At 40.7% G+C, this 267,914-nt stretch overlaps 5 protein-coding genes and 1 long non-coding RNA gene across 21 annotated transcripts; 2 read left to right on the forward strand and 4 right to left on the reverse strand.

The window, feature by feature from the left end:
- Positions 1-59,789: 59,789 nt before the first annotated feature.
- LOC114013013 (uncharacterized) lies at positions 59,790-84,787 on the reverse strand. 4 transcript variants are annotated; one of them, XR_003555846.2, is made up of 6 exons: positions 83,251-83,785; positions 81,597-81,663; positions 71,927-71,989; positions 63,383-67,732; positions 61,683-61,808; positions 59,790-61,336 (listed from the first exon to the last, which is right to left on the reverse strand). It is a non-coding gene; the product is annotated as an uncharacterized LOC114013013 (long non-coding RNA). The 4 variants fall into 4 exon arrangements; XR_008746747.1 differs by adding an exon at positions 75,241-75,338 and having other exon boundaries at positions 59,790-61,808; XR_008746746.1 differs by lacking the exon at positions 83,251-83,785 and adding an exon at positions 83,924-84,787 and having other exon boundaries at positions 59,790-61,808.
- Positions 84,788-85,729: 942 nt separating this feature from the next.
- On the forward strand, positions 85,730-139,151 carry PPP2R3B (protein phosphatase 2 regulatory subunit B''beta). 3 transcript variants are annotated; one of them, XM_027790930.2, is made up of 14 exons: positions 101,212-101,321; positions 101,420-101,727; positions 115,873-116,058; positions 117,794-117,897; positions 118,460-118,562; positions 119,289-119,363; positions 122,815-122,901; positions 123,322-123,478; positions 125,380-125,428; positions 126,678-126,767; positions 128,220-128,395; positions 131,755-131,873; positions 131,957-132,063; positions 137,995-139,151. In XM_027790930.2, exons 2-14 carry the CDS (start codon positions 101,581-101,583, stop codon positions 138,137-138,139), a joined length of 1,545 nt encoding a protein of 514 aa, XP_027646731.1. In that variant the 5' UTR covers positions 101,212-101,321; positions 101,420-101,580; the 3' UTR covers positions 138,140-139,151. The 3 variants fall into 3 exon arrangements, with proteins under 3 accessions (XP_005228756.1, XP_027646731.1, XP_027646687.1); XM_005228699.4 differs by lacking the exons at positions 101,212-101,321; positions 101,420-101,727 and adding an exon at positions 85,730-86,094; XM_027790886.2 differs by having other exon boundaries at positions 101,213-101,727.
- A 1,390-nt stretch (positions 139,152-140,541) lies between these two features.
- On the reverse strand, positions 140,542-207,545 carry LOC101916494 (cohesin subunit SA-2-like). 7 transcript variants are annotated; one of them, XM_055801241.1, is made up of 34 exons: positions 207,418-207,545; positions 206,759-206,938; positions 202,896-203,105; positions 202,259-202,343; positions 201,478-201,624; positions 199,912-200,008; positions 198,805-198,881; positions 191,083-191,154; positions 188,070-188,274; positions 186,787-186,938; positions 184,863-184,936; positions 184,294-184,417; positions 179,288-179,386; positions 176,552-176,631; positions 167,287-167,394; positions 165,187-165,295; positions 164,235-164,352; positions 163,251-163,354; positions 162,712-162,804; positions 162,537-162,626; positions 161,314-161,517; positions 159,792-159,868; positions 158,757-158,844; positions 157,655-157,732; positions 155,687-155,779; positions 154,794-154,962; positions 152,113-152,264; positions 151,235-151,336; positions 149,746-149,900; positions 149,521-149,649; positions 145,460-145,647; positions 144,260-144,434; positions 143,151-143,244; positions 140,542-141,570 (listed from the first exon to the last, which is right to left on the reverse strand). In XM_055801241.1, the coding sequence occupies exons 3-34, from the start codon at positions 202,919-202,921 to the stop codon at positions 141,562-141,564; spliced, it is 3,573 nt and encodes a 1,190-aa protein (XP_055657216.1). In that variant the 5' UTR covers positions 202,922-203,105; positions 206,759-206,938; positions 207,418-207,545; the 3' UTR covers positions 140,542-141,561. The 7 variants fall into 7 exon arrangements, 6 of the variants coding, with proteins under 6 accessions (XP_055657216.1, XP_055657214.1, XP_055657213.1 ...); XR_008746744.1 differs by lacking the exon at positions 202,896-203,105 and having other exon boundaries at positions 143,596-144,434; XM_055801239.1 differs by lacking the exon at positions 202,896-203,105 and having other exon boundaries at positions 155,699-155,779.
- Positions 207,546-207,662: 117 nt separating this feature from the next.
- GTPBP6 (GTP binding protein 6 (putative)) lies at positions 207,663-217,675 on the forward strand. 2 transcript variants are annotated; one of them, XM_055802049.1, is made up of 10 exons: positions 207,663-208,097; positions 210,251-210,388; positions 210,811-210,881; positions 212,056-212,186; positions 212,916-212,986; positions 213,437-213,595; positions 214,958-215,166; positions 215,928-216,076; positions 216,364-216,516; positions 216,978-217,675. In XM_055802049.1, exons 1-10 carry the CDS (start codon positions 207,719-207,721, stop codon positions 217,117-217,119), a joined length of 1,602 nt encoding a protein of 533 aa, XP_055658024.1. In that variant the 5' UTR covers positions 207,663-207,718; the 3' UTR covers positions 217,120-217,675. The 2 variants fall into 2 exon arrangements, with proteins under 2 accessions (XP_055658024.1, XP_055658025.1); XM_055802050.1 differs by having other exon boundaries at positions 207,965-208,097; positions 209,161-210,388; positions 215,928-216,106.
- A 222-nt stretch (positions 217,676-217,897) lies between these two features.
- On the reverse strand, positions 217,898-235,881 carry PLCXD1 (phosphatidylinositol specific phospholipase C X domain containing 1). Of its 4 annotated transcripts, XM_055802053.1 has the most exons (8): positions 234,427-234,758; positions 232,896-232,971; positions 232,592-232,734; positions 229,049-229,185; positions 225,826-225,954; positions 224,507-224,662; positions 220,768-220,951; positions 217,898-219,726 (listed from the first exon to the last, which is right to left on the reverse strand). In XM_055802053.1, exons 1-8 carry the CDS (start codon positions 234,620-234,622, stop codon positions 219,443-219,445), a joined length of 1,305 nt encoding a protein of 434 aa, XP_055658028.1. In that variant the 5' UTR covers positions 234,623-234,758; the 3' UTR covers positions 217,898-219,442. The 4 variants fall into 4 exon arrangements, with proteins under 4 accessions (XP_055658028.1, XP_005228755.2, XP_055658026.1 ...); XM_005228698.4 differs by lacking the exons at positions 232,896-232,971; positions 234,427-234,758 and adding an exon at positions 235,288-235,881; XM_055802051.1 differs by lacking the exons at positions 232,896-232,971; positions 234,427-234,758 and adding an exon at positions 234,854-235,149.
- Positions 235,882-253,116: 17,235 nt separating this feature from the next.
- Positions 253,117-263,607, reverse strand: LOC101921084 (regucalcin-like). Its single transcript, XM_005228697.3, has 7 exons — positions 263,433-263,607; positions 259,956-260,124; positions 259,275-259,457; positions 257,627-257,842; positions 255,667-255,798; positions 254,839-254,993; positions 253,117-253,569 (listed from the first exon to the last, which is right to left on the reverse strand). Exons 1-7 carry the CDS (start codon positions 263,526-263,528, stop codon positions 253,519-253,521), a joined length of 1,002 nt encoding a protein of 333 aa, XP_005228754.2. The 5' UTR covers positions 263,529-263,607; the 3' UTR covers positions 253,117-253,518.
- Between the last annotated feature and the right edge of the window lie 4,307 nt (positions 263,608-267,914).

The raw sequence follows: 267,914 nt of genomic DNA on the forward strand, positions 1-267,914 counted from the left end.
CAGCTGGCAGAATGGAAAAATTCCCTAAGGAAAAATTCCCTAAGGTAATTGTTTTTATTGTTCTGTCACAAGTATTCCTCAGAGTGAATCAGTGTTACTTGACTTTTATCTAGCCAGTTTGGCCCACTGTACATCAGGGACAAAATGCAACACATGCCAGGCAAATATGTCACCAAGACTGTGCTATTTGTCCTCTGAACGTGTTTCTCTCTCAGCTGACTATGGAGAGAGGCTCAATCACTTGTATAGACCACCTGGACTTTTAAATGCCAAAAGTGGAACAAAAGCATGTTCATGTCAGAGGCCATGAGTAAATCCAACACCATTTTATATTGACACACAACAGAAATATTTTTTTGTGCCAGCCCAGCCAGTTCAACTCAGAACAACAGAAAAGAAGAACAATGATGATGAGATGCTACTAGTTGTATGTGGCACAGATAAACCAGTCATCTTCTAGTCTTGCATGAAACAAATTCACAGATGTGTAGGTGGTGAAAGGAAACAGGTATGTGTTGGTACTAGTTTACAGTGCATTTGAAAAGGCAAAGCTTAGGGAAGGTGTGTTCGATAAAAGTCACATTCTTCCCCTCCTTTCCATTCAGCCAAGGAGTCACTGGGCTGGGATCACAGATGGGACAAGTTAAGGAAAGTCACTTCAGCAGTTTAGGAACACAGAAGGGAGCTTGGAAAATTATATTCAATCTTCTAGAACTTGCAAACAATGCAGTGTAGGGCAGACAAACCATAACATTAGCAGACTGGCAAACAGAAGCCGGCAAAAGGGTAGAGGAGTCAGGGGTTCAGAGAAGCTGCTGAATGAGGTTAGTATCTGACCATTTCTTCACCGCTTTATTGACCACATGGAAAGTAAGGCCAGAAAACAAGCCCAAATGGCCACACCAGCTAGTCATCCTGATGGCAGCCCTCCAACAGGTGGAGTGGATTATGGAAGGAAGAATGATCTGTTTTGTACAAGTTATTGCTGGATAGTTCCCAGATGTGTTAATAAAGCTGCAGGCTATTCAAACAGCATCTCTGGGTCTATCCAGCATATCTGGCTCCTCCTCTACCTCCACCCTAATCTTGAAAAAGCAGGACTGTTAGGTAAGCCAGTGACTGGCTTAGGAAGTCTCACCTTGTCCTGTGAAATAGAGCAAATTTTGTTTGGAAAAAACCATTAAATTTCCAGGAAAACCAGGAATTAATGGGATTAAGCTGACTGGCAAAAATGGAATGACACACTTGGCACAGTTCCATATGCAAAATATCATCAGTTTCCAGAACTCAGAAATCCAAAAGAAGGGATTGGCTTTTTTATGTAGGACTACAAACAGAAGTCCAAGAATAATTTTGTACAAAACTGTGCAAGCTTACATGGGTCTAATACATTACGTGGGTCTAAAATACATTTCTTTCAGGTACCAGCAAAATGGCAAGATAGCTTACTGAGCTATGGCTTTCTGTTTTACACAGCAAGCTTCCATTCTTTCCATCTTTGGGAATCTGTGACTAAACTACAAGGAAGAAATGCCCTTCCAGGTATGGTCCCTGTCAGCTGTTCGATTTCCCTCTGCCAACTGAAATGAGTCTGCTAGTCCTGGCTTTTCAGCAAGCCCATGCCCAGCAGAAGTCAGGAAAACTGGTTTAGCTTGTGTTTTTCCCAAGCACTGAAAAGAGACATTCAGGCACACAGAAAAATCTGCAGACATCATGAGATTAAGGTATTCCTGATGATTTTGCTGCATTTTCGAAAACATTGCTTTTGTTTGAAAAACAGTGAAATTTATGGCCCTTTTTAATGCCTTCACTATGTCAACCAACTGACTCTGTGGCCAAACAGACTGAAATAATAGCTTTATTCATTTAATAGGGTGTTAGCTTTGAAGTTTAATTATCAGGGATAGGAACTCTCTGCATTGAGGGAAATGCAGACTGAAGTATGAAATCCAGTTGGCTGCAGATCATTTCTACTTGATGTCAGTGCAAAGAGGAATTTTGATTGCGTGCCTGCAGAAGTGAAATCAGATCTGTAGACTCTCCTTGTTGCCTCTTACAATCCCAACATCCAATCCAATCCGTACAACCTCTCGTTCATTTCCTTCCAAGTCCCGACAAATTCTACTCATTTTCCCCAAAGTGGCCCCTGGGAAGGGTGAACTTGATTGGATTGGATTTTTCATTTCTGCTGCTGTCTGTACTACTTTTTGGAGCATCCAGCATTGCAGCTTTGGCACAGACATCAACAACCACATCAAAAATCCTGAGATATTGGGAACCATCCCAACTGCCTGAGAACTCTCCCAGAAAACAGGGGGACCTTTCTCTGCTATTTAGCACATTGGGCACTCATCTCACCTCCATGAGAGAAGGTGTAACACACTCTCCTCCTACTGCAACAACGATTGTCACTTGGAATGCAATGATGCAAACTGGGTTGATTAATCCAGCTGGCAGATCTGGCCCATGCAACCCATCTACCCTGCTGCCTTTTTTTCCTGTGGCCTCAAAGGAGATCACGAACAGTTGTTAGGACAGCACACAGCACAAAAGCCATTTGGAAACGTCTTACGCTTCCAGCACATAGTCAGGTATTTGGAGCTATGAGTGGCCACCACCACATCAGACATGGGGACAGTCCCCAGGCTGGCATCTAGCCTGAAACCAGCTGAGAAAGTTGAGACACCACGAATTTTAATGATCCCAGGGAGGTAAGAAAGAACAACACGAGCCACATGTCTGCAGCAAGGCAGATCTGCTTGGGAAGAGACTTGTAAGGATTTGGGGCTCTGTGAATATCGAGTCTCAAGGCTTATAAACAGAATTCCAAACTTTCTCTGAAAATGTCACTGCACTTCATCCAAACAATCCAAATCTGGTGACAATCAATTCTATCTTTTCCAGCTTCAGCAATGGCCCTTCCTCCCAGTGCCCATTCTCAGTTTATAGGCTGAAATGTCAGCCAGTTTCCTTAGAGCCTGGTTCTCAAGCAATGCTTAAAATGTTATATTTGTTACGGTACACAAAATTTCCCTTTTTGTTTATCTCAAATACCTCAAAAAAGACTAAGGATTTAATTTAAACATTCCAAAACTGAGATGTGCACCCTAAAAATTGTTCACTCCTGTGCCACTGAAATCAAATATTACAACTTCTCACAGAAATGATTTGAAATCTCAAGGTTTATTTTTTTAAAAGTCATTCTATATAGTTGAAAAACACAATTATTTTGACTCAGCTATCAAATACATCACAGTAAGTATCTTATTGCATTATTTTAGGACTAAAATAGATGAACATATAATAGCAGTATGAAAATACAAGATTATGAAATTCAACAGCTTCACAGTGACTCTAATCAAGAATTTTAAGACATTAATCACAGCATTGATTGAACAACAATATGCAACAAACTGAACATACAAGTGTTCATGGTAAACAGCTCTGCAGCTTCTCCCCCAGCATTAAACCAAACGTCTCTTAAAAAAACAAAATAATCTCACTTCTGATGCATAAATCCCCTTAAGCTAAAAAAAAAAAGGCAAATAGGATGCAGTAATTAGGATGAGTTATCCAATATGCAAAACAGTTCCTATGGATTGCTCTGGAGCTGCTGAATGTTATTCAGCAGATTTATCCAGAGACAGTGGATACCTTTAAAAAAAAAAAACAAACTGGGAAAAAAGCACAATGGAATGAATAGGCCCTGCCCCTTCACAGAACATCTAGCTCAGATGTAGCTTGCTAAAAAAATGTAAATGATTTAAAGAAAGGCTAAGCAGGAATGTACATCAAGCGCCTTTATTTTATCACCCACTTTAATCACAGGCCGCTGTTCAGAATGGCTTGGGATGTTGGTTGTTACAGCAGAGATTTTTGTACCATTATTAGTACCTCTGAACAAATGCAGTGAGCAGGGAATAAGAAAAAAAGACGGCGGGGGGAGAGAGAGTGAAGGCGAGAAGGAAAATGTAGCAGCGGTTAAAGCATAGTTTAATAACTCCAATCTCAGTCACTTTTTTCATATGGATTGTATGTGCAAGTCCATAGTACAGCATAATGTGTCATAATTTGGCCTCCAATTCTGACAGCACTGCTTGACTTGGGCATTAAATCATTGCCCCGAGGAATTCACATTCTGGCAATTCCTGATGGTAGGACTGTCATCTCCTCCCACACATGACCTATCATTTTTGACATGATTGAATCAAAATTAGTCAGTACATTTAGATGTAAATTAGAGACATCCAAGAATAATAATGAGCACAAAAATATAGCTCTGTGTAATTGACACGGCAACAGCTTAGTACAGTCTTCCACAGTGTCCTCGAAATTATTAATATCATGATAACAGAAGTACTGTATCAAAAAAGTGAGAAAACTTTTCCTTTTTTTTTTTTGTGAGGGACATATTTAACTAACCCTTAAATCCTAAGCAAATCTGTGTGTTTGCTCACCCAGTGCTTGCATTACCCGGATGCTCCTACCAGAGACAGACACTGCCAACTGGCCAAGGAGCGCACCAGGGGTCCTGCGCCCTGTCCCTCACCTTCCCCTCTGTGTTCCCGTTAGTCACTGGCCACTGCCCACCACCCCATCCCCGTTAGTCACTGGCCACCGCTGGGGGTCCCACCAGGAGCACTGCCAGGCACAGCCAGGCCTCCGCTTATGCCAGGAGGTGACGTCTTCCCAGAACAGGCAGGGCACTTGTGTGCTTTCCAGCCCTGCACTGCAGCAGTACTGCTCCCAGGGTTTTCTCCCTTATAAGCCCCCTTTTTGTGTATTTGTACTGACCCAGAAGTGTGACGCTGTCAGGAAGGTGCCAGAAGCCACCGACATGCTGCCCCATGGGTCCAGCTTTCCCAACACCTCCTGCTATATACACCTGGGCAGCTCCAGCTGGACAGGACCCGGCCTACCCTTGGGTTCCCTCACACCTTCCCAGCCCGGGGAAGCAGAGGGGGAAATCCCCAGGGAACACACAAGGGCAGGGGCCAGAAGCTCGTGCAGAGAAACTGCTCCAGTCCGTCCCCAGAGCTCTTTTCCTCCAGCGGGCAAGGGCCCCTCCATGTTGCCCCCGCCCAGGGCAGGTGTGAGGGGTGTAAGAAACAGTTGCAAGTTTTAGGGAAGAGAGACATCCTCAGCTCTGTAAAAAGTGCAGTATGTAACACCACCACCCCTACAGGCCCCTGAAGTCCTCTTTCATCAGGTGGGAGGAGGGGGGAAACAGGAACGGTTCTTAGTTTTTTTCTTGTTTTCCCATTTCCAAAAGGGTTGGTTGCCCTCAGGCCAGGCAGGTGCCTGAGAAAAGGACAGGCCTTAAAACCAGAGCCACTGTACATGGCAGGCTGAGGCATACAAAAACAGGTGCAAAATTAAACATTCACAACCGGTTTCAGTCTTCCTACAAAATGGTGTTTAATGTTTCTGGTGGCAGAATTTTGTGCATGGGGTGTGCCAGTGCTGCTATCCTGGTGGAAAGGCTGCCCGCCCTCAGCCATCCAGAAGCTGCAGGGCACATCTTGAGGGCAGAGCCTGATTTTGTTCCTATGTGCCCCACAGGAAAACAGTAACTGTTTAGGACCAAAACAATTCAGTGAGTCCTTTTTTTTTTTTTTTTGTAATATGGTGGGAGCATTTACATGTGTTAATGTGGCACTCAGTGATCTTGATAACCCCAGCCTGTATTGCTACCTTGAAGCAAACCTAAAATCTCCTGGGGTCATGCCAACATCTCAATGGTTGCGTACTGAGTATCTCCCTAAAGTCTTTGATTACGATGTTGCCGGGGGAAAAAAGAAATTAGCTGGAACAATTTCTGTGTCGGTTGTCTGTGATGAAAAAGGAAGTGCCCAAGATTACTATGTCCTCAATGCGCTTGCCATACCTTCACTGAACAGAGATGTTAATATCTTGAGTAACCAGGTGAAGCAAGTGTCAAAGCTGTTTTATTGGAATATGTTTTTCTGGGAGCCACAAATCATAAAACCATTTGTGAAACAATATTGCAAACACTACAAAAGTTTCCCTGTGCAGAGCATATATGGCCAGAAACACTGCTTAGTGAAACAAGTGCTGGTAAGAAAGAAAATTGTCTGCTTCTCGCAATTCAGTTTTCAGGGCTGGTTAGTAACTTGCGCCCTGAACACTGCAGTTTTCAGGTGCTTAGCCATCTGAGAACCTGGCTAATGAATGCACTTAATTTGTGAGATTTAAATGCCAAAGCTTACTGACTGAAGAAATCTTACAGTATACATGGCCTCACTAGCTCTGTTTTAAATAATAAAAATAAAATCCAGGGATATTTCTGTCAGAGAAGAAAGACACAAACAGTTCTTATGTACCTCAGGCAGATGGTCAGCTTTCACAGAAGCTGAAGGTAAAGAGCTTGCTTTCTACCTGTTTTTTACCCTAAAGTATCACTGGATAGTTACTGCCTTATGAATTTGCCGTAGTACCCAACATGGGCTAAAGTATCACATCTCGCATTCCTAACAAATCCAGTACAAGTTGCTTCTTGGGGTTGAAAATGATCCACCCACTTGTGACAGAAAGCCAGAGCAAGTATACCTAAACCCAGCTGCAGCTTGTGCCAGCTTTGGCTGTACGAAATTAGTTCTGTAGGACCTATGACAAAGTTCCACTGGACTCAGAAAAGGTGGTGGCAGTTAAACTAATAAAAAGACTCGTGCACCATACAAAGATTCACAGCCATATTAACATATCTATGCTAATTTATCAAAAATGAAGGGTATTTCAAAATACTCTTTGGATTTGACGCAGAATGCTACTAAGAGGACTGGCATTTGGGAATGTAAAATAGTGTTCTCTGGTAACAAAGGGCTTTGAAATCACCACAGAATGCCTGGCTTTCCTTCAATGATTATGCCTGAAAATGGTTGTCATCTCCCACTTCTTAACAAGGACTGACTTATTTAAAAGGCCTGTCTCTTTTTGTCTAGTCAAGAAATGTTGCTTCTAGTAGAGATAACCATTGTGGTGGGAAGTGACCAAAAAATAAAAATGAGGTTAAAAAAAGGAAAGAGGAGCCCCTTATACTTCCCTATGGGGAACAAACTGAAGAAATAGGGCACAAGGAAGAGTGAGGAGGAAATAAAGTAGGAGATAGAAATAGGACTGGAATGCCTTTTCTGAGCAGCATTACTAGCTAGATTCAGAAGTTTCAGAAGAAGGAAAAATGAAATATTTGGCAAAGGACCGAGTGAAGCACATCCCCCAATTTATGGAGGATGCAGCTGAGACTCGGTGAAGCTCCAGTGGACTGCCAATGGGAACGAACATGGAGAGGGAAGGCCTGCATTTTAGTGTTTCTGGAGGTGGAAATCTGAATTCACCATCTATAAATTCAGGATGAGAACCTCTCATTAAAGTTGAAAACAACTAGGATGTAACCCCACACACTTGATAACATCCTGTTTGAATTTCTTATATTTTGGGAATGTGAATTATATTCTCTTAGCCTCTGGTAACACCAGTTCTGGTAAGCTTCTCTGCAGTCTGCACTACATCTAGCAATCCAAAAACTCAGGACAGAAGCAGAATTCAACATCTCCAAGCTGCCACAGAAACTGGATGTTATTTGTGAAGTTACTTGAGCAGGCTGCTAAATGCTACACCAAACCCAATCCACACCCATGCATTTAGAATTGTTTGACTGACTCTCTAAGATATACACACCTCACCTTTGAGCCCCACACCTTCAAATGCCCTGGAGTTTAAAACAAGGGGAGAAACTGCCAAGTAAATCACTTGTGCTGTGTCACGCTTACCCAGTGTCGTGGTTTAACCCCAGCCAGCAACAAAATACCACACAGCCACTTGTTCACCCTGCATCCATCCCCACTGGGACAGGGAGCAGAATTGGAAAAAAAGGTAAAACCCATGGATTGACATAAGAACATTTATCAATTGAAATAAAATTAAAAAAATAATATAATCCTAATAAAAGGGAGAGAACAAAAAGAGAGAGAGAGAGAGAGAGAGAGAGGGAGAAATAAAGCCCAAGAAGGACAAGTGATACACAACACAAGTGCTTCCCAGCGAATGCCCAGCCAGTCCCTAAGCAGCAATCAGCCACTCCCAGCCAGGTCCCCCCAGTTTATATACTGAGCGTGATATTCTATGCCAGGGGTCCTTAAACTATGGCCCGCGGCCGGATACAGCCCCCCAGGGTCCTCAATCCCGCCCCCGGTATTTACAGACACCCCCTGCCCCCCCCGCCCCCCCCCCCCCCCGCCGGGGGTTGGGGGGGGAAACCAAGCAGCCGCAGATGACTGCCTGCCACTTCATCCACGTGCTGGTCCCCTGGTTAAAAAGTTTGAGGACCCCTGTTCTGTGCTATGAGATACCCTTTTGGCTAGTCCAGGTCATATGTCCTGGCTGCGCTCCCTCCTGGGTTCTTGTGCACCTCCTCACTGAGCACAGCATGGGAAAACGAAAAGTCTTTGACTTAGAGCAACCACTACTTCGCAACAACTACAACATCAGTCTGTTATCAATATTATTCTCATACTAAACTAAAAAACACAGCATACCAGCTACTAGGAAGAAAATTAACTCTATCCCAGCTGAAACCAAGACATCCACACAATGAAGCAGAAAAATGTTTCTTTGCTCAGTGAGAACACGTGGGTGGAATTAGCCACCTGAAAGACAAGAAGTGCTCTGCCTGCAGAATCAGGGCCCCACTCGTTAGTCATCCAGCTGGTTGCATATGGTTTGGCAGATTAATTGCCAGAGCAACACTTATACATTTGTATCTGCCTTTTTTTCCTGTCCTACCTTAATGATACCAAGGAAACCAAATGCAAAAAACAAAGGTGTTAAATATTACATTATAAGAGAGAGCATAATGCGCCTTGATAAAGCTGACAAGCCAGACTTATGGGGAAATATTACAAAAATAATTCTCTTGCAAACTTTATGTTCTTTTGAAACGAGTCTTCAAAAATTGAGGCAAATCTCACCTCAGTTTGACAGGTAACAATAATAAAAGACACACATGATACACAATATTTCTGTCTGCTAAACAGATCATCCAAGCTACATTAAATTAGGTAATTAACACTCAGTTTGTCAGACATGTTTAGGGGAACAACTTGATTCTTGAAAGTGTCATTACGTGCATAGTCTCTTCTGACCTTTCTTTACTTTCTTGGTGAAGAAGAGCCTGATGTAGTTAAAACTATAGGGTCTCTCAGATACATTTTGAAGGAAAGAGTAAGGCAAACTATACAGCTGTATTTAATGATTGCCTCTACATTGTATCCATGACTGGTCTAACTAGGACAAGGTGAAAACCCGCCTCTAGCTCAGTAGAAGCAGGAAAGCAGAGTGTATGTTTATTATCACCCTGGTGAACAGAAATTCACAAGTAAAATAATCACACATTGTTATAAATAAGGCAACTCAAAATCCACCTGCAAAGAAGAATATCAGTATCTTACAAAAATGCTTTGGCAAAATACACTATAAACCAATGAAACAAATTCTTTGGGAAAGGTATTTTAATCTCCTTTGCATCCTCAGGTATTTTTACTCGTACTTCCACTACAGCAAATGGGAAACATTTTGAATATTCTGAAACATTTCAATTTAATAGTTTACAACACATCAGGGAAAAATTCTGTTATTACAGAGCCCTGCAGAAGTGGTAGAAAGACTTACTTAATCCCCAGATTATGTTTTGTTTGCCTCAAGTAACCAGGCTTTTTGAATGGCAAGAAGTTTTCAGAAAAAAGCATTTATCTTAAACAAAAAAAATAACGTCTTTCTTCCCCATCTTACCTTTGAAATTTACTGGCATTTCTTGGTTTACAGAAGATATCACAGAATGTGTCATTCTGTGAAATCATGGATTTATGCAACCCTGATACCAACTGTGTCACAGAGGACTGCATTCTGGAATGTCTTTAGCAAATTAACAAACACCAAGAGTATTTCACAGGAGAGAGAAAAACTAAGAGTTTCATACTCAGATGGTTTCTCTTGCATATTCCTCAAGGTGGTTCACAAAGATATTCTCACAGAAGTCTAACATTAATTCAATTTTCTTGTTAGCACACTTCATCTTCAAACTATGACAGAGAAAGAACAAATTGTTGTCATACTGCATGACAATTTTCACAGTCTCACATACAATCTTTTTTATAAAAGCACATTTTCACGAGGACTGGTGCATTGTTTAAAAGATTTTGGATAGATAAAAGGTCTGTATAGGAACAGTAACCGGCTTTAGAGTATTCCAGATCAACATATTTTATTTAGACCATGCTACGTCTTACCAAGATTTCAAAACCTCCCCTTCATTCACCCATACTCAACACCAAAAATTTAAGACTAAGCCTCAGGAAAAGATCATCCTTTAATTCCCTGGGCTACCTTGGAACATGTTATTTTAACTGCCAGATTCTCAAAAGTTTTCCCTGAACCCTTTAAACACATTGTCCATCTGCATCTCAAATATCCTTGTTCCTGAATGCTGCACCTGCTCTTAGTCCAATCCACAGGTGTTTTTTACCAGATGTTGAAAAAAAATGTTCTCAATAGGCTGCAGTACAGTTGGTCTCATCTTGCATATTTTTATTTATTTAGTTAGTTAGTTTACTCAGTTCATTCCATGAGCCTTTCATCTACAAATTGGAGGGGGAAAATGAATAGTTCACATGAGCATGCTATGCACATTTCCAGTATAGAAGATGATCTACAGAAAAGCTCAAGCCACTCTGAACAAACATGCATCTCTTTTTATTGTAAACATAAACTAAAAACTACCCACAGTTACGTTCTTAGGAGTGAACAAAAAACCCAGAGGAACTAAAAAAGTGTGATTGTTTAAGAACAAGTTCTAATGCCCTCTGTATTAACAATTATGGTTTTTATGAAATGCAGAATTCATCATGGAGAAGAAGACAGTGGCTTTTGTCTGGCAAGAAACAGAGGATCATTTTTGAGGAAAAGAATCACATGGAAAACAACAACCACATATTTCAGGTTTTGAATACTTTAAAGACACTAAACCCTGTTGATGATTTTTCTTCTTGTTCTTTGCTTATTTGGTCATAAGTTAAATTGAGGCAGCCATCATTAGGCTTCAGAGTCAACAAAATATTGAAGTGAAAGGTGTGAATATAGGCCATTCTGAGCTGCTGTCTCCAGTTATTACAGAGGCTAGAGGAAACATGGCATCAATTTGCTGTCAGTCCAAGTAGGGAAGGCTATTTTTGCAATTATATGCTAGAGGCTATTTTTAATGAAGGATTAGAATTTGGAGCACAAGATGACAGCTTCCTAAAACAATAGGGCTTGTTCAGCTGCTGTGAGCCAACATCATTCATCCACTGAGTTGTGGCCCTGATCCGTCAAAGCATTGGATCTTCAAGAAGACTCTTTGCATATTTTTCAGTTTTATTACTTGAGCACCTGGGAGTTTTTTGTCTTGGGCAAGAATGCCACTGCAAAAGGCACTGTATGAACTCCAGCAAAACAGCCCTGTCCCTAGCAGTTTACAGTCTAAGCTTTCTTCAAGTTTAGGGTTCTGTTGGATCGAGGACTTCCTGTACCTCCTAATTCGGTTCTAGCAACGCAGATGTTATGAGACAGTGGGCAAACATGGTATTTCTCTCTTGCAAACTGCATCAGTTTAAAAAAAAACGGCCAGGGAGAAATTTTAAAATGACGGTAGGAAATCCTTACTTTGGCTAGAATATGAGTAGGAAAATGCAGTTTACTAGCCTGTAATGCTGAATCCAAGCTGGTGTTTTCTGCACTTAAGAATAAGAATGTGCTCTGTAATATTCTATTTTAGAAATTGTGCTCTTTTCGAAGGAGTCTGCAGTTTGGCTTCCAAAGCCACCAAGTTCTTTACTATGTAATTAATTTACTCCATTAAAACATACTGCAATTTCCTTGGCTGAAAGCAACAGTCTTATTGAGAGGATGAGCTGGATTCTCAGCTGCCAACCCTGAAGCTTAGTGAAGTAACAAAATTAAAATGGGCTTAAATTGTCATTTTTGGAAGAGCACTGTTTCCCTTAGTGTTTTGGCTCATCACAACACAGACTGTTGACATACACAAAAATCTAATGCAACATGGTGAGTAAAATTATTTGGCTAGTGTCACTCTGCAGAAGTCTGTCACTGTGTTAATACCCAGATTTGATAGATTTTGGAAAAATGTCATTGTATATCCAGTGTTCAAGCTCTTTCTGCTGGGAGTGTAGTGAAAGCTATCGGACCTCTTATGTTACATAGAATACTTTAGCAGGCACTTACCCTGAAGTTTTGTGGTCATAATTTACCATGCAATTACAGAGTATTACAGAAATCTCATAAATTGAACAAACTCCAGTGTGACTGCAGCTCAACAGGAACTCAAAGTGTGTTACAGTGGCAAAAAAGCACAGCCCTTGTATGCTTAAACAGGAGAAGCAGGAAGAAGAGAAGGAGGTGATTTAAGACATTGGTGAGCAGATGTGGTGTTCATTCTCAAGGAAATGGAAAAAATGGAAAATGTGAAGAAAGCATCCCAAAAGCTAGAGAAATGCTTTATCATGAGACTCTCTAGGAGCTCGTATATTTATTTTATTGAAGCAAGACTGAGAGGTTACATGATTTCGGTATGTAAACACCTTCTCACTTAGCAAATACTGTGCAAAATTCTGCAAGAGAGAAGTATAGAAATAACTCAAAGGCTAAGAAGCTGAAGCCAAACAATTCAGATCAGAATAAATGTATCCGGTTTTAATGCCACAGGATGGCAATTAAGTTTGGGAACTCTGTACCACTAGAAATGGTAGGTTTTTTAAATTCTTTGGTTTTTTCCATGGAAGACTGGTCACCTTTCTGAAGATATTATTTCACTGAAGTACAAGTTATTTAGGTTCTATACATATAATTTGGGATATGTAATAATCTGTGATAATACAGAAGGCTCAATGAGATGATCACTTCCTGGCCTCCAACTCTCCATGTTCTAGGAAAAGAACAGATACAATTTCTTACAGCAGGGATTTTCTCTCTGCACTAAACCATTCAAATTTAAAATAAAGTTATTCTCAAGTTCCTGATTCTGATCACTGAGTAAAATGGGAGCCTGGGTTGACTAATTCATGTTTGACTTTGTAATATCAGATTAGAAAATTCTGCCTACTAGTAGACAAACAAGATCACCATCCCACTCTACTCAATATTATATAAACAAGGAATAACAGATAACCACTACTCCCAAAATGCCACATTTCAAATCTGACAAACAAGGGAAAATTCTAGCATTATGACAGCAAATGCTCTGTTAATTTTACAATTATTCTTCATGAGAGGGTAGTGTAGTAGGGACACTGCCCTAGGAATACAGCTACCTGCTTTGCCTGTGTCACCTTCAATCTCCAAGGTGTTAGTTGTGGGACTACACATCAACAAAGAGAAAAAAAATTCCTATGAATAGGTGGAAGTCATATCTTTCTCCCAGTGCTACTCGGCATCCCCTGGCCAAAGACATGTAATTCAGCTAATAAATAATTATGGGTTACAAAGGAAAAAATTACAGTACAATAAAGCATAGTTACCACTACAACCTCTACCCAACTGAGGCACTACAATAGTATTAATCCAGAAAAAGTCACTGAATTTCCTGAATTAGTTTCATTGGTTTCACCAGATTTGTGCTCCTGTAACTGGGAGCAGAACTTAGGGTATTCTGTGCAATCATTTGTTTAACATAAGAAATATAATGAGAGATCTGTTTGCTTTCATTTTTTTTCATTTAAAAACAAAGCTTTATGAACAAACTGACACTTTGTAAAAGATGGGGTATCCCTAAAGATTTCAAGATGAAGATTACAAAATAAAACAGAAAATGCATAATTTTTTACTTTCTTATACTGCCATATGACATTTACTGGCTGAAAGACAACTTTTTGTCCAGCTGAGCTAAACCAATGGCTGGCAGTATGGAAAATGCACACAGTAGAGAAATTTCTCTAAATACAGTTCTGAAATATTACTTCGAGCACAATTAGAAAAAAAGTAAATACTACCCAATGCAATGAAAATAACCTTTAAGTTGTTCTGAAAGTTCAGAGGACTGGGATGGTAGAAGGTAGCAGATTTTTGGAGGGACATGTCTTGCACTCAGGGTCCTGCTTCCCTCTCATTGAGCACAGGATAGGCAAAGGAATGATGCCCTTGACTGCATGTCCTTACAGGAGTGCTACAGCTCCAGTGGCACTCAAATGAATTACCCCATACAGACCTTCCCTAGCTAAGAAAGCTGCGTCATAAATGCAGAACTCCATAATTGTCTCATACTCCCAGGTTTTATTTGGATAATACATGATATAACTGGTTATAGCAAATGAACTCCTAGAAACTATAGTTGTTGCCATCCTTCTGCACCGTATTTGCGCTAAATACTTTCTGTGGCTTCCAAGTTACCCAGTACATTTGTCTGGTGTAGAACCTTTTGATTAAATGTACATTTCTAATATGTGTATGTGTGTATAGCATTAACAGAGAGATACACAGAAAATTAAAATGTAGTAAAAGAAAAGAATTAAAATATATCAAGCTAAATATGAACAAACACACACACACATAAAAAGCAAAAAAAAGAAGTATGCAGAAAGCAATATTCATTTTAATATGAGAACAACAAAACAGGTTTTCTGCAGAAGCTACGTCTCACATCAGGATGCCAAAGGCTGCCACTGGCAGAGACAATCCCACAGAGCACCTGGGGCACCTGACCACCCCCTAGAAGATGCTGGGTTTACCCCCAGAGGATGTCCAAGGCCCCACATCCTGACTACAGAAAGTACGCTGCCCCACACAGAGCCATGTGAGGGAAATGCTTGAGAGAGAGGCTTTGGCAGAGCTGCATCTGCCCCATCACTCCAGCTGAAGGAGCAGACAGGGTGGTTTGCCCCTCCATAAATATACTGGGTAAACTGCAAACTGGCAAACCTCTGCTGGTTCCAGCTGGTTTTGCCTGAGTTCCACCATTTCCCCATCAGACACCCCTGAGCCTGATATGGCATGCCTCTTTTGGGGGTTTTAAATTACAAACCAAATTACAACAGATGTAAAACCCTTATAGTTTTGTGTCCTTTGAGTGCAAGATTTTAAAAAGTGACTAGTGATTTTGGAAGGCTTCCATATGACATATGCATGTCCAGCAGAGACTTCCTTAAAGTGACCCAACTTCCAGAGATCAGGTACTCTTCAAAGTCTAGTGACTTTCAAAGGTCTCAAGATGAGCGTTCAAATGCTGAGAAACATAAAATCACTAAATTGCTTTGGAAAAACTTCAGCTAAAAATGTACCTACCTGCAAGAGATTTATTTCAGCTGCTTGACATCAAAACCCAACAGTTGCCTTTTCTGAGGCCAAGAGCAAGGCTTACTTTCTCTGATAAAGTGTTCTCCAAAAGGAACTCATTGCATCTGACGGAAAATTAACACAGGGCAAAGAAGATCACAAAAGACTATGACCTTTCTCCTATATAAATATTTAATCAGGTACTTGACCTCACCGGATTACAAATTAACAGTAATTGGGACCCAAAAGGTTTCCTCCTCTTAACAATTTTTTTCAATTGAACATGTTATTAAATTGGTTCAACTATTTTTTTTTCAGTAGAAGGGAATTTGTTACTTACGAAAAATATATTGAGGGACATTAGGAAGACTGCCATCCCTCTTATCAGTTTTCTGAATCCATGAATTTATGTTCTGCACGAAGAAAGTCACCCATCCTACCTAACCTTCACCTGAAGAGACTGTAGACATGAGGCATAGTGTTGTTTGTCCTGGACCCCAAATTCCAGACAGCAGATGAGATGCTTAGGGACTCCTGTTAATATCCTTTCCTCCTTCTACATGTACACAACAGAAACAAGGAAACTTCCTCCAAAGCTTCTGAACATTTCCCAAAGCAGCAAAGGATGGATTTTGATCTAAGTTGGGACCTTAGACCCATTCAAGACAATGATTTTCCAGCGTGAGAATTTTGTTTGTAACCATCCTATTAAATAACACGCACATGTCGTAAAAATTATATGGGCATGCCTGTCCACTCACAGAGCTCATGAGAGCTCTCTGCACTCAAGCAAAACTACCACTGAAGTTTCCAAGAGGATTTTTATTTGCCCCAGGCTTTCTGACTCCAAAAAATGTTTCTTTCTTTCTTCATTAGTGCAGCAGCCTCCGCTACTTATGTTATATTTTTATCAGCAACTCAATTATTCACCCTAAGTTTTACAGAGTTCATAAAGCATAAGAAAAAAATTATACGGAAGGAAACATCCTGCAAGTTTTTGGGATAGGACTTTTACTGGACATAAAATAATTTGGTTCATCTGTGTGCAAGTTAAAAGAGAAAAAATGCAAATATAGCAATTTTGTGGGATTGGATGCTTTTTCTTTATATCTGTAATTCTAAACCAGCTTTGAAATGACAACTCTGTGTTAGGGAAGAGATTCATTCTTGTCTGCAAAGTGCCATGGGCACGTTTAGTGCCCTGCCCCACAAGAAAAATCCCTGTGTCACAATGATGTCTGCCCTTCCGAACAAGAAGGGTCTCATACCCTGGGACTGCACATCTGCAGCTTCCATTTCAGAGGAGTTATAGTGCTCAGAACAGTTCATTTGCAGCCTTTCTGATCTAACAAAGCCTCCTTTGGATGACCAGAGACTGGCTTGGATACAGAACATGAAGAAGCCGCCTGTGGAAGGAAGAGCTCGGAGTGATCCTATCAGTGGCAGTCGGAGGCCATTTTACCTGTGAACTGGCCACAGCATAAGTGAAAGGAAAACTCAAATAAATGACTGTGGGAAACAGGCCTTCAGGTTAAATCAACTATTCTCTAAGTTAATCTCAATGCAAGGGCTGATGGAAGTACAAAGGTGACTTTGGAATCAGCCTTGACAGGCAAGTACTGGTGATCAAATAGCTGTGGTGTTCTTGAAGCTCCTTAGTGCCTCTTATTCATGTCCTGAAGACCAGAAGACTGAGGTCATAGTCACCTTCACCTGGCAATAGCTGAATCCAAACTAAACACCAGGCCCCTGCACACCACTTGTGCTGCACCAGGCTTGTGCTGGGCTAGCTAATCAGGGGATTTCTCCAGCTCTTTCATCAGATGACTTTGTAGGTCTAATTTAAAAAAAGAACAGGGATATCAGCCAAATACCAAAGTCTAAATAAGTTTTCCTATAAGCACGATGTCGAGATGGTAAGTTTGTGAAGTTCATTCACTAGCTCCAATCTCAGAATGCAAACCAGGTGATGTACCTTCACTCCTCTTTTCTGACAGCAGTAATCTTGCCAAAGTCTGTATTTCTGGGCTGTGGCAAACACCTGGTGACTGTTACAGTTCTGTGTCCATTTTTCTTTCTCTAGGCTGTTTGCCAAAAATCACAGTTATATGTTGTTCTTTGATTACAGTTTATCTCTATGTCTCAGGTATCTATGCAGACTTCTATGGCTGATTTTCCCATTTTTTTCCCCAGGGTTCTCTTGTTCCAAGTGTTTTTGGATCAAATTCTTTCTTATGCAGAAAGTGTCCTCTGGTTTGCCTCTGAATATCTATGGTCAAAGGCTCATGTGAGTTGCTCACATATGGGTACCTATGGGATTTGCAGTGCCCTAGGGCATCCACCATGACCTCCAGCTGCCACTCTAGTAAACCACAGGTCTCCTTTAAGTCCTGCATCATTCCTCGTGGATGTTTCAGGTATGTCTGTGCATGTTAAATGGAACAAGAAGCCTATATGTGGGCAAGTGAATCAGGCCTTTGATGTCTTGTTTTAAAATGCATACACTGTAGCAGCATTTGGGAGTTCAGAATTAGTGGAGTGCAATAATATCTACTCTTAACAGTTACGCATCCGTTGTAAGACACTTGATCACAGCTAAACCTGTGGTCTTTTCAATTAGTTATATGCCTTGAGAGATGCTATGCTTATCCACATAAATCATGTTTCACTTCTGATTTTGGAACCTGGAATATATGGATATTATAGACATTACAGTCTAACAGAGATCTACTCAATGCAGTTAAATCAGTCTTTATTTATGTTCACTATTTATGCTGTTTCTCCATCTGTGACTAAAGTACAGCTTCACTGATATGTTTTTTGACTAGTCATTCCAAGGTGTCCTTGTTGATGAATTTCTTTCCTATACTTTTCTTTGCCTTACTGTGATAACTGCCATTCTTGTACTTTTTGTGACTGATCTCCAGATGATCCAATGTGAGCATGAGAAGTGTTGGTTTTTACCTTTCTCTGCTTATTGTTCATATGACTGCTTGTATGACTCATCCCCATCCAGGGTAAATACAGAGCTTCATACATTTGTAGTGGTCTTACACTCTTACAGTTCATTCCAGGTCAGCTGGTTGCATGTCATCAAGCAAAGCATATTGTCTTGACAGCATACTTACAGCTACTAGTTAATGTCTCAGCTGGACCTCCACTTTCACAGACTCCTCCTACCCTTTCCAAAATAAAATTGCAGTAAGCTTGGCACTGTTTCACTGAGTCCTTTCTTGTGTTTCATAAAAAGCGATCTATGCTTAGTGCCTTATCTTTTGATTCTAGACCAAATCACAAAATTTTCTGTGGCTGTTGTACGTTCTACTTAGAATATGTATTCATATATCTGTCGTGTGTCACTGTCATAGCCCTTGAGGCCTCTGCTGTAGATGAGTTAGGCATCATTCATTTTGTGGTCTATTTCTCTCGTTAGCTTGAGATTGACAATTTGGTGTTGTTCAATTTAAGGTTGTTTCTTCTTGCAGTTTCCAGTATTCTCCACAATCATTCCTGATGTTCAATAGTGGTGCTGCCCCTTTCTATTATGTCATTCAGATATATTTTCATTCCTGGGAGACCTCCTAGTGTTTGGGTCGTTGTGCTGCAATATGCTCCTGGTGCTAAATGGATTCCAAAAGGCAATCTCAGGAAGCAGCATCTGCAAAATGGTGATTTCGAAAGCAAATTTTGAAGCATTCAGTGTCCAGGGGAATCTGCCAAAACCTTCTCTCTGTATCTAATCTTCTGAAGAACTTGGCTTCTGCCATCTCAGCAAACATTTTGTTCCTTGAGAGCAAATGGAAATGTTTCCCTTTTTAAATTATCTTGTTCAGCATCTTGTGGTCACTGCAAAATCTAAGACCAATCCTTTTTGCTATTTTTCTCCACAGCTATAAAGAGCAAGCTTGTTTTATTACCCTGGCCGATTCTGTGAATGAAGCCATCTGTTGTCATGTTTTGCTGCATTTATTAGTGCCACATGTAAGAGATTCTGCATCTTCCATTAACTGTACCTTGAATGTCACCAGATGACCCCTTTCTTCTGCAAGCACACTTCACTTCACGCATTGGCACATTCACGTCTGGTTCAGGTTTGTTCCGGAGGGCCATGAATCTACTGGGCTTTGGCACAAACGAGAGCAAGCTTATGCCCATGGACTACTTGCTCGCCTTAGTGCATTACCACAACGTCTTGTTTTACTCTTTGTGCCTTTGAACATCAGTGACACTTCACACTTGGCCAGGCCTGGAATTTGTCCCTTGCTTTCAGATTTCAGTCTCACCTTTGACTTCTCTAACTTTATACTTTCTTTTGAACAAGTGTGTTTCGGTTTCTCTCACTTCTTTCATTTGTGCTCCTGGGCCTAATTTGTGCATCACATGGAGGCCATTCGTGCTTTGTTTTATTAGCCATTCTTTTAACTTTGCAGCATCTTTCTTTGTTGAGCAATTGCACAGCTCGCCTCTGCACACTGTTTATTCACTCCATTACCTGCTCTAGCCTAAGTGTTTTTGCAAACACACGGCTTCTTTTCCTTTCTTGATATTGGCACATATATGGACTTCTTTATATTTATTTGCATCACCTGACAAAGGTATTTTTGACCTTTCTGAAAAAAAAGCACCTGCATTTTTTCTACAGACCCATTTGGTGTTCATAGTCATGGGCTCAAACATTTAGTCTGAGTATTCAGAGAACTTCCAACCGATGCACCACAAAGTGTGCCGTTTTGAACAAGAGCATTTTTCAGTGCTCTAAATTCACAAGGACTAACCTGGTAATTTTGAGTGTGGTAAGTTACTGTATCTTTCCATCTGTATCATTGATAACACATCTTCTAGAGCCTTTTTTTTTGTCCTAGGGGAACTTTGACAGTCAAAGGTTCGTTTCTTCCACTTTGCTCTCATGAAAAATGTGGTATTTCTATGTACCAAACTCAGTCAAAATTTGTGCTTTTCTTCTATTTATTTGCCTTTACAGCTTTCACATGCACTTTACATATCTGCCTGAGCTTTCTCCTTACCTTCTGATCATTCACCACAATTTTAAGAAGTTGGAGACTTTTATCCACTCCAGGCACTGGCTTTTTAGCAGGGAGAAAAATAAACTTCTATTTTTCTGCTCAAGGAACAGCACCAGTTGGCTCTGGTTTTGTTTTTGTTTTCCTAGACCCTGAAATAGATCCTATTGGTGGACTGCTGATGAAATCGGGGAGCTACTCTAATTGTGTCTCTGTGTGATGAAAGTAACATCTCCCATTCATAAATCAGAAACAGTCCCATAAGCCATCCTGTGAGCGATCACTGCATTTCCAGCCCTTATGACTCTACAGGCAATCACAGAAGATTTGCAGACCTGCCAGCTCTCCACCAGTTTGTGAAAGTTAGCCCTAATGAGGACAGGGAAATGTCACACCAGATTACACTTCCCTGGTTTTTTTGCCAAATCCAAAGCACTCTGTTTCACTTTCCTTTTCCTCTTACCATTTGTTCCCTTTCTTGGACTCTTAACACCCTTGTTTGCAATGCATTGCATGGGCAGACCTTCAGACTGGTGTGCCAGTAAGGCAAACTATTAAATCTGGAGCTGCAGCTGATATGGCAATGTTAAATTAAACAGGCATCACCTGTAACTTTGTACTTTTAGTATTATATTTTGAGGGAAACCTCTGGCATTATTTTATAAATCAAATGAAAATGATCATGAAAAATGATGAATAATGAGGTTTGAAAAACAAGGTAGCACATTTGGACCCAAACAGATGGGCAAGTATTTAATATGCTGCAGCTAACCTGAGCCAACCTAATACAGTTTGTCTCCTCCTTTCTCAGAAACTGTCTTACCAACCTTTCTGTCAGGCTTTATGCAGAATCATTTTTAACCAGAACAAAGCTGATGAGTCTCGCCTCCTGTGTAAGAAAAAACCTCACTGACTGTCATCTATGAGTTCTTTCTGTTTCACTCACTTCTGTCCATATTGATACTGGGTTTTACTTTGCGTTTGTTATTATCACACTTGACAGAAAGTTGCATACATGGACCAGAAATAGATGTTTGGGTCGTAGTTGTGGTTTTTTGTTCTGTTTATTGCTTCCTTTTTTTCAAATGGAAAAACTGTTGTGAAAGTAGTAAACCGTATTCTTAACAAGCCTGGTGTAAGCACTCTGAAGTTCATTCAGAGCCTAATCCTTAGTACTAAATTACACCAGTTTATCCTGGAGAAAGACTTGCCACGTAGCTTTGGGATTTTAACTGTCATAATGTTCTTCAATAATGTAGCAGGTGGTCGAGGGCTGAAGTATTATATTCAGCCCTTTGAAGTATGCAGTGGGGTAGGTTGGATTGCTGAAATGAAAGTGAGCATGTCAGAGGGGTTACAGGGAGGGAGATAATGTTAGGACGGCTGTATTCCATTGAGTTAAAACCTTAGTTCAAACTTGATTTTTTTTCTGGTGTGCAGACTGCTCTGAGGAAACACACTTCTGATATATTATTGTAAATATATATAGGTGCCTTTTTTAAAAAACATACTGTTCCAAAGTATGCACACAACAGTGATCCCACATAATAATACTGATATGCTCTAATTCCCTTAGAGTGTTTTTCTCACCTGTTTGCTTTTGGAAATGAAAGAAATAAATTTCCAGCTTTGTACATCAGACAGTGTATTGTCTTTCATGTTTAATTTTTTATTCTTGGGATTTGACCTTAAGTGTCAAAATATTTGCACCTAAGAAAAAGGTATTCATCTCAAACCAGACCAGTTATGTACCTATGCTCTAAAACTAAAGAGTCTCTGGGTACATCATTTAAAACCACCTAAGTGACGTAGGTGCTTGCGCAAATTTCAGATGGAATTGAAGGATCTGGTGGTGAGGGACGGGACTGAAAGCCCCATCCAAAAGGAGGCATCAATTTTTAATTTTGTAACCAGAGTCAAACTCTAATTTAAATTTAAATTTCATTCAATTTAAATATTTTCAAAGATTTTGTGTTTAAAATGTCAATGATAAGTTAAGAGTTTTCCTGAAGCCACTACCATCCAGATGAGGTAACGTAAGAACAGCAAGTGAGTTGTGAGGCATATAAAAAAGTTTTAGAAGCAAAAATGTAAGATTAACTGTCATACATGTTATCCAATAGGGATGAAAAAATAAAACTAACACAAATGATGAAAAGTTACTTTTCCCCAACTTTTTACCTCCTTCATTATATTTTTTTTTATTTTGTACATCATTTCATTCCTGATAATTTTCACATAAGAATTGTGCTTAATTTTAACAGTATCCACAGTCACACCCTTTATGTTAAAAATCCTATTCCTCTGCATGAGCCTCTCTTCTGTTAAAATACGCCATTGCCATGCAAGCAACCCATCCCACTGTGCATTTCACTTGTGCATTGAGTGTTCTCTGTAAATAGGAAGAAAAACCTACAAACTCTTAGCATCCAAACAATTGTTTCTTTTAGTGTAGAAACCAAAGATAAGGTCTAGAATAGGCAGATATTAAACACGATTAGTCTAAATATATGCCTAAGGACAGCTTTATGTTAATTCTACATACTGCCTCCTCCACAGTCCATTGAGTTAAAAGCAAAAGCACAAACATGAGGCAAACATGGAAAATGCCATCACAGTATTTTGAGAAAAGCAGCAACCCAGTGTCAATGAAAATTTAATAACCATTGACATTTTTTTTAATTTCTTACTGTGAATCCAGGACAAACTTTTATTTGACAACCGTATGTCCTTTAAAAGAGATCCATAAGTCTTCAAATAACCCAGACTGTTCCTCCCTCTCTCTTCCCTTCCCTCTCTCTCTCTCAATCTCTCTCTGTCTCCCTTTTTAATGCCCACATCTCCACTATCAGGAACAAATATGATTTCTGATTGAACATCACTTTATTTGCCAGTTCTGTGGTCTTTTCTTATCTTGTTCCACACTTCTCAGGCTTTGTGGTTAAATTATGTATTAAGGTCAATGTCAAAACACGGAAGATCTGTAATCTACAGGGAGCTCCCTTTTATTCGTTATTACAGTGAAGGCTGAGCACAACTGTCAGGGAGCTTGGGATGTGCTCAGCATGGAGGCTTGCTACACAGCAGGGCTCTACAAAGCCTCTCTCCTTGTTCTCCCAGGACGAACCCTTGATAGATTTACCCAGATAACCCATCTCACTTTAAAGCTCTCTTGTCTCTGCTTCAATCTGAAAGCTGTCAAGTGCACCTATATAGTAATGTCATAAATCAAACGTAAAATGTGTACACTGGAGACACTGCGAGTGTCATGTATTCACTTGTACTTTGAGATCTTCTAAAGTAAAATGGTGTCAGAATAAGGAAGGCTGGGAGGAATGTTTTTTTCCTTAAAAACGACAGAATAGTTGAAAAGGTTGGCTGTAAACTTTTTTTAAAAACTTTTGTTGTTATAAAGCCGAATTCTGGTTTATCCTAAATTAATCAGGGACAACTATTTAGTAAACAAAAAAAAAACAAAAAAAAGAAAAAAAGAAAAAGAATCTATCTGTAAACAATGTGATTTAATGCAAGACCATGTATTGATTTTGTTTCTTTGGTTTTCTTCTTGACAAGCATTTGTCAACACGGATTTGTATTAGTGCCCAGGTTTGTTTATTAAAGACGCATCATTCTTTTGCTGAACAAGAAACAATTCTCTTGCAGCAGGAGTACAACATCAAAGAGGGATCCTAAAACAAGATGCCAAGCATGACAAGAAAGAAAAGGAGCCCTCTATGTGGAATGTACCACCACTGAACTTATTTTTTTTCTTATCCTCAGATAAAGACAATTTTAATTTTTTATTGGCAGAAGAGGCTTACTATTTCTTATTTAGTAGAGCCTGCATTTTATTTTTCTCGTGGAGGAAGAGGTTGCATTTGCAACATCCAGGCTGCCTTGTAATCAGGTAACTCCTAGCAAAACATCCTAAAAACTTGTCCTGCAATTCAGACTTCCTTGACTTTAAGTGTTCTGGCTCAAAGCTTATCTATTTTGAGGCCAGTTTGCATATGACCCTTAACTAAAGGTACCTGTGAATCATAGAGTATTGGGAACTTTTTAATCTATGTGTTCCATACTGCATCCCAAATGAGTCTGACAAGTTTACATCGTTAATCTGCAAGAGCACTAGCATAACTTTGAAAGAATCTCATCCACAGAAGCCCTCAAAGAGGATTATCTCTCCTTTTAAATCATTTGGAAGTGAAAAGTATCCAGTTCAGCTGGGATCCGGAGTGTGTGCACTTTCTGATGGAGGGTGAGGGGAGGCCCAAGAGGTGTTCCACTCTGGAGACAGATGTGTGAGTCTGAGCTGTAAACCAGCTGGTGCCAAAGGTCACCCCAGAGGGTGCCAGATTTTTTAGGCTGGGGAACCAGCCCAAACAGGATGTGATACTAGTTTTTTCATTCCCTCTCCTAGTGCTGGCTGCAAATCTCTGCAGCTCCTTCACCAAACACACCTATGGTCTGCTTAGGTTCATGGACATACTTGGATCTCTCAAAGTTGTAAAATCATTCATCTTTATTTCGGTGTACATCTTGCAATATTTCAAAAAGCTTCAGGTACAGGCAGTGATGTAGTCCATACTACTAACAGAGACACCTTTGCTATATGAGGTGTTACTTTCACACTTTCCTAATCTGTATCTTTTGTCTTGTTTTCTTTTTTAAAAACGGCCTTCCTGCTTGATAGCATCTGTTACACCTTCTTGGAATCTGAAAATGATGCAGATATGCTTTGCCATCAAGATCTTGACATGATCTGTCAGGAGCCATAATATAAGAAAGTAAGCATGACCATGCTGGGTCAGATCGGAGGCCCATTTGCCCAGTATCCTGTCTCTATCTTTGGCCAGCCAAAGAGCACACAAAAAAGTCAAGTAATGATATTTCCACCAAACTGCTCACAGCCCCCAACAATCTGTCATTTAACAACTTCCTGAGCCAAACATCACATCTTTATGTTTACTAGACATCAATGGACATTTCTTCCATGAATGTGTCCACTCACTATGTCACTGTGTAAATTTAAGCATCCACAGAGCAATTCCACAGCCTAACTACACACTGTGTAAAGAAAAGTCTCACTTCACACTTTTGAACAATTTACCCAAGATCTATAAAACAGAAAAAGAGCAGTGGAATGCTAAAAAGCACCTGCCTTAAAGGGAGCCAAGAAGCGTTAGAGGCTGTCTTGTCTTGTCATCATCTGGAATCTTCTGATTATTCCAAGCAGGAGAGAACTTTATGCTTTGTACTTTGAAGTGCATCTGGATATACAACTCTATTAGTGGTGTTGTGTAGAAAGACAAGGTTTTATGAGGAGAGCAGTCCCAATCTGTGCATCTCCTTTACTAGGAGAATTTTTTCTGCTCCCTCTTAAATATTTTATGCATTATTGAAGATGAGAAAGTCTGGGAAAAGCCTTTTTCCCATCATCCTTCAGCCAGATTTCTTTGGGGTGATTCCCAAGTAACAGCAATGCTCTGTGCTACTGAAAAGTAAATGACTGTGATCTCACCAATAGTATGTCTGCATTGCAGGTTTAAATTCTATTAAAGGAGGCATTGTCTACGAGAAAGAAAATATCTTGGCTGTATGAGTCTATGTACACTTCTTTCTCTGGTGAGTGACATTCTACTAAGGATGGTTATTACAAGAATTAAGGATTTGCATGTTGAGAATCATGATTTCCCAGACTGCTGAAGTATAGAAAAGGTAAATAAAGCTGTGCTTTTAGATAAAGGTATAGTTTAAGATCTTCATAGAAAATACACTTCTCTCTAAACCTACTTATTGGAATTGAAATAATTTCACTTTAACTGTCCAAGAGAAAAATACCAACCCACGTTCAAATTTTACTTAGCCCTTCCTCACAGAAAAGTTCTTGTAGCCTCTAAAAAGTATCTCTGTTCCAAGAGTACCTTGAAATTGTCTGCTTAGTGTAGTAACTAGTTTAACATGACTTTTTTTCCCCTTTTTGTTTTTAATAAGAGACAAGTAGGCTTGTTGTTCAATGTTCTTCCTTTTGTAGAAGTCAGAGGGCATACCCTAAAAGCTCATGGTTACATTATTATCAGCAGTAGCTGATCAAGAGAGGAATGAACAGTCAGAAATACAAATCACATTATCATCCATCATCCATATTTTGCATCTTCAAATTCTTTTCAGTGTCAACATTTCTAAGTGGCAGCATCAGTAAAAGAAAGTCTCTGAAACCCCTGCAGATTTTTTAACAGGTCACTCCAGAGAGCAAGTTTAGGGCTTTCTTTAAATTCATGTTTTTATATTCTCAAGCCATTGAGTGTCAGGCTCACCACTGCTCCACTTTATATATATGCTTTCCACTTCAGAAGGAAAAGCCATGGTGTATCTGAAGCAAACCCTATCTGAAGAGCCATGAAAATAACTTCTGACTACCAGGCCTAATTAATGCCTCCATGCTGACCTCTACATCCAGCCCATATCAAAAATGTTACAGCAGAGCTGATTCAACATGAACTCAAGATCAGGCAAGACCTGGTACTAATGAATACTAATGAACAGTAATTATTGGAACTCTGCCACAAAAACCCACTGCAGAGACATATGCTAATGGGCTTTACACAACCAGGCACAGGACTTCATATCCACTAAGAAACTTCTGCTAGACTAAGAGCAAAAGGAACCATATGTCACACACTACCCTGTTTGCACCCATTTCCTCCCTTGCCCCTTATGCCTGACATCCAGCTTATGTCCCCTATACAGGCCAGCTCAGGTCCAGCTCAGTTCTGGTTTCCTTATCAGGCCCAGGGGGTTATTTGCATCAATTTGGTGGCTGGGTTTGCTTTTCTGATCTTGTTTCTCCCTCAGGGTGGGCAAAATACTGCCTACAGAGGAGAAAGGGATTTTAGTAGGATAGGTCTTGGTCTGTAACAATTGTGCAGATAATAATACTTGCCAGTGGGAAGAAATAATGGGAAAACAGATCCAAATGTGACATCCAGACCTTCTCTGATACATTTAATGAAAAAATTACCCTCCAGAAGGGACACGCGTGATACTTTTAAACATGGTGGTGGTTGGTTTGACAAGCTTCTTCCCTTCTGTAACATCCAGTGCTGGTCTTGCCCCACTGAGAGGATGTCCTGATCTCAGTAAAAATTGCTCCTGAGATGACCTTGAGTTGCAAGAGTAAATGCAACATAATGAAGCCCCTGAGTGAGCTGTTTATGTTATAAACTCACTATTCTGGGCTAGTGCAAGAGGTCATTATGAAAAAAGCAATTCGACTTAGGGCTGGATCAAGTGTCTGCAGCTGTGAGTGTGGGGCAGCATGGAGCAAGAATACCCCAAACTGAGGGCAGAAGAGGGATTATCTATTCTCCCCTGGACTCACAAATACTTGATTTGCACAAGCTCCATAGTATCTGTGTTTTTACTGAAGCCTTAGCTCCTGGAATCATGTAATTAGGATCTCAGCTTTCATTTTACTTAGTAAGCAATTTTCTAACCCTGGTGGGTGTGGGCAAAAGCTTGTAAATACGACCTACGTGAACACTAATGGTTCCAAAACAGAGTGCTAATAAAAAAGCCTAATGTTCATTAACTTTTTTTAATATGTGATTCAAGATAACCTCCTCTTTGGAGTAGATGTTGAATTGCAGCCCTTAAAACTTAGGACTTTGTACAGGCTGCACAGAGATTGTGCTCAGAGTGTTGCCTGTCAAATGATATACAGCTTCAAGTTACGCCAGGGGAGGTTTAGATTGGATATTAAGAAAGATTTCTTCACTGAAAGGGTGGTCAAGCATTGGAACAGGCTGCCCATGGAAGTGGTAGAATCACCATCCCTGGCAGCATTTAAGAAACACATAGATGTGGTGCTTAGCGACATGGTTTAGTGATAGACTTGGCAGTTCTGAGCTAACAGTTGGGCTTGATGATCTCAAAGGTCTTTTCCAACCTAAATGATTCTATGATTTGCACTCATCTTTGATCACAGTACACAGTGACTGGCCCCGCTGTCTCGCCCCAAAACCTTTCAGTTACCAGATTGTTGCCAATCATACCTCACTCAGGCTGTTTAACATGCCCTGAATTTGCAATGTGTTAGTCGTAGCTTCTGTGCTGGTCCTTGTGTCCATAAACATAGGAAGGAGTTTCTGTGAGGAAAAAATAACCATCCCTGCCAATTTCCATGGGGACAGAGAGCAAAGAGAAAGCACAAGTGCACACCGTAGGTTTACCTCTTCACTTGACGGAATGCACCTACCCATACTTTTTGAGAGGGTTTGACTTTTACCTAGTATGACATGATAGCACAGCACATGATTACCATAAATAAGGAAGAGAAATGACTGATATGAAAAGCAGCCACATGCTGGGCCCTGAAGGGTCATGAAGACTAAGGAACACAGGGAGCTGTGGTTAGCACTGCCAGTGGTCATGTACCCAGCCACTGGCTTAGCTGTCATTTAGCACTCTGCCCATTCAGCTTTGTTGTTCTTTGTGGTTTTTTGGTGTTCAGTTCTTCTCCAAGGGTATTTTCTGTCTCTGATCCTCAGTCTCTGTCTCTTTCCCCCCTGCATTTGCCCCTTCTGTACGTAGAAGTATCCTAGTAACTCATGCTTTCTCTGGCTTTAGAGTTCACTGGTGAGCTAGGAATGGAGAGATTTTTGTATTTGTAGGGGTTGTTTTAGCTGGTGTGTTCACTTAGGAAGAGTGCTGGCTACATCTGCTTACATTTAAAAGTTTCTAGCCTTCTGGCTAGTAGAGAAATATTTCAAGTTTTTCCCCTTTAAATGAAAGCCTAAACTCTACAGAATCTGAACCTACCACATCATCCATAGAAATGCATCAAACAATAGAGAGCCATCCCGTGGGAGAGCTGTTTGACATCTGGTTCTTACTTCTGTACTTTTCCATCTCCTCTCCAACCTCCTCCCTTCTCTTATCCCTGCTGTGTTCATATCTTGCTAACTGAAATTGAACTAAACAGGGCATCACGATGTACCCATAATGGTCAGCAGAACAAGAGGTGTATTTGTCAGCTGTAACTATTTAGGAAAAAACATGCACCTGCCAGCCGAAAGACCTCAATACACTTGACCTTCAGTCTGAAACAGCAAGCTACCACCCAGGCAATGCATGAAAATCCATATTCTTTGTCCTCTAGGACGTTAGTGGAATTACCCCATTTCTAGAAGTGAAGGGGTCCTATACTTTCCTTGTCTCTTGACCAGCACTTTTCTGCCTAGCACTCTGGAACAGCTCTTGCTAATTTAAGTACCTCCTGGTATTCCCTGGGTTGCAGAGTTTACAGAAGAGGATGTTCTTTTTCCCCTCTCCCCGCCTCCTCCCCCCAAGCAGAAATATAATATATTTTTTTTTCTCCTCACTGTCTATTGTCCAAAAGCAAGAAATCATTTTAACTACAGGTGCCTGGATCTGACTGGATTATTTCTGGAAAAGATCCACAGTATCTTTAATTAGCTACTACAAGCTGAAGGAAACAAATGCAGTATCTGTCTGCTTTGGCTGTAGAGCAGCTTCTCCTCATCTGTTCACCAGAACAAAAGCTTTTCTTTCAGTCAGTAATCAAGCTGTTAAGCTAGAATTATGTCCTATTTATCAAGCATGTTTTACAGAATTCAATACATTAGCATTGTTGGTCATCTTCGTCAACATATGCCTTTCTTCCAGGTTTTTCTCATACAATTTTCCTGTAGCTGATATATCCAATGAAATTCTCAGTTCTAATAGGCCAGACTTCAGTAATACAAAGGAGGTACACATTCTGTCAAGTCTCTCAATTCAACCACAAAACATGGTAAGCATTCATTACCATTTTTCAAACTATTCAAGAGCAATCAGTGAGGTATTAAAGTCAACATTTAAACACCTGCTGATTTCAGTGGAACCAGCAAGTACATCTGATGGAAAGTGCTCCTGCCAACAAGGTCATTCACTTGTCAGGCATATAGTTCCACAGCTTGATAATTTATTCTTAGAGATGTTTGGTGTCCAGGCAGACTTTAAGAAGGTAGCATTGAATTTTTTGATATATGAAATCCTAGACAACATTGGCCCTAAATCTTGTCAGCTGTCCATTTCTTCTAGTAGAGGGAGGGTGCATTTGCAAAGACTGTAGCAGAAAAAGTCAACTTTGAGGACAATTTAATTCAACCTACTAGTCACAAGACACAGGTGCAGATTCACTAGAAGACAGACAAGGACAGTAGCTCCCAAACAGTCAAGGCCACTGAAGCACAGACATACTCCTAGTCACATGATGCTACAACACCTACACAGATTTCCCATTCACTTTGCAGCTGTAAATGTCTCTGAAAAATTGTCATATTATATCAGCTTGTCCAGTCACAGATATTAGTCCCTCTTACAAACTTTAACTGACTTGTAACCTTACATCCACACACATCCACACAGGTACCATAACACATCAGCTATTTCTTATCAGAACTACTTTAACATTAGCAATATTCCTGAACTGTACCCACTGTACTTCAGGGTTTTTTTTTTCCCAAGAGATGTTTTGGAATTGAATATAGTGCTTTAGAGTTCATTAAGTCATAAAAGAACAGGGTGTTATGGCAACTTTGGTACTACCTATACCTTTTAAAAATAACTGCACAGGACTGGAGATAGAAAGATGTGAGTTCAGTCCCTTGAATACTTTGATATCAACAGTGCAAGAGCCACATATGAGCAGAAACAGATCTGTTTGCACATCAGCAATAAGCTTTGTCAGAAAGATTCCCATCCGACCTGGTAGCTCTTTATTGTAAACATACCATTTTCCTAATTTATCCTGCAAAGAACATGCTAAACTTGAGACGCCCTTGAAAGCTGGCCTCTTTCAAAAGCTCATCTGCCATTTCTGAGGTCTTCCTTTTCAGATGTGGTAAAACTTTACATGTATTTGTGAAGCATTTCAGGTTGCAGGGAAGCTTAGAATATCTGCTGCTTCATTCCTAACAAAAAGCTTCTCTAAATGTTAAGAATAACTTGCTTTCTACTCATCTTGTTCATCAGCATGTGAACAGTCTGGTAAGTACCTGAAATGCTTGAATGTTTCAAAATACAGCATCTTCTACACCTAAGTGGAACTTAGCTTCAGCCTTCAAAGTCAAAACAAAACCAACAGCACTGGCAATATGTAGTGTTATTCCCTCCTGAGCCTGCTTCCCATGTCATGTTCTTTGAAGAGCTGCACAAATATTAGCAAAGCTCCACACTTCTCTGTTAAACCAGATATCATTACGGACTTTTCAAATATGATAGAATTCATGAGGGGTGAAAGAGTTAAACAATTTAAACCACACAATACATCAATTCCAGACTAGCACTTGAGAAATAAAACTTTACAGAACCAGGCTGCAAGTTAGCTCAACACATCACTGACAACCCTTAAAATACATGGTAAGCATAAAAACTTTCCACGTCCCAGCAATGGAAACAAATCGGATGCTCAAGCAGCAGGATTTTACACAGCATTAGTCATGAAGCACTTGAGCGATTCATATTTTAATGAATGATGACAACAGGTCTCGTGCTTGAAACTTGAAACCTTGAAGACGAGTCTCCAAGGTTATCAAGACAAAGGTCAAGTCGAGGTGAAAAAAGCATACATCTTGCAAGGCAAGTCACAAAGCACTGCACAACTACAATCCAAAGCAGAGCAGAATAAATATAAAGTATGCCAGATGTAGCGATTTTAAAAAGCTAAGAAAAACTATGATCCTACAAAACTTTGGCTGACATCATTCAAAACTAGTGGAATTCAACAGACCCTTCCCATTACTAGCTGGTTATGAGAGCGTTAAGCTATTAACAGTTACTACATCCTCAAGATGTTGCTTTAATATGCTGTCAGAACAACATGCACCCCTTAAATATTCCATAAAGAAATGAGAACCCCACTGTGAGGGTTTGATGGTATCCTTGTATTGCATCAGTAAGCCTGTGCTTAGATAACATGCTGAAATCACTGAAGTTTCTGGACTGGAAGTGGACCAAAAGAAGTATGTCATGAAAATGAATCACTCATCTTTTATGCTGTGTTGTAGATAGCAATAAGAAAGATCTGGATTTGATAATCAATGCTGAAAATATTCTACAAATTCTACAGATTCAGTGAATGGTAGGAATCTTGGTGACTGCTTGAAGAGCATTGTTACATGCAGATGGTTGCCTAAGTGAGTCCGCTGACTTTACTGTGCCATAGACCAGGTCCTACAGTTCTGGAGTCTAATCCAGTTACAGACAGATTTGTGAGTTTTTAAGCAAATCTTTGAAGATACACTCACTCAGGCTCAGTGTTTCCATGCTTCTTCATTTAATCATAGTTTGTGCTATTGTGTTTTACTGCTTTTGACAGGAAATATTATGACAGCATTTAAAAAAATAATTTTAAAGGGTGGCTTTCAGACATCGTTTCCGAATTCATGCAGTGTTTAAATGCCCAACTTATAGAAAAATAATCTCTTTCCCCAGTAATTTCATCATCTTCTTTTATCCTTCAATTTATTTAATTGTAAATCTGTTTTAGATATACCTCGCCTTGAGTCACCTGGTCACAATATATGTAGTAATTTGCCAGACAGAATTCTTTATACTGGTGGTAATTTCATTAAACTTGTTATCCCACAGTGTTGGAGAAGTTTCTCAGTAGTTAAGTCCCAGGAGAGCAACTGTGCCAATGGATATCTGTCTGTGGGAGGAATTTCTGTCAGGCAACCCCAAATTTCCAGTTTTGTGCAGGGAAAAGCTAATTGGAGTGTTACTGTTGGACCAGGAAACTGCTGAATGGCAACTACAGCCCTGCGCAGAATCTTGTCTACACCTTTAGGCCTCTTCTCTTTGATAGACAGCACATTTCACAGCAGGCAACACAGGGACAGCCTCCAAGTATATCCATGTTTCTGCACTGAAAGTAGGCGTGTATGTTCATTGTTGAAGGCTGTTACTCCTTACTCGTTCCTTTTCACCCTCATGAGGATGGGCACTTGTTAATATTACCAGAGGAATTGTATTTTACTCATATACCCATATTACCTTCTATTTATGGAGGTCCAAGCTTAAGACAAACCTGCTGAGGTAAACAGATAAAAAGAAAAATCATGCATGAATGTGAATGACCATATTGCAAACGTGGCAACTTTTGGTTGTTATGTACAACAGAACCTACTTGAGATTCTTCAATCTTTCTTCTTTTTACAGTCAGCTCCACCAGTTACACTTCACTCTTCTGGAAGGGCTGTAACATCTAGCAAAACAAAACGTTCCAAAATGCCAAAGATTTTTGCTTTCACCTCTCCCATCTCTGTTAGAGGATCGGTGAGGTGAACGATTATATTACAGAATGTGACTGCTGATGTGAAGTAAAAATAAAAAACAACAAACCTGCTTAGTACCCTCTGTCAAATACAAAAGCAGAGACTTACTTCATGGTGCTTTCCCCGCACCTTAGGATACTCAGCTCCTGCAAAAAGTTGTTGCCAGGTGCTCTTTCTGGCATTCCCCACCAAGACGCCAAGCTCTATGAGAGCTCTATGAAAGCAAACACAATGGTCTTCTAAGAGTGGCAAAAGGTGAACCAAGGAAATGAGAAGGAAAATGGCTTCTGAGACCAACAGAGAGAGCTTGTAGCAAGACCAGCATGAAAACTGAGCTGCAGATCTGATATCAGACCTGTGTTTTACCTGCTGATAGCAGCGCTCAAGTCACAGGAAGTACCTGATCAGTGGCACCTCCCTGTCTATAAAAGAAAATTAAAGAAAAGGAAAAAGCCATGGCAGAAATCTGTAGTTGCCAGAAACCCAAAGCCACTGAAGAATAATACATTCCTTCTTTGGTAGTGCAGCTGTTTAGTTTGTGCTCCCTTTTTTTTTTTTCTTCTTCATAATGTTCCTGCCCTGATCCAGAAGTGTTGTCAGTCTGTGCATACAACAGAAATCTCCAGAGCTTTGGCACCAAACTTCCATGTAACGCCTCCCTTTGTTTTGCCACTAGCCTTTCTGCAAGTCTGAAAGTACTGTGGATTCAGGTTACAGACAGCGAAATCCTGCCACCAGAAACTTAATGGAGATAGAGCAGAATTTACCCTTTAGTCAATCCCTGACTGTACTGCCTTGCCCTGCTGATACCATTCTGCTCTTTTTTCACTGTATCGATACTGTCAAAAGTGATAAGCCAAAAGCTTTCTTTTATACAGCTGAAAAGATATATTTCCCAAGTCTCCTTTCAGATTTGATTGTACAATTTTTATCACAGATGAGATTAATGTGTATATGCAAGCACTCTTCATCCTAGATTCTTTATTTTTTATTAAAACAACCATTTCCAAATTTTTCTATAACTTCTTTTTACTCTTAACAAAGATCTTCATGATCTTTCTCTGTTTCTTTTCTGAACTCAAGTATTCAATCCAATTAAATTATCATCTTTATCCAGTATTTAGCATGAAGTCTTACTATTTAATACATGCAGTCATCTCTTTCTTCTGTCCAATACTTGGTCTTTTCTTCAACTGTTTGTACCTTGAGGAAAATACATATTTCATCAAAAGATCCAATAACACATTAAACACATACCCCCTCCTACCTTCAAAAGATCATACTTAACCCCCTCTTAATTTGGTGAGGTATTCATCCAGTTTCTACTGAAGACAATGAAAATACAAATTCTGTCTTTAAAGCAGATAATGCAAGCCCTTGACTAGCAACCACAGCAAAGCCAGGGCATATCCAGAAGGAGGCATCCTTTTCATAAATGGAGGAAGATGCCAGTCTTGAAGCTATCAGTCTGATGCTCTCATGTGCTTAAAATCCATTAAAACTACTCCTTTAAAGAAATATAGATAAAAAGATCAGAATATCATGTGACACAATATAACCTATCACAGCAATAAATCAAAGATTCTGACCATGATTACAGACATTATCTCTTACTACCTGCAAAAGAAAATATAAACCAGATATCTTATTTCGTATCCACAATGTCTCTAGCGGCTTAGTAGCTTTCTAATGAATATCAGCTTAAAATAAGCTCCTTAGAGATCTGTTTCTGTGAAGACAATATTCCCAAAGAAAACCCGTGACTGCTAAGTAACCTTTGTTATACTCATATGGCAATGATCTGTTGGCCTAGGAAGCATGTACATTTTGTATATTTCTCACTAAAAGGTATTTTTTTTTTCCTGGGAGGATTTAAGAAAATACCCCTTTAAAATGCTGATGTAAAACTAATTCTCTTTCCTGACCGATTAAAAAAAAAATTATTAAAATAAATACTGTGGAGAAGAAATATCAATGAATGCGACAGCAACCTGGGCTTGATTTGAAAAACAGTAGGAGAAAGGCAAAAGACTGTGAGAGGAATATATAAAGGTAGTACTTTTCGAACAATCTACTTAGATGGTGTGAAAGCTTTTTAAATCTTGCATGTGAAAAGTGAGTTTTTATCACTTATGTGTACTTTGCACCAATTTATATAAAATAATCCTAGCGGCTCATGGTGCAATTTTTATTCATCCCATAAAAGGTGTTAGAAAGTTACCACATAGTACCTTTGGCTAAATAAATCAAATTAAAAGAAAACCCATTATTTTAGTACACTTTTCTGACAGCTACAGTGCAGCAACGAGAAACTTTTTCAGCAACTAATCTGTATCCAGCATAATTACAATGTTTAACAGTTTAGTTTTCACGTATTTGTTACTTACCTCATTATCTTCCTATAAACCTAGATCATCACATTTAATGATATTTCAAAAATCCTCCATCTGTGTTGAAAAGTTTTAAGAAACAGTCTTTCCCTTGCTCTTTCAGTACCTCTGGGTTCTGTTGTTTGATTAGTGGATGCCCTGTCCCCGTTTAAATATGCTAAAAGACTCACCTCTTCTGATTAGCAGAGTCTGCCATGCAAAGCCTTTGTGTTGCACTTTCTGCTGATTTGTACTGCATTACACTGAGATCCAAGTATGTGCCTGCTCTTTTCTATTGAACTCATTTATCTTTGACGGTCAGCCTCACATGTGCATTTGGTGTCAAAGTGTGGAGAGAGAAGCAGGCACAGAAATGCCTCTTCTCCTTACTCTTAATTTTTGTACTGAAGGGAATGTGGATTCAATGTGTAGCAATCGCCTTTCAAGTCAGCAGCAGAACCACAGATAATTATCAGAGTTTGGATTTGAAAACACTGTGCCAGACAAAAGGCTTCTTGACAAGTCTGCCTCTAGGGGATGGGAAAACGTAGCAGGATGGAAATCACAGTGGCCTAGCACAATGAGAAAGCGTAGTATACAACCAGTTCTTGGGTCAAGCTCCCTCAGCACTATCAAGATATTGTTGGTACCATTCCCCATCCAGAGTCGGGGAGGGCTGAATAGGTGCTCTGTGTCTTGCTGTGTCAGCGTTTCTAGGATTTCTAATAAAACAAAAGAACTTCTGGCCTTTTCCCTGCTGGTTATCTTTCATTTCAGTTGATTTCAATGCAAATAAAGGGCTGAAGCCATAGTTACTATACATGTCCCCCACCACAAAAACATATGGTAAAACGCAGCTTACTGAGGCAGCTCAGGTGGCGAAAGTGAAGCCTCCAGCATCCCTCCCATCCCTGTCCCACCTTCTGTGCTAACTGGGCAAATGTGGCAGCTCTGTGCTGAGCAAGGTATCCAAGCGGGGAAGAGGTGAAAGACCACTCAGAACTATGCTGAGAACAAAGAACTGGACCTGTATCTTCAGGTCTTTTGTACAGGCTGAAAATCCTTTGAAGAGCGATCAGGTGTGTCTCTCTGCTGAGAGACAGTAGAGCTGAAAGCACTCAGGTGTCAGTTCTGAAACTCTCATATAAGTGTCTCCTCAACACCAGCTCTATTAACATTACCAGCTTCATGGGTCACACTTCGAGTAGGTTTTTTATCTAGCAGTCTTTGCTTGCCCCAGATGAGCACTCATGGAGCAATGTGTGTTAGCCCTTGAAGATACATAAGGCACATGGTACGTCTTACTGACTCAAGAGTCATCACACCAGCATCTCTGAGGTCAGAAATTAGTCTGTGGGCTGCAAAGCTCTGTCAACATTTGCCGATATGCTGTCCAAACCACTTAGTTGCATTTGAAGCATATGTGTAGGCAGCATACTGCGGTCCATACAAAAAGCGTACCATCTGCAGAGCACCCAAGTCCCAACCTCTAAATAAAGCTCTGCAGCTCCATTACAACAAGGCCAGGAATGGTTAATCTTCCTCTGGGATGAATGGGGGATGCAAGCTGCCTTTATTCTGCCTGCATTGCCTGCAGCCTGGTTTTGTACTCTCAGAACTTGTAACAAACACTTACCTCCCCAAACACATCCAGGTGACACAGAGGTGGAACAAAACCCTCGTCAGTCCTTCCATCCCTGAAAACAAAATCAAATTTGGTCTTACTGGACAGTCAACTAGAGGTAATTAAGAACTGGGGATGGGGGTGAGGGAGAAGGGCATTCCTAGCTCACTGATTGCTCTGTGACAAATGGACCAGATACTGGGGAATTACTCTCAGAGAAGAATGCTGAGTTCCCATGAGGCAGAAAGTGGCCTCTTGGGATGGAAATGTTGGCAACTCTAGAACGTGCCAACTTCTCTTGATGAAGGTATTATTTTTCAATGTGCAAAAGCAATGGAAAAAAAGGAACCAAAAGAAAACACTTTCCCCCTATTAAGGAAGTCTGATAAAAACTGTTCTTTCATCTAGCATTTGATACTCAAATGCACTTTCCCGTTCACAGTTGGATGGAGGTTTTTTTTTCAAGTTCAACCCTGATTTATTTATCTTAAAGCAGGCAATGTACTGTAATTTTACAATAAAGGACTCCCAATCAAAGCTTACCTTATCCAGAGGTAATTAATACAAAGATTGTTGAATTAAAGATGTGAGTCTTGACACTTTGGCGGGGGGTAAGGGACATGGTCTCAAAGGCACAAATTATGCCTGAAACAGACCAATTAACACCATGTATCTTCTTTTATGTTAACTTCAATTAAGGTTTCTTAAAATTTTTAAAGTTATTTTCTTCTTTACAATCTCAGAATGTCAGAAATGTACATCAAAGAAAAACGCTTCAGTGTGAACACCATAGGTAACGCTCATTTGCACACAAATCTGCATATTGCAAAGGAGTTCAGAGCCCATTTTGCATGAATTATTGCCGGATGTGAGTCAATGAATTAAACAGCTGAAAAATAACAACCGTCCAAGTGATGATAAGCTGCACCTACTTATGTTGACATAATGAATTTCAAAAAAAAGCACATCAGAATTTGAGTTAAGTTACAGTGAAAATAAAGATGTGATTTAAACTATGATGCTAGTCAGGCCCATGTATTTTAAAATACTTTTCAAATTCATTTTGCTTATCATGATTCACAACACCTGCACTGGAAAACGATTTTTTTTTCCTACCAGTTGAAACAGAAAGGGATAAAATTTCACACTCTTGTCTCTCTTGGTTTTGACAGTAAATCCATTGACTTTTTTCCAGCATTACTTACAGTATGTCATCTATGTAGCTTTTATTCTGCAGTCATCCATCTATAAGATCACTTTGTCCTTGCACAATTCCTCTTGCAAGATGCTGTCTCTTCATTTGCCACTGATTGGCCAGAACCTCACTCTTTTCCTTGTGCTAGTGCAAGCAACGTATTTCTGAAAGTGTCACAGCAAAAAGGAACACAGGCTAGCATAACTACTGCAGAAACAGCTGACTAAAGAGTTGGTTCTTCAAAGAGTTAAATATGAATCAAAATAAAATCACCAAATAAAAAGCAAAAAATCCAAAAGTTTTTAATGTAAAGTCTTGTGTTTCAGAGTCACATCTATCCCTTCTAGAACCTGTATGTGGCTCCCACTGGCTCCAGTGTGCTGGCTCCTAATCAGAACAGGCTGCAAACAATGGACTCCTCTGCTGGGGGTTTTTCTTTTCTCCTTCACAAATTCCCCACACATGGAGCAAGATAATTTTTTTTTTCTAAGTGTGTATGCTCTTTGTAATTGTTTGACTGATTGCTTTTATGAATATATTTGGGTTTACGGATTTTCCACCAATATTCATAATGACTGTTCCACAGGGCTTTTGCCATTTAGAATTCAAACCCCAGGTCGTGTGAGTGGTTATATATGTCACTTGGCACGCTGCTTCTCTCCTCACTGGATGACACCCCTTTTATAAAAGAATGGTAGCTTGAGAAATCTGAAGTGGACTGCATTTTCAAAAAATGAGGAGGGGTTTTAAGGGAGAAAGTGGTAAGTAGGATTACAAAAATTCTGATTGCACTTAAGGGGAAAATATTCCATAGTGAGAGTGGTTATGAATGGGAACAGGCTGCACAGAGAGGCTGTGCAATCTCTCCATCCTTGGAGGCGTTCAAAACACGGCTGGAAAGGTCCTGAGCGGCCTGATCTCGTTTGGAAGTTAGGCCTGCTTGGGGCATGGGGCTTGACCACACGTCCCTCAAAGGTCCTTCCTGACCTCAATCTGTCCATGGCTTTAACGTGTGACTCTATGGCCTCAAAATTAATGGAGAAAGATTTGCCAAAAATTGACTAGGCCAAAAGCCTGATGTAGTTAACAGCAATGTCTACATTTTCCCACATATTCTCTCTGCTTTCCTAATAGCTGCCACACTCACTACAACATTTAAGCCAGTGACAACCAGAATGCATGCCCAGAGCAGAACTCAAGTGGTTTTGTGAGTAGCAAGTCTACTGTGTGTTGCACTTTTCTGTAGGTTATTACATTTATTATAGTAATTATAGCAGCTTGTCCTTTAAAGAGCTTTAGGAGAAGTGGAGCATGACCCCAGCTTCCAGTACATTAAAAAAAGCTTAATCATTCCCAATCACCACAGGAACAAGTAATGGTTGAGGTCAAATGCAGGTTTTGTATGCACTTTGCTCTCTAAAGACCCTCAAGAGTTTGGAAGTTATAATAAATTTTACACCTGTATTACCTCCATCTTTTTATGTTTATGATCACAGGGCAAAAAGAAAAAAAAAAAAAGGGAAGAAGAAAGAAAAGCCAGCTCAGCTCAAACTGTAAGGGCTCAAATTCCATCTGTTTTAGCTCATTTTTTCTCTGAGATGTCAGTATTTTTTTAAGCCTGACTGTGATAAAACTTATCTTTGATCAACAATTCTGAAAACACTGGCCCTTGGCCAAAACTCCTCTGTTTCTCAGTTTGGGATCAATTCAAAAGTCTCTGCTTTTTCATGAACTCTGCCATGAAACTCCTAAAGAACTGCAGCTCCAATGGGAAGGAACCATCCTGTCCAGGTGACAGGTAAATTGTGCTATCCTTCCTACCTATGTAAGCCCTTTCCTGAAATCAGTCACGGAGCCTCATCCTTCTGAGCATCCCAAATCCCACTCATTGGGATAAGAAAATCCTATTTGATTAACAGCGAGTTTTGGCCTTAGTAAAGGAGACATCCTAATCTTTTTTGATTTTAAACCAGAGAAATTCTGCCTGTAATACGGACATTTTGTTCCTCAGTTGCAGACTGAGAAGAAAGACTGTGGTAGCTGGTGTTTAACCAGCTGATGGGATTGTATCAGCAAGTTGCTATTTTCAATGAAAAGTCTGCGTACAGGCATTTAGCTGTGAGGAATGCAGGTGGTCTTTGTGCTGTTTTAGGACTGACAGTGGAACGTGTTCCAAAAAGTTTGGAATCACTGGTTAAAACAGCCATCATTACTACAAAGAGAAGGGGGTGTCCATTTAGCACTTCTTTTGAAGAACTCAACATCTGACCCAGAGGCCCAGCCATTAGTGTTTCACCACCATAATACTGAGTATGAGTCTAATTCCTGCTCATGCAACCTCAAATAAAGCAACAGAGCTACAAAAAAGGAAAAAATATCTATTCTTCCTATGCACTTTTGCCTTACCAGGACATAAATAGTAAGTATAATCTCCACTACCATTGGTCATCCGCAAAAAAAAAATCTGATAGAAGGCCATTGGGCAAGTAGCATAATCCCATACAGTATTGTACCAGGGCAGGGTAGCAGAAGAAGGGCTAGCTAGCTGTGAATATTCATTTAGAGACAGGTTATTAAAGCTATTTAAGCATCTAACCTCCCATTAGAAATAAGCTGTGAGGCACCTGAATTGGTGCATTCAAACCTCAGGAAAACATTGAATGCTTTAATTTATGGCCAGCTCCTTATAAACAGAATGGCAGAATTCAGTCTGCAAACATCATCATTAACTAAACCCTACAGAATTCTCACAATTATTACTATTAGGCCAAATAATCATATCCAAAGGTAAATGATGGAAGCACTGTTACTTGAGTTATTTAAAGCTAGATTAGATAGTTCTCCAGGGAATATTTTTGGGGGAGAAAGTGGGGACTTTGTTGCGATTAAACTGAGGCTATAAATAGGAAGACATTAATGCAGTGCAACATTACTGAAACAGCTATGCTGTTTTATGTGTTTTTTATAATCTGAAACTAGGGAAATTCTCACTTCCCACAGCAGTCTCCACCATCCCCAATTGCTCCTATTACATTGACCAGTAATAACACCCTGCGGCTTTTCATTCATTCTGCAATGCTGTAACTTCTACCCTTTTTCTCATCAGATGTCAGAAACAGGGAGATCTTGTGCCTGTCCCATGAGCCTGTGTGTGGCTTTTGATTCCAGCATTTACAGCCCACATGTATTCAGTTGATCCAGTAGGGCTTGGACCCTAAGGCAGAAGTCTCAGAGCAACATGGTAAAAATAAGGGGAGTTTGGCACCTCTCTGGTGTACCTCCAGAATGAGGAATGCCTAACAGAGTCTCTGGTCTCTGCAATAAGAAGCAGTTAAAGATATCTTACCCATACCTTTAAAAGTAGCAGCGTTTCAGTCCATACTTTAATAGTCTTTGGAAAGTGTCAGGGTTTCATTTGGGTGGCAACATATATTTTGATTCAACTATCTGGAAGAGTAAGGTCAAGGTTAACAAGATGGAGACCTGGAAATAGTGGGGTGTCTCCTCAGCTCCCTGTCATTGTAAGGACTTATCTGCATGCAAGTGAAGGCAAAGCAGAGGTAGAAAGTGTTTCCAGATCAGAAAAACCTGTGCTACATCCCTGCTACCTGAATATAAAGACGTGCATCATGTACAAAGCACAGGAAGGTCAGGCTTTTCAGGCAATATATGCTATCCACAAAAGCAGGATTTCAAGGGAACCCCTCTCAAGAGGAGAGTTTGATGAGTTGAGAAACCTGCTCACCTGGTTTTTTCTGTCTCTTGTTTTTTTTAATTTAGGGTGAGAACTTCTTTGCCTGACTTTTGCTTGTTTGTTTCAAGAATTACCTCTGCCTTGTCAGTTCAATGCAGAGGCAGTGGAGAGTGTGAAAGGTGCTTCTAATTCTGACCCATAGCATTGTTACAGGAACTAACAGACAGTACAGCTTATCATTAAAACAAGCCTTTTCTTCAAGTGCTTTCTCCAAATGGGGTTTGTGTTCCTGTCAACATGAGGTGCATATGTGCACCTCCTAGATCCATACGCTTGATTCTGAATTCACCAAGAAAACTTGATGAGACACCCAGCACTATGGGGATATTCAACCATCTCCAACCCACCTGCATGCTTGGCTTGTCAAGGCCATGTGACTGTGCTCTCCACCAGCAAGAGCCCCAGAAACAGCACTTGGGGTGAGAATTTGCTTTTTTCCCTTTAGACTTTTGTGTGTAGGTTTAAGACAAAGCTGAGGAAAATGTTCCATAGGCACATGCACCAGAGCTGGGCAGATTGCTTCAGTAGGCTGGGTGGCATGCACACATGCAAACAAACATACTTGAATGCACACAGGAAAACTTTTAGCTGGCCTGATTCCCATCCTGCTCTCACTCATCTTTCTTGTAATGTTGCCATGCTTGTCGCATTTTCCTGCAGGAATAGCGGGTGAGTTGTGTGGACAGGTATATGAAATACCTACAGGAGTGCTATCAAGAAAATCACTGTTCATGGAAATAAATAATAGTAGCACTTCCGCTCTCCCCATGAATGCACAAGGGGACACACTGTGAAACATGTCAAACCGTTTACTAGTTCTTGTCTCAGCTCTTGTCGTAAGTCCCCACTGCTTCTTACTGAATACTAGTCCTTTTTAAGAGTTATAAAAATCCTTGGTACTGTGGCATTCCAGAAAGCACAAGCCATGCTCAGACCCCTCTTCTAGTGCAGTCAACATCTTTCTTCTTCTGCCTGAGCAACAGTATTTTACTGCAGCTCACACAGAAGAAAAGCCCAGCACCCCCAGCACTGTGACAAGTAGACCTTCAGAGACCAAGGCCCACCCCTTCCTACCACTGCTGTGTGTGGCCTTTGGGCTTTAAAATGCTTTCCTTTTGCCGTAGTTACTATACGTCTTAAGCCAGAATTTTAGAGATTTTCAAAGGAAAATGTTCTTCTAATTATTGTTTGAGCACCCAGGGTGAGGCAGATTCACTGCACACAATGCTGCGGAAATCCTCTCTGCCCTGTTTCAGCCCCTTGCAGACATGGCATACAGACTGCTTGTGGCATCTCAGCAGAAGACAACAGGCAAGCCTGGGAATCACCCCAAGAGAAGAAATATGGACCTTTCCTTTTTTCCCATTCTGAAAGAAAACTTTTTAAATGCAAATACTTGCATTTCACTTCCCCTCAGTCTCATACACAGTCAAAGTTATTTCAGTAACTTGATTTTAAACGTAAGAATGCACAGAGCACTTCCTCCCCCTGACCTGCACATACAGACATGCCACAAGACATTTTCCAAATCCCTCCTGCTGAAGTTGGTTTAAAATCAACACACAGACAAACAGCAGAACACAGGCTACGGTTGCTGTCCGCATTAACAGCTTCTTGTTGAAGACAGAATTAGCAGGAAGGCATTTCCCTGTTGAAAAGAGGTTTAAAAAAATCACTGTTGCATCTTCTCTGACACAGGCTCTGAAACACCACTGCATGCCCGCTCTGATTACTTTTATTTCAAGTGATTTATTTGAAGGATCGCTCTGCTCAGCCAAATACAGATCCGTAACAGAAAGCAAACTCAACCTATAAAAGCACAGAGTCAGCGGGTCCGTTCTTATCACAGCTTAGTCTCATCCAGTGAATTCATTTTTCCATTTCCATTCAGCTTTATGGCCACATATTGATTATTTCCCATAGTACTAATTACATACATTTGTAGCATGGATATTTTCAGAGCTGCAACTTCTGCCGGGACAATAGTACAAGGAAAAGAAATTCACATGACTGTCAGGTTAAAAACATTTAGGTCTCACAAGAACTTATTTAGCATTGGATATTGGTGTCAGTGTTCAGTGCCATTGCTATGCTAGGACTCTGATCAGAAAACTGTCTTACAGGAGGCTGCCTTTGTCAATATCATATGATCTGGCAAATTTTAAAGGTGGCCTTCCGAAGCCAAAAGTAGACAGCCAAAAGACCATGTTAGAAAACTGAAGTTCTTCCTGAAGGCTGCCTAGCCTGGTTTATTGTACTGCTAACTCTCACCCCCCTCGGAGGATTTTCATTTGATGCTTCTCAGCTATTCACCTTTCTTCATCCCACAACTCCTGTACAAACATGAGATTATAAAGTAGGAAAAAAAAATCTCTTGGGTCTATTTTGTAGTATTTTGTGGCTTAAAGTCTTTGTTTCTTTTCATGATACAGTGAAAATCTGTGTGATGGGTGACTCTTGTGACAGTTTCATTTTTTCACAGTGCTGAGCAGCCTAGAAACAAATGTGAGCTATAAACAAAAGTGCAGTAATTAAGCAAGTCCTAAACCCCTCTGGACTTTGAAATAATGTTTTCTACAAAAGCTGTATAGCAGAAGGTAAACTAACCTACAGGTGTCTGTCCCAACCAGAGCTGTAACAGCAAGGCTGCTTCTGCCACTCAAGCACCCTTCTATTCATTGCATTAAGTCTCTTCTCAGTATGTTTTGGATAAAACAATGCAATTTCAAAGCTGAAATTGAGAAATATGAACATAAATATCGAAAGGGTGCAAAAAGTCTTCTGTAATTACTGGCTGTTTTTATATTACAGTTATTCAAAATTTTTGCAGATCACAAGGCAGAGGAAAGTGCGAGGTGAATAAAAGGAACGTGATTGCTTCTGTTTATCCAAGAAGCCCAAAGTTCACACTAAACATTTTTTCTTAATTCTTTGAGAAACAAGTTATAATATATACGTAAGAGTGAACATACATCTCAGGTTAGGTTAAAAACATTAGGATACTTTTAGTCACTTTTTACACCAGTCTGCCAGTGTTTTGTTGGCATGATGCTTATGTGTAATGCATTGAGTGAAAAGGGACCTGATTCACCACTTTTTCCTCTCCTGCAGACACTGATATCTAAGAAAAGCCCCATCAAGCCAGAAGGACAACATACAGTCCAAATAACTACTCGAAATGGCAGGCAGCATTAATGGGAGCTCAGGGAGAGATTCAGAGATGACATACATCAAAGTAATTAGGAATCTTTGTTCTTGCAAGTTTTTTCCTCTACCACTTGCCTGGGACTTGCGGACAATATTTTTGCCCTTCCAGGTAAAAGGATTTAGAGTGGAAAAAAGTAAAGCAGATCATTGCATTTTTTCTCTGAAGCCCAGAGGGCTCTGTCTGGATCCAGAGAAATAAGTGTAACAAACTACCAGTGCAAAGACCAAGTTCAATATTATAATGTATTGAAATGCTGATTTAGGTACCCTATCAGTAGATTATACTGTCATCTAGTGGCAACTACTCAACTTGCATCCCAAAATACTGGAGACCAGCCTACAGACTGCAGATACCTGACATTGAATTTCTCTTGACCAGCTTTCTAAAACAGCCAAAACGTCCAAGAACACTTTCAAGGGATATCACCATAACAATAGAAGACAAAGACACACATTGTGGACTTGATCCTCCAGCATACATTGAAAACAGAAGGCCCCTAAAAAACTATCATCTCAGAAGATGCACAGCCCACCTAAACTTATCCTACCTCCTGAACAGTGGAAGGTAAAAAACATGAGTTGAAAGTTAGAGAAAAGCCAGAGCCCTCTATCATGATGCAAAGGCAAACATGCAAGTCCCTAACACATCAAATTAGGGACTAGCTGGTGCTATTTTACTCTTTTATAGGAATGCATTTTACTGGGATGTCACTGACATAAGAATGCATAAAGCCAAATATTAACTTGGAAATAGATTTAGCAATAAAGTCGAAGGAACTTCCAGATGTTCAGAGAACATAAGTTAATGGAAGAAAAGGACTAATTCATCACTAGCTGAATATGAGATGTGGTTTAAGCATGATTAAGAATCCACAGGCCTGTTTAAGAGCCACAAGTCTCAGTGTTCACCCCATTCTAACATAAAACTGCCCATAAAACATTTGATTAAAGGATTGTTAGAGTCAATCTGGTATTGACAGAGCCAGTCAAAATGAGTGCAGCGGCACTGAACAGTTAGGCTGAAGTACTGCCCAGTCTGTTCAGAGAAACACCAGATTTAAACATCAAAGAGCAAAATTCTATCCCCCATCAAAACAAAAAAAAAAAAACCCAAACAAAAAAAAACCAAAACCAAACCAAAACAAATAAATAAAACAAAAAAACAAACCCGCAACACATTCTGGATTGCATTTGAGATTATTGTAAAAAACTAATGAATTCCTTTAAAGTACATTGAAGAAAACGGTGGTTTTCAATTTTCTTATGTCACCAACCAAAGCACATAGGCTGGAGTATTCTGCTGTCTCTTATTTTTCTGAAGGATGGTACAGGTATGAAAAAGAGCCATAAAATAAGTCCAAGGAGAAGGAGACAGAAAACAGCAAAGAAATAGTGGACTTAGCCTGAGCAAACAGTCATGGGTGGGCCTGAGGGGAAAATGGACAAGATCTGTGGGGTCAGATGCTGACTGAAAGTGAGGAGTGTGGACACAGATACCGTATATTGGTCTTTAGTTCCTTCTGGTGTCCAGAAACAGAGATGGGTAAAACTTAGGGAACGAAGGATGCACAGTCCTGTGGCTGTGTCCTTGTCCTGCAACAGAGACCCCCTGCATCCTTCTCCCACGGATATAGCTCTATGTGCCCAGGGAAACAAGTGTTTGTATATCCAGATTTGCACCCAAGAAGCAGCTGTTCCTATGCCTACAATACCACAGATTTAACCAACCCTTCTGGACCAGAAAAGTCTCATGGCTCTTACAGTCATGTTCTGCCTGCAGCGCTGTGCCAGTGTAACCATAGCTCATGTACAAAGTGTGTGTGTAAGAAAAAGCAGACATAAAAAAGTTATGTCTAGCCTGCACCAATAAGGCAGTCTTTCAGAAATGCTGCCGATTTTGGTTGTTATGTTGTTCGGTTTTTTTAAGGCAGATAGTTACTCTGTCTTTTCCAGCTATCTTGTAATCCATCTCTTGCATGTTCTGATGTATTGTTCGCTTTTGTGGATTGCTGTGGGAGAGATACTAATATTTGTTAGACTAGACCTTTGGGTTGGACTTGTGCAGATGTCCTGCTTGTGAAATCCTGCCATAGTCCATTATCCATTATCCACCTCCCAAGCCACCCAGTTCTCCAGTGAATTCTCTTTTTATGGCTGTAACAAGTAAATTTTCTGGCTTTCACAAATGATGAGGAAAGACAGTGCTCCCTAATTTATTTCTACTTACATTTTTGTAATTTGCACAAATGAAATGATCTACAGGAAGGGATTCTCAATAGTATAAATACATGTTATCACAAAGAACACATTTGTAACAGCATTAAAGAAACTTCAAAACTAAAAAGCATTTTGATTGCAGCAGGCCATTTAATATGCATACCCCTTGCTGAAATTAAGCTACATTAGCTAATCTGTAAAGAAATAAGAGAAGCAATATCTTGGTATGAATTAACAATGCTGGCTCTGAAAGACAGCTAATTGAGATCTGAAACACAGGGAATTACAAACAAGAGACCAAAATATTCAGAATTAGCACATGTACTGAAGTTTGACAGCGCTTCCACTTACAAATTTCTTATCTTTTAGGAAGAAAGGCATGACCAAAAAATCAAACACCAAGGGATGACCATTCATCTAAATGAGGCTGTAGGTCAGGTTTACAGAGGAGAAAAGCGAGGGCAAAAGGAGAGGCAATTTTTTTTTACGCTGTTGTTTCTAGACCTGCATTATCATACGGTTACTGCTAAAGAGCAGCAGTCCGGACCAAGAACCTCCTGTGCTAGGCACAGGAAAGAGAAGAGGAAGAGACAGGCCTGCCTTAGCTGCCATCAGGAGACAACAGATGGACAGAGACAGACCACTGACTGAGAGGACACAACAAGCAGGCAGGAGGGACCACAGCCCTGGAGCGTGGGCAGCCCAGCACCTCTCTATGCTTTGAGAACAGCACTTAGCAAGGATCCTAAAACCTTCCACAATGGAGTAGCTGGATTGTCTCCACTTCATAGATGGTAAGACAATCTCAGCAAAAACACACCCTGAACAAACACACCTTTTATATATACAGATGATGACTACTGTAGTGCTTTTGGGGACGCACATCAGGGAAGCCTGTGGCACCCCACAAAGGCGCCTGCCTACCCACATATAATGAAGGAAACCAAAAGCCCTCCAGCATAAGCACGCACTTGTGCATACATACATCTCTCTCCATCTCTTTGCCCAGCTCGTGACAGAGCAGAGGACTGGCTTGAGTCCGCCCATTCTCAGCGCCTTGCTTTAACTAGTGAAGATGGTAACTGCAACACACACCCTTCTGCTATCAGCTTATAGTTTAAGACACCTTACTAGATAATTTCAGTTTTAACTGCTGTAACAGTACAAGAATTGTATTTCTATGGACCAACCTAATGTTCATTTGTATGCTCTTATCACCTTGTATTGATTACACTGCACTTTTTCACTATTATTTTCATTATATTGAACTTCCAATCAGCCAGGGCAATGGGGGAGGCTGGAGACAGAATAACCCAGCTAAAGTAAGAACATGGGTAATAGAAAACAGATGTAAATTAGGTTGTAAGAACAGAGCAAATATGTTTAACTTTGCAAAAGTTGCTATGAAGAATGAGGCAGTAAACATAATGAAAATTAGGTGGCAGGGGGAAGTGGTTAATCCACAACTCAAATAATCTTCACACAGCTAATCAAAAGTTGATTGTGCATGTTTACACCTGCAGTAAGCCCCTCTGCTGCTCTTCTGACCAAAAACTGTAGGCCCTGGCTGGTGCAGGCCTGGGACTACAGCAGCTAGGGGGAAAAATTGAAGTCTGATCTGTCTTGATGAGGGACATCCAGTCTCTCATGGATACAGACATTCTCAAACTATAATTAGTGAAGGTGGAAGTCATGGCTGGTACTTAATGTTTTGCAGACCACAGATTTCTAGCAGATCACAGACCTCTGGAGGTGGAAACTAATGGAAAGCAGCCCCCAGGCTCCACGGGCATGCTGCACTTTCTTCAAAGCATCCCCACCCATTGCTGGACTGCGACAAATTCAAGCATAAGCAGCCATTTTTGGTGCACTTCTGCAAAATCAAGATGTGTTTTAATCCCTCAGAACTTGTCAGGGAAAAAAAATAATCTTTAATTCTCCTGCCACAGCAAAAAATAAACTTCACCCCATCTCTTCTCAATGCAGGTATCAATTTCTTTGTGACAACAGTGCAGTCACAGATAGGTTTTTGTGCTCTGAGTTTTGGTCTAATAAAGAAGTAAAAGCCAGAAAATCAGAAAAGTCATGGAGATTTTATGACTTTTGAAATCTGCTCTGAAAATCTCCCATGCTAAAAAGACATTATGTCCCATCCAAACCCTGGTCCCCAAGGCCATACCAGAAACAACGCCAATGAAGAAATGACTGAAGAACATAGTGCCTGTTTTCAATACTGACTGAGGAAGGCAGGGAAAGAATGCCACAGGACCAGTGAGTCTGGAATATTTTAGAGTTGGAACTCCTGCTGCAACACAAACACTTAATTCAAGAGCTCCTTCTAGTTTCTGACAAAAAATCTTGTTTATTTCAAGAGGTTTTGGCTGTTCCTGAAGAATCAGGTTTATTTATTTGCATTGCTGTAAAGAGCTTCAGAGGAAAACTGGAAATGTGCCTGGTGTTGGATAAAATCTCAAAGAATTTACAATCAAAAATGGATGGGACAAATGCATTCCAATCTTGCAAATGTGAAACCAAAGCCTCAAATTACACTGAAAGCCCTTCGTAGAGCTCAACATTCAATTTACATTCCTGAACCTGCCTTACCTACAAATATCTTTGTCTTTTAATTGTGGCAATTTACTTTATAATTTGCCTCATTTACAAAGGTTATTAAAATTGACAACTGAAACTAGAAACTGACACAGTTTAAAGCATGAAATAGGAGAACAAGCAATGCAACCTTGTATCCAGCACAGATTCCTACAGCTCAACTTTTGCTGAAGTTCAGTGCAGGAGTTCCTCCTGTCTAGGTACCAGTGATGGCCTTCAGCCAGCCAGGGGTGACTAACTAGCACTCACTTGGTTAAGGCTGGTACAAAACTAATGTAACCACAACTGTGTGCCAATATATCAAGACTTGTCCTCATTTAGACAACCTTTCTCACAAGAATGAATGATCTTGAACAGAAATATCTTAGTTATGAGAAAATTAGTAATGGCAGAGGTGAAGCAGAACTACAGGTGACACTAATACTATCCATACATGTTTAAAATTTACTTCCTTAGTTTATGTGAACATATCATTTGCATTAGCAGTCTCAAAATGAGATGTCAACAAGTCTTTTCAAGTCCCATTACTTTCAGGAAATGCAGAAACAAAGACCTGTTCACCTTGTGAGTGACACACATCAAATTGTTGCTTGTAGCTTGGCTCCTTCTGCCCTTTTAACCTGAGTCTGCACTTGCATTGATTGCCTTTAGATCATAAGGCTACATCCATACAGAGCTGCCATCACTCCAGTACCATGTGTCACACAACCACCCCAGGTCAAGAATCATCTGAGCTGCACGTTGCTGAAGGCTGGGAGACCAAATCCCCCAGTATGGGTGCTTCTCTCACACTTCTGCTCAAGGACCCACCCCGGGCTTATCTGAGATCCCTTTTTTCAGCAGTGGCCATAAGCAGATCTTTAAAGGAGAGTAAGAGTGGGCCAAGGACATGTGATCCTTTCCCGCAAGCTCTTCCAACTGTTTTCAGTTCAGGGAATGTCAGCTTGATGTGGTTTGTCTGTCTGGTAACCCCAATAGATCTGTCTTCTGAGTACTTACTCAGTCTCCCCTGAAACTCATGTAAAATTTTGGTTCCCACTAAGTCTACTAACCATGGCATGAAGAACAACCTCTTTCCATTTGTTTTGAACCTTGCTATGGAGCTCCATTGACCAACAATCTCACCCAGTACAGCTGCTCTTATATTCTTGCACAGACATTTGGTTTGTGAAACAAAATCTGCAGCTCATACCTAATTTTACCATGAAATGCAGAGAGAAGATCTGACTGCTTCAGATGGGATTCTCAGCAGCCATCTGGCCCACAGTGTTATCAAAACTAACTGATGGGGAAAGCTGGAAGGAAGGGTGTTTAATAAAACCCCTGACTTTTCAGGCTAAGGTTGCTAAGGCCCCAGGGAAACATCTATGTCAGGTGAGGATTCATAGCCCTTACACTTTTGCTCTCACACCACCTCTGTCATTCCTTTCCAAGCTGCAACAGGCATCAGTTCTCCTTGCTGCGGTACAAGCGGAGGAGCAATTTGGCAGTATCACTGGAACCGGGATACTAGCCCAGGACAAAGGAAACATTCAAATTCCACCTTAAACTTCCATGACTCTGTCTCCCAAGACAGTGCTCCAGCCACCCAGCAGCAGATAGTTTTGGTGGCTAAGCACTCTCCACTCATTCAGTCACTGCCCAGGCACCACGGCAGTGGGAACTCCAAAAAAATTGACATCTGGTAATGCAGGCAGCTGCTCTGGGCATTCCCTACCTGAGGGGCGGAGAGACAGAACTCCAGACCCTCTTCCAAATGCTGCTTCTGTATTTTATGCTAAGCACCCTGGGCAAGGGCTCCCATCTCTAAAAATCCCGAAGTCTTAGTCAGAAGAGAGACGGAGAGAAGCAGATACACGCCAGGGTGGTTTCAGTCCTCTGCATTCACAGGAGCAGAAATTCAGGTGTTCATTGTCCACCTGTAAATACATAGTGTTACCTTGAGATGTCCCAGGGCATCTGGCCTAGCCTCCAGCTGTCTCTCCAGAGACAGCATGTCTGCCATAGGACCTGAGACACGATTGCCAGGCTTGTGCAGACATTTCTTTTATCCACTGAAATGTTTCAGATGGTATTCGATGCCTGGGTGTAGGCAACTGAGCTGAGCCCACCTATACCTTCCCCTGAGTCGGTGGAACTTCACAGTCTATATTGAACACCGTAAGATCAGACGTAGGATCTGAGGTCTGTACGTTGCCTAAATACATGAATTCTCCTTTAAATGCTCTTTAGGAACCTGTATTCTTCCACAGAGCAAGACTTTGTCGGCTGCCACATGTCACATTGAGGGTGTAGGGTAGGTGTCCTGCGTTGCTGATGGACTTTCCCTTTCTCTGTTATGTGATGTCACTCTGCTAATGACAGGAACGTGGAAATCACTTTCTACCTGATGTGATATATAATGTTTAGGAGTCACAGACTGGTATGGCCATGAATCTCATGACACTGCTTTAATATTTCCCTTACTCTGATTGCAAGACATTTCCTTATTGTACTAATAAACTATACATCCTTAAAGTGAGTGCTTGGAGTAGATTTAGATACTAATGGTTAGTGCTCAGCAGAAGAGCACTATTTTTCTCTAGGGGACAGATCGACTAGAGAGATATGAAGTGATGTCCTCATGAAAATTTTGCTCTAATACATTTCCAGATTTTGGCAAAGTATATCTAAAGGATGGATCTCTGCAGTTTGTTCCTAACTGGAAATTGAGCCTGCCTGTGAAGGATGTGAGCTTTCCTGGGACTTAATTTGCTGTTCAGGATGTTCACAGAGATTTGCCTTTCAGGATCTTCACAGGGATTTGTTCTTACCTCAGAGCTCACAGCTTGATCTGGTCACTCTGAGGCATGGAGAAGATCTGAGCCAGGACCTTCTATTCAAACAATAATTTCCACAGCTACCTACATTTTAATAGTCACAAAAATCATGTCTTTTGCAGAATAGATCATATGATCTAGTTTTAGGTAGTCCTGCAAGGAGCAGGGAGTTGCACTCAATGATCCTGATGGGTCCCCTCCAACTTGAGATATTCTATGATTTTCATTACAAATAAAGCATCTGATATATCAATCATATTTCTTTGACTATGAACCAGCTCTTACTCCTACTGATGTCTTACAAGTTGCTACAAATAGGTTGGACAAACAGGAGGTGGTTTGCCTGGATCATTTACTTTGAGTGATCCTCACCTTAGATCAATACTCAAGACATTTCTTCTCCTTGGTTCGATGACAAAATTTAATGAGAGAAAAAAAGTTACAAATAGATAATAAAGAATAAAACCTGTTTACATTAATATTGCATTACACATGTTACTTACCCCCAAACCCAGACATTAACAAATCCAATGTCAATGCAAGCCACAAACAGTTTACAGACATTGTCAGATGCAAGGGAGTATAACCAAATTTTTTCCAAGTTCTTACATTGCAGCATCCAGGCAGCTCTAGCCTATACTGCTGTGGTGTCTCTTAAAAAAATAGGGTTATTTGTGTACACAATTGAGTGTTTTATAAGCCACAGGGGTACCATTTTTTAAGTCCCTTTTTTTCCTACCTCTTTTCCTTTCACCTAAAAATTACACTCATCCAGTATATTTCTGCAGAAACTTTACTCAAGATTTTTCTTAAGTACCTTTTTGAATAAGGGCCAAAGATCATAAAATTAAGAATTTAGGACTACAGAAATCAAACTAATAAGCTAGTGTGCCTGGGGGAGCATATAAGAAACCACCATAAAATAATAACAACATATATACATAAGAATACAGGGGTGTGCACATGTATGTGTTTGTGTTTATACTTACAGCCTCTCTTCGAAAGGTGTATTACACAACGTAAGTTAGTAAAGCATCCATGAAAATTATTTATAGAAGACACAATAGGGACCATACAGGACACACTAATATTAAAAGTCATTAGTAATAGCTTCATGCATCAGGTATACTCTTTCTCATGTCATCGTGCATCTGATGGCAACGGCTTGCAGGACTAAACACCTAGGACATGATGGGCTTTTTGGCAGATACTTGCTGGTACAAAGACACCACATGAAGGAATCTTCACATTCCTGTGGAGCTAGTTAAAAGCGTCTTACAGGGAAACTTATTACAACCTCTGTTATGCATAATTTAAACTTACACACAAACACTTTTGGGGTCCTGATACAAAGTCTACCGAAACAGTGAAAAATATCCATTTCCTTTGATGAGGGTTGCATTGCTTCTCACTTTTTTGCTAAGTTCATGCCTTAGTTGGAAGTCCAGCTCAGCCATTCAATTGTATGATGGCAAACCCCAGCTTCACAAAAATTGTTCATGGCTTCCAGAAATTAATTTTCTAGCTAAAAATGGTAAGACTTCCAAATAGTCATGTTTGCCTTCTGATTTTTAGAGCCTATAGATCCAAATGTACTTGCATCCCATTTTAAAGTTGTTCCTACATCCCTGAGATTTAGAAATTCATTTTATTTTAATTTAATGAAAATGTCTCTTGCACAGACACTTGCTCTAAGTCTTTAACATAGACATATTTAATGAAAGCACAAGGGTTAGCTTGTGTTGACTTGTGGTTGTGTTAACTATGCTAAATAAGGCTGAACCATAGATCTGCGGGAAGTAGTATCACTGAACAGTAAATTGGGCAAAAACTGATTTTCTAAGGAGTGAGAATATTTGCCAAGTCAAATCAACTCTTACAGATGATTTTAGCCCCCCCCAAAATGAAGAAGTAATGCCAAAAATGTCAACGCTTCTCAACATTTTTTGAGTGAAATGTTTTATTTCAGAAACATCGTCACCTTGTATCCTCATTTTCCAAATAAGACACTGAAATTTTCTATTTGGAAAGGCACTTTTTGCTTAAAAATTGAACTGAGCTTCAGAAAGGTGTTAGAATGGGCGAAATAACCTCATTATACACAAGGAATTGTCTCATGTCAGCGGGTCTTGGCATTGTTTTTTAAAACCAAAATCTTCAAATCCATCGTAACTAGTCGTGAGGAAACCTATAGCTTCTTAGCTGTGAGGAGATGGCTTAGTAGTTTGAAATGATTAGGAAGGACTTGTCTTCCTAAATTTGACTGCCAGTTTTGACAATGTTTCCGCAATGACCTTGAGTACATCACTCAATGTTCTGTGCTTTAGCTTCCTCGTCTATCTACTTGGATTTTACTAGGATTGAATCAAAATCATCTTGTGCCAAGAATATTCATTTACCAGTATGGATTGTCATTTACTTATCAGTTTATCTGTGACAAGGCTGTCCTGTAATGTCGTTGTCATCTTATTAACTGGGAAAGTAGAGCTTTAGGTGTATTTTTATCCCACTATGGATTCCAGGAGTTTGGTTGGTATGGTTATTTCCATTCCTCTAAGTAATCAAGTGATTTTTCTAGTGTGTCTGCATGCATTCCTAAATTGTTCCAGCTCACATTTGCCCCTCAGAAGTATTTCCTTCAAAAATAATTGTACTGAACTGCAGAAAATAACAAAGAGAAACATCATTGCAGACACAGTACAGCACACGATTCCTTCCCTGATGGGGGAAGGTTTCTCACATGACCTACTCCATGCTCACGGTTTTTGCTCTCCTCACAAGGAAATTAAATGAATTTCCATAACCAAGTTTAACTGCCAGTAAAATACCAACCCACTGGCACAGGCCATTACCAGCAAGGCAAAGCAGCTCACACTGAAACAAGTACTTGTGCCTAATTTGTGCTCTGGGACCTCTCAGAAGTTTTGCAATATCAGTTACTGGGACTAAGCCTCCGGGAAGGTATTTGCCTGCAGCAAGGTTCCAGATTCCCTTTTCCTTAGTATGCCACTCGGTGGGCCCCTGGACAGGGACAACGTGAGGCCTCCGCTCCCAGGGAACCCACATGGGACATGGCATTGCTGCAGGGTGCAGTGGCAGCCCCAAGTAGTGCAGTTTCTCAAGCATTTGCTGACCAAAACTGTCTCTCTTCCAGCAACAAACCAGGAGCAAAAATACGGGACAATTCCCAGTACCATGAGTTTCATTACGTAGCAAATTGAAACATTTTGCTCCTGAACTGTAAGAACCTGAACAAATGTGTTTATCTAGATTGCACGTGGATTATTTCCCACAGTGCAGATGGCCTCTGGCCACATTCACACTGTTCCTAGGACCAGGAAAACCCTCTGGCTTTGCCCTGCTGCGTTCTGCCTCAACTCCTAAATAAAACAGCCCAGGGACTATTCTCTCTCACATCCGCACCCTTAAACTCTCCCCCAGCCGGGTGGCCAAGTCCAAATTGCCTTGTGTGAGCAGTCCCAGGTGGGCACTGGGCTGCCCAGCAGAGCACCTGGCTTCCCTGGCCAAAACCCACACCCTGCCCCTCGCTGAGGCTCCAGCCCTCCTGCCGCTTCTGGGGCAGCTTGGGGACACTGAGGAATTTATCTGGGAGGGAAAGGCAGAATCGTACTGCTACAGTCTTGAGGATGGGATGCTGGCACTAGCAGAGCTAAATGATATGCCTGCGGTTGCAGGAGTTGCCAGTGGGACAGGCAGGCAGAGGGCCAGGGCACTGCCTGGCCACCCCAGCACTTTCGGCACAGAGCTGTCTTCTGAAAATGCAGATCCTCAGTACGCATCCTACAAGCTGTCCAGAGTACAAATGATCACAGCAACACTTCAAAAGCACGAAGGGGTAAATCTTCAGCTGGTGTGGATTCAATTAAGCTATGGCAAAGAGTACCAGGAGAGGGTGTGATCACACTCACTCGGGAGAAACCAAGGGGAAACTCAGGTCACCTGTGGGACCTACCATCTCTCTATGGAAAGCAGAATGGCTACTAGAGACTGGGGTTTAATAACCAATTTCATAGCTCAAGGACCATCTGTTTCACAGTTTTCCAGTTTGTGATGGTGAGCAACAAACAGAAAAAACTTCTTCCAAGCAGAAGTACATATATGTTTTTTGGGATGTTATTTGTTAAATATTTTAAATTAAATAATAAGTTTGGCTGAGGGTAATATTATATGTAGGGGTTTATTCAAAGCCAGCAATGATACCTCAGAAATTCTTAACTTTAACAGGACACAAGTACAGGCTTAACTGCTTTCCTGAACAGAAGTGGGCTTCATCATCCATCCAAAGATAAGCAAATGTTTCAGTCTTTGAATTCTCCCTGGACAAGAGGTCAGAAAAAGCATGTGCTTCCTTCTCAATCCTAATCCATATTCCTATTTTATTCATTTTTCTACTGGGATTAGTTCCAGATCTTTCTGTTACTTGATGAAACATTCATAGAATGTCTTCTATCATCTCATCCTCTTACAGAAATAAAAAGTATGCTTAACTCCATAAAATATGTGTTTAGCATTGAAACCTGTAAATTTGACTACCCATCGTTACGTTTGTTATACCTCTTTCAGTGCAGGAAGCTGTTTCTGGAAGACAGAATATGCCCAGGTTGCCAAACTAGTAATGCATATTTTTAACAGGGCATTGTATTTTTTTATAAGAGTTTTGTTTTCTAAGGATACCCTCTGCAGTAGTCATGTAAGCTTAGTTTTAAAGCTGCAGATTCAGTTCCTGTTGAAATCTACAGCAAAACTGTGGTTGAATTCTCTTGCTAAATGTTCAGCACCTGCCTCTTTTTACTGACTGCCAGCATGGACAACCTTTCATTCAAATACTTAAAACTGTGTTAAAACCTGCCATATTTTTTCTGAAGATACCACGGACGACTGAGAATTAGTTTATGTGCTACAGCCTTTTTTGGATCCCCATAGCTGCACATTGGATACTTGCAGGGTTGTTGTTTGTCACTGCTAGGTACCACCAGGTCTGCACGTACGCTTGCTGGGCTCTGCCTGCTGTTGTGATATCCAGGTGTTTTTTAACATAAAAAGACCTTGGTTTTAAATAGATTAGGGGAAAGCATTTTGATCAAAAGACCAGGTTTTGTGTTGTACTTTCAAAGAAGTACGTATGGACAGAGCTTGCTAATTTGAAGCATGAAGTAGCCCTGATCGTCAGAGACTCCATTTCCTATGAAGGGATGTCTCCCAGAAGCAATCTTCCATTTCTGTTTATGGTCTGTGCCAGGAAAAATCCCAAAGAATTCAGCAGAAGCTCATCTTTATTGACTCTAAGGCTTGTCCTCCACTGACTGGACCACGAGGACAATCGAACTATCGGAGACATCTAAGAAACATACACACAGTTGCTGATGCAGAATGGCAAAAGCAAGACACATTAACACCTATGCTGCCACTGCTGTGCACTACACAACCCAGCAGAGAAGATTCTTAAGCAAGAAGGATTTTTCTTTGAATGTTTTATCTGCCTCAGGCTGGCTTAAAGAACTTTTTCTCAGAGCATATGTTTTTTTTTAAAAAAAATGGTAATTTTTAAAAAATTACCAGAACAGTACCTCTGAAGGTAAAAAAAACCCCAAAAACGTAGCAAGAAAAAAAGACACCTGAAAATTTGTTTTCAGAAATTCTGTGTTCTCCAGCACCGATGCTGATTTTCTTACTGACCTTGAGGAAGAACTGCTACATGCATTTTGGTTGGTCAGCAAAACCAAGCAAGAGTGACTGCCGGGTGTTCCAAATGCCTGCGCATCTTTTCCATTACATCAAGATTAATGCTGCTTTCTGTTACAAATGCAGGGTCTGGCCACATTGCCATCAAAGTCAGAGGGAAATTTCCCATTGGCTTTAACAGTGCAACACAGGGCCTTTACAAAACAGACAGGGCACCTTTGTATTTCCTACTGAATATGAAAAAGAAAAACCTGTGTACCAAAGTCTTTGATCAAAAAGAAAACAAACACATCTTATGGGCTTTTTAATAACTTTTTTCCCAATAAAAAGAGTAAAGTTGGTCTGAAAATATTATACCTGTTTGAACAGAAAGCATACTTTCTTCCTAGCTGGGCATTATATCATTCAATCTGTGAACAGAGAGATGTAATATAAAGTAATAAAGAGGAAATACAACATAAAGTAAGATTCAAACATATTAAATTGCTTAATGAAAACACAAGAGAAAAAGAGTGAGTAGAAAATACGGTTTCCTTTATTGAGAAAAATTCCTTTTCAAGTGCTTAATCAATAATAAGGTTCATATTTCCTGACTTGAGATATTTTTTACATTTAGTTTTTTAGAAAATTATTAAATATCTCTAATGAATATAGATTGTCATTTTTTTGCAGCCCAGCCTGGCAGCATCCTGGATAGATTGTTCTCTGCTTACTCGGTTTCCCTTCTGCAGCTGACTGTTCCAAGTAATGCATTTCATAATTTCATTTCAGATCATTCTTGTCACTGAATTCTATTGCATAAATGTAAATACACATTTGCAAATGCACCTGGGGAAGAGGAAATCCTGTAGGATCATGCTGCTGGTAATCTGGAGATGAGTCAAATCAACATTTGTTACCACTTAATGTTTTTATGTTCTTGCACTGCAGAGCAGATTTAGGCTGTAAGAATGTTGTAGTCAAACCACCAATATTCCTGTTTCCATATTCTTTGACTCTAATTCACCGTCCACAGATTATTTAAAAATATCTGGAGTCTAGTGACCAGGATGTAAGAATGTAAGACTCCCATCAGTGTGTGAGGCCTTAAACCCGCCTACTTCACCATCTTCTGCCCAAGTGAGTATCTGTTGTACGGTACGCCTCTGAACCTTCTCACACCACAGGGTGGAATATCAGAATTATCACTTAAAGTAACTGTCACCCATGGAAAGCTATGGAGCACTCATCTTCTCTCAGGATCCTGTGGGAACTTTATATTTCCCACTCAGCATGGTCAGATTTCTCCCAGTTATGGGACTGCAAGCACCCAGTGCAGTACAGTGTATTTGGGTAAAACCCAAACCTCTGCATGTAGTTCCCAAATTACAAGGAGGAGGGGGGAAAGTCATGGCAAATCTGTAAGATGACCTTAGCTGTGGTACCAGCAGGTTTGGAGCCTCCATGGTGCTGGCAGTCTTGCAGGATGCAGCTTCTGTGGCACAGGGACCTATGGAGATCATTGAGACAGAACAGAAAATTCCCAGTGCCTAGGGAAGATGGGATGGAGAAGGAGGCCCAAGGTATCTGCAGCGATGGTGCAGGAAAAGAGATGTGGTTTGAGGAGTTCTAAGAGGTAGGTGTGTAGATAGGCAGTAGTTAGGTGTGTGGGAGACAAGAAGTCCCAGCAGGAGTACCCTCTGGGGCAACGGTGGTGGGCACAGAGAGGGAAAGGTGCCGGTGGCTTTTAGCCATATGAAGATGTCAAAAAATTTGATTGCTCCTGGACTAGCCCATTTCTTCTCTATTTGTTCTACGATCTGACGTCAAGACAGCAATCTGGTTCCTACACATATGTGAGAACTGCTGTTTTGGATAGCAGGTATCCAAAAAATTAGTTCAGGGCCAGAAGACAAAACAGAGAACTTCTGAAAGGTGGAAGTCCTTCTGGATTGGGACCTGATTGCCAGCTGGGAGGCTTCCATGGCATCTATGCTTAGGTTGGAAATAACAATGTGCCGAGTGTGGTGCCTGGTTCAAGCTGCGGCCATGGCCCAAAGGCAGGCAGGTCAGGAGGGCTGGAGCACCCTATGGACTGCACATGCCATGCAGCGCTGGATACAGGGGAGGAGCAGTTCCTGGCGATGCTTTGGACGATTGTGCTGGGGGGAAGGAAGTCACAGAAAGGGGTCAGGCAGGCAGACAGTAATACACCATAGTGTATTGACAGAATCTTATTTACATATCCAAGTTAAATTTGGCTAGTTTCTAAGGAGTATCAATATAGGCAGTATGCACCCATCACCTGGAGCATCATCTCCTTCCGTTATAAACCTCTAATGATGGTTTATAAACAGAAATGCGGTCAAGCTAGAAATAACCTGTCACGCAAAATGCTGACATGTCCAAATACCAACAGTATCCGAGATATATTTTTTCTCATTAAAATATTGTATTTGTTTTTCTCAAAGGAAGTAGAAGTCATAAGAAAAATCAACATTAAATTACCTAATCTTTCTCATTTTCATTTTTAATTCCCCCAGCATGGGGCTGGGATAGCTCTGCTCCTTTGCACCGACTGCCATGACAACCAACAGATCCATCAGGTATCTGCATAGCCATTCGGCTTTTTACCTGGGGAAAAATGTATACACCAAACGCTCAGACTCTTTTTAAACCTATTAAAAATAAATTACTAATATGATATGACCTAGATAGCTGAATGTAATGTATCATAACATCCCAATATATAAAAAAATCACACCCCTAAGTGTAAAGGCATTTATATACATTATGGAGACTAAGTAAAGTTGCTACGAGTACACCACTTGTATTATGTTTTAAGACAAGCTTTCTTTAAATGAAATGCTTTCAAAGTGAAAAATTTTTGTATGGTATTCGAGACATGAGGTACTAATTCTATGCTATAAATACACATGTCCACGAACAGACAGTGTAGTTGAAGCACTTTGAACATATGTACTTTTATAAATTATACACACGGCAAATCTGGATAATTAGTATCCCCAAACAAAAATGTTTTTCAAGTTGCCCTTAGAGCTCTAGATTTCGCACCTTAATGGAACCAAAAGTGCACAGGTAAAATACCACAACTTTTAGCAGTATTCGTCTATGAAACAAGCTGTAGTTACATACACGTTCAAACACAAGTAAGCAAAACAAAGATATATGAATTCTTGCCACTAGCCATTACACAAACACCACTCATGAATAGGAGCACCTAACTCAACTGCTGGTCTTGCATTTCTCTTTCATCTTGCATTTAATTGATATATGCTAGAAATGTTATGCAATACCAACGTGCAGTTTGCATTTGATGGGCAAACACCTACAATATATCCAGATTTACTGCTTGTCCTTCTAAATTATGTTATCATTTTCACAGATAATGTATAAAAATGTCCTAACGTTTTCCTTAAGAAGCACCATCATTCTGGCAGCCTGCCTTTACAGAAAAACATAATATTGGCATCTGAAAAATGATAAAAAGCTGTAAGACCAAACCTGACACTCTTGAGTTGACTCAAGGCTTTCATTTAGCACACCTTTATCTCAGCCAAATTTAAAGGAATGCATTTCTTGGTAATAGAGGGAAAAGGCCTAGTACTTGCACCCTATGACCTAGGTAAAGAAATTGCTTTAATGATGAAGGTTTTGGGGTTATCTGGCTGATTTTAACTTTATTCAGTTTAATTCTCCTCTTCTCTAAGCAGTATCATCTCATTCTACTGCAGTTTCCTCAAACATCTTTCCACTTTTCTTCCCTCATATCAATGAATTCCTAAAACCTTTATTTTGTATTTGATTTTATTTTCTTCCCTTAAATGTCTTTCCAAACACTTAATCGCTTTTTCAGTTTCCCAGATAACATCCAGAGATGCTCAAACATTAATTTCTAGCTACTGACCAGCCATATAAATCTGATCACACACAATCCTCTTTTTGAAAATTGGGCTCAACTCTGTCCCAAACTTCAATACAAAATCTGTTTGAAATCCACTGACTTAAAGCAGCGTGCCACTAAAAATGCAGTTGTTGATGCAAAACAAACACTTCCATGACCCTAATGTTTTGACACATTTGAATCTGTCAGGAAGTCAAAACAAATGAATTTCGTTTGTAGCTGGGAGACAGATAAAATTCATTTGGGTGGAGGTTTCCCCATAAACTGATTCCATTAGACTCACCACTGCCTTTCATCTGGTACCACACTCATTCATCTTTTGCTCAGAAACAGGAAGAGGAGGCTGCTGCTTCTGCCATCCCTGATTCAGACCACATGAGCTCCACTGAAGATGCACAAATTGGCTTCAGGCTGCAATTGGGCCCACAGGAGCTGGTGAAATTACTGTTTCTCTGCTGAGACCAAACACCACTCACACAAGCGCAGCAGAAAGATGGACTGTAGGAAAACACAAACTGCTTGTACATGTTGTCTATAATCTATTAAGTTCTTATTCCTCTGCTTCGTGACAGTCTAAGTGGGGAAAAAATAGATAAAAAGTTAACTAACATGTGAAAATACTCCTCAAGGTCACCCCAATTACTTATTGTTGAGACTTTTTTTTTTTTTTTTTTGGTTTGCAGTTGTTGCAAGAGAATTCCTTTCACTGAAGTATCCCCTGGCTGCAGGAAAACCTGTTAACTGGAATTGAATATCAAGACTACCAGGTATGCACAGCTGCACTACAGAAATTATGTTATCTGATCAACTCTTGCATGTTATTCCACTTTTTTAAAGTTTAAATGAGTGTTGGAAAGAGATTTAGAGATTTGAGACAAAAAATATGTAAAAACAAAAGCATCAAATAATCCCTGCTGAAGGTATTTCTTACAAAAAAAGAGAACCAGAGAAATGAAGGCCTATATATGACCCAGGGCTAAGTGTACTCAGCTATCTATGAAATATATGTACATTTCTATGAGCAGAAAGAAAAGAGTGAGAAATGTGTTCTCAGCAAATGAGGAAGACTAACTGAATGATGTACAAGCACCACTTGTCACAGCCCTTGGAGACCCAAGCCAAACAGATCACTGTTCATATGAGAACAGGCAGGTAAATAGACATTCCAGGAGATAATAAGCAAAAGCAAACAATGACAGTAAGTGATGTCAAGGGTAGAGAAATCAGCTGCAAGACATGCACAGACAGAGGTACCAAGTTCTGGGAATTCTGTGTTTTGGGACTAACTGGGAGCTATTTTGCTGAACTAGTGGCTACTGGCTCTGGACTGGTGTTACCTTTATAGGCTGGCAACGTTGTTGAAAACCAGTTTTGGGGTTCAGTTGGAGGTGTTGGCAAAAACTGACATGTAGGTAACGTAGAGTCCTCTTCTGGCTGCCAGCTACCTGCTGCCAAACTCCTGCCAGCCCATACAGCTCCAGCTCTGCATACAGTAGTAACTATGGTATCTCTACAACAAATCCTTTCCAGTTCTTCAGCACCTGGCAAAATACTTGCTTCTCCTTCATGTGCACAGTGCTAAATTTACAAACAGAAGTTACTTTAACTTACTCAACATGCTGTCCCCTCTCCTGCGTTGCCGTTGTACTGGATTGCCCTAAGCCCAGGATCACTCTGCATTTCCCAGCTGGTCAGCCATTGGAGTTAGGCCAGGCTTCAAGCCCTGTTTTACACCTGCTCCTTTAGATAAGACAACCTTGTGAGGATAACATGAAAATAACTGAACAAGAATCTCCTCGCCCTCCTTTGGACACACAAAACTGGACTTTTGATCAGAACAATTCCAGGGAGAGGACACCTCAGGGACTGTTTCAGTGTGTGAGAAGTCCTGAGCCAGGCTCTTGGAAGCACATGAAGGGACAGATGCACCAGCCAAGCTTCCCAAACCTTTCAGTCTCAGGTGGACATCAAAGGAATCCAAGGCACTGTTGTGCCATGTTTGCATTTCAAACACCGACCACATGTATCCCACTCCCTTCTTCAGTGAATGCAGCCCACAGGAAACCAAGATATCGACAGAGCTGTTCTCTTGCACTACAGCAGGCCAACGTTAAGAGCTTCTCTGTCTCTTACCTTCAGCAAAGCATTCAGTTTACCAGCAAGAACCCTCATTCCGGTTCAAATAAGGGAAAAAGGCAGCTTGCTCTGGTATTTGCCAAGTACAATGTATGTGTGAGAAAGAAAAGTGTGTCCGTTTCTGCTGCATTTAAGGATATAAACTTTGGCATCTGAATTTTCTTCCTCCATCAGCCCAATGCTGCTTTTAAACATGTTGTTTTCTGGCTGTCTTCATTTTCAGTGCACTATTTCTGTCACTCTCACCATCACAAGAATCAATAGATACTAATACCATGACATGGGTGGGGGTGTTAGCCTTGCAATAACATCTGGAGACACAGACATGTGGTTTATTAATTTATGATATATCTTTGATGGCTTTTTTCCCCTTTGCCCTCTTACCTCTTCCATGGCCTCATGCTAAGACTGCACAGCCCTGTATAATGCACACCTTTGTTTTACTTAGGTCAAGTGATCAGGAACAAGTTTTCTGTTCCTACAAATATAAAATCACCTATGCTAGATATTACACTAACTTGTACAAGCTCTAGGAATGACAAAACTTGCTCCCTGGTTTGTGAGACAGATATGTATGTGATAACATTTCTGCTCAAAAATTGAACTAAAACCACTATGACATTGAGAGTTTTGCCACATGGAAAATGGAAGATTACTAGTTCCCCAGTGAGTGTCAGTTCTTTCTCCTAGCCCTGGAAGAAGCCAACAAAAATGCTGAGAAACTATTTACAACCATATTTACAGTATTTTATTCTGCCTTACAGCACAATGCAGTTAGAAGCAGGGGGGATACACATAACTCTATTACCTTCTTACATGATAAAACAGATGGACCAAAAAGGCAAAAATCAAAGAAGATATGTTACTTGACTTTCACGTAGTAATATTTCACGAGCAACAGTTTCTGACATTCAGAAGTATGGACATTCCTGTCACAAATGTCTGTGTAAATGAAACCAGCTTATACCAGGAACCACTGACCAGGAACACCTGCTACTCCTAACAGCAATCCCTGTTGTATATGCAGTTTACTGACCTATTCCATAAACTGCATTTATTTCTGTTTATCAGTGTTGTTTATGTGAAACTAATTAAAAACATCAAGACCATTGTTTCATAGTCACTAATATATAGACAACAGAAATGTCATTTTAATGACGTGTTAAATAAAACACTGGTTTGCTTTTTCAGCTCTGGCTGCCTAAATCTGCACTTACCGTAAGGGTACAGGATCAGGCAGACTTGTCAGTACTGCATACCAGTGACAATGAATATAGTCAACCTCTGAGCTGCCACCAGCAACAACAAAGGACACAGAATGACAACAAGCCTTCCACATAAATACCCGTTTTATTTTTGCTGAAATCTAGATTTCTTGTTTCATAGCAATTTTATAGACTAGACTTCATATGCATTACATTACAGGAAGCATTTATGATGCAAGAATGTTGTTACACTCCCTTTTATAGTTGTATTATGAAATAGTGCAAAATGAAAGGAAAACACTGCTTCAGCAGCCCACTGAGGCAGCACTGTACTTCAGGAGAAAAAAATAGTCCAGACCTCTGTACCATTCAAAAATCTTTCCTCTGCACAATCGCAGGTTTCATTTAGATATTCAGAGTAAGATATACTCTGCTGTAAGAGACATAGATGCCATTTGTTACTGGGAGAAAAGTCTTTTATGAATGCTTGTATAAGACAGCTTTATGTGCTCTGACATATCATTTACCTGATCTGCCATAAATATATTGCTTCTTCAACTACCTTGAAAACAGCAACAAAAACTAGAGGCACAGTCAGTCAGTCACGAGAGTACACACTTGTTACTGCCTCACTAGTCGCTGGAAGGCTGAAGTTTCTGTTAAACAGAAAATAATTAAAGCAACAGATTGGAATTGCTAATTTTAACTCTGCCTAGCCCATCCCAAATAATACCAAATTTCCCCTGTGATTTGGAAATTACTACACATTTTAAGTGAATGAAAAAGGTGGTGAAATGTTACAAGGAGACAGAGAGGCAGGCACATGCCTTTTTATATCATAGAAGAATATTTATACCATGTCATTATCATTTGAGAAAGAGAGATATCTACCTGATGCATTGGTTTTGATTAAGGAGAGAGGGTTTTCTTCCTTCAGTGGATAGATAACATGGATATACACATATTTTTCTTAATTTACAGCTGCAAATACAGTTGCAAGTCTTCTCCTCATACTTTGTGATGCAATTTATAAGTTCAAATACAGAAAGAGCAAGTCTAATATTTCCAGTAAATGTTCAGGAATTTTGTAGTGCTGATGACATAACATATCGCTACAAATATGACTTAGAGTCACTGCAGCGGCAGTACGGGAGACACAATATGTGCACAGCCTCCAGCATGTGCAGGTGCCGAAGAGGAGAAGCAGCACAAAAATCCTTTCCCTTTTGTATGTTCTCGTTGTTCCCATTTCCTAAAAGACAGGATTAGGTATGTGCCAGTTACACCAGCTCCTGCAAGGTAGGGAAACAAAATAGATCCTTTAGCTGCAGCAGTAACAGAAAATTCTTGATATTTTTCTTAGAGAAACATTTTGGAAGAGCTGTCTTGCAACTGAGATCAGGTTGTATGTGAGGTTAATACAAGTTTCCACCTGTGTTAAGAAATGAAGATTCATGCGAAATGGAAAATAATGTTCTTAATTCCCTTCCAAAATAAAATTCACCTGAGAAGACTTCAGAGACTCTAGACAAGGACTACTGCTTCACTCCTTTAATATGGCTAGAAGTATCCCATCTTGTTTCTACAGCATGAGGAGGAACAGGTACCACGGTAACACACACAGATCCTTTACATCTTAAGTTATTTAGAACAAATGAATTTGAGGCTTCCTTACGCATCCTCAGAGGAGTTGTCAAAGGAGTTCAATATTCACAGTTATGTATTTTTAAGCAAAACATTTAAAATTGTATCAGTAGCATACCAGCTGATGGGTGTTTTATGCCCTGTTCATATAAAAGCCCGTTCAATTGACTGTGTTTCAGCCTTCGGGGATAGTAGGAAGGGAGGCTTTAGTTGATGAACTGCACAGAGTTACTACTGAGGAATCCCTGTGCACACCTCTAGCAATGTAATTTTCATGATCTTTCTTCAGCAGAAAACAACATGGTTATTAGAGAATATAAGAAAGTTTCCCAAAGCCTAATAGGCTTTTCCTTTCTACATCTAGCAGTAACATGCCCACAGTAAGCCTTTGTACTTGACTATGGACCCACCAGTATGGGTTTGGTCTACTTACACTTTTTATGTCCCAAGAAGATGCTTTGAAAGTCCTACCCTGTACAACATCATCTAAAGCTCAAAACCCAAGAGTTTTCACCTGCTACTTGATTTTTCCTGTTCACTTTCTCCAACCAGAATCTCCCTTCCCATCAGGAAAGGCTAGCCAGTCCTTCATCACGCATACGTACTACTCTCAGCTGAACTGTGTCTTTGGCAATCAGATTGTGGTAAATAAAAGGTACGGCCTAAGAGGAGTCTGCTTTGGTTCTTTCTTGCTTGTGAAGCAGAGAAGAAGGAAATGTGTTTCTTCTCCCTTTGTAAGACCCAGGTACCAAAAGAAATTATTAAGTGTGGAAATTCTATATGTACCAATCTGATATACTTTCTAAGAACGATTATACTGTAATACACTTATGTAACTCAATTACATGATTTGGTTTATCTTTTTAGGTTTATTTCTTTCTCCCTGATGGCAAGCTAATCATTACACTCTGCACTTATGCAAAGCCACCTCTTGGACAAATTGTGCTTGAGAATTTTACCAAATGATGACCATATTTTAATAAAGCCTATGATCCAACAGACAACAAAAGTACACAGGAAAAGCTCTGCTGGAGCCAGGCTCTCTCCGGGCTTTTCAGCTGTTTCTGTATGTGAAACAATTAGTACATGTGTACATATTCATGTACAGGAGAGAACAAGTTCAGATTTAACTATCAATATGCCATATGTGCATACCACATTATGCACTTTGTTGTTAATAAAAAAAGCTAATAAACAATGCTTTGTGAGTTTACTTTTCATTAGAAAAGATCAATAAACACAAGTGCTGGCTTTCCTCAACATAACTTATTCTACCCACTGAAAATTTTCACTGTTTATCAGTTTAAAATTGATCACTCTTTTCTTGTTTACTGTTGCAATAACAGCTCTGCAGCTGAAAGAGAAGTGTTTTATTCTTATAAATAAAAGGAACAGAGTCATATTCACATTAAGACATTTCCCTTGTATTGTAGAGTTATAAAAATGGAGGAGGAAACTGTTGAAGGGAGGGGGCTGCCACTCTGTAAATTTCTATTAAATGGAAGAAACAATTCCAGGGAGTATGGCTACCCAGTTCTGGCAGTCTCTGCCTGCTTTTATTCCACTTACATTTTACTGAATGAAACTGTCTTTTACTACACCTGCATCTCTATTGGTCCTACTAAAGCAGTATCCTGCTAGCTGCAACATCAAGCTTCACTGAGATCCTTGATAGCTGAGGGTGTTCAACATCTCACTTAGATTCTGATCTAAAATATACTGAGATAACTGATGCACTCTTCTTACATTTCACATCACAGTTCTGTGGGCAGGCCCTTTTTCCACTAAGTGGTCTGTTAACACTTTACACCATTTGCACACTTGACTCTTCAGAAACTGTGTTGTTGACATGTGTGTAGGAAATTCCCTTATACCTGAGGTGTACACAACGGCATGCTGCTAGCTAAGACCATGGCCCCTTAATGTCAGAGATGACTACTTCCAGCAGTATTGATGGGAGCCAGAATGGATCCTTTGGTCAGCATACCATGACCCACAAAACCGACAGTATTTGTAAGATGCTAACGTTGGAAACTTCAGAAGGAACAAAAGATATGTATGGGCTGGCACAGTCATAAAAAAAATATCACCTACTCAAGTGAGCTCCCTCCAGCTGTCCCTCTCCAAAAGTATGTCTTCTCTTTGTGGAGTTTTCTAAATATCTTGGTAAAACAGCAGCAAATTTAAGAACAGCATTAGAAAGGGCAGTCCCCTACTATTAAGCATTTCATGCTTATTTTCCTTGAGTCCAGCAGGGGTCATATGAGGGACAGGGACTTTTTTGATACTTTTTAACCTCCGTTCCCTCACTTCTCCAGGGGCACAACCACAGGGGACAAGGTGGGAGCTCGAATAACTCCAAGGAGGCTGGCTCATCCCCTTGGCTGCCATCCATGATGCGGAGTGGTAAAATGTGCACCATCCCTTCGCCAGCATACAAGCCTTGCTGCAATTTGGCTCTAATGATGCCAGCCCAGGACCTCAGGGACGTGGAATTCCACACTGGCATGCTGCTCTAGCCAAGTACCTTGTCTTCCTGTTCCATCTGTGTAGTATTTTTCCCATGGTGAAATACAATAGGGCTGAGCTTACTGCCTTGCCCGTTGGGAACTCCTGACTATTGAATGCTTGATGTCATAATCTTAACACTATGTGGAAAAAAGGGGTTTATATTTAAAAGGTCTTCCCAAAAGTATTTAGGTAGGCCAGTATCTTATCTAAATGACGTATTTCCTTCACCCTACTATGCAGCAGTCATTAGGCTGCACTTTCAAGCAGTGTTTTACCATTTAAGTGATTTGCTTGCATTAAGCTGACACGCACATGCATGGCCTTTAACTGTTTACCTCTGGCCTTCTGCATCCTTGGTTTGGCCTTGCAAGCGCAAGCTGGTACCTGGCCTCAGCTCCCTTTGAGTTCAGCTCAGAGCTGAGGATCTCCAGCATCTTACAAAAGACACACAGTGCAAATCACCCATAGGCCCTTCGTATAACCCTCATCCTTCTTTGTTGCCTGTACCTCCTGGCCCCTCTGTTCTTAAGGTGATACCTCTGAAGGGAAAGGAAAGTCTTCTATTATATCTCGACGCATTCACAATATATGTGTAGTTCTGCTTAACACTCATCTCTGCCTCACTGATGTTTTACTGCATGACCTCTATTTTGCTATTTTCCAGCAGTCCACAGTCCTTCCAAGTTAGTTAAAAAAATGAATCTCCTCTCTACAGTCCAGGTTTTACTTCCCTTTCCCAGATCTTAGGACTTAATCATCAAATTTCTACAGAAGGCCTACCCCATGAAAATTTATTCCCAAACACTGAGGCATAAGTTTGCTTTGAAACATCAAGTGCACTTATTTTTTTTTATATTTATTTTGATATTATTTTATATAATTTATTTTAATTTTAATAATCACTTGGTTTAATTTTCTGCATTGTATATATTTTCTTTTTGTTCCCATCATCCAAGTAGTTGTTTAACAGTTAGCTATAAATTTGCATTTGTTTGATCTCAGGTGTATTTCTGCCTAAAGAATTAATGGTGCTTTTGATAATATATACTCCAAAGGTATATTGTTCTGAACAACTCTTTTGACCTACTTGTTTCCATAATGTTTGAGGTTTCTGTCAATGTGATTTCTCTTTATCATTTTTCTTCCTTTCCTTTTACCAGAGGCTGATTTTTTTCTAACATCCTATTTCATTTCAGTTCAGTAAAACTCCCTTTATTTTTTAATTTTCTTAGGTTATTGAAGTCCCCAGATTCCAAAAACATTAATTTTACATTTTGTCAAATAGAAGGAAGTTCAGTAGATTTAAATAGAACCAGACTGAATAATCTTACCTATGTAATGTCCTTTTTCGTTCACTTTGAAAAATTCACCAACCGTGGATGAAATTCTTGTTCCTGTGATAGGTTGAAAAGAAAATTAAAGTAAGTCTTATTTCATTAGACTTGAAATATAAAACTCTTTGTCACTTTTCAAAAAAATTAAAATTATTCAAATCTCTATGTAAGTAACATGCAGACACTTCTGATCCATCTAGTAGGAATTTTATTTTACAAAGACCCCAATCTTGCCATCCCATCTGAACAGAAAAGCCCTTTCACTTCCACTGAAAGCCAGTGAATCTGTTAGGCACTAGGCTTACATAGGTGTTCTGGCACTTAAAAATACAGGCAGGTGCATAGCAAGACCTTTAAAAATGTACAGAAAGTGAATTCCCACTGAAATAATTTAATTTCAGCTCATTTCATTGTCTTTAACACAACCTGTTATACTTAAATGAAACATGCCAACATTTTGTTTTACAAACAAAATCCAAGAATTAAGATTTCTGTCCCATGGAACAAGAAAAGGTTGCTTTGGGGCAGATTCAGGCCATGAGTTCTAAAGGGCCTATGAATTTGGAGGAAAATAATTCATCTCTGTGGACTCTGACACACGTTCAAATATGTACCGAGTACCACATCATTGTTTCTGCTTCCTAACAATACTGAGTGCACATGCTCACAAAGCAGCAAAAGGACTAATTTCACATCTGTACATACAATCCTTGCACCAACAGAGAATGAAGGCTGTGATTGCTAATTTCAGGTTTTTTAAAAAGAGGCTATTTTGTTGAAAGGCAGAAGAATTCCATAGTCAATGTAACATGCTTTTAATTATTACACAGCATTACAAATACACCAAAAAGGCAATGTTCAGATTCATGTTATTACACTTAGTTTGGAGATTTGCTTTCCAGGTTGAATGTCAGAGATGACTGCATTTGGCTTCAAGAGTAACACTTTCAAATTACTTCTCAAAGAATAACAGAAAAGTTTCACGAAGTTCTAGCCAATACTGGATCCAGCTCAGAACTGGTGCTGCTTAGAATTAAAATATATTTGAAAGTTTGGTTGCATATGGTACCATCTATTCTAACTAGACAGATTATAAATGGTACTACTAAAAACAATCACTTACCAAATACAGAAAGTTTTCTATAAATACCAGTGATTTTGTCTTTGGAAGAACAAATGTTTAGGAAAAGACTGCATTCAAAATGGAAAAGCACAAACACAGCATAAGAATTCCTGAGCTACCTCAAGCCAATTTGTTAAATCACCATGTAATTTCTTAAATTTAGGAAGTTGCTAAATTAGCATTCAAGGATCTCACTGGAAATCTTCTCTAAACCTTACCCTCAGCATTAGCTCAAATGCCTTTAACAAGAGGAAACCTCATGCAGTCACAGGTGTACTGGCAGCAGCAACACCAGTCATGCAGCTGAGACCTGAGCAAGCACAGCAACTCTGCTAAATCACAGCCTGTATCTGTAATCGCTAATGTTTCAGAGGTGGCTACATTGGACAGGATCTGGTTTATTTTCTGAGTTCTTGGTATCTGCACTAAAATTAAAAAATAAACTAAAAAATTTAAAGAGAAACACTAATATAAATAAAGGGAAAAGCAAACATTTTTATGGCATAACACCATCGTGCTTTGACAATTATTTTGAACATTTATCATTTAACATTATGAGTTAAGGAGGGAAAACAACAGAAATTGTTGTCACAAGCTGTCCTAGAGGGCAAACTGATTATAAATATTTGAGAATTGTTCTTTCCTACAAGACAATTTTATCCATATAAATTGTTGCAATTACGTATTCATTATCTCTCCTGCATTACTGATTAATAAGCTAAAACTGCAATGGTTACGGCTATGAAGAACTGGACACTCCATGTCCATATGGACTTTTACTATCTCTTTATAACTGATTGAGAATGTTTTCTGGTTTATATTTAAGGAAAAAAAAGTTGAAACTGCTTGACAAATATTTCATTGTCCTCATACAGCCCACTGCTGCCACTTGTTTGGGAAAATGAAAGGTAAGTTGAAAAATGCACCTTTTCCATTTTCATCTCTAATTGAATTCTCTCTTGACCCCCTTATTCCCCATGGCTGTATTTCAGGTTTTGATGATAAGAAAAAGAATTTTGTATTTGGATAATACAATTTTCTCACTTGCCTTCAGCGACCTTCAGCTCAATTTCCTCTCCCCAGAGACACTGTATATTACAGAATTGAATCAAATTCCTTATTCATAGAAAAAAAGTTCCAATTTAATCTGAATATTCAGCATTTTACACTGGTCAGGGTGATGGATGGCAAATTGAAATGCTTTTGGTTCAGGTAATCAAATGGTAGAATTCAGACTTGTATTGAAAAAAATAATGAAGTCTATTCAATATTCTCATAAGGTGCAAAAAATGCACATTACACGGTAGAACTGGGGCTTTTTCTTATTACCTAACCAATAACATCTCCATTGCAAAAAGTATAGTAAAACATTAAGAATTTATGTAGGTTAGAAAATGTGAAAAGCAGACACCACTGAGGGAAAGTACGGGCATCTTCCTAAGAGCACTCAAACGAACGAATACAAAACTAGGGGAAAACCAGGTCTGTTCCAGTATGTACCTGCATTGTTCAGTGCTAGCCTACTGAAGCCTTCTAATATGTTTTAAAATGCTTTTAGAGAAAGAAACACAACCTTTTTAATCACTTCAAGTAGTTTGATATACTAAACTACTGTAACGCTTCATTTCCACCCCCAAAAGTTTTGTCAAGTAACATTATCAGGTATCTCATTATTTCCAAAGGACTACTGGTTTCACTTTGGAAAACTGTCTTGCTGCTTTCGAAGTTCAACCCCACATATTGATGCAGCATGCTTGGACACTTGGACAAGATGTCTCCAGGAAAACAAGAAGATAATGATGCTGTGTAAACATGGTTTGGTTTGAAAACTTCATCAACAGCTCCTTTTTTTCCTTCTAGAGATGCATGGAGTTACCCGGTTTGGTTTTTAAATACTGTATTAAAGTTATGTCTTTTCTACTTATTTAGAATATTCAAGCCACAAGGAATGCTTAACTGTAGGCACCACTAGCATTTAATTAGAATTGCAATACAGCAACCTAAATGTTAGGGCACTGTGTTAAAAATGTAGTCCTTGCCTGCCTTTCCTGACTGTACTGTAACTTGTGCGAAGGGGGAAGCCTCCTCCATGTTTATGCTCTCGCCTCACACATAGGTGCCTGGTGCACAGCTGTTATCTGGGCCAGGCTGATAAGGGGAACTCCCCTTCAGAGCAACTTCCCCATACCTGGCAGATGGGACGTGGCCTTCACAAGCAGGGGAGAACATTTTTCCTCCCTCCACATCACAAGCAGCTCACAGGGATGGCACACAGACTGAAGCTTCCTACAAGGAAACAGAGATCTCTGTGTGATGCTGGGTGTGCTCACTGTGCATTTATTTTCTGTGAGTAACCTGTCGATGGAGTTTACCTTAACAGCTTGTACAGTTTCACAGCCAAGGAAAAAGATGGGCTATGAGGCATGTGGAAAAAGTATGCACAGAAGCACTCTCAGGAAGAGGGGAAGTGCTCAGACCATCAAGGATAACGGCTACATTAGAAACATTTAAAAGTAGAAGCTCTTAATATTGAACTAACTCTTCTAAAATAAGAAACATTGGCAGGAAATGGTGAATGCTAGCAAAAACAGTAACATGTGATCAACCAGCAGAGTCATGGGAGAAGAGCTGAACCTAGAGAGCCACACAAATATATTAATTTCAGTCAACCCTCAGATTAAAAAAAAAAGATTGCATTTTTCCAATTTCACCCTGCAAGAGCAATTTAGGAACCAAACATTACACAGCATCAGTGTATTAAGGGCAGCGCTGCAGCGGAAGCCACAAACAGGTACACCGATGACTAAGAAAATAGAGCCCAATTACTGTTCCCAGATCTCTTACCTCTTCAGGACTAGCAGGAATAAAGTCACTAAAATGCATTATTTTATAGGTTAAAGTGAACAGACACCAAATAGATACACAAAGGAGTAAAGTGTGGGGTGTCTTACATAATCAGAAACACAAAAATGAACTTAAGATTTCATAGAACAGGATTTAAGCATGTGACCTTGAAATAATTCAAGTAGAAGCTTGCACTCTGTACTGAATGCACACAGTACTGAATGTACAGAAGCGCACGCTTCTGACTAACATGTTAGCTGCATTTCAGGGTCCAGAACACTAAGAACATTTGCTGCATGCACTCACTTCTGCTGACATTTATTTGGAACTTTTTTAGTGAACACCTCTGTGGGAATATAAAAAGTGTAGGACACATATATGACTGAAATCTGTACAATAGAGTACAAAAGGAAATTAGAAAAATGTTTTAATTTTGTTAAAAAGTTGCATTCAGATCTTTATCCTTTCAGAAGAAGAGTTCTTAGTGTCCTTCCTTGTAGAAGGGCTAGGTATGGAGTCAGGACAGTAAGGCTACGTGAGGAGGCACTTAAAAGTCAGGAAACGGCAGCATTAAAATACTAATAAAATCTGGTTTCATGTTACCATGGGGACTATTCCCAAAGGCTGTATTAGCCTGTGGACACTAAGCCCCACAGGAGAACTTTCACAACCAAGGGATACCAACAGGCTCTTCTGGAGGACAGTTCAGATCAGGAACTCAGCTCACACACAGAGAAGTCTGCATCACCCAGATAAATTTAGCCTCTGTGAATGCTCCCCATACATTCAAATTATAGTCTTTAGCCTCAATTATTTTCCCCAGGATCATGTGGGACATTATGCAAGCTTTGTCTTCTTTCGCCTTGCACTTTTCTCATTTCCATAATAGTCCAGTATTGGATCTATATCTTGGCAGTTGCTGACTGCTGTCACATTCACTTCTCTTTTCAGCTGATAATATTAAAAGCTAAACATTAATTACAGGGACTATTTCTCTAACCTTGTCTCTGGGACAGAATATTTAGTTGGGAACAGTATAGTCCATCACAGCTGCAGTCTATTTGATAAGTGCTTCTTAAAAGCCAGACTACTTGTCTGCTGGGTATGCTGTCTCACTGACAACTGGGGGAGTTGGGGGCTCTTAAAAGGAGTAACTTGGCTCAAGGTAGCCATTTGGTAGTGCGCCTCCAGTGCCTTCTTCAGAGAGGACAAAATATCATTGTGACAGTGTGCAAAATACACTGGCCTGGCATTACAAAGGGATTTTGTTCTTCCTCTGTACGCTAACCCCAATGAACATGGAGGGGAGCTGAGGTTCCCATGTTAGCTGGCACACCACGGCATTAGTTGCTGTTATGCCGTGTCTTGTTCACTGTGACTGTAAGCCAGCTTGGGTAGCAATTTAATAAAGCAGCTGAAGCTAATGCCATTTTTTGGCACCACATAAGAGAATTTGTTGTAGGGTCACATATATGCATATAAGGGGTCATGTACCAGCAAATTTTCAGGAAATAGTAGACAAGCACATTATTAGACTGAATTGCTGTCTGGCTCCAATATCTAAAATATGTAACCAACTCTTAACCCCAAGTCTCAGCACTCTGATGCATTTAAATCACAAAAACATGTCAGTTTTTTGTGTCTTAATACATTTCTAGAGTAGGAAAAGAATATAAAAAATGTAGCACCAGATTCTATACAGAAATACTTGAAGACCAATACTTCTGGAATTAGTGCCACTACTAACACAATATTTAGATTAATAAACACTTCTGAAAATCTGCAATTGCTTCTAAAAGCTTGATTTTAAAGAAATTAATCTGGGGCTCATACTTTTTTTTTTAATTAGAGTTTTTGAGCCATTAATTTTATATTTCCAAGACTTTCTTTGCAACCACAAGGGCTCTTTTTAACATACACATTTAATGGAAGATAATATTATTTCATAATCATGGGACTCTGGAGCTGGAGCTTTATAAGAAAAACACTAAATCTTATTAAACTTGTGATAAAATTATTGGTGTTGGCAACCTTGCAGACATATGCCTAGAGCTGCACAGCATTTTCCTCCTCTAACTACTGCAACTAAAAGGATTTTAATGAGAGCAAAAGAATGTGGCTCTGTCTGCCCAGAATCTTTTGGAATTTTCACTTTTCCCTAATGAAAATGAAAACAAATACTTTTTTTTTTTCCATAAGTTTTTATGGACATCTGAACTGACTTCTGTAATGAAGAAGGATTAAACAAACTCAGGGAAATTATAAATGTGGTTTGTATTAGTGTACTAATTAGCTCATAAATTTAGAAATAGTTAATCTTTTAGATTTGCTGAATGAAAATAGCGGTCAAATCGCAGATCAGATCTTGGAACTGGAATAATGCAGTGGTGAGCTAAAACCCCCTGAGCATAAGTGTCTGATCCCATAGCATTATGAAGACTGAAAATTTTGCTACTGGCTTTGAAGAGCAGAAGGTGAATTTAACCTAAGTTGTAAAATATTACTCAAGCAACCAGATACTTAACAGATAATAATTAAAAAATGTGATTGATTAGGTGTGTGCTTCTCATTGTGTTATAACCCAAAGATTAACTATGTTAATTATTTCCAGTTCAGTAAGCTAATTAGAGCATTGGTAGCTAGCATAATCCTGTGGTTTACTGCAGTTTTAATTTAATGTATATATGTATGTACATAGACATTCAAAGGCCATCACTTAGAAATATACATATTATTTCAGAAAGAGCTCTGGGTGCCAAGTCATAAAAATGTACTTGCCCATTACATGATTGACATTTCTTTAGAACTGTCAAAGTAGAAACAGGGTACGGGCACTATCTGTCTTACACTTTCCCCTTGATAATCTGATGAAGACTGCTCTGATGAACCACAGAGAAATGTGTTTTCTATCCCAAAACAACAAGTTTAGGTCTCAGTTCTTCAGACTGAGCCCTGGCCAGGTGGTGGAGATGCAAGAGCCAAGCACCCGGGCATGGTTTGCAGTATGGTAGCAGACAAGTAACTGGCAGACATTGCAGGCTGCTGAACAAAACAGCTCAAGAGTCTCCTCTCCCCTTTAATGGTTGCACCAGGACAAGGTTAGAAGAGAATTGGGCTCAGTAACACTCAATGTGGAGAATAAATAGACTCCCATTCTCACACCCCATAAACATCCTCATGCACACCTTGTTAAACACCACCCTAGAGACTGCATTTCAAGCAGTTTTCCATAAACTCCATGTGACCTGGATACAATGCTAGATAAAACCATCGGATAAAGTACAGCACTACAAGTATGTGAACCTGGGATTAGAAGATCAGGGTGACTTAACGTGGAACCAGCCTTCACATCTGGACTGCTGTAAACATTGCCCAATCCAAGCCCCCTGTGGAAAAAACCCACACCAACAGCAATTCAGTAAAATGTACAAGGAATGCTCATTGGTAGCCCTGCAGTGATATGCAATAGGAATTCATCTAAATTTGATGGCAAACAACTGCTGAACCAATTTTCTCCTTTGGCTTGTAGTGCACCTGCTCTTACAGTATCTGCATTTTATATTCACTTTTTTTCTTGCAGAAATGTAAATATTCCCACATTAAACCAACTGCTCGTGTAAAGAGAGAGCCAGTGACAAGGCCTTACTCTAACTACACAGTGTAATAAGGAGGAGATGAAATGTGTTTGCGAGTACCAAATGTTTAAATGCCTGTTACTTGTGACACAAGCTGGCAAGTTACAAAGCAATTTGTAATTATACCTCCAACTTGCTCTTAAGAAGCTGGGCAGCAAGCTATTAACCAGATCATATATTACTGCAGCATTCCAACTCAAAGTGGTAGGAGACGGAGAAAATTTAAGCCTCACATCTCAGAATTGGGCTCTGCTGAAAACATTGCTGGCTGCTGAACATGTGCATCAAGTCAGCATTGCTGACATTTTTTTGTCTGCATATGATGCTACTTCTGGAGGCCATATGACCCGTAGTTCACCATCTCAGCTCTATTTTTGGTAAGCTGCTGCAAGAAAGGATGAAGTGGCATGCTTAGCTGGTATGGATGCATAGTCTAAGGGATTCCCAGTTATCACCATTTTCTTAGCCTTTCCCTACAGTTTAAGTGAGGATGCATAAGGCACCCAAAGTCCTCCCCATTCCCCTCCAAAACAGTACCAGGACAAGCAATTTTTTTTGGAGGGACAAAATGCTAGACTTTACTTTTCACTAAGTGGAAAGCAACATTTATACTCTACTGAAGTCTCCCTGATTGCATCCATAAGCAGGTTTACAAGGAATATCACCTTGGCAGTGCAATCTCAGTGATCCCTTCTGGCCAAAACTTTCAATTGCAGTGACTTAAATAAAAGTGACCGGCTTGTCAGAGATATTCAACACACTTGCTTCCAACTAAGTTAGCACATTAGCAAATCAGGACACAGTTATTTTAGTGATTATATATAGGTTAGAACTGAACTTCAGATGCCTAAATTTGAAATTTGTGAAATGTGTCAGCAAAAGCATTATAAGAAGCCTGATCAAAACGAAATATTCTCCTTAAAGCAATGTTCTAAGGATGTAATGTAGTTCTCTATATGACAGGCACATGAAAAGCTCTAGAAAAAGGCCTTATAAAGATCCTGCAGTGCACTGCATTTTGATCTCAGGCACATGTTCCACCTCAACCTCACACTCTGGAACAATGACAACACTACTTTTGAGACTGGGTGAGACCACACCTAACACAACCCTGTGCAACCAGATAAATGTAATACTGCAAACACATTTATCCTACCTAACTTTAGGCTTTGAAAATGTTGTGTATACCTCAGATACTAACTGAGATTCTTATTAACTAGTGGAGAGGAACAGGCACTACTAAGTCAGGATACATCTAACCTAGGTTAGATGTCTACCTCAGGATAAAATTAACCAGGCCTTAGAAATGCTGCTTTACTCCCACCAAGTACAGAGGGAGTGGAAACACCTCTTACATACTCATATGTCTAAGTTGTACATATCCAAGGTTATCAGGGAAGAAGTCTAGGCCTCGCTGCAAAATGCTGGTTGGAAACAGGAATATTCCCAATGAACACTGCTGCCCTGTGTCACCATAGCAATGACAAATAAAGGCAAAGAAGGACTTCGGCATTTAGCCATTAGTGTATATTAGCAGAACTGCTAATATCACCTTGTATGTCAAGACCAGTAAAACAAAGTCAGAAATGAGCTGTATGTAACGGGGCCAACAAGAACTGGAAGCTAGTGTGGCTCTTCAGTTTCTGCAGCAGGGTTAGTACCTCCACGCACTACATGGAGGGAGATACTGTGCTACATGGACATACTTGCTTGGGAGTACTAACTCCACTGCACTGTGTTGTTAGGTCCAAGCACTCCTATTAATTGGCATGAGTTACACCAATACACCACTCTCCTGCACTTGTTAAACAGACCTCTGACTTACCTAAAATGTAGTCTGCAACTTTTACAATACTAAGTGTGACCCCATGGCTCTAATCTTCAGATATCAGTCGGATATTGCACACTCAGTACTTTCATATTTAATAATTATTCAATGGACTTTTAAAGGAGCCCATCCTTAAACCAGGCAGGTACATTACACGTAAATTGTAACATACTAGAAAGGATTTCTGATTTCCATACATTGAAAGCAACATAGAAAAGGCGCAGCTTCTGTACTTACCGTGCCAGCAAAACCAGGGAAATTGGGGTCAGAAAGGAATTCCAAGTTTCAATTCTTGGTGGAAGATCTGAACAAAGAGGTTCAATTTAAGTATTTTTCAACTTTTGGTCAAGTTTGGGCTCCTATATCTCTACAAACACACATCCCTAGCAGTAGATACAGTGTGGAGTAGACCCGATTCATTTAGAGACATGTTCAAAATATCGCTGTCAATTGCAAGTATCAGTACAACCTGGTGATAATGCCCAAAGCGCTTTATCAGAAGACACATGGAATTGATTTCTCTCTCATACCAATGTTAATCATGACAAACTCTAATAAAGCCAGAACTAGAATTGCTTTGAATATACACTAGCATGCACAAGAGAATACTGCAACTGTGTGTTTTTCTGATTTTTTTTTTCTTTTTTCTTATTTCTCATATTCCTCTGGGAGATCTCATTGCCAGCTTCAACAAAGAGCATCATCTCTATGCAGATGATATCCAACTCTACAACTCTGTCAACTCACTCTCTGATCCCCTTCTTGCCACCTGTCTTCAACATGTCAATCAACAGATGGTTACACCATCACTAAGGAATGCTTCAAAGGCATTCAAAATGTTTTTTTAAAGTCCCCTTTGTTCCATGTCTGTGGCTGTGCTATCAGTCTTCTTAATTCAGCCCTTCAGTTCTTGGCCAAAAATCTTGCTGCTATCCATAACACTGTGTTTTCGTTTTCTTTTCCCTGGCTTTAAAGCTACTTCCACACTATTTACCATCTACTTCCTCTGCGTTATGTTGAATGCTTTATTCCAGTTTAAAATAATGCCATTTTGTCCACTTCAGTTTTCTAAAAACATACTTTCTAAACTTCACCAACCAATGGGCAGGAAACAGAGAACTACTCTGCTTCAAAAATGGAGACTCCCTCAAGAATTTTCAACACACTATAGGTTTTCTTGAATGCTGAATTTTATTGTAAGACTTGTGAAAACATGTTTCAGTGTCTACAGTAGTAAGTCAAAGCCCTCTGACACACTTAAAAGAATAACACTTTTCTTACCAGATGATAGTGTTTAATATTATGAAAATATAATTGTGTTGACTGTACCAGATCTCTCTCACAGAGTCTAACCTTTTGCTTCTCCTCTGCCCTTTCTTACCTCCATGTCCTCTGAGGCCCCAGAAATGAGAAAGAAAGCCCATTCCTTCATTCACTTATCCTATTTTTATTGTCTGCATTTTTAGGCCTTCTCTTCAAACCACTGTAACATGCAAAATGGTATCATCTCAGGTACTCCCTCAGTTCCACAGTAGTAACATTCCAATGATCCGTGGATAACAACACACCACACATCTGGAGTGTCTTTTGCAGTAAAGGAAGCGGAATAACATAAAATGAATAAGCAAAAGTGAAATGTACCCACATGAGGAAAACACAGTGTAGTGGAAGCAAGCATCTGACATAAAAACACAGCTTACTCAGTGTTAGACAAAATGCCAAGGAAAAGAACTATGTGGGGCAAGGTTCAGCTAACACTCCATTGACAAGTGCACCTATGGAGCCTCACGGGAGCACCCACAGAGGCTAGAAGTTACCAGCGTATGCTACCCAATGCAAAACGTGGCTGTAAACAGATTGGCACACATAGTTCTCTTAATGAGTGAATTACCTTCATACTCGCTACTGCCTCCACTTCCCCTTTCATCCTGCGATTTGTAATACTGTAACATTAGCGGCAGCCACAGCACTTGTGTAAAAATAGCATTTTGTTTATTTCTTTAACAGCATTTAGCAGCTGTTGCCAGCTCACATACTTTGCCAGCTCCTGGCAGAAAGCCAGTGAGGAGCAACCTGCGAGCCGCCCGTCAGAAAATTCCGTCCTGTCACAGCTACCCTGTAAATTCCATACACTGGAGAGGCCCTGGGACCACGGTGACACAGGCAGGCGGTACTGCAGCAACTCACCAACCCACATGCCCCAAGCCGGACAGCAGGCCACCTGTCTCGTAACTGACTACCCCGGGCAGGAGGTCCGCGCACTTCACACTCCCCCAGCCCGCCCCTAGTTAACGGCACGGCGCTGCTGCTGGGCTCTGAGAGGGGCTGCGAGGCAGAGGCCGACCTGGCCGCAGCAGCGCCCCAGCGCCGTGGGGAGAAGGCGGCCCGCGCCCCCGAGCCCCCGCTCCCCGCTAACAGCGACACCGCCCCAGCAGCCCGCCGCAAAGGCTGCTGGGAGAGCAGGCGACGAGGCGGTAGTAAAACCGCCGGAACGCTCCGCCGTGACGCCACGACGCACGCAGCAAGCGCCGCATGCCCCTCCCCCGCCCCGCCCCTTCCGTTACCATAGTGACCGCCCGGCGCGTCTCCAGCGGGGCGGAACGGGAGAGTTCTCGCGAGGTGTCGGCGGGAGGGGCGGGCCGGAAGGAGGTGCGGATTTGAAGGCAGCGGCGGGAGGGGAGGGGTGGGGCGGTGCTGCGCGGCGTGGGTGAGTGGTTGCGGCCGGTTCCCGCGTGGCGCGTGACCCGTCGTGCCCGTCGCTCAGGGGGCGCGGGGCCGCGGCGCCTCAGCTGCTGGGCGGGAAGGGACGGCGCCGCCCGCCACCCAGCCCCTTCCCCGGCGAGCAAGTGTGTGGCGGCGGCGGGTCCCTCACCGCTCCCGGGACGGTGCCGCCCTCTGCCCGCCCCGGCCCCTGCGGCGCTGCCGCTCCGGGCCGCCCTTCCTCCGGAACCGTCCGCCCCGCGGGGGTGGCTCCGGCGCAGAGGCGGTCGCTGCTGCCGTGCATTGTGCCCGCGACCGGCTCCGTGCCCGCCGCTTTTGGGCGGCCGGCGGGAGGCCTTCCTATCCTGACCAGCCCCTCCCGGCCCGGCGGCGGGGCGGTGCGCTCCGGCCAGGCCCGGCCCGTGCTGCGCGGGGAGCGCTGTGGGGGTGTTGGGCCCAAAGACCAGTGAAACAACTTGACCTTCAGTTTCAGCAACCGAATAACTTGACCGTTAGGTTATTAGACACGAAAGTTTAAAATATTTATCCGGTGCAGTATTAAAAAGTTTATAGTTCTGCCCGGGGATGAAGGCAGAGCTTTAATTTTAATAGTACGTTTGTTTGCTAGGTGTTGCGCCTTTCCAAATCTGAGTGCTTATTTTAAGGCTTTTTCAGCAAGGTATTTGCATATCTTTGCCTTCTACATGAAATATTTATAAAGTGGTTTGTTTTTTTTTAAATGAGGCAGAAGTACAAGGCTTAGTTAAACTGTATCAGATCATGAGGTAATTTGATAGCAGAGATGCCAACAGTAACTTGGGTTCTGTTCTCAGGATTTAGTTCTCTAAAAAAAACTTACTCTTTGTTTAAGGTGAGCAACTGAACCTGAAATTGTATGATCCCAATTCTTGAATCATGGTGCATTTCATATTCCCTTTAAAAAAAAAAAAACAAACAAAAAAACCCCCCACAATAAAAGCAAATGTCAAATAGATCAGTTCTTAAAATACCAAATGACTGTGTGACACCGAGTGGGCAGGCAAATCAAATCCTGAGGAAGGATCTCTGGGAATTCAGTTCGGTATCCCTCATATGGGAATGCATCTTGCACTGCAGTATGCAATGCAAGATTTTAAATCAGAAGCACAGACTTCAGAATGAAATTTGAGCCTTCAGCCTTAGCTCTAAAACCCTTGACTGAAAGGTTTGCTTCTTAAATCTTGATTCTATTATTACCAAGGCTTTCCCTAAACTACCGAAACATTTATTTCCTAGCAGGTTTGATTGTGAGTCTTTTCAAGGTGGTTTGTCATAAGTGTGGTTTTTAACACGTGTTCTGGGAGAACATTTGTTAGATAGTGTTTTGAGAAAGTCTATGTGCAGCCTCTGACCAGTCTCCATCATTTAAACAGTATTCTTTAAAAAGAAATTATCCCTTGGATTTGATTGTGGCTGATTAATGGCTTATACTTACAAAATGTTGTAGTCACATGGTAGTGTGTATGTCACAACTCCTGTTGGTTTCTTGAGGGAATAAATAGCAACACTTTGCTAAAACTGTACGATTAAATAATAATATTTTTCTTAACAGGAACCCTGGAGTCTGTGAAACACTTAAAGTCAAGTGGAATAAGTAGATAATTGCCAAACCTTTATTTTGAATTTGGTCCAACAGAAAAAGTAGAAAATGTCACCTGGGAGCGTTCTGCAACCTGTACTGAAAATGAAGGTGGATGAACTTTTTTTGTGCTGGTTGAGTCAGCCTGCAACTCAGCTGACACTAAAGGACTGCTTGAGAAGCATCAAGAATGAGGAGAGATTTGAGATTGGCAATGAAGATTCAGGAAATGGTAAAAATGAGAGGTTCGCTAGTAAAAATTCCAATCCCAAGCAGTGTGTGTTAGGAGATACCAGGTTGCCTTTGATGTCTTTTAGTCCTCCACAACTTTCTACTACTCTTCCACTGGCAACTCCAGCCAGCCCAAGGAACGTTTCTAACATTAGAGCAACACGTCGACCCTCAGGAACCAGAGTAGTAAGTTTGTTTCTTACTTACTAGACATATTTGTTTAAATGGAAGTGAGTTTTGTGTTTGTGGTATTGGCAAATTATGCAAGTAATTTATTGCCCCACAGGAGGTGTCGGGAATGGAGTGAAGCAGTAGTACTGAACATAAAACGTCTATGTTTTTGTGGCATTAGCACTAACGGCTACTTGGCTCCTTGCATCTCTTGCAGCCATACGTGTCTGGCACAGTGAAAAATGAATTGTTTTCTATTTCCAGTATTTTTTCTGTCAAGAGAAATATTGCCCTTTAAAACTGCAGAGTGGAAGGCATCTTAAAAATTCCATTATCTAGTACAGCTCATATTTGGTGTATCTACCCTGGTTTTCTTATAATTGCAAACATCATGCAACACTGATCTTTGGAACTAGTTTACATGTTGTGTTTGCTTCGGTGTGTGCAGCTTAGGTAAAGAAAAGTCATAATAAATGCTTCTTGCTTTCTGCATTATTGCCTGTCCTGCGCAGTAAGGTTAGGGCTAGTATCTGTATTCTTGCATTTCTTAACAGGCATGAACAAACTAGAAGTGGTGGAAAAGCCAGAAATAGCCTTATAATTAAAAAGTAGTTTTTGTAATGTCCTTGCGTCCACTGAGCAGTGTCCAGTGTGGGGGAGGACCCATATTTAGAGTCAGAGAATGAAAGAAATAATTGTAAAAGCCAGAACTTGGGATACATAGTCAGATAGCCATGACTAAGCTGGTGTCATTCGCAAAATAAATCTCACACTTTATATTAAAAGAAACCTCTAGCATTCTATCAGATGTGGTAGTTTACAAAGTCTATTTAGTTCACTAAATGGATTGCAGGCACTGGGTACCTTTTGTTCACTTTTGCCAGGGGTAACCCAAACCAGGTGTTGATGCTTCAGATGCTATGCTTTCAGTAACAGGCCCTTCTACTGATAAATACAATCCCATTGTGGTTAAGTGTAAGCCCCTGTGTTTGTCTGTAGTGTTACTTTTATAACATACTGCCTTGACTGCAGATATTCCTTTGTCTAATGATGCTAGGCACTATTGTTAGTACAAGACTCAAATTTGGCTCCACTGAATCTGCATATTAATAAAGTAATTGTTTTGGTACTGCATGGTACACTCGGTGCTTCCTTTGTAAGGAGGTCTTGATTTACAATAGACAATGCCCTCTGTGCAAGGATAACACCCCTGCCCCCAACCTGCATCTAATTTCTAGCCCTTTTAATAAATTGTAAAAACAAGACTGGCTAGAAAATTATGTGGTGACTGATAGAACTAAGCATTGCATATATGATGTGCCTTATATTAAGGGAGTTAAGAGGCATGCTGTTTCTGCTATAGGACTATAAATTCATATCACTTAATAATACTGGTAAGTTGTAAGTGGTCATCACTCCCCATCACTCTATGTACTTTGGTATCTCAATACGCTGGACAAACCTCCTGGTGTCCCAGGGAAGCCTGCTCAGGGTGGTAGGGGTGGAGATGTTAGAGCTGAGGATGTTGAAGAGTATCAGTTAACTTCTTGTCTGTTACTGGTGTGTATTGAATGTGTATACTTACATTTTGACCCACAGGAGTAACAAAATTACTACTGTTTTGCACTAAAACATTAATCTGAAGTGTTACCTTGCTTTCATAAATACTGATCTTTCAAATTTAGCTTGACAAGTTGAAGTCTCAACTTCTTGATTTCAAGACATCGCACTTCCAATCTAGTTTGTCTAGATTGACTTTATAATAATAGGGACTAGTATTTTATGTGTGTTCACTAGCCAGACAGCAGGGCATGATTTATTTATAATGGTGTGAACATAAAGAAAAAAAATGTTTTCTGTTCTAGTGAAATATAGAAAGCTATTAGATGCTCTGTTTATTCTTGTATCAGATAAAATGTAAAGGGAGAATTTCCATTAAAAGCCACTGTTATTTGATGTACTTGATTACTAACGTGTACTGTAATTTCTCTGTGTGTCTCAGTTGATCACTTTAAGTAAATCCCATAAAGAAGAACTAGAAGAGATTAATGAAGAGTAACATTCTTTACTTAATTGGAATTGTTTGTGTAGTGCTGAGAGAGAACCTAGAGGGTTAGGTTGTTGGTGTTTTTTTTCCCCAAGGACTTGGGCAGGGGGGAGTTTCCAAGCAATGAGAAATTTATTTATGGCTTTATTATTTGGTTGAATTGAAGCTTCATCCAAAAGTTTCCTGATCTTTAAGAAGTATAAATTACATTTGGAGCAAGCATCAGATCTTAAATTACCACCAGGAGATGCATAATTGCATGTTCTGCCATGAGTGTATTTTCTCACAGAAAGCAAAATATACCCTTTTGGTTCTCATACATCCATTAACTACTTGCTGCAGTGTAAAAAGTAATGCACCTGGGTTTGTGTACTTAATCATGGTTCACAAATTGAGCCACAATGGTTTTACCTACGTTATTTGAGTTTAAGTAAGTTTGAGGTCCTAGTCTCATTTCTATAAATGGAAGAAAATGTTTCAGACAGCTTTTTAAAAAAGAAAGCTTGTACTGTAGGTCCAGTAATACAGATTTAAGTTCTAAATAGCAGTCCTGGAAAATGGTAGAAGTTATGTGCTTAACTCTGTGTGCCTGAGGGTGATATTAAGAAAGGGCTTTTACATCCAGCCATGAAGACCTAGAGAATTTCTTTTAGGACTATATAAGTTAGCTCAGGTGGCATCTTATTAAACTTTTTCTTAACTGTATACAGGAATTCTCATAATGCAGCATACAAGCAGTAAACTCATTTTGGAAGGATATGTTTTCAGTATTACTGAGCTGAATCACTACATTTGATTATGGCTAAGGTTTCTGTACACCTTTTCTTGTTTCTTAGAATGTTCCTGCAACTTTTTTGAAGGACACCAAACAATAAAGCTGATAACAGAAACCTGCATCCTCAGGTTATTACTAGGTAGTAAGTATGAATTAATAGGAAACCACATATTCATGCTATAGGTTTCTGTACTTGTTAGAAAAAGAGGTTTTGCAGGGTGGGAAGCATTCTTGGAAGACCAGGCTTGAAACTAATATTTAACACCTTAAACTGTAGCATATGAGCAAAACATGTTGGTGCTCTAATGGCAACTGTTAAATAGCATTAAAAGTACTGTAGCTGACAGCTATTGTATTCAAGGAGATGTTTTATCTTTTCCAGCAGTTAACTTGTAATTGAGATTTGAGGTTTGTATTTTTTATCCAAATTTAGATATTTTTATCCAAAATTCAGAAGTTACCATGTGTTTTTGCTGAAACACTGATGTCTTGTCAGAGGAGAATTTGTTGTCTTTCAAGATAGTTGAAGCCCTCCGCTGATTAGCAAGTCCAAAGTACTTTCTCAGATAATGAAAGAACCTACGTGGTCTTTATGTTAAAGATGAAGAAAACCTGAGGTACCTCAAACAGAAGTTTGTTCATCTGGACAAGGCAGTTAAAGCCAGGTTCTAAAGTTCAGAATAAAATGTGTCTTAATCCACATGCATGTTTTGAAATCTAGATAGAGCTCTACCATGAAAGTTCACTTTATAATGTGTTTTTGTGCAAGTGAAAACAAAACAATGTTTGTTTAGTGGTGTGGTTTTTTTCTTTAGGGGAGGTACTTCACTTGCATGGTATTCACAGGGAGATCAGTGTCTGACTGCATCCATTGTGCAAACACTGTAATTGCAAAGTTCTGGTCATCTTTGTTATGTGATGGAAGTTCTTGCTAGCAGTTATTATCCTGCAAGTAGGCCTGTGATTTGTATGTAGTATATGTATTAAAATAAGATCAGAGGCATAGAAAAATCAATGTTTAGGTCTTGAATATTTTATGAGGGTATTGTTGTGAAGAAAGGAAATTCTACAGCTGTAACTTTCAAACTGAAGAATAGCTGTTGTAGCTTTCTTCTGACTGTTATCACTACTGTACATGGATTTAACAGTGTTTCTGGCACTCTAGATTATCTTAAACATATGGGGTATACACAATCGTACACTGTTCATCACATTGTCAAAAATGCCAGGCCTCAAGGCCTAAAAGGTGCCGCAGGCAAGATGTTTAATCCTAACCAGCTGGTGTGCAAGGCATCTGGGGAAACAATTCACAGAATTCCCTGTGGGCATTTTTTGGGGGGGTGGGGTGCAAAGAGAATGTGATATGAAGTACTTCGAAGTTATTTTCCATTTCTCCGCAGTGTCAACCTTTGATATGAAGGCATCTCTTGGACTGGTTTCTGTATATCCTTTGCTTGATAAGCATACTCTTCCTGCTTGCTATGCTGTGACAATTGTTAAAGCTCATTGTCCTGTATTTCTGTAATTGTGATTTTTTTAAATACTTTATTTTCGTTCCGCATAGCTTTTTTCATCACTACCATTCTTGCCAAATTTTTGTTATCAGTTGATTTAAATGGAGTGGTACTACTAGAATCCATTTTAGTTTAAAGGAGACCAGAATGAAACCTTTTAAAATCAACAGAAGTTTGAAAATAGTAACACTTAGCAGTTGCTTTTTGGAACAAATAAGTTCTGAGGACTTAAGTTAAAGGGTAGCTAGGCTTATACCTGCATCTGTTAGACTGGTGGTGGACTGTATCCATGTTCTGCAGGTGTGCTGTAACCACCTTCTACTAGCAAGGAGAGAACTTATGTTTGTAAAACACCAGAAAAGTAAGAGGAATGACAGTGTTTGAATTCTGCTAGCTTTTCAGTTAAGTATTTATTAGTCTTTGAAGTTCGCCATGACTTTTCAGGTGTCTAGTCTTATGTGTGGTCTGCGTGCGAATTGCTGCCTAGTATATACCTCAATACTAGAAGCAATGTTAACTACTGAGTCTGTGTTATGTATTAGCATTGCACTGCACGCCAGATTACGCTGTGCAGGACTTGGTGTAGTCTAGAACATACACTCCCTAACTCTGTGTTATGCAAAGCTACTGTTAATAGTGCCATGTCCCATTGCTAAGTGGGGAGGATGGTGGACTTGGCTTCCAGCGTGAGCCCGTGACTTGAAGGAAGACTGTAAATAACCCAGTATCAAACTAATGTACTTTTATGATGATAACAGGGTACTATGACAGATGTCAGCACTAATGTGTTCACAATAAAGCTCCTTCTATGGTGCCAACAGAGGAAGGGCAGCCAGAAGTTCATATTAAGGTCTGGAAGAGTGCAGCTATAGGTGTTCCTAGAAAATCATTATTAGTTTCAAGTGTGGTGAAATAATAGTAGTCAGCATAAGCAACGCTGGTAGTATGTTGTGTTATTCTTAAGCTTTGCTGTACTGAATAGCTTGGAATAGAAGAATCATTATCCCTATTAGAGAACCAGCTATTCATTTTATGTATAAATGAGAAACTGAAAGTTATTCACTGTTGTAGCTTTTTGGTAGTGCTCCTCATTCTAACTGCGTCGTGTACCCTGGGATATAATGTTACACTTAGCAGTAGTATTAATTGTGTTTACTTTGTTAGAAGAAATAATGGTCTTTGGTCTTTCAAAGTGGTTAGAAGAGAAGATATTTCTGTTCTAGTGGAAACTCATAAGTATTTCTTATATGCTGAATTCATTCTTAAGATGTTTTGGCATTACTAGTGCTGAAAAATTGAATTCAGAATTATACTTCGGCTTTTTTCAAATTTAAAATTCACCTGAATCCTGACACAAGACAAACTCAAATATTTGGATTAAATTTATTAATCGCAGGCACTCTCTCCTGTGTGAGTAACTATAACTTAAAAGCAAAAGTTCATAGCTGTATGAGATCATTACTTCCAGTTGCTTCTCTCTGCCCAGTCTTTCAAAACATTTAAGCTTAATTATAGCTTTACATCAGTCACTTAAACCATTCATTCTTTTAACAGGTGGTCCGCCTGGGAGGAAATTAGATATTGATGTAGAGGAGATAGCTTTCTTTTTTTCCTTCAGTGATGCTTGAGAACCCATCTTATATTTTTGACAACCTCTCCATATGCCCTACACTTACGCTGTCAGCAAGAAAAAAACCTTAGGCCAAAAGTATGGGCTTCAGTACAAAATGGTTAATGCAGTTCATCCAGTGAACTAGTTTGTCCACTGATAGACCTAATTGATGACTGCACAAAATTTTTCAGCAAGCAATGTTAAGAGAAAAATCTACAAAATGCTAATGGTTATATTATATGGCTAAGTCTTGCATATATAGAGGCTTTGCACACACAACTGTCTTGAAAAATACAATGAAAGTTAGGCAAGTAGTTGCATTGATTCAGGAAGATACCAGTTCAGCGCTCTTGTTGTCTTCTCTAGTCCACACAAGTCGTTACTAAATTCAGTGTTCTAACTGTGACATAATATATAAATAACTCCTTTGTGTTGGGTTGGATTAGTGTGGTGTTTATTCATGAACTGTTAACCAGCTGGTACCTATGTCTGTCTTGGTAGATAAGATTAGTTTGTATTTTGTGAACAACAAATAAGTCTTAAAATGGGTCCATAAAAAGCTAACCAGTGATATTTTAAAAATTTGTTCTTGTACTTCATGTTAGATATACTCCTTTTGAATATCAATCACTATTCCATATAAAAAATGGCTAGAATGTATAGAGCCACCCATCCATGTACTGTGTCTTGACCACAGTTACTTGGAGGGTTAATGGACTCTTAAGGCTCTTGGGGTATGTGCTTAAATAACCTTGTGCATACTGCTTAGTTTCATTTCTTACAGAATTAGTCTTACATATTTGTTCTGTGCAGTTCTTTGTAGAATCTGGCTGATTTCATGCAACGAATGAGATGAGTTGGAAGACTACAAGGAGACTTTAACAATGTTTGTAAAAATCTACATGCAAGGAGAATACAGGGGAAGACCTCGTGAGTGGGTGATGAGGGAAACATTTGCAAAACATCTAAAATTGAGTTCTAAATGTGCCCACCGCGAACAAGGTTTGATTGGATCTTCTTGGCATAGTCTTGACAATAACAAGGCTTCTAGAGCTTATGAAATGGCTTGACTTCATCTGCTTTTGGAATTCAGCAGAACCAAGGGAACAGTTTCTAAACAGTTTTATTCCTTTAGAAGCTAGATTTGTATTGATAAACAATTAATATTCTCAATTATGTAAACTTTTCTATTACATATGATCATCACTGACATACTGTAAATAGTCATCCTTGTGGCATATTTCATTGGCTAAGAAAACAAACTATTTGAAATTATGTTGAAAATTCTTAACGGCTAGATTATTCTTTCATCTATTAATAGTCTTCATGAATACCATCATTTACAGCAAATACTTTTTAAGTCTTCTGTCGTAACTTAAGATTTTAAACAAAAGATCAATTTTGTTGTCTTTCGTGTTGTTAACACACTAAAGAATGCCTCCTTAATTTTGTACTACTTGCTTATTTATCAGGTAGTAACTTTAAGCTTAGTATTGTAGAAAGATCTTCTAGAATGTTTGAAAAAATATTTAGACTTCACATCAAGGCTTCCAGTGATGGAGAATGGAGGAAACTGCTAGTCAAGAGTACTGTTGCTAGTCTGGCAGTGTATTTGTGGTATACCTATGTAAGTTGTCTTATTTCTTCATGGTAATGTTTGCCCCTTTGGTTATCATACTGGCAGCTGAAATTCAGTTGGTTACCAGTGACCAGCTTCTTTGCTCAGTCTTCTTTATTTACTTTGTCCTTTACCACTGTACCCTGCTTGCACATTTGGAAGTGAGTGACTTCTCATTGAGCTCTGTAGAAACCAGTATAGTTTCTGCTGCCTCTGTTTCCTGTATCAGCAATGATTTCATACCAATACATGATCAAAACAGTAGTTAGTTCAAGAGGAATTATCTACAGAAGTTCTAACAGAAATCCCATTGATGGTTGGTAAATTACAATTTGCAATCTTTCTGACTTGTAGATCAAGGTCTGTATCTTAAAATTCCTGATTTGTTGGTTTTGCTTTAAGATCTTGTGGAGGGAAATCTCAAGTGAATGCATAAGCAAGAAGCTGTCCTGCAGCTGTCACTGACTCAAAATTATTGTCTTGTGATTTCAGGGACTAAATTACATGTCATGTTAGCCTGTGATGCTGGAATTAAAAGTAGTGGTTATACTTTCATACACCAGTCATTCTAGTTTTGGAAATGATGAAATTTGAAGATGTAAATGTGTTTGAGAGGATTAATTGAAAATTCAGTTCATGTCAAAATGATGAAGTACTGAACAGCTGGTGCAATGTTTAAATAAGTTTCTGGACAGTTATAAAACATTGTCAATCATGATCTTTATACCAGATTACTCTGTCAGCTTCTAAATTAAGGTGACACAAGGTAAATAATAGCAATCTAGAAGTGACTAAATATCCAGAATGGCCTGTGTGACTTTGAAAAGTTGCATAATGCATAATATTAGACTCCATTATAAAAGCTGCTGTCTCCTGTAGGAAAATCTCAGTGGCATTCCAAATCAGCCTGAACTGATTATTTGTTTCAACCTATTCTGCTATTCAGAGGCTTATCTTCGTAAAGTTAACGTTGTGGGCTGTAGCTTCCTCTGTGGATAGACTTTATAGCATCATGGTTCATCTAAAATGTAAAACCCCAGCATCTTATTAGAGCAAGTGTCACTTTAATTTGTACAATCCATACTAGATGTCTTGCTTATGTCTTTCTCTGTTTAATAGCCACCTCAGCAGCATCAATTCGGGTGTAACTGGTTTTCGTGATCCAATGAACAAGGTCATCTGAAGAGCATGTATAGTAAGGCTTCATGTGTAGAAGACTATTCCAACAAACTGTTTCCATTAAAACTCCACTTATGCTATACAGAAATAAATAAAATGTAAACTCATAATGTTTTCTTAAGATGGCAGAGAATATGAGAATTGTTCTGAAAGGAATATGAACGATCCAGTAACTGTCAGGCTTAGGTTTTATAGTATCTAGTGTTGATGCTTGCTGAAGTTAGTCTGCCAGACAGAGTTAGCAATCTAGTAAGGGCCATACAATGTCTTTGGAGTCCAGGCAGTGTAATCATAGCAAGGTGACATGTATCTTGTCTTGCTTATAATCTGGTAACAGCTTGTGGTGTGGTGTACATACATGGCATTCTTCTGGTAATGTGCAGAGAATCTGATCAGCCCATCCTTCCTGGGCTACCAAAATGACTATATATCTATCTCACTTTTAACTGGTGTCTATTTATTCACTGTATTGCCTCAAAAAAATTCGGGATTCTCCCAGCAAGTGTGGGAAGAACTTCCAGGCATTGCTCTGCCTAATCCAAGAGTACTGGAAAATGTAAATAATCATTAGAGAAGGCTGACACATGCAAGACTCATGGTTTTTAATTGTCTGTGTGTTCTATGGGGGAGGCATTGCATCCTCCAAGAAAAGAAAAAAAAAAAAAACAAAAAACCAAACCCCCCAAAAAAACCAAAAAAACCCACCCTACATCTAGACGCAGATTCACTTGAACTTCCTTCTAAAGCCAAAGGATTAGTTTCTCCCTGTGAAGGTGGATTTCTTAACTACACATCTAGCAGTTCATCGGTGCAACACACCATATTCAAAATACTGTCCCTAACTTTAAAGCAATCAGTTTGGGTAGCTGGTAGCTGGGTATGAGCATAATAACTTGATTCCTTCTGTGATCTAGACCTTGTAGTCTTCATCTTCCTTGGGTTTTCTCAGGGGTCACTCAGCCAAAGGAGAGTTAGGGATGGATAGTTAATAGTTCATGATTCTGTTCAGCTCACAAGTGCATTGTCCTCTTGTTCTCTTCCCATACAGAGCAGTTAGAAATGGAAAGTTACTAGCAAGAAACAAGTTGGATAAGCATCTGAAGAACTGGGAAAATGATCTTTTTTGATCCTATTAAACCCCTTTCCTTATCCATCAGCATAATGATAGATAGGTTTCAACCTTGTGCATCCTTATTTCAGGATAGTCAGGGAGGTTGAGAAATGAAGAAAAAAAAAAATCAGTATTTGTGAATTCAGTATTGAAAAGTCAGTATCAGTGCCCCCCCCCCCCCACACACACACAGAGTGGGTCATCTTGTTAATAGATGTTAATATTCTTAATTGTTTAGGCATTTATATGGATAAAACAGAATTTTCTTTGCTACTTCCCATTTAGTCATGTAATTTCCCATTGTCTAGACTTTTAATGTTTTACAGTACCTGCTCTGCTAAAATTTGAAGTCAGTAAGTCTTGCTATGTGCTATAGTCTCCTGAGAAGGGAATTTTTTGTTTATTGATCATAATAACATAAAATAACGCACTTGGACAACTGAGACTTTAGTCTGTTGCTATAAAGAGGTTTTCCTCTGCAAGGGCCTTTTTGAAGACTTCAGAGGGAGTTTGTCCTGGTTTCAGCTGGGATAGAGTTAATTTTATTCTTAGTAGCTGGTCCAGTGCTGTGTTTTGGATTTGGTGTGAGAACAATGTTGATAGCACACAGATTATTTTGGTTATTGCTGGGTAATGTTTATACTATGTCAAGGACTTTTCAGTTTCTCAGGCCTTGCCAGTGAGGGGGCTGGAGGGGTACGGGAAACTGGGAGGGGACACAGCCAGGACTGCTGACCTGAACTAGCCAAAGGGATATTCCATACCATATGGCTGAGTATATAAGCATAAGGGGGAAGAAGAAGATGGGGAACACATAGAGTATTATGGCATTTGTCTTCCCAAGTAACCATTTTGTATGATGGAGCCCGGCTTTCCTGGACACGGCTGTACACCTGCCTGCCCATGGGAAGTAGTGAATGAACTCCTTGGTTTGTTTTGCTTGCATGCATGGTTTTTGCTTTACCTGTTAAACTATCTCAACCCGTGAGTTTTCTCACTTTTTCCTCTTCCAATCCTCCTCCCGCATCCCACTGTGGGGGGAGTGAGCGGGAGGCTGCATGGTGCTTGGTTGCCAGCTGGGGTTAAACGATGACAGAGTTTTGGAATTCTTTCCACAGAGAAGCACTATCATTCTTCATTCATTTATTTAGGCTATGTCAATGCCGAGCATCATTCTGTATAGTGTTAAGCAGAAAGGTACTGCAGGTACTACCAAGCCTGCCTAAGTAGTGTTTTCTCACTTGGTAAATCATAAAATCAAATCTGAAATGGACATTACTTTCTAATATTTCCCCTCAGTTTTTGCTTAGTACCTTGAGAACTGCTGTTACAGTAATGATCCACAGGCTACCACTGGTCTGCAGTAGTAAGTTAAAGATCTACAGACTAATGTAAATAATGCATCTACTCAATGAGCATTTTGTTTACTGAAGTGCAGTATCACTTGCATCTACTGTTACACAACACATTTTGCAGAACTTGGGTTAGGTTTGTTAGAAGTTCAGTCTGACTGTGGAGCTTTGCTTTAAGGAGTTAGGAACCAATTAATTATCAAATGCCTTCTATTTATGTAAACAATGGGGTGTATCTAGTTCCAGCACCTTTCAGTATATGGAAGGGTATGGACTGTCTGGTCTAGACTTAACTCATGATAATAGTAAATAATTTAGGTCATAGTCTAGTTACAATCTTTTGTGAAGACTGGGGTGGGAAGAACCCTGCATTCTAGGGGGGTTTCTATTGTTTGCGTGTTTTCTTTGTCTAGCAAAGAATTGCTGCTTTCCTTTGTCTGTCTTGTAACACATTTCTGTAATTTCTTCCTTGTCATTCCTGCCCCATAGTAGCTGTAGCTGCCTGCCTGTTTGTTTTTTTATATATCTTCCTAAACTATTTGATTGTACTAGTAGTGCCTTTTTTCCACTTTAAACATCTGAAATACCTCTTTAGTAATATTGAGAAAGATGCTACCTTGCCTTAGTTATCTTAACTGTGCTGTTCCACCACTCACTAATCGGTTACTTTTGGAAAGGGTTACACTAGTTGCATAACTCTTTATATTGGCTGTTGGGGGCATACGACAGTTTTCTTCCCAGAGTTAACCTAGGAGCCACTCTGAATTCCTACAGCATCGCTGGCTGAGGGGTTCTGTTAGGTTGCACACTGTTGCCACTGGGATTGCTCATTCAGCCTTATTTAAACTGTCTCCAAAGGCCAAGCAGGCTTTCTTCATCCTGGTTCACATTTTACTGGATTGAAGACTAGACCTCAGCAACTAAAGGTTTTGTATGGCTGAATACATCTTATTACATATTTAACTTATTTTCTTGGAAGCCTCCTGTAATGCTGGGATGCTTTTTTCAAAGACTTGAGGTCAGTTCCTCATAACCTCTTAACACTTTAAATCCACTGTCAGTATATGCTTCTGACAAGAAATTGCATTTCTGTAAGCAAATGCTTAAAGTTTTTTGAGATATTCTTCAGGTTTCTATTTCCTCCAAATTACCAAAAATATTAGTGATCCTCATCTTTGTCTCACTTAAATACTTTTATGTTACTTTTGTGTGTGTTCAGATCTCTTTTGAAGTGGTAAACTCTTTAGCCACAGTCCCTTGAGTCAGATCCATTCATAGTGTGTATCTTTAGCTTTGGAAGGAAGCTCTGAGCATGCATCTTCCCCTCTGTTTGTTTATCTAGCTAATAATAAGCTGCCAGGGTACTTGAACAGCTTTTATGGCTGGCATCCAGCCCTTCACCCAGAAAAGTATTTTACCTTAGCTTTCACTGGAGAGAATTCAGGTTTAGAATAAATGTCACACTATACCTGAACACTCCTACTTCAATCTAGATGGAAGCTGACTTCCCCTTTCCCCTGTGGCTAATTCGTGACTGAAAATGTTAAAACAGATCTTAGGGGGTTCTGGACCACATTGCTTTACAAATGCTTAGTCTCCTTAAATGTGGCAATACAAAACCCATTTCTGTTCAGATGGTGAAACAGAGATGATTGATAGCTGCCAGTGTACTTACCTTTCACAATGTATTGCAACTAAATGCTCAATTGCATGTAGATTCTTCATATATTGCAACCTGTGAACTTTTGACAACTATACTGCATACAGGCAAGTAAGCAAGTGCAAGGCTTGAAACCAGACTAGTGACAATAGTACTAAAATAATACTAGGCTAACAGTGGGATTGACTTAAATCTGCCTCAAGCAGTGAAGTAATATTATGACAACAAAATACAGAACATTCAAAATACTGGACATACTATGACAGACTTGGCTTCATTTGAAAAAAGGAGAGAAATATGCAGCTTTTTCCAAAATGGAGTTCAGAACACTCATTTCTTAGTGAGGCTCCTTGAGAAGGCTGAGGTGAACTGGAGCTCCAGTCTTTTAGGTTAGCTTTCCATGTGGCAGTCAATCATCTCAGTGACATACTACAGCCACCGCAAACAAGACTGTGAATGTAGTAGTGAATGGGAGTCCATCACCCCAGGTGAAAAGGGTTGAAAACAGCAATTTAGGTGAGAAGATAAGTTTCCTTACTTTGCGAAAGGCCTATTTTGCCCTAACCTGAAATGCAGTCTGCCTTGCAATACAACCTTCCTGACCTTCCTCAAACATCTTGGTCTAGAATGGGTATCTGTTGCCAGAGTGGGATTCTTCTCCTACTCTTAACACCTCAGTTGTTCATCTCAAGTTCCAAGCATGCTGCTGTTGTGTGCTGTGTGCCCAGCTTCCTGCTGGCTTCCCTGTGGCCCGAGAGTTATCATAGGTTAGTTGATTTGATCTTACTAAGACAGCGAGTAGCAGCCAGTTCTGCTCAATGCAGTTTGATAGCCTAGTCATGCCAACCACAACATGTCTGACTCTTGCCTCATCAATTCCTTTCTTGTTCTCCCACTTCCGAAAGGGATAAATACTTCATAGCAAGTCACAATAAAGAAGGGGGACGACGATGATGATGACTGGATATTAAATTAAAAAACAGAAAAGCAGGGGTTTTGTCATCATTGACTTTCTAACAGTGTGTGATAAGCTAAAAAGAATCCAATTAAGACAAATCATGTTTTGCTAGTACTTTTTCATAATTTCCTTTTCTTAATCTTACAAGGATATTTACTGTGGGGTTTTAACATATTGTTACATGACAGAATGGCCATGAACAGATAAATAGGGCTAGAAATTATAGATTAGACTGCACGGGGGGTAAAATAATGCTGTCCAGTAAGAGAAATCTTGAACTTAGTGATAAAAGTGTTTCTTGGGCTGTGTACATCTTTGTGAGATCAAGAAAGGGGTCTTATTTAAAGCATGAGGGATGAAAACAGAGTAAGAGCAGCCAGATCTTTCCTTTTATGCTGTTAGTTAGTAAACTTGTGCGTGACAAGGTACAGATAATAAATGGGCAATATACCAATATCTTAAGAGAATTTGGGGATACTAAGAGTGTTCACAGCTGGAACGGAAATAACAAAGAGTTGCCACACCCATAGCTGTAATGGTGATATTTGAATAAAAGCTTCATCGAAATAGCATTTCCTAAAGATTGCTATGGTAAAGGTATACCCATTTAAAATGTGAAAACTTCACTAGTTACCAATTCATGTACCCAAAAAGCTGTAAAGGAGGAAGGACAGAAAGTCACTTTAATTTCCACAAAAGCTTATCAGATTTCTGTTTCTGTGAAGAATATTGCTGTGGACTAAAACATGGCCTCACCCCGCCCATAAAATGTATTCGAAATTCAATAAACTGAAAATAAGAGTGGTAGCTGACGCTAGTGCTACTGAAATGTGACAGGTATGCAATTGAGTATGTGGATGTTAATGTTTATAAAATTCCTATGTAAGCAAAAAAAAAAAGTATCTTGTCAACTTTTTTCAGATTTTGTTACATCATTGATATTTCTGATGTAGCTTTTGTGTAAACATGATTTAAAGCAACACTTCATTGTGGTAACATTTACCTCATATCTGCTACTGCTTTCTGCCTTAGCATTTGAATGATTAGATTTGTGCATTACAGTAACTTAGATCTAGAGGAGTGTAAAAAAAAAAAAAAAATTTATTAAACTACGTGAGCTTTCTGGAAGTCTGCCTGTAGCTTTTTCTGTTGTTGCCTTCATTTTGCCAGTGTAATAGGGTTGCAGCTAAAGGACTGAAGAGTTTAAAAGGAATTTAATTGCTGTGTAATAAGCCTTATCCTTCAGTGTGGTACTTCATTGAAGCTAGACAGTGAGTGTTTTGTGACAGAAGGAAAAGCTGAGGGGGATGGGAGGAGCAGGAAGCTACAAAATGACCATGGCTGGCCTCTCTGCATTCCTGTAAGGCTTGCTTTTTTAAAATTGGAAGCTGCTTTTATAGATGCTCCTCCAAACAGGTTTGTTTTTTTCCATACTGTCCCATTTAGACTTTGGAATGCATGTACAAAAGGGCAGGCCCTCTAAGTGACTTTCCAATCTGTTTTTGTGATTCCAGCCAAGTTCCCTTTAATGTATGGAACAGGCGAAGTTGAGCTGACTCTTATAATATCACAGAACTCGGACGCAGCTGCTGCTGTAAGTGGCACTGTGTGATAATACAACAGCTCTGCTATTTACTGGGACTCAAGTGCCTGGACTGGCACACAGAGACATTATATGAAATCCGAAAGCATGAGGATAAAGGAGATTTCTTTGCGGCAAGATCCTGATCTAAGAAAGGAGTTGGCATTGCTAGCTCGAGGATGTGATTTTGTTTTGCCTTCTAGATTCAAGAAGAGACTGAAAGCTTTTCAGCAGGTCCAGGTTTGTCTTTCCGTTCTTATACAACTAAGTTATTGGTGTCAGTTGTACCTTCATAACCATGGCAACTGCAGGAAATACATGGAAGGCCTTCGTAAACTAGCAGGATTTGGACAGTCTGTTCCACGTATGATGATTTCTTCTGTGTTTTAGAAGACTGTGCAGGTAGTTTTCTGCAAACAAAAAAATGAGGGAGGGTTTACTGAAATGTGTAGCCTAGCTAAACTACAGTGTTTGCACAGAGGCATATGCAGTGGAAGCTTGGTGTGCTTAATGCTATTAGACTTTTAAAGATTATTTTCCTTAATCTGCATAATCATAATCTACATGCATTTCCCTGGGGATTTAATTTACCTGTTACTGAAACTGGGCATATAATACACTTAAATAGGCTGTAACTTTACTAACTCAGACTTAAAAGGTGCTTTTGTACTTGCACGATGATCCTGAATTTTCTTTAGAGTATGTTTATTTTAGACTTTGTATTTGGATGCAATCAGTTGTTGCTACATGGTTTACACATGTGCCTCTGCTGTTTTGCAGCAGTGAGTTAAATCCACCATTTTAAAGTGAGCTCCTAATTGAGAATAGAAACATTTGAACTGTTTAATTAGAAGGAAAACTACTTATAGAGTAAATGTTCAAAGAAAATACCTTAGGGTAGGGGAAAAAATGTGGAACTGTTTTACTGGAGTAACTGAAATTTGGTATTTCCTCAAACACACTTAACCTTAAGGCTTTTGGTGGTATGTGAAAGCATTCACTTTGTCCTTACCTCACCCTCACTTCCAATTCAGGTACTAAAGGTATATCAGTGGTGGCGTATGTGAGGTTTTTTTGACCCTTCTTTAATTAAGGAAAGTTTAGCAGTTGAATAAAAAAAGATTTCTGGCTTTTAAAATCATTCTAAATATAGCCTGCTACTTAATTTTGAATTCAGTGCACTAGTGTCCTTTTCATGTGACCTTCAAGAGAGGGCCATTGAGCCCTATGACCCTAAAAATGTCTTAGCCTTCTGTCTTCTACATTATTATTTCAGAATTGTTTCAGCTGAGTTATATAGGCAATGTTTATTCTTTTGTGCAAAGCAGAATGCAAGTGCTGACCCTTCTGTTTTATGCCATTCAGCATAAAATTGTGAATGAAAGGATTTTATGACTTGTATTGTTTGTGCTGAACTGGAGTCAGAGAAGGAAACATTTACTAGAGACAGCAGGAATAGAAAATACTATTTTAATTACATCGAACTAGCAGTATCAGTTAATATTTAGGCACCTCAGAGCATGAGGCCAGTTTAGCCTAGTCATGGCATCCTGTTGTAAACAAACACGCTATTGCCTTGTGTGGTGGCCCTTAACTGGATCTGTCTTTCATGAAATGATAGTTGGATCACTTGCACTTTTACAGTGTCTTTTTATGTTGAGCTAGAAAACATGTCAATGTAGTATGGCCCTGCATACCTACAAGCAACTAAATACTTCAGGAAACAGTTTGTCTAGCTGTAGGGTTTTTTTCTGTTTTAGCATGCTGCTGGCCGTAAGCTTACAATGCAGACAATGAACACATATTTTTCAATTTTAACCAGACTTTCACTTCTTGGGCAAATAGCAACTGTAGAATAATGTATATTAAACCACTTAATCATATTACAGACAAAACTCTGTGGGCAAAACAGATTTAATAGGCATACAAAACTAAAATCTGATGGCTTTCTTTGCTCAATTTGATAGCAAGTATTTTATCTGAGGTTCCTTTTTGAAATGGTATTTTGCTTCAGCCTCATGATTTTAAGGAGACCTTTTTGGAAGTACCTTGAAAACCTGAAATACGAGTGCTAGTAACTGTTGATACAGAAGGAGATGGATATTCTTTGCTTGACACTTCATGTTTTTGTCAATTTCAGCTTGTCCTTGTAGGTTAGGTGCATTTCAAAGAATAACTATTCATCACGTACATAGTCATGGAAGAAATTTCATGTTGAAATTAAAAACTGCTTAGAGCTTTTGTAGAATAACTTGAAAAAAATTTCTCATTTCAGTTGCTAAGCATCATTGCCATTGTTACAACTTCCTATACCACTGTAATACTGGCCTTTCAGACAGAATAGGGCATGAATATGAAGTAAATTAGAATGCTAAACTCAAGCAGAAATGGAAGCCAGTTTTTCTGTACTTCTGCTACACTCTTAAAACTTCTTATATCCATGCAGATTCTCATAAAGAGGTTTAGTGCTATTAAACCTAGTCTCTTAAAATAAATGAGTAATGATGGTAGATGGTGAGAGAACATGTGGCTCAACATGTGCTCTGAGGTGGGTTGGAGTGACTGGATCTTCTGCTGGTTCTAGGAATTGTAGGGCAGTGGCATTTTGTATAGAGCCATGGAAGTAATCTTGTGTAGGTAATACCCTGTGTTTTAGAAGGGGTGGTCATTGGAGCGTAGCAAGTCAGGCTTTGTGAAAATCTTTACATAGACAACCAGTAATGAGGTGGGTCACTCTGGAAAGTGGTGGAACAGGCTATTTCTCAGTGGTTGCATTTGTTAATGAAAATGGATAAAACTGCACAGAGTAGGGCTTTCTGGAAAGATCGGTTTCTGAAAAGAAAGGTAGAACAATATACAGCTGTTGAAATGTTCTCCATTACTTTGGGGAACTGAATATTTGAGTAGATAACTCCGCATAAAACTCAACAGAACTTCAGTTTGTCTACTCATGATGTTGATTGTAAGACCAAGACCTTCCTTAGGTAACTTAACACTGACAGAATATAGCGAACTGGAAAGGCAGCACTTGAAGGGCCACTGTGTCCATCGAGCTCATCAATTTCTCTGAAACTCTGGAGGGAGAAGAAACTATCACCATGTCAAATGTACTGGCAACTTAAAGATGTGAACTGAAAGGCTTATTACCTGCTGATAGCTGAGCAGAGTGTTTTAGCCAACAGCTGGTGACATCCCTACCTGTCAGAGCTGGAATAGAAGCAGCATCATTACCCAGGCTATGGGAGGAAAATGTATCTGAAGTTGGAAACAAAATGCTAACAGAATAAAATACATCTGTATACACTGATATGCTTATACCCATGTAACTCTCTCAGCTGAACTAAGAAAATAGGTATTTTTTGTTACTCAGAGGCCACACCACCTTATAAAACATAGGAGTTCTAACTTTAAAACTAGACATTTTAAATAATTGTATTAAAAAAATTTAAAGTTTTTTTTCAAAATAAATTTGTGCTGAATGTGATGATTTAAAAGGGGGGTGGGGGGGAGCTGGCATGAATCTTATATTAATCCTTTGAATGTCAGTGCCAGAACTGAGTGCTGGCCTGTTTTCTGAAACTTTTAATGTATCATACCTTTATCTACTGTTACTACTCGGTGATTCCTGTTGTTGCATGTGTCACACCTCAGTGTGGAAATGGAGAACTACTTGTTCCATGACCACCTGTTAATGATATTAAATGCTGCTTACATGTGCTATTTCTGTCACCTGTATGCAAACTATTTCTTCAACTTCTGTAGAGCCTCAGAAGATTGGCTTTCCTTCTGAGTAAGTTTAGACATTAGTGCCTCGATCACTTTTGCACTCCTCTGTTACCAAAATGCTTTATAAATGCTTGTGGCATGTTCAAGACTACAAAAAATACAGAGCCTGTGAGTTCTAATGTGTGCTGGGCTGGTGTGTGGTTGTGCTGTAATGCACTGATTCTCCCGGTTATGAAGCTAACAGTCCCATTTCTGAGGTAGAATGAATTTTAAAAAGTTTAAGTGAGGCAGTTGGGTTTACAGCTGTAGTCACAGAAGTAGATTGCGTAACAATGAGAGGCCTCTGGCAGGCCAGCTTTCCTGTGAGCATCTATTTCATATCATTTGGAGACCTTTTAACACCACAGAGGGAGGACCCGCTATCCATTTTTACATAGTAGTTATAAACCACACAAATTCCTTTTAAAGAACAAAACCCAAGTGTTTGAGGGGAGGGGCAGGAATACAAATCTCATTCTGACTGTAGCTAATAATTATACTTGATGCTAGTTTGCTGATATAATGCCAATTTTCTGGAGCAGATGTCAACATTTAAGATAGAATGACAACATGTAAGCTGCCTGCTGAGACTGGCTAGTTAAGAGGTTTTGCTTAAATGGTTCCTTGCTAAGGGATTGCCAGGTCTTAAGCTCTAACCTCTTAAAGGAAGCTGGAAGCAAACAGATAGGTTTTTTATCATTTCTGCAATGGAGACTCCTGGTTTGAACTTAGAAATGTATTGGCTGCCCTGTCTTAGCAGCTTCTTTACCTGCTTCTGGCTGGTAATAGATTTATGCAAATGTATACTGTTTCTGTAGAAAAGCCAATATGGTGCAAGCTTATGTTATAGCTTACTTTAATTGCATGCGTGATTTAAGAGTCTAGATGTCAGTTTCCTCTGCAGCTAAGGTTTTTGACCCAATAATTCAGATGCCGAAAAGTTCTGATTTATATATTTTTTCCCTTGGAATTAAAGTTTCACTAGCCTTTTCTCCATTTTAACATACTTCCCATACCTTTTTAATCACTAATGGTACTAACAGTAGATGTTCAGTGACTGTTGATGGTAGTACTTTGCATGCTAGAAAGTCTGAAACAGTTTGACACATTTTCATATAAAATATCCTTCAGCTTTTACAGGGTGAGAGGGATATGAGATTGTTCTTGCAGTTGTCAAAATCAGAATCTGTTGAGGCGTTGCCAGACAAGAAGTTGACAGAATACTTGCTCCAACTGTTGCTTCTGCAGCTCGGCAACAAAACTGAGCTTGTTGGTATTTTTCTTGTTTGAGAGGACGTTTCCAAAGCTCAATCACATTGAGTGATTGAAACTTGTTCTGCTGTAAACATCGAAGGATGAGAAGCTATTGCAGAGTTTAAGAATTAAGTGGATGTCTGTCTTAGCTCTGTTTGTTACTTTTGATGTTGAACTGATGGCCTGTCCTGACAAGGGCTGTTTTCTGTAGGCAAATGTTAGAGTTGCCTCAGATGTAACTGTCTGTCAGGTTTTTTTCCCATTAAAATGATGTTTACGCAGTCATGACTCCTTTGCAGGTAGCGAGTCCCAGTGTGGCCCACTGGCTGTGTACAATCAAAATGATCGCGTACTAGGAGGATCTTGCCAGCTTGTCTCCTGCAATCAGCTGAGGTAACAGAATATACTGGTAAAGAATAGGAGTACTTATTCAACAACCAGAGTATTTTCTGAGCAAGCTACAATTATGTGACAAACCGGATATATTAGTGACTGGGGTGCTTCATTTGATGTAATTCATGAAATGGCGGCTGTTCGACATCAAGTCACAGTCAATGAGTAATTTGAACCATTTCTGTCTTACCGCAAAAGGTGGTAGAAGTTGCCTTTCCAAGGGTAGATTTTTCTTCCATTTTATAATTAGTATCTTTTTGCTTTTGTAAATTAGCTGGGCATGTGGAGGAGACAAAAAATATTTTCACTGGTCAGCTACACCAAACTGTTAGAGGACCCTACTTCTAAAGCCTTTGGTAAAAGTTTTGTCAGCAAATAAGGTTACTGATGGACATGCATGTAATATGCAAAGGTCTCTTGTGCTCATTGCATTGCAGGGGAGGTAGCTACCTCTTCCTTTTCCCATTCCATCCCCACCCCAGGGCATTTCTGAATAAACCATTAAACTCTTTCTAACGGCGTAACTGAACTTTTTTGATGCTGAAACTCTATGTGGCTGTACAAAAAACCAAACATAGGCAGTCATGTCTGGAGGTGTTTCTGCAGCAATAATGCATTTGCAATAGCATCCTCCAGTTACTAGCAGGACTGCATGATTTATGTATGTTCGCTATACCAAGCTGCAAATCAGGAGAATCCTGGTATTTCCGAAATGAGAGTTGTAGAACTTGGGTAAGAGATCTGTTAGCACAGCATATGTATTACTGAAAGCAAGGAGATCAGGAAGTGTGTGCTATAATGGTTAGGTATCATGCAGAAAAGTGATGCTATTTCATCTCAGATGGAGAGTTCAGTCTTCACTGAACTAGGGAAGATCAGGGGTTGACCATCTGAAAGTTTTCCAGTATTTGCTTGCTTATTGCATGCTACTTCTGTATGTGTGCATGTAATATGACTTGTCTCTGGTGACTAATTACACATACTTTTAGTTGAATGCTTTTTTAATTTTAATATGCACGATGGTGTGTATGGAATGTATTTCATAGCTTTGGGTGGAAGCTTTTCCTGGATGTCACGACCTATAGTCTGCTTTATGAGAATTAACACACTATCCCAAAGAGGTTTGTGTAGATTGTCCAAAGTTTGCATGCTCTGCTGAAATACTGAGGCTTCGGTGGACTTTTTCTTGAGGCTCATTTTGGCTGTTTCAATATGGCTTAAGTTAAAGGAGAAAAGAATTACTAATAGTTTTGCCACTATCAAAAAATTTTGAAATATTTTTTTAAATTTTAGTAAGACTTTCAAGAGTATCCCATGATGGCCTCTGCCATAGCAATTTCAAACTGGGTGAGGTTTCCCTGCTATCACTGAATGACTGTTACTGGGCTGTTTGGAGACTTAAAAGGAGAAATTATCTTCTGTTACAACTAACAAAATCTCTTTTTACCTCAGAATCAGAGGTTACCATACAAACAGCGTTTCACTGACAAAATAGACCTGAATTCTAGTTTGCTAATAAGCTGAATTTTCCAATGTCAAATTGTAAAATGAATGTAGATTCTTATCCCTGCCACTTGGTAGCCAGGGGCACTCTAGAAGGATTGATATTTTGCTGTTGAAGTTGATTTTGCTCTCAACGTGGACCACATTAGTGGTGAGTTACTGCACTAAAGGTACAGTAAAATTTGATACTGAGTGATTAAAAAAAAACAGAAACCACGCAAATCAACTAACTTCTGAGCTTTCTAGTTGTAGTTTGGCCACCAGTTGCCAAACCAGGAAAGGTTTTTGCATGACTCAGGTTGTCAGTGGACCGAAGAGGGAACAGATCAATTACGTTCATCATTTGTTTTATCTGAACTTAATAGTAACAGTGTCTGCACAATGAACTTCTGAACACAATGAGCTTGACAGATAGTTAAACCAAATATACAAAAGGTTATCCATTCTTAGAGCTGGTTTTTATATGCTTATAGCAAATAAATTCAATATCTTTTTAGGCCATGAAACTCTAGTTTCTCAGTCATATTCCTCCTTCCTTCTGCAAGTTCAGGGTTTTCCTTAGACTTCATTTTTACTGTTGTCCAGGATCCTTCTTCACATTACTCCTAACTGCTCCAAGCCTCACTGGATCTCCTTTGATTTACTTATGGAATTGCTGCTTGGCTGGAGCATGTCAATCCGAAAAACTCAGGGCACTTTAATTACACCAAATGGGGCAGAGCAGTGTATGGCTCTGTCTATAGGGTAAAGTTGATTTAGCATTGGGGGTTATCATTTCCATTGAATCACGAGACCAAATGACCATAGGCCTTTGTACAGAAATAGGCTTGAGAGTAAACTGCCAAGAACGTGCATAGATGACCTGAGAATGGTAGCAGTCAGTTTGTGTAAAACTGAGTTGCGTGCACAACCTGGCATGCAGGCAGGAGCCTCCCAACGTTTGTCTGGTTGGAATTTGAAGGTGAACATGGAATTACTAACTGAAACACAGACTACATTGTGGGGTTTGCTGAACCCTGCTGCCATCTGTTAATTCAGGTAACCATTATCTATAAAATCAGAAACAGTGTAGTCTGAAGTACTTTTTTTCTTATAATAGTATATGGCTAGAACTTTATGGAAAAGCATATTAATTTTTCCGTTTCCTTCCCCTTATTTCAGCACAAATTTGAAGTGACTATACACCAAACTGGATCAGGTAAACGATCTGAGTTAAGACTAACAGCAAAAGTGAGCTAGTCTAAAACTGCATCAGAGTTATAATTAATAATGCTTACCTTTTACATGCTCCTCTTTCCACAGTATGATAAAATTAGTTTCTATGGTACATGCAAAAACAGCTGCCAGACTGTGACTGAAGGATAGCAAACTGAACTCTGGGATGGGAAGAAGCAACTGGGACTAAAACGTTTGTTGCCAGAGGAAGAACTTTCGCATAGATACCCAACACCTGTTTCTGGCATAGGTTCATTGTCTGTAGGTGTCTCTCTGAGCTTAATCATTCACATATGTCTTGTCTTTCTGATGAAGTCAGGCAAAATGAATCACAATCTTAGCATGGTTTTAAGCCTAAGGTAAGCCTATTTCAAATAATACTGCCACAGTATTCTTCTAATCTTCCTTATGTTAGCATCAGAACCATGTTGCTTCTAAGTGGACCCAACTGTGTGAGGTTGGTTGAGGACAAATAGAGGGGTTTTAACTTTGCTCTTTAGCTGTCTCGGTGACCTGAGGTAACTCACCATTCTGCTTTACTATCACTAGTACTGACACATGGGTCAGTAAACTGCGTCTGGGAGTGGGGGAAGGTGCAGGTCTACTGTGGTGTAGCTTGTTTTTTGCTGTGCTGTGAAACTTCATTAATAAGCTTTCAGATTAACTTACTCTTTTCAAGCTATTTTTCAGGGCATTGGCTAGATTCTAGAGAAATATTTAGCTTGAAAAAAACCAGATTTCGAAAGCTTTAAGTTGTTAGAGCATCATCTTTCACAGAGGAAATAGTACTGTTAAGCTTATCAAGTTGAATGGGAAGTGGTACAGTCAGTGAACTCTTGCAGTAATAAGTCTGTCTTTTTAGGTTGGCTAGAAAGATGCTAATGAAGAGGATACGGAGAACTTAATGATAACATTTTCTTACATTCACAATTACCATTTAACTTTGATAGACTGTAGTACACCTTGTATTCTGTAAGACCTTACTGAATTTAATAAAGGAGGGACTTGTCATTAAAAAAAAGAAAAAGGTAGCATAAGCTTAGAATTCTCAAATTTCTATGCTAAACAGCATTTGGGTCTCTGTGTTGACTTCTATTTCCTACAGTGTATTGCTGAACTTCATGCAACATCTGCTTTTGTTGTTGGGTGATTATAAGCATTGTACGTGGGTAGTTGCAGGGATGTTAGGATTTAAAAGGCTGAATAGCATACCTCTGCAGAAAATCCTCTTAGCTCATTATGCACTTCGTTTTATCCAGGTAAGATTATCATAAACTGTGATACAGAAGAATAAAAGACCCAGTCTGTTGAATGCATTAACTTATGCATTGCACATTTGAAAATTATTGCAACGTTCCTTCCTTTTTTTTTTTTAATTCCTGAGTTAAAAATACTAAGGATTTGTACCAAACTTTTATTTATTTGATAGGTAAAAATCTCTTTATAGTATTTGTAGTACTTAATGTAATTTTTTGTTTGGGATTGTGGGCTACCACTTCTTCCTAGAAACTTAATAGGCATAAATGTGAGGTAGAATTTTGGGGGGTCCTATTGCCTTGACCCTGTTGTATGTATTGCATTGAGTTTTTTCTAATATGGATAGCCTTATGGAAATTCATGTCAAATAATACAGCAAGAGCTGAACACTAAGTCTGTAAATGTTTTAAATGTGGGGTTTTTTTCAGAGAAACAGGTGTAAGAAGTGTTGGTGTCTGTTAGATGCTAAAAGGCCGCAGCATTTCTGAATGGAGTTATCTTTTTCTGTACTCACGTCAAAACAATGCAAATACCACATCAATTCAGTGAGCTTGTGTATTAATCAGTAAGCTGTCTAAGAAATACTACATTCATAAACATATTTACCTTGTCTCCTTTTCCAGCAAGTCCTTTTCAAGTGAGGTTTCACTTAATTGCATTTGAATCCCCATATTCAACCCCTTTGTGGGGTTCAGTACTTCTGGTTGCAGGTGTAGATCTAGGCTTCACTGACTGTACAGTGTTAAAATATCTGGGAAAAAGCACCCTTTCCTTTTTACTTCAGAAATACATCCTGCCATTGAATGGCTCCATCATAGCATCAGCTCTTTCTTTCAGTTGAGAGAGAGGGGAAAATGGCACCTCATTTTAAAATCCCCGCTGTCTTCAATTTTGCTTATAACAAAGTTAACTGCCAAGTGCAACTCGTGTTGGTAGATAAAAGACTGTCTATGAAGAACGCTAGACTTCTCTCTTTGGAATGAGGTGTATCCATGTTCTCTGTTATTTACTAACATGTTACTATATAGTAATTATAATAATGGTATTATACCATTATTATAAACAGCTGCTGGAAAACAGTTAGCAAAGGATCTGGAGAGCTGCAAAATAAAAGGGGGAGTCTGTCCTTTGAACAGTGACCCCAGTGGGATATTAACTTCCACTTCTTCCTTTGTAAGGCAAGTCAGTTGGATAGCTGTGGACAGTCCTTTTTGTTCTGTATGTCAGGAATGAAAACTGGTTATGTGTTAAAGGTTTTCTTGAGTTCTGTTACAGACAAATCTTACACGGGTTGTGTTTACATTATTACAAATAAGGAATTTTCAAGGAATCGACACTTCTCATCTTTTACATTAAAAAAAACCCTGCAGTGGCAACTTTACAAAATGATTACAGATTCTGGACTTGACATGTACTTAACTGCAAAAGCTAATGCACCATTTGGTCCTGACACTGCAGCACACATCTGCTTGTATGAGTTATTTGCAAGCTTGTACAGCGGTTATTGTTAACTCCAAGTATGTTATTGTTTGTGCCGTTTCTTCATTTGCCAAACCAGTCTCTTTTGTCAGTTTAGCTTACTGGTACCAGTATTAAAAATTTTAACTTAAAGCTGTAAGAAAACTTTCTAAATGTTAAATTGACCACTGAAATTGAATAAATATGTAAAAAGAATAAAGGACCATTGCTGCAGATCTTCCAGTCAAAGATTTGGTGTTAGCAGACTTCTAGCAGTTCTTGTTCATGAAGAAATTCCCTGGTTAAAGTTATAATTAGTTTTAGAACAGCTTAATCTCACACAATTAGTGTTTTGATTGCCCTGAAATAACAGAACTGACTCTTTCCATCAGCTATACAATATGTGCATCTACAGAAGTAACTAGCTGAAATTACAGAAAGTAGTAAAGCTTTTAGAGACATTTAGTATCACATAGAGCAGAGCAGCCTCAGTTGTACAAGGAGCCTTTCGAGTTTTGGATGGGACTCAGGCTGAGAGAGGAGGAATTCCTGGCCCTTCTTGGGAAGGCAAGGAGAGAGAGAAAGGAGATGCAATACTAACTTTGTAGTACATTACTTGGAGCTAATAGTTTTGGATGACCTATTTCTTTCCTTGTTACAGGCTGTTAGCCCTATGTTGATTGACATTAACGGTGCAATTCAGTTGTCCAATTACAAGTTGCTGTGGCATTTAAGAAGCTCACATAGTGTGCCCAGAACATCTGCATGGCAGATATAGAGCCAGAGCTGTGCTCTGAACTGGCCGCTGGATACCACGTGGAACATTCAAGGTCATTTTGGTTTGTGCCCTAGATGGTATTCTGTCTCAATGCCTATATGTAGGCACCAAACAAATCGATCAGAAATGATTGTGATGTGATCATCCACTTTCTAATGCATTTTTACAGTTTCTTCTTTATAGTTTTTTTGTTTCACTGACTGAGAAACTAGCATGTAAAAATAGGCAATATCTTTCAATATGGGGAGCGTTATTTTGTCTTGCAGTAAGAAGTTTGTATTCTATACTTGGATTTAGGGTTTAATAAATACATAATATTTAATCTAGAAGACAGTATATTTTTATACTAAGCATGCTGAATTCAAAGTCATGCTCAAACATAACATTTTCATCTTAGAAAAATCAGTTTTCTTCCCCTGTATGTCTTATCATCAGCTCTGAATATTTTGCTTAACTTCCTTATAATCATGGTCTGGAACATGTTTACATGGAACATGAAAAATAAATAAATTAAAAACCATTTTTGTGTAATGCTTTTAATTAACATCCAAGGAAGTTACTTGTACTAGGATAGGTCTTACTACAAATCCTAAACTGAGAACTACACGTACATTTAAGAACAGCTTTTGACTTGAACTAATGAAAATCATTTATTGTGTACTCTGAGGTATCTGAAGTAAATTAGTAGTTTCTGAAAAAAATATGAAGTTTCCAATGAACAAATAGTTCTGTTGATAGCCTTTCTTCTTCTCTTGGGACCTACTTTTCCTTTAAAAGAAACTTGTTAATCTGAGGCTCCAAATTTTCCTAGCTGTGGATTTTAAATATGCTTTGTCTGTACTAGGTTTTCTTGAAATAGTGATTTACCTTGTGTTACCCCACACATTCGGAGGATGTTAGTAGTCTGTAACTGACACCCTTTTCTCAGATGAGGCACACCTCATCAGGCATCTCTGAAGAACTGCAACTCCTGCCGCTTTGGTAGCAATTTGGGCTCATGTTGGGAGTGCCTATCCAGGCAGATCTTGTGAATAGGTAAAAGGGGAAAAAATAAAAATAACATTGCTGTTTGGAATGAACATAACAGTTTGATTTTGTTAAATAAAAGACAGTTTGATTGCCAGAGCTCAAAAGCACATTAGCTCTCTGGCTGTGGGGTACCAGTCCAAGGAATAGGTCTTTAGTCCACGGAGGGTAACTACTAGGGCTCAAAGTGCTGATATGTAGACCTGGGTTGCTAGAATGAAACAAGATGTTAATCCAATTATACACGTTATTTGTAGTGCTGGTGGCCGTGTTACTTACAGAATAAAATGCAGCTATCTTTATAATTCCTAAAAGTTTGGAAGGCCTATGGTTGGAACGGATTTTTGATGCCCTGTGGCACTCTTGTTCTAAGCTGATGCCCCGTTAGCTGGACCACTGCACTAATGGCAAGGCATCAAAAGCTGTAATTTACAGGATTCTTAGAAAATTACAGACACTGACTGTAGGTGTCACAGATTTAAGGTAAGGTTTTCCTCTGTGAAATAAAACTTGTAACTTAGCTGAGGTAATTCTGCAGCTGGGAACAGGAATTCTAGCTGAAATGCAGAGGAGGGGAAGGAAAGGTTAATTCAGGCTTTTTTTAGCGTCTGTAGCATGAAGGCTTCTGGGTTGGAACCCTGCAAATTAAAATCTGTTGTCCATAAGCACCTAGTTCTTTCACTGATTTAAGGAAGGACTTTGATTGTGGTAGGAAAGCTGGGTATCCTTACAAGCACTTTGTCAAAGGCGGTAAGGAGTAAAATGAGGGTTGGAGGTTTTGGGAGGGGTTTGGATTCTCCCTCCTAGTTCTGGTTGGAAATGCGAGATGGGATTCAGGATCTTGAACATTTAACAATAGGATGAGCCACCAAGTAGCATTAACCATTATTTTTACATTTGACTAGTGGCTTTGGGATGAAAGACTTCATGTTTATTTGCTAATTTTGAGTTGCCATGTAACTCTGTTATTGTGCTTGTTATCTTTGTTTCTCTGCCTTATTGGACTTCCTTTTGGAAATTAAGTACAAGGTAAAGTCTTCTTTAATGAAGTTAAATAAATTTAAATAAATTATTTCTCTTGTTACTGGTTGTTGGGGGGGTAGTAGCACAGTATATCACAAATTCTTCAGAAACACAATTTCTAAGCTCTCATGCCATAATTATGTATATTTTACAGAAGAAAAAAAATCATTCTGCAGGAGTCATTTACTACCTTTATAAAATCAAGCATTTTTAGGATAAAAAAAAAAATCTTCACTGTAACTAAATTAAACAGGTTGGTCATTTGTAACAAAGTTTTCATGGTAATTTCAAAAGTTTGAAGCTGTAAAACTAGAAATATTTTAAAAGCAAATTGTTTCATGACCTGTCTGTTAAGCTAGAAATTGGGTTTTTTTCTTCTGAAACTCATAATATAACCTGAGTTATTTCTGATGTCTCCAAGAAGCTGCCTAGTGTATTAATTCTGAAGTGAATTAATTGATATGTTGAAGACTGAAGTTATTTTTATTAAAATTTTAACATCCTAGAAATCTTTCCTAAATGACAGGTTTTGGAAATACTCATTAATTTTTCCAATGTGCTCTCATTCTTAAATAGCTTATTCAACCTATGATCACAAATCTTTGTGAAGGTGTGTTGTAACATATAATACCACGACATTCAAGTCATCTGAGGATAACTAATATATGTGATTTCATTGTACCTGACTGTCAAATGTGTATTTCTTTATTTAGGTTCAGACAAAGAAGGAAGAAACTTTGCCACCATCACTTAGTCAAAACATTCCAACTTTCTATTTTCCTCGAGGATGTCCTAAGGAAAAAGTGAATATAGATGCTGTGATTGCCAAAATTGAGAGAACTTTCTCTGAGTTTCCAAATGAGAGGGCAACGTTAGAAGACATGGGGAAGGTTGCAAAGGTGAGAACTTACTGGCTGTCCGCTTTTAGTACTGTACACCTATGGAAAGGAAACGAGTTCTGTGTGCTTTGTGTTCTTGGATTATGCATTTTCATCTCCTACAAGGTAGTACCAGTAAGACATCATATTCAGCATTGTTGATAGCAGAGTTATGTGTGGAAATCTTTGCATTAACTGTCTCAAATGGCCCTACATTTTGCTTACAAAAAGAAACAACATTAAAACAAAACTTGAACTATTTTTTTAGTTGCGTAAACCACCAGATACTGAGGGGCACATTGTATGTTGTTCTGTCTTACGTTTTGACCAACAGACTTAAGGCAAAAACACTGTTAGTATGCATTTTATTTTCAGGAGTCCACACTGGTTTCTCTCATTCATCAGTGTCATGAATCTCCATTGTAAAGACACTGAAAGACAGAATGGTTTGGTAACTTGACATTATAGGCCTCGAGTTATTACTGAAGAGCTAATTTAGAGTTATGGCACAGTGACAAAATACTGAGCTTAGAAAGCAGCCAATATTTTTCAACTTGTGTGTAATGGACAATAAGCTAGTTAAATTAAACTTGAATCTCCATTTTGTTATATTGAATGAATGCTTGAAATATCACTGCAAGTCATGGTCTTGGTTATGAGTCTCAGGTTCTCATCCCCCTTCCTTTCACTTTGCATTTAAAGTCCAGAGTCTAGAAAATAGAAACAAAGACTTCTCACAAGAGCAAGACTGGACGTTCAGAAACTCCTTGGTTGCCTCACCAGAAGTGTGTACCTGCTAAGCTGGGTGGTGAGATTTCCTGCCTTCCACAGCTCCTTTCCACACAGAAGTGGGAGGATGTGGAAGAGACCCTTCCCTCTCAGCAGGAAAGGTGGAAGGGTCCAGTCACATACAGTTCAGTGATGAAAGGCTCCCTCCTGAAGGCTCTCAGTCTGAGAAGTATTTGTCAAACTCACTTTTTATTATTTTTTTTGAAGTACTGAACAAACTATTGCATGAGAAGTAACTGGCCTTTTGCTCCAGAGACCTTATACATCTTGCAGTATTCAATCTTACTTGAGATCCACATGGGTCTCAGAGGTGCTGGCATGTCTGACTACTCCAAATCATAGTCAGTTTTAGGCAAGAGATAGGTACTTAGCTGTTACGACTGAGGAAGCTTGGAGCAGACACAAGCAGCGCTGTAGGGATATGTGGGAGCAGTGAAGTTGTGAAGGTGTAACTGCTGGGTATCCTGAAGCAAGATAGCTGCTGCTCAGGGCAGGCTGGCCTACTACTTAAAATTGGATAGGTGACGTGCCACGCATGGATGCAAGGATGCAGATGAGTTGAGCCATCCTCTGAACCAGACAAATGTAAATTTGCTCCAGTTCAGAAGCTGTGTAACTGTGCTGTCTTGAGCTTAGCTTAGAGACACCCAGCCCTTTAGCAGAGCTTATTAGCCTGGACGCTGTTCAGCTAATTGGAGAGTGGACAGAGCAATGAGACTGCATTCATCTATTAGGAATGCTGCGAGTTGCCCTGTTTTGCTTTCCACTTCCGGATTTCAGCCTAAAGCAGTCGCTTAAAATTAATTATTTTGGAAGGTGCAGTTGGTTTCAGAAACAGTTTACAAAAAAATTGGTGCCTTAATGTTTCTTTCTTAACACTTGTAAAATTAATTTTTGAAAGATAAATAAGAGAGTAACCCTCAGATAAGCAATCAATAAATTGACTTGATGTATACTTTAATTCTAGGCTTGTGAATGCCCACTTTACTGGAAAGGTCCTTTGTTTTATTGTGCTGGAGGTGAGCGAACAGGATACGTGTCAGTTCATAAATTTGTTGCAATGTGGCGGAAGTAAGTAGATTACTTTTTTAGAAGTACTGCATTTTTTTAATTGAAATGTGATATTTTAACCTCTGAATGAGATCCAGTCTGTAAAGGGGAATAAAACACTTTCCCATAATCAGCCATTGATGGCAAACTTGTACCTGGGAAAATGTAACTAAATCATCACTTTTAACATAAACAAACAAACAAATCTTTTTTTTACAGGGTTTATAGTTTTTAAAATGTTTGGTAAATGACTGGCTGTTAATGGGAAAAGTGAAAACCATGGCCCTAACTTGCAGATGCCAGTTCTGGACAAAATGCTTTTTATTCTTTTAGTTTTCCTTCCCGTTCTAACTTTAAAATGTCCTTCTGTGTAATCAATTACATGGTGTACCCACATCCTTTAACATAAATGTGTGAGACATACAGTTCTGATAAGTTCACTTGGAGTGTGCTTTGACAGTTGTAATTAGCTTTTGAATTAAATGTTGTGGTTGCAGTTTCATAAACCTTGCTCTAGCCTGCCTGTAGCATAGCACAAGCAGTTTTCTGGGTAGAGTATTAAATGGAAATACTTACATTTCAGAATACTTCAGACCTGCTATGATGATGCTGCAAAGTTTGTTCATCTTCTAATGAACCCTGGATGCAACTACTTGGTGCAAGACGACTTCATTCCTTTTTTACAGGTAAATGGCAACTGAAACTAGTTCTGGAAACACAACAAAATGATGAGCTGGCAAAGCCCTGAATTTTTTGAGCTAAACGTACCTTTTCATGGTCTTCATTAGAGTTTATTGATAACATTTAGTGTAATTTGCTTTGTATAGTCCACTGAGATGCTAGTGAGTGACTTCTTTTACAGTTAATAATTTTGTATAAGGTGAGGTCTTTAAGAGCTACAGTAAGGTGCATGGATTTAAAATTGCATGCAGGAATAGCACATTTATCAGAGAACCCTTACTGTTTAGAAAGGCAGTTGAAGTTAAGGAGGGCATTTGGAGAGCAAAGGAAAAGTAGCGTATGAATTCAAGACCTAATACATCTTCTCTCAAACTGCAGCAGACACCACCTTTGCTAATGAATGAATAAAACCCAAATTGACTTTTACTGAATCAGTCAGCTACAGAATTACAAGCTACAGGACTCAGCAACATTCAAAAATCTTTAGCCCATCTAAAAACAGGAAAGCTTTTGTTTATCTATCTGGCTTCTTTAAAAGATAATTTTATTTTTTAAAAGTTAGCAGTGTTATTAGCATGAAGCATGTTGTAAATGAAGTTAACATTAATGATTGTGGTACTGAATTTGCACTGTTTTGGTTAAGGAAGCAGATGTGCTGTCCTGTGCTAGTATTTTTATATAGTCACTAATGAATGCTGTTTGGGATGTTGTTACTGCTTTTGTTTTGGTAGGATGTGGTGAATAGTCATCCCGGCCTATCGTTTTTAAAAGAAGCATCTGAATTTCATTCTCGGTACATTACCACAGTAAGTGATTTTTATTTGGAAAAGCTATTTTTTGTTAGCTAAGTAGGAAAATCAGAATTGTTAAGGTTAGTCAATATATGTAAGTATCTTTGCCCCTTGAGAAAAGTTGAGTATGCTGTCAGTCTTCATTTCTATGTAACTAGAAATCTTGTGAAGAATGACTCAGTTTCCTAAGCATCATAGCTTTTCTTACCATTTATAAGAAATTGTTGAACTTCATACTAGTATGAAGAGAAACACTGCATTGTAATAGTGTAGAATAAGTTAATGAACATTAAATGAAGAGCAGACTGTTATCTTAAGCACTTGATTGTGGCTATAGACTGCACTTGTTAGAATCCTGACCTTACTCTGGGATTAATTAAATGGAATTTTGAATGGAAGTTCTATATTAATGTGATTATGTTCAGTATTAAGTAAAATAACGATAATATTGAAGCTGCTTGCCACATTCCTCTCTGGGGATTTTTCTTTCTAAGCAGGTTTTATACATAAAAAGTTCCATTTCTCTCTTCCTACAGTTATGCGACTGAAGTATTCTTTCTGTACCCAAGGGAAAAAATCAGTGACATTAAATTTTCTGAACTATAGGCTAGACAGCCAATTCCACTGAAGTCTCAGAAGATGAAAATTCTTCAAAATGACATTCAGTTCACTTCTTTGTGCATGTGAAAAATAGCTTAATGAATATTCTCCAACAAAAACATGGAGAGCTGATCAGCTTATAGTTTGACCCAGACCAAAACTATGGAAGCTTTTTTGAAAGCATTTGGTTTTGGTTCCTCATATCCTTCTTATAGAGACTCGCCAGCCTATCAAGTATGCCCTGCTGCATTAGGGTTTGCTTCTTGTTATAATGATTATGTGAGCTCCCAGAACTTTCTTGTCAGATGTTACTGAAAGCAGTGTTCTGCCCATGAGTAGTTTTCTTTCTTAATGGATTCTGGGTGGTAGCCAAGACTGCTCTGCTCTAAAATTGTGAAAGCTTGCTGCTTGTCCTGAAGGACCGTAGGAGGTAAAAGGTCCTGCCATTTCCAGTTACTTTTCTTTGGAGGAACAGCTCATTCAGGTAGGCCTGAGTCTAACAATATTGAATAAATCAGAGCTGGCAGTACTTTACGAACAAAATTTAGTGTAGTCTTCAGTAGAAATCAGTGTTTAATCAAAAATCTTAGAATTAAACTAGCAATGCTATGAATATAGCAACAATATTTAGAATGCTATTTTGCAGAACAAGAAATGGCAAGAGAACTCTTCCCTTTCTTGTTATATTTTAGGATGGAATAACAGTTGCTCAATACAGTCTTCTAAAATTCTGTCCTGCAAGTTATTATTAATAATTATAGATTATTTTCTCTAAGGTGAAATAAGGCATTTCATGCCTGTATTCACTTTGCTTTACCTTGCCTACGTGAAGTTTTATCTAAAGGACTTTGTAAGCACTGCGGCTGAAATTTAACGTCTGTTCGTGCTAACTTCCAGTTACAGATTAAATGATCCATTCTTCTGCTGCATGTATTTGTATACATATATGCGTATATATATGTGTATGCATATATGCATTGCATACATCTCTTCAGCGGAGCAAGTGTCTTGTAAGTGTTGTTCAACCATGGAAGCAAAGAGTTCTGTCTGCTAAGGTATAGTGTAGGCTGGTTGGTCAGTCTAGTGGTGAAGTTGGGGACACCCATCCAAGATAAAGGTGTAATATGTTAAAAATGTTTGCCCTGACAAATCAGATACTATATTTAATCTGCAAGTACATTATGTATTCATCTGAACTGCGAATTCTTGAAATTGTAATCCCTGCATTGCACCATTTCCTCTCCCTTCTGACAAACCACTGTTCAACACAGTAAAGAAGGCAGTTCTCTGACAGTTTGCTTATACTCTGCTTTGATTCACTTTAGAAAACTTTAAGTCTGTTCGCAGTTGTCTTTAGCAAATATCCAATTTTGTTTTTATTTTTAGACCACTTAAATGTGTAACAGATGAGATAATGACATGCAGATGGATTAAGTTGCAAAGCTAAGGCAAACCTTTTTAGAAAAAATTGCTTTGTAGTATAAGCCAAAAATGGGCCTTCCTTAAACTCACAATTAGAATTAAGTTAATTAAATTTCAGAAGCAGGCTAATCTATTCTCCTTTCTGGATTTATTGAACCAGCTGTTCTTGTTAAAAGTAAGAGCTGTAGAGCTTGCTGCATGCTACAGTTTAAGCTTTATTTTTAAATGTTATGAATATATTACTCTTCTATTTGTAATTTAGAAATTATTGGTTTGTTTAAAATGTTGATTTACTGCAACTAAAGTCTGAAGTGATAAAAAATTAAAGTCTTTAGTTGGGAAGAGGTTTTATTTGGGGGAAGAGGGTTCCTAAAGAGATGGGGGGTTTTAGCTAGTAACTACTGTGTTGCAAATTAAACGCTACACATGCAGTATTTAGTCTTGCTAATTAGCAGGTATAATCAATCTCCAATTAAGCACTTACAGTTCATAATACGTTAAGGGTTTTTGTCTGTTTTTGTTAGTGGTTAATGACTGACTTGAAATGTGTATCTGGTTGACTTAAACTAATTGAGGTGAATACTGAGTTCAGTTAAGAAACAGAAAAAAACATATTTTAACCTCTTACGTTTGTAAACTAAAACTAAGAAAATTATGCAGAATGCATGAGTTGAGCAAAATAACGTATGTGTAAAATTGATTTAAACAAAGTGTTGGATAATTAACTGAATTGATTTGTTTCTGGTTCCGATAACCCATCATGGCACAAGAACTACTCATCATTCTTGCATAGATATTTTTGTTCTTCAGTTATAAAACACTTATGTACTACTTTTAATACTGTTAACAAGTTTCTTTCAAGTAACTTTAAATAGAGTAAAATTAAATGGGGAAAAACATATTCTTTCTGCACCCACAGGAAGTATTTCTGTCAAGTGTTGATTTGTTGTATTTGTGGACTTCAGAAGTAGTAACATCTCCCCTGTACTCTGATCCTTAAACAGTCCCAATTCTGTTTCTGTAACTTTATTTATGAAGTAAAATAATATTGTAGTAAATGTAGGTCTTTAAATCTGGAGCAATGTGATATATTAATAGGTTTATCAGATAGTATCTTGTAGATCTGGAGGACTGGGAGGTGGTGAAATTGCCAATAGACATATTCTAGATTGCATACAAGTAGTTAGCAGCTTTACTGTGAGAGTTACGGGTACTGCAGCATTGAAATAAGACTTGCCATGATGAGTTTAGATACAGATTTAGAAATGGTTTGGTAATACAACATACAAGAGAAGCATCAACCTGCTAAGTAGAAAGAATATAGAAACGGGAAAGATGGAGTCCTGTAATGCAGCTGAGCTGTAAGACTTATCTCTGACAAACGTTTGGGAGGGTATTTAGTTGGCATACCTAACATGACCTTTCCATTTTCTGTTTCTTGCAGGTTATACAGAGAATATTTTATACAGTAAATAGGTCTTGGTCTGGGAAAATAACTTGTAACGAGCTCAGGAAAAGCAACTTTTTGCAGGTACATAATATCTAAAATTTTGCAAGACAGATGTTTCTACAAGTTTTAAAACTGCATTAACTAAATGCTTAAGGGACTAACATAAGCAGCATGTCTTCCTTTTCCAAAAACTAGTGAAGGCTCGATTGCCTTAATTCTTATACACAAGAATACGTTCAAATGTGATCTTTTAACTAGAGCTGTGTATATATGCATATTTGTTTAGCAGAAGTCTGACTGATCTCATTCTTCTGCGGATGCATTAATTTTCTACCTTGTGTTCAGTCCTTGCTGTCATGCTGCATGGTCTGCACTGTCTCTAGAGATAAAAATTGTTCCACTGAAATAGCATTAGATATTAACTTGGTTATGAGAACTCAGATGATTCAACAAATGTCTTACAAATTTTTTAATGTGTTCTATTTATCCTTCTGATAATAGAATGTGGCATTATTGGAAGAGGAAGCTGATATTAACCAGCTGACAGAGTACTTCTCATATGAACATTTTTATGTTATCTATTGCAAATTTTGGGAGCTGGATACAGACCATGACCTCTATATTGATCGGAAGGATTTAGCTCGACATAATGATCATGGTATGACTAATGAAGCGCCTTTGTTTATATGTATAAAATTACCTGTAGACTTTCAACTGAGGAAGTGGTTAACTGCCAAGTCCTGTGTTCATGAGTCTGTTGGTATAGCTGATCCTGCTGACTCAGTGAAAAAAAGCAGAACATGTAATCTGCAGTGCTGCTTTGTGTCTATCAATACCAAATTTGAGGAAAATTCTGAATTTGAGTTCTGATCTTGGCAAAGAAGTAGAGGAAAAAAATCATTTAAGTCTTGGTATATTATAAATGGCTGCATTTGGTGATTTGGGCTTGTTATCTTGGAAACTATCTTACTGATACTATTCAAGTAGCATGGCTCTTATAGCAAGGTATGAAAAGAGCAGAAAAAGAGAAACTCATGTGCGGGTAGTTCGCTTATTTTGAAGTTTTGCTAACTCAGCTGGCAGTACATTTTGGTTTAATACTACTTAGTAGCTTTACGTTTTCTGCGTTCACAGTATACAGTGACTGATTCTGTAGTCTTGTGCACTTGTACCTATTTCAAATATTCTTGTAGCTTGTATGGAAATGTTGGGAGTTTTTTAGATGCTTTGTGTCCCTTGTCATCTTAAAAGCATTCCCTTCAGGACTGGAAAGCTTACTTAAGCACAAAGTGATTATGGAATATTATCGCACATTAGGAAGAATAAACACAATTCTAATTGATTACTTCCGAAAACATGCCTGCTGAAGTCTGACTACACTTTAGGACACTGAGGAAGGAAAGCTTCTTTCATTTAAGTGGTTGCTCTGCCGGGTTAGTACACCATAGAATGGAAGCAGAACTGATATGATGTCACTTGCAATTTAGTTTTGCATCCTTTAAAACATGGAATATTCATTAAAGCTCAACAGCTGCTGCTTAATGATAACTAGGCTAAATAAGGGCATAAAAAGGATTTGGTAATCCAGCTTTAGTTTAAAACATCTTATTTTTGCATGTCAAAATTGCATAACCTTGTTTCATCAATCCTGTCCTTTCGTACTGTCACTGGTCTAAAATTAGGCTAGATCAAACACTTAAATGGAGTAAGAAAATACTAAAGTAGCTGTTGTTGAGAAGGTTGAACAACTTAATTGTAGATGAGAAGCAGCAGCAGCACATATGTCTGAAACAAATTGACTACCCTATGCTTCTGGGGATAAATACTAAGTGTAGGGACTAGTGTCCTTAGTAGAATAATACAGTGATAGCATCACCATAAGTACATAAAAAAGATTAATTATTTCAATGGTTAACCACCTGCTTTAATTATCGGTATTTCTGCAATGCTGAAAAAATATTTCGGAGGTAGAATAGTGAGAAGTAATTCTCCTTCTGTGAGAACAGTATCATGTGCTGCTTTCAGTACCACCTACAAATTCTTCAGGATAAATTGAATATTCTTTACAGCAGTAGTGCTCAGTTAAGACATTTCTACAATCCCTGAAATGCTTTCAAAATAGAAGCACTGATCAGAACCATGTCAGAAATAGACCCGTGTCAGAATCAGTTAGGTATGCTTATTGTGCATTAACATGCCAATTCTACTTTGGCTCTATGCCAAGGTTGTATGAAATGTAATGGCACTGGAAAACATGATTTACTTGTCAAAGAACTGGTAAATGCTGTCTTATTGATCGGCCATTTTATTACTTTTATTACATTACTACTTTTGTATTAAGTCTCAATTCAAAGCTGGTTGATTTCTGGCTTTGCTTTGGAGACTTCATGTTAACTGATCCTCTCTAAGAGTACTCAAAGGGGTTGAGGAGCACTACACTTGATCTTTCTCACAGACGTGTATATGTAAGAGGGTTCCAGTAAACTCTTCAACTAGACAGTGCAAAGCAAAAATGACTTACGTATATAAGTGACACTATTTTAAACCTTTTTTTCACAGCAATTTCAAATAGAATGATAGAGCGGATCTTCTCAGGAGCAGTAACAAGGTACTTATTCTGTATGCTGATCTAAATCCAAATTGGTATTTGCTTGTTAAATTGTGTGATATTCCCAGAAAAAAATGCCTTCCCCTTGAAATGGAGCCATGAATGTCAAGATTTAGTGTTGTAGTTTACTCTAGTAGTACTAGAGTGCTCTTGGAACCTTTGGCTCAGTCGAGTTCTTTACTTTACCCATATGAACAGCTGCCATTGGATATTGTATACTTTAGCAGGGATGGGAGTGAGGAAGGGAAGAAATGTTGGCATTGTTGTCTTTCCATCCCTCAAACCTATAAAATTTTCAAAGGGAATTGGGCTTTTCAGTACTACTTGTAAAATCCATGCTTATTGCATCAACAAATTTACAAAAATGCCTCCAGTTGAGTTAATTCACATTTTTTTTACAGTCATTCTTCATTTTTCTCACTTGGATTGACTTCCTCTTGGGTACTTACAGCATTTTACTCATTTTTGAAACTTTTTGCTAGCACGATATCTGCAGCTAGAGAGCAGCTGATAAACAGAAATAACAAAAGCTGAAATGAGTGAAATGAGACTTGGCAGACATGTCTAGAGATACTCCTTTTGCAAGTTTTTTGGGCAAGACAAAACATATACCATATTTTTCTAGAAATCTTGAGGATAAAACAGCAAAAATGGATTTTAGGAAAGAAATGTAGAATGTCTAGGAAATGCCTACCTGACTCTTCATTAGACAGGTTAACCATGTGTCTTCAGAACATATTTGGATGCTGTGGTATGGGAGTAGAAAGGGGCAATTATGTTCTTGCCACTTACTTCCTGAATGTTTTTATTTCATTTTAATCTTCATATTTTCATTTCAACACTTTTAGCTGTGGAGTTCTGTACAGCTTTGAGTTCTCATCACTTCGACCTGAATTGGAAGTGTTATGTCTAAAAGGCATGTGTATTTGTATATTTATTTATTTATTAATTAATTGAGATATCTCTTTTGTTAATGCTGAAGCAGTGGTATTGCTGCCCAGGAAGGAAAGCGGTATGTCCTGGACAGCATGCTGCCTTACTTTTTACCCACTGCAGTGGAAATGGAACAGAGCATGCAAGCTCCTTATCCTGAACGATCAAAGTATTCCGTGACAGGTCACCTTACAAACACTGCATCACTTAGGAGTAAATAAACAGTTAACAGCACCAAGGAAAATAATTCTTAATTTTGGTTAGTAAAAGCTAGGTGGTTTAATATAAATCTTCTCTTTCCTCATTCACCTTCAAGAGGCAGAAAAGCACAAAAAGATGGGAAAATTAGCTATGCTGATTTTGTCTGGTTTTTGATATCTGAAGAGGACAAGAAGACACCAACTAGGTAAGAATGAATTTATGTTTTAACAAAAATAAAGACTGACTTTATTGGTTTTTCAGTCCTTACATGGGGATCACTGATGCTCAGCAGGAACTGTGATGGAAGGAGCTAGACTATAAAAACAGGAGTGGAAAACTAGCCTAGTTCATTGCATCATTCTTATTTATCTCCTGATGTTGATGCTGTAGAATTCTATTTTAATGACTTTTAAGAGGCTAAATATATGTTATTGTTCTTACATACAGGGTCATAGATAAAGGGAACTGCAGTTTTTGCATGATGCCAGTGACTTTGTGAAACTATACAGCTAGCATTAGCTGTAGCGTATTCATAAGAAACCTATTGCGTGACATATTGCTGTCTTGTTCAATATGAAAAAAAAGAACTTGTGGCCTGATGCACAATCCATTTTGATGCACAACCCTACGCAGCACTACAGGCTGGGGGGAGAGTGACTGGAAAGCTGCCTGACGGAAGGGTACTAGGGGTCCTAGTCAGCAGCCAGCTGAACACGAGCCAGCAGTGTGCCCAGGTGGCCAAGAAGGCCAACAGCATCCTGGCTTGTGTCCCAAACAGCATGGCCAACAGGACAAGGGAAGCGACTGTCCCCCTGTACTGGGCACTGGTGAGGCCGCACCTGGAATGTCGTGTTCAGGGTTGGGCCCCTCACTGCAAGGGGACGTGGAGGTGCTGGAGCGTGTCCAGAGAAGGGCAACGCAGCTGGTGGAGGGTCTGGAGCACGAGGCTTATGAGCAGTAGCTGAGGGAACTGGGGGTGTTTAGCCTGGAGAGGAGGAGGCTCAGGGGGGACCTTACTAGTAGCCCCCTACAGCTGCCTGAGAGGAGGCTGTGGGCAGGTGGGGGTCGGTCTCTTCTCCCAAATAGCTAGTGACCGGACAAGAGGAAACTGTCTCAGGGTATACCAGGGGCAGTTTAGATTGGATATTGGGAAAAACTTCTTCGCTGAAAGGGTGGTGAAGCATTGGAACAGGCTGCACAGGGAGGTGGTAGAATCACCATCCCTGGAGGTATTTAAAAAAAGCCTAGATGGGGTACACAGTAGCATGGTTTAGTAGTGGACTCTGCAGTCCTGAGTTAACAGTTGGACTTTATGATCTCCAAGGTCTTTTCCAACCTAAACAATTCTATGATTCTAATTTGATTTTTCATTGGCTCCCTTGAGTTTCTGTGTAAAACCACATGTTCTAATCCTTTCCTCCTTCACCCACTCAATTAACAAGTGTGTTTTAAAATGAAGTAATGTGTGCCATGGCAAATGCCAGCAACTTACCACAATAGATGGTGTTAAAAGACTTTCTATGGCATTATGGAATGTAGTCTTCAGTCTAGTTTTGCATCTGTAAGTAGTGTAGCCTTAAAAACGGGCAACATCCATTCTTGAAATTCTATAATAACTTGTGTAAGCAGTTCTTTGCTCTTAATTACTGAATTTCAGCATTGAATACTGGTTTCGCTGCATGGATCTTGATGGGGACGGTGCTTTGTCTATGTATGAATTGGAATATTTTTATGAAGAACAGTGCCAAAAATTAGATAACATGGCCATAGAACCTTTGCCATTTGAAGACTGTTTGTGCCAGATGCTGGATCTCGTGAAGCCACAATGTGAAGGTAAAATCCTTTTCCATCTGTAACTTCTGTTTTTCTGGATTAGGAGTTTAGTGCACCCTTAAGAGCATTCAATTACCTTTAAAAGAATATGCCTTTAGGTTGACTTTTCTCTGAAGTCTGTTAGAGCTTAATAATCGGATGGTCTTCCAATGGCATGCATAATTTTCATAGTAAAAATTAATATGCTGCTTTAAAATTCCTTGTAAGCTTTTATTTTGGGCTTGTAGCCGTTTTGTCACTATGTGGCTAAGGTGATGTTCTCAAGAAAAGCTGTTGACTGTTCTGTTCACTGGCCTCTTACCTGTTCCAGTACTCATTTAATTGGGATTTCTTCAGAGGCAACAGTTTTTAAACAATGTTTGTCTCTAGATCAGTAATGACTTTTTTAGTTTAGAAGCTTAAGCTGCCCTTAGGAAGTTCATGCCAGTGGGCTTAAAAATAACTGAATCCTAAACTGGTCGTAGGTTTTTGGCTGTTTTCTACATTCATTTGAACCTTCATCAACCTGAATTCTGCTCTCCTGCATTTGACATATACGATTTTTAGCTGATGAAAATTCAGCTTACATTTTACACTGGAAAAAACCTTGGGAAGCGAGCATCATGCTCACTTCACATTTGCCCTTCTGTGCTGCTCAATACTGAAAATATTTTTGTATGCCTTAGTAGACATTTTACTGAGTGGTATCTTGTATGTTCATGACCCCTGTGCTGTTCCTGGTATTTGTCTTAAGTTGATAAAACTGTTGTAACCATGATGGATTAGTCTCTTCAGGGATTTGTTGAACTTGACACAACTGAGGTCAGCTTGTATCTACACTTAATGTCTCAACACTTGACCACAGTTAGCACTAATAACCCTTGTTATGGCTACACTTTTTAGTACGAATTTCAGTGTGTAAGAGGACTTGGAATACCATTGGTTGCTATTATTATGCAGACTCTGCATTGCAGTAAATTTAGAATTCGCCTATTTGCTCTTGAAGAGTTTGATAGCAGTAGCAACCTCTATCTCATATACTAATGTTTGCTCTTTTTTGTGGTAGAAGATTGTTGACCATCTCTTTTTAATGCTTTTGCTTAGTGACTGTAGGACTGTGCTAGTGTTTCACACTTAAGACACTTCCAGATGTAGCACTGAGTTTTTCCTAGTTGAATGTCAAGTGTCACTATAGTTCTGTGTGTAAGATGGTGCTTCTGTTTACTGTCTGTACAATTATGGTTAGAGAATCAATTAGTAATAGTCTTATTGCCCACCTTCTTTCTAGTATTAAGAATATTTATGTTACAATAAAATCGATTTTATTTTAAAAAGGTAGTTGTCTCTTGTCTCTTACTGAGACATAATTGTTTGCATGCTGAGGGAATTGAAGTAGCTGAAAACTAGAACTTAAAGCTTCATGCTCTTATTTAACCCAGGCTAAAATGTATTTTCTAGGTGACAACATGCAGATAAAAAAAAATTGTAAATGAAAAATTAGTATTAAGTATATGTAAACTGGAAACTCAATCCGAGGTATCAGTGGAATGAAGTCCCAGGCCAACACTATGATTGGTGATTTCCCACCCTGGGTGGTGGGAAACATTTCAGGACAAGTGAAGCAAGCTGTGAGGAACATACTTAGGTTATGTGGTTGCCTACAATAGCCTCCTGAACTCGGAGGTTCCCTTCCAGTCTTGTACGTTAGCTTCTGAAAGGCAGACATTTTCAATAATGTTTCTGTTCTGCATTTCAGATGGAACAAGACTGATGTATCTGTTCTGTGTCATGAAGATGATAAAAGGAGGCAGGGGAACACACCAAGATGAGAGTTACTCAGGGCAACAAAAATGAAAGCCAGTTGTGAAGCGTTGTTTGTTTATTATAAAAACTGAGTGATATTTAAAAGGTGGATTAAGAAAAAATTCTTCTGTTTTCCTAATGCAAAACTCAGCACCATAAAATGACATTTCAGCTGGTAGATTTGAAACAAAGAAGGTGTTTTCATACAGTTACAGCTAAACTGTGGTATAGTGTGCTACAGGATGCTCTGTGTACCAAAAAGCAAATCCTTTAATTTGTGGACACCCAAGTTAATTATCTCAGTTTTATTCTGGTTTTTTGTTGGCCTTTGAGAGACAATGGTAGGCATCTATGTGAGTGTTACATACCTATGCTCTCATTGCATTAAGTGGAAACCTGAGAGCAAATCGCTGAACCAAATTTAGGTGCCAAACTTAAATTGGGAACTTATATAACTAGGACTGAAATCGTTTGCTTGGTTGTGAGTTGCTGCCACTTGAGATGGCCCAGCACATCAGACATCTGTGTGGGTCTGACAGATACAACACAGGTGTCATGAGGGATTTGCGTCGTTCTGGAGCATCAGCTGTAAGCCAGGCAGAATACACTAAGGCCCTTCACATGGCAACAGACACAAGCGTGGCAACCATTTCCAAATGGGATTCAGATTTTGCTTCCCTCTGATGTCCTTGAGTTATACCTCGTTAGAGGCTGGGAAAGTATGCTGAGGAAATGTTCTAAGTCTGTCTTTTATTGAACTCTTCCATAACACCTGCAGTTAGCCCCTCTCTGATTGACAACAGCAGATTTGCCATGTTTCAGGTGAATCAATAAAGGGGAGTTTTAAGGATAGTCATCTGTCTTTCCCTGTATATCAGGTATTTTTCAGTCTTTCTGCAGTAGCTTAATATTCAGCTTTGAAATAAGGTAATGTTTCTGAGAAACCTGACAAATACTTCTAACACTTAACAGATCTGTTGATTTGAGTCTTTAAAGTATCACTTTATAAAAAAACAAATGAAACACCACTAAACGTTTAGCTTTCCTCTCGAGCAGTAAATATTGATCAGGCTGGACAAGTGTGCAAACTGATTTCTACAAAAAATTCATCTTTATGAAGTATAGTCACACACTGTCATCTCTGTCATAGATTTTCAAGTCAGGGAAGAGAAAGGGCCACTGCCAGAGGAGATACCTACCTGCTACCCAAGCAGTTCCTGGGAAGGAATGGCTAGCTCACTGGAGAGACTTCAGTCTCTTGAGGAAGCTTAGACAATTCTCTTAATTGATATTTAATAGCTAAGCGAGGTAGACTGCATCTCACTCCAGCGTATTGAAGGGCAGTAGGATGACAGTTAAAGCAAGTAACAAATCTGAAAAATTCCAAAGTTTTGTCCACTTTGAAGGACGCATCTCTAGGTGTGTATTTCATCTATTCACTTTTTTCCCATTGCATTGAGCACTGGTGACAAATGTTCTTGAGCATAATGATGACTTAACTTTTGAATAAAATTCCTCCTCTTTGGACAAAAGATAATTCCAGCTCTAAATATCTCGTCTCATAATCTTCTTTACAGGAAAAATTACTCTGCATGATTTAAAACGATGTAAGTTGACAAATGTGTTTTTTGATACTTTTTTCAACATTGAAAAATACCTTGACCATGAACAGAAGGATCAGTTTTCTATGATGCGGGTGAGTATGAAGCTTTAAAAGTCTTTTTAGCAACGTGCTTACAATTAATGCGGTTTTGTATAACTTGCAATGTGATTGTTTAGGATGGTGAAGGTGAAAGCCAAGAGATCTCTGACTGGGAAAAGTATGCTGCTGAAGAGTACGATATCTTGGTAGCAGAAGAGGCAGCAAGTGACCAGTGGAATGACGGGTAAGAATGTAGCGGGATGGTTGGTACAAATCCTCTCTACTAATGTAGAGCCTCACTGTCACTGCCATCCTTGATGCTATTTTTGTAGAACGTTGCTGTTTGTCGTGTTTAGCCATGTGCTCCGTGAGGGGAAGAACCTTTCATTTATCTCAGATTAAATATTCCTTAACAGTTTGTGATCACATTGGTTTTGTAACAGAAAAGGTCCTACTTCAAATTTGGGGAAGAAGTAAGACTTGAAAAAGCTTCAACTTTGAACAGAATACAACTATTTTTGTAGCTGCTTGTTAAATGAATTAAGAGCTTCATTAAGAGCTTTGGGAGGCAAATACCTCACTTCTGAATTCCATTGTATCAGCTTAGAAGTATTTTCTCACAGTTCTCTAGGAGTAAATAAGATAATTGATCTTGCTGTTTCAAAATCACACTTTTACTTTTCCCAGAACCTCTTGGAATCCCAAGTCCTGTATTTGCCATTCATTGTTTTCATTATTTAAAAAGACAAGGAAAACAAGTACAAATGTAACTTAGTTTAGGCCTTAAGTTGATGGATCAGTTTAGAGAAAATATTTTCCTGCATTTCATGCATCGATATTCCATTTTAAAATATCTGGTTCTTGCCATGCATTGAGAGAATGACCAGCTTGATATTTAAGAGTGCTTTAAAGCCTGAGAAAGTAAAATCCTCTTAGCACATGGATTTCAAGAAACTTTGTCAAAGAAAGCACATGAGGAAAGAGAGAGGAGAGGGAAAGAATCGTTATCATCGCCCGGCCTCTTCAGCTTTAAGGGGGATCATGCTCTTTAACTTTTCATGGAATCCTCTGCTAGAATTGATTAATATTACAGAATTAACAAGCCAAAAATAACTGAAGCTTTGCTGTGCTGTAAGTTAGGCAATATTAAACCTTCAATGTTTTTTATCTTGTTTAATCTCTTAAGGTCATAAGCTAAGTTTCGGGAAGGTACAGCATAGGTATGTGCATTTTTGACTCTTGTTTGAGATGCTTTAATGCTGAGTATAATAGTTAAATGTGAGGGATCAGAGAAACGAACAGCTTCTTCAGTCTGGCTGGCAGCAAAATGCTATGTATTTGGAACTTGGTTGACAAAACAGGTGGGGTTCTTCTAAACCAGTGAAGAATTCAGATTTTTGGCCCTTCTGAAATTAACACATTTAAACCATCAGGAGTCAACATTTTAAAAAAGTTACTGGTGGACTTAAGCTGCTCCTGACAGGGTGTGACCAGCCCCTACAGTGCCTGCCACCCCTACAGCGTCTGCCGTCATCTCCGTGTGTCAGAGGGGCTCCCTTAATGTAACACAGTAAATCAGTGCATCAGCAGGTCAGCCTGAGAGTCTAAGCTTGACACAGAAATTAATGGCATTTGGAAGCCTTCAGGTACTAACGTCTTAAATCTTACCTAGAACCACTTACACCTTTATTTTAGGCTTGTTTTTTCTCTCTCCTGCTGGTCCGTCTGCTTCTATAGCAGAAGTTGTGTCTCCACCTTTCTGTTTTATAATTCTGCTGCTGATGCGACTTTATAGAATTTAAGTGGCAAGCCCATTTTTCCCATTTTCAGATATGAAGTTGTCAAATTCAGATGGTTTTTGACTGAATTTGTCTCAAGCTCACCTGAAAGTTGATAGTTAAAAGCAGATCTCCTGGATTCCATTAAGATCCTATTTCTCTGTCTTACAGCTCTTAAGGTCTCTTCTAGCTTTGCTGCAGAATACCCAGAGAAGCTAGGGTTGTTGTCACCTAAGACGTGCTCAGGGTTCAGTCGTATACTGTATGGTTTGTAGAAGCTAGGTGGCCAAGGAAGGGTTTCAACTTTTCCTCTAGCTTTCCCTCCTAAGACCCTATGCGGTATCTGAACTATATGCACCTGGAACTCATCTGAGGCAAAATATCCTTTTGACATTAGTAGTAAGGGACCTGCAGGTCAGGAAGTCATGTTACTCAGCACCTCTGATTAAAGGTTTGAAATTGCTGGGCTGTAGTAGACAAGTGAAATTTTGTAAAGTTCTAAGATAAACTTTGGGCACGATTTCACTCATGAGTGCAGATGAAATATAAAGAGCCTCGAGGTGCTTTTATTCTGACTCAGTTATGAGCTCGTTGACTACAGCTGTTTCTGAGCTAAGCACAGTTTTGTGATTATTGTTCAGGATAAATCTGGGGGGGGGGGGTTATGCATTTCCCATCCCCCTCCCCTCCCCCCAAGATATCTGCTCTTGATGAAAATAAAAGCTGCAAAATTCACAGCCAGTATCCTTTGGGTCAAATCACTTCTTTTCCACAAAAAAAATGTATGCAAGGTGTACCTGACACCATGGTTTTATGGCTTTACACAGGAAGTGGACAAAATGAGAAACATTTTGTATTTTAGTTTCTAAGTTAAACTTTTGCATTATATTTAAAAATTTACCTTAAATTTTCACTCTTCAGTAAACAGAATTCTAACAGGTCTTAGACACTTAGTTTTTCTGGTACTTCTATCAAGTTCATTCTCTCCGTGGTATAGGCACAGCTGTCTTTATACGTCCATGTAATTACAGCTTAAGTAATACAGACAATGTTATGGAACTTACGGTATATAAAGCAGAATCCTAGTAACTCTAAAACTTGAAAATACGCTCCTTCACTGTGTAAATACACTCCTTAAAGAAAACAGTTTGGTGTTAAAAGAGTAGTGTAGTGCAGTACACTGGGATTTGGAGGAGAAAAGATGTATGATGCTGAAACATCCAGTTTCTCATTTCTTTTGAGCCTGGTGTTTGTAAACTCAAGCAACTTTTTGGTTGCATGTTGCCTCTGTTTCTGGCATTACTGGATTTGACACAGATCTTGTAGGAAAAAAAGCTGACAAAGAAAAAATATTGCATGCTCTGGAAGCACTGCCCAAAAAATCATGCATTTAACTAATTCCTTTCTGTATCCTTAGTTGGGTTTGACCATGGCTTAACTGTTGGCCCTCCACAGAGATGGATAAAAGTTGTTGGTTTTTTATCTAAGTGCTCCTGAAGTTTTGCTGCTTTGTTTCCTTGGAGTATAGATAGTAATGCTCATTGTCTCCATTACCTACCACTTCATAATTTGTCAAAGTGCCTCAAGTATCACATACACAACCGCGTGTAAGATGTATTTGGATTGACTAAATAGAAACAAGTATTACGCTTCATCTTAGCGATTTCTGCCTACCCTTAGGTCAGAACCTTGTGAAAACTAAGTCACCATCCCTGCAGTTATTTTACAGATGTGTGGATGTGGTGCTTAGGGACATGCTTTAGTGATGAACCTGGCAGTGCTAGGTTAATGGTTGGACTCTGATCTTGAAGGTCTTTTCCAACCTAAAAAATTCTGTGATTTTACGATTTAAACTGCTGAATTGAGATTCTTTATTAAAAAAGAGCAAAGTTAGGATACTTTCCAAACTGTGTATCAAACACACAACTGAATTTAAGTTGTGAGCAAATACATAAAAATCTAGAGAGGAAAAGCATTCTGATCTGGCTCAGGGACGCATTGTCAAGTCTGACTTGGTTTGAATGCTTTCTAAAAGTGAAGGTTAGCAAAAGTGTCTTCAAAACTGAATACCAAAGCAGGACTGTCTGATCTATCTTGGGTTTTTTATACAATTGTCCTGCAATATGAAGCTTATTTTCTATTGCTGAATGTGAGAGGAAACACAAGACTACTAAAAGTTTCCTTGCCCCTGTTAGGAGAGTTTAATGAACAAAAACATTAACAAAAACTTATTATGAGCATCTTAAGTTATTGTGTTGTACAAAGACTTCCTTAAAATCACTCACTGTCCTTAAAAGGTTGTAATGCCTGCCTGAACTGAAGTGACTGTTTGACAAGCCAGTATAACCTTTTCATTTTATTACATCCTACAGTAAATATTTTCCTGGCATTCATATTAAAACAGTTGATCTGAAACTTGAGGGTGGTACACAGAAGTCTAGAAATAGGCTGTTTTCTTTACATTCTATGAGCTTTATAAATGTGAGGAGGGGGAAAAATTACTTTTTAGAGGTGTTGTCGATGTATGGTTGTATTTTTATAAAAACTTCTGTGCTGGGAAGTGGCAATAGACTTTCTAGTGCTGTGAGAAGTAACTCAAATAATTTCAGTGCCCAGATGTGTAACACTGGGACAGTGTTTCTAAATTACATCAACTTAAATGTCTTGGAAAGGAGTAGAAGTGATGTTCCACAAGGCCACCAAAGCCTTGGAAGAGAGTGGGATTTTAATTTGGTCCACTAATGTCTGAATAACAGTCTTCTGAGTACAGGATGGATAGAACCTGCAAATAGTATCTGAGAGATGCTCACGCTGCCATTTTTAATGACTGGAAAAGCTGCTGTCACCTCTCTGTATCACTATGCAATAAACAAATCCAAAAGGTACATTCAGGATGTTTTCCCTGTAAAAAAGAAAAAAAAAAAGTCCTTCTAAAAAGTAGGAATTAATGGTGTAGAAGACTATAAGTTACAGGTGTGTGAGCCAAAACTGGTGTTAACGACAGAATATGCATCTTTCTTCCAAATCCTTTTCAAATGTGTAACTCAGTAACGTAATTCTTAAGATGACTTTTGTTTCCTGTGTAAATCAGTGGTGAGCTTGTGGGAGAAAGCCAAGGTATTCTGTTCACTGCCTAAGCACTGACTGATGCTCATGTAATTGAGACTTTAATACCTGTGGGAAGGATGAAGTAACAGAAAAGAAGGAAAGAAAATCAGGAACTAATTTTACTCACTGCTTAATCGTTACCTGATGTTGCTGAAGCATAATTTTTTATTTTTTTTTACTGAAAATGGTGGTGAAGCCAGCTTAAGATGTTTCATAGTTCATCGATGAAGTGTTTTAACAGAATTGCATTTGCAACTGAAAATGTTGTTCTGCTTCCCACCACTGTTATTAATGCTACTCTATTATATTGGTCATAATGGATCCTTAGTACTTAACTCTTTGGGGTTTGCGGTTTTTTGGGGCGGGGGTTGGGGCTTTTTTGACCTGTCTTTCTCTGAAAGAACTCTTCTACTCACCATGTAATGCCATTATAAAGTCACATTTGAAGAAGATACTGCAACATCTAAAGCTCGTCCTTTGCCTAGTCTTGTGAAGTAGATGGAAATAATCATGTGCTGAGATAAGGTTCAGTAGCACTGGGGAGGGTGTACGTGAACCTGAGTCAGCCTAGCCCACGAAAGGGTTGCTTCTTTAATCTGACAAATCTCTGCAGAGATGTATATTTACTTTTTTTAAACAGCTATCAATTAGAGATTGATCCCACCTAAACAGTGCTGAAGCTGATCTTTTTTAAATATTAGCCTTCACTGACCTGAGTTAGTTAGACATTACATTTTGTTATCTGTCCGTTCATTTTCAACAGCAGCATGTGGTTATCAGTAATTTCTGGGTAAACAGTTGGCTTTTGCTTTCTAGCATTTGCTTTCAGTACATGGTTACTCTTGGTTCTTTGTACTCGGGCACATTGTAATAAGACTTTCAATCCAGTATTTGTTCTCTTCTGTTGTATCTACTGTGGTTTGTTTAGTTTGTTCTTCCTAATTGAGCCTAATTTCAGCTTTCTTGAGAAGAAATTGAGGGCTTTCTGTCAAGGACTTAAGTCTTGCATTGGGCCATTTCTAACTTGCTCCAGCGGACTACTTGCAGCGCGTGCTTCGAATCCTTTCCGTAAAGCTGTGTATCTCAATGAGTTCTGCACGTGGCAAGAGTAAGCTAGCTTAAATTTAATTATTACAGAAACGTAGTGCTGCTGGCCGGTTACATTTTTCTTTACTGTAAATATAAAATATTGGAAATTATGTTCTTCCTGCAGGTGCCTTGTTAGCGTTCTAATTTTTAGGCACTTCCTGACATAGCTAGACTCTTTATCTCTTTTTGCTCACTCCTAGGTATGAAGCAGAACTGAATCCCATAGACCATCAGAAGGCCAATGTCCTAAAGTATCAAATGGAAAAAAGACCATTTTTTGAAATGCCTTCCCATCTGGCTGATGTAGACTTGGATGAGTATGACTATGAAGAGGACTTTGAGTAGTGGTTACCGATGGTCAGCACTTGCAGAAGAGAAGGGACAGTCTGCAGCAGGTCTGCTACACACCTATACCTTTCAGTGGGGTTTGTTTCCAAGAAGTCAGCTTAGTTTTGTGCTAAAAATATTTAATCGCTACACTACCTTTTAAATAGAAGAAGCGCATTTGTATGGAATGATGAAACTTTTTGTATTTATTCAATAATCTATAGTTTGTAAAATAATTAAAATATTTATTTACAGATGTTGTGTAATTCCTTTTTGCAAGAATAACAATATTTGACTTTAGAGAAAAATAATCTACTGTTTTTAAGAGAACTGTATAATTCTCAAGTTGATGTGTGGTGCACTGACCATCTCCATGCCACCCGTGAGCAGGTATTCCTGTCCTGGTATGGGAGGTAAGGAGACAATTTATACCTGGCCTGCAGCGCTTACATGCTCACAGGCAGCCCTAGGGGTTTTATGCCTTGGCAAGGAAGGGACGCGACTGTGAGTGCGTGGCTCAGCTCGCATTGACAAGCCGAGTGTCTTAGTGCACGAGGAAAGTGAACACCTGAGACAAGCTGCTTCACTTCTTTGTGTAGTCCTTGTCTGCCACAACTTTCATTTTGCTTGCCCTTTTAAACTTCAGTGTTTGATTATTTAAAAATGAAGTCTGTTTTAGTGTTCATACTTGATCCAAAATGAGTGTGTTAATTCATGTAGAAGGAACCAATTTTTTTAAAATCCCTTGTATAAATGTTACTTGATCAGTGATGTGCACTAATTTGTTGTGGGCATTCATTGCTTTTGTCTGTCCCTCCCTTCAGTTGTTTGCTATTGACACATTCCATGGCTATTCATCGGTGTCACAGCAGCTTGAAATTGTTGCCTCACTCTTGCTGTTAAACAGATTTTGTTGGGGGAAAAAAAATGTACAAAAAGATGTAAGTTATTTTTTGGTTGCAGTGTAGATCTGTTTAAAATGTTTAAAGGTCATGTTTGTATTTTCAAATAAAGATTTTCATACATGTAATTTAACACTTCTAATTATTATGTATGTACTGCATACAATTCATTTCTTACTAGTAATGAACTTAAGATATGATAGCTGAGACATATACGCAGTCTGGTCGGCTAATTACACCAAGCTGCATATTCAAAGCAATCGAGGTCTAGCAGGGTTTTCTTCATCCAAAAGACAGTGTTGCTAAGCAGCTGGAAGTGGTACAGAGAAATCTGTTCCACTCAACTCATCACACAATCTCATGTAGAGACTTACAAACCTCATTGTCTGCTGGGGAGCTTTACAAAGGAAAACAAGTCCTTTTAATACCCTTCAAAGGATTCTTAAAAAGAAAATCAGGGTTGATGATTCCAGTTTTAATGGAAACCCATCAATATAAAATTTCTCTGTTGGTCAGGTGGATACCTTTTACTACTCAACCATGGTTTGGGGTTTTTAAATGGTGAAGACACACAGAGCGTTTATGTTATGCTCTGTTCCCTAAGGTGCTGTGGGAAAGGATGACCAGCTGGCTCTCTGGAGGATCATCCTGAACTGCCCGTGCCGTTAAGAGATGGTGGCCTGCTGCTTTTCCGTGCCTGAAACCTTTCAGCTGGAACCCCTTTTTTTGAAAAAAAGGGGGCTTGAAAACAGGCAAGGGCTTTCTCATCACACAGTGACATTCCACCACTGAACAGAGCTGCAGTGCTGGGTGGCTGTCTTCCGCAGAGCTGGCAGCTGCTGTTGCCACTCTGTGTTTAACGAAGTGCCTGTCAAACCCTGCTCTCTATTATACTATCTCTATATATATGCTAGCCAAGTCCCTTTAGGAAAAAAGGATTTGCACAGGGCGAGTAGAGCAAACGATGGTGTTATTGTGGAAATGCCTTTTCTCACAATACACAAACTATAATGATTACTGTACCTTTCCCCAGAAGGATAATTTCCATCCCTCGGCCTTTGTTACAAAAATTAAAGCATCCACATTTGATGGGGTCCTAGGTCTGACTGTTTGCCTAGTCCAGCTGTATCCTGCCTCCCTGCTACAGTTTAGGCCTGGATTCACAAATCTAGACGGCTGAGGGAAACACCGCTATCGCAGTCCAGGCGTACAGGGGGTTACTGACCAAGGCACAGGGGAACTGTGAGAGAAGTGGCGTTACCATATGGCGTCCTACCTGTCCCCTTGCATTAGCCTACCGCACACTTAGCTACGCAGACTGAAACGTAATCGTCTCACTCTTGCCCCTTCAGGACGGACGATACATGGGAGACAGCCGTGGCTTTCGCTTCTGTGTTTGCGAGAGCTCCCTTCTCAGTCTGCTTAATAACAGGGAAGACTAGAAGGCCGACAGCACTGCTGCTGTTCTTTCTCCGGGTTTAGTGTGGGAATAGCACTTGCACCTTCCATACTAATGGATAGCAATAGTTCTGTAGTTTATTTTACAGTGTTATCATCCAAAATATATATATATATATATAAAAAATGAAAGCTGATGATAGGATTAATGCAACGTACAATTCCATGGAGCAGTGCCAAAGGGTCAGCGAAAGCAGCCAGGACTCCCAAGCCTACTGCCTCTGAAATACTGAGTGAAGATCATTTGCAAATTCTTAACTGAAAAAAACCTATTTCGAAGGGCCGTATTTACAGTCTATTTACATTGTCTTTTCAGGTTTTCTGTTTTCCAAGTAAATACCATGTGATCACTGCATGAAGGATTTCTTCCAGAGGAAAATACTAAGTCAACCGGTCTGCTGTTTCTTTCTTTCTTACTTAGAAGCCGTGATGCAAGCCTCCTGGGAACACATCCTCATCCCTGCAGACCTCTAACTGTGTCTCTGTAAGCACTAGGATGTAGAAATACTTCCAGATGATTTGTTCCAGGGTTTCCATTTTACAGGCAGGAAATGGCACTGCCAAGTGCCACTGCATCTCCCAGCAGGTCACAGCGTTCACATCTGGGCCGGGCTCCTTCCTCCCTGGCATCAGGTACAAGGAAACAAGTAGACAGACACCCATCTTGGTCCTCTCAAACGGTAAAGAATCCCTCCAGCAGGGCACTGCCCCTGCGCCGATGTCAGCAAGCTTGTCTCATCAGAGGTTTTGACTCTGTATTTGTCAATACTCTGATTCCAGTCCTTAGGTTGGGAATTTTTCCAAGGCGGAATCAAGGACCAGGATACAGTTGAGTAACGACGTTCATAATGCCCACAGCCTTAGAAGCACAACAGCCAAGTCAGCAACCCCCACGCACAGCAGTGTGGAGAAAGCAGTGCTAGTAACTGGTTCTGGGTGGGTGCCTACAGGCAGAGATCTGCCTTGATACACGTCTCCTGCTGCCTTGGTTGATGCCGCCACAACCCCACTTTCAGTTAAACAATTTGCAGAAAAAAAATCGGTAGCGTGTTCTTCACTTCCATTTATCCTATCGGTGTCTTAACTGTCCTATACCACAAGAAAAAAGATTTAAGTCAGTCTCATTCTATGAAGAAAACACCATGTAAGAGCACATAAGCATTCAGAGTGTAGCATCTGACCATCTAGCAGCTTGGCCGTAGCTGCCTCTTGGACAGCACTATATTTAGCTTCCCCAAAAGGGAAGAACCATTTCTATACCACAAGGAGCCCAGAAAAGGCACTGCAGGGAACAGCCACAAACTAGGTAAGTAGTGCACTTTCTGTATGGCCTCGATCTTGGTCCATGGGTTTGAATTCTTTTATTATCTATCTTCAATAGGAGCTGCTCCAAGCACATGGTCCCAACGGTCTACATTTTAACAGGCATATGACTGGGAAAAAAGGTAGAAGTCTCTTTTCCTTCTAGTCCTCTTTAAAAATACCAAAAAAGCACACACCCCCTCAAATATGAAAAAGAAACCGTTTGCACAACTTTACAGGAAAAACTCATTTAAAAATAAGTCGGAAATCATATAAGGTCTTTGAATGTGGCTGTTAGATCCCAGAAAACCAGAGCCACTGGAAATCAAGGGGTTGCCTGACTCACTGCAAAAAAAAAAAAAAACAAAACTGTCTGCCAAACACTGGGTTTAACATTCTACTAGAAGTTCAGAAAGCAGGGGGAAATACAGAAGGAAAACCTGAAGGAACCACTCAGCCCCTTCCAGTGGCTGACAGTGCAAACCCTGAGAGGATGGGAGGGTCGCGATTAGCTGCAGCACAGGAAACCTCATGGCCTCTTTCATTTTCCCTCCCTTTCAGTATAGTCGCCGCTGCGAGACCCCTGGTGCCCACCACCTTATCTGAGTCCTTGCACTCCACTGGCCCAAAGGGCTAAAAGTCTTTCCCTGCTGCAAGTATCCATTCCAGGGCTGAGCTGACACCCAGGCAGACAGCTGCAGTTCTGCCAAACTTTTATCTGCTCCTAAGGGCAATCAGTGCCCACAAGACAACCCTCAGGCTACACTGGCTGCCACTCCAAGCCCACAGCCTTCGCATGCTTCCCTTCAAATCCCCAGCTGGTTTGCAGACTTTAATCTCCTCAAAAGCCTTGACTGGAAAAGGACAAGAAACAAGGGATACTCCAGCAAGAGCCCTGGGCTGACCAGTGCTCAGATACGTTCCGAGCCTCTCAGTCTGAAGAGCACAATGCAAATGCCATGTCTGAAGCAGACATTCCCTGCAGGCTGTGCAGCAGTGCCATCTCTGAAATGTGTCAGTAACATGAAGCAACTGCAGCAAATGGCTCTTAATCAAGAAGCTTCACAGTACGGGGCAAAAAGGAAACTGGATCCTCCTCTTAATGTGTCCTAGCTGGTGTTCAAGTACCCAAGGATGTCTCAATGCTACAGTAAGAATTGCCTTAAAAATGCAGATCAAGCTGAAGGAGACTGCAGCTGCAGCTGGGAAGGGAAGGGAAGAGGGGGAAACCCCTTTTCTCAGCCTGAAACGGACCACAGAAGACCAGCCCCTTCGCTGCTAGGTGGGTACGCGTAAGATCCTGAACTCGCACTCACCCACCTCAACTACAGCTGTCCTCAGAGCTGGGAAACCCGAGCCAGAATTACCTGGTCTGGACCAACCACATCAACATCGACATCTTCAGCTGTGTCTTCTGCTTGACTCTCCTTGGAGACAGCTTCTGTCTTAATCTCATCTTTGCTGGTGGGGGGCGGGGGAGGAATAAAAAAAAGCTAAGTCTTGAGAAACTTGTAACAGAGGTTGCACTTTGCACAAGTGTGCTTAAGGCAGAGTTGTTCACCTATTAATATCTGCTGCTGAGATATGCATGTAAGGTAGTTCGAAGTTTCTGGCCCAGTACTTCCCAGGTATGGAAGATATTATACTCTGAGGAATTTCCAATAAAGCAGTTCAGAAACAAAACGTTCATTTAAAAGGGGCTAACTTCATGTTTAATATGTTTTTGTTCTATTTTACTTGTATTCACCAGGTCTATTCAACAGGTGTCCAAAACTTGAAAAACTGGGATTTGCATCTCATCTTTTAACCTACCAATATGGGAACTGGCAGCTAAGACCTCAATAAATGAACGGTGTTAAAAGGAAAATATCCCAGCTGAGCACCCACGGTGCTTCATTTGCAGAGCTCAAAAGCAGACTCCAGCCTCCATATTTCTGCACTACCTCTCCTGCATGCAAGTTCTGTGGGGTTTCACTCAGATGTGTGCGCCTGCTGGACAGACATGCACCTCTCTAAAAGAAAGCCACCAGTTACATAGTAGTTAAGAGCAGATCTGCAGAGACACGAATCCTCTTTCATTTCCACAGATGCAGACAACACTCCTCAGAACCTGGCTGTTTGCTGCAGCTGGATAACAACTACCACAGCCCTGTAATCAGGACCAGAGACAAGAGAAATGGGACAGGGAACCTTCCTCCTTCCTTGTCTTTTTCTCCACACACTTGGTATTAAGTCCAAGAAGGCTTGGAAGCCCTGTGACAATGGCGGACAATGAGGCTAAAGCAGCAAATGTAGGTATTGGACTGAGGAAACAGAAAACCCAAGCTATCCTTGGAACACAGCCCATAACAGACAGGAGGGGCACACACCCTTTGCCCATAGAAGTATTACAAAAAGCAGAAACAGAGGTGGACAGAGGCCCCAACTGTCAATACCAGGGACAAGTGAAGCAGCTTGTAAGACATAAAACTCTCACCAGTATTTTCTCTGCAGCCCTCCTGGACAAAGGAATGGCAAATGTTCCTGCAAGTGCATCTCCTGAGATTTCAGCCTCTTTCTGCTTTTGCCTGCTGCAGAGGCCAGCTGGGAAGCACACTGCAGCTCTGGAGCTTTGCTTGTTGCTTCAGTCTGGCTGGTTTCAGGCAAAGACCCTGTAACAGACAGTGAACAAGCTCACTCTTCAGCCTCACCCTCAGAGGTCTGGAGATGGACACTTCCAACACGTACCCCACAGCAGTGAAGCAATGAGGCCAAGCTCAAAGGGAGATTTGTAGCAAAGCATTCATTTATTGCAGGAGCCAGCTAAAAGCCATATAGAAGAAAATCCATTTAATTTGCCCATCGGTCACCTTTGTAACCTAGATTTATGATCTTGGCCCCAGTCTGTAAGTGCTATCAGTACTGCTGAGTCTATATAACCCTCAAGAAAGGAGGGCCTTTGGGACACAAAGGAACAAACTTTCTGAAGGCAAGTCATTGAAAAGAAAATTTCTGAGGAAGGGTGAGAAAGAAACCAAAGGATGCTCTAGAAAAATTCCCTTTCCTCCACATACCAGTGCACATGTCCTCAGCACTTAGCACTTGTACTGGGAATTGTTTTCGTAATGGCTTGACTACATTTAACTGAGTCCCACCATATCCATACAGTGAATACCTCATTACGGATTAGAAGTCCATGACAGCTACTAAAGCCTGGATGCAGCCCACCTAACTATAACTCTTTAAGTCAGGAGTATAATCTTACAGGCACCCTAGAAATTCAACAGAGAGAAGGACCCTAGAAGATGATTTGTCCCAGATCACCTGGGCTGAAGATCTGAATCAGCTTCTGGAAATACATCTCCTGTCTCAATTATTTACAGGGCCTCAAGCAACACCACCTGTAACAACTGAAAGCGATGAGCCAAGTCTCCATGGCACAAACACCAGAGCTCAGTACAAAGCAGAATTCAAGATTACCTGAATTCGGCTTACTCAAAGTCTCCAGACAAATCTTACCGCTACCGAGTGACAAAGAGACTTTTAACAGCAACAAAGCTGAAGGAAAAAAAACACTGTTCAAACTGGAAAGTCTACAATATCCAGCATACTGTGGTACTGCTAATTCAAAGCGTGAAGTGCCTTTTAGCTGGGACAAAGCAAATACAGCTGATTCAGAATAGGAAAGCGGTCATACCACTGGAGAATTTCCTTTTAAAAGATGTCCTGGATGTGCCCGCAGGGGACCATTCTCCTGAACTGCTAAGGACAGAGCTCTCCTCATCTTCATTTGCCAATAAAGAGTTTCTGTACCAAATCAGTGGCTGCCATTCATCTCCTCTGCAAGGCAGTGGTTCTGCTATGTACCTCTGTAAGTAGGCATACCTGGAGAGAACCAAAAGCAAGCATAAGAAAACTCAGTATCTTTCCCCTCAATATCTAGGGAAGGTATTGTTAGAAAGGTATTTTCCCTTTGCTCTCCGAGGGTGCAGGCAGACCTGTTAAAGAAAAAGAAAGGGCATCCCTCTTCTCAGAAATATCTGACATCTCTGAATATTTAAAACGTAAATGCCTTTGAAGCTAACAGAGTGCTTGATTTTTAGCATTAGAAACAACACTAGATCCACAGGAATTACAGAATTACATCAGTCTCTAGAAAGAATTTCCTGTGCAGAAGTCACTGCCAATTGCTGCTGCCAGGAGCAGTCTGGAGAGCGCAGAACTCCGCGAATATGCACGCCTTCTCCTGGTGGCCCTTTTCTGCCTCGTGGACTGCAACACAAAGGAGATCCCAGGCAAGAGATGCTCCTTGTGATTCAGTAGTACAGCAGGTCAGGAAATGGGATATTTATGCCATGAGTGCCTGTTTTGTCAAAATTAAAACCAAGAACAACCAATTAAACCACTTTTCTGTAATATCATCTCAAACTCAATCCAATTCTCTCAGGTTGCCAGTAAAATTTCAAGTGTCTGCAAGAAGCAGTTAACAGCTCTGCAGTTACGACAACACACAGGATGTGGGAACCATTGGTACAAATCCCTGCTCTGCCCGATTCAATCCAGAGACTTGACACCAGGCCTCCCCGATTCTCAGGTGAAGCAAAGAGGTCTCCTTCAAACATCCTTTTTGAAAAACAGGACATTTCTGACAAAGTCTTTCTGACCTATTCCTACTGCGTAACAATAAGAAAAGAAAACCGGTGTCTGACTCGGGATTAGAAACTGAATATTCACCACATTTCAGGTACAGCTCGTCACTTTAAAATCAAGCCCAGTGTTGTTAAAACAGACCTCGCCTTAGCAAACACCAGAAGTGACAGTTTTAACACCAGCCTGTACAGTATATTATTCATTCTTTGATTAGGAGTGTGGCCTGGAAAATATCAGACATTTCATTTGCTTTGCAAAGCAAGAAAACCCATGCTGGGAGGAGGTTAGGGTAAGCACCGACTCTCGAACAGTCAGAGTCCTGGACTCTGGGGGCCCCAGGGATCAAGAAATCCTGGTAATGGAATTTGTTGGTTTCAAAAAAGCGTGTATTATAACTACTGTTTTAGGGTCTGATCCAACTGCTATCAGTGTCAATGGAAAGACTCCTACCGATTCAGGAATCGGGCCCTTCATGCTGCTTGTTATTCAATAATTCATATATTGTGTGCATTTTGTGGCACAGAGCAATTGACAAGTCAGATATTTTACTGCTACAGCCTGGGCAATTACAGGGGAGGAGGTTAAAATCCATATACTTCGATGGTGTTGAAATATACTCCTTTCTAACAAATGCCCATATTCTGTATCTCATCTGTTACAGGTACATTCACATATGTTAACATACAGACCTGGACATCAATCCTACGATTAATAATAAAAATGAAAATAACCAGATGTTTATTTCTAAAAGTTCATGTTGACCTAAAACATTCCATCCAGTAATTTATGATGGAGCTAAAGCTAAATATTTCTAAGAGGAAATATAATCTCCAGCCCCTGCAAAGCATTTTAGGCCTCCCGGAATAGAAACTGTTACTCTAGAAACATCGTCTGAATGTAGTTGCGGATAAAACTGCAATTTCCCCCCTTGTGATTTCTATTGTTTCCCATTTGTTCTCAGCAGCAGTGGGAAGGTCCAAAGCAGTAGGAACAGAAGTCAAAGTGCATTCCCTGCTAGGTTCTGTACTTCCCGCAAATGTTTGCAATGAATAAACCTACCTGAATGTATCTAATACATTCAGGAATATACTTCTGGAATACATCCTCTGGTCAAAAAGTTAAATATAGTCCTAAGAAAAAAATTATCAGGGTTTAGCTTGAAATCTGCCCACGTTAATGATGAAATATTTTTCTCTTTAAAAACTGATCATTGGAGGTAAGTGAAGTGACAAAGTTTTTCAAGGATAGATTAACAAAAATCTGCTTGTTGCGCAAGTGTCACCACACAGATAGTAACGCCTCTAAAATCCAGACAACATGGACAGAGTTGTACAGAAACTGTATAAAAGAGGGCCTGAAGTACATCCCCTGTGAAGAGAGGCTGAGAGAGTTGGGGAGAACAGAAGGCTCTGGGGAGACTTTATTGTGGACTTTCAGTACTTAAAGGGGGTCTACAGGAAAGACGGGGAGGGCCTCTTTACGAAGGACTGTAGTGATAGGACATGGGGTAATGGTTTTAAACTGAAAGAGGGTAGACTTAGATTAGACACTAGGAAGAAATTCTTCACTCTGAGTGTGGTGAGGCACTGGCACGGGTTGCCCAGAGAAGCTGTGGATGCCCCATCCCCGCAAGTATCTAAGGCCGGGCTGGATGGGGCTTGGAGCAACCTGGTCTGGTGGAAAGTGTCCCTGCCCATGGCAGGGGGTTGGACTAGGTGATCTTTAAGGTCCTTTCCAACCCAAACCATTCTGTGATTCTATGATTCTATGAAAACCAATTCTAGTCACAGATCTCAAAGATTCTCTCCCAGGAAAAATGCAAGAATAGAAGTTACCACTACTCATGGATTATCCACTTGAAATTTACCAGGAGTTGTAATCAGTTTATGTAAAACATTTTTCTTCTGTATTTTGCATTTTGGGTTTGAATGCATTTTTTAAAATACTTTGTATGAGTATCTGGCAATCATTAATAAGTCATGTAAAGTAACAGGAAAGCAGACATTTTGCCACTCTTGACCCTTGTTACACAAAAACTGGTTGGTAATCCCCATGGCAGTTATCCTCCGATTTAAGACAAAGTAACACAAGAGCAAACAAGTTACACAGGGCTGAGCAAGATGTGATGGTTGGGTTTTTTCTTCCATTTCTGCTGACCTCTTCTCCGAAAGGAAACTTTTGCTGTCAGGTACAGGAGTGATTTGCTCGGAAATTCAAAAAGGCAGCTATGTCCTAATGTTTCATCTTACACTCCCATGTCTTCAAATATGCTCTCAGGAAAATGGAAATACCTGTTACATATTTTGCAATAGTTTTTACAGTATCTGTAAATAGAAGACTGAAGTGCAGAGATCCGGATCCCAAATAAACAGCACTGAACAGAGAACTAATGACAAAGGTCACACAGAAGGAAGAACATTACTTCCTTCTCAAAAATGACTGGAGTTGAGACAGGTGAAGAAAGGAGTAAGAGACACAATCATAAATCTCTCTGTTCAGATGCATACTGCCCCATGATGCCAAAATAAGGTTATCACTCTTGTATTATTAAATGTAAACATTTAAACCACTGTAAAACACAGGCCCAACTGGACCACAACATATTCCCCTGTAAACAGTAAATTCTTGAATTTGAATATCCATTATGAATACAGTCATGTATATTTCTATTCCACGTATATTCCATGGAACTCATGTAACTGAATCGTGAAGCTGTGGAATTAGATCATTACCAAATAATGAATGATCCAGGCACTCTCTCAGTCTTTTCTGCCTTACTTTTCTGTTCAGAAAAGCATTCTAGCCAGTCAAGTTGCAAATTCCTTTCACCAAATTAACACTCCCTTTCCTTTAGAAGAATTGCCGTATGTGGCCACAGCTATGTCTAGAAAAGATCTAGAATGCATACTGCACATACAATCCAAAATTACTACTACTACAAAATTCAACAAGTGTTTCTTCAAGCTAACAACCTCAGGTGGGGGTTGATTTTAAAGGTTCTCTGAAAAGCTCTTGAGCAACTTCTGCAACACTGACGGTCAAGAGTCCCACGTACAGCGATACACGAAACACAAACTGTGTATGACAGTGTACAAGAACTTAACTTACACTAGTCTTTTGTCTGACTTTAGCAGCTTGTTGGAAAATTCACTGATGATTAACAGAAAGCTCAAGTTAGGAGGCAAGCATTTTCCTTCTACTCCAGTAGCTCCTTGAAAAGCAAATTCAATCCCTTCCCTGTTGGAAGAAAAAAAAACAACAAAAGAACAGAGTAATAAAACAGACAACTAACAAAAGCAATGACCACGGACAGTGACGTTACATGACACATACTTGTGTATCATGGCTACAGATTCTCTGGATTTCACTTGGTCCCAGCCAAACGTTAGTGAAAAGCGACGAGCAAGTTCTTTCATGTTTGTGAAGGAAGCAGAAGAGAAGTCCACACTGCTGCTGCTGTCTTGGCTTTCTGCATGTTTCTGAAACAGCTGCAAAAGAAGTCTCAGATAAGCCACCGTATGTAATCCTACAGGTAAACAAAGCACCAGGAGGACACAGAGACATGCACAGCAAGCAACAGTTAGCTTACACAGACAGAAGCCTTGCATGAGAGCAGGTAAGCCATGTGCTTCAGAAGCACACAACTGCAACAAGAAAGAACTGACACAATGGACACTGCTGTGCTTAACAGACAGGGACAAATAAAAAAAATGGAAAAAGAAATGGTGTGCATAAACACAGAACCGATTCCTGAAGATGATGGCCCCACTGACCCCATCTCCTGTTGGGACTTCTGAATCAAACCCCAGAGGCCTAATCTGCCTGAGAGACTTTCAGACTATCAGAATGCAGATATAAAGCAGCAAGTCTGGCAGCAGCGTAGTCCAATTTCTGAGAGTGAGACTAGGTCAAAAGCACATCTTGAGCCCAATTAACTATGTTATGGGTTTTTCTCCTAACAGAACATGGAGGTAGCTTGTTCTCTTCAACCTGTTAACTTTCAAGGTCAAGCAAAGGCCAAAAAGGGCCTGTTGTCTATGTGATACCTAAACACAAAGTCCTGACCGTGTCAGCAGAATATATGTAGCCAAATGCTGTTTAGCCTCATCTAAGCTCAGATTTCAGAGGCTAGCTCGCAGATCTAAGCCCTCGGCAATGTGTGTGAAATAAGCGAAGCTCATGTATCAGTACCCCCTGGGAGGAGCCTGCTCTGTGACTTACAGCACGACTCCAAGCTAGAAGCAGCTCCAGTCATGGCCTGAGCCGGCAAAAGCAGCTGCTGAAATAGCTAACTGGCCTCATCAGTCAGCAGCTGCAAGCCCCAGCAACTTGAGACCCTTCAGAAGAGCTGCAACCCACTTCCAGTAAAAAATACTGGGGATTAGAGCTGGCCAGCCAGAGACACATTTGTGGTTCCTCAAATTCAGTAGGAATTGAGGTAGTCCATAACCCACAGAATAATATCCTCAACCTTTGTTAAGGTGAAGGGGCACCTACCACGTCCCAAGAAATACTCCATAATCTCCCATCAGTCCTAACACACTATGCATTTAAGTCCTAACACACTATGCATTTAAAGATTAAAAACAAGACAAAAAAATGTGCACAAAATTACATTTTAAAACAGATTTAAGGATTTGAAAGGAGTTTTAATTATGACATGCAAAACCAACATACACATAGAAAGTACAGGCAAGGAATCGATTTATTCCGCTAGGTTTTTAAATGAACGTGCATAATTATGGCAAGGTAGGTAAAAACCTCCAGTATGAATAAAGCTGTCACAAGAGCCCCTAGCCTCGTGTTTTAATCTTAACCTTACCTGCTGCAGACAGAGAATCAGTGTCTTGGCACTCTGAATTTTGTTGTTGTGCCTTGTCTTGCTTAATGTTTCTTTAATTATGTCTCCAAAATCATTGTAGGTCTAATAACAGAAACAAAACAAATGAGGATTATCATTCCCCTTTTTTAGCTCTGGGAGTACACAAAGTACATGATTTGTGTTCATGTGACACAAGAAGTTCATAAAACACTCCCAATATCAGAACACCCAAGCTAAAAGATGAAAACTAGACTTTTTATATTCTTTTGTATGTAAAGCAATGGTATGCACCTTTAAAAGTAATGTGAAGATTAAAGTTGCACTGAAATTAAGTATTTATTATAACAAAAGAACAAAGCCTCCTCAGGAGAGAAATAGAGTTTTCTATATTTAACCAGTGTCTGCCTTGAGCCCAATGAAGTAAAGAACAAGATCCATATTCAGGTATTTCCAAAGTCCTGTTAGTTGGCTCAGGGAAACTTCCCACTCTGCTGAAACCCACTTCAGAGTAGCTGGAAATCTATCAGTTGTCTAAAACCAGGACTCATGTGAAAACAAGGCCATCTCCATATGGAGAGACTGTGGAGCTGCATGAAGCTGTATAAAGTAAGCTGACCACTAGTTAAAAACTTCTCCCAGCCATAAACCGCTTCTCTGCAATGGCCTCCCTAGAGATGCTAAGGAGCAGCTGTTCAGACAGACATACCCTCTGTTCTCAGTTACTTTGTCTGCTGTGAGGTACCTTTGCGGAGCAGAGAGATTTGTCCCACTCTTCCTTGATTTTATAGCCCTTTTGTGATTATACAAGGATTCTGAGCCGTAAGACTATTAACGACACCATTTTCGCAAACGCAAAGCAACCTTATCTAAAACATTACCTTCACATAATACTTATAGATCTCAGCAGCCGCAGTCATCTTTACCACATTATACACTATTAACTTGCAATATGCTGCAAGAAGGCTCCGCTTTTTGTGCAGGTCATCAAGTTTGCAACTTTCATCCTTTCTCTCCTTCTCTTCTGTCAGGTCTAGGGAAACAAAAGCAATGAAGCTTTGTTCTACACTTTATTCAAGGTATCTCAATTTTAATGACCAACTTTCATCCAAATAGCACAGACTCAGCTGTTCAGTCAACATGCTAAGGAACAGATGCTAAGCGCTCGTTCCTGTGTATATCAGAAAACACATGTTTATTTCCATTTCAAAGCTTGCAGCTCATGACAGTGAAAATGAGTTATTTCCACAGTCTTCTGCTCTGATCTTCATAGGGCTTTTGCATTTCTGCTAGTCAGAATCTCCTTGTACAACACTGCTCACAGCTACAGAACAGAACCAGAGTGCAGAATAAAAGGCACGAACACACCAAATGGAAAAGACCAGACAAATTGCAACCACATTTTTTTCCTAGAATAATACAGATGCTAGAAAACCAGCATATAATTCATCAGAAACCCTAAAAAAAACTTGTCATACACAGTCTAACAAGAGTTCAAATTAAACTCTTCAAAATGGTTATCAACAAAAGTGAAAGAAAAAAGTAATTTCATATCATTAAGAACATGTTACATCTCTGGAACATGGGTTAATTACTAGCAGGATAACTTGTGGAAAACAAACACTCTCGAGAGTCTTCCAACACAGCTATGAAGGTGGTTGGGGAGAGCTTCCTGCAGCAGGAAAGCTGATACACACTCTTTCCCGCTGTGAATGTAATCCACCTAATGCCAAAAGGCTTCAGGCTTTGACCTGTAATTTTGATACGGACTGTTTCTGCTTCTAGCACTACTGTGGGCCTGGATGCAAACGTAAGGTAAATGACAGGTCAGAAGTATCTGCAAATTAGAGTTAAAACTAAAACAGAGCAGCTGCCAGCTGTGCATGCAGACAAGCACACCCATAGCATGAAAAAATCAGTCGTTTAGGAAGGAATCTGCAATGGGATGACAAGGATCCTTTTTGGGGAGAACTGAGAAATTCAAAGCATCACACAAAACTGGTTTGAAACAGATCGCAGGCTATCTAACCCAAACCAGGATCAGTTTTATTGGTTTCAGATACATAATATATGCAACCTGAAACATACCCTGTTTCAAAAACTCCCACAACTAGGATACTACAATCTTGACTTGAGCAATCTTTTCCATCGTGCCTCTACCTTTACCAATAAGGGTTCTCTTCTACTATCTCCCTGTGGCAATTTAGGCCCATCACTTCTTGTATATACACTGTGACTTGAAGAAGTGTGGTGCCCAAAACTGAACACAGAATTCCATCTGAACAGCTGAAGGACAAGAGTTTGACACAGTGATCTAGAACAGTGCTTGGTTTTTCAAAGCATGAGACTGGAACTCAGCCTCAAAACCACAATGAACTAACATCTATTTTCAAAATGCTTCCAAAAGAAACAGCCTTCACAACAGCCTCAATACGGCATCTGAATGTATTTGAAAAAGGCTATAGAGCAACAAGCACTATTTCCAATTGGACTGAGAGCAGCCCTGAGAAGGACTTGAGGGTTTTGGTTGATGAGAAGCTCAGCATGGCTCAGCAATGTGCACTTGAGGCCCAGAAAGCCGACCGCATCCCTGACTGCATCAAAAGAAGCGTGACCAGCACTCTGAGGGAGGTGATTCTCCCCCTCTCCCCCACTCTTGTGAGACCCCGCTGTGGAGCACTGCCTTCAGCTCTGGGGCCTCCAACATAAGAAGGACACGGACCTGTTGGAGCAGGTCCAGAGGATGGCCATGAAGATGATCAGAGAGCTAGAGCACCTCTCCTATAGAGACAGGCTGAGAGAGTTGGGGTTGTTCAGCCTAGAAAAGAGAAAGCTCCAGGGAAACCTTATAGCAGCCTTCTAGTACCCAAAGGGGGCCTACAAGAAAGCTCGAGAGGGGCAGGGTATGGGGGTAATGGCTTTAAACTGAAAGAGGGTAGATTTAGGTTAGCTATTAGGAAGAAATTCTTCACTCTGAGGGTGGTGAGGCACTGGAACAGGTTGCCCAGAGAAGCTGTGATGCCCCATCCCTGGGAGTGTTCAAGGCCAGGCTGGATGGGGCTCTGAGCAACCTGGTCTGGTGGAAGGTGCCCCTGCCCATGCCAGGGAATTGGAACTAAGGTCCCTTCCAACCCAAACCATTCCATGAATTATGATTCTATGAAATCTGCCCCACACCCCCCAAATGAAAATCCACTAGGCCTTTACTCTCATGACTTAGAAGTGTCCATGCATTGACAGAGCCACACTTTAACACTGCAAGGCCTTCCTCTAACACCATCCTCTCTACCATGAAAGTCAGTTCACCAAATACGTTTACATTCTCACCCATCCCTGCATTACATCAGCCCTTTTCATCCTACAAGTAAATTAGCAGCTATTTCCTGTGGTTGATCCACAGTGGATACACATCAGTGAATAACAGGTCTGCCACTTTGTTTGTAAAGGGGCCCAACAACAATAAGAAAATCAAAAAAACAACAAGAAAAAGACCAGCCTCTTTTCCCAATAGGTTCAGTGGAGATGACAAATGACAGCAAAAGTGGTAGATTCGATATCTAACCTTTGCTTTCCTCTTCTTCCACCATGAAAACATGTTCCTGGATAAACAAAAGCAGTTTTTCCTGAAGTGATGTGCTAAGATGATAATCTGGAAGTCCAACTGCTTCTGTGTTATTATTTGAATCCTGATGACTCAAAATCAGCAACCAGTCACAGAGTATCATGAAAGCCTGTATCAAGCAAAGCCAAAGAACGATTTAGAGACCATGTTACTCTTCACGACAACTCTACTTTGCATCTCCATCAAACACTGCAAGTCACAATCTAGTTTCTATCCCATTTCTTCGTTGCAAGCTGAAGATTTCTGTTTGCCCCAACATGTAGTAACATGCCACAGCTAAGCCCTTCCAGAACTTGTAACTTAGGATACAGTATATACAAGTATCATGCATGAATACCACCTAAAGATTTTCAAACTTCCATGGGAAGAAGAGCTCTATTATGCTAGAAAATCTCTCTTTAGCACATGAATCACCGGACAATTTTTCCAATTCTTTTTTTTTTTTTTTTTTTTTTTAAGTAATATTCATAGCAAGGCATTAATAAAGCAATAGTAGCAACCAGTACGCTGATTAGTCTAATCAGAAAATGACAATGATTATCAACAGGCAAACTAAGTCATTCAGATTCAGGTCTTGATTCTGCAGATGCGCCCATGCAGACACATATCTATGTTTGATTAAAGCACTGACTTCTGTAGCATTTTAACTAACATAATTTTAATTTGCCTTTAAAATAATTAGTTGAAAACAGGGTTTTCTAGAGTTCCTTCTCTGCTAAGAGTTAAACAATAGCAAAAAATCAGTAGAAGAAAATACTAGTATGAAAAGAAGGGCAGGCATTTAAAAGGAGAACTGAGCATGAACATTAGCTAAGTGACAGAGCAACACAAACCTTTTCTCTTACATCTTTTTCCTTATGGTGGAGGAAGCACATGCAAATCTGACTGAAACATCTCAGCTCTCCTCTTAGTGCAAAAAGAGTCTCCTAAAAATGATTTTAGGAAAAGTGACAGGACAAATATGTTAGGGGCTATGATTCAGTAGAGAATTACAAAACAAACAACAGTTGCATCTTTCTTCCACTGATATTACTCATTTAAGATAGCACAGCCGATGGCATTACGAAAGGTGACATCTCACAGTAGCAACAGCTTATAGCTATGAACAACTTTAAACCCATCTCTTGTTTTCAGGTGCAACATCTGGGATATAAGGTCAACCCACAGAAATATGTACTTCCTCCCACACTCTGGTGCAGAAATATGACAAACAGTAGTAGGACGCGTGCATGTCACACTTGCTGAGGCTAGTGGTACTCAGCAAGTCACAAACTCTTCGCTTCTCCATCTGTAGTAAGGACAGCTCTCATAGCTTGTATTCCCTTACTTACTTCAGCTTATTTTTACAAAGCACAACGATAATTATTTCCACTTTAAACATGGAAGTCATAAAAACTCTGGTCCATCCCATCTAATTCTCAATGTGTACTGCCTTCTGGAGTTGCTCTTCTCTCTCCCTCTATCGACTACGGAGGCAATGCAGTTTAACTGCACTGCTAACTCTGGCACTCAGACTTAGACACCTCCATTAAGATGAATCCAGCAAGACAGACCATTTGATTTGCCCACAGCCACATAAAAGACTTTCTGATCCTTCACCAGGTCGCAGCTGTTGCACTGCACAGAGCTTTGAGCAGTCAACAGAAGAGGAACGCCCTTACAGGAGGGCTCGATTTCATGCTATGCAACTGCACATTTATAAGAAAGGGGATCCATCCCAGGGCACGCTGAAATGCAGCAGAGGGGGAGGCAAAACACTGCCTTGACATTATTGGGGGGGAGGGGAGAAACAATCCTAGAGCTGCTGTCCAGGAAATGCTCTTTTTTGCACTTGGAACTTCTCTCTCTGCCAACACCCAGATTTGGCCCTGCAGAGTGGGTTGTAGCACTGTGCTTCCAATCAAAATCTGCTCCCATATGAAAGGCCAAATTAAAAAATGTGCTGCCCCAACATCAGTCAAGCTAACCGTGCCTGGGCTGAAAGACAGAACATACTAGAGCAGTCAGAGATGCGGACATCCACACAGGAATGGAACAAGATGGGAATAGATATTGAATCAGTCACCAAACGGGTAACCTCCCAGCTAGCATTTCTCACACAAAACAAATGTCCATGTCACCGTCCTGTTCTGTACACACAGGAGCACCAGGGGAAAGGGGCAGAACAACAGAAGCAGCAGCACTTGGTGTAGTCAGAAATCACCACAAAGAGAAGCCACACAGGTACACATTCACACATGAATCAAAGCATAAAAGAGTTTTCCTCTCTGGTGTCTTAAACTAGACTGTCTTCTGAAATACCTGTCAGAGCTTGGCATTTTATAAAACCAATTAATAAAGTAAATAGTCAGCTGATGAGAAAATTACCACTTTCCTCAAATTTTGTGCCAGAAACATGTAAGTAAAACGAGAAAATAAAAATGAAACAAAGCATCAAGACTTCCTGGAATTTTCATTGAATATTCTTTGTTGCTTAAAACTAGAAAACAACGAACTGTTTTGGCACTTGAGCAAGTTCCTTATCTCCATCAAGCCCCAGGAATTCAATGCACGTTTTGCAATAAAAACAGAGGTGAACTATTGTTCACTCATTCTCTTGCACACTGAAAAAATATAAATGCTTTTTGAAAAGAAAAAAAAAAAAAAAAGAGGGCAAGACAGAGAGAAAATGCCTCAGCTCAATTTGGTTTCCTCAAGAAAACACACAAAGCTTGTTTTTTTCTGGCAATCTGAGAACAGAAAAGCAACTTAAACTTCCAGAAGTACAACTCCGAGTTTCAGAATTATGTGAAATGGCCAACCTTGGGAGAATTTTCCGGAACTGCAGCTAGTTGCCACAGGAGAGAAAAATACATGCACTGGAGAGCTGGCAGGATAATCTGCAAATAAAAACACATGTTCTTTATTTACATGAAAGGGTCAAGAGCAAAAAGCTTAAGACTAAACAAAGCATCCAAGCCTGACATTCTGCATGTTGTTTGCATGACCATTTCTGCACTGTACAGTATTTAGACCCTCAAAATAAACTTAACAGGTTTACATAGAAGGAAATGTTGCCTCCTGAGAAGCTTCATTACTAAGGTGCTGCTTCTGCAGAACTCTGACGTCTTGATGAGTTCAGTGGAAACTAACCCTGTACTAAAAAGGGTGTTCACAGAGACTAACTTTAGCTTAGCTTCTCGGGATTTCTCTTCGGTGAAAGGCAGGCTCCTTCAAAGGGCAATTCAGAGCAGAAGTCAAACCTTGGTCCCGTGATGCTCCATCTAAAGGAGGCCACCTCTACCCACTGACTGCAGGCTCTCTCTATTCAACTAAATTTCAACCTTTCCCAAATAACCTCAAGTTCTCTCCTAAAAACAGGGGCTGATTAACATGCACGACTGCTAAAATACTTCACCTTGTAATCCCAAGATATACACCTCCCATCTTGGAACAGCCAATGTTACAGTTGAGACAACCAGACAACCAAAAAGCTGCAGTTGAGGCAGCTGGTAATTACAAACCATCTTCACCAAGAGTCACTATGCAAGCAACAGGTCCAAAGTATTCCAGTTTCTGGTTACATGCTATCTAGAAGGGGCTCCTCAGGGTCCCAACAATTTCGTAAGTACTGAGGGCAAGACTATGCAATCAATGGGAAGTACAAAGCATGACAAAGGATCAATCCAGATGCCAGATGATTATCATAGTTTCGGACAATCTCCAAAAATAAATGAATCTATGGCACGAATTTACCGGTTCAAATAACGTTATACCAAAGACAGCTTCAGTTTCCCACACTGAGAAATGGAAACAGTATCTTCCTGCCTCGTAGGACATTGATATACAAGTTTATTTAGTATTTCCTAATTTCCTGCTTGCAACAAGAAAAACCTCTTTCAGTGTTAAATATTCACAACTCACCAGAACAGGCAATCTCCCATGTTCCATTTCAAACACCAGCAACCTTGAAGTCTTGTCATACAGATTCCACTTGGTGAGATCATGGGCACTGCAAGTGAAAAAAATAATGATACACTAAGGAAGAAATGAAATTTCACCTGACCAAACAGATTAAGTGCATCCTATTTTTACCTTCATTTGATGTACAGCAGTAATGTTAAACAACTAATTATTAATTATAAGCAGGGGAAAAATGAAATTAAGTTTTTCATGATCTAATACTGCAACCTTTACAGCCTGCATTCCTACCACAGACTGCAGTGTCTTGAGGAGAGGAAAAAGCAGCTCTGTACCCTTTCCTGTACTCTATCCACACTCTCTAAGTGCTCCAAAAGATTTAAAGAACCTTTCCCCACCCCACTTTAAAATGCTGCTTCTAATACTCTTTTAGTGTTTGCACCTCAACATTAGACTTCTTTTTGCAAAAACAGAGCAGCCCTAGCACAAAGGGTAGGTAAAAGACACTGAAGAAGGCGGCCCAACTGCCCTACCCTCTACTATCTTGCATTACACTTTACTTGGTGAACAATCCCTGGAGAACCAAGCTTTTGAGAAATCCATCTTTTAACAAAAGATGATCAAATTAACTAAAACAAACAAAGCAGATCTGCTGGGAAAAAAGACTGCATTCACTATACTCTCTTCAGACTGACCACCAGCGTTGACAGTAACGTAGCGCAAAAGCCTCCAGCTAGGAGGTAGGCACCACAGACAGGACCTCTGTGTCCACTCTGACATCCCAGCTCTGTAGCACACACTTCTCAGCCACATTAAAACTGATGCTCCAACCTCAGTAATGAGTCAAAAACAACCCCATATCCAAGAGTACAGCTCTGTTAAGAGGAAACTAAACCTTGCAGCACCTCTCATAGGGATCATTTTCATTCTCTTGTGAAAAATCTTACTAAACCCAACAAATGAGTAATTCTCACTTGGCACCTGTTAGGCTGACACTTAAGTATATGGGAAAGTAAATTGTGTAAATAAAGATCTCACTTATGAAAAGCTGCTACTCTTCTCAAAGCAGAGTGCATCTGGGAAATTTCTCCTGCTTCCATACAAAAACCTTCTTCCTAAATTATGAAAGTTTGGGAAAAAGAAAGGAATTAGACAGTGTGGGGCAAGGCAACTGCCACGTTCTCTTCCCAACCAACCCACAAGCTTGAACTACTCTCCGCCAGCCCTGCCCAGTCCCTTCATCTTTAACAATGCTGTTCATGTCTTCCTCTAGAGTAAAAAGAAAACAGCATGTTAACTGCACAGAAATTTTGTATACAGAAATGTCCCTGTCATTAATAAACCCACGGCAGTCTCCCTAGATTACAGTATTGCTAACACTGTAAGACCGAAAACCAGCAATTAGGCTAACACAGAAGCGCTAACCCTCAGACTCACAGGCCTCACACAGTTGTTAAGGATCTCTGGAAAGCTAACTGTTCACATGGTGCTGACTCTCCTTGCTTCCAGCTGCCAGATCACATTCAAAGATAGCTAAAAATATATTAAATACTTTCCCATAGATGCAATTGCTGTAGTTTCCACAAGTATACTACGTGATTATGGGAGACGGTATATACAATCAGGAATTAGAAGGGAGGGGTTCCAGAAGAAAATCTCTTTATTTAGACGTGGATCACACTACGAAGGAGTTGAAGAATCCCTGGTCTAGCACTTATCTTGTTTCTCGTAAGTTCACATTCTCCCACATTGACACAGATATCTATTTAAGACCAACAAAATAAATCCAATCTGTGGTTAGGGGACTTTTTGGCTTGACACATTTTACAATATCCCAGTGTCCAATAAAAACCTGACTGTTAACTCTCATGCCATGGCATGACACCTGTTCATGACGGCACAGTTGATCAGATCAGCTGCAGGCTTCTGTTGTTTAGTTCAGCCAGCAAGCTATTCATATCACCATCAGCTGTTTCTGCTTTTTAGAACTAATGAAAAACTTTGAGGGAGACTCTGCAGTCCTCCTTCAAGGGGAAAGTCATCACTTCAAAGACCCCAAATCTATACAATCTGTGTTACAGATTGCTGGCTTGTTTTTTTCCTAGTACTACCTCTACAGCCAAAGTGGCAGTACAAAGGATATCTTGTGTACAGTCAAATATGTCAAAGTACAGAACTATACCTTTTCGGGAACAGTCTCGTCACCTACAGATCCACAGCACTTATTAGCTGATCTTTCACACCGTATCTTTGGCACAGTAATGAAGCGACTATGGAGAAACTACGGAGCTTAGGTCCAGAATATTCAGAAGACATAAAATGCCCTGGTGCTGGTGTGGACTACCTCATTTATTTTTTTCCCCATTCTGTTCCTGCCAAAATACATCTGCTTCATTAAAATGTAAACTGTCGATCTTTTCAGAGGCAAAAACCCATCTTCAAAAGCTCTGCTCCCCTCAAGCAGAAACAGCAGGCAAATAAAAGTTCCATATCCCCCTCAATTTTTTTGTCTTCTTTTTTCATAGGGAAACAGTCTGTTTCTCTCTACAATGTCACACACCTTTTGCCAGAAGCCATCTAGTAGCTGGTTAAGCTGTCCCATCAACTCATCTATCAGCTGAGTTCGGGCACGATCCACCTGGCTATAGATGGCAATTTCTTCATTGCAGAGGATATAATAAGTCCTGGAGGAAGCCTCAAGGACAGATGTGTCGGAGTGTTTGGCCACAATGTCTTTTACCTCTCTCAGCAAAGCATCCAGATGCTGCAGGTGATAAAAAGGGTATTATAGGTAAACTGCGCAAAAATCCTCTTATGCTTTACATACATTTCACTAGGCCCATATATCTCTATAGGTCATATAACCAACATGAAATAAATGCCAGTCTAAGGAGCAGAAGGGTAGGATTAGAGGATACAATTTTTTTTCTGGGTTTATAGCTCTTTTTCATTCTTATCGTCTCTGGATCTTCCTAAAGAATGAAGCAACTGCTTTAAGTTCTACTTCAGTAATACACATTTGGCACTACATAAAAATTAAGACGAAGGTAGGGAATAAATGCCTTTCCAAAGGACAACTGTGTCTTCAAACAATGGAAGCTGTCTCCCTCAGCAGCAGAGGATGGAGAATGTATCAGATCATGTCAGCAACTGGGGTCTTCACTCTTAGTGGCAGGAGGTAACTTCTGCCATTCTGCTGACTCTCCCTCTTCCAGTCAACGTTTTGTGCTGAAATTAACCTAGGAGTGTTTGCCTACCATTACCTCCCTGTAAATATCCCTGCTTAAGAATACATTAAGCCATTTCAAGGATTTCATCTATTTGTTTCTGACCATTCCTCTCCCGTCAGCAGATATACTATCTCCATTCTTATCTTTCAGTTACTATCATTCCCCAGCAGCTGGGAGTCAGCCTTCAAGGAGAATGAAACCTATTCTGTAGTAAACTCCTGGGAAGCACCAGCTTAGATACACGGCATAACCCACCCTCTCTCCGCCCAGCAATGAAAAACCCAGGGCCGGGCCTACTACATGAAACCACAAATCGTTACCCACCAGGGCCAGTCACAGCACATCAGAAGTGAGAAGCACTAAGGCTTTTCTTTGGCAGCACTACATCAAAAAGTAAAGCCTGAATAAGACCACTTCGCTCAAGGTATAAGACCATTTCTTTACTTTTCTTTATATATTTTCCTTATATTGTTCCAAGTCCCACTAAACTCTGTACATTGTCACATAAAACTAGCACATTCCACATGAACCGACTACCCCAATTCTTATTCACCTTTGTTAGATGTCCTGTACTGTAAACATCTAAATCGTAATACTGAGGAATCTGCAGAAGATTTGCCACTTTTTGTGCATCTGTTGAATACTGCAGAGAAAAAACAGGATATGAGTACACCGCAAGAATTTTAATGAAAGATTTAACATGCATTCACAGAGCAGCTGTTAGGTACCTTTGCCAAGAGCTGAGGAAGCACCATAATAAAGTGTTCCGTAATTTTGGTACAATCTTCCAATTGTATTTTCTTCTCTTTTACTGACAGAATCTGCAGATAAAGCATTTTGTATCAATTACAGAATCTCTTAGATTTGAGTGGAATTTTACATGTAACCCAAGGTTAACTCACATACCTTTGTCTAAACCATATCAAGCTCAGATAAAGATACTTTTTCATGAAGATGCTTCATTACTTTTTTTTTTGTTAACCTTAAACTAGATGTAAATTGCTAAACAGCTATATCTCACGGACAAAATGCTGACCGTTTGTCAATAACATGCTTCAACTGGCTTTCCTCTTATGCTCATCTCCTTCAACATCCACTACTAATAAGATCTAGAGGTCAAAAGACACTGTGTCATTTCATGAAAACAAGCCTTTTTTAAAAAACAAGCTTAAGATACACCTACCACTAGGAACACACTGTATGGCAAAGCATATAAGGCAAAGAGAATGTGATTACAGGACAATAAATAAGATTAAGATGCACTGACTTTTTTGGCTGCACCTCTGCCCACTGGAGGATGACCTTCAGCTGCTTCTCTAACCGTTGCGAGGATAATTTCAATGAGAGCACTTTCATGGGCATCACTCAGTGCTGTAAGTAAATCAGTCTCCTTTCAGCATCACACAAAAGAAAAATGAAGATGCAGCAACAGCTAATGTAAAGCCTACTCATTAATCTGAGCAACTGTGGAAGGACACTACAGAAAGATGCAGTGTTGCTAAATAAACACCTAGAGAATGTTTGATTTAATTTGAAGAAAATTATTTACTGAACACAAAACTAATTATTCCTCTCATGGCTAAACCTTTTAGGACAGTTAGGCTCCCAAAAACACAGGCAAGGTTAACAAGGCCTACTCCTACTGACTATTTTCACATTTCTCATACTTCTTTGAGTAACAAAATACTTTAACTCACTGGGTCTACAACTTTGATTTCAATCACACAACCACCTCCAGTTCCACTACAACAACTGTTCATAGAATCATAGAAAGGTTTGGGTTGGAAGGGACCTTAAAGATTTAAGTTCCTTTTAAAATAATTCCACAAAACATTCATCCTCTAGAGTGTTAGATGTTAATGAACTCAACATAGTACTTATTTTCTTTTCAGGCATAAACAGTAGCCCAACAATACTGCACTTCAATCAATTAACTCTTTTAGATTCTTAAGTTGTGGACAAACAAAAAAATTAATTCTGTGTAACAATTATGGCTTATTTATGCAAGTATTCTTGCAATGTTTCTAAACTACCATTACATAAATACAGAATACTGGATAAAACAAATATGTTGATATAAATATCACATTGGCAGTGCATTGAGTTGCATCTGCTTTGTGGCCCTTGGGGACCACAGTTTGGGATCAAGGGGTACTGCAATATGGAATGAACCTAAACTAGCTGAAGGCAAAGTTCAAAAAACAGTACCAAGAGATTCATTCAGACAAAACTAAGCTCTTTCCTTACCCACCTTCTCCATCTTCTTCGGCATTTTTTAATAGAAGAGTGGTCATGCACTCCCAGTCCTTCAGGAATTTGCCTGCCCAGTCCCACAAGCTGTCGATGAGGTATGCAACATGTTTGTGTAGCTAGGGATTAAAAACACAAGCTTATAGAAGCAAACATATCACTAAAAGAAACAGAGCTTCACATGTGCCTCTCCCTTTTTCCAATTACAAAGCTTTGTCATTCACACATAGATTCACACACAGTATTCCAACATATTTAGTTTGGAGCTAATCAACAACACCATGCCTTCAATCTGATACAAATCAGGGAAGTGGGGGGAAAAGCAGGAAAAGCATGAAAAAAGCTTTTTCTCTTTTTAGGATACTTTCCCTTTGTAATTTAAGTAATCTCTTTAAAACTAGCTTCAGTATTGCTTTTATATTGCTGACCATAACAGCTGAAAATACAACCTTGGGACTAGAAACGAGTCAACAATTTAAGCAATGCCTCTGAAATTCTTTGCAGAAAGATTCAAAACTGCTGTGCCTAAGACACTTTGGCCAGATGTAGGTCTGCACCACTGCAAAAGCAAATAATGAAGTACAGCACTTTAGCTGATAAAACTCTCAGTAGAACTACGCAGTTCTTACTCAGCATACAGCCATGGCACAGCAACCCATATCTGGCTGCAGAACGACACACACATACCAAAACCTCCTCACTCAGTGGCATTAATCTTTCAGGATGTTTTCAGAAGCTGCTTCAGCACTGATTCTCTCCATTAGCACAGTTATAAATTAGTTTTAATACAACAGAACAAAACGTTCTCATTAAAAACTCATCCTAGAGAGCAAAAACATCCCAAACACCAAACATTTCAGAGTTCACCAGCAGGAATAGTTTTCAAAAGCAAGCCAATACATAACATGCAATGCTGGATTTGAAAGACTTACTGCAGGGGCTGTTCTCCTCACCTCACTCTCCAGGAAAAAACCTATTAATCTTTTCAACTGGTCAGTACTTGCCCCAAACTTCCCTCCTCCTTTGGGCTGAACTTCTTCATCTCCCTCATGACTAAGCAACCTGCCAACAGAAAAGAAAGTCAGTCCAGTTCTGCCACATTCTCCTTATACTCGTTTGCCAACGTACCACTAATTCTGTCAAGATCCCAAGGACTGTATTTCTTCTAAATGCCTACTTATTTACTCCAAATCATATTAGACATTTTTATCAGGTGAAAGGGAAAGAGATTCGGTTGTTTTCCATTGTGAGAGATCTGCTATCCCTGTGGATGCAGAGACTATTTCTGACAGTTTCACAGGTATCCTGCCAGCTTTCTGGACAACAGATGCAGATTCTACAGATTTGAACATACAATGAGGTAGGTATTTGCTCATGCTTGAAAAAGGGCTTGCTCTAAGCTGAATTTAAACCTTAACAATAGAGTAGAGATACTACTACCCAACCAGTATTCACATCATGGTATACATCTTGGAACTGAAACTTTTTAAAGAAAACACACTATCTTGTATTTCTAAAAGACAATTTAGTCAGCTTCACAAATATAGTGGAAAAACTGTTATTCCTCATCTGAAGTATGATGAAGCACAATACGACGCTTCAATTTCCCTTTCCCTCTTTATCCAAAATGAGTGTGACTGTACTGCTCATCAAAAGTGCTAATCCCAGGATAAATACAGGAAGGCCATCCCCACAGATTAATGTAAGGCCCAAATGGCCTGGATTTAAGAGCAGGACCACACTTACTCAATGTCAGTAAAAGCTTATGGTTTCAGAAAGTGCTTCTACTGGTGTAATTTACGCCAGCTAAGTAAGTAACCTAGGCTAAAAATGCAGACATTGAGGAGATTTCATGCAAACCAAGAAGGGAGTGGGGGAGCCAGAAAGCATAAACTTTTACACTAAAACTTTTAGTAGTATGAGCAGGGAAACAGGGTGTCACTAACATCTCTACCACACTAGAACAAAGATATCTATACTGTCGGAAGCGCCGGTGACAAGAACTGGGCGAACAAGAACAAGGATGAGATTTACAGGGTCAGCATCCACACTGCACTGGCAAGCTGGGTAGAAAAAGTAAAGTTATCAGGGCAATCACGTCAACGGCAAAAAGTAGCAGTGTTCCGAGAGCAGAAACACCTGATTTATGAAAGAATATTAGGGCCAACACAAAAGATTAAGTAAGACTAGCAGATATGATAGAAGACTCATCAAAACAGAAATTTATCTTCATTTGTCTTTCTATTGGACTTGGCTCCACAAACCCAAGAATGTCAGTAATTCAGCTAGACAGGAAAAGACAACTAGGAGGAGATTCTGCATATGTGGAAACACAAATCATTATTATTTCTGAACTTTTCCCCACAAAACTCTTGCCAAAATATTTTTATTTTCATTCCTCTTTGTGAGGCAAAATTATTTCTCAGCCACAGAGACAGAAAATTTATTTCTTCTCTTTTTAGCACGCCAACTCCATTCACTTCATGCAACCATTGTTCTAAGAAGCCCATTTATAAGAGTTACTCCTGGGGAAGATAAACCCTGTACTTCATTAACCTGACAGAAAATTGGGAGGGCTTTTTAATCTGCTGCATCTCTCATTATTCAAAGCCTTTACAATGTATAAGGCAACTTCCAAAGGGAGAAGAGGGGGCCATTTTTGTGATTAATCACCAAAGCTATGGAAATCCAGCAGATGCCAGGTGATGAATGAGCTCGTAAGAAGTAAAGCAACAGGAAAAGAAAGAAGAAAGGAAGTATGCTTTCAACATAGCATGGCATCTGTGGATCAGTCAATTGTTTCATATTCTCTGTGTTAGTCTTGCAACTTTTCTCATGCTTATTGTGCCAGGGCTGTGCAGGGGAACAAATGATTACCCCCAGACAGCATTTCTCTTCTGATTCAGCAGAAGAAAGCACATCTACTACCCTCATGGTACACACTTCCAGCAGAAAAATGAATGCTTAATGTCCCTCTTAAATAAATCCACCTTCATTCTGAAACAAATGAGAACATGCAAGAAGTAGGCATGCAGGCAAGCAGGCAGAGATACCTTTTATAAAGGAATTCCCCAGCTGCTACTGCAAGCGGACGGTGTGTGGTATAAACAAACTGGTATAACATTTCACAGTCTTCAGCTGATAACACATCCTCACAGTTCCTAGGCAAAAATAACAACGGAAGTTATAGTTCAGGTTTATCTGCAAAGAGTATTATGAATGCTATGTCCAGCTTTTAGTAGACCTGATTCTCCACAGCCATGCAACTTGTTTACACAGCTAAACTTTTGTAGCACATATCTAAACTGCTAACAAAATTGGCAGCATTCTTTTACTCACTGTGCAGAGAAACAGAGGTCTGTGCAAGCCATGATGAATCAGGCCAACTGCATGGACATGAACATTAATTTAAAGTACAACTAAGATTGAGTAGTGGTCATGGATACAAAAAGTAACAGTAATAGAATAGGAAAATCATGCCTCTACTTTATGCTTAGATGTTCACCATAGAAGATAATAAACAGGAAGATGCTTTATTTTGCAGTACAAATTATTTTTAAGGTATTTATTACAGTATTTTAAAACTTATATTATATTACACTAAGCTTATACAGAGTCACATGTAAAAAGAAATCAAAACACATTCTTGATAGTGTGCTTATGACTGTGACCTTTCTGTGCAAACACACTCAAAGTCACAATTTTTTTCATTCAGCTACACATCTTGAGAATACCACATGCCAACTAGTAAACCTAAAATCCTCTATGAGCGCTAGAAATGGCATTAATATCAACCTTTTTTAAAAAGGAAACTGAAGCATCAGGGTTGAATAACCCACCAGAGAGATACCAGAAGAATGAAGCCCAAAGGATTACAGTTTCAAAATGCCTGCTTCTTACTGCCATAGCAACATCATTGGACTAAGCTGCTTCAGAGAACGAAAAAGCAACATACAAGAACCTTACACTCGCTACAGCCAGATAAGGGGAAAGGGTGTGTGTTTTTTTTTATTACTGCACTCAATTCTCAGGTAGTAACAGTTTAGAACCATCTATCTACAACTGTGGGTCTCTAAAACTGAGGATTTATGCTCTTCACTTGCTAGGTGTGATGTCTTACAAAAATTAGCAGCCCTTCCTGTGCTTGCCCATTTGCCTCCAAACCCACCACATCCTTTAGCACTCTCACAAGTTCACAAAGCTCCAGAACATCCTCCAACCTGTCTGCAAAAAAGTGAGCTCACATTAGGCGAGCGTTATCGCTGAAGTGACCATTGCAAAATATATTTTAGCACTGCCAGAGATTTAAGATCATTAGGGGAAAAAAAAAAAAGAAGAAAAAAAACAACAACAACAAAAAGAAAAGACTGCACTCATTTCTCAAAGCCTCTCATTTATAGAAGTTGATACACCATGAATTTTAGCTTTACAATGTATTTACTCATGTCTGTCTTGAATTTTTCCCATTTTTTCCATGGTTGCTTACAATGGTCACTGGAACAATAAAAAGGTCCTTAAATGGAAGTGCTGATAGTATGTCTCCAAAAGCGATGGGTCAAATCTTGCAAGATAATGCTTGTCCTCAACCAAAAAGAAAAACTGCCTTACATACTTCAGGCAGGCTTTGATGGCCTCTTTTAACATGAAATTCCCTTGAGTATATATTTGCAGTAACAGGACATACAGAAAGAACTCTGAGTATATATATCATGAAATCACCATAAAGAAAAATATTTATGCAACTCTTATTCAGCCATCTACAGAACTGAGGAAATAGAGTAAAAATGTGTTTATTGAGGTTAAACAGCAAGAAATTGAAAGAGGTAACATGGTGCATTAGAGTATATGAATAAACACCGGTGCCTCCTGTGAAGCCATAAATGAAGTATCAAATTTATTAAACTACTACAAGTTTAACAACTGAGAATAAAACAAAGACTGACAACAAATTGCACTTACAGGAGTAAAAATACATGACATAGCAAGTCTTTATATTAAAAGGCTATGGAGAATTTATTGAAATAAACTAGCAGTCTGCTGACAAGGTTTCTTTCATTCTTTTTATTGTCAATTTATTATTTAGTTCTTTTAATGCAGTCATTTCTATGAAGTTGCCCTTATTTTCTGTGGGTTTTTTTTAAAAAACAACTGTGGACAGCCTGAAGAAGAAGAAAGTTCTATACAAACACGTCCTGATCTAGAGTGGGCCAACACAGAATCACAGAACAGCTGAGGATGGGCATCCCTGGAGATCATCTAGTCCAAGCCCCTGCTCAGAGAAGGTTGCTGAGGGTTGTGTCCCTGATTGGTTTTGAATATCGACAAGTCAGAGACTCCACAACTTGTGACAACTTGTCCTAGTATTAGACCACTCCCACAGTAAAAAACTCTTTTCTTATGCTTAAATGGAATTTCCTGTGTGAACATGCCAGTCAAATGTACATTTTTTTATATCTGAATTTTTTATTACTTGCATTTCAGGTTTTCTCTTCTTAGCATACTTACAGAAATAGCGAACGCAACACCTGCATGCCTCTTATAAAAAAAATTCCTTGCCTAAATTGTTGATAGCTTGAAGAGCTCAGCAACATGCCTGCCATCTCTTTGGATAGAAAATAAGGGCTCTGCCTTTCCAGTACAAATGAAACTGCCTTTCCTTAGGCAAGGACCTGGTAGTGCTGGTGGGCGCCAAGTTGAACAAGAGACACCAATGTGCCCCTGCAGCAAAGAAAGCTAATGGTATCCACGGCTGACTTAGGAGTGCTGCCAGCGGGGTGAAGAGAGGTGATATGCAACATACGCAGACATGGACATACTGGAGAAAGTCCAGTGAAAGGCCAGAAAGATTATTAAGGGAACACCTCTCCCATGAGGGAAGGCTCAAAAAGCTAGGACTGTTCAGCCTGGAGAAGACTCAGAAGGGACCTTAATGTGTGTAAGTACCCAAAGGGAGGGTGAAAAGAAGATGGACCCAGGGTCTGATCAGTGACAGGACCAGAAGCAACGGGCACAAACTGAAACACAGGAGGTTCCCTCTGAAAATCAGAAAACATGTTTTCACTATGAGGGTGACCGAGCAGTGGTACAGGCCACCCAGAAGGTTGTGGAGTCTCCCTCCATGGAGATATTCAAAAGTCATTTGAACATGGTTCTGGGCAAGTGTCTCTACATGGCCCTGCTTGAGCAGGGGGCTTGGACCAGGTGACCTCCAGAGACATCTTCTAAACTCAGCCAATTCTGTGGTTCTGAAATCCCCAAACTCCTCGTTCTCAAGTCTTCAGAGATTCTAGGAATCTGCCCCAATTACATTACTCCACAGCATTGTTATTTCCTACCTCCTCAGGAAAAGAGTAGGTCAGATACAACAGCTCCAGCCATGTATGAAGCACTCCCTAATAGCACAAAAGCAAAGGAGGGGAAAACAACCCGTTTTCTTTGCAGCACGGGCTGACAGACGCCAATTACACCATCTAGCATCTGATCCTTTTTTTTTTTTTTTCCTTGAATGGGAAGGAATACCTGTATGTACAACTACTACTACTACTACTATTCACATACTGCTCACAGTACTCTATATGATACATGAGGTTTATACTCGTAACTTGCCCTTAAATGAGTGCTTAGGGGTTTTACTTGCCTCTGGAAGTAGCAGCACTTGACTACACCTGCTGCCACACACTACCACAGTAAAGGGTGCTTGTCTTTTCTACTTACATTCATAAGCCAATCACCAAACATTCACAGAATACTTCAAATACAGCAATAATACTGCTGCAAATTTACAGCCCTCAGAATGACAAGCAACAGATAAAGGTTAAGCCAGAAGTGTCTGACAGCGTTTAGGAGCCTAAAAATAAACAGGCATGGCCTTCCACATACCAATGTCATGACATACCATTTTCTCTGCACTTCAGAGTGAACATATCGTGAAGAAGTTGGGTTATTCTAGGGGGCAGATCATAGACCCATTTTGTCCTGCATATGGCACCAGATGAAAGACTTCATATCTTGCTTTTTGTTGCATTTTACTGTATACAAGAGTGACTGCTGGAGTTGCGTCTCTTGGTCTGTGCTATTGTTTATACCAAGGATAAACATCAAAATCATAACAATAAAATTATACCTCATGCACTTTTTTAAAACGGTTTTGCCACCTTATTCTTTTTGTTTAAATGGCTGCGCAAGGAAAGATCTGGCACACATTGTGGGAACATTGGTAATCCAATGTATAGCATCTCAATCAAAAAAATTCTGTTAATTTTGCATTTAAAATTAAAGTTAAACATCCAAATCTTCATATAAATTGTAAAACTATTATTCGTGCACTGAGCACTATCAACCAAAAATATATGTTGGAAGTATTTTAATGTCTGAGATAATAATTTTAAGTAGAAATACCAACTAATCTGTTGTATTACCTCAATTTCTACCCTGCTGTCATTGCAGATATTTCCAGACGATACTTCAGTGATCAGTGAGATAACATGGTTGCCACTACAATATAACAAGAGTCCTTTCCAATTCACTTTAAAATAGGATTAGCATATTGCAATACACTGTGCTTCTATGATTATGCTCTGACAGAATGCAGGAAGATACACATTGGACAGATGCTGTATGGTATGCTTTGGTTAAAAAACATAAGCCTAGGAGACATGCAATTCCTGTTTTTTCTTATTAACTCTGCAGACAGGAAAGATCAGAATTCAGAATAGATCTCGAGGTTTTTGACTAGAGGTGCATGATGACAGTAAATTGCTGAAGGTAGCTTCCAAAAAAAGCATGAACCTGAGAGGATGCAGGAGAGGATAAGATAGAGGAAAACATACATGCCCTTGTTCCATTTTGGTCTTTCACTTTCCTTTTGTTTGGAACAGGCTTGATAAAGCACTACCATAACTCCACGTGAATAGGGGTGTGGTGGACCTGAAGGAATCATAAAGGAGCTGCAAGGAGCTCCATGCCATTCTCTTTTGATAGTATCTGATCTGTGACAAGACAAGCAAGTTACTGATGCAAGAAATCAGAACTGTGTAGTACAATTTGCTTCACGTGCTACTTCTATCAACTTCAAGATAACCGTTTCTTAATTTTTCTGAAAAGCCACTAAACAAAGGTGGATGGTTTCTTTATTTGTATGCAAAGCATGTCTCTCCACCTTATTTTTTACAATCACATGAAAACACTTCTTATACCAGCATTGAAGCCTTCAATAAACTTAACTGGTTTTCTGCACAATGTCTTGCCTGAATAACCTTGCTATATACAGTGCATTTGTCTAACAAACGTCAATTTCTACTCTGAAGTCCACAGCTTAGCTATGAAACAACAGTACAGAATCACCGAGTTCAGCTCTCTGATGACACTGAATTACCTGTCATGGGCCATCTACAACTAGAACTAGTAATATATATTATTTGCCATGGCATCCTTTGCCAAATGCAGTTTTCAAGTTTCTCATACGGTGTAGCCCCTCCCTCTCCAAACTAAAATATCCTTCAGCCTAGCTGAGAATCAAAAGGAAGAATAAGATTTTTTTTTTTTTAAGCACAACATTGATGTACCCCTACTTGACTTGGGCCTCCCATGCTAAGCAAGACACTTGAAAGTCAAGAAACTGAGGTTGTAAACTGGATTAACTCTACTGACCAATCTATGCCAAACCACAGTGGCAAGAACTAATACATTTATCAGCTCCATTAAATAGTTTTAAAACTATTTATGTGAAGTCCTCAATGAGTGTAATATACTCACAGTTCTCACTAAGGTGGCTCTTCCAGATTTCAAACTTGAGTTTTGTGTTCAAAACTCAGTTTAATTTCTAGTTACATTTAACTAATGTAATACAAAGTCATATTCGCCTGTGCTATTTACATATTCAAGCTATTTGTAGATTTGTGCCCCTACCTGCACCACTTGTAACCATTCCTCATTCATCTGCTACAGTTACTTAATTACTTTTGCTGCTCTTTTCCAAAATCCCTCTACTCTTTTAGTTAAGCACAAAAAATGAACAGAATTGTCTGGCAGTAAGCACACTAAACTAATCTGCCTCCTAATGGCCAATGTTTTCAATAAGATTCCTTGGTCTCCCGTCACTCAGGTTTTCTCCCTCTTTATTTCCTTCCTATTTCTATTCCCTCTCAGATCATTTGCAACATTAATGCTAACAATTATGCATAATTCAGTAGCATTAATAATTTCTATTATGCTAAACCTCATAGGCTCATTTCAGTTTCGGGATCACACCATGCTGTGTGAAAAATAGAAATCTACCACCCAAAGACCTTGGCATTCAACTGAGACAACATGCAACAAACGAGAAGAAAAATTCTCAGCTTAAAGAGATAGACAAGATGAAAATACAAATATGGATTTGAAAAAAGCAGGTATATGCATAGCAAGAGGGTTTTAAATTAGCACTGGATTATTTTTTTTAATAATGCAACACATCAAAGTGAATTGAAAACATCAGTGTTTTCACTGCCTCTCTAGCTAGTAACAGAGAGAAAGTGAAGGGCAGCACAGCAGTAGGCAGAGTAGTCAATGTATATTCCACAAGACTGGAACACAGTGACGGTTAAGACATGGTCAAAGCTGTTACATACATGGAGCACAGCTCCACTGCGATCATAAAACACCACAAAAATAATTAACTGGAAACCAGGACTTTCTTCTATACTCACCTAAAAGACAACTATGGAAAACAGTAAGAGATGTTACTGATACAGTAAATTTTCCAAAGAAAGTCAGAGCACCCAACAGACTAACTGGAGGAAAAAAGTTACTCCTGGCCTTGCTTCTTCCCAACACATGTTGTGAAACAACAAAAGATTTCTTCCAAGATTAGAGACATGTTTATATTATTTGTTAAAAATAATCCATGATTCCAAATCAAATGTAGGGAGTTCATGAGATAGAGGTTCTTGCCAGTAGCTTTAAAAATAGAAACTTGATCTGAAAGGTCTTTCATGTCTCACTAAAAATGCAAGTTGGGCAATTAGAAATCAGTTGCCAGATTTGTGGATGACAAAATTGAGCCATCCACAGAGAAACCAATACAGCTTGACAAAAGCGGCAAAAAGTTTGATTGCATCTATGCATACAAGTAGAACTGCCATTTATGCAGACTGTTGTTTATTATTCTTTAAAGGCAGGAGAGTTGTTGTCTCCAGCCCCATTTCATGCTTTACTGCACGTATCAAGCACCATTACTGTTCAATATCCAGATACTGGTTTTGAGCCGAGTTGCACCTATTTGAGACACAATAGCCCTGAAATTTCTTTGCTTCTGCAACGACAGCAGCATGTCCTCTATGACACTATTGTAGATACTGAGGCATAAGCTTTTCCCCTGCTAGAAAAGCATCTTGATGCCAGGCTCTTGTTAAGAAGTCTGTACATGTGACTGTCTAATTGTCTGCACGGTCTTCACACAGGTTTTATAGACTGGTCAGTACTAGTCCTATCAAAGAGCTGTCACTGAATTTGCTTATTGAGTCCCCAATTCCCACTTTCATCACTCCAATAATTAAGCCAAATCAGCAGGGCTCAGAGCAACTTGGGGAGGAGGGGGGCAGAAAGGAGTATGGCTATGCAACAGATGAGCGAAAAGAAAGAAGCACACACTTCCTAGGCCTCCACACAGCCTAATTAAAAACAATTTCAAAATGTATTCGTCTTATAAAAACTACATTTTATGATGGAAAAAATGTCTTTCAGAAAACTTTAGAAGGCATTTCTTCACACTGGAAATCATATTTAAGAAAAACTAAGAAAAAATTGCTTCAGGGAAAAAGAAACATTGATCAAACTTTTATAGCTGCAGTTTGCATTAATGAGAACATGATCTCTTATAATACAGCCAGAGATGATAAACAGCTGCAGTGCCAATATAGCACTTGTTAGTTCAGATACAGAATAAGGGCAGCCATAACTGGTGTACAGAATCTTTGTACTTCAACAATGGTGTGCTGCTCCTCCTAGCACAGGGACATGTTACCCACATAGACACAGCATTGTGCTTTGTTCCAATAGCTACGCACCACCGAGAACCAAGGGATACAGAAACGGACATTGTAAACACAGAAACAATGTAACCCTAGCTACTACTAGTGAGGCCCAAACAATGGTACTCCCTTCAGAAAAGCATACTATGTTCACAGCATCATATGCTGCTCTGATGCATATGTTGAAACAGGCCTAGAGAAATGCCGCTCAAATCAACGGAGTGTGAAGCGACACAGGAGACCAGACTATAAAGCAGCACTTCAATATACAAATGTACTTGAAATTTCATGTAAATAACTACAATGCCATATGATTTGGTCCATTAAGGTCTACAACCTCATCTAGCAACGACCAAGAGCTCTGGCTTAAACGGAAAAGCAAATCCCACAAGGCTATTGGACAATGCTCCATGCTGTACGTGGAAGTACGCATCTGCAGAATTCAACTTACACTGAGACAGAAAAGACACTTACTGAGTCCTAACATCTCAACTGCATTAACAATGAAATGCAGTGGGGTTTTTATTCTCATTTTGCATTGAAAAAGAAGGACAGAGAACTTATTCTTCACATGTTTTGCAAATAAAGTCATTTCTAAAATAAACATGCTGCTTAAGGACATGTCAGAATAGTTTTCATATACTTCTGCAACATTAAGTCTAGTTTTTCCTCACACTTTCACCTTGCCATTAACCTACCAAATTTATGGCTGGCAGGTAATTCCCAAGAAAACTCTTCTGTTAGCTTTCCACTTCAGCAGGACCAAGATATCACTTGCTCATTTCCTGTCAGGCAGCCTGCTGTGGGCTCAACAGCCCACAGGTTCTCTGCCATGGAGCCAAGAATCTGGAAGTCCAAATTCCAGCAACAGCCTCAAAGCTCAAGGCTTCTTGTGTCAGGTGGGGAGACAGGGAAGATGGCAGAGTTCCCTGAACTCCTGGTCAAGGCCTGGCAACCCTGGGACAGAAGATGGAGCGGAAACCCCATCTTTGGTGGGGACCTCCCCTGAAACAGGCAGATGCTCTATTTGAGAAAAGCCAAAATATGTGGAATTTCCTTTCAGAGGAAAGTATAAAGATATAAAAACATAGTTTTCATACTGAATCTCAGCAGCACAAGGGTTTTCTTAATATTGATACTTCCCACAGAAAGAAAATGCCATGTCTTGAGCAGCTTTAACTGTAACTCGTATCTTGCCAGGAGCAACTGTTTCCCAGCATGTAACTGATTACAGGAAGATTCATCAGGACTGTATCTGGATCTTGTTGCCATTCAAACAATACAGTAAATTAAAAAAGAAATTATTTACTGTGACATAAGCATCAAGAGTTTCATGGCTTGAACTGCTACTTCATGGTCCTTGTCCAGAGGCATGGACACAATTCGATCCTAATGGATGTAAAATGACAATAAAAAGATGTAACATGGTTTGTTCTCAATAAACACATATTTTTGCTACAGCTAGATCATCTACACTAGTAGAGCAGAGATTTACTTTTATTTCAGCAGCTATTTCCTAAGAGACATAAGGCAACTTGATTACTATCAAGTAGTTCCCCAGCCCCTGAAAATTAACAGCATGTTAATTTTTTAACTGAATTAATCATGCAGTAATATGATATTTTTTATAGATGTAATGTATGCGTTCACAGGAAATCAACTACAGTCTACAAATTAAAAATGACTGACAACTTGTTTCTAAAATGTTACTACTGGCACTTCAGTATGTTAGATGAAGGTAAGCCTCAAATTACAAACATTATATAACCAGTTTCTCCCATCAACAACTAAGTACGTGTACCTACATGTTACAGAAGCCAGTGTCTTGCTGGAAAGACAATTAGGACTTGAGTCATAACAGTGCTTCATGGAATAGCAGCAATATCCCTGATCTCCAGAACTCACACTACTGTAACTTGGTACACATGCAAACACCTCAGAAAACAATGGAAATTTTCCTGTTCTGTGTACCCAAGCACTTACACTCCTCAGTGTGGCCCACATCTTTAAGGTACATTAAACCTTTGGACTTGCTTGTTTTGGGACTAACAGTTTTCTCACTTAACATGTGTCTCCGAAACAGCATGGCCAACAGGACAAGGGAAGCGACTGTCCCCCTGTACTGGGCACTGGTGAGGCCGCACCTGGAATGTCGTGTTCAGGGTTGGGCCCCTCACTGCAAGGGGACGTGGAGGTGCTGGAGCGTGTCCAGAGAAGGGCAACGCAGCTGGTGGAGGGTCTGGAGCACGAGGCTTATGAGCAGTAGCTGAGGGAACTGGGGGTGTTTAGCCTGGAGAGGAGGAGGCTCAGGGGGGACCTTACTAGTAGCCCCCTACAGCTGCCTGAGAGGAGGCTGTGGGCAGGTGGGGGTCGGTCTCTTCTCCCAAATAGCTAGTGACCGGACAAGAGGAAACTGTCTCAGGGTATACCAGGGGCAGTTTAGATTGGATATTGGGAAAAACTTCTTCGCTGAAAGGGTGGTGAAGCATTGGAACAGGCTGCACAGGGAGGTGGTAGAATCACCATCCCTGGAGGTAATTAAAAAATGCATAGATGCAGTGCTTAGTGACATGGTTTAGTGATGGACTCTGCAGTTCTGGGTTAACGATTGGAACTGATGATTTCAAAGGCCTTTTCCAACCTAAATGATTCTATGATTCTATTATATCATTTCTAAATTTCTAGACCAATTTTACTTTGCACCTTCCTTTTTCTCACAACCCAGCTGCAAGCTGTGGAAGACCATGAATCCTGAGTTTGAATACTCAAGGGTAAAAGAGGGAGCATCTGAAACCCCCACTTCTGGGAAATGTATTGATGGTTATATGATTACATTTCCCACCACTGAGAAAGCATGATTTAAACTGTGAAAGATTCCAGATCAGTCCATGTTCTGTGTGTCACTGTTTGGGTTTCTTCTGTTTAGAGGGTTTTGGGTTGGTTTTTTTTTTTGATTGGGGGATGGAGTTTGCAATAATCGATTTATATAGCATCCTCCACACAGAGGGAAATTGCAGTACAGACTGGAGCTATTTCATCAGTCTCTGAATACCAGTCCTGCAGTTGGTTACACAGCTTACAGCAAGCAACCTTCTTTTAGAAAGAAAGATGTGGGACTACCATGTAACAGTTTAGAACAGGTTAATTTTAGATAGTCAAGTTTCAGTCTGAATAATTTATTCTTAAGATACCAATATTAATCTATTTCTTGTTCTTTGAGGATGTGCTACAGGTGTTTTTTAGTATTAGCAACTGCTTTGGTATACAGGTAAGCCCTGCACCTCTTGCAAAAAGAACATGATTACCACCACATGCAGGCACTGATTATGTACTGATTCAGAGGAACTGAAATACCACTAAAGCATCTTGAGCTTTCCTACTCAAATACTGAAAAGGTGCTGCCCCACTGGGATAAGAGTAGCTGACAAAACCATTAGCAAGGACAGGATTAAATAAAGGAAAGGGCTTACTTCCTCAATGAGTCAGGGTGCTGGAATATGATAAAGGCAGTGTACAGGGTCAGTGCGGTCACAGAATAAGCTCTCAAAACTACAGCATATCACCTGACTTGTTCAGAAAGGAGATAAGGGATCCTTCTTCAAGATTCATACTGACATGGTAGATCAACAGAGAGCCATTCCCACATCAGTGTGATACATGGTTAGCCAATCCGGTATCTACAAGGTTAACCCATTAACAGGAGCAGGAAAAAAAAAAAACCAGGGACCTTTAGAGTATGAAATTCTTTGTCATCTGCCAAAGACCCATAAAAAACATCTGGGCCATACCGGATGAACGGTGGAGATAACTGACCACAGTACATGCTAACACCATTTTGTGCACGAACTAAAGTGAAACAGAAAGTTCCATGGAAACAGAGGGAAACATCTCTGCAAAACTCCTTCATCCACTCAGTCAAACAGTTTCTGCAGTACTCTAAGCTCCTGTCAGTCAGGACAGTGGGGAGATACCTCTAATTAAAGCATCAGACCCTGTGTATACACCCATCCCAGACTTAACAAATAGCAAACAGTAATCTATTTACCTTGAATCTGCTAGTAAAGAGATCCATCCTGGAAACAAGTTCTTTTTGGCTATAAATTCCCTGCAGTCCCAGAAGACATTTCAACCGCACTTCAGCTTGCTACAAGACAAAGAGAAATCAGCTAACAGTATAAAACACGTATTTTTGATGTTATTCGCTATTGGCACTTATAATATGTAAATAAGAGTTCTTTGTGAGTGCCTATAGCAGACTACCCAAACACTGCCTCATCTTCTTTATTAGTGGTACCAGCCCCATTTTGTTTGTGTGCACATGCATCTCACACACACACAGAAGCAGCCTGCAGTCAGCCAAAGTTAAAGGTGACATCAAAGGTTGTGGTAGGATCCCTAGGAGTCAAAAGAAACTCTCACAGACCCTACAGCTAATAAAAGCAACAGAATGCAAAAGATTCAGGAATTGTGCTATTCACCTGGTAAATATACAAAGACAAGAGTACAGATGACCTACTTAATACAACCAGCACTCTTCCGTACATCACTTTGCTTGCTTCCTCTCAACATCTGATTCAGGGAATCGTTAAAACACTGACAAGAACTCCAAGAAATTCTGGATCATTTCCAGAGGAAGAGGTACACCTTTAGATAAGAACTCTAAATGGTAAGCGAGTGCCTACAGAGTTAAATTCTATGCCTTCTCCTTGTTTTACACTAGAATGCTGTATTTTAAGTGTTCTAAGAAGAAAAGGGTTGCTTTGAATTTGGCCTAATTAGTTAATTTAGGCAAAACATATTTATCATGCAAGGTGTTATTTCATATTATTAGTACTGCTGCTTCATAGATGACTCAAAAAAGGAGTCTTTTGCTTATCCAGCTTTTAAATTATCTCATTCATATTGCTACACCTTTCAAATGACAAAGCTTTAAATGGCACTAGGAAAATCATTTTGAGGATCTAACACAGAAAAATCACTGTGTTCTATAAACTTGCAAAGCTAAGGATACCAGCAGAGACGTTTAAATGAACTGCAGGCTTTGAATCGGTCTCTTCATATTTCTTCCTTAATTCCTCTTGCTAACAATAGCAGTAAGAATAATCAAGGAAACCCAAGAAAGGAGACCACCTACACACAGCCTATCCATTACTACAAGTTCCTGTTCAACTGCTTAAATGGAAAGCAAAGGGTGATAACCAGGAACAGGCTTTGACCAACAGATAGCTTTTTGCTAGAAATACAAAGTTAAAGATCAACAGGTAACAATGAGTACTGCTCTCTAATCTGCCCATGACACACCAGTAGTACATACTCTACATTGTACTTGAAAATTAAAGGCCTTGTCTGAGAAGGAGACTGTTGCCTGCATCTGCTGCTTCCTAAAGCCACTCGTGGCTCCACAGCACAGAACTCACTCACAAATGGCCCCAGCTTGCTACCCATCACTGCACACTGGCACAGACTCAGTTCAGCCAATGCACTGCCATCTTTGCTTCAGCTGCCCTCAGTATTCTAGCACAAGGCTTTGCTTGTGAATAGGGACTGCATTTGTGCTTGGGGAAAAGGAAAAAAAAAGGAAAAAAGTTAGTGATGTTTTTTTGGATGGTCATATAGCCCTTAGCACACAGCTAGTAGTGTCATTTCCATTTGTCAGTCAGGTGGCATTCAAGCATAGGTCTGGTGATAAAGTTTAATATGTTAAACTGCACCACCTGCCTCCAAAGGTGTCCCGTTCTCACCCAAAAGCTCTCAGTCATTACCCTACATGTTTGCTTATTTCAAGAGTTGAAAAAATTAACTTTACTGACTATGAACAAATTACTTCTACTATGACTAATTCTGCTGTTTTCCTGTGTTTTCAGTTGCATTTTCTCCTTCTCAGTCACCTCTCCTTTTCTAGATTCGTCACTCCTCATAGCTTCTTGATCATTCAAAACTACTTCACATCCTTCTAAAACTATCTCTCTACTTCAGCTCCTTTCAACAGTAACATAGGCTAGTACGAACATCCAGCCATCAACTCCCCTCACCAGAACTACTAACACCTGCCTGTTTGGTCTTTCAAAGCTGTGAGAGCGAAGGGGAGCAAGCACATTTTCAGAACACTGAACACACGCTGTCCCTCAGCTGTATCATAGCATATTTCAACCCTAACTTGCAAACAGACTGGCAAAAAACATCAGTAAGATGGTGGGCAGCTCTAGTGACTTCAAAGAACTCTGCATGGGCTCCAGCACCACTTAGACATTTTCAGTTATGAGACTACAGCCTCACCATTATCACAGAGGTGGGGCCATTCAATAAGCCTTACAAATACAGGCTGGGACTGGGATGGTTTGATGGGGTCATTGGGTCATTTTTTTCTCCTCACCCCACCCCAGATAATAAACTGGGAAAACTAGGTCTACTTCTGAATTACTCCTGAAGAACAAAGACAATTCAACTTACCTGCCCTGTTGAGGTAAAACAATTCAAAAAACTGCCCTCCCCCCAAAAAAACTTGGTACATACGCACAGAGATGACCTATGGAACAGAAACCCACTATACTAACATGACCATTTGAAGAAAGAAGTATTTCAGAAGTAGCCGCAACGGGACCAGTTTCTATAGCCATGCTGAACACGAGGCAAAACTAAAAACCCTTTCAATTTCCTGAAATTTCCCAGGAGGATCACATGGTCAGGACACAGAAGTTCATTTTAGTGCAAGTTCCTGTTTCCACAGGATTTCTTTGGGTGTTTATCAGTCTAGTGAGAAAACCTCAACAACCTGCCTGAAGTTCCAGACAAAGCTAGTCTAACATGGTAGGAGGTCCCAAGTGTGTATCTCCACTGTCTTTGCCTTCCTGTCTCCTTTTACTTTCCCTATCCTTATTCTTCATTGTCTTTATTTTTCTGGCCTTTAACTCTGAACTTTTTACACAGCACTTCCCTTCAACACCTGCTGCTCAGATCAGCACTGTTTGACTAGATCTGGATGTTGATTTACTAGCTATATATTCCCTTGGTAGAACACTAGCGCCTTTGAGCACAAGTTAGGTGCCTAGGTTTCACAAATGCACCGACAGGGGACTCTGCTTACATAGGACATTGTTCAACTGCACACAGCTGTCAGACTTAGTATCAACTGTTGTTTGGTCTACAAACATAAGTTGAATTATTTCTAGCAGGTGAACATAAACTACTCGAAAATGTGTCTGTTCCACAACTCTTACTGGGCCAAAGAGAGATCCTCATATGCAATTTTGAGCATATTACCACTGAATCTGCAGCATCTTCTTGCACCTAGGATACAGCCTTTCACATAAAAACATAATGTTTCATATCAAGGTATAATGGAAAAATGGTATCTCATGGGAAAGAAAGAATGATTATATTCAAATAAAAGACTGTGAAGACAAAATGTTAATTTTATACTTACTTCCCCCTTGCCTCTCCACTTTAAAGCCTCCAGACTGACTGAACTTAATCTCTGTTTACAGCACTGCAGAGGATCCTGGCCAGGTTTTCCCCCACTGTTAGAATACTTTTGTGGTCGTTCCACTCTGGGGCCTAAATGATTTGGCAAACTTCTCCACGTTATATTCTAAAAGAAAATTGGCTCTGGGAGATATCATTTTCTTGCCACCCACCCCCAAAAAGATGGGATGGAAACGCTTATTAAGGAGGAGTAGTGGGAAATAACATGCAGATGTATATAAAAGCACTGCTGCCCCTGCTGCTGCCAAAAATGCGCTGCTCTCATTTTGGAATCAGGCAATTTAACAGTGGCTGCAAATCACAAAGCACAGCCGGGACTGCAACCACCAGTAGTGGCACACTACCAGGTCTTGGTCAAATATGAAATGTGGAAGACTTTTCACTTTATCTCACTCTGTTTGCATCTGCATTGCTTTCAAATAATAAGCTTTAGAAAAACAACCATTTCCAGTTCCCAATAAATGACACTGGATGAGCTATATGCATTAATCTGAGACACCAGCTGTTAATTTTCACCGTACAGCACTGGGAATGAAGACACATCATCTTCAAAAATGACTTTTTCTTTGGCAAGTTCTCCCAACTGAACATATACAAAAAAGATATTTTGATCAGATAAATTTTATGCAGGAAAAGACGACAGTTTTTGATAGATTTGTTGTTCTAAAAATCTAAATACTACCTTCACAGCAACGGCACGATGCAGGGAAGAGGCTTTGTGCTCCCCCTCCTGGCTTTGTGGTTAAACTACAATTTTATTCACAGAACACAAATGTAACCTAAAGCTGACAAAATCGAGGATGTTTCAAAATTTATACCGAAGCTATATACCCCTGCAGAGTGGCGTGCAGAATTACAGCGTGCCAATTTTGTTAATCAGCCATTCATGATAAATATTCCTATCCCTTTAAAATCTCTTACACATTTTAGAAGCATGAGAAAAAGCGAATTTTTGAGTTACTTTTTTCTTTTGGCTTTTTGTTATTGTTGTTGTTGTTTGGTGGGTGGGGGGTGTTTGTTTGTTTTTAAATGTGCCTCTACTCAAGAAGAAAAAACAAACCTCCCATAAGGAAAAGGAGAATAACCTTTGGAAAATGACTAGACTTCTGTAAATATTTTCTGTATCAGTGTAATTCCAAATGAGAAGTGCAATATTAAAGACTAATTTTACTATAGACAAAATTTGTTCATTTTTATAAAATGAAACAAAATTTTAAATGTAGCCATCAAATCTAAAAGCAGAATTTTACTCAACATTTAACGCTGCATGTGCTCAAAGTGTATAGGCCATTTTGCAATTTAGTAATAGTTCCCAATTCAGTAACATATAAAAATAACTGCACACACAGGAACACACTGCTAACAGAACTGGAAAAAATGTTCTGCTATTTAGTGCTGCAATGGCTTTAAAAATAAAACCTGAAATGGGGAAGAAAGTAAATTCTTTTTTGTAACACCACAGTCTTAAATATCTACTCTCAAGAATTTAAACATTAGGATTCTTTAAAAAAATATTCAAAAATTTCCACCTACTGCCCCCAGTAAGGAAAAAAAACAAACCAACTCTACCTTGTCATACAGCATCCACCCCATGTATTTTAAGTAGCTATCATTTAGAAAAGCATCTGGGTATGTTTTAATCCAGCTGCCAATTTCTTCAATACAAGTTGCTCGGATCTCGGGGATCACATCACTGTGGAATTATAAAATTGTGATATTAATATATTTTAAAAGCCTAATATATACTAATTACATTATTTGCAATATTTTTATTTTCTTGAATTTCAGAAATATGTATAATCCAAAAATATTACAAGTATCTTCATATTCATGTCCTAAGTTAGTCTTCAACAGACAGTTAGGCCACTTTTAGCTACAAATGTTTCATGCAATAATTACTTGTAATTCTGGGTATCTTCTCAATCACAAAGGCACTGCTCTATAGCCAGCAAAAAGAACTTAAGAAAGGTCCTTTTGTAAGTCCAAATTGTTTAAAATAATCAAACTGCTACACCTTTCTTGACATCATTAGTGCGTTTAGGATGTTTACCTTGATTCAGGTATCTGTTACCTCAACAATTTGAGCAAGAGTTTCTTGGGCATGCAGATACACACCACAGCTTTATTTTTATTCTTACCGGTAACGGTTTAGAAATGTCCTTTTGAAAATAGCATTCATCATGTTCTGTATCTCTAGAAGCTTATGCTCATACTGAAATACAAAGAGAACTGAACATTAACATTGGTTCCACAATTCATTACACAAAAAATTTGCATCAGTACTCACAATACTACTGTGGTGCAAATTGCTAGCATTTACACATGGCACCAACATACAAGCGGTCTGTAATGACATTTTTGATGAAAGGTTTACCAGATACCAACTGCTAACTTGGATAACAAGGTACTTGTTTGACATAGTAAGTCTTGATCTATCAATACACAGAAACATACAGAACAACTATTAAATAATCTTCACATATAGGTCAGGTCCAAATTCTCTTTTTATGCACTTAAACAGACATGGAAGAAAGGCATACAAGGGAATTTTCAAAATGCACCTATTCCACAATGAGCATGTATTTTAACCAAGCCCTGAAAATCTAGTTAGGAACTTCTGCAAACCCAAGTCACTTACTAAAAACATTCTCTCATCAACATCATCAGGAAGGGTGACCAGTTTGGGTTTTTCCCCCAAGCACACATTTCCTCTGTCCTTCCCGTAAGATCAGCCTTACAATAATACTAAAAAACCCTGTCTCATCCAAACACGGCCTTCCACAAAAAAAGGGGTTGTTTCTAAGAGAGTCCATGGGCATCCAAAGCTCAGAACAGAGATAACCGATTCTAAGGTCAAGAGAAGGATGTCCTGGTTTCAGGTGGGAAAGAGTTCATTTTCTTCCTGATAACTGGTACAGTGCTGTGGTTTGGATTTAGTATGGCAATAGTGTTGGTAACACACTGATGGTTTAGTTGTTGCTAAGTAGTGCTTACTCTAAATCAAGGACTTTTCAAGTTTCCCGTGCTCTGCCAGTGAGGAGGGGCACAAGAAGCCAGAAGGGAGCAGAGCCAGGACAGCTGACCTGAACTAGCCAAAGGGATATTCCATCCCATAGAATGTCACGCTCAGTATATACACTGGTGGAGTTGGCTGGGAAGCACTGATCACTGCTCGAGGACTGGCTGAGCATCAGTCAGTGGGTAGTAAGCAACTGTGTTGTGCATCACTTGTCTTTCTTGGGTTTTATTTCTGTCTCTCTCTTTTTGTTGTCTCCTTTTTCATTACAATTATTATTATTATTATTATTATTTTTATTTCAAACTGTTCTTATCTCAAGCCATGAGTTTTACCTTCCTTCCAAGTCTCCTCCCACCACAGGGTCGGAGGCAGGGTGTATGATGAGCAAGCAGCTGCGTGGTACTTACTTGCTAGCTGGGGTTAAACCACAACAAGTGTGACTATGCTTGGATGTTCATGCATAGTCACCTCCACCCTCAAGCCAGAATTATTTCTTACATACATATATAGGCCTGTCTCTGTATGTTGATAAGAAGCTGTCTGGCTGAGCAGGGAAGAAATGACAGAAACTGAACAGCAAGAAAGATACAGGTCATACCTGAAGCTAGGAATATTTTTACAATGCATTACTTATCTGGAGATGACAGCTATCCTGGATCCTTTTGCATTCATTGAAATCCAGTTCTTGAACTAACATTTTGGCTTGTAATTTGTATAAACATATGCAAAGCTGCACTCCTACAACACTAGAGCTACCGATGAAACTACCTGTGAGTGTAAATCCATATTTGTGTAGAGGTCAAGGGCTAATGAAGCCAATTTAAAGCAGCAATTAGTAGGACAGACATCACACGTTAACAGTACATAGGGCAGATACTACCTTAGTCATTTCTGTACCACTTAATCTAGCCAGTCATAACTGCTCTGCACCATGCATTAGATAAACATATAAACCTCAAAGAACTGCAGCGACCCAAAAGCAAGCTGTCACTAATCCCTCTATTCCATCTTCATACATCTCCCATACAAGACACCTGCCTAACCTCTTTCCTTTTTTTCTCTAGCTGGTCAAGTCTGTAATTTGTTCTCTTGCCACTTATCCTCTTCTTCTCCACCTCATATAACCTTTGAGCATTGTGCTTGTTGACATCAAGGTTCAGATGTACACTAACAACCGCTGTCAGAAGCTTCATTGCTAAAAAGAAAACAAAGCCAACATATTTAGCTTAGCTGAGCAATATGAGCATAAATATATTCATCACTTTACCACAAAAAGGATATGGTTAGCCAAATCCAGTTTGTTATCCAAAATATGAACATTACTAGATTATAGTAATTTATTTCAAAATACAGTATTTATTTTAAAGGCAGAAAAGGAGCAAAAAAGGAAAATGCAGCGATACTACTGGTGATTTACAGCTTTTGGCCAGAGTTCTAGTCAGAGAAGTAATTTACTGGGCAACTCTTCTCAGTTTACGTACTTTGATTTTTCTGCAAAAGAATCTAGAGTTGTAGAACTGGTGATTTCCAGTGACAATAAAAAACAAAACAAAGAACACACACACCCCAACAAAAAAAAACCCCACACCATCCACAACAGTGAAGCTGGCCAATAAAAGCCTGGCAATCTTAATATTTTACTTGAAGTGGCAAAAATGCACATTCCTCTAAGGATCACTAGATGGTTTGCACAGATGTCAAGTGGGGGTTTTGAGCCTTCAAAGCAAACAGTGTACTTCAGAACAAGTTATATTTTAAGTGCTCTTTGTATGGCAAAGAACTTATTAGCTGGCTTTGGGGGGGGGGGCGGTGGGGAGGGAGGGGGGAATGTAGTAGCTTTAGTATCATCATGCTGCATGGAACAAAAATGTGTAACAAGCAATGTTCTTTCTAGCACAAATACCACAAGAGTAGCAGCTTTCCAAAGGAAGCTTTTTTAGGTGAAGCATTTAATGCAACTTCATCAGATTAATTAGTGGAGGGAGGAAAATAACAGAATATAAAATTGACCGTGAAAAATCAGTTACTGGAAAAAAAAAAAAAAGAATCTGAACGCAACAAAATTCTAAAGTTAGTCATGTCAGGCATTAAAGAAAACATAAAGGAAAAAAAAAATCATATCTATCCTATCTGAAGCATCCAAATTCCATTCAGATACACATAGGAACAAGTAATTTATATTACAGTAACATATATTAGGAGGAATGCACTGTCAATGCATAAAATAGCAAGTTCTCCAGTAAAGAGAGCTTTTCAATTTTGAGCAGTTTTGTTTGTACACATCAACAAAACTCACAATCTACAGCAGCTCTGTGAGTTACTTTACCTGCCAGAGTACTTGTGTGTCTAAACGCTCTGACCATGGAGTCCGCTAAGCCTGTAAGCAGTGAAATGACAGTGTCCATCAAGTAGCTATCATACAGGATGCTGCACTGGCACTGCTGGACAAACACTGCAATAAATTCACAGAAATTGGCCTTGAACTTCTTCCAATAGGGTCCTGTTCTGATCAGTGGGTAGTCTTCATTGTCCTGCACAGGAAAGAAAAGGCAAGAGAAAACACCCCAATTAGTTTTGTTTGTGCGCACCATTTACGTCTCTCTCACTGAATATCAGAGTTTTGCTGCCAGCTTCACCTCGGCCCACCCATAACTTTTTTCACGATTATTAATACGAAGTAGGGACACGCAGCTAGGTTACAAGCAAGCACAGAGACTAACTAGCTTCATTAGAGCTACCCCGTCATGCTAGCCCACATCTGAAAGCAACGTGTGTGAGGTAGCTGTGAATGGACAGGGGAGAGGGCATATGAAGCCTCAACATCATAAATAACTTTCACTTCCATCAATCATGAGCCCCTCCTGGACTCTTTTACTTCCTCACAGATAGCAGTGCTTCCCCACTTCCCTGTCCTTCCTGTTCCTGCAAGTGCATGGTAAAATCCAGGAGGAAACTGAAGGGACTGAAAGGTGAAAACAAACTGTGATGTGAGCAGGATGGGACCATTTTCCTCAGCAGCACTGCCAGTTTAAGGAGTTTATCAGGTTGCAGCTTAATGACAAATAGTGAGTCAGTCATTCACCTATACCACCAGCACCTGTGTCTGATAACCTCCACAGAAACAGTAAGTAGGCAATACCTTTGACATTATGCAAAAAGCAAGTTACAATAAAACCACGAGAATATTCACAGTACAGTTGATACTGCCAGCAAGAAAGCAGACAGATGGCAGTTCAAATGATTTCTCACACAAAACGGTGCACCTCATGTGAAGAGCGTACTAGGAAGACTTCATAGATGGCAACCTCAGGCAGCATGAACATTTATTTCATTCGCACCTCACAGATGCCAGCAATGGCTCTGAATATGAATTTGCATCTTGATGGTTTCCAGGTGTGAATGGCTTTGGGGAACTCCAAAACTTCACTCACTATGGAAAACTTCATCCCGAAGGCAGGCCACTACTCAGCTGTTGGTCATACACCTTCTCAGATGTATTCTACCATGCAGCTTCACACCCAGAATAACCTTGTGTACTTATAAAGCGCCCTTTATGCTCTCCTATTGTAACTTTGCCTCCAAAACACAGGACCCACTGCTCTCTTGAAATATAAATGCAAATACAGACTGGCCTCAGAGATGCCCACAACCTAAAGCACATTGGGAATATAGAATGTATTTCTGATTGTAAGAGTAATTTCAGAGCCTAACCATAGTAGCAAGTACTAAGACAGAAACATGAGTCCCCAGCAGGCCCTGTTTAATGCTCCTTGATCATGACAGAAACTATAGAAAGACAACCTACAGCTTCAGGAAATATGTACTTTATCACCACAGCTTACCCCTCAATCTGAAAAGCAGCACAAATACAGGAAGACATTTAAGAGCATTTCTACTGTCCACATTTATTACACTGGGATACTGTTTAATGGTATACTGTAAATATAGTAAAGCATACATAGGCACACCAGCACAACAGGCACACCACCTAAATTTAAGAACCTAACCTGGGATTCCCTTAGATTCCCTCCATAACAAGAGAAGCAACTCTGCTTCCAGAAACCAAGTCAGATAACACAAGGTTCTTCCAGAGAACTATTCAAATCACTCAGCTGAGGCTCCTGCTCTGACTCATCCTGCAAATGTTTCTTTCTTTCATAGAGTCTATGGAAAGAAAGTGAAGTGCCAACAAGGAGCCAAGACGAATTCCCCACAATGCTGCAAGTGTTGTATGGGAAGAAGCATTACAGAAAAGATGTTTCTGTTCTCAAAATATTCTCCCAATCAAAAATTTATATTTGCAAGAGAATGTTTTGATGAAAAAAGCCTTTGAACAAATCTGCCAAAACATCTGTGTGCAGACATGTGTGTGTGCACATATGCATGCAGGCACATGTGTGTGTAGAGCTCACTGGAAGGGATGGGAAATGAATTTGAGCACCACTGCAACTTGACATACATCAGTCTGTTCAAAATGCTGATGGCCCTTTGTCCTAGTTTCAGCTGGCGTAGTTAATTTTCTACTTAGTAGTTGGTACAGTGCTGTGTTTTGGATTTAGTATGGCAATAATGTTGGTAACACACTGATGGTTTAGTTGTTGCTAAGTAGTGCTTACACTAAATCAAGGACTTTTCAAGTTTCCCTTGATCTGACAGTGAGGAGGGGCACAAGAAGCTGGGAAGGAGCAGAGCCAGGACAGCTGACCTGAACTAGCCAAAGGAATATTCCATCCCATAGAATGTCACGCTCAGTATATACACTGATGAAGTTGGCTGGGAGTGGCTGATCACTGGTCAGGAACTGGCAGGGTATCAGTAACTGGGTGGTGAGCAACTGTTGTACATCACTTGAGGTTTTTTTCCTTCTTTTTTTTTCCCTTGGGTTTAATTCATCTCTCTCCCTCCCCCCCCTTTTCATTACACTTGTTGTTATTGTTATTGTTATTAATTATATTTTACTTTATTTTGATTATTAAATTTCTCTCATCTCCACCCACGAGTTGTACCTTTTTCCAGTCCTCCTCCCCATCCCACTGCAGGGAGGTGGGGACAGATTAAGCAAGCATCTGTGTGGTACCTAGTTGCTAGCTGGGGTTAAACCACAACACCCTTTGACATCAACAGCAAGAAACAGACACTTCAAAAGCATGAGTGTGGTCATCCAAACCAGAGCACTAAAACAGATCACATGAGGCAGACCTCAGAAGTGCATGATGAGCTCCATTCACTAATGCACAGTTTAAGATGACGAGTTCTGAGGTATTCACCTACCATGGAAATGGGAAATACAGCCACAGAAAATGCTATACTACAATCGCAGAGAACTACAAGAGTCCTACCATGTCCACCGGCCAAGTAACTGTCAGGATCCAAGGATAGGCCATGAATTTCTTATACTGCAACCCAGTTTCCTGTAACGCAGGAGACAAAAATTTAGAAGATTTTTGATGAAATAGCACAGTTAATTCGTAAAGACAAAAGCATCACAAATCATGCATCATATTTAAAAGGCTATTAAAACTTAAGACATTGTGTATACAGGTGGCTCATGCTCATACAATCCAATGCATTAAACAAAATCCAGTTCCTTCTCATCTCGGTATTTTTAATTTATAACTAATGATAGAAGAAAAACACACTTTTATATAAAATCTGAGTTTTCTTGCTACAAGAGACAGCTTGTTTTTAAAATCTATAAGCAAACATATACAAGGTATAATCCTCATTATTAATTCTAAGATACGGCTCCTCAGCTATTCTAAGTATATATCCCTTCCCAGCATTTAGTAACTGGATACTGTAAAACATCCAAACTCAAAAAAAAAAAACATTCCAAGCTTTTTGAATTATAGAGAAATGTTTTCAGCACTAGTGTGACTTGATTCAGAGATGTTTCCTCAACTCTGCAATTATTCCAAGACAAAAGGCATAAAATCAAACTTTCTTATTAGGATCAGTGAAGCACAACAAGTATTTCTATCCCCATCTGGCTGTACAGTATCAAATTTAACTCTTCCATTGCTAAACATTTCAGCAACAAAACAGGAAAGGGAAGGAAACCTACAAAAGAATGAAAAATTGCAAGAAATAAAATGCCACATACAGGAAGAAAAGCAGGAGAGAAAAACAGAATAGTTTAAGAAAGAGGGAAAACAAAAAGCAGTGGTCCTGAAGTCAAGCCTGTCTCTCTACTGAGGAATACCACAGCCCACAAAGAGGAAATAAATGCCTCAGTGACCCTATTAAACCCATTCTCTGCTTCCAACACCAGTATGAGTTTTCACAGAAACTGAGAGGGACTCTGTGAGATCATCTAATCCAATCCCACCTGCTCAAGCAGGGTCAGCCAGAGCAGGCTGCCCAGTGACATGTGTGATCAGTAACCCCTGTTCCCAACACCATTAACGTGATTAGCATGACTAACACCATTTTATGGGGCAAACAGCCATTCTCTGTGAGACACCAGGTCATGTGTTTGTTCCCTTTCCCTCATTATCAGGCCCTGAAGGTCCTGTGAACCAAGACAAAACAAAACAGACTTCTTCCCCTCCCTACCGTCTGAAGATTCCTAGGCGCCAGGCCGATTACTCCCTTGCTTACTGGCCTTGAAGGTCCCAGGCACCCAGCCAGCCAGGTGGTGGTGACAACCCCATCACAGAGAAGCTTCACAACACCCAGAGCACAGTCCATAAAATCAAGTGGTTGCAAGACCTATGTGGGGAACTTGAACAAGAGCTACTGCTAGACAGAGAGACCCGTGACCTGCCCAATGGCAGGGACACCTCCACCATCATCTGTTTCCTCTGAGGACTGACTTGTATTCTTTTATATGATTTTTCAAATCTAAATTATGATTGTTATTTTGATACAGCAAACCATGTATTACGATTTGACCCCACCTACAGAAGGTCTAGATGATGAGAAATAGTATTATAATTGTACTACAAATTCTGTATCACTTAGGTGATTAGAAATCGTAAGTTAAATTGTATTAAAAATTCTGTATTATGCTACTATATTGATTCTACTTGTAGAAATCTTGTGCCATTATAAAATCTGTGCTACACTAATAATATCTGTTAAGAAAATAAAGCTTTAATTGTAACTACAACTAGTGCCATCATCATTCTGCCAGGGATCCCCTAAAAGAACCTGCCTGTCCCCTCAGTGTCAGGTGACATCATGTGCAGTCAGCTTTGTAGTATCTTCACATATGGAGATTCCATAAGCTCTCTGGACAATCTGTTCCACTGTTTGACCACCCACATAATAAAGTGTTTTCTTGCATTCAGGTGAAATTTCATAACTTTGTGCCTATAGCCCATCTTGGCTTGCCTTTGTGCTCACTGTCTCACCGGACACCACTGAATAGGCTTCCTCTTCCTCATTCTGTCCCACTGGGTATTTTTACACATAGATTAGATCCCTCTGAGCTACTTCTTTCCAGACTGAATAGGCTCAAGGTTCTCAGCTTCTTCTCATTTGAAAGATCATTAATCATCTTTGTGGCCCTTTGCTGGACTCACTCCAGTAAATCCACCTCTCATACCAGAAACCCCAGGACTTGACTCAGCACTCCAGATGTGGTCTCACTAGTGCAAGCAGAGAGCAAGGATCACCTCCCATGCCCTGTGGGCAATGCTTTCCCTAAATGCAGCCCAGGGGGTTGTTGACTGTCTCTGCTGCAAGGGCACACTGCTGGCTCATGTTCCTCTTGTCATCCACACGGACACTGAGATTCTACCCTGCAGAGCTGCCTTCCAGCCAGTCAGCTCCCAGCGTGTACTGGTACATGGGGTTATTCCCCCTCAGGTTCATAGGGGTTTCCTGTTGCAGAACTTATGAGCTGAGGTCCCTCTGAACAGCAAACCAACCTCCTGGTCTAGCAGCTACTCTTCTCAGTTTTCTATCGTCTGCAAACTTGCTAACAATACACTCTGCCCTACTGTCCAGGTCATTGTTAAAGATGTTAAACAGCATCAGCCTAAATATCAACCCTGGGGTACTCCACTAGTGATTAGCCTTCAGCTGGACTTTGTGCCACTGATCACTTCAGCATGGGCCTAGTTGTTCAGCCAGTTTTCAGTCCGCCTCACTGGCCACTTAACTGATAATTCATCAGCTTATCTGCACAGATTATACGGGAGACAGCGTTAAGTTTTACTGAAGTCAGGACAAACTCTGCTGCCCTCTCCTCATCCACCAAGCTAGTCACTTCATTATAGCAGGCCATCATGTTGATTAAGCACAATTTCTCCTTTTTAAATCCACACTGACCACTCCTGATCACCTTCTTGTCCTTCATGTGTTTGGACATTATTTCCAGAATTAGTTGCTTCATCACCTTCCCAGGGATCAAGGTAAGGCTGACCAGCTGGAGTTCCCCAGACCCTCTTTCCCACCCTTCTTGAATACAGGGGTGACATTTGCTTTGAGTCTTCCGGAATCTCTCCCAATCAATATGACCTTTAAAGATCATCAAAAGGGGTCTCGCAATGACACCAGCCAGCTCCCTCAGCACTCCTGGGTACATTCTGTCAGACTACATGGTCTTACCCATGTTCAGTTCATTTAGGTGTTCCCTAACCTGATCCTTGTCCACGGAGGGTAAGCAGTCTTTGCTCTGGACTTCCCTCTGGTCTCAGGAACCTCGTATTTCTGAAAGCCGGTCCTACCAGTACAGCCAGAGGCAAAGGCAGCATTGAGTACATCAGACTCTTCTTCGTCCTTTGCCAGCAGGGCCCCTGCCTCATTTAGCAGTGGGCCCATGTTTTTCTTGGTCTTCCTTTTGCTGTTGATGTATTTGTAGAATCATGTGCCCTCATTGCCCTTCACATTTCTTGCCAAACTCACCACCGCTAACATCTCCCACTACTAGTAGTGAGAATTTTGGGAGGATGCACTGATTGGTACAAGGATACAGTGTTGCAATTAACTGAACAGTAATGCAATGGTTAAGTCACTGAAATGATCAAGAGCAAAGAACTATATATAACCCTGTAATTTTCCAATCTTCTGAATGCTAGAAACAAACAACATAAATCAAAAGGCAAAATGAGGTGCTCTGGCAGATACCTGGTAATATTTTCCACTCTCATTACTACTTTCACTACTATTATCATTTGTTTTCAAAAAATACTTTGAAATCACAGGAAGTCCTATATGGCACTACTTCTCAACTAAATTAATCGCTGTCACGTTTCCATCTTTATTTATGAAAACAATGAGTGAACTACATGTGAAAAGAAACACAAAGAAGAAACAACTCGACTTTAAAATAACAAACTACTTTGCTCTTACTCTTAAAGAAATTGGTTTAATCCTCTAGAATTTTTTCAATCACCTAATAACCATGGCTAACAAGTGGTTACTTCAGACATTTTTTTCTATATTAGTGCTGGTTTAATGCTAGGCATAACATATCAAGATTAAATTAAACAAGCTGACAGATATTGTCTTGAAAAATACCTAATTCTGTATAAATAATCTTAGGAGGTTTTTTAGAGTCCGTTTATCTAAAAACAGAAAAGAGAACTTCAGAATTCACCAGATTTAAAGAAAAAAAATACAAAAAAAAATACAGACACTGAGTGTTTATCACAAGGATTATCACTTGGTATTTTCATTGAAGCACAGAATGGTTTGGGTTGGAAGGGACCTTTAAAGGCCATCTAGTCCAATCCCCCCTGCAATGAGCAGGGACATCTTCATCTCATCCAGTCTGACCCTGACTGTTCCCCAGGATGGGGCATCTACCACTGCTCTGGGCAACCTGCTCCAGTGTTTCACCATCCTCATCACAAAAAATTTCTTCCTTATGTCTAGTCTGAATTTACCCTCTTTTAGTTCAAAACCATTACCCCTTGCCCTATTGCAACAGGCCCTATGTTGGGAGAGGTGTCCGCCGGAGTCAAGAAATTACTCAATATGAGTTATGCATCTTGCTCATCTTTATTGGCTTCTAACACTTCTTATATAGCCTCAATACACAACCATGCTCCCAAAGCAAGCATATAATTGGTTATTAGCCCCTAAGCACGCACTGCTCTCACACTACTAATTATCATGATTAGAACAAGCATTCTATCCATGCAGCTATTTGCGTTAGCTATGTTTTAGCCTTGCTGTTTGCTACTCCCTTTATTCCCATCCCGCTCCCTATCTCCCTTGGCCTTGCACATGTCTTCCCTAACAGCTGCAGCTTGTTACAGCCACGGCCTGTTAGTACAAAGTTACTTGGTCTCGGGATTCAAGAATAGCTCAAGGCTACCTTTCTTGTTAACTTCAGCACAACAACTTCAGCACAATTCTAATTCCAGGCCTATTCCAATTCCAGGCCTGGATTGTGCAGATACTTAGGGTTTCTGTGGCCACGCTTCTGCAGCCATTCTTCTACAGCCCTACTAAAAAGTTTGTCCCGGTCTTTCTTATAAGCCCCCTTTAAGTACTGAAAAGCCACAATATGGTCCCACCTGAGCTTTCTCTCCAGACTGAACAGCCCCAACTCTCTCAACCTGTCTCCACAGGAGAGGTGCTCCAGCCCCCTGATCATCTTCCTTGCCCTCCTCTGGACCCACTCCAACAGGTCCATGTCCTTCCTGTGCTGAGGAGCCCAGAGGCGGACACAGTAGTCCAAGTGGGTTCTCATGAGAGCAGAGTAGAGGGGGAGAATCACCTCCCTCGACCTGCTGACCACACTGCTTTTGAGGCAGCCCAGGATACGGTTGGCTTTCCAGGCTGTGAACACACATTGTCAACTAATGTCCAGCTTTTCACGTGCCAGTACCCCCAGATCTTTCTCCTCAGGGCTCCTCTCAATCCCTTCAACCTCCAGCCTATATTGATAGTTGGGATTGCCCTGATCCAGGTGCAAGACTTGCATGTAGCCTTGTTGAACCTCATGAGGCTCACATGGACTCACTTCTCAAGCTTGTCCAGGCCCCCCTGGATGACATCCTGTCCCTCAGGCACATCAACTGCACCACTCAGCTCAGTGTCATCTGCAAACTTGCAAAGGGTGCACTCAATCCCACTCTGTTTCATTGATACTGGTCCTAATACAGACCCCTGAGGGACACCACTTGTCACCAATCTCCATCTAGACATCGAGCTGTTCACCACCACACCCTGCATGCAACCACCCAACCAATTCCTCATCCACCAAACAGTCTACCCATCAAATCCATCTCTCTCCAATTCAGAGAGAAGGATGTTGTGGAGGACCATGTCAAAGGCCTTCCAGAAGTCCAGGCAGACAACATCTGTAGCTCTTCCCTTGCCCACTGATGTAGCCACTCCATCATAGAAGGCCACTAGGCTGGTCAGGCAGGACTTGCCCTTGGTCAAGCCATACTGGCTGTCTTGAATCTCCCCCCTGTCCTCCATGTGCCTTAGCATAGCTTCCAGGAAGATCTGTTCCATGATCTTCCCAGGCTCAGAGGAGAGGCTGACAGGATGGTAGTTTCCAGGGTCCTCCTTTCTACCCTTTATAAAAAGGGGAGCAACATTTCCCTTTTTTCCAGACAGCAGGGACTTCACCTGACTTCCATGACTTTTCATGTATCATGGAGAATAGCTTGGCAGCTACATCAGCCAATTCCCTCAGGACTCCAAGATGCATCTCATTAGGTCCTATAGACTAACATATGTTCAGGTTCCTCAGGTGGTCATGAGTCTGATCTTCTGCTACATGGGAAGGACTTTACTCCCCCCCTACCTGTCTTGCAGTTCATCCACTTGAAGTCTAGGGAGAGGTTGCCAGTAAATACTGAGGTAAAACAGTTGTTGAGTATATCAGCCTTCTCCTCATCTGTTGTTACCCAGTTTGCCAGTCATGTTCATTGTGGGGGTATGCTTTCTTTGACAGTCCTCTTCTGGCTGACGTACTTATAGAAGCCCTTGTTGTTCTTTGCATCCCTTTTTTTCCATCAGCAAAATGTTTTGCTAGAGTAGCATGTTACTACACCGACCCAAAACCAAAGTGACTGTTTTTATAGCACGCGGAATACAGCTTCTAAGGCAACCCTAGAAGCTTTCTTTTGCCCCACCAGGACAGGTGAAAAGGTTACAGAGCTGTAACACATCCAGGCTGATAACAATAATCACATCTTTGTACTTTCCAGAGTGCCTACCCTATCATGAGTGCTATTCAGGGCTAATTAGTTGGGAAAGAAGTACCAGATTACTAATTCACATGGCCCAACACATATTGGTCCATTTCTATCAAAAATTAGGCCAAGTGCTACTACACTTCTAAAATGAAGAAAACCATGTTGGCAAATTCATCCTCTGTGGGAATCTCTAGAGCAGCTGGTCTTTGAGAGATGCTCAATTAAAACAAGGCTGATGGCTGCTGCTTGACAAATCAATTCAGAGGTGGCAAATACAGGGGGGAAAAAAGCACAGAAGCAACTGAGAGCACTGCAGAAAATTTGCTGTTAGCATAATTAGTCAGGGAGCAGTCAAATGAGAAACAGTATTGTAAAGCTATGCATTTTTCTTAACAATCCTCAAGAAATGATATATTCAGTATTGTTTTGACAATTATCTAAAAATCAGAAATGCATATCTTCTTGCATATGAAATACAGTTATAAAAATTAACTATGTCAATAAAACAGAAAGAAAAGATTCAAATAAACTATCATCTAAAACATATCTTTGAATTAGCTCATCATTAATCCACAACAGTATTTTTAAAAGGACCTATCAATGAAATACCAAAGGAACCATTTACCTGCTGCAATGCCAGGTTATATTTACCTCAATATTAAGTCACTATCAAAAGAACTCCTAAGAGAAAGCCAGATTCAGGAAGACTGCAGTTAGATAGCCCTAATAAAACTCTGAAAAATAAAGGTGACTTACAAAAAAAAAATCCTGCTGCTGCTAAAATAGGTCATTACAAGACCAAGTTTCTTTTGTGAAAAATAGAATTATTTTCCTAAATTAAGGTAGTGGGACACAGCTCCTGAGAAGCAGCAGGAACTCTGTCCAGGTTGATTATTAAGTAGAGCCTGTTGTTTACATGAGAAAGGCATGCAAAGTCAAAGCTGTGCCTACCTCATCAAAGGTCTCTGTCATTTTTTGCATTACATCCTTCTTGTGCAAACTTTGAAACATCTCTGCTGTTACCATGCCTAGAAATGTTTTACACAAAAAAACAATTACCAACAACCTCATTACATTAACAAAGTCCAAACCACAGTAAAGATTTCGTTTTAATTTAGAAACACCAGAAAAGTGGGACTCTTATTTCCATTTACACTGGTAGGGGCAACATATACATAGGGAAACACATAAATCCATTCATACTAGAAAAAAAGTGGTGAAACAGAACTGAAATTCACATTAGAGAAATCTACCCTGTGCCCGTCTGGCATGACTATTTTCTCTGTCCATTCATTTACTTCAAGGATCTACTAAAATTCTGCCCACTGCTAGTCAAAGACTCCCAAAACATTTCCCATAAGAAAAGGCATATTAGCCAAAGACCTGGAAAAAAAAAATCTGAAGTATAGAAGGTACATTTTAACTGCTTAGATACACAGAGAAGTTTCAAACTAACAGAGCAGACTTCTTAAATGCTTACTTGACATCCTGAAGCATTTCGCTAGCAAGCTGTCCCCAAAAGTCACTGTGTCTCAGTGTTTGTTATGAAATAGACAGCTTCACGACCCTCTGGTAAAAGTAAAGGCAACAAGGCAAGAGACTGTTTTTCTAGCCACCAAAGCAGGGAGTTTAATTCTCTAGTTGCTTATTTTCAAACAGTGATACTAGCAAAACAAAAGATACTAGGAAATTACCAAATAAATGGCAATTGAAGCATAGGATTTTAATCAGCATGGTCATCAAAACCATCTTCCCTATGTGGGAATTCTGCAAAGCAATCTGACATGCCACTTCAAGAAACCTGACCTTGCAAACCATGTTCACATACAACTCTGTTGTATTTCTTTCAATTTCAAAAAAAAAAAATACAACTGTAAACACAGAGTGAACAAATGTAACCAGCAGCTTGCTTTACTATTAGCTCTGCCCATCTGGAGTTTGTCTTACACAGATTGTAAGTACATGATTTGCTGGAGAGAATAATTACATTTCAGAAAGCACACTTCAGACTACTCTCACATACAGACAATGGAAAAGGCTACTAACGAGGTAAATTACCTTGGCAGCCTGAGCACTGAATGAAGAAGTTGATCAGATCTAGAAGTGCCACGTTCCTGTCTTGTTTATAAGCTTCAACCCAGTCATCGACTACAGACTAGAACAGATTAAAAGAAACTCATTAGCCAGGAGCTGAACACAGCATGCTGTACTCCACTGACAACATCCAACATAAAGACACAAACTAACACAGTTCCATCTCCACTGAATTACAAAAATTAGAATAAACTCCACACCATTTAGTTCCATTTCTAACAGCACATGCAAAAGACTCCTTCTGGAGCAAAATGAAGTCTTGAACTGCTTATTCACAGGTTCTGCTCTACGCAATGTTGTCATTCACAGATGCTTTGCTCCCTGTTAACAGGGAAAATAACCACAGTTTTAATAAATTTAATACACAAAACCCAAAACATTGTCCTCCTGACTTCTTGACAGCACTGCAGTAATAGTTTCATTTTTAAAATAAAAAACAACCCAACCCCACACACACATTTAACCTCTGTACCATCTAATAATTAGTATTAAATTAATAGCAGCAATTGTCCCTGGGAATTATCGTCTTCACTAGCACCCAGTTTGCGCAGTAGGCTGAAACAGTTCACATACTACACTTAAACTAAAAAACAACTCCAGATTTAATTTCTAGGTCAGTACAGCCCTGTCTATGTGACACAGGCCTGCTGGGACAAGCCATTCAGGCTTCAACCCACCTGTAGTGCCACACATGTCTAATGAATTCTAGCAGCAGCAGCCTGGACTCAAGCTGCTGCCTTTCCAAGTCCTTCACATCATGCTTTGCAAAGCAGAAACTGAGCTTAGCAGAGCTCCCTGAATAAGTTACCACAGCTGTAGCATGGCAAAAGTCCATCCACACAAGCATCTTTTAAAAACTAAGGTCTTGCATCCAAAATGTAAACGTACTTCTCATGTGTGCAGACACACACCTTGCTTAGAGAAACTGCATACTGGAGACTTGTATTAACTCTGTATAAAAATATCTGGGGCTCCTGATTTTAATCCCTCATACACATATACGAGCATAATATACATATATGCTCAGAGTATGAGGAGGTAGGCTTCCTCACACTGAATAAAGTTGGTAACTATATCGATGCACAGGGAACCTGACTATCCTTCAAACTGCTGTCAAACTGCATTGGAATGAAGGTAAAAGACAAATACCAAAAGGTAAGTTCGGGAGGGGGGGGGAAGCCCCAATTTTCAGAATCCTGAGCAACAAAAAATTTCTGCTGATGAACCTTTTCTGTATTTTTTAAAATAATTCTCCTTTTGTATGTTGAAGACATTGATTTAGGAACACTGGTTTAGGTACATATTTCCTTCCTCTTTTTAAATATCTGACAGCTACTTTTCCATTAATTTCTTGAAGATGCATGCTTTTTAAAGAGCCATGCTCATAACAGTTTTCCAATCAAACTTGTTTCTTGCTCACCTATGCCAAAACAGAACAAAATTTCAATGCTCCAGAGTATAAATAACTGAAACGACCACTGTTTATCCCTTTTCCCTCTGCCAATTCTCAGAATTCACAACTAGAAATACCTGCATGGCCCGCTTCCCCATGCTAACCACTTCAAACAACGTAACTGCCTCAACCACTTCGCCATTCTGCAGCTGGCTCACTCTTCTTCTACTGGAAGAATTCCTCCTTATGTTTTCACACTGTTCTCGGACCTTCCGTTTCTCTCTCTGAAATGAGTCAAGCAAAGAAAGTATGTGAAAAAATGCAACATGTAACAGCCATTCACAGATACTTGAATTATCCCCTAACAAGTTTTATTTTACTCTCATGGCAATAATCTCCCCAGGGCACTAACTCTTAATCTTCAAGGATAAAGCATTATCAAACATTACTGTACTAGAAGGGGATGAAAGAAAGGATTTACCAGTTTGAACGTTTTCTCAGCAATGAGTGATAAGCATAGGAAGGTGTAAGAGCCAAGAAGCTTCTGAGCAGTTAGTTGCATGCTACCCAGAAGGCATTTTTCAGTGACAGCTATAATTTCTGAAGAACAGACAGCAAGCACAGCAACTCTCCCACATCTTTTCACTCACAGGGTAAACACACAACCTGCAAACTAACACCAGCTGCACACAACACACAGCTAAGGAAGAGCACACACTGAAATGAACAGACTGTTCAAAAGCTAGCCTTGAGGCTCTGATGCCAGTGGAATTTGGGGGTCAAGCTGTATCCAGTGACTAGATTTTACATGTGCTGTATTGTGATTGTTTTATGTAATACTCAATTTTGTAACAACTGAACGAGACAGAAGATAAACTCCATAATTTAATTATTTTTACAAAAAAACCCACAACTTACTGGTGTTTTCAGGTTGCCATTTCTCACACAGCTGCCATTCTGCACAGCAGACTCCGGCACAGTCTCATCATGAACAGCATTCTCTCTGAAGTGTAACAAACACATTGGGATTAGCAGTGAGAACACAGAACTACACACTTCAATACAAACAACAAAAGAAAATAAAAGCATATAAATGTATTTTAATATTTTTAGTGAATCATTTGGAAGTTTTGTCATTTTGTTACTAAAAGCCAAACAACTAACTTTAAAAGTACAACAGAAATTTAGGGCCTTTTTGAAACTATTGGCATTCCTGTAAGGTATACAGATAATTAGAAAACTAGCAAAACAATCAAAGATATCAAGGAAGTAGAAAGTAAGTAAATGAACCGGAAAGCTGATGTTGACTTAAGGCAGCCTTTGTTGACTTAAGAGCTTTGCACCATAAATCAATAACACAGGTATTCATTCAGTTCATGGGTGCTCTAAACAAAACAAGGCAATAACATTTGGTGGGTCTACAATTTAAAATGAGAGGAAGAAACTGTTCTACTTTGTCTATAAAACATGCTGAAGAAAAAAAGACACATAAGAAATTTCATTTGCAGGTCATTGCTAATACAACAAAGGAATAATTTTATAAATAAAAATGCACCTTCTGGGAGATCTGAAGCCATACATTTATCTGCAATGAAATCATGCCACTTTTCATCATTCCCAATGCTAACAATATGCTTTGCCAAAGGTCATGTTTGGGCGGACGAGCTGGATCCCACTTGTGCAGCAGGTCCAGTACTGGTAGCTGGCTGCTATGGCCTCCTTTTAAACTACTGTGGCCAGGACATGAAGCCAGTTGAGACTTGTACTATAAGAAGGCACAAAAAGAAAGTAAATATGAGACTATACAGTCACTTTTATTTTCGTGATACTGTTGCAACAAGAGAGTGTACTAACACAAGTGAACACTTTATGAACTAAAAAAAGCAGTGTATTACACTGTCAGATAGTCAGCTCTCCAATATCCAGTGTTCACTAACCCAGATGGAGAATTAACTATGAATGCAGAGCCAGCTCAACTTCAGCTAGGTTTATCAATGCCAGATAAGCACTGTGGTTGGTGTTCTTCCCGAGACTGTTTCAGACACTGCCTCTGCAAAGCAAATCCTGAGGATGAACAGCATCAACTACAGGACCAAGGTCCTGATGTTATTTTGTTACTGAAAGCAGACAGAAGTTTTTATTTAAACACAACTCTACGTACTTTTTTGAGCTGTTGGGACACTTCACTATATGTCGAATTAGGCTTCCAAAACCTCCTATAAAAATCCTATATAAATATGAAATTCTATAAAAAGATATCAAATTGCTAAATACAAGTTATACAAATACTGAACTTCCCTACAGAAAAAAGTCCCATGAAAGTTAAATTAAATTAACGTCTTGTCATAGAAAAGTTCAAAACACAGCACAGTGTTTGACAGATGGAAACCAAGAAAATATTTCAAGATAAACCAATCCTTACATTAGCTGTCTGCACTTCTGCATGTTACAGGGAAGAAAAAAAAAAAAAAAAAAAAAGGGATGAACTATATAGTCCACCACTGAGTCAGTATGCAATAAGCAACAGTTTGCAGAAGACTTCAAGTGTTTTCTTTGATTTGTAATTGCAAGCCACAGAGATTAAGTATCTCAAGCACCACCAGAGACTTCCTAGTTGAAAAGAACAAGCAGCGAGAAACAGCAGTATCTATCACTTTTCTGATGCCAGTTAGCTCTTCACAGATTCTTCTACAGACCACAAATAAACAAAAAGAATCCAAACATGTTTCTCAAGGAGCTGCTTCTCCTGTGTGATTAAATCCTTTCACTCTTGATTTCAAAGCAGAATTCAACATTATGGGGCTGGACTAACAAGTTCTTACTTGCATTGTTTCACTAGAACTGTAACTCAGATGCCAGCCAACATTCTGGCAATGTGCGTTACCTGTTTCTGCACTATACCTCAACATAATCCTCAACACACTCTCAAACAACTTTCCTGAATTGTTTGCTTGTACTATTTAGCAACTTGCTCCATCCCATAGCAAAAATAAATGCACTGCATTTGATTACAGCAACTACAATTGAGTCCAAGTTGAACTAAAACATTTAAGTAATAAAAAAAATCAGACCTGCTGCAGGATAGTACAATCAAGTACTGATCATGTACTGCTTTTAGTATGTCTGTCTAGAATCTATGTCTTTGAAGCTTTAACTCATGCATCTTTTTCCCAAGAACATCCTGAAGGATGGCACCACAGATGGTATCTACTGGTCCTGTGCCACCTACTTTGTCAGCTTATGCCAGGCAACATGTACCTGTAGCAAAAGGGACTCAAAGTAAGTGAATGCCTGGTATATGAAACAGCACATGCTTACCAAAGCTCAGCAAAACCTGCAAGAATGAGAAGACTGTTGATATACATACAGCTTCCTCATGTTGAGCTAACAATGCCAAGTAAAACAACCTCTCTGTGATGAAACCAGTCAGTGTAACTTTCACACATGCACTAAACATCTGTCTTAAACACTCAACAAATGTAACTAAGCACTAAATACTAACATTAAAAAGCCATTCCAGTTCTGAATTGTTTTGGTTCTCAGTGCACCACAGCACGTAGCAATGTCACAAGACACACCGTGCTACAACAGACAACCTACACAAAAGTAAGATACTTTTTAAACCTAGATACTACAAATACTCACATTTCTTTGTTTGTTTGTTTTTGTTTTAATACTGATGTTTCCAGTAAGGCTATTCATAAGGCAGGTACTTAAACATTTGCAGGAACTAGACCACAGCCAAGAAACTGAACCCCATGAAACCACTTACAAACTAAACAAGGTATTTCAATGGAGTTTTTATTTGCACAGCTAAGTTTCTGTTGAAGAACCTGTTAAAAGAACATCCTCTTATCTTCTTGAGCAAAATAGGAACCACTGTACCTAGTTGAGGATAACATGTGATGACTTCTGCAGTGATCCTCATACATGTAACATCTTTTCAACTATAGAAGTTCAACAGTAGGTTTGACAAATTTTGAACTAGGTTGTTTTTCTTTTTGCTCCCCTCTGTTACTCTACACCATACTGAGTATTTTTGCATACCTAAATTCACTGCCACACGCACTGGTAACCGTTCTCAGCCATTTACTTTGTTTCCACCAGCAATCAGTAAGAAATTACAGGCAGAATTCCATTCCTATCTCATGCTTTCACCTTTATACCCTGTTCCACATGGCTCAGATGCATTTCTATCTCGCATTCCTGCCACTATATAGTCCTTTCACTAGCACCTGAAGTATTACTGATAAGATACAAACACTTGAAGTAGGAAGGAAGTCCTTTGTCTAGTCTTCAAACAGACTACTACCGTGAGAATTTCCAAATTCCATTTTCTCATCTTAATAAAGATTTGGAGCAGATTTAATGATTCACACTTAAAAAAAAAAAGCTCTTTCTTTAACAAAGAGATAACATATTACACTAGCTGTGTAAGAGGAACAAGAGGAACAATTATTCTATGTTACTGGATCTACTACCTGTAGATTCTTAAAATTGTAAATTTCAACAAAACTGCTTCATGTTTTAGAAGCAACATAAAAATCTCAGCTAAACAACTGCCAGGTGCCTTCCTGACACTTCTGAAACCAAGAGGCTGGCCTCAGATGAAACATAACCAGAAAGGACATATGGGAAGCTCTATTAGATGTCATCACAGACTATGAGGAACACATCTCTCAGCTTTTGTTAAAGCTTAACAATGCAAAAGACCTGTAGCCAACTTTTTCAGAAGGTGGTAAGATCAAAAAATATTGGGCTGCAATAAGTTCAAAGCATGCCACACTGGACACCTAAGAAGCTTCACTCTTTGAAACTAGACAAGATATGCCCAAATGCTTTACCTTTTATTTTTTTGTATCTGCTCTAGTAGAGATAGAGCTTCTAAATCCCATTCTGTAAGCAATGACATGAACAAATTTGGTTTATAGATCATCTCAACTGATGACTGAAAAAATACATCACGAAAAAGAGGAGGCTTGATGCATCTCTGATAAAAACAGCTACAAAGAAGCAATGCTCCCTTTAGTGCCAATAGGGAGGCTACAGATTACTTAGCACTCCTCCCCCTCAGCATCCCCAAACTCACCACTAAAGTGAACACAAGTTGGCTATGAATTTGCCTTTTTTTTTTTCCCCAAAGTAGGTTCATTTGCACTGTAGCGAATAAGGCACAGAAAAGCTTGTAAGGCTGTCAATCAGCATAAACTACTACATTTAAGAAAATGCTAAACAACACATAAAAGGGAATAAAATGAAGACATTAGTAACAAGACATAGTGCCCACCAAATCCTATTTTTCCCCCCTCCCATCCAAAATAACACATTGCAGACTGCCCAGGATCTGCAGGGCACAAACTCAAGGGGCAGCACCCATTTACCAAAAAAATGTTACCGGCAACCTGTGCCACGTCTTACTTTCGGCCGGGAAGGTGAGTGGCTGCGTTGGGCTCGGCTATCATTTCTGCTGCATTATTTCAGCAGCACAGACAGCAGGCTAACATCACCGGCACCGCTCCCGAGGAAACTTCACCGAGATCGGTGGTGTTAGAAACCTAACAAAGCTTTGGCTCTTGCGGGCGAAGCAGCAGCCAAAAACTGTCAAGAAAAGAAAACAAAGCGATTTAATTCTAGGCAGCTCCCTTCAAACAGGAAAGTCCCCCGCAACTCCAAGTCGCAGAAGGGGATGCAACTTCGAGAAAAAAATTAATTCGAAGAGGAGAACCGGGGGGCGGGAGCGCTGCACCTGGCGGGAGCGCCGAAGAGCCAGCGCGTACAAAGCCGCCGGCCGCCAGAGCCGCCAGGGCCGCAGGGCCCGCAGCCGCCGCCCCTCGGGCTAGCGCCGGGACGCCGGCAGCACCGCGCCCCGCACAGGCCGGCCGCCTCAGGGGCGCCGCCGCCGGGAGGTGACGTGACCAGGCGGCGGGCCGGCCCGGGACCCCCAGCCACCCGCACAGACACGCACGCAGCCGTGCGGCGGCGGGCCGGCCGCGGAGGCGCTCGCTGCCGCGGCTGGGGGGGAGGCGGCGGCCGCGGCCCAGGCGGGGAGCGCGACGGCGGCCGCGCGCGCCACTCACCTGCCCCGCGGATGCCGCTACGCAGGGCCGTGCGCGCGCCCACACCGCCCCCCACCGCAGGGGCCCTGGCTCCGGCTCCGGCTCCGGCCCCGCATCAATCACGGCCGGCCCCGGGCGCCGCCCGGCCTATCAGAGGCGGGATCGCTGTCACGTGGTCCACTAGCGGACCGGTGGGCGGGGCTGCGGCGCCGTGGGGCTTCCGTAGCGGCCGGGGCGAGGGCGGAGGGGCGGGCCCCGCGGCGGCCCCTCCCCGCAGCCTCGCCCGTGGCGGGGCTGGCGAGGCGCTGCCAGCAGCCGCGTGATGGGGCCCGGCCGCCTCTCGCAGTCGTTGCTGCTGCGCTGCTGGCGGGCGGCGGCGGCTCTCGGCGGGGCCCGCTGCCGCGCCGGGCCGTTGTGCACCCGCCCGCTCAGCGCCGTCGTTCGCCTGCGGGCTCCGCAGCGGCCGCCGGGCAGAGGCGGGCCACCGCGGGCGGGCGGCGGAGGGTGGCGGAAGGGGGTGGCGGGGGCCAGCGAGGAGGAGGAGGTGGTGGATGAGCTCGATGAGGATGAGGATGAAGACGAGGAGGGTGTGGAGGAGCTGCTGGGCCCCTCCCCGCTGGCGCTGGGGCCCGGCGTGCAGCGCGTGGCCGTGGTGCACCCGGCTGTCAAGTGGGGCCCGAAGAAGTCGCCGCTCACCTCGGGTGCGTGGCGGCGCCGGGCTGCCGGCCGGTAACACCCCCGCCCCGACCCCCCGGGTCCCGGCAGCCAGCCGCCACACGCCGCCCGCCCCCCGCCCGCCTAGCTTCTGGGCTTCCCTCTGCGCTAGAGCCCCGCGGCCCGCGGGGTGGCGGGCAGGGCGCTGGTGCCGGTAGCGTGAGGTGGCCCCGGTCTAACGGCGGTAAGGCTGCGCGATGGCTGGGCGGTGGCGAGGAGCAGGCTCAGAGGAGCGCTCTAGGCCGCCGTGTTTGTTCTCTGATGACCCGTTACGAGGCGGTGTGCGCTCGGGCTTGGCAGCCCCGTGCTCTGACCCGTGTGTCTCGCTGACCGGGCTTGGGCAGCAGAACGGCTCGGCGCGGGGTGTTGGGGCTGCTGTAAGGACACGGCCGGGTTTCCTTGGGAGCCGCAGGGTAATGGCGTTCAGCCCTCAGCCCTGCGGCCCAGCCGGGCAGGCGGGAGCCCTGCGGCCTTAGGCCTGCGAAGGAGCTGGCTGAAGGAGCAGGAACTCCCTCCTGTCTAGAAAAGAGAGCGCAGTGAAGGTGAGGTCCTGTGTAAGTCCTCCCGTGGGCTTGAAGAAGTGCCTGTGTGCAGTTACTTAGCGATGCAGTCACCAGTAATTCCTCTGTAAGGACCTTGGTTAGCGTTGCTTTCAGATTTCTCTCAGAAATCCTTGTAGCTAGCTAGTATAGGTTTATTAATTATGTACAATTAAGATACAGGATGAACGTGACTTCGTGATTCTCCGAACACTTCTCTTAATTACAAAGTTGTGACAGAAAGGACAGAGCATCTTGTAGGTTAGCTTTTTGTAGACAGTTTGAACGCAACAGTAACTACCGTGTATGTATTTATTATGCCATGAACCTAAATCTCATTTAGTTTTATTAGTGCTGCTAATCATAAAAAATTACCACGTTGCAGAGTGAAGTTTGTAACTTTTTCAGAATTTACATAAGCACTCCATTTTACAACTGAAAAATAAGTATGAAGGCATCTTTCTGTCCAGGCATACAGAAGAATAGCAGAGATCCCTTTCCATTTATTTAGGCCCTCCAGATGAAGAGCCTGAAGTCTGAACAAATGTTTTGGAGTGCTTGTTGAAACACCACAGGTGCAACAGGAAATCTGTGCATTTTACAAGCAACACTAACAGTATGAGGAGAAAGAGGATCATGGTTATCTTTAGAAATATATTACCTTTTGGACCAAGGTAATCTATTTAATACACAAATCATGTTTTGCTATCCAGAGAAACTTGACAAATGTGTTACGAAAAGGGGGAAAGTTTGGCAAATTGAAACTAGATCTACTGATCTGATATTATGCTGGTGTAGTCTTCATGATTTCAAGTCCTCAAAAACCAATGCTTTGCCATGTAGATGTTTAAAAAAAAAAAAAAAAAAACAAACTTGATGAACCAGAATACAGGATTGGAATATGCTGGTTTTAGCAAGTCATAAATCAGTGTAGGTCCTTTATGAATGGGTTGCAGTGAAGTTAGCAGCTGGATAAGCTGTATTAGTAATCCTTTAAAGCAGGGGTCCTCAAACTTTTTAAACGGTGCCAGCGCGTGGATGCAGTGGCAGGCAGTCATCTGCGGCTGCTTGGTATCCCCCCCCAACCCCCGGCAGGGATGGGGTGGGGGGCTTCTGTAAATACCGGGGGCCGGATTGAGGACCCTGGGGGCCATATCCGGCCCATGGGCTGTAGTTTGAGGACTCCTGCTTTAAATATTGCCACAAAACAGCAAGGAATTAATCACATGGGTTTGTGCTCATCTGAAATAACAGTTTATTTTCCAGCTAGTTACTCATTTCACTTGTTGAGGCAAAAAGCTTGGTAATTTCTTTGCTGACAATGCAAATAAAAATTCTTCTAAATCAACAAGCAAGGAAATAATTTTTACTGGCAGAAAGATGCTTTGTGTGAGAAAGTTGCATCAAACTAGAAGTTTTGTTGCTCTGATTAGCAGTAAGACATTTTGCTCCTGGTGCTGGCGGTTGAAATCAATACCATAGTAGAATTTCGGTGTAGCTTAGTCTCTCTGTTATGCACATACCAGTTATTGGAAATCTGAACAAAGTTAATGATGGTATATTACAATATTTTTTTTTCTTTTGTGTGTGTGTTCCTAAAGCTGAATTACAGATTGCTGAAGCTGTTGCTCTTGTAGATACACTTCAGAACTGGACAGTTTTAGAGAAAATAATTATTCCTACAAAAAATCCTGACAAGAAATTTATTTTTGGCAAAGGAAACTTTCAGATTTTGACAGGTAAGGACTGAGATTTTTTTAGCAGTGCATGATTATGAATGGAAGACTTCTGTGGCTGAACTGTGTAAGGATAGGTATGAAAGCTGAAGAGAGTGACAGCTTTTTTAATCCATCATACAGGTTTGCAAACAGTCTTCAAAGAATATTTTAAGGTTACAAAAGCAAGAGAGAAATAACCCCTGCTCACTGAAAATGTGTGAGGCAACTTAATCCCAATGTTTATGTGATTGACATAAGTGAAACTGGCAGGTGTTCTTGACATAGTACTAAATTAGTGCAATTACAACTGTGAACAGAGAGAATGTGATCCATTTGATATTTATGAGCATTCTGCTCACTGGAAAATCATGTTATAATCTGTGAATTTTAAAAAGAGATTTGACATTTAACACTGTATTTTGCAATGGTTATCCATCTTTTAGAAAAGATTAAAAAATTGCCCCACGTGACAGCTGTCTTCTTGAATGTGGAAAGAATATCTTCACTAACAAAGGTAATTCAGTAAGATACCAAATCATATTCTTTACACTTTTATTATTTGGAAGCTGTTTATGTTGTGAGAAGTAGGGTCAGTTATGACTCTGAACTTGCAAATGGTAATATATGAAGCCGTCTGGACTGAGTGTTGTTGAAAGGAAACTTAATTCCTATTACATTTGTCCAGTTGATATATGTGTTTCAAGCTCTCATGCCTGGAGTTTTCCAGCAGCCTGGTAGCCATTTGGTATAGACTCTGCTCCTGTATTTCCCACTGGCCCTGCTTAAAATGTTAGAAAAGTTACTGAAGGTCTCTTTTACAAAACAGAGGTGATAACACAGCTTTTGTTGCAAAGAATGTCAGCATTTCAGATTAGCTATATTCACAAGTTTCTATACCTATATGGATCGTGTATTTATGTCCTAGAGTTCTGTGGATACTGTGTTTTATTTTGAATATGAGGTGCAGTTTTAGAACAAGCTTATACTTGAATGTATCAAATATTTAAACTTTCATGCCCAACCGTTAAAAAGAAACCACATTGTAAATGGATGGATTACACTGAGGGAACATGCTTCACTTTTTTTTAACATGGCAGTAAAACAATTGGTGCATGAACTATATATTGAAATGCTTAGACAAACTGAAATAAATACTTAGGGGTTTTTTGCATGTACAGCATCATGTGGGGTGTAAAGTGCCTACAAACTCTGCAAGCAAACAATGCTTTGTTGGTAGTTTTGAATGCTCTCTCTGATTATAAAATGAACAGAGATGGTAAATAGCTCTGATAGTTATGTCAGGCACTTCAGTGTATTGATGAAAGGGAAGTTGAAAACGTTTGATTTTGATTTCCTAATATTTATTCCTTAATTTATAGTATAGGTTCTTTCAGTACTATATTTGTTTAAGAAAATTTCACAAATCTAGATCTTAAGAGCAATTTAACACTGTTGATGGCCCTAGACATGAAGTTCTATCTTCTAAACTCTCTTTATCGCTTTTCTTTGTGGTCAACCAAATTTTGCCTTTGCGTGCTTATAATTGTTGCCCATCCATTGAAATGGAATCCTGAGATCCTCTTGAGTTCAGGTGTCCATCAGCTAATTGTAGTGCTGTGTCAGAACTGATCTGCTGTTACTGTGCGGGACAGAAGACATATAGGTTATTTTGTCTTGCATGGCTAAAGAAAGAACTAGAAGATGCCTGGGGCGTGAAAGTCTTTGACAGATACACTGTTGTACTTCACATTTTTCGTTGTAATGCCCGGACCAAAGAAGCAAAACTTCAGATAGCGTTGGCTGAAATTCCACTCCTCAGGTACCTCAAGCTCCGCAAACCACATACTGATATTGATATATTTTAGTGACTGTTTTCTATAACAGAAATGGTAATAGTGTACTGTAAAGAAAAATAACATTGTTCCAGTGCTTGCATAGTATGTTCAATGATTGATTAGATCGTAGAAATACTTGCTCTGTCTTTGGTTCAAGCTTCTGCAGTGCTAACAGGCAAAACCCAGAAGTGTTCAATAGATAACCTTACAAAAGATATTTTTCATTAAAAGTCTCCGTTCTTTTTAATGTGGAAGATATATAGGAATTGGATATGTGTATCCCATATATGTTATTGGTGGGTTTAGTAAGGAAGGCTATAAACAAGGAAGATTAAAGGCATTAATTTGTATCTTAATTTTCCACATTTCTACATTAAGTGGCATAGAAATATTTGTACATGGCAGATGGTGTGAGTTGCATGGATTTATCAGAGGCATCTTTGGCTCTGACATTTCAGAATAGCGGTTATAATTTGCTAAGATTGTTGCATGCTCCACAATTGAGGAGCCAGGAAAATATGGATTTTTTTCACCAGGCTTCTCAACATGACCGTGTTATATTTAGAGCTCTGTCATTCAGTGTTTTTATTTGTACTGTTAGAATATTACTCCTGCTTCACATTTGTTAGGCTTTTTAGGATAGCTTGATTAGGCTTTTTAGGATAGCTTGATTAAAGTAAATCGCTTCTAATTAACTGTTACTCCATTGCCAGATCAAATCTGAAAAATGAGGTGTCTCAGCTAGATCAGCAAAGAGGTGGATCGAGATACATCATGGGCTCAGGTAAAGTCTAAATATTCTCATGAATTACAGGATTTTTTTTCTCAGTAGCCTTTAAACAAATTCTGTTGCATCTTACTTTATTTGGAGGAGGCCAAGAGGAAAAAACTGTTTGTGTTCTGCATCTAATTAATTGAATGTACAAAGATTTATTGGAAGGTAACCTAAATAATAAAGTTTTAGTCTGTACTGAGTCAATAAGTGGCTGTGGACAGACTAATTGCTGCCAGAGGGGTTTATCATGAGTGTACGTGGTTATTCTAGAATGCTTAGCATATGTTTTGTTAACTACTTACCACTTTGACTCTTAGGCAAGAATACATGGGTTTGGTTGCTTATTTATAACTTCATATGCCCTAGTGCCAACTCACTTGATTTCCAAATGCACAATATCACTTGGCTTACTCTTCCTTTTGTAGGCTAATCTGTCAATTATTCATTTGTATTTTTCAGGTGAAACATTCATGGAGACACAGAATCGTATCTTGAAGGAGAAAGAACTTAAAATTAGGAATGCCCTGGAGAAACTAAGAAGAAAAAGGTCTTTACTTAGAACTCAGCGCAGAAAACGCGAGTTTCCCATTATCTCAGTAATGGGCTATACTAATTGTGGTAAGCAAAAACTCAGGAAATCGTAACACAAAAGATCTTACATTATGTAATTTCTAATTAGAAACTCTAGCCAGAATCTTACTTCAGTGTGAATAGGCTTTGTATTTTAATTATTTTTTAAATTGTGTAATGAATGTATGTCAATTAGGATATAGTTAGGAAAGCAAATTATGCTTGTTGTAGTTATATTTGTATTAATTTTTTTTTCCAGTCTTGAGCACATTTTGGAGAAATGCCTAGCACCTATTGCACTAAAAATATTTTACATATACTGCTGAGGACTGTACTGTTAGTGTTCCCGTATATGAATCTCTATTACTTGATTGAGAATGGATAGAGTATGTGTAAGTAAAAGTATGTGGGTGTTTAGGTTGCTGTGAAGGCTTGAGGCATTGGAGGAGAATTAGGGAGAGTTGGCAGTTGATCTGAGAAACGTGCTTAAGTACTGTAGCTTTTCATTGATTGACATATAGTGTTCTGAGATGTGTTTATAAAAGAATCTAAAAAAAGCTAAACACTTTTTTCTTTTTTTTTAGAGCTTATACAAGTAAATTCATACACAAGGCATAAATAGACTTTGGGCTAGACACTTTTTTCAGGTTACATTATGTTAAGACCATTTCATTTTCTGAGTCATCATCTTTATAAAAACAAACTTACCTTGCACTAATTTTGTTACCAGTTATACACTCAAAGATTTGGATTACACCATATGTTTTTCTTAAAGTCTTACCTCCATACTTTTAAAATTGGAGAATCAACAAAATGTGTATATATATTACAGTTTTGTGCACATAATCGAAATACTTTAACTGGGGTATATACTGAGCACTTTAATGACTAAATTCTGTGAAATACTCATTGAGGTAAATTAATGTCTCAGTGTTATGTTCATAAGGAAGCACCCAATAACAGCATAAACCTAATAAGCTACATATTATTAGTGCTTCTGTTTACTGTTGGATTTAACAAGTAAGTGTTGAATTGTTTTATTTGGTAACAGAAGCACTGAGGAGTGCATATGTGTGTGCTTCCTAGTGCTGTCACAGCAGTGCTCTTCAGATGGTCTTAGAGGTGAGAGGTGTGGGTAGGTCGCTTTGCAGGTCAGCTCAGTCTTTGATCATTTTATGATTTCACAGCATAGCTTCTAGATGTGGCCTTAAATCCAAGTCAAAGTTATAAAAGTAAAGACTTGTGTTTGGATTTCCTAACATCATATAGATACCTAATCATAGGCTAGATTTAAATTGGTGAAATGGATATGAAAAGATCTGTTACATCATACAACTCACCTGAGCCTTGCAAATTAGATTTTTACATGAGACAAGCCATTAAAATCTTGTCCTTTTTTTCTTTAATTAGGAAAAACTACCTTAATCAAAGCCTTGACTGGGGAAGCAGGACTTCAACCCAGAGATCAGCTGTTTGCCACTCTTGATATTACAGCCCATGCTGGCTATCTTCCTTCGCATATGGCAGTTATTTATATTGACACCATTGGGTTTCTGACTGATCTTCCACATAATCTGGTTGAGTCCTTTTCGGCTACATTAGAAGAAGTGGCTTACTCTGTAAGTTGTTGACTATAAAAATTGAGAAATCAAATGGATTTCCTTTCAGATAATCTTCACCCTTTCAGAGAAGGGAAAGTTAATTGGTATGCTGTTCTTAGTGAAGTAGCTGACTGACTATAGGAATCTTCTAAGATAATGAGGTAAATATCTTACCATAAGCCATTTTTCTGATACTTGAAATTATACAGAACTTAGAGATAAGAAGATTTCAGAGTTTATTTGCAGTATGTGTGTCCTTGTCCATGATACATAAACCAGATAAATCAGATTTTGCTGATTAAATATCTGAAAACCTGAACAGTGCATCTGAGTAAGTTGAGGCTACCTTTCTTGAGAATTAAAAATTAAATAAAGCCTCTGGAATTACCTGTTTTTAACTTAAGTTTCCTGTAGCACTAAAAGAGGGTGATTGTGATGTGATGCAGCCAGCATGTAATAAACAGAAATGTATTTTTATAATCATTTTCTTATTAGTTTCCTGTGTTGTAGCACAGTGTAAAGCTGCATCCACACAGACATTGGAGACAATTTGTACTCACTGTGAAGTGAAAGACTAAACGGCTACGTTTTTTCTGCCAGCATAGTGCAAAAAAACCTGGTTTTGTAGTTCATTTTACAGTGTTAACCTGCCAATGTATTATCTAATGGATAGGAAAGTATCTTACATGAATTAGCAATACAAAAAATAGTATAAAATCTCTACTACCTGGTAACTGCTGTTTCATTAAGTAACTGTCTTGTGTACTGATGCTTTCTAGGATCTGATCGTTCATGTGAGGGATATTACTCATCCAGAAACCATCCTCCAGAAAGCAACCGTTCTGTCAGTTCTGAAGAATCTTAATATTCCCAGCCATTTACTGGACTCAATGGTAGAAGTTCATAACAAAGTGGATTTGATAGAAAGGCAAGCAGAAGATGCTAAGTGTACTTACAGGTCTTATGTTCTGAAAGCTTGTTACGCTTAGTCTAGAAAAGAGCTCTCACACTTCTAAATACATTTAATAATGTTACTCAATCTTTTGCACATGTAGCTATGGTCTTAAAAAGAATTATCTTTTAACTACAAAAGTCATAAGAGAGATGGCCTCTGTAGGAAGGTGCTAGTATAAAGTAAGACAGTTCAATTATCCATGGAATATTTTCACAACCTCGTCTTCATGAGCAAGTGTATGAGCAATTGTTACCTTTCAGGTATAAACCCACTGAAGAAAACGCTTTAGCCATTTCTGCTCTACATGGATATGGTTTAGAAGAGCTGAAAGAAGAAATAGAGAAAAAAATTTTGACAGCAACAGGGAAGAAGATTCTGACAGTCAGCGTCAACTTAGAGGGACCTCAGCTAAGGTAAATAATTTTTAATTCTATAAAGGACTTGGAGAAATATGAAACTCTTAGTCTTGCATGTCTTAATGTCCAAATCATATCATTTTAATTTTAACCTGCATTAAGAATTACAGGGATAATTATCAAAGTTTTCTGACCCATTGAGAAAAAATACCTCCATTAGATACCCTGAAGTCTGCTGCTGAAAGTGTCCTTCATAGAGTTCTCTGTGTTGGTACAATAGAGCATAATTCCTGAAAGACTATGCCACTGCTCCTGGAGCCAGATTTCTGATAAAAACACAAATCTGAAAGGTGTATGAAAAGATTATACCCTACAGCAAGTAGTAAATAAAAAGTTAAGTGGAACACTTAGCCTTTCAAGTGTTAAATGACCTCAATTGGAACATGGTGACCTAAAACAAAGATCACATCTTATGCAGTGTCATACTTTCAAGATGCTAATTGCTTTTACTTTTACAGTTGGCTCTATAAAGAAGCGGCAGTTCAGGAAGTAGAAGTCATGCCTGAAGATGGCACAGCCAAGGTGAAGGTGATAATCAGCAGTTCTGCTTTTGGCAAATACAAAAACCTCTTTCCCAACAGTAAGATTTTTATGCCATGAAGATGCATCCTTTTCTAGGAAAGAAACTGATCTCTTTTTAAGAGGATGTGGAATGAAGTTAATGACCTGTTAGTCTGGGTGTTGAAGAGTATATTTCTTCCCCAGTTGATGTTTTTGACACATTTTAGAAATGGACATTGTTTCTGAAGAACTTAACGTTTGAAAACAGTAAGAGTTTTGGGCTTCATTCTGTCAGCAAGTGCAAGAACAGCACTGAATTTTTAATGTTGTTGGATATAAGCTGTGGACCTCAAACACATGGACATCACTGGATGGCATCTGAATTAACCTTCAGAAAATTACCAAGTTTCTTATATCATACAAATAAAGCTTTTTACCCCATTTTTCCGAATAATACTTGTTACGGTTTGTCAGATGGTCCTTGGAAAATGGAAGTTAGTGAACAAAATGTTGTTGGCTATATATAAATAACAGATAAATATGTGTTCAAGCAGAATACATGAACCTAAGTAAAATAACTGCCATGTCTTACTGCAGCGAAGCAAAAAAACCACACAATTTTTATAAGCAATAAATAAAGTTAGCTGTGAACATCTTTTACCCATCCAGTTTTCTTTCCTACAGTGATTTATCCACAATGCCTATTACTGTGTCAGCTGTTAGAGAAAACATTTAAGGTACAGCAGACCATGGATTTTCTGTTAAGTTATTTCACAAAGGGGAAGAAAAAAAAAAAACAAACCTGATTCATTACTTGAGTTAAGAATTACTACTGGGAACCAATAAAACACAGAAAGGGGAGGCAAAACTATTTCAGTCCATATTACACAGAGAGATCAAGTTTTATTAGATAGAGTAACAAGCCACTCGAGGGTACAAAAGACAGGCAGAAAAACATTCTCGGTATGTAGAATATAACACTTCATGCAGGTAGTGACTCCAAAAAAAATCAAAACTGAATGCTCAGTATGAAGTATGTAGAGGTAAGAACAAGGATAAAAAGTACTGTAAAAAAGCATTTAGAAAGTCTTCTTTCTAAGTTTAATGTTTAGGTTTTTACTCCTACGTATTCTGCAGTTGCCAGAGATTGCATAAGGAGGTAGCGTACTAGCCTTTCATGCTGAGAAGTCTAGGGTGAGTTTGATCCAATGTCAAGTAGCAGTTGATTTAAAGCTTCTGCAAACATTAACATCTTTGCTAGCCATCTGAACTCAGCTTTTGCGTATAGAATGCATCTAAAATTGAAGTATGTTGGTGAAGCTGCATAGTGAACTTTACACAATGCCTGTTTTTATTTTAGTCCCAATGCTTGCCATTTCTCTTCATAATCATCTGTTACTGCACAGTTCATTTAAAAAAAATACAAAAATGGGATTAATATGCAGTGGCAAACAGCATAAACCCCTTAGTTTTTACATAAGCAAAACCTGCTTATTGAGAGGAAAAATAGTTACAGAGCTACTAAAAAAGCTAAATGAAAGACCAGGCATGAATCCCCAAATGAGCATGACAGAAGCCAAGAATCTATTTCTAGAGCAGTATGAGTTTAGATAAGGAATTTGCTTCATATGTATTTTCAACATAAGGCATATTTTGGCAACACCTAATAAAACAGTTTTCATTACCACAGACAAAACTGCCTAGGGGCCTAGTTTTGGCATCTTTATCACTGCAGTACCGGAATGAGTGATAAAAAGAGGTAGGTGTTCAAATACCTCTTATAAATCCTAAAGAATTTTTTTACTACCCTGTTGGTAAAGGGGCTCACAACTGATACTCAGCACACATCAACAGTACAGCTGCTTCTAGATCTCTAGTTTTAACGATGTATTGTGTGTATATAAAAAAATACATCAAATAGGGTTAATACAGTATCTGATCTATCAGAAATATTTTGAAACTGTTATTTTTGTATATTTAACATGAACTATGAAAACAAGTCAGTTTCACACTGACCTAAAAGACTGAGAATTGGGATTGCAAGTACTGCAGAATATCTTTACAATTGTAAGAAAGATAAAATCTTACCACAAGATAATTCATGCAGCTACTGACATATTTCTCCTTTCACGTATGTAAAATAAGGTTAAGTTCTTGGGACTTCCAATATTGACAACCACTACAGAATCTAAGCACCTCCAGGTAAACTATAGCTGTGCCATAGAGATTTCAGCAAGGTCTGCCTGCTCTCTTTTCTGTGAAAAGGCCTTGAAATCCTGATGATGCTGAGAGCACTTTTCTTACTGAGTATTTAAAACTTCCCTGGTTTAAGCTACTTGGCCCTTTATGGGTTCCAGGATGTTTAAACCAGGGCATATTAAACGCAGACAAAGCCTTTTCAGCTTTTCACAGGTTAAGAAGCTCAGAATGAAATGCTATTTGTTCCAGTCCCTTTACTTTGACAGTGTAACGGAGGATTAATTTTTGTGTTGAGTTCTATCACATCTTTAACAAAATCATGGTTTCCTATGAAGTCTCCAGCAATGATGTTAACACATTCTTTTTTTGGTCCTGGATACTGCTGCTTTATCCAGATTTTCAAGCATGGAAGACTCCGGAGTGTCATTTTCTTCAATGATCCAAATGGGTGTACAAGAATATACCTTAAATTTTCAGTAAGGTTAATCCCCGCTACAAAGAATTTTTCTGAAACAAAAATCGGGCAACATGTTAAATATTCCGTTAAGGAGAAGCTGTTCAGCATTGCAGTAACTCCAGATCTTGTTCCTCTGGGAATCATTAAAATACTAAATTCACACTCTATTATTCATATCCCTAGAACTGTTTCTGTAGACCTGTCTCCCCCTGTTGCAACTGCCGACTGTAGTAAACAGTTACTGAACCAAGCCTGATTTTGAACCATTCCAGTTTAGCTAAATTTATCTAAATTATCCATTGCAGACTGAAGGTTCTGCACTAATTAATCCTCTTTTGTAACTTATGTGTTTTGCTGCATTTTTTTTTAAATTTATCATTATCATATATATTATATATATATAATAAAATAAAATTTTAAATTATGTTTGTTTCTGCAAGGGTTGCTTCCAAATGCTTAGCCTTCCCCCATGACGGACGGGAACACAGAGTGTACCTACATGAGCGCTTTCCTCTGGCCGAACTGTGTGCTTTTGAAGCAGTTCTGCTCTTCATCACCCCATGCATCCACATCACAGAGCTGCGCCAGAGGTTACAAACGGAACCTCTTTCAGCTTAAGACCACACCAGCATCCTTGAGTGTTGCCATTTCCTGACGTAGCTACAGCCCTCACACACCACTCGCGTAGGGGTTTCTTTTCACAATGAGTCTAGCATAATGCATTCCCCTCATCGTCAGCGCTGCCTAAAGCGGCAAGTGCTGGATTGAGGGAGCAGTCGCCTACCTGTGAGACAGGCAAGACAGCACCAGCGAGCTGGTCTGTGCCGAGGGCTTCTTTTCCACAGGATCTCGCAAGTGAAGCGGCTGCCACAATTTATATAGGCTATACATGTAACCTACACTGACTCATGTATTCACACCACCAAAGAGGAACATTGCTCTCGCCCATGGGTGGGCAGAGCCCTCAGCAGCACAGGCACCTCGTGCACCCAGCGTGCAGAGTGGTTATATCCCCTAACATCCCAACTCCCTATTTGTTTTGCGTTGCTGTACACGCCCCTTGTTTCCTCCGAGCGACTCCCTGTGCCTACCTGGACGGCCCACCTGCTTCATGCGCTCTAAATACTGGATGAGAGCGCGAGTGGCGGTTTTGTTTCCCCACCAGTATGGGATTGCTGGCCACAGCTCACGGTGCTTGTCCACTTCCACATCCTCTTCGTACGAGACTATAACCTGATGGCCACGCTGCCACATGGTCCGCAGCGTCGGCACCACCTAGGAGAAAGCATACCCAGACTGAAGTCAACAATACGGCAGTGTTCCCAAAGTTCAGATATTGATGTGTGACATAGCCTTGGCAGAGAGGCACAGATTCAGTTCAAATAAAGCTCTTATGCATACAGTCTGGTAGGTGACTGGCTGGGTTACAAGCTGCAAAGGCAATAGGAGCCTGGGAACTTCAGCAGATTCCTCCTTTCCTCAAAGAATTAAACTATGGTAAAGTAAACTCAAGGTCTTACAGCCGTGTAAAGAGAAATCATCCCCGTGGTGGCCCTTGTGCACATACTGCTGCTGAAAATTTGTTGGAAGAAGAAGAGACAGGCCATTTGGTGAAAGGAGGGGGGAAACACGTAGGAATACAGACACAAAGAAGCAGGAATAATTTTGGCAAATTCCCCACATTGGTCCAAATTTGTTGCTGTAGCCATCAAACAGAATTGAACTGCTTAAGACTTGAAATATAAGTCTTCAAGAGAGATGTCAATTCTCATTTCTCCAAGTAGAAAGTTTCTGCAATTGGGATACTCCAAACATTTTGGATTGGGAGAGGGGAAGACTTGAGTAAAACCTTGTTAGACTGACAGATGGGCTGAAGCAGGTCTGTTAGGTGCTTCAATATGAAATGACATTTTCCAGTCCTCAACTTACCATCAGACAGAACTGAGGCCCTCTGACTAGTTTTATTTGCAAAACCAACATACTTAACAGGTATTGTTTTTTTAAGAATGTTGTGGTTAAAAGCTGTGTCTGTTGCCTGTGAAAAGGAAATGGTGGCTTTTTGATGTTCCAGTTAACTTATTAATTAAAATAAAAGCCAAAGGCAGTTGAAAATATTTTATGTAAATCTTTGAAGAAAGCCAAGGGTTGAATGAACATGGGAATCCATCTTCATCTAAGAAAGAGAGAGTGCAAGCCCCAATTAAGTCAGAAAATACTGCAAAATTAAGACACAAGCTACTCAAACTACAAAAATCTGTGTTTGACAGAAGCCTTTGCTTTATTCCAGCTGCCTTGCTAAAGCTGGAACCTCTTAAAAAAAAAAAAAAAAAAAAAAAAAGGTGTGGGATAGAAGCCAAAGAAACGTTACCAGAAGTGTGTACATGAGCACAGGTGCTTATTTTGCAAACAAAGCAGAAGTGAAACTGCAGGTGTCTAACAAGGGATTTTTCAACCCTAGTAATCCAGATCAAAGGAAGACACCTTGATAGTTAAGGCAATTAAAATTTTAAACACAATGTGATGTTGTCACGCTGTGGCCTGTGCCAGTACTACATACAGTTAGCAGTTGCTTCCTAAATACTTTGACTCTTTCAACAGAGCTGCAGTCTTGAAAGACAGTAGGTACCAGATTATTTTAGAATAAGTGAGCCAGCACATGGTTAGTTGATGTTAAATCTGAATCTGCAATCCTGAAAAAAACCACAGCTACCTAACCTGCAACACTATCGCTTGCAAAAATGGTAAGATCCATTGTGCTGGTCATAGACCCCATAAAAATAAAGTCTTCCTGCTGGAGGGAAGTACTTGGCTTCCCTCTTCTCCAGTGCCCTTCCTCCCTCCCCCTGGGCACAACTAGGAAATGTTCTTCTGTCTTCAGTCAGATGATCTCAAACCATTAATTCATCACCTTTCTTCAACAAACTATCAGCAGCTTGCCCCTTTTGCAGCTAATAACTTATTTTTAAGAGCCGGCCATGTGTCTGAAAGCAAATTTGACTGCCTTCTCCAGTACTGCTCTGCTCATCCATGATTTACGCACTCAGGTTATTTGGGGAAACAATAAAACAGTGTCACTTAGGTCTTCAGTTATTCAGCTGAGGCCTGAATATTCAGAATCCCCTAGTTTTGCTGAGAATTGTTCTATTTTAACTCTGCTGTACAAAATGCTTTGAAATGGTAATACTCACCCGTTACTGATACACCAGCTTCAAAGGCTGAATTCAAATCGCAAACAGGGTCATCATTATCCTGTACCCCTCACATCTCCAGAGAAAACCCTCTGTTCCTGTGTATCTTTGAAATGTTAATTGTTTAACTATGAAAAGTTCCCGCACCTTGTAGAAAAAGGGGATGTTAAAAATCTCAACTTCTAAAATTTAGCAATCAAATAATTTCTGATTATTTCAATTAAGGCTTTTCTGGAGCTTTGGGTGACTGAAGGCATATTAGGCTGGTCAGAAGGTCAGCTCCAGCTCAAGTCCAGGAAAGAAAGTCAATGCCACCAGAAATGCACGGAGGGCAGAGATGCTATTAAGAGGAACCTCAACAGGCTGGAGATGTGGGCTGACAGGAACCTCAGGAAGCTTAGCAAAGGCAAACGCAAAGTCCTGCGTCTGAACGAACTAACCCCACACAGCACGACAGACTAGGGGCAACTGGCTAGAAACCTGCTTTGCAGAAAAGGACCTGGGGTTCCTAGTGGACACCAAGCTGGACACAAGCCAGCAGCGTGTGGCAAAGACCAATTGCAGACGGCGCTGTATTAGAAAAGGCACAGCAGCAAGCCAAGATGAGTTCTTCCCTTCTATCCAGCAGTCATGGGACTGCATCTCAAGTACTGTCTCCAGCTGGGGCTTCCCCAGTACAAAGAAGTCACTGACATGCTGGAGTGAGTCCAGCAGCGTACAACAACCAGAGCAAGCAGAGGCTGGAGCATGACACACAAGGACAGACTGAGAGAGCTGGATCTGTTCAGCATGAAGAAGAGAAGACTATGGACAAGCCTAACATGCAGATGTACAGAAGACTCCTCAGATATGCATAGCAGAAAGATGAACTGTGTCAGCGGACACAAGTTACAGCAAGAGAGATTCTGATCAGATAGATAAGGAAAACACATTTATCATGAGAGTGGTCAAATGCTGGACCAGGCTGTGGAGAAAAGTTGTGGAATCTCATCCTCTGAGATATTCAAGAAAGGGTAGGACACAGCTCAACATAACTTTGAAGCTGGTCCTGCTTTGCATAGTGTGGTTGGGCCAGATGACCTCCAGAGGTCACTTCCAACCTAAAATATCATAAAATCATAGAATCATTTAGGTTGGAAAAGGTCTTTAAGATCATCAAATCCAACTGATAACCCAGCACTCCCAAGTCCGCCACTAAACCATGTCCCTAAGCACCACATCTACATGTCTTTTAAATACCTCCAGGAATGGTGACTCAACCACCTCCCTGGGCAGCCTGTTCCAATGCTTGACAATCCTTTCAGTGAAGAAATTTTTTCCTAATATCCAATCTAAACCACACCTGGTGCAACTTGAGGCCATTTCCATTTCTTCTTGTCCTATCACTTGTTACTTGGGAAAAGAGACCACTTAAAATTAGTGCTGTGAAAAGGCAGAAAATGGATTCTTTGAATTCTATAAATATAGTATGGACTACATTCATAACACACACCTATTTTTTTAAAAAAAAAACAACAAAACTCAGACAGGATGACAGTTGTCTCCCTACTATTGCCCCATAACTCAACAGACATGACAGTCAAATTTAATTCTAATTTTAATTCTTAAAAAAGGAGGGGTGAAAAAAGGACCTCATACTTACATTTCTGGGACAGAGTTTACACTGGAAAATCTCTTTTATACAGGCAATAAGAAGACAATGAAGTTTCTTGGTTAATCCATCAAAATTCCTGCAGGCTAAGATAACAACTTCCTGAGGATGAGTTTCCAACCACCTTAACACTTCCCACAGAATATCCTACAAGAGAGAGTCATGGCAACTTAGAAAATCCTCTGTGCTATGCAGGGGGAAGGACATAAAACTAACACAGCATTGATGTTAGGGTAGACTTGCAATCACAATGATGAAAACTGGCGTAGGTTTCTGGAGGATGGCCACCTGACTGCCCCCAAGGTGGTCCAGAGAGACACACACCAGGAAAACCTACTTTCTGCAGGTCTGCACTCGTTTGCTCTAAATGTGGTTGTAGCACACCACACTTAACAGCTTTGTATTTTGATCATATCCATGAATCTCCTACTGCCTAGAGGCAGGTTACCGGTAAATCCATCTCCCCAAGCTTTTTTAAGGACAAACAGCATATTAGTGGCAAACTCAAAAATGGAAAAGTTCTGTGCTTGCTTAAATACTTTTAATTTTGTAAAAATGGACCCATTTTCCACATTTATTATGGGCAATGACAATTTCTTGAAGACCGTATGTAATTAGTCGGGCACTATGTCTAACTGTTTACATGAGCATGCCAGTCACCATGAAATCTCAGCATACGAAGGGTTCAGACTCACGAGCATGAAATTGAAGTTTAGCCACTTAGTCTACAAATGAAAAGCTGCACTAGCTGGCTGTGCAGGTCCCAGCAAATGGAAAGATGTAAACTACTCCACAGTGACAGAGCACATGCAAAGAGCAACTCACAGTGGTTTCTTCACAGCAGCTGACAGTAATTTGATCATGGGATCCAGACTTGAGTCTCTCTGTCTTTCAGTGAAATACTTTTTCCTCAAAAAAAGAAGTGTTTCTGAGATTTTTGGGGCTTTTAATACCTTCTTCTCTTTAATGCTTCTTTCCTTACCAGGGAAAGAGGATTGCCTTTGTTAGCATCCTGGGACAACACAAGATAAACTCCAGACACATCAGGCACTTGGCAGGGGCTAGGCATTTAAAAGCAAGGCACAGCGACTCCAGTTTGAGGATGAGGAACTGATTGATGATCCGGTCTCACTTGCAGCTGCTGGAACTAGCTTCCACCCCTGCTGATTTTCTCTAGTTTGAAGTCCTCACATTAGGAAAGCAAATAACCTACTCAGAAGACCTTGGGGCAGCATTTTCAGATTACGATGGCTCTTAAATAAAAGAAACAGCACTGTTTTTATAGCCATCCCAAAAGGTAAGGACAATACCTGTACAGTAATGGTTGTGTAAACCATATGCACGAAGTACAAATTCGCAGAAGGATCGTTAGCCTTGTGGGCAATCCTGAAATCTAGATACCTAACTCCTGCCTCAAGCTGCTCCGTCACAGTCAGCACCTGGAAGGTGAAACAGAAGACAAAGGTCCTGAGAGCTTGTAAGAGATTTGTTCCTGTAGCTTAGGAAGCTGAAAAGTGTGTATGAAGGGAACCCGATGACATTTTTCACAGGTCTTTCATCTTTAAAGTGGCACTATATAGAACAAAGTTGCAGCTTTGAAGTATTTTACTCTCTGACAAGAGGGATCCCAATTTCCCTGAGGTATACACTGCAGCAACAGAGTAGATTTCTCAGACCTCTGCCCCTGTTGTGTTCTGAAAGTTAAAGATCCATTAACCTGTAGGTAAATACATGATCGGCCTTCACAAGACTATTCATATGAACAAAAACTGCAGGATCAGCACCTTAGAAATGCTGTATTTATTTTGTTAGATCAAAGACTTTACCATGGTTGTCTCTGTGGAGCTCACTCATCACCAACAGAAGGAAAAACAAAAATAGAAAAAACTACTGGCTATTGTTCTTTTTCAAGATAAAGTCTCTTTAAAAGTTTGAATTAACCTGTAGAAACCCTGCAAAACAGAGGTCCTCCTCTATTTTCCACTTCCTTCTGAATTTTTCTACTGGTATTGAAGGCTGAATGAAACAGGTGATAAAGCTGAGTTTCCCAGGCAAAAACACCCAAATGATGTCTCTAAACTATATCAAGGCTCTCTTGATATAGAATCAAGAAAATAGAATAAACTTAATTAAATACATTTAAACACTAATTTGTCTCAGTTCAACCTGCTATGTTCAGTTCAACACTTTCAGGTTTCAGAAAGCATACGCTGTAGTGATTTAAGTCAGAAAGGATTCAGCGAAAACTAAATCAATAAAAAGCGTTGCACCTGAATAACCACATTCATAGCTTTAGGGCCAAGACAGAGCTTAAGATGCTTACAACGTGGGAGGATGCTCACCCTTCAGCCAATCTACCTTTCTGCTCTTAGGACAGGAATTTAATCTCCCCAGGCTGTGCCTGAGCTGCAGGGCTGGGGAGCAGCCCAAACAGCTGCTCTGAACTGCCCTTTGGATAAATTAATTTCTTTCTGTGGACTGCATGGTAAAACAAGACAAATTAGACTCTCTGATTAGTCCCCTGGGTTTGGATACTGAATTAGACAGTGTAAACGTTGCCTCCCAAGCGCAAAATTGGGAAGCCTTGGGGAGCGACGCTGCCCAGTGCTGCAATCTCACACCAGACATCCAGGGCACGCATGGAAGTTGCACACCTGACATCAGCCATTGCACAGAAAAAATTTGAGCAGCTAGAATGACACCCACAACAGCCAGCACTTAAGCCAGGCACTGCCTCCTAGGCACCGGGCCACCCAGAAACCTGTGGGCCCCACCATCAGTAGGGTTCCCTGATGCCTGTTCTGGATACCACAGGTGGAGTCACCTCCTGACAAAGATAACTCAAGTACGGCAGAGCTAAGGAAGGGCAGGATTGCAGCCATGCCTCTTTCCGATCGGCACCGGGCTGCTTCCCACCTAACACACTGGGTTTGGACCAGAAAATTACTATAATGGTATAAGGAGCTTGTTTGTCACCAGCAGTGTCTCTTCGCTGGCCAGCAATGCACAAGGCAGGAGGTATCTAAATCTTTCATCGGCTTAAGTCCCAAAGCAAAAAGCAGCCCAAAACACGGCACTCTGCTAAGTAAGTGCCTTTCCATGTCAACTCACTGCTGCCATTACATGCTGGATGCCTGGTACTATCGAGGACTCCAGTTTGCCAGGGCTGCTCAAACACAACAAAAGAAGCCTAGGCACAATTATCTATCAGTTATTCAGCTTTAATTCCCTAATAATTAACTACTCCTTCAGCAAGAACAAAAGTGGAAAGTTTTTTGGTACCTCTTTGATGCCAGGTTGTGTAGAAAAATCTTCAAAAGATCTAGCTTAAATCACAATACTCCACTTTGTCTTGAACATACGCTTGTGAGGAACAAAGAGATCACTACTAGCTTAACATTTAGACATTTTTTAAAATTAACTAAACCTTACATGAGGGACCACACCTTCATTCTTTTAATCTTTATAGAAAAAAAATTCCCTTCAACAAGATTGTTGTCTCTGATACTGGGTGAAATACTTAAGACAATATAGGTGGGGAAAACTGACGTCTCACACAACAGTGACAGCAAAAATGACAAGCATTACCTTCTGGAAAAAATGCAAGAGAAAAACCTCTTTTGATTACAGTAATATTAAATGTTATTTATAACAACAATACATGTGAAAAAGAAGACGAGTTTCTAGCACAAGTGGTCAGCTTTAAGCAGCATCTTTGTCATGTATCACCCCTGCCTCATCTACATGCTTTTTCCCTGCAAAAGAAGATCTTTCTTGAGTACGTATGGCACCTATCTCACACTCGAATGTGCTAGTTCTGGCTGGGGTGCAGCTGATTTTCTTCACAGTAGCTAGTATGAGGCTATGTTTTGGATCTGTGCTGAAAAACAGCAATGATAACACCGGGATGTTTCAGCTATGGCCAAGCAGTGGTCACACAGCACCAAGGCCTTTTCTGCACCTCACGTCACCAGCAAGGGGGCTGGGGGTGCACAAGGAGGTGGGAGGGGGCACAGCTGGGACAGGTGACCCCAGCTGACCCAAGGGATATCCCATACCAGATGGGGCCATGCTCAGCAATAAAAAGCTGGGGTAAGAAGGAGGAAGGGAGGGACATTCAGAGTGATGGTGTCTGTCTTCCCAAGTAACCGTTATGATCTGGCTTCCCTGGGGATGGCTGAGCACCTGCCTGCCAACGGGAAGTGGGGAATGAATTCCTTGGTTTGCTTTTCTTGAGTGCGTGGGTTTTGCTTTACCTATTGAACTGTCTTTACCTCAACCCACGAGTTTTCTCCCTTTTACCCTTCCAAATCTCTCCCCCATCCCACCAAGGGGGAATGAGTGAGCATCTGTGGGGGGCTTAGTTGCTGGCTGGGGTTAAACCACAACACCTGGGCACAGTATCTCATGAGTACAGGTATTTCTGGGCAGCAGGCTACTCTTCCATTGTGCATGGGAAGGTGTGACCACTGAGCACTGCAGCACAAGCTTCAACTTTGCCCAGGCATGATAAGAATGCTAGATAACAGTTACCTGTGTTGTAGACCACTTCATGATAATGGGGCGCACAATGCAGGGCATACATTTGTTTAAAAACTTCACCAGCTTGGATTCATTGCCACTAATATCAGAGGTTTTATCCAAGCAGTAGGTCATAGTGTCATGACTCCCTGTAGAATACAAAAATAAATGTACAGAAAATGTCATTTCTTAACTACTCAAGACTACAATACACAGTTGTATTGCATGCACACACCTGACATGCCACCCCATTTCCAAATCACTCACCTATATTGCCTGACAGCCTATGTAGTTACAGCAGAAAGGTGGGCTCTTCTACAGAGGTTAAGGTTAGTGTGAAATCCTCGTGAAGGGAAGGCACTGAGACTTTTCAATAAAGCAGTCCCCGTCTAAACTGCACATCATTGTTGTTTGCCTCAAACCACAATATAATGACCTGTTTTAACTATCATCTTCCACTGAAATAATTACCTTGATGTGAAAATCCGCTTTTTTTCAGGGAATAAACAGCTTAAGACTGAATTTATCTAGACTTCGTACTGTTTTCAGAGTTGCCCAAATGCAGGATTTCATACTCCAATCCCATCATCTCTGCACAGGAAAACATGACTGAAAGCAGAAATCCATCTTAAACCTTTGACTGGACCAACTCCTAACGTGGCACTTTAAGCATTTATATCTTAAATATCTGGTTAAAATGCCCTCCCTGAACAAAACACCCACATCCCCCTACAGAAAGAATGTAAGAGGTGGGAGCTTGAAGGTTTCAGAGGCAAATCCAAGTCTATGTTTACATATGATAGATGAACAAGATCCACCTTTGGTGGAATTCAAAAATTACTTGACTCTTTCCAGCCCAGGGAATTACATAGAGGCAGGCTAAGCATCAGAGCCAGGTACAGCCTGCTCAAATATTTTACTTCTTTGAAGTCTTAATAAATCTGACCCATCTCTTGCATCGTGTTTAGACACAGCTCTGTTTCAACTCACCATTTCTTCAGGACAGGCAATAAGTGATTTTGGTAACTTTTTCTGTTCATTATTTCTTCTAATTTTATAAAGCATCAATAAGAAAAGCTAACACTGCTGCAGAGTGACTTGCTGGGATCCGTACAGACTATCAGCAAGGAATTTGCTATCATTTTGTTAAGTCTTCTGTCAAACAAATTGTTCACTGGTGCTAGGAACTGCCTTCTTGAACAGTCAGTCTTACTGGTGCTAAAGGCAGTATTTTTAGTAGCCAAAGAGAAAGGACAAGATTGTATTTGAAATAAAGAAAACTCTTTGAAACTATCAGTAATCGTTTAATGCCTCACTCAATTTTTTCACCTTTTAAAATTGGGTTTCTGTCTATCTTCCCATTTTAAACACCCAAACCAAGCTCACTGCAGATGGAAGACTGATAATGAGGGCATGCAATCAAAGAAGTTTGTCTTAAAAGACATGAGTCAAACTGTTAAATACCCATGGACCAAATCCAAGTCTGAGAGAAGTGAACAGGATTACATCGATGGGCATTGCATCTACTGATGCCAATCAGCAAACAGATAGTAACCTTTTATTTAGGAGCCTTCTTGCAATGTCAGTGAGTCACAGTAATGAAAGGAAGATGGGTATACCCACGACACAACAAACATGATGCAAAGATAAGGAGCTAGCATCAAACCAGGTATCTTCAGAGCTTGAAGCAGCATCTCTCCAGCAGCACTGTGCTGAACCCGGTACAAACATAACACTAATTACTGAGACTTGCCTCTGTCTCCTCGTCATGCTCTCAGAATGCACTCTCTCATGTTTCTTGCACGCCTTGTTGTCTTTATCTGAGATAAGCTTCCACTTCCAAACTGGGCTTCCTCCAGTCATTGCTCCCTCTGAAAACCTGCCAGAGCTGTCTTGACCTGGTTGGTCTTGATCTGCCTTTGTTTTGACCTGGGCTAGACCAGTTTTGTAGGTCAGCTGGACAGCCACCAAAATCTTGCAAGCTAACAGCCTGCAGTGCTCTCGAAAAGGTTGCCGAAATGGGCTCAACTGTTCTTTTCTTTGTGCCTGTCCTCCATGCAGGCATATTCACAAGAACAACAAACATTCACAAGAATAGCAAGGTCACTGTTAGAAGAGCCAGGAAGTCAAAGGCACACCTCAGCAGGTTCTCAGTTTTCTACAATGTTAAAGAAACACCACTGTGAAAGGTTTTTAGAAACAACATGGTTCCTTTTTCCACAAAAAAAAAAAAAAAACCAAAACCAAAAAAACCTGAGCATGCTACTGACTTTTTGAAGGATTTTTGCAAGAAGAACAAAAAAGGGGGAAAAAAGAGGAGAAAAAAAAAGAGAAGAATATTACCTTCTTTCTTCTGCACAAGATAGATACTTATTTTCTTCTCTTGATGGTTAAATAAGAAATATAATTGGGTTTTTTTATGATGTCTATTTTGAGGTCCTCTTACATAGGCTTTATCCAAACCAGAGGTGTGCTCGTTTTGAAGTTAACATCTATTTAAATTACACATCCAAGAAGTCACCATGAAATAAGTTTCTGGGTTTCAACTTTAATCAAAACTCCACACTCCATTAGTTTACAAAAGGCAGGGGAAAAAATAATCCACCACAGTTCTAGGTCCTCCCAGGGCTCCACCCACTGAAGACAAGACTTCACACTTCCAGATACCTCTGAATACACATCTTTGCTAAAGTCAGCCTACAATCCTGTAGCCTACATAAAACAATCATCTACATACTATGCTGAAGCTGGACTTTTCTTAAGCACCATTTTCATTGTGGTGGCAAAGGGAATCATCGAAGAGCTGACAGTCCTCCAGTGCCTCCCCACACACCAGTGAAGTGAAAACAGGTTCCTCTGTAGCTACTTTGGACAGAGTGAGGGAAACATGTATTTTTTTCAAATCATCTATTCAAGGCAGCAGAGAGAAGCAATAATATGACCAAAGAAAAGCTAATGATACACAGGTCTGAATGTAGTGCCAATGAGGACACCAGCCATAGCACAGCTGTATTTACCCATAATAGGATAAATCCAGTTTTCATAAGCAGGGCCGTGCAGAAAAATCATACTCTACATTAATAAAACCGTATGTTCATTAAAAGTCTTCATCCTCTTTTTTTCACACCTTCACAACCTCCATTTACCAAGACAGGTAAAATGTTATTTCTCTCCTTTTGGAACCACTTTATTATGTAGGAAGTGGCAAGAACTGATTAGGAAATCTCACCACTGCCCAGATAAGCAAATGCTGAGATTATTAACACCGACCTGACAAGATGATGCACAGGGACTGCAAAATGTCCCTCTTTCTTTCCTTCCTTAAAAAAAAAAAAATCTCCTTTTTTCCCCCTCCAGTTCCAGTGCAACAACTTTACAGACCAGAAGCATTCACACACATGTACACATCACACAGCTCCTCCCCCAAGCCCTTCTCCCACACAGTGACCCAAGTAATAAACATAAACGTTGCCATCCTGAAATGGGACAAACAGGATGTTCTAAAGCTTAAATAACATGCTAAGAAAATAGTGGAGACCAAAAGTGAATCTTTACCTGGAAGAGCTAAGTTATAGAGGGGAATATCCCAGAGCTTCTCTGGTAATCGTGACATCCATTGACCATTTCCATGGCAGATGTGAATGGAGGTTTGCAAAGTGCCTTCCATCAGTGCCTGCTCTAGGACTTCATAGGGTGTTCTGGGAGGGAAAAAGAAAAGCAAAAGAATAAACCATTCTATATACTGTGGTTGAATTAATGCCACTGCACCCGTGTAGAATGGATTTATACACGCTATAAAATGTCAGCCCTCCTTTCAAGTATCAAGCAAGGTATCAAGAGCTTCTCGGCCACAACATACACTGCTTGTGGAAACAGCTGTCTCCCAGCACAACACCAAGGGAGGGTTCCAGGCTTCAGGCTTGTAAACTGATGAACTGAAAGAGAGAACAGAGCCAAGACAACTATGTGCAGCTTCATTGGTATGGAGAAATTACTATCTACATTGGCTCCTGAGACATCCTACCTCCAGTGTGAAACAACCTCTGTTCCCTGACCCTTTGCAGCCGCAGGAGCATGGCAGCAGGACTGATGGGAGAGCTGGGACAGGGGCTGGGTCTGCAGCCCTCAGGTCGCTGGAGAACACTTACCCTGAAGCATCAATTCAGCTGCCACAATACCTCTATAAAAAGCCTTAACAAAGAAGTCAGGACATTGGATTGTCAGGTCATGCTGCCTTCTGGGGGCAGAGAGGAAAACTTCCATCTTCTTATTCCCTGTTCTGAGAAATCTCTTGATGTCTGTTCTTATTACCCATACTGAGCCCATGATCACAAATACTTCAGTCTGGTCAGAACTTTCTGAACAATACAAGCCTCTCTGGGATCTTCTGCAAAATTTGCAGTGGTCATGCAGGAGTGCCAGTGGATAAAATCCATCTGAGAAAGCATGGTCATCACCAAGGCCTGCTAGAGTATCCTGTTCATTTTTCATTTTACATTCTCCTGGATGATGCAGAACATGAAGACAAGTTCTTCATGCCTTTTTGTTGTGGGTTTGGGGTTTTTTTCCTAGGATGTTCCTGAAGTTCAGGTGGTGTTTTGGGGATGAAAGCCTTCCTTCTCCTCACTGTTTTCAAGGCCTTGGCTATTTTTTCACAGCTATGTAGCGGGACACTTTAATTTAGATCATGGCAGAGTGATTACCTATAATAATATCACACCTTCCTTTTTAATCCTTTTTTTAAAAGCTGTCACTGTGAATGGTTCCTTCTTGCCTGCTAGAGCACTGGCAGTGAGGTATGTATTTGTGCAGGTTTTGTGCTCTGCCAAACATCCTCACTGGTCCCCGGTCCCTTTTGCTGCACCTTGGCCCGTTCAGTCCCGAGATTGCTTCTCCCCACAGCATCCTTCGGGCTGCTTTTGGGAGGCACCCCAGGCTGGAGCGGGGGAAGAGCAGGAGGAGGAGGAAGCAGCAGAAGCAGCCTGTGATGAACTGAGTGCAACCCCCATCCCCTGTTCCCCTGCACACTCGGGGGAGGAGATGGAGAAATCGGGAATGAAGTTAAACCTGGGAAGAGGGGAGGGGTCGGGGAAGGTGTGAGGGGTTTTTCTGATTTGAATGGCAATGAATTAAACTAATTTCCCCAAGTCAAGTGGGTTTTGCCCCTGACGGTAATTGCTGGGCCATCTCCCTGTCCTTACCTCGACCCACCAGACGTGTGTTCCATTTTCTCCCCCCTGCCCAGCTGAGGAGGGGAGCGATGCAGCAGCTTTGGTGGGCACCTGGTCAACCCCCCACAAGCACTCCCACTCCCCTTGTTCACGCCAGCTTCCTGACCTGACCTCAGGCGGTCCCGGTGCAGGCAGCAGTTACATTTTGAGGACTCTTACCGGGACACAAGAAGAAACAAGTAACTGCCAGCCGCCAGCGATCGCCGTGCCCGACCCGCGGGACAGGGCGCACCGGGCGGGCCCCCCGCGGGCGGCACTCGCACCCACCGCCCCGCCAGCGCCACGGCCCGGCACCGCGCAGCTCCGGCAGCGAGGCAGAATTAACGAACGCCTCATGATGACATAATTGAAACATTTGCTGCAGCCGACCCAGAAGCCAACTGACGTCACGGGAATTACAAGAAACGCTGTGACGAGAAAGTACCCGCAGCGCCCGAGCGCGGAGCGGCTGCCAGCCCCGCCGGGGGGCTCAGCACCCGCCACCCCCGCCGCAGCCGCCTCCGCGGACACGCGTTTCTCCCTCCCTTCCCCCCCCACCCCCTTTTTTTTTTTTTTCCTTTTGTTTCTTTTTAATTGTTGTACTTACTCCAGCGGACGGTTTCGCCCCCATGTCCGCTCTCCAGGAAGCCCCACAGAGCTCAGCTCCCGCACCCGGCTGCCCGCACCCGGGCGGGGGCTGCCCCTGCCCTGCCCGGTGACCGCAGGTTTGCAGGAGGCGAGGGAGGGGCGGGAGGGACGGGGACGGAGCGGGAGGTGGCTCTGGTGAAGCCAAGGTGCCGGCGGCGCAGCCGGGAGCCGCTCGGTGGACTGCGGGTGTACTGCTGCGGGAGGAACGTGCGGGGCCGGGCGGGCACCAAGCCACCGCATGTCACCACCCCGCAGCTGCGTTTAAAATCTATTAATGCAAAAAAGCTTCACGTATATATTTATATAGATTATGTATTTTAATGTATCTATATTATAAATATATGTATTATATATAAGTATATATTCATAAATATATAAATATGTGTGAAGTACCTTAATCGCTTGCTTTGTCCAACGGAGTTTCTATTTCTTCAGTTTGCAGAGCTGATACCCGACTCATTAATTCTTTCCCTTCTCTTTAGCCTGCACATCCCCTGCCTCGGCTGTGGTGAAATTCACTCGTGTCTGTTACAGCACCTTGCAGAAATCTAAGCAAGCTCCTCAAAAAGCTTTTCTGTGTAAGGAGGCAGGGGGTAAATAAGTGAGCAAATGGCATGTAGGGGTGAACGTGCAAGCCCTCGGTGCAATTTTGGAAGCAGGATGCCTTCTCAGCCTTCCCAGAGTGTGGTGGAAGCTCCCCTAGTTCACCTCCTTGTTCCAAGAGCACATGGTTACTCTAAATGAAGAATGGTGAGCTGAAACTCCGATGGAAAGAATGGATAGAGAAGATTTAACTTCCCTGTCTCCTCCACAGGACCACCCAGAGGGTCACCTACAGCGAGCTGGGATGTGACTGCTCCAGGAGCACAGCATGGTCAGGACTAGGGGAAAATTCAGGCTGCTGCAGTGTCGTCCTTAATGCGAGGATATATTTTCCAGATACTCCTTTTTCACGATCTCCTTCTTGTGGGCAGAGCAAAAGGAAGGGCAGTGGTGATGCACAGAGCAAAACTTGCTGTGCCAACAACAGCAGCTGGAGCAGGTTAACGTTCAGCTAACCGAGTTGTTCCCGTTGGTGAGTCCCAGGTCAGCAGGGCTGCCTGGGCTTCGGGGGTATGCCACAGTTCAGTGCTGTTTATGTATCAGCTCTTACAAAAAAAAGGACAAAATGCCAAAAGGGATGAAATAGAGCAAAGGAGAAGGTAAGAAAAAAAAGATGCTATTTAAAGGCTGTGTGGGTTTTGCATCTCCATGATAGAAAGTGGCTGAGAGCAGTTATGGAAAAGTATCACTGTGCTCTTCATGGAACGAAATATATGGGAAAGTATTTCAAACAGAAAAAATTCAGAGGAAAAATCAAACTCGACTCTAATTCTTCATCTAATTAGAAAGTTAAGATGTGGAGGTGTGAAAAAACAGCAGCCAGACAGACTCTGGACACTACCATAAGAAATACAATACAGCCAGATGTGGTTCTGGTCTTGTAAAACACACCCGTGTGAAGTTGTTGGGGCTGGTAGGGAAAACATGACTGTGAACAGGAAAATTTAAAAGCTATTTTTGTGTGGATTTGAAATGAATAACAGAAAACTCAAAAAGAACCATGAAACTGAAATCACAAAACATTTTATTCTCGAGGCATTTATAAGAGGCCTTTACACCATAGTACTGTGAAATACCTGCTGACTGATGGGGAAACAATCTTTTGGGTCTTACCTCAATGGAAATACTCTATCAGAAAATCTCAAGACATTTCCAAACCCTCCAAATTCCCACTTTCAAGTCTGAGTTTGGGTCTCCGTTCTTCTTAATTTGCACTGGAATTAATAGAGATGTCAAGAGAGTTGCTGCTGGTTTAGTCCCAAGATCACAATCTCTCTAGAGGGATTTAGGAAGCCCATAAAATGAGGAATGACAGGAAATCAGTCAGCAAGGATTAAGTCCTGAGTCAGCATGTCTCCTGAGGAGGGGTCAAGGCAAGAATAACTTTTAGCAGTATTTGCAGAAATAATGATAAGCAGATTTCAAGATGAGGAAGCAGGGGGGATGAAAAAGCCCAAGATTTCTCAACCCTCCTCACAAAATAAATGTCTGCCTTAAAAAGACTGAGAGTGGAGTTCAAAAGTATTGCGCGCTTAGCCAGAAGGAGCTTACCAGGTTTTGAAGCATTCAGTACTGAAAAGTTCTGAAGCTGGTAGCATCTAAGAGAGTCAAAACAGACACATACAGAAGCTTCAGCATGGGCATTGATGGAAATGTTGGTCTGATTTATAGCTGTGGATCAGAGTGAAAATTTCTGGTTTGTTACAGTGACAGCCTTCATTTGGACATTATACATTTGAACAGCTTTGGCCTACCAAAATGCAACAGAGTCAGTCTGAGAAAAATCAGTTGATTTTCCAGATGACTTAAAGGTTTGTGACATTTCTTTGAATGGTTACAATATTGGGGATGTTGCATAAGACTTCTTTCTTCTACCCCAGTTTTTTTATTTTCAGACGTAGCACATCTTTTCTCTATGCTGCAACATTCTGTTAACATGCTGTAAACTCAGGATTTAAACAACCTTAACTGAATTCCTGGATTTGGGGTGTTTGTTCTGGGGATGTTTGCAACACCCTGGCAATGGGTGTGTTTTGCTCCTGCCCAGACTTACTGATAAGTTCTCTCAACCTTCACCTAATTTCTGTCCTTGTGAACAAACAGGCAACTAAATATTTCTGAAGGGAGGTTGTATATCTAGCAGCAGCAGCCACGATGGCTCCTAAGAGCAGGGCAATTGGTGGGGAGGCAGCCTGCAGCACCAGGGAGGTCACTCTGGGCAATAAAAAGACCTGGGAAGAAAAACACAACCTGGACCTGCTGGGAGCTTCTGTGTTTGCTTCTGAGGTTACTGGACCACAATGGCTACTCCAACCTTGCAATGCTGTGAGCAGGACCTGATGGGGATGAAGAGCACAGTCTGGAGTCCGTTGCACCTGGTCCCCATGCTTGGGGCTGCCTGTCAACAAGGTGCCTCTGACAACCTGACACCAGCCAGCAGGAACCTTAGGCAGAAAGGTTTGGATGGGATTTATTTTGCCCAAACACATCACAGCATGCCATGCCATCAGGAAGAAACAACCCAGGCTTTATTTGCAACAGGCAAACTCAGTGATAAAATTCAGTGGCTGGTAAAAATGCTACTGTGATGGTTAGGCATGGGGTGCAATACTGCTCCCTTCACATGATGGATTCTCAAGAGCCAGGGGTACATGGGATGGGCTTTTTTCTTACCCAAGTTTTGCAAGGTGGGGGAAATGTTTTGACTTAAACAACAGAAAGGAGAGGCAAAATTAGAGTTGAATTTCATTAGCAAAATTTTTTTTTCTTTTTTAAAACTTTCAATTAAAAAGAGAAAAAAGTCCTCAAGTTCCTCCAATTTAACCCAGTCCCACCAATGTTAAGCAAGGCTTCAGTGGGCTTGGAGGAAGATCCAGGCAAAACAATTTTCCTCTTAAACAGAAGCAAATGAGATTTTAATTTCATAATGTAGTTAATTAACTACACCAGTATTGATAAAAACAGTTAAGATGCCCTAAAAAATGTTTAGTAAAGCCAGCTTACTTCATGTCTGACACCAGCGGTGTTTGAAACAAAGCATTAAAAGCCCTTCCAAGAGGCACAGGAGAGCTGCTCATAATGTCCTACCAATAAGAGAAGCTTAAGGAGGAGATAAACAAACCTCTCAGATGCAGCATCTGAGAAGACAGGAGCCAGAGGAGAACCAAGCTGTGTGCTAGAACCCATTCAAACAGAGATAGAAACTGGGGAGACACAAAAAGTAAATGCATTCCTGTCTACTAGAAAGAATTTCCAGTTACAGGAGAAGGGAAACCTCCTTCTTTCATTCCTCCCTTTGTTCTGTTAGTTTGTTATCTAGTCCTTCAAAATTGTGCAAATGAAGTAAATTCCTGAGCTATTTTCTCACCATACTCTTGCACCATTCTGCATTAATATCTCTCTCTTTTTTTTTTTTTTTTCTCTCTCCTATCTGGAACCGGTCAGAAACAAAAAACAAAGCCCTCTACTCTGATGACCTGATCCCTGGAGAAGCTAAGTGACAATGTAGACCAGCACCTTTCATCCAAGAAGGCAACCCTCAGAGCTGCACAAGAGGCATCAGCCTGGGCAGGAGGGGGGCTGCAACATTACCCTGAGAAAGGCAAAACCATCAAGACACTGTGCCCTGCCCGCGTCTTTCCCGTGTGCAGCTCCTAATCTAGCAGCAGCCCATAGGGAGGAGGAGGAAGGACTCTTTTTGCACTTAAATTCCTCACTATGGTGAAAGCTGAGGAAGTAAGTCTGGTGTCCTTCAGCAGCCATGAACAACACCCCACCTTCTTCCTGGGATCAGTTTTGAAAACCAAGTGTCTTTGTGTCCTCAGGAACAAATTTCCAGTACCTTTGACACTGGGCAAAGGTTGAAGCTAAGAGTGTCTGGGTCTTTAAGCCATCCAGACCTTAACTCCTATGGCTCTCATGTAGGTTAAGCCTTGATGGCTCTGGGCTCATAATGGATCATTGAGAAATAACTGTGAATATTCTTCTAAAGTTGGTGGGTTCTTTTCCCCCCATGCATTACTGATTTGTACTGTCAACCATAACCATAGACTGCCATGGAGCAAGACCTCTTAAGGGCCACACTTCAGCAGAGATGACTCACAAGCTGATACAGGTCAGATGGTAAACTGGGTCCTCAGTGCAGAACCAGCCCTATTCCATGCCCTGCAAAGCTGTGCCTGTTGCAGCTTCATAGGCTTGTTGCACATGAGCAAAAGCATGTAAGGATGGATGTCTTGGGCAGTGCAGGCATGATCTGTGGTGACCTGCAGTAGAGGTTCACCTTCCAGCAGAACTTCACGCTGCAAACAGTACAAGTCATCCATGGCAGAGAATTTAGGTGCAGGGCTAGTAGCAGCTGAGCTCAGGATGTCAGTCTGGGTCAAACATTGCTAATATTAAAGGCTAAGATCTACAACAGAAAAACGACATGTTTCCAAAGGGGTCAGATAACCTAGGAAAGCACCTCATCTTTTATTATGTTTCTTCATTTTATTACAGAGTAACAAAGCACCATAGTGACCTCCCACACTACCACAGGGCACTAATTTATAGCATAGTCATTTATAAACTACTTTATTTATATTACTTGGCCTTTTTCCTCTATCAATATGACCTAAACCCCACCATCCATCGGTGGATTGTTTTCCACCAGTACTTGTATCAGGAATGTCGAGCTGAAGAGTTGCACAAGATACACAAGGGCTGCAGCTGCTGGGGCAGTCCCTTTCTTGCACCCTCAGGATGGCAGCTCTGCTGGAAATGTTTGTAAATGTAAATGTAAAAAAAGTTAACACTTCCCATGTATAAAATAAGTCTGTGTTGTATTTTATTTTGCCTGAGCTAATTCATCATTATCCAGATATACACTCAATATGGCCAATCTTCCCCAGACTTTATAAATATGATATAATAAGTACCCTTCAGGTTGTTACATGGTATTTTTAGTTAGGGGATGTTGCTAGCACTGCTGTGCACAACAAACAGACTGCAATGTTGTCTGACCACAAAAGCAGATTTGCCAAGTCTCAAAATACAGTGTTAACAAATCACCTTCTATTAAAACTAACGGTAAAAAGCTACCCCGATGCACTGGAAGCTCAGCAGCTGTGTGAATGATTGCCACTGTGTGTTTGAGGGAGGATGCACAAGCAGATAGAGAGGACGTGCTCCAGCAGTGGCTAAACCCTATGTGACCGGTATTTGTTTCCTCCCGCGAGTTATTTTCCACAGCAATTTTCTTCCAGTTGGACTCAAGACACACTAAGGCTTCAAACCCCACCCACCCCCATCAGGAAAAAAACTCCACTGCCTCTTATAAACAAATCAAATCACAAGACTTAAATCTGAAGTCTTACCTGGTCTGACAACTAGCTTTTCCATGGATTAGGCTGTTCCAGACTGTCAGGTTTTGCTATAAAAGTAAAGCAGTTTTTTCTTACAATTGTATACCTCTGTATCTATTTTACCTGCAGTGATCATGGCAATGGCAACTGATCATAAAGCACAGTAATAAGTCTCACTTGCAGGAGCATATGAGCACATTTATTACAGCACACCTTAGAAGCTGCAGGGAGCAAGGACATTTGCGGCAAGTTGAAATGCAAGTTTTTCCTGTTCCCTGGTGACAAGTGAAGAACATGATGGCGCGCCCGCTGTTCCACTTGTTAAATTTTTTGTATGAATAGCTGTCTTACTGAGATGAGAAAATTTCATTCCGTTCGTGGGTGTGATGAGAACCATCAGCTACAGATTCAGACATTCCTATAAATATACTTGAAGCACTTCTGATCCTGAAATGGTCCTCAGGTCCTCTGACCTAGTCAAAACTTTGTATCAGGCTACATGGTTAGACCCTTGTTTTCTGCTCCATACTGAAAGGAAGCTCATGTAAAGAACAGGCCTCAGCTAGTTGTTGACACAAATCCAAAATACTGGTCGTTTATAGGAAACGGAACTTGGCAACTTGGGTTTTTTTCATATTAGCTTTGGGGTTTTTTTTAGGGAAATGAGATCTATGCAGTTGCCTTATCTTGTACTGTCTTTCTTCCCATTTTCTTACCCCCAGCACTTTTTAAATCACAAGCTGAGTTCAGCCAAAATGGTATCAACCATAGCATGAGGTTCTTGATAAAAGCCTTTCTTTACTGTTTTGATAACCTGATTAACAGGCTCTTGGGTAAGGGCCAAATGCAGAGAGGCAGACATTGCTTCTCTCCTGTGGAGGTCACACAGTAAGACTGAGAGGGCAAAAATTCAAGAAAGTTTATTTTCTCTTTCTTCCCTCTGCCATAGCTAGAGAGGGCCGACCGCCTTGCAGACAGCTGTACACCATGGGGTCTGCTTGCTGCTGGGACCCTGTGTAGAAAAAGGTCCCAGTGATTCAGCTTTAAACATCTACATTATATTGGCCTTCACATCTGTGATCCTGCAGTCATCTCCTCGTGTAGTGGTGCTGCAGCACCAAATGGACCAAGCTCTGAGCAACCCATCCCACCCCAGAACTGCTCAGTTTTGGCAGGAGGTTGGACTCAAGACCCCCAGGGGGTCTGAAGAGGGGGGATTTAGGTTAGATATAAGGACGAAATTCTTCACTAAGAGTGGTGAGGCACTGGCACGGGTTGCCCAGAGAACCTGCGGATGCCCCATTCCTGGAAGTGTTCAAGGCCAGGGTGGATGGAGCTTTGAGCAACCTGGTCTAGCAGGAGGTATCCCTGACCGTGGCAGGGGCATCAGAACTAGGTGATCTTTAAGGTTCCTTCCAACCCAAACCATTTTATGATAATTCTATGATTAAATGCTTGTGTACAGCAGGAGAACAGCATACTTGCAGCTTATTTTTGCTCAGGTGTTAGTTATGGGCTCTGTATGCTAAACAGATTAACCCTGATAACAAGCATTGGTGGTGGTCAGGATGTACTTCTTCCCGCAGTTCCTCCTGTGTGGGCTTTCAAAGAAGCACTAACCAACAGCGGCGCAAACAGACAGAGCTGCTATCTTAATGGCTCACATTAGTGGAACCACCCCAATAGCAGAAGTCCCTAATTTGTGCAAGGCCTTGGCATGATAATCACAACTAAGCAGAAGTATTTGCACAATCTCCAGTTATTATTTAATCCAACACCTAGGGCAAAACATCAGGCTATTGTCTTGCAAAAGTCCAGAGTGATGTCAAGGGCCGTAAAATTCCTTACATGAGCTTTCTCAATTCAGGCTCAGAAAAACACAAATAAAAACATGACTCATGTTCTGACAGAGCAGCCGAGTCTCATCCTCCACTTTGAGCAGCAGATGAGCAGGCATGTCCCTGCATATTACCATCCTTCTTGTCTTGATTAGGCAGGTTTCCTTCTAAAACAAAAGCTAATGATTTTGCTCACTACATGAGAAGTGAAAGCTGGAGTTTCTTTCTCCAGTCTTCTTCAAAACTTACCTCCAAAGAGTAGCCCTCAGGCAACAGGCACATCTCCTTGAAACACATGCAGACTGACAGAAGTACACACAAATTATAAATTCCTATATATTCCCCATAGTTAGCCAGTAAGCCTAGAAGTCTCGGGGGAGCTTGTTAAAAACACACAATTCCCCCCCCCCAGCTGTGTGTGCAGGTACCCCCAGGAGAGCAGGGAGGAATATAAACAGAAAATTCACAGGTGTTTGGTCCTTGCATAGGCAGACAGCAAAGGGAAGCTCTTCCACCAGGGCAGCCAAAGTTCACACAGCCATCTCCCACCGCCATCCCTCCCTACACCCACGCAGTCTTTGTTTTCCTGGGGGTATTATGCTATTTAGCAGCATTTTGGTTGCTTCACCCAGCAGATCTTGGCATCACCTGGAGTTTCATCTGAGAGAAACTTAGCATGTACCTGGAAGTTGTTCCCACCAGAGGATTCGAGCCACACAGCAGAGGCTGTTGTAGAGAGCAACCTCTGGAGAACAAGTCCTCCTATCCCCAACTGAAACCAGACAAACTGCAGCCACCAGGCTCCTTTAATGCTGATGGCAACTAGCTCCCCTGACAAGCCATCTCCAGGAGAGGAGAAGCTCTAATTGGTGCTAATTGGTCAAAATTGCTTTCAGGTGTTACAGAGAAGTTGTCTGCTGACATCAAGCCAGCACTTCATGAACGTCAGGCAGACCTGATGGTTCATATTGGATCAACATACTATGAGATGATGTGGTAGTACAAAACAGACTGGAGTCAGGCATGGGCATGCAGGTCACCATTAGCCAGAGCATCTGGCAGAAACGTGCGTGCTTTTTCTTTACAAGCCTGGCTTTATGCCAGCTGCAGGAAAGCCAGCCAATACCCGGTCCATTACAGAGCCTACTGGTACAAGAGAAATCACCCCGCTTTTTTAGCATATTTAAAACATCTGATTGAGGGTTTTTTTTAGGAAGCAAACACTGTGTGTCATTACAGCCAAGAGCTATGAATCGGTTGAAGAGTCATGGTGTTAGGTTTACTGTGACATCAGAACATGGCTTCATCACAAATTGAGTCTCCTCAAGTCTTGTCTCAGATGTATCATCTATTTTCTAGAGTACCAAATTCAACATTTAAAAGGACTTTCAGTAAGAAAGGGTTATGCCAACAGGGGTCAGTGCATCACCATAACTCAGTCTTTCCTAATCTTAACTGGTAGATTATTTTTTTAATGAGAGGAATTATTTAAGAGGTATTTTAAGAGGAATCATCCTAGTCACTAGCTCATCCCAAGAACAATAATAGAATAATGAACAACAAAACTCCCTGTTTTTAAAGGAAAATAGAGAATTTTAGTGAACCTAGCATTTTTTTACATTAATTCCTCCTCCACCCCTCAACCACACACAAACATTTAAAGCAGATGCTGAAAATAAATGAGAAGCTCATAAAATTACCCTATGTAGGTTTATTAGAAAAGTCACTAATATGACTGGAAATGTACCTGTCAGTACATTCCACATAATGAAGAGAAACTACAGCTCACCTTAGGACATTGTCTTTACATCAACAAGCAACTGTATGTCAAAACGTGTAGCTGAAATGGATAAAGCCGTTTGTTAAGCAGGAAATCTAATTTCTGCCCTATTAAGAAACCCCTAGTGACAGATTGTAGAAAATAGGAACTCTTTCTTGTTGACCTGCCTCTTAAGGAAAATCAAGAACAAATTCCTAGCATAGCCACCTCAAAGCTGCCTTTGGCAGCTTTGGTGCCTGCTTGCTAGGCAGAGATCACCCACACTGCAGAGGTGAGCGGTAAGGACACAGAGCTGACTCAAGTTACTCCCACTCACTCCTGTGAAAGCGGGTGCAAACAGACCTCGTTGACATTGGCGGGGTGGGAGGAGGATGGAGCAACAGCAGCAGCCAGAGGAGGAAAGATGGAGTCTGCAGGGCTTGCTATCAGCTTTCCTGGGCATTAATTTTTGCCTTCCCTTCTCTCAGCAGCTACTCCCACTATGTCCTATTACCAACCTCTACTTCAATCCCCATGTCGCCAGAACCCACCAGGTGTCAGTGGAGTAGGAGGCAGCATATGGGCCTCTCCAAATCTGCTAAAGATTTCTTAAGTAATCCTGCTTGTGCCTCAGTTACCCAAGAGTGGGGATGATAGCACTGATCTCTTTCCAGCTCTTCCAGGCAGACAGTCTTTGTGTATCTTTACCAAGTTTTCTCTAGCAGGGTATCATCTGTCCTTGGTGTTCCTCATACCAGCAGCAGTGTAAAGAACATCACGTGCTTCAGAGAGGCTTATTGATCATGAAAAATGAAGCTCTTATCAATCAAGGGGAAACAAATTGAGCAATGCCAGGCTCCAGCATCCCTTAACTGAGAGGACTCCTGTGCCAACCTACATAAACCTCCCCTTGAGAACAGAGCTTAGAGAAGTCCCCCAAGCACCCAAAAGGTAGAAGTGACCACTGTCACTACTTAGTTTTCCTGCCCAAAGGCACAGGCCTATGCCATCACCCAGTAATCTCCCAGGTCACATTCTAACCTTTCGGCCAATGCCACCTACATTTGAGAGAGAAGTCCAGGTCACCAGAACATTAAGGTGAGATTCAGCTCATCCAGCTCCACAGATACCTGCAGTGCAGGTGTCTACTGATGTCTAAGGATGTCCACAACCCAGCTAAGATGCCTTTTGCAAATTAAAAGGTGCAATTCACTAGCCTCGAGTAGACATCTAAAATCAGTCTGCTGAGTTACACCCTAGAGCTGCCTGTTTCCCACACAGTGAAGAACTTGTTTGTTTCAAAGCAATAACTTTCATTAAAGAGCACAAACAAGCTGTCTGGAGAAGCAGAAAGAGCCCTGGCCCAGGCAGAAGTCTGGCAGAGGGGACAAGAGCACACAGCCATGGACAGTCATCCCAGGAGCACTGCCGACAGAGTAATAAGTGATCCCACACCGGATCCACACAATTGTTCCAAAAGTACAACCTTTCCCAAACCAAGATAGCACAGTCAATTTTGTCCATAGTACTCTTTTTTTTTTTTTGACAGAAACAGTAATTTATGCCAAATCACTCAAAAAACCCCACAACCCCACTGTACCAGAAAATATTAATGCTACAGTACCATCTCAAGCTAATCTTCATGTTTTTCACTCATTTTCTCCACAGCAATATCCCAGGTCATCTGGAGCTTCCATCATTGGTTTGTAACTCCTAAGAGAAAGCAAATACCTACTTGAACCTTTCTGTACATGCATTGAAAAGATAATTTTATATCATATTTCCAGTGATTGTGGCTGTACTGGCTTTCCTGAGTTCCCATCACATAAGCAAGTCCAAGCTGCTTCAAAGAAGCATGTACAAGTCCTGGGGGAGGATAGGGTAGAAAGAAGACTGAAGGGGGATCCAGGTACAGACAGAAAGCATGGCATAAGGCAGGACTGGAAAAAGTTAGTCTGCCATTTTCCTGCCACACAGCATCTGGCAAGGCATCCAGGAGATAGCTTAAAACCCACCTGTAGACCTTTGCAAATGGGGAAGAGTAGTAGGAGGAAAGCCACTGTAGTTGATTGGCTCACATATATGCAATTAATAGAAGGTCAATCTGTTATTTGACTTGCAATTTAAACAAAATACATAAATATCTGTAATGAAAAACAAGAAGGGATTTGAAAAAAACAGAGGGTGTTACAAATAGTTAATAAAACCTGGCCTTGGGAGAGTCATAAATAAATCAAGCTAGGGCACAAGATAATCTCAAGGAGAACCAAATGGTTAACGAGACCAAGCAGAAAATTCCTTGAACTATGTGTAAACTATCCTAACTGGCATACTACGAAGTCCACCCTCCAGCAAAGAAAGCCCCTTACCAACAAAGGCCCCTCCCCACAGAACATGCAGGGTGAAAAAAAGAATGTTGTATCTTTAAATGGTGACCGGGCTTGTAAGAACAAATGAGAATTAAGTGTGAATAAAGGTAATTGTAAACAATTGTTCAAAGTGTATAAAGTGGTTTACTATGGCTAGCTTTGTGGATTTACCATGCAGCCCCCATCTCTGTGCAGACATGCAACGAGTGGTCTCTTGGCTCTGAGTGTGAGATTGGCTTTTTGCCCAGCGGGTGAAGAACTCTGTGAGACCACACCACTAATCAGGCTTTCTAGCAGGAACAATATAGAAAGCTTCTGGGTCCATACACACCCTCATTTTCCTAGAGCAAAGTGAAATACTCTCAGGCAAGAGAATGCTTCCCAAGATACCCAGCATGCCAAAACAGAAACCAGCCCAGCACCTCATAACGCAGGCAAGGCTCCCCTTCTCTGCTCCAGATCAATGTTAAAGAAAATGTATTTTGAATTGAGAAATTTGAAGTGCTGAAGCTGCTAAATGGCAGAACCAGGCCTCGTCCCTTGTATAGCCCTAATCCAAGGCTGGTTTAAAACTTAGTCAAGTTGATCAGTAGGACAATAGAGAAACAATAGATGATCAATTTGTGTACACAGATGCTCACAGAAACACAGGTGTTTTTAGAAAAAATAGTATATGTGAATGGGAATTGCTTGTTCAAAGACTAAGTGTGCTTGAAGGATTGTGTGAGTTAAAGCAGGCAGAAAGAGTGATCCGAGGAGGACCTTGGAATCGAGGCAGAGACTGGAACTGAATAGATGAATCAAGTGGGACAGGGTCAGGTGATGGATTCACAGAACTGACAAGACTAAAGGAAACTTCTAAAAACTTCAGACACTGACTAATAATTTGATAAGTGTACATAAGCTGTGCTGTATCCCTTTGTTCTCTACCACTCACTGAGGTGGTGGTCCAGCTCTGAGTCGTGATTAAAGCAAGTGCAGCGGTACCCACGTCTGTGTGAATTTTTCCTTTAACAACCAACCTCACACTCCTTGGCTTTCTTGTAGCTGGCCTGTCACTGCTCCAGATTCTTAATGTGACCGTGTTACCCCAGTGGCGTTGATGTGGGGATAACTCCATCATCGTCCAGTCCCACACCCTGCACTTACACTCCTCACCAAGTTAAATACAAACAGGTCCATTGTGTACCAGCCCAGCTTTTTGTGTCTGAGCTTTTTGAGTGTCTGATTTAAAAAAAAAAAAAAAAAAAAGTATAGGTCTTTGCAAAAAGTATGGGAGAGGGCAGTGGCAGTTCAGCTTTTCTCCCACTGCTGTCTCCCTTTGGGTACAATAAACTATATAAAGCCCTGCAGAGGATGGAGCGAACATCTTCAGTTTTCTCTGACCCCTATGTGTCCCTCCAGGTACAATTTTTCCAGTTCAAGCTTTACTTCCACATTATGGAGCCCACCCTCCTGTCACTTGCCTTTTACCACACCTGCTAGCAACATGTTCTTCCCCTTTCTGTGCCTTCACCACATTTTGCTTTGTCATCACCTCAGCTTCCATGTTAAGTCTCACCTCTGATAAGTCTTTCTCTTTCCGTTCATCTTAAATTCTTCCAGTGTATCACTGCCATGATATCAGCTCTTTCCAAATGATACCACGGTCTTGACAGGGCATTCATCCGTATCTTCTCTTCCCCAACATGACTTGGGTACTGCTAAACACAGTTGAACACTTTTTTCTTTAAGAAGACAGCAGCTGATGAGGATGAGGGACTTACACCTCCTCAGAGGTTATCACAGCTCAAGTGAGTCTTATTTGTGTGCAGGACGAGAACCTGACATCAACACCAACTTTTTTTTATTTTGAGGTTCTCAGTGCTGCACCATGCAGCACAAACAAACTCAATAAACCAGTACTTTCAGCAGCTCAAGCAATCTATCATCTTAGACAAAATAAATTAATCTACAGTTATTTCTGCCCTTCAGCCATTCTTTTGCAGACATCCAGTTCCTGCTCATATACCTCCCAAGGAGATACCTCTTGTTCCTGCAGCTGTTTTCCCAGTCAGACCCATCTGTTGACCAAAGTCACCCCACAGGTCACCCAGTAGTCCCGTTAATAGTTCATAGGGCAAGTAGCTTCTCATTTTCCAAGAGTATTTTCATGTGAATAGAGGTTCAAAGTTCAGTGTCTCTCTTTTGTGGGCTGTGCATTATTACCTCTGAAATCCCAGTACACATTGACACAGAGATAACAGCAAGAAGGTAGCAAAGATCTGGATTCAAAGTTATATTTTTAAGTTTGACACTGATGTGAGTATGCAGCATGATAGGGTCAAGTAAAAAAAAAAACAAACCAGCTATGCAAAGCCAGGTCATTTTAGCAGGGAAGCTACCTTCTTGTGTTGCCAGGGACCTATTTACCCACAGCAGGTAGCACTTGTGAACTTTTTATTTAAAGTCAGCTGTTTTGTGTCTGTCCCTTCCCTCATTAGCAAAGAGACAATCTTTACAGTTTCTCTTTATGATGAAGTAGACAATCACAACAAGAAACAGATAAACAAAGATTGCTAGAAAAATTATTATGTCTCCTTATCCAGGATTAAGAAACATTTTCACATCTTCTTTCCTGCCTGAAGTCCTAGGCACAACAGTAAAAGGCAGTGAAACAAACACTACATCCCTGTATTTGCCGGTTCCAGGCCTGTGAGAGCACGTGGGTGCAGCAGCAATGCCAGCACAGCCGTGATGTTTAACCAGCTTCACTCACATCCTGGCTGCACTTACGAGTATTTGGAGATCCTCGGTTTAGATTCAACAGGTTTTCTCAAAGACATGTCTTTTTGGGCAGGCAAGAAAAGGCAGATAGTTTGTCCCACAAGGATTAGAAAACACAGGGATCAAAATCTTCCCAGTTGAAAGCATACGCCCAACACACAGAAAAGCATGCGAGAGAAGTAAGATTTATCCAGCCTGGTATGGGTTAAATAATCATTAAACATAGTAAGTACTTAGGAAAGCTTATAAAAAGCAGGATGTACAGACCAATCCCTTACAAAGGAAGTCGGCTCCCATCGTCACCACTGTCTTATTGACAGGCTGTTTTACATTTTGCCTGTGATTGATGTTGGGGAGATACTCCATCAGCAGCTTACCCCTGGGCAGGCAGCGTCCTCCCTGCCATGCTTCTCACTGTGCAGGGCTGACCCACACCAACCACATGCTCAGTCATCCAGTAACCACCTCAGAGCGTATCCTCACCAAGGAATACAGACACCGTGTTGTTCCCTACACACACAAAGGGAATGAATCCAGTCCTATACCCCCTTCCTTGATGCCTTCGCCTGGCCTAAGGCAAAGGGTCTTTGCTTCATTTCAGTTAACAAGGCTGGAGAACAGTCCCACCATGGTTTTCAATCAACACCATTTTAGGAAGCAAAACCACAAAACAGCAACTTCTGAAATTGGAAAGAGAAGTAGTGGGCCTTTGGGTAACAGAGAGAAATTCACCTTCAAACCTTTCTTTAATTTGGGAAGCTGCGCTATGAGACATCCCAAAACGCTTGGACCTTGGAGTCTGAGTAGCACGCACAGTGTCTCCCTTTAGAGATGGAGGAAGGTGTGACTGGGGAATTACAAACCAGTGAGCCTGACCTGTGCGCCTGGGGAAGCTCTAGAAAAAAACCCGAGGGTATTAAGGATTTCTCAAGTGCAAATTGTTTCAAAATTATCTACTTTCCTTTTCTGGCAGAGCAAATAGCCTAGTGGGTAGGCAATTTTGTAAATAACTGGATATTTTTAATTAAATAAGGCATCTGCACACACTTCCTACATTATTTTTTTTAATTAAAGGTTAGGACACTTGACTTGCCTCCAAACGTCATGCCTTGCATTCCTCTCCAGGTGGGGTAAACAGGAAATCTTGCATAATTGTCAGGGCTCCTTATACCAGTTTGGTATTGACATGGTGCCAAATGGCATTTAACACCTTTACTCATAAGAACCTTCAGCAGCTTAATTACTATTGGAATTATGACTAGGAAAAAACCCAACAGCTCAATTGTTGAGCAAACATTAAAATTAACCGAACATTTTATTTCTCAGTTAGGTTGTCTTTCTGCAGCATTATGGACTCACCTCCCTTCCAGGGCAAGGTAGGAGTGAAGCAGAGTGACGGGCCAAGAGCCTTCATCCTGTTTTACTAATCATCTGGTCAAGTATCACAGGAGCAAAGTGTTTGCTAACGACCTAAAATAATCGTCTAGAATAAGTGTTCAAAAAGTACCTAACATGGATTTTACAGTAGACTTCAGGTAACTGCACTGAAATAAATGTACTTCAGAAAATTCTGTTCAGTGATCAAGTATATTCAATAGTGCTTAGTGAATAAATCTCCCTTCTTGCCCCCCCTGGATCTCACATTTCTTTCTGGACTATGGCCTGGTTCAACTGGGGGGGCCAAATATACCACCTAACCTTCCCCATGTTACATCGTCCTTCAAAACGGGTAGGACATCGTCCTGGGACATATGGTTTGGGCTGCCCTCTGTCTGATCAGAGCTCAGAACCAGATCTCCTGCTTGTCAGCTGGCCAGAAAGCTACCACATAAGAGAGTCGGATGTTATGAGCATTTTAAAAGAAAGCAAGCAACCCAGCCTGGTTCTTTCAAGACTGCTATGAGGGACCCCTGGCCAGGAGAAAGATGCTGGCTCTGGAGAAAACAGCTAATTCTAGGGGCAATCTGCATACAGCCCCATGGAAAATAACACTTCTGCATGGCTAACCACAGTTTCTCTGCTCCTCCATGCATGGGTTATTGTGGGAGGTTATCCTCGTGAGGCATTGAATACTTACTCCCTGCTCATACTGTCTGAGGGCTTACTCAAGGCTTGAATAGCAGTGGTGGAAAGGCCAAATACCTCAGAGAAAGACACTGAAACCTAAGTCTGGTAAATGATGAGTATTATTGACTTCTTTGTAACATCACAAAGTGTCAGCGTTAAGGATCTGAATATGTATTACGTGCTGTCTTCCCAGGCAGTGAAAAGATAGCAAATTCAATGCAAAGGCTAGATTTCACTGGATATCTACAGGTCTCAAGCATTCTTAAATAATGAAAGGATCACAGAGGTTCAGTGAATCCAACATAGTGTTGGGTCATTATTTAAATAGCCTCTAAAAACACACCTCGGCATTGTGCTTTCTGCAGCACCAAGGTATAATCAGCTCCTGCTCATGGAGAAATGAACCGAAGGTCACAGAGATGTAGGAGACAAAATAGCTTTGTCAGGGCCCAGGTTTGCACAAAGCCAAGGAAAAACTGAGAGACCCCCTCCACTGCACTCTTTTTTTTCACAGACTCATCTGCCAGCATTTTCCAAAGTGCATTTCATTTACTTAGATGCAAGGTGCTATTTCTGCTCTATCTGCAGACCATCCAGTAGAAGCAATGAGAAGAGGTGAGCAACTTCTCCACTTCCATTGCTCATCCACTCAGTCTGGCCAGATTTTGGCCAGGACCTGGCTCACTGCAGGTATGCAGAGGCCTTCAGGAAACCCCCAAATTCAAAAGCTTTGATGTAGTCACTGGTGTGGGAGAAAGCCCTGTACAGTTTGGGCAAAGGGAGAAACATTGATAGGCCAGATTTTCATTCCCAGGGAAGAAAGAGCAGGTGAGGGTAATGCAGCGAGAAACCTGGGCAGATATATACAGCATTAAAGACAGGGACAAGGATTTCCAACTTAATACTGATCAATATGGACCACAAAGAGACAGCAGAAAGCTGGCAAAAAGTGAGATTAAGTAGAAAGAGAAGCTCAGGGGGAAGAGAAGAAAAAGAAAATCTGAAGGGAAAAAGGAGGAAAATACTTGAAACAGCAGAGGAACAGCTTTATAAGAAGAGGAATAAGAAACCATGCATGCAGTAAGAAAATATGTAAAGCAAAGGGAAGTCCATGTGTATAGGTGCAAATATGACCCCGGACAGGACAACTCTAGGGAGCATCCATTTTTGGTATCAGGCCATCCTGGCAGCTCACAGCCTGTTTGTACTCGGACTGTGTGTGGTCACTCAGCATTTTCATGGTAATATCTGAATGCAGGGAAAAAAACAAACCGTAAGCATATTTTAGGTGTGATTGCATAATTTATTTTCAGCAGCATAAACCATGTTCTAAAGACAAGACGGAAGAATTTATGACAAGGCAAATGGAAACAGGCTAGCAAGGATGTAAAAAAAATGGAGTCTGGATACTACAAATAGGTCTGATCACCAAGAAAACACCTCAGGGGGAGTCCCACAGCAGAGGAGTAGTCCAGTTCAAGCCATCACTCTTACAATATTTATTAAAATCTGCCATGTCATTGCTGGTAAATCACTGTAACATGAAAAGACAAACCAGGAGTCAGGTTCTTCTTTGGGAACACACAACCTTGAAAATCCAGAGCTGGTCATCAGAAAGTTCAACAAAACTAAGCTCAGGCTTATGTAGGTTTATGGAAAGTCACAAAAGCTATCAAGGTGTAACACGGATTAACTTTACCTCTCTAACCTATTGCATCAAGCCACAGGCCCACAGAAGAAAGAATATCTTCAATTCCAAACAAGCATGCTTTCAGTTTAGAAATCCTCACACATAAATTCTGTAGTTCATTGGACTTCTGCTTGTCAGAGCTACTACAAGATGCAAGCATTTCTTCTTTGTTATTTAGTGTCAATGTTCAAGCAGCATAGAAATTCTGTGGGATCCCTTTCACACCCAGGCCTGTTATCTGTTTAAAAATTACAAAAATAAAAAAAGGAAACATCTCCAATTGAGTACAATGAAAACACTCAAATGTTGTACAACAAAAACCATAGCAACCTACCGCTACATGGAAGGTCTCCGGCTTCAAGAGGAGACCAAAATGAGTCATTACATGGAGTTCTTTAGAACTCTTTAAGACTAAGGTCTTTATTAGCACCACTCAATAATTTTGATAATTTACACATTATTTGTAGCCCTTACATGTTGTCCCTATCTCTGCATTGATGAAATCACTCATAGTAACTTTTAATGTGCTTTGCCCATGCAAGACAAATGTGAGTTTGGAAAATATAAATTCCCTTCTAGAACTGGAGAACTGAGGAACAGAGATAAAAAAAACAAAGCTCCTAAACTCTGCTGCTTGAGAAATCTATCAATTCTCAGCCATGAGAAATCTCCTCCAAACACTGCTTTCAACTATAAGGTCCCAGATCCCAGACTAGATCTCCAGCCCTGCTGGAACATGTCTTCATCCTATTGCCAAACTGATTACAGTCTGGGTTTGTTTGGTTTTTGTTTGAGTTTGTTTGGTTTTTTTCATTTCCACTCATTTACGACCCTTCCCTTTCCTGCTGTGGTCAGCTTTCAGGGAATGAGGGCAATTGCTCATTAAGAACTGCATTTTATTCTCCTGATGTACTTTTTGCTAATGGACTGAAAAATGAAGAGATAAACAAGTTTTGGATTCAAGAGCCCTGGACAAAAATGTAGATTATTAGTTTCTCAAAATGTAGCAACCACTTTTAACAAACTAAAAAAATCCCACAAGTTTTGGGATTCGGGTGCAAATTGGGTGAATTTAAGAATTTAATTTTTAAAGGAGCAACCTGTGCTGTAAACATCTAGATTTCTTGTCACAATTAAAAACTGAGAATTAAGGGGGTGAAATTTCCAAAACTGATGAAAATATAGGAAGAAATAGGAGCAAAACTCAAGTCCTGACAGTGTATTACAGAATATGTTATACAGGGCAGATCCAGATCCACTGGCTGCCTTCAGCCCCTGACTGGATATCAACTTCAGCTAACCAACATGTCAACACTATTACCAGCAATTTCTTCAAATCTTCCTTCCAAATGCACGAGCAGCTGTGCAAAAGCAGCTGTGCCTGGCCAGTGGACACGGAACGCATCTGGACCAGCACATCAGGCCAGTGGGATGAGTGAGGGCACCTCACTCTCAGAGCATGAGGCTTGGCAGGTCTGACATACAGAAAGAAAGGAAACGTGCTCACCTTGAAGATCTCTCCTGCGTGAGGTTCCTTGGCTAAGGTGGCCTCATCCAGTCCATCGTATGCAGAAGTCACATACATTTCTGAGTAGTCTTTTCCACCAAAGCAGCAAGAGGTGATCCTCGGAGTAGGCAGCCTCACGGTTTGGATTCTTTTTCCTGGGAAAAAATGTGCAATTGTTTCCTAATGTTCATTTTCTAGGAAACATATAAATATGAATGCAGTACTAGTGCACATGGCACAGATGTGGTATTTACTCAGAAGGCATCTCCCCTACAGACAGGGGCCATATGCTAAATGACAGTTTGTGGGGAAATCAAATTATTTCATCTGCCTCATGTCTAACTAGTTTTCAGCCTCTCCCCAATATCTGTGAGGCATCGCTTCCTTTTCTCACAATGAAGCAACACAGTATGAGAAGCCAGGAAAGGCAAAGACACCTGGCCTGGGATGGCTGTCATTCCCTAACAGCATTTCCCAGTTAAATGTTTCAACACTGAGAATTTTTTCTCCTTTAATTGCAAGTTTGTAGTATTTCTTGTAATAAATGTGCAGTGCTTTTTGTGGGATTTTAGTGGCATTATTAAGAAGAGGGTGTGGTGCATCAGCAGCCCACAGGAGCCAGGGTACCCGTGTAGAGGCAGCGCGGGGATCACTCTTCATGTGATCAGGGTCTGGGCCAGCGATGCTCTCGACAACCCATGGGGCAGAACTGGGCAATAAATGACACCACCTCATCTCACCTTCAAGGCATTCCTCCTGGGTGCCTTTCCTCTTGCGTTCATGGCATGTAGCTGACACTCAATACGCAGGTGCTGGCGGAGGCCTTACCTGTCTCTGGGTCTATGCGAATGACTCTCCCACCATCGATACAGGCCACCCAGAGCTTCCCTTCTGCATCTATGCACATCCCGTCGGGCATTTGCTCCTCCTTTTCTAGACGGTACAAAAGTTTTGGGCAGGCTGCAGGGAGAGTTACAGAGCTGGTGTTACATGGGCTGGTACCAGTTCTGTATCAGATCCCAGTCTAACATATTCCATGCTCTTGCAAACTGGTAAATTCACTTTCTGTGAGAAAAATGCACTGGAATATGTATATCATGTGCACATTTTGCAGATGTGTTAAAAGCCTAACTGAGCCTGGCAGAAGCAAGCCCCCAGCAGAGCCATTGCAGTTTGGGATTGTACTGAATTAGGGCTCCTGTTATTTTACCAAGGGAAAAGAACCTGTCCTTCCTGTTAACCCACTAGCTGCTTGTCATGCCACAACTGCTGCAAGAGCAGTGACTTTTCCTGCACTTCCATTGATCATTACAGCCTGGATTTCTTTTTATGAGCAACGCATCACACACATAATGACTTGGGTTTAAATGCTGGCAATAAGCAACTTCTGCCAGCTAAAGATCAAGAACTTTACTCTTTAATGGCCAAGAAAGCTACCGGTTTTGATTAAGCCTGGACACCAACTGCTGGCAGTCTAGGCGGCAGTGCAGATGGCTTGGTGGACACGTGCGCAGTCCGTGGACCAGTGCCCATGGGCAGAGGTCTGCTTGCTCTGACCCAGAGCTTTCTGGCCATTACACTACCCAAAAATAGCCAAGGCTAGGAAGTTCAAACTAGTTACATTTTTGTATTGGGAGGGGGAGGGCGGGAAGTTGGACTAAATCTTCTTTAGAAGCCTTATATCCTGAAATTTATAGAAATATATTTTCTTAGCAATTGTAATCTGAGTGAATGTAATTATTCTGTATGATATTCACCCATGATTACAAAGTCCACGCTAAGTAGAGTGTGGATAACTGGCTAGCTGAAAAGGGTCACATAGACATAGTCCAGCTGGCTGGACAAAAATGCACATCGCTCTCAGCTTATCTGAAGTAAAGCAAAAATACACTATCCTTGGCTGTTCTTGTTACACAATAACAGGAAGATTTTGGTGGGAAAAGAATGTTGCAGGTGGGAACAGATAACTACAGAAGAGAAACTAGGGGCGGGCTTGGTATTTAGGCAACTAACCAATAATGAGCTTAACTTTTGTAATATGTATGAGCTAATTATAACAAGGCATAAAAGGTGACTGTAAGGGACAATAAACGAAGTCTGCTGATCACTCTTATTGAGTGACTGTGTCTTCCCTCTGTCGCAACATTAGAGTACAAAGGCACTTCAGCCATTTAAATTTCCACGGAGTATAACAGATCGATATAGCTCCAAAATATTTCATAGAGTTTTGAAATGGGTTTGCACCCATTTCGCTTGCACCTGAATTTTCCTTTTTGCAGATACAATAAAAGATGTTTGTCCAGAAAATGAATTTAAGTGAAATTTGCCAAACATCTGAAGGCAATTTTAATTTCAGAATTGGGAAACCTTAGTCACAAGGATAACTTCATTCTTTAAATATATTTCTGTGATATACATGCATGCATATTCTGTATTTGTATTTATGGAGCTAGTACAATCGAAGCTTTCCAGTAGATGGCACTCAAGAATAAATAGCATCCTATAAATTAATTTTCACCCTGCAGTACAGATGACTTCTTCCCTGCAACTCCTTGAACGGGTCTAATATGATTATTTATCCAGATTAAAGTAAATGAAGGATTGTCAAAACTTTGTTCACCTGGTGTGTAACTATATTTGAGAAAAATCACAATCAGCCTGCTGACAAGCTGTAACCAGAAGATATGAGATCTGTCAAATAAATCACTGCATCTTACATGCCCAGGTCTCACTGCAGAAAGAGTAAGAGTCATCAAACTTGTCACCAAATTTAGAAGAGCATGTGTACCAATCTTTCCAGTGTGCACATCATAGCTGAAGGCATGCACAGCATATGCCAGGCTGTCAATGTGAAAGAAGGTCCTGTGGTCCAGGGACCAGTCCAGACCATTGGAGATGTCCACCTGGTCTAACTGTTTTATTACTGAATGGTCAGGGAAAAGGGTATAGAGAGCGCCTTGCCGGCTCGCTCGGACCCCTGGTGCCGTCTCTTCAGCCATTGTACCTGAAATGGAAATGGGAGCACTGGTTAGAAAGTAGAAGCTTGCTCCTCGTGCTTGATTAAAAACCTCCTCTAAGTGTTACTAAGAGGTCCTAGGGAGAAAGGGACTAACCCGGTCTTATCAGATTGATGAGAAGGAGGAAAAGGAGCCGAACAGGAGCAGCTGTGTCCCGCAGAGGTGATGCTGACTGATGAAAGGATGAGCTTCTGCATTGCTGTTTGAGTCATAGACACCAAAGACCCAAAGGAGCACCACGATGCACCAGGGGCCGAGGTTCTGCTCACAGCAAAAGCCAAGATGCAGGCAAGCATCATGTGCTCTTTTTGTTGTTGCTCCTCATAGGCTACTTTCATCATTTAAATGGGCTGTTACCTTAAAATACAGGTGCTGTAAAGCACACTCATCTCAGAAGCAAGTGGAGAATGCCACAGAAGTGAGATTTTTTTCTCAAGGAATTTATGCCTCAGTGTTAACCCCGTTAGGTATTTCCTGATTCTCTCTCCTCTGGAGAGAGCTCTGCAGTGATGGGATGGGAAGCACTCAAGGAGGACATTACACCTTCTTTTAAGTATGACAGACTGCTTCTGTTGGTCTCCCCTTTCAGAAGCCCTCAGGAGCTTATTTTACAATGCTTGGCCAAAACCCCTGTTAAAAGCATTGATCCTCCATGCACAGCTGGGAATGGGTGTGCAAAGCAGGTTTTTCTCTCTTATTCTTGCCCTTAACTCCAGTGACACGTTATCCCTCAAGCATAATCATGAGTCAAATGAATTTCCTGACTTTTGGCAAATTTGAAATAGTAAGAAAAGGCTGGTTGGCAAAACAAATACAGACCCATTTTCATTCCCATCAGTCGCTCTCCACTTCCAGCTTGGATTGCTATGCTTGGCTCATCATTTATATGACAAAAAGCACAGGGGCACCCTGGCTGCATTGCAACCAGTGGGAAAAGTTCCTCTTGCCTTCAGGATGCCAAGGATCTCTCACCACATCCCTGTTTCCCATGGGCTAATCAGGGGAGGCTGTACCTGAACAGTGCAACCCGCAGCTCATCATCTACTCTAGGAGCTGTATCCTCCTCTATACCTCCAAAAACCTTCCTGTCTACATGTCTACCTTCACCTGCTTTTCACTTTCTGTGGAGGGAGATGTTTGAAAAACACCATCTTCCAAGTAGAAGGGGAGCCTTCCGCCAGATGGCCCTTGTCCACAGCCTCTATCTTCATTATAAGTCAGAGGATGTGGCCAGCATCTCTTGTCCTCCCCATTGGGCAGTAACTGAGCAGAGGGTTTACAAGATAGCTCATGCTCACGACAGTGGTTTTTGCAGGGAAGTCAACAGAGGAATTGAGAACATGGAATAAAATGCACTATATAAAACACACGGTAATTAGTTCCTCTTTGCTCTTGGGGAAATTTCTGCCAGAAACTTACCAGCAAAAAACCTCCCCTTTGGATCCACTTTCCCATCATTGAACCTGTTGTTGGGCTTATCCTGCTCAAGCTCAAGGATGGTGGTGACCACCTGGGTGTCCCAGTCCAGAAAGGCAAACCTGGTTCCCAGGGCGATGACATAGCCCCCGCACTGTCGCAGTGCCACTGAGCCGACACGGGCATCTGAGGGCAAGAGGGAACAGTAGATGGTGGGCAGCTCCAGGGCCATCAGCCAGCCCTACCCCTCCCCACCTCACCGAGGTCACCTGGGTTTGATTGGGACATCCCTGACCCAGGAGAGGCTTAGCTGATGCTAAGATCCTTCTCCCCTGAGATTGTTAGCACATCTCGCTGGCTTTACAGTCCCCGGATCCTTCCACCATCTGGGCAGACACAGCCATTAGACATTAGACTGCACCTTTTCCTCTGCAGGTCCCAAAGGAAACATGCCTTCCCACTGGGGCTCAGCAAGGGCAACATGGCCCTCCACACCTCAGCATGGTCCCCTCTGCTCAGCTGGCTTAGGCCACACTGTGCTTAGCAACACGTCAATGAAGGACAGGGCATGTGGCCCCATGGAACATAAGGGAGACCACCATGCCACAGGATTCCTACTGGGAGGGATGGGCAGGGGCAGGCAGAGAAGACTCCCAGGATGAGGTGGTGAGTACGGACCCTTACCCACAGACACACTCTGCACCTCATTGGTGACTGGGCTCCAGCGGCAAACTTTCTGTGAGTTAATGTCTACGTAGATGAGCGCGCTCTCCCGTTCTTCCCAGACGGGGCACTCTCCCATCCTGTTCTTCTCCTTCACAACAGATTCAATTTTGATGGAGGAGGACATGGTCTGAGGGGAAGAGAGTTGACAACGGATTTAAAGAAAAGCTCTTGTGTGGATTTTTTATGCCTGTGATGCTTAAAAGCAGGGTTTGTAAATGGAAAACCCTCTAAATCCCACATGATGGAGTAATTTAAGAGGCTTCATGGCTGGAACTCAGCTTGAAGTGCCAAGGCTTCTCCTTAGCAAACCTTTCCTAGGTGAGAGGCTTTAAGCCAGAGCTGCTGATGAGGAACTTGCCTCCAGGCAAGGGAGCGCTGGGACAGGGCCCTGAGCTGGCACCAAGCTGTTGGCTGGGGATCGGTGATCCCAAGGGCCCCCCAGACCATGGGGAGGGACTGGCAGGCAGCAGCACCAATGAGCCAGAAGCCTTTTTGTGGAAAAATGAGGCTCTGCCTTATTAACACAGATGCATTGATGTGCTCCACAGGAAGACATGCATGCACCCACAATACCGACTGCAGTTTGCCACCGAGGCCACCAAAGACCGAGTGCCTGTTCCCGCACAGAGTCAGCGTGCATATGCAAACACTGGAGATGGCTCCTGCCTTTCATGCTCCTGCGTTTCATCTTCGCTGCCCCCCTCACTGCCCCAGCCACGGCTCCAACCCCTGCTGCAAACTCCGAACTTCACCCTGTGCCAGGCTGCAGGGTGTGATTATCCCGGCTGCTACTCCGGGGGTGAAGCCACCCGTCTGCGAAGCTCCCAGCCCAGGTGCCTGCTCCTGCCAGGGGTGTCCGTGCCCCAGCTGCCCCGTACCCCCATCCCTGCCGCAGCAGGGTGCCTGTGAGGACACTGGCCACTCTGCCACCACCCCGGCACAGGGTGCCCAGTCCCTAACACTTGTGTTCAGAGCCCGTTGATGGCCTCCAAAATGGGTAGCTGGGCCCCAGGGCCTGCCCTGCCCCAGCTGCGGTGCGGGGTGTGAGCAATACCCTCCGCCATTCAGCTCCTGCAGGAGAAAGGGGCCTACTCGACGCCTCAGTCACCGCTAATGGAGACACTGCTGCTGCTGCTGCTGCTGCTGCTGCTGCTGCTGCTGCTGCTGCGGCTGCGCTGCGGCACCCACCAGCCTCAGCACATTTTTTCCACAGATCACAGAGATATTTCTTGGGAAGCAGCCAGTCCCTGACATAACACTATTCCTACAGATTAGTGTCTTCAAGCGGGCATTGTTTCTTGGTAGGTGAGCTGGTGATAAGGTTTACAGATAATTAATTAGCACTAATATGCTTCTAAGTATGTGGGAAGAGCCAGTCATCACTCTGAGTGGAAACAACAGGGCTGGAGACCCCTATCTTCCCTGCTCCCCAGCCCCAGACATGCATGATAAGGAGTCACCCTGCCAAGGTAAGGTCCAAACAACCCATTTATCAGGTATACCCTTCCCCCTTCCAAGAAAAATGGCCAGGAGAGGCCGGGCAGTGAGTTGCTCCCCTCAGGCAAACAGCATCAATCTAAAGTGTAAATAAGGATACGCAACGAGGTGCCAGTAAAACCTCCTAAAACCTGTTAAGCCATGCTTAAGCTGGAGGAGTGAGTTTCTCTTGGGTTAAAGCCTTATGTCATGTGGCTGCTGTATTTGGGACCCGAGGCTTGGAGATGCATGCTGACTTTATTGTATCATGGTCTGGGAAACTCAGACCTGCTCACCCCCATGGGGAAACGTGGTTCGGCAGCAGCCCAGCATCCACACAGCTCCCACAGAGGCAGAAATTCTCCAGATCTGCAACAGTCGGTGTGCATTTCTCTCATCAGTTGTTTCATTGACCTAAACGAGCGTTACTAAACCTTTCTCTTCCCACCAACTCCCATTTCACTTACCGCCCTTCTCCAGGTTCTGCAGCAACAAAACTGGGGCCTGGCATGTAAGCCATGGTGAAATACTGATTCACAGACCCATCCCGCACACCACGTAAAGAGTACGCAATCACGCCATTACCAGCTGTTTCACAAGGCACAGGCAGCGGAGAAACCAACCTGCCTGCACCAGCTGCCTGCTTACCCCTCTCGCGCCCACCTCCATGATACTGCGGAGACCTGCCCCATCCCACAGAGCCTCAGCATGTGTCTGCCTTCCCCAGGTGTACATCCAGCCTCAGCATCTCTCCCCCCCACCAAAGAAATAGGCCCCGTGTGTCCCTCCAGCTGTGGGGTTTTATTCAAACAGCTGAATATTTTGTCTTAAATTGCCCTGTTTTGAAGAGGGCAACTAGAAGGAAAGATCTGTGCCTTGCTGGCTGAGGTTTCACTAACTTTTACAAGCAGCTGAAAATGGAGGCTCTTAGCAGGAAGGTTTGTCCAACCCTAAAAGGCAGCACTGCCCTCCAAAAGCATCCCCACAAACTGGCAGCGATGCAGCCCCCAGTTCCCTCTGTGCCAGGTGGTCCACCTCCTGCTGCACCCTCCCTGCGGCACTCCATGGAACTACGCAGCAGCAGCATTTCACAGAATACAGCGGCTCAGAGGGAAAAATGAGGAAACGACCGCAAAAAGCCTCGTTCAAAACACCACGTTTCGCTTCATCACTCCCCAGGCCTCCTGCCACCTGGCACCTTTTTGTGCAGCACTTCACACCCTGCTTGGTGCAGCACTGATCCATCAGAGATAAGCATGCAGGGGAAAAAAGAGCAACTCCAAGCAGAAAGCACAAAATCCTGATGTATTCTCCCCAGATAAAATCCCTGCAGACAAAAACATCACGTTCACCCTGCCTATATCCTCTCTGCAGTATTTTGTTGGTGTTCTAGCCTCCTGGACTTGTGCCTAAACTCCTTATGGAGACTAAGAGGTTGACGGGTGTCCCTGAAACATTTTCCAAGTTAAACTGTTATCAGAATAACAAGCTATCAGAATTTGAAGACTGTAAGAAAAATTTCCAATTAGGAATCAAAAACTAATGTAAAAACATCCAGTCTGCTCTAAAACCCAAAAATCTCTTTCTGGTAGCTATTTAAAAACAGCCTTTCTAAACCTCAGTTACATCCCTTTTCAAACGAACTGGACAAAACCTGGTCATTTCAGTACCCCTAAGATACAGGTAAAATACAAACGAATGACTGGCCTTAAAAGGTTTCTTTGCTGTTTCTCTCCCTCTCTCCCCCCTGCAAGCACACATAATTTCATTTTTAATTTTAAGCTGAAGCTTTGAATAAGCAGGCAGACAGCTAAAGCTTTTAATTTGCGTACAGTGAAATAACTGTCTGCATAAACCAAGGGATTTTAAGAACCCTTTTGCCTCAGTCAAACAGCTGAATATTTATATCAAGCTGGAGGACGCCTATGCAAAACTTTGCAGTTCATCACATCAACACACCTGCTGAGGAAAATATTGCAAGACCTGGGTTGGTATCCCTTTTCCAGCGCTGGTCCAATGAGTCCGGCTGCTGTTTTCAGCGACAATTAAAAACATGCAATAGTTGATGTTATCTGCACCGAGCAGGTAGCCTTTCACATTTTGTATTCAGTCAGCAGTCACATGAATGATGAGGCATGGACCAAAGCCCTTCTGAATGGTCTGGTTTGTGGTGCCAGCTGGTGCCAGCAGCAGAACATGTGATGGGGAAAACCCTTGCTCAGTATTTTTCTCATTTCATGAGAGTGGGAGAGGGAAACTGAGACATTGCACCATTCTGTCACCCTGAGGGCTAGCCCAGTCTTCCCAAATTTAGGGGCAGATGAACATCTCAGGTGATAAAAAGGGGAGGTTAATAAAAGATGCATGGGAGGGTTTTGTAGTACCAGTCACTTTGAATGATAAGGAAAAAAATATTCTTGTGATTAAGGCATACTAGCATCATTAAGGCTTGGCTCCTTTTCCCAGCTGTGCCACAGCCTGCTTGGGTGCCGAAGTCACCTGCTCTCCTCACAGGGCTCCTCACCTCGAATATGCAAAGCCTGAATCCTGCCTTGGCAGAGAGCTGCAGCACGCCCCAGGAAGGGCTTTGGCCACAGAGCCTTGGCAATTGCCACGGATGCTGCAGGACAGCAATATCTTCTTTGGCTTTGAAGACTTCTATTTTTTCCTTCTTCAGTATTTGCGACTTTCGTCTGTGGTTAAAAGAAGACACCAAGTGCCTTCTCCTACCCAGCCCTGCTCAGCAGAGGCAGGTGATGGTGGGTCCCCCCTGTGGCTGGTCCAGCAAGGTGGGGGCAGGGCAGGCTTACCATGGGGACAGTCCAAGCCAGGTGGTGAGCTAAAGTGACCACCAGCATTTTGGTGGCAGGGCGCCTCCCCCAGTCCTGCATGCTGCAGCAAAGCAGGGAGAGGCAGGAGGCAGGTGGCTGCTAGCAGGCACTGCCCTCACCACACTCAGCAGGGGCAGAAGCCACCTGGGAGGAATCAGACCCAATCCAACAGGCAAGAGCAATGCATTTCTTTACTTGTGCAAAACTTTAATGAACATTTTAATTTGATGTTCAAATGATTCACAGGATGAACATTTTTCCCAATTAAGCAAATAGCCGAGACAGACCTAGTCTTAATCCTATCATAGTCACCATTGATCCACATTTAGAGATTTAAAAAATTACAGCCTTAAGCCAGAGACTAATTCAAACATTTCTAGCAAAAAAGCTGGCAATATTTCCAAGCCAAACTCCTGCCAAGGTCACTGCATTACAAGCAAAGTGCTTGTGGGCACCCTGAGGACTCTCCTCAGCCTTCCTTGGCCTCCCAGCCCAAGCTGTCAGCTCCATCTCATTTCAGCACAAACCTTCTGTCTCTGCTTGCTCTCACAGATCTTTTCACATTACTCTCTGCTTTCCTTCTTTTAAACTAAATGATAACTTTGAAGGGAGGTTCATGTAGAATAATATACTTTTTTTTCACAGCATTTTCAGCTGCAAGACATTCAAAAGGAAAATTCTGGTTTGCAATCATTTTAACTGCTTCCATTTAAAAAGAAAATGACTGGTTCTCAAGTGCAGGAGAGAAAAAAAAAAGTAATCTTTTTTTCTGCAAAATACTTCCCAAAGCATTTTTTCTAAAGCAATTTCGGTGGAGAAAACCACACTTTTCAGTCAGCTCTTTTCTTCTGGTGACTTGATTGACTTCCCCACCACAGGCTGCGGCAAAACAAAACCAAGTCAGGCAAAGGGACAACACATTTGCCTCGCTGCAACTTAAAAAAAAATGTATGCGCTGCTTTCCTGGCGAGCAGCTTGTATGCTGGATCATCAATGGCACTAGGCAGGACAGCAGCCGGGAAAAATACTACCAGAGCACGTTTCTCTGATTTACTTGGGAGGCTGAAAATGCTCTGGGGACACCCCCACCACATTTAGCACCATCTCTTATTCCTACCCCACTGACTTCTAGACTACCAGCAGAAGTATCACATCTCCCACCCTTGGCATGCCATTTCAACATCCCCCACGTCTACCTTTCCAGAGGTTAGCCAGTTTAGGACAAGACACACCTCAAAGGTTTTGTGGATGCTGTTGATGAGTGGTGCAACCCCAGAGCAGCAGGTGCATGTGTTTGTTGCTAGCCAGCCAGCAATTGTTTTAATTATTTCTACAAAATAAAGAGCCTGCCCCTGCCGCGCACTTCATTTATTTCTAATGTTGCTGAGTTGCAAAGCAGAAGTTTATAGTGAAGCTGGCCAAAGGCAGCCGGTACCTCTGGCTGGTGCCTCACTGCAGTGTCTCCTTCTGGGGTGGCTTCCTCTCTCCTTTCCCACTGCTTCAGTCTCCTCTGATGCAACTCCTTCTACGTCTTTTCACAGTGCCTATTTTTTATCAACATAGTGTAGTTGGGGGAGTGTGTCAAGGCGTTGGCACACTGCATATATTAACGTCATATTTAAATAGTTGTATTTGTCTTCTGTTACCTACAGGCATGTGCTCAGACAGTAGCTCTGAATTTGTTCCGTGGCTTACAAATATTTAGTAAATCCATCGCTCCCCTCTTTTTTTCACAGCTCCCCCAAATTACACTTGTGTTGCTTATTCCCCTTGAGAGTCCATCCCAGGTTTCAGTACTCCAGAAACCAAATTTCACATGTAATTTAATTGTCCCAATCTCTCAAAGTCATTCTTCACCTAGACAGAGTCTCCCTTTTGGAGATGAAAACAGGCATGGTTAGAGTTAATGAAGACACAGTTATTAAAATCCTCAGGCAGGGAGAGGTGTAGCTACTCACCCCAGTGATATCCCACTCAACAGCGTTGTCCAAAAGTGAAGCCAAGGTTTATCTTCCTGTGGCTTTGCCCTTTTGTAGGAAGGGCCCGGTCCCTCCCTGATGCTTGAGATGGGAAGAACTGGAGCTCCTGGGCAGTCAGTGCCGCCTGCTTTTATTTCAGCAGAGCTGTTTTGCCAGCAAAGGATTACCTGAGTTTTCTCCAGCTTGGTTGGGAATAAATACGCTTCACCTATGACTATAGATTTTGGTCACGAGGGTGAAGAAACCCTTCAGGGCACAGCAGCTGCTCCTCCTGATACAGCCGTTCCTGTCACTGGGCTCTTGCTCAACCCTAATTGAAATCAGTGCAAGTCTGTGATCAAAGAGGTGAGCGCCATTAATAAGCAAGGGATTAAACAAAAGTCAGGAAGCCTTCCTAATTGAGGGAACCAGCAACTGCTCAGCTCCAGTTTGCTGGATCCGGCGCTCTGTCATGGGACTCGTCAAAATATGCTGGCAGCACCTGTTTGGGCTCCTCGGGCTGCGGCGCAGGAAGCAGCTACAGGCTCTGCACTGGAGGCTGCGGCAAGACATGCTCCCAGGACGTTTCAGTTAATGTTAAAAATACAACTCTCCTGGCAGAGTTGGCTCTTCCTGCTCATGTGATGCCCGTGAAACCAGTGTAGCAAAGCCCAGCGGGTGATCTTACAGGAGGAGGAGGAGGTGGCATTTATTTACCATGTCTGCAGATGCTTATTTTACCTTCTCCTGCTGCCATGTTTACAAGCACAAAGACCTGTGCGCCTCAGACATCTGCCCAGGGCCGCCCATGCACAACATGGAGGATGAGGGGCTCCAGCAGCCTCATCCTCCCTGTCTCCTGGGTGCCTCTTGACCAGCAGTGACCAACTAATCTTTGACCGGACCCTTCATGCTTGTATGAGCACTTGCTGTTACCTTTCTAGCACAGCAACAACAAAAAAGGATCAGCGGTACCTTGTGTTGTGCTGGCCATCACCCTCCTGCCATTGCAGCGGGCTGAGGGTGAGCACAGGTACAAAACCTCATGGTGTGTGCAGGAACCTCTGCAACAGGATAGCCATGGTAGAGCAGAGCTTATTTGTGTTTATGCCTATTTATTGCTTATTTGTGTTTATGCATATTAGTTTTCCACTGCATCTCTGAATGTCCATTAGCAATCAACGACAGCAGCCCTACAGCCTGCAGTTATCACCAGGTTCATGACTTCAGTGAGATCAGAGCCCTAAATTTGCCACCTTCACCATCTTCCTCAACTCATAAACCTTTCCTCTACCATGCTTTGGGATTATCTTGCAGCACGTACAGTAAATGAAGGATGGTAGACACTCAAACAAACAAGTCCTAGCTTACTTCACCACCTCATGCTCATCTTCTGCCCTGAAGCAGGGCTGCTTAAACCTCCTGCTTTTCCAGCTGCAGAGACATACATACCCCCACATGCTTTAAAGAAGGAAAACGGTGACTTGCACAGTCACCTTTCAAATCTTGGTTCAAAGCAGCACCAAGGCCTTGGTGTGGTCCAGTGGCTAGGCAGCTGTGTCACCCACTGCACACTCGAGGGGGCACAGCAGACACAAGCAGATCCAGCAGAGAAAAACTAACTCCTACAGATTTGCAGGGACACACTGGAA

The sequence above is a fragment of the Falco peregrinus genome, chromosome 4 (assembly GCF_023634155.1).
Source record: "Falco peregrinus isolate bFalPer1 chromosome 4, bFalPer1.pri, whole genome shotgun sequence".
NCBI classification, from domain to species: domain Eukaryota; kingdom Metazoa; phylum Chordata; class Aves; order Falconiformes; family Falconidae; genus Falco; species Falco peregrinus.

What these genes read in the sequence shown, in the direction of transcription:
- PLCXD1 (XM_055802051.1), bottom strand. Translation starts at nt 235,134, where the DNA reads ATGCGGTGGCTTGGTGCCCGCCCGGCCCCGCACGTTCCTCCCGCAGCA. An exon ending in GTAAACTCTGTCCCAGAAAT is followed by an intron (nt 220,952 to 224,506) that starts GTAAGTATGAGG and finishes GCTTTCTCCTAG; the next exon opens with GTGGTGCCGACGCTGCGGAC. An exon ending in GAAGCAGGTGGGCCGTCCAG is followed by an intron (nt 219,727 to 220,767) that starts GTAGGCACAGGG and finishes TTTTTGTTTCAG; the next exon opens with AAAAATTCTTTGTAGCGGGG.
- PPP2R3B (XM_005228699.4), top strand. Translation starts at nt 85,747, where the DNA reads ATGTCACCTGGGAGCGTTCTGCAACCTGTACTGAAAATGAAGGTGGAT. An exon ending in ACATGGGGAAGGTTGCAAAG is followed by an intron (nt 116,059 to 117,793) that starts GTGAGAACTTAC and finishes CTTTAATTCTAG; the next exon opens with GCTTGTGAATGCCCACTTTA. An exon ending in CGTGAAGCCACAATGTGAAG is followed by an intron (nt 128,396 to 131,754) that starts GTAAAATCCTTT and finishes TCTTCTTTACAG; the next exon opens with GAAAAATTACTCTGCATGAT.
- LOC101916494 (XM_055801238.1), bottom strand. Translation starts at nt 206,802, where the DNA reads ATGATAGCCGAGCCCAACGCAGCCACTCACCTTCCCGGCCGAAA. An exon ending in ACTCACCTTCCCGGCCGAAA is followed by an intron (nt 202,344 to 206,758) that starts GTAAGACGTGGC and finishes GTTACACTTCAG; the next exon opens with AGAGAATGCTGTTCATGATG. An exon ending in TGACAGAGACCTTTGATGAG is followed by an intron (nt 191,155 to 198,804) that starts GTAGGCACAGCT and finishes CCTGCGTTACAG; the next exon opens with GAAACTGGGTTGCAGTATAA.
- GTPBP6 (XM_055802049.1), top strand. Translation starts at nt 207,719, where the DNA reads ATGGGGCCCGGCCGCCTCTCGCAGTCGTTGCTGCTGCGCTGCTGGCGG. An exon ending in GCTGAAATTCCACTCCTCAG is followed by an intron (nt 212,187 to 212,915) that starts GTACCTCAAGCT and finishes CTCCATTGCCAG; the next exon opens with ATCAAATCTGAAAAATGAGG. An exon ending in AATGGGCTATACTAATTGTG is followed by an intron (nt 213,596 to 214,957) that starts GTAAGCAAAAAC and finishes TTCTTTAATTAG; the next exon opens with GAAAAACTACCTTAATCAAA.
- LOC101921084 (XM_005228697.3), bottom strand. Translation starts at nt 263,528, where the DNA reads ATGTTTTTAATTGTCGCTGAAAACAGCAGCCGGACTCATTGGACCAGC. An exon ending in TGCAATATTTTCCTCAGCAG is followed by an intron (nt 260,125 to 263,432) that starts GTGTGTTGATGT and finishes TCTTCCCCTCAG; the next exon opens with ACCATGTCCTCCTCCATCAA. An exon ending in TCGCATAGACCCAGAGACAG is followed by an intron (nt 254,994 to 255,666) that starts GTAAGGCCTCCG and finishes ATTTTTTCCCAG; the next exon opens with GAAAAAGAATCCAAACCGTG.